This window comes from Tubulanus polymorphus, chromosome 11 (assembly GCF_964204645.1).
Source record: "Tubulanus polymorphus chromosome 11, tnTubPoly1.2, whole genome shotgun sequence".
Lineage (NCBI taxonomy): Eukaryota > Metazoa > Nemertea > Palaeonemertea > Tubulaniformes > Tubulanidae > Tubulanus > Tubulanus polymorphus.
In genome coordinates, this window is record NC_134035.1 from 5,635,014 (window position 1) to 5,864,663 (window position 229,650).

The window sequence follows — 229,650 nt, forward strand, 5'->3', positions numbered from 1 at the left end:
ATGAAGCGGAGCCTGGTTAAACTTCCTGAGCAAAATAACCGATTTTCCAAACAAATAATCGCATACGTCAAAAAAGTATGAAATTGAGTCGAAAATTACAAAGCGAATCAGAACACTGCTGATGAAACTGTTGCACTGAATCCAGTTCCAGTGAAAAGCTAGAGTTAAATAAGTTTATTTTCGGTGAGTTTACTTCAAAGATCAAATTACATTCAGAATTGTGAGCCGAGTCCTGAACTGTGGAGCTGAGTCCTGAACTGTGGAACTGGATTCTGAACTGTGGAACTGGATTCTGAACTGTGGAACTGGGTCCTGAACTGTGGAGCCGAGTCCTGAACTGTGGAATTGGGTTCTGAACTGTGGAACTGGGCTCTGAACTGTGGAACTGGATTCTGAACTGTGGAACTGGATTCTGAACTGTGGAACTGGGTCCTGAACTGTAGTGCTGGCTCCTGAACTGGGGAGCTGAGTCTTGTACTGTGGAACTGGGTCCTGAACTGTAGAACTGAGTATACTGAACCGTTGTGGAGCTGGGTCCTGAACTGTTGCGGAGCTCGATGTATCTGTTATCAATCCATTTACACCGCAAAAAAGTGTTTATTTTTTCGAAAGAATAACAAACATCGTCGTAACAAGTCAAATAACAGCGCGAATAGGTATGAAGCCATTTAACGCGTTATGTATAACTCCGTTTGATTGTTATTTTCATATTCCCAGGCGAAAGTTCGGTGTAAGAGAGCTTTCACCGTCCTAATCGCGGGATCAACGCCATGAGCAATGCCCGAGAGGGCTTCGCGCAAAAATACGACTGCTAATTTTCATCACGTCACCAAAGGTAACCATAGAAACACGAAGCGCTTCTCAGACCGACGTACTGTCTCCTCGGGAGTGATTCCTGTATTCTGAGATCCGAAATAAAGGAAATTAGAATGAAATAATGAGCACACTATACCGTTTAAGAAGTCACGACATTGTTTGCCTCTAGACCAGTTAGTAGGATAGTCGAATTCACCATTTTGTCGTCGCGTTACTGAAGTCGCAATTTATGTATTACAGATTAAATTTACTTAAGCGTCAGTCGTCATTAGGATACGTCGTCATTTAACTCTGGACTCAGTTCCACATGTGCCACAACTCAGAGTCTAATCTTAACTTGGAACTGTGGAACTGGATCCTGAGGTAGCAATTTATGTATTTCCAATTCAATTCACTAAGCGCAAGTCGTCTAGGATATGTCGTCATCATTAGTGAAGTAGTCTGGATTCTGGATAACTTGGAACTGCTGAATCCTGAGTAGCAATTTATACATTTCCAATTCGATTTACTATACTGATACTGAAGTCGTCTGGACTCAGTGCCACAGTGCCACAACTCGGAGTCTAATCTCAACTCGGAACTGTAGAACTTGATCCTGAGTCCGGCTTTATGTATTTTCAATCTCCTAAGCGTCAGTCGTCATTGCATTAGAATAAGTCGTCATATATTACCGAAGTCGTTTCTCTATTTTTCATTTTTAGTCTCAATTTGCATTTCCAATCAGCTTTTCACTAGGTTTTCAAAGTCGTAGAAAATCATCCCAGTCCCAAAAAACACCCGACACGGTTTATTCTCATCTTTCATTTAGAAAGGTACACACACACACACACACACCCTAACACATCCATCAGATCCACCCACGCATAAGCTCTGACGTGTACACCACGTCTCGTCGCATCGGGCGAAAAAAAAGATCTGCTGTCGATCTCGCATTCGGCTGTTAGGATAATCGGCGCACGCATTTGTGATTGAATATTCGCGTCATGATGTAAAAAGAGCTTCGTCGCGGAAAAGAAGAGAAATCAACTGGTATTTATCAATGGAGACGATTACGGCTTGATGCGGTAGTCATCCCTAAAACCGCTATTGAAATAAGCTCGCTGGGGGGGGGGGCTCCGTGCTCTCTCTCTCTTCCGACGCCGCTTGGCATTTCTGCGCGCAATTCTTTTTTCCGCCCGACTGCGTTTGACAGCGTAGCCAATCAGTGTCTCGCGTTTCTACAAATTAGGCTATCAACCACAAGTCTCCACACGGCGAACATATACCATCCACGGATGGGTTTGATCATATTTCGGTATTATTAGCGCAAGCACAAACCACCTTCAGCGTATATCGCGTATTTATGTCTTTGACATATATCAGCTGAACCGGTCAAATCGAGTCTCGGGAGAATACGCTAAAGTGACGTAGGCATTTGAGAATGAATATATTCGAGCGACTTTCTAGGGACAAAAAATTCAACGATGCGCACCCAGCGGGTACCCAAAAAATGGCGCCTGAAAACTGTAAAAATGCTTATGGCTTCGCACCACCGAAATTGTTGAAAAGGTCTACACTAATGGAATCCTTTTTAGGCCAGATTTCGGTGAGATTTCGAAGAAATCATATTATCTTGATTATAGAATAAATGTTCAATCGACAATATCTCCCCCTTCGTTCGATTCCTGGACCCAGATCCACAGTTTTGAGTTAGGGTTAACTCTTAGTTCATTTTCAATTAGTTACCTCAGAGTTAAATCTTAACTCGGAACTGTGGAACTGGACCCAGGCCTATTAAAGGCCTACGGCCTTTTTGATAAGTCTATATATCGAAACTCTAAAATGTAGTAAGCAATAAAGGGTCAAATGCGCGGTTGTTTAAAAAGCGAACTGCCCACACGAATTAAAACTGATCCGTACTGTACAAATTTGTAATTTAGTATCAGTGTCAAAACATATTCTGAAAGTTCAACTTAAGAAAAGCGAAAAGCTTGGAAACCGAGTTAAGAGACAATAAGAGGATCCGTACGACATCTTACAGCATCTTATAACAACTTATATAGGTTTTTGTTATAAAAACAAAAACCCAAGTCCAATGCTCCAAAATATTTCCAATGAAAAGCATCCTCAATAGATCCAGAAAAGCGTTCTAAGAAAATGAACGTAGACACGACTGCAGCAGTCGCGGTACCAATAACTAGAATCGCATCCATCCGCGCTGCCAACGGTTTGAGTGACGTTTCGTCGTTACACGTCAGCGTCGCTATACCGAAAATCTCCGGCGCATCAGATCAGATATCCGTAAGGTCAAACGGTGACAAGTAGCGCGATGCAGGCTGAGACGCGAGCTTGATTAGAACGGCTTTAGTCGGCGTCCGGGGTTTACGCAAGACTGATGCCGTTCGCATCGATCGCGCTGCCGGCAGTTTGTGGCCTCCTGATTGACAGTCGCTGGCAACCCGGGGATGAGTTCATCACTCACTCAAACTTCAACATGCAAATATTTATGAATTCGAACACCGACCGAACAAAATTAACTGTCAGTGTATTATTATCGGTATACGCGGAAGAAATCGTCGGCAGTCAATTCAAACGATCAATATCCGTATATAACACACAGATTCATTCCTAAGTTATTTATATAACGCCACCGTCAGGAACGATACAAAAATATGGCGTTATAACGAATTTGGCAGTGTTATGGATAATGATAACTTTCATCGATTTTGGATTTAATTGAGCAAATTCATGAACTAAAAAAATGTCGGCGTTTAAGAGAGGGCAGTGCCGGAATTGATGAGGATGGCAGCATTTTAATGGACTTTGTATATCAAAATTTTTTTAATGATGTACTTAATATTCCAATATACATAAATTTGATATCTAAATTTAAGCACAATCGGTAAATTGCTCAAACCTTATAATCCAGTTTACTGGTTCTGGTTCCATAGCCGAAATGTAAGTCCAATAGTGAACTTAAGTCTTAGATTGGTTATAGAACAAAAATGGTGTTTGGCCGGTCTTAAGCCACGACTTAGCCGAAATGTAAGTCCAATAGTGAACTTAAGTCTTAGATTGGTTATTGAACAAAAATGGTGTTTGGCCGGTCTTAAGCCACGACTATACGGAACCGGCTCATAATAGTTTTTCATCAGTAGAGATTTGTTTTGAAGAGGGGTAAGCGCGTTATCGCGTAAACATTGCTAGTTCGCCATTATTCCTCGATTCCGCGATACCCAGTCACCAACCGATCAATCAAACGACAAAAATCGATAGTAAAAATGAAATCGGCAAAAAATTCGAGATTCCCAACGATGATAAACCGACGACGAGTTGAATGGATAAATATCGGGGAATTTCTAAATCATCTTAGCAGTCATAAAGCAGTGGTACGGATTTAAGAGATCACTGCGCGGTAACCCCACGTATAGGTTAATGACGCGCGCCTATGTAACCGGTTAATTCATAAAATGCTAAGTCGTTAAGTCTTTTATCTTTCCGAACGGTTGCCGACGTGACAAATGGCTACAGGGTGGAACCTGCCAAGGACATACGTATAATGACGAGCTAATACACAACTGAGTCAATCGATCAGACGGCAATCACGTTATAACGCGTGTTCACAATGTATACGCGTAGTTTTGATGCTGTAGATTTCAATTATCTGGCCTTCGAGCAGGAAACAACTGAAGTTGGTTTCGTGCTTGAAGTAAAATTGATGACAAGGCCGGAACAAGTTTAAAGTTAGAAGAAAATGCCATAATATAAAACAAAAGGTAAAAAGCGTATAAGTATAATGCGTATAAGCGTAATAAAGCAAGCGTAAAGCAAAACTATGAGAATAGTTTTTGACGTTAAGACTCAGTGTGGCCGGTTCAATGGTCATGGCTTAGACTTAAGACTAGTCTAAGACCATCTTAGTTATAATATAGCCAAACTAACAACATAAGACAAGTCTTAAGATTTAAGACCATTTTGCGACTTAAGTCTCGACTTCAATTCTCCATTTAAATGCTTCAATTTCTCCATTTAAATGCTTCAACTTCTCCAAAAATGCTTCAATTTCTCCATTTAAATGCTTCAACTTCTCCATTTAAATGCTTCAACTTCTCCATTTAAATGCTTCAACTTCACCTAAATGCTTCAACTTCTCCATCTAAATGCTTTAACTTCTCCATTTAAATGCTTCAACTTCTCCATCTAAATGCGTCAACTTCTCCATTTAAATGCTTCAACTTCTCCATTTAAATGCTTCAACTTCTCCATCTCAATGCTTCAACTTCTCCATCTAAATGCTTCAACTTCTCCATCTAAATGCTTTAACTTCTCCATTTAAATGCTTCAACTTCTCCATCTAAATGCTTTAACTTCTCCATTTAAATGCTTCAACTTCTCCATCTAAATGCTTTAACTTCTCCATCTAAATGCTTCAACTTCTCCATTTAAATGCTTCAACTTCTCCATCTAAATGCGTCAACTTCTCCATTTAAATGCTTCAACTTCTCCATTTGAATGCTTCAACTTCTCCATCTAAATGCTTCAACTTCTCCATCTAAATGCTTTAACTTCTCCATTTAAATGCTTCAACTTCTCCATCTAAATGCTTTAACTTCTCCATTTAAATGCTTCAACTTCTCCATCTAAATGCTTTAACTTCTCCATTTAAATGCTCCAACTTCTCCATTTAAATGCTTTAACTTCTCCATTTAAATGCTTCAACTTCTCCATTTAAATGCTTCAACTTCTCCATCTAAATGCTTTAACTTCTCCATCTAAATGCTTCAACTTCTCCATTTAAATGCTTCAACTTCTCCATCTAAATGCTTCAACTTCTCCATCTAAATGCTTTTACTTCTCCATTTAAATGCTTCAACTTCTCCATCTAAATGCTTTAACTTCTCCATCTAAATGCTTCAACTTCTCCATTTAAATGCTTCAACTTCTCCATCTAAATGCTTCAACTTCTCCATTTAAATGCTTTAACTTCTCCATTTAACTGCTTCAACTTCTCCATCTAAATGCTTTAACTTCTCCATTTTAATGCTTCAACTTCTCCATTTAAATGCTTCAACTTCTCCATCTAAATGCTTCAACTTCTCCATTTAAATGCTTCAACTTCTCCATCTAAATGCTTTAACTTCTCCATTTAAATGCTCCAACTTCTCCATTTAAATGCTTTAACTTCTCCATTTAAATGCTTCAACTTCTCCATTTAAATGCTTCAACTTCTCCATCTAAATGCTTTAACTTCTCCATTTAAATGCTTCAACTTCTCCAACTAAATGCTTCAACTTCGCCATTCAAATGCTTCAACTTCTCCATTTAAATGCTTCAACTTCTCCATTTAAATGCTTCAACTTCTCCATCTCAATGCTTCAACTTCTCCATCTAAATGCTTTAACTTCTCCATTTAAATGCTTCAACTTCTCCATCTAAATGCTTTAACTTCTCCATCTAAATGCTTCAACTTCTCCATTTAAATGCTTCAACTTCTCCATCTAAATGCTTTAACTTCTCCATCTAAATGCTTCAACTTCTCCATTTAAATGCTTCAACTTCTCCATCTAAATGCGTCAACTTCTCCATTTAAATGCTTCAACTTCTCCATCTAAATGCTTTAACTTCTCCATTTAAATGCTTCAACTTCTCCATCTAAATGCTTTAACTTCTCCATCTAAATGCTTCAACTTCTCCATTCAAATGCTTATACTTCTCCATCTAAATGCTTTAACTTCTCCATTTAAATGCTTCAACTTCTCCATCTAAATGCTTCAACTTCTCCATCTAAATGCTTTTACTTCTCCATTTAAATGCTTCAACTTCTCCATCTAAATGCTTTAACTTCTCCATCTAAATGCTTCAACTTCTCCATTCAAATGCTTATACTTCTCCATCTAAATGCTTTAACTTCTCCATTTAAATGCTTCAACTTCTCCATTTAAATGCTTCAACTTCTCCATCTAAATGCTTCAACTTCTCCATCTAAATGCTTTTACTTCTCCATTTAAATGCTTCAACTTCTCCATCTAAATGCTTTAACTTCTCCATCTAAATGCTTCAACTTCTCCATTTAAATGCTTCAACTTCTCCATCTAAATGCTTCAACTTCTCCATTTAAATGCTTTAACTTCTCCATTTAACTGCTTCAACTTCTCCATCTAAATGCTTTAACTTCTCCATTTAAATGCTTCAACTTCTCCATTTAAATGCTTCAACTTCTCCATCTAAATGCTTCAACTTCTCCATCTAAATGCTTTAACTTCTCCATTTAAATGCTTCAACTTCTCCATCTAAATGCGTCAACTTCTCCATTTGAATGCTTCAACTTCTCCATCTAAATGCGTCAACTTCTCCATCTAAATGCTTCAACTTCTCCATCTAAATGCTTTAACTTCTCCATTTAAATGCTTCAACTTCTCCATCTAAATGCGTCAACTTCTCCATTTAAATGCTTCAACTTCTCCATTTAACTGCTTCAACTTCTCCATCTAAATGCTTCAACTTCTCCATCTAAATGCTTTAACTTCTCCATTTAAATGCTTCAACTTCTCCATCTAAATGCTTTAACTTCTCCATTTAAATTCTTCAACTTCTCCATCTAAATGCTTTAACTTCTCCATCTAAATGCTTCAACTTCTCCATTTAAATGCTTCAACTTCTCCATCTAAATGCGTCAACTTCTCCATTTAAATGCTTCAACTTCTCCATTTAAATGCTTCAACTTCTCCATCTAAATGCTTCAACTTCTCCATCTAAATGCTTTAACTTCTCCATTTAAATGCTTCAACTTCTCCATCTAAATGCTTTAACTTCTCCATTTAAATGCTTCAACTTCTCCATCTAAATGCTTTAACTTCTCCATTTAAATGCTCCAACTTCTCCATTTAAATGCTTTAACTTCTCCATTTAAATGCTTCAACTTCTCCATTTAAATGCTTCAACTTCTCCATCTAAATGCTTTAACTTCTCCATTTAAATGCTTCAACTTCTCCAACTAAATGCTTCAACTTCGCCATTCAAATGCTTCAACTTCTCCATTTAAATGCTTCAACTTCTCCATTCAAATGCTTCAACTTCTCCATCTAAATGCTTAAACTTCTCTATTTAAATGCTTCAACTTCTCCATCTAAATGCTTTAACTTCTCCATTTAAATGCTTCAACTTCTCCATCTAAATGCTTAAACTTCTCTATTTAAATGCTTCAACTTCTCCATCTAAATGCTTTAACTTCTCCAATTAAATGCTTCAACTTCTCCATCTAAATGCTTTAACTTCTATATTTAAATGCTTCAACTTCTCCATCTAAATGCTTTAACTTCTCCATTTAAATGCTTTAACTTCTCCATCTAAATGCTTAAACTTCTCTATTTAAATGCTTCAACTTCTCCATCTAAATGCTTTAACTTCTCCATTTAAATGCTTCAACTTCTCCAACTAAATGCTTCAACTTCTCCATCTAAATGCTTCAACTTCTCCAATTAAATGCTTCAACTTCTCCATTCAAATGCTTCAATTTCTCCATCTAAATGCTTCAACTTCTCCAATTAAATGCTTCAACTTCTCCAATTAAATGCTTTAACTTCTCAAATTAAATGCTTCAATTTGTCCATTTAAATCCTTCAACTTCTCCATTTAAAATGCTTCCACTTATAACATTATAATGATCGGGTATTGTTCTATCCAAATCCACTACGATTTCTCTGGATTTTCAAGTTTCAATAAGTATAAAACCTTAAAGATCAGGTGTAGCCTATTCATAGAAATTCTTATCATGAAGATCTCGGTCGATAGATAACTAACTCACCCATATACCAGTAATAAATATTAATTATGACACGATACGTATAATACTGCCATTCTTCCCATGTTGTATCAAAATCCGTAAAAATATCAGTTAGAATCTATACACAACGCGTTCAATTACTAGCATTATATACCCGCGCTAAATCACTACCAACTCACAAAATTGGCAGAACTTTCAAATTGAATCAAACCTTCAATTAAACCTTCACATATGACTGTAATTATAACCGTTGCTCTGTCCATGGTTAAATAGACAAACTTTGAGAGGACGTTGAACAGTTATCAGGCCCGTGCCGAGCGGGGGTTCGTTGGTAGCGAACGAACCCCCTCAAAGCCAGTGTAAAAAGATTTGGGTAAAGATTTTGCGAAATTTGGATACATTTTTCTCGTTTTTTTTCTCCGAAAATGAAAAGTAATCCATTCTGAAATGATTTATTCAGGTCCCGGCCACTTCATATTTCAGATGTGTCATTTTTCAATAGGAAAGTGCCCCTTTTCGAAGTAATAAAGTGCCCCTTTTCCTGAAATAGAACTGCCCCTCAAAAAGCGCGGCACGGGCCTGGATATATTTGAACTTGAACTTGATGTCAGATATAAATATAAGCATTGTCCCTCATATTCGTTAGGATTTGATTCGGTTTCGTATCCCTTACAAACCTACCATACCTGCCGAGAACGAATCAGGGGGTTAGATTTTGAAGTCAGTATAAACAGTTGTGTGATCGGCGGTCGAATTTACAGAATTTCTCGTTCAAATCCAAAGAGTCAACGTCGTGTATAATCGGAAATTTCGGTTCGGATTCGTGTAAACAATCTTCCGTCGAGTCTGAACCTGCCAGCGACTGATTGCGGTTTATTTTTTCAATGTTCAGCGTATTGAAGGAAGTACGCAAACTGATATTGAGTTGCCCAATCGACATGGACTGTTTTGTCATGCAAAAACCGCCCGGAAATTAAACCTGCACTTGTCCGTATATCATCAACTGGGAATGAATGATATATTCCACCGGTCTGTTAATACACGGTGTATAGCATGGCGCGCTCACGGGGTCTTATAGAATATATACCCGGCGAGCGATAAAAACTACATCAGAAATGCAGTGGCGGTTCCAGGAGAGAGGGGGCGCGTGGCTCACTTTTTTCAGCCGAGTTACCTTGGAATTTGGGGAAATTTTGAGCACATTTCGCCCCTAATCATAACCATGAAAATGCTCAGAATGCACCTTGATGCCAGATTTTCTGGAGAGGAAACCCCCAAACCCTTTTGTGCTGATGTGCACCCCCTCTTCCCAAAAGCTAGATACACCCCTGAACGGTTGCCACAATCGAAGGAATCTGTAAATAGTCAAATCTATAAAATTCTCAATAAACGTGTGGAGCATCATTTCTATATCATTCAATTCAATTTAGGTTAATTTTCACCATATTTTTGAGCACAGATTATTGAATATACTTTAGTGAACATATATATTTTTGTACCAGGCGGCCGAAAAGAAGGAACCTGGGCCAAAGGGCTATGTTCATACATTCATATAAGAAATACGTTTGTAAAGGACGTTGACCGCATCATTATCGAATAGTAAACAGGGAATTAGTGAATGGAAAGCAGTTTGCTAGCTTCTTCTATATTGTCGTTACTTGTACGTATCCGTATTAAAAAGTGCGTATAGAATGAGTATGTACTTGGTCGCCTATAAATAAACCCTGATAAGTATTTGCGTCAAAAAGAAGCTGTATTCATTATAGACATTGATGATCACCCACCAGAGCGACCGATTTCCAATCTAGCATTGACTATAATTCCGTTCGGATTCTATATTCTATATTTTCAGTACTCTCTTTTCTGTTGTGGTTTCCATATTTCAATACATTTCGTTGGATGGAAATTTTAGCGCGGGACTTCTCCATTTTCACCCATCGATAACAGAGAATCCCACAATAACAGAAATGTGAAGTCTGGAAATGTTTCCTTGAGCGTTTCCTTCATTCAACGTTTCTACTATATCCTAGAAATAGTCATCGTCAGGAACACTTGGAATAAACTACTAGAGCTCGTGGAAACATTTTTCGTTACTATTGGGGATTCTCATCTTGATATTACTTTTTCATTTATCTACACTTGATACGGATGAGAGTCAGTTTTAATTCGACTAATCTATTCACGAAAATCTCGACTCCATATTCCGCGTCATATTCTGATGAGAACGGCGGGCATCAGCAGAGTCCCATCACAGTTATCTCTTCTATATTCTCTATATACAGTCTCGTAATTGCAGTTATGCATATACATACACTTCAAAGCTATCTCGGGTCGACGCCGGGTCGTTATAGAGTGAGTTTGTTAACACTTCTATCCGTCTCTGAGAGATAGAGTCCCTTTCATCAACCGAGTTTCAGTATACAGAACGCGCGCCGGGGTCCACACCGGAGGCGATGGAACGATGTTGATCGTGATGACACGAGTTCGGAAACGTCGTTAACTCATCGCCTGCCGATCTAAACGACATTCCATATATATCTATAATATGTCGACAAATTATCCTCCTCCCTACACGAGATCCGATTTACGAGCGCAACATATCATTACGGCATATATAGAAAAGCGCTTCGAGGAAAAAAAACGACGACAAGATCGAAGGTTCCGGACCGCTAAATAACCTTGGATATGTACGTGACTTCCCCTAGTAAAGAGGCGTTATACACCGGTGATTTAGAGGATGTTAGTCGTATAGAGAGTATGGCGGTATATCGGGGTTATTGATTCCCACTAGTTCCATGGCGGTTTAGGGGTAGGGTCTGAAACACGGCCCCGGCCACGGCCGCACACGTCTATAACACAGCCCCGGTCCTATTTACGATAATACAAAATGCTAGAATTGTAAATACTCATACTTTTGCGAGTAAATGTATCGGTTAGAATTCTATTTGAATTTACTTTGCACAGTTCGGTGAATCAACTTGCCGTCATTTTAACACTGAACACCGTACCGTGCTCCAGTGTTGTAATGTGACAACTCTCCAAGCAATGAACACGGAAAGAGTACAGCTAGGGATAAGTTGATTTTTGTATGTGTGAGAGAGTGCATGGAAGTGTGAATTAACCCTTTTCTTCTCTTCTTCTAATGTAACATTTCTTTTTTGGGAGGTAGATCCTACGAGCTATGCTTTTTTATATCTTCTCCTCTGATAAATCATGTAAGTTTATACGTAATTTGTGCAAAAAACATCATAATTTATAATAGATAGTATATTATTTGCTATAAATTGCTATGATTTTCAGAAAATGGACAAACAAACAATTATAGTGTTCATTTTATCTCACAATGATCAACTGTAGATACATGATATTCAACAACAAAAAAACAGGCAACAAAACATACTCTCACCCAAATTAGAATCACCAGTCGAAGGAGGTAAATAACTCACTTTCCACAAAGTAAATTATCCATACGAGCTTTTCGGGTATTGTGTGGGTGATACATTTAAGGGAGTGGTCTCGGGGCCCAGATTCCTGCCTTCCCACTGATATTATAGCCACTACATAAACAAACTCATACTGACTAAATGTATTATTTTATCAAAATTTAATAATAGCTCCTCGCAAAGCAAAAGGGTAGATAGATAGGCATCTGGTTTGGGCCAAAATGAGTCGATTTATGGCGGTATATCAGGGGTTGATTTCAACTAGTTCCATAACAAAATACAGATTTATAGTTTTCTGGTGTTATAGGCAGGGCTGGCGTTTTGTCAGTATCTGGTAGTATATCAGTATAGAGCGGTATATCAGCACAGGGCGTTCTATCATCAGAAGCGGATTTGAGGGCTGGTCTTGGGGTCCAGACATTGGGGTTGCCGTTTGCGCCAGTTCAAAGATCCTTAAACCTGCAAATATAATCATCCTTTCGGATATTGCACATTTTCAGATTTATTTCTTAAGGTATATTTACAACCAAAGTAGTAGCAAATGACATGGCTGCTCTATCTGAAAAAAATGCCTTTTCTTTTCCCTTAGACCCCTGCCTCCAATTTTTCCTGTATATCAGTACAGAGCGGTATATCAGTAAAGAGAGGTATATATCAGTATGTGGCGGTATATCCGAGGTTGACCGGGTGCACTCGTTCAAATTGAATTTACGTATCACGGTGTATTGAGAGCCTCATAGAAAACTTATCATGTCATTTCTCACTAGCCTCAATTAATGATCGGTAAACGTCAGATTTCCATTAAAGCAGGAATATTGTTTATGCGGCTAATTCCCATAAATCATTCACATTTCTTTGTGTATAATGATAAATCGAAGGACGTAAATTATTCTCAGCCGCTTGCCGACGACGGTTCGGGCTGGATGGAAGATTGTTCACCGCGAACCACGACCGAAATTTACAATCACGTTCTTCGATTTAAACAGAAAATTCTGTAAATTCGACCGCCGATCACGCAACTACATATCGGTACTTCGATTTCAGATTTCAAAATCTAACCTATTTCGTTTCCGACAAGACAGTGTGACTGGTGGATTTCTAAGGGGAACGAAATAAGGCAATTTTCTAATTTTGGAGTACGGATCCACCTCCCAGAATTCTGCAGAAATCATCAAATCAAAAAAAAATCACTTATCCTACGTGTTTTCATCACAATTTTTCAATAAAATAGATATTCTGTCCGTTTTCTTAAAGTTACGTTCGTCTTAATTTTCAATCCCACGATTTGCAAAAAGTGCACTTTTTCATTTCTCCCATCATTTGAACCAAATTCATCGCAATTTTCACTACTTTTTTTTTTAAATTGAAAATATTCAAATAAGAAAAAATCATTAAATCATAAAAAGAATTTTCTATCTTTGTTTTTTCCCTTCACCCTCGCACGTTTTTCTTGAAAACATCCGTACTCCAAGGAATTAAAAAACGCGCCAACTATGCGTCAAATCATGGACCTATAAAACGAAGCGTTTTGGAAAATAACGATAAAAACAATCAATCAAATAGGTAATAGGAAAATTCCCCGTTTCAAGATTCAAAACCGACAAAAACAAAAATGGCGGTTCCTTTCTGTTCGTGTACTCTATGCAGACTATTAGCATCTTTGCGTATATGGAGAATGTGATAACCGCGATGCTATACAGCGGCGGTAATACGACGGGTATACGGGCTGACCGGCACACGATTATCCCCGTATAAGAACATCCATTAAAGAAGATATCGACTGAGGACGCCGGCAATCGTGCATCACAAATCCTCGATTGCTTGCGTCAACCGAAAAGCGATTATACGCAGCTAAAATAGTCGATGTTTCCTTTCGTTTTCCGGGTTGATCCTTGATCAGACGCCGGCGCGCGTTTACTGTTACGTTTCTGTTTCTGCCATCATCGATAGCGATCGCAGTAGCATTGCCGGCTCTCGTCTCATATACAGTGCTTAGATAGATGTAATTTCTTGACACTTGACGACGGTCTCTAGAGAGAGTCCGAAATTTGGTTTTTCATTTTTTTCTTTCGAGCAAAAAGGAAATCACCAAACCGAGAGCTGCGTCAAAAGGAAAGATGCCTTATGATTAACAAATCTACAGCCCCGATATACCGCCCACATCGGTGACGGAACGTATTTTGGCGGTATAGAGAGTATGGCGGTTTATCGGGGGTGTTTAACTCTGTATTGAGAGGTACATTGAGCAAATCTGGCGGGGTTGGTAGTATAGGAGAGGGCGGTATATCGGAGGTTGGCTGTATACTTGTGATTAACAAATTTCGCTTTAAAACCTTAAAATTTTGTATATCTATCTCCACGTCTCCGAGGTTACGGTTCGACTACTGCATCTACGCCAACATTGTGTCTTGATCCGTGAAACCGTCTTTCAATAAACACCACAAGAAAACTAGCCAGAAAAAACACTGTTTCTGTTCGGGTCTTCTGTGCTCTAGGCTTTCACGGCGTATACTTACTTTACCCATTGTTTTCCATCAAGCGACGACGCGCTAACCTTCACCCGATCGACGTTCGCCGCGTGGAATTCAACTCTGTTCTTTTATACTTTTACATCCTGTTTTGCAGATGAAAGTCGACCGGAAAAACGGCGCCATGATTTAAAGGTACGTAAATGTTCGAGATACTTTGCTGATTGAAGCTTGTCGGGGAATATCATTTAAGTCTTGATAAAACCCAGATACGCATCGAGCTCGTATTCTTGGGGCACATTATCTTGACGGACGGATCCTTTTCGTCGGTACTGTTCCGCCATGGCAGGCTTTAAAATTGAACAAATCAATGACTTCCAAATATCGTTATAATCTTTTCGTGGTACAGTATAACTAAAATTGAGCGTGACTACAAAATCTTAGATGATCAACTCAGTAACGAAAACCATTACGAATTTCAGGCATCGTAGACCGAAAAACGTTATTGAAGACGGTATCCACAAGTCTTCGCACTCTATCGGAAACTCCGTTCCCAAGGTTTTAAGATGTAAGTACATGTTTAGACGAGAAGATACACAATATCCGTGTATGATGATGACGCCGAGAGAAATCCCACAATAACGAAGCCAAGATTGAAAAATTCTACATCGGAATGATTATATTTGAGGAGTGACGTTTCGGCTAACAACTGTTAGCCATCATCAGGCGTACTGAGAACAAAATCAAATAACAGGATATTTATACTTATTTTTTTGTATAAATATCCTGTTATTTGATTTGTTTAGCAACAGAAAAAAGCCAATTATGAGGATATCTAAAAGTAATCCCTACACCTTCCATTTTCACTAGATACACAGGTAGATGGCAGGTAGAGTGTCGAGTTGTCAATGATGTTATCATTATCATTATACTAAATTTGCGTAGCTCCTTATTCCAATAAGGCTCACAGGGGCAGACCTATATAGCCAAGGTTTCTGAGTGCTGCTAAACACTGTGGAAGGGCACATATTATATCATAGAAAATATTGGATCATTAGGGCTCTGAGAATCTGTCAATTTGGGGCATCAGATCCTGCTCTGCGTCCAGAAAATAGGAAATCTTAACCTGTTAAAGAAAAATCATTCATAAGAAAATAAGTTTACCAATTTTCGATTATTCAAATTGGCCACTTAAAATAACCTCCACCAGAACTTTCAAACTAGAAGGGCACTTCTACAAACGTAAGTACCGCTCCAGCGGTAGGCTGGATCCGCCCCTGGCCCGCTCTCAAGCGCTGAATATAGAACCAATTATACACGTTGAATAAAAACAACCACAGACACGCGGCAAATATAAACTAAACTGAAATGTTTTCTTTTAAATATAGAAATGGGTTTTTAAAGCGCACTCACAATCATTGACACTGCAGCAGGTCTAATGAAATAAAAACTGGAAACACACAAATTGTTCTAGATGAACCGTCATTAGCCTTCCCGTTGTTAATCACGTTCTCTCCGCGCGTCGGAGCAGCGTTTATCGCCTCCTCTCCCGATGTCGTCCTTGCATGATGATAATCATGTGACAATTGTTATAATAACTCATAAATATATATATCCACATATGTATCCGAGCACATAATCTTGCTCCACTGAGATGCTGGATTCTGTTGTACGCAGAGCCGTCTTTTAATCTCTATTTATTCAGCGCGTCCCTTTTTTAACACAGCATACTATGTCGGGAACGAAACGGGTGGGGCGCTTAGATCACAAATAGAAGTACAAAGACCAAATATATAGAAGAAGGTCGAATTTATTTACAGAATCTTAGGTTTTGAATCGGAGTACGTAATTGGAAAATTCGGTTCAGCTCAGGTAAATAATCGTTCATTCAGCGACTGTTGTTGGGTTTATTTATTTAAGTCGGTTGTCTTTGGGGCACGATTACGAATTTAAAGGATTTTTCAGAACGGCTTAGGCGAATTGTTACTGAGAAAACGCGGGGGACCGAAGAATCCCGTGCGTCTGTGGGTGCCTTAAAAATACTCTACTACGAAAAGATGACGTTTTTTTCTACCTCCTCAAAGCATGGAATAATTCAGTTAATGATTTGATGAATCGATTGTCAATGGTGTTTACTTCAGTTCGCTGAAATTGCTTCGTCAATACTGTCGCCGTAAAATAGACGATTCTTTTCATCGTTCAACCAGCTGAGCACCACTTCAGGCATTATAAGCAGCTTGGGGCGAAGGTTCTTACGCTTTATCAAAGGGAAAGGGCCCCGAAACCATCATTCTCGCTTGCCAGGGTCCGATTGCCACCCGCTACAAACCCTGGCCGCAAATTTGTTATTGGTCTATTACATTCGCCCAGGATTTCTTGGGTGGACGGGTTACCGCTCGGCGCCACCAGTCTATATATCTAGGTAATAAGATACGTGGTATTTAGAGAGCAAAAGTCGCGCTACGCAGTTAGACTGCTTGCCCGTCTCTACCAACTTCAGTTAGCTATTCTGACTCTGAATGCAAGTGGCGCAGAATTGGACAGGCGACCAGTCTAACATCGTGCCGGTATAAACGCCTATAATTGGCCATCTTCACCCTCAAGGGATTCGAACCCACTACGCTAAAGCTGTTCCCCGAACCCCTTGACCTCACGAGTCGTTGGAGTCGTTACTAGCCGACCAGAATCCGGTCGTACCAATCACAGCGCTTGTAACAAACCGTCAGTAGACTTCTGTTGGTTTTCCCGTTAAATTGACCAATCAGCGAACGTTTTACCGAACAAGGAAGTATTTCGCAAATCGATATATGATGTCACGCGCAACAGCGCCAGTAATGAAATCACGCTTCGTGAGGCCAGGGGGCTGGTGGAAGCGAATTCGGGAGTGATACCGGACCCCTGGCAAGCGAGGATGGGCTGGCGCCGAGCGGGAACCCGTCCGCCCAAGAAAAGTTGGACAAGGTAATAGGGTTTGCGACAGCTAGCCAGTACAATCAAACCCTGCTAAACGAGAATGCGAAATCATCAGCCAAGAAATGCACTCAGTCACCAGATGCAGGATTCGATCCCATGGACCGCGCCGACAATGACCGGTGGCCACTTACTGTACAACCCTCGTGGAGGCTGATGATAGTGACATATTATAGTGACATATATGAAATAGATATCATATTCCTTTTCATTGAACTGTCAATGATAGCTTGTCGTGAGGAGTGGTTCTTTTTTATGGTTATTTGTTATAATAAACCGACAGCATAAATGCGTTCGCGCACATTTTCCGATCTGGTTTGAGATCAATTTCGATATATAATGGTCATTACACGAATATAGCTGCGCGTTCAGCCGTGCACGCTGGTTTCATCTCATTCGTTCATACTAACACCAACACCCGGAGCCATCCATTTTACCTCCAACTAAATTATATTACCATTATGAATAATGAGTAATTAATCATTGATTATTGACAGAGGAAAACAACGCGTTTTCTTGGGACATAGTTCGCCCTCTATGAGCAGCAATCGGAAATGCTGAAACTGCCGTCTAAATATTTGTTATTTAAAAAATAAATAGTATGTTTACAAAACCCGTTGCCAGCATTTTGAACGGGGCGTCATTATATCACCGAAAAGCATGCTCCGCAGTAATGCGACGCCCAGTCTGGGGGCCTCCCCACAAAACTAATCTATAATACCATTCCCTAAGATGCATTCTCCGAGCAATCTGGTGAATATTTTCCTAACACTCGAACTTGGAGGTCACTGACATTCGTTACAACGTTTCAATTACTAGTATAGGCCTTTTTGAAATGTTACCAGAACATATGTCACAATTCAAATCAAAAAAAAAATAATTCCGAAAAAATTATGAAGGGCACTTTCTGAAACGGGGGGGGGGCGTGAACGGACGAACGCCCCCTGGCAACGGGCCTGGCTTATATATAAAGCATCATGTAAATTTGAATTTTGATGACGTATCAATAATGATTAAAAGCTTTTTTCTTCATTTTGCAGCTATGTTTTTACGATTGAAATCAGCAGTATTTCAGCAGTCAGATTGTCGTTGGAAGCTGATTATAATTCAGTCTGTATGATGGAAGATGAAGAAGTCGAATGGTGCGCCGTGCCACGTGGTTGAATTATCAGCTGGTGTCACTTCGGACGCGCAACGATCGTTCATTTCTACAGCTTGCTCTAAACTGTGGTACGTCTATATATATCTAGTCATTAGATTCATCTTCAGGGCCCAGTCATGGCTTAGACTCAAGACCAATTTAAGACCAATTTAAGACCGGATTTCCCCGTGCGTTAGAAATAAAAGAAAACAATGCCAATAAAGGTCACACCATGCTTTCACTATCGAACCAGCGAGAACACTGTTGATCGTAAGCATTAATGTAATAGGCCCCATCAGATTTGAACAGAGCGATAAACATCATTGCAGACAAAGGTCACTAGGGGGCAGCAATAGCTCCTCGGGAAGCTAAATCAGAAAATTCTTTAAACAGAAAATGCCCTTTAGAACTCAAAGTAGGGACAAGGATATCCATATCCTTCGAGATCAACGATAAGATATTTACATATTCTAGGCTATAACGATTATCAAAAGTTAGAATGAATTTATAAGAATGGTGACCATTATCGTCTGCTAAATCTATTACCCTTCTACTTCAAATCAACTAAATATCGTCTGCTAAATCTATAACCCTTCTACTTCAAATCAACTAAATATCGTCTGCTAAATCTATAACCCTTCTACTTATCAAATGAATATTCTTAAAGTGTACGTTTTCCCTCCGAATTTTGCAGGTATTGTTGCAGCCACTGCAATGTGGAACGCTGGGTGCTGAACCCGTACAGTAACCTATACTATTACTGGCTAGCTTTCGTATCGTTCGCCTGCGTCTACAACATCCTGATGATAATCGTCAGAGCCGTGTTCATCGATCTGCAGGTTCAGTACCACGGTCTCTGGTACAGCATGGATTTCCTGTGCGATGCCGTCTACCTTTTTGATATGATCGTTCGCTTTAGGACAGGTAGGTGGAACGAGCGGCGCCGAACGATATCATCAAAGGACAGAGGGAAACGTGTGAAATTGAGATGATGAGATGAAATGGCGCGATGCCTTAAGCCGAAAAGCATGCTCCGCAGTAATGCGACGCCCAGTCTGGGGGCCTCCCCACAAAACTAATCTATAATACCATTCCCTAAGATGCATTCTCCGAGCAATCTGGTGAATATTTTCCTAACACTCGAACTTGGAGGTCACTGACATTCGTTACAACGTTTCAATTACTAGTATAGGCCTTTTTGAAATGTTACCAGAACATATGTCACAATTCAAATCAAAAAAAAAATAATTCCGAAAAAATTATGAAGGGCACTTTCTGAAACGGGGGGGGGGCGTGAACGGACGAACGCCCCCTGGCAACGGGCCTGGCTTATATATAAAGCATCATGTAAATTTGAATTTTGATGACGTATCAATAATGATTAAAAGCTTTTTTCTTCATTTTGCAGCTATGTTTTTACGATTGAAATCAGCAGTATTTCAGCAGTCAGATTGTCGTTGGAAGCTGATTATAATTCAGTCTGTATGATGGAAGATGAAGAAGTCGAATGGTGCGCCGTGCCACGTGGTTGAATTATCAGCTGGTGTCACTTCGGACGCGCAACGATCGTTCATTTCTACAGCTTGCTCTAAACTGTGGTACGTCTATATATATCTAGTCATTAGATTCATCTTCAGGGCCCAGTCATGGCTTAGACTCAAGACCAATTTAAGACCAATTTAAGACCGGATTTCCCCGTGCGTTAGAAATAAAAGAAAACAATGCCAATAAAGGTCACACCATGCTTTCACTATCGAACCAGCGAGAACACTGTTGATCGTAAGCATTAATGTAATAGGCCCCATCAGATTTGAACAGAGCGATAAACATCATTGCAGACAAAGGTCACTAGGGGGCAGCAATAGCTCCTCGGGAAGCTAAATCAGAAAATTCTTTAAACAGAAAATGCCCTTTAGAACTCAAAGTAGGGACAAGGATATCCATATCCTTCGAGATCAACGATAAGATATTTACATATTCTAGGCTATAACGATTATCAAAAGTTAGAATGAATTTATAAGAATGGTGACCATTATCGTCTGCTAAATCTATTACCCTTCTACTTCAAATCAACTAAATATCGTCTGCTAAATCTATAACCCTTCTACTTCAAATCAACTAAATATCGTCTGCTAAATCTATAACCCTTCTACTTATCAAATGAATATTCTTAAAGTGTACGTTTTCCCTCCGAATTTTGCAGGTATTGTTGCAGCCACTGCAATGTGGAACGCTGGGTGCTGAACCCGTACAGTAACCTATACTATTACTGGCTAGCTTTCGTATCGTTCGCCTGCGTCTACAACATCCTGATGATAATCGTCAGAGCCGTGTTCATCGATCTGCAGGTTCAGTACCACGGTCTCTGGTACAGCATGGATTTCCTGTGCGATGCCGTCTACCTTTTTGATATGATCGTTCGCTTTAGGACAGGTAGGTGGAACGAGCGGCGCCGAACGATATCATCAAAGGACAGAGGGAAACGTGTGAAATTGAGATGATGAGATGAAATGGCGCGATGCCTTAAGCCGGTCGACCTTGCGACGACGCGATTTTCTGCGCTATTGCAAGCGATGATTTCATCGTAAACACCCGTCGACTAATAACACACCCTTGCGACACATACCTGTGACTCTAGTTGCAACCTGACGCACATTTTCGTCGTTAAATTAGACGTTCCAACTAGCAATCCGTCAAAGAAATTTTTGCTTAACGATCTTAAGAATAGAATGGAAATGTGGCTAAATTCGATGCAGATTTAGAAAAACATTCAAATTGATTTTACTTCGAACAGCATAACCCATAATCAAAATCCCATCCTCCCCGCAAGTCCGGTAGGAATTCGAACCTGATGGCATCGAGAAACTCGCCACAGAATGAAACCTAGTTTGGGAATGCGAGGCTGCGTAGCTTATAGATGATGGCAACACTAGCCACATTAGAAACCCGTTCTATTTTAGCCCGGGTTTTCCCATTTATAATCCGTGAAATGTGCCTCAGCGATTATACGACTAGCAATCCGATTGGTGCGGCAAGTTTTCTTGCGGCAAACCTGCGCACCCGTTCTTCGTGCGGCAGCGATCCGTGGCGTGGCTGAGCGAAGCGACGCCATCAGGTTCGAATCCCTGCCGGCGGAGGATGTTGTCAAAATCCGCGAGATAATTTACGTTGTTTACATAATTTTAATTTATTTCACAAATTACCGGTTTCTACTTTTGATAAACGTGTTTATTTTACAGGTTTCTTGGAGCAGGGCCAACTGGTTCGCGATACGGTGAAATTAAAACGCAATTACGCAAAACTGAAAAATCCGATCTTCATATTGGACGTACTGAGCATGATACCCGTCGACATATTCCTGCTCGTCATCGACAAATACTCGCCGGCGACGCGCATGAACCGACTCCTCAAATTCCCGCGCGTTCGCGAATTCTGCGACCGCACGGAAACGCGCACCAGCTTCCCGAACGCCTTCAGGATTACCAATCTCGTTTTCTACATATTTGTGATAATACACTGGAACGCTTGTATATATTTTCAAATTAGCAAATTCATCGGTCTCGGCTCGGATAAATGGGTCTTCCCGAACATATCGCAACCGCGTTTTTCGGCCGTCGGCACGCAATACGTTTACTGCTTATACTGGTCGACCGTCACGCTGACGTGCATCGGCGAACAGGCCCAACCGGAGAAAGACGGCGAATGCCTGTTCGTCATATTGGACTACCTGGCCGGGGTTTTGATATTCGCTACTATCGTCGGCAGCGTGGGGAACATGATCGGCAACCTGAACGTTTCCCGGTCTCAGTTTCAACAGCGAATCGACGCCGTCAAACGATACATGGAGTTCAGAAAGGTCGGCAAACACTTGGAGAAACGCGTGCTCAAATGGTTCGACTATTTGTGGCACAATCGACAAGCGATGGACGAAGAGCTGACTCTGTCGCTGTTACCCGAAAAACTGAAAGCCGAAATATTGATGAACGTGCACCTGGACACGCTGCGACGCGTGCGCATCCTGCGCGGCTGCGAGCCCGGACTGCTACAAGAGCTGGTACTCAAACTGCGACTGCAGGTGTTCAGTCCGGCCGACTACGTTTGCCGCAAAGGTGACGTAGGCCGCGAAATGTACATCGTCAAACGCGGAAAGCTAAGCGTCATCAGCGACGACGAACAGACTATTTATGCAAATTTAACCGAAGGTTCGGTTTTCGGCGAAATTAGTATACTGGACATACCGGGCAACAAAACCGGCAATCGCCGAACGGCTAACGTTCGCAGCGAGGGCTACTCGGACCTGTTTTGCCTATCGAAAGAGGACCTGTGGAAAACGCTGTCCGACTATCCGGACGCGAAAGAGAAGCTGATACAACGCGGTCGTCAGCTGCTCATCGATCAGAAACTGTTGGACGAACGCGAAGAGGACGAACGCCTGATGCGAGAAGAGAAGGCGGCTAAGGCGAGAGAAGCGTCGGCGGCGAAGGCCGCGAAACTGGAGGAAGAACTGAAATTCAACCCCGACGACATTCCCGGCGAAGTACGGAAACTAATGATGGAACTCGACGGATTGTATTCGCACGTCACTAAAGTGGTACAGGAGCTTAGATCATCAGGACATCTGAATGAGGAGATATCGGGAGAGACAGTACAGCAGCAGCAGCAACAGCAGCAGCAACCACAACAACAACAACAACAACAGCCGCCGTCATTACGGGAATTAGGTCGCTGTCACAGTCAGGAAAATGGCGTCGCGTCGACGTCGTCGTGTACCATTAAAAAGCGTACAGTGCGACAAACACAGACTTTATAACCAGTTTAAAGCCAGTCGCTGACCTTTCCGATTCATGGCTTTCATTCGGCGAAAAGTAATGACGCCAAGTAGCCCCGCAGTGCTTGCTATTCAGTCACGTAATCTCATAATGATGCCGTTTTGGCGAGTAAAAACGGAACGCTTTAAAACCAAAAATACATATTAGAAACTCAGATCGCGCCTTTGATCAAGCGTTTGAATAAAAATGATAGGAAATCTCAAACGATGGTCTCTCGGATATGAAAACTATATGGTCAAAATCCAAGTATGGTAAAATCCAATACGTACAACATAGTGTCGCGCTCAGCTGTCAAAAACGATTCGTCTTTTGGAACTAAGGATTCAAAAAAGGTTTCAAAGGTATATATAACTTTCTCCTCTGGGGCCAGTTGCACAGTCGTTACTTAAGTCCAAAAGTGGTCTTAAATCTTAAGACTGGTCTTAAGTTGTTAGATTAGCTATAGAACTAAGTTGGTCTTAGACTGGTCTTAAGTCTAAGCCACGACTATACAACTGGCCCCTGAAGTAGACTAAAGACGTCTGGCCTAAAAGAACGCAACACAGAACTATCTTCCTCTCTCTCTTCTTCCCTCTGTTGAGAGCTGCGGAAACGATCGCAAATTCCACATTTCACCATAACATCGATAAACCGGGAATAATCGGAGAGGTTTGCGGCGGGCTATGTAGATAGAGGCGCGCGTCGACTACACCGTTTTATACCGTATTATTCCACAAATTTCACATTTTTACGGTCATTCATGTTACCGCATGGTTGTCAACACAGGATCTGCCTCACAGTCGTCATACACGCGTGTATATATGGTTTTTAATTTTTAGATTGATCTTGCGGAAGATATCATTGTAAATAATGTATTGTATATATATAAACGAAAAGATACGTGGCTACACGATTAAAAGTTGTTTGATAGACAAATAAAATGTGATACCTTCAATGAAATGCTGATTTATGGAACATGTTTAAACTGCGTTGTTGATTTCTGTTAGTAACAGTTGTTTATACCCGTATCTTTGTTCTCAATTCATATTTCTTAAGAAAATGCGATTGAAGACGATAATCATTTAAGTATATATGACTAGATAAACTCGAGAAATGTTGGATATTACAAAAAATATAGGAATGAAAAAAACTGGATAAATCGTGGCCTAGCTCTTTGCCAAAGAAAGAATGTTTAACCATTTGTGTCGTTAGTTTTGATGATTATCAAATACTTGATACAGTGGAACCTTGTTATAAAGACCTCACAGATTCAGATTTATCATTTATTGAAAAACCTAAAATTTCGTCTCAAAAACAAAAATTTTCATATAATATTAATGGATGTACAAAACAAATTTTTGGTCCTCTGAAGTTTGTTGTAACGAGGTTTCGTCGTATCAGTTATAACGAACAGATTTTCTGGTCCTGTGAAGTTCGTTGTAACGAGGTTCCACTGTATGTCGTATGGTATCTATCGAACTCCAAACTACATGCATTTTTTCAATTTTCGATATATCTGTTTCAACACATGCACTGTTGGTTCTGGTTTTACCTGATCTTCGACTATCGGTGCCGGGCTTTAATTCTCTGCAGATTGACCGAAGCCAAAATCTTGTCAACTGAATTGTAAAACGTATAAACAATAAAAATGATTTTATTTAGAATTTTCTCATTCGTGTTTTCGACAACAAGTTTTTTTCTTAGCGATCGGAGGAAGCGGTCGAACGGCCTAAAAACTCCCGAAATACGAAATTAATTCCGCAGAAAGAGAGCACATAATCGTTTCCACCGGTTTCATGAGCAAAGATTATCCGTCAGTTTTCCATTGCCATGTAATTGTGTGATAAAACTGAAGACCTGAAACTGAAAAAGTATGTTCAGAATTTGAAGCGGGGAATAGTCGTTTCCATGCAGTGCACCGAATACTTTCTCGCTTGCCGCTCTCGATCTTTTTAAATTGATTCTTGTGAAAAATATTTAAGTACAACATAGTAACTTAATTTCTATAGCGCCCTTTTCGCTGTGATACAATGTTCAACGGCGCTTTCCATTAAATCGTTATTATTACCCCGAAGTGGGGGCCAAGGTTGTCGCGAGCTGACGATATCCGAGCCATGTCACGCCGCATATTGGGTTCAGTAGTGGCATCAAATGCGCTGTCGCTGGCAAATAGGAGTTCGGACAGTCTCGTTTGACTCTTGTGACTGAGTCTACGCAAGTTTTACAGCCCTCCATAAGTTCTGTAAAGTTGACCTGGGTACCCCGGAGAGGGCCTTGAAATGCATCATGGATCATTGCGGAGAACACTCGGGTGCTACAGTAATGAGCGCTTTCTACTGTAGCAGCAATTCGTTCTACAGAATCACATTGACAAAGCTCCGTTCAAACAATAAATTGATATAAAGTCGATTTTCGGGGTTATCTTTGATCAGAGGTTGGCCCACAAATACAATTGACAGCTCCCCCCCAAACACCCCCAGCTGTGGTGACAATTTTTTGTCATCTTTTTGTCACTTAGCACAGGATCTCAAACCGTACATTCCAGCTGTTTGTTGACAATTATTGACACTTAAAACAGGATCTCAAACCATACACTTCCAGCTGTTTTATAGGTGACAATTTATTGTCAATTGTAACAGGACCTCAAACTATAGATCAGAGTACATGTAGGGACACTGCCAACTTCATCGAATTCTAAATAAGGACAATAAAATCCATCAATAAACGACTGAACTACGATTCGAATGTGGGTTTGAACTGCTGAGTGAATACATATCCTTTTGTAATATTTGTTTAACAAAAAATAAAAACATTCTCCCATCGCACGTTTTAGGTATTTTAGGAATCGTTCATAAATACCTTTGATTCCGAATCTTCTCAGTATTCTTGTACACGACACTATAAGTTTTTTCCAGGGGTAATCATTGGGATTTTTTGTGGGTAAAATCAACTTGTCGTCAACATTTGTACAATCTGTAAAATAAAATAAGATGTGAAATTAATCACAAAAAACTGACAAGCGGAATATTGGCATTGATCGAAAGTTCATCACACAGTATGAATTTATGGAGAAATTTACCATTAGACTGGACCGTTTAATTGCAGGCATTCACCTCGCAGCTGAACCGGGTCTTTAAAAAAGTGTTCCAAATGAGAGGGTGCTAAATAGATCCATGAAAAGTATACAACATTCTGAGATACATTATTCTGTCAGGAAAGTCAATTCAACACGTAAATTGTTTTAATCATTTATCTACGTAGGGAAACCACGAACTTTTGAATTGTATCTGGCCACTTTTCAGAAACATCATTCATTACAAAATTTTGTCTTGCTACATCGAACCATTTTTCTGCCCGATAAAAATTTGAAATTGCCTCTTAAAGCATATATAGCTCTTTGATAGTTTAATTGGCATTTCTTTGGTCTACAGGTCAATCATCTATCAGTTACCGGTACGTGCGGTGGGTTTGTATCGGACACACCAAATAGTATCACAGAAATAAAGCCGGGAAAAGTCCCTTAAAGAGTATTCCACAGAAGCCTAAAAACTAGATTACCATATTTTGTTTACTTGAGGAAAATAACCAGTAGAATTTCAGTCCCGTTGATACAATATTCTTTTCTTCCTATTCCACGGACTGGAACAATAGAAAAATAGATGTATGTTTTGTAGGGCCTACTCAACTTTTTCTGTAAACCGAGACCATTGGGCATTGCCGGTCAAAGCGTCTCCCAGTCTCTCTTTGTCTTTAGTACTCTTATCTGCTTGCAAAAATTGTACAATCTTCTTCCTGCTCGACCTCATCACTAGTGAAAATCAATATTCAATGTGCTGATGATTTATGATACTCTAGTTTACAACGTTGTAAGATACATGTCGTGCCTAGTGAATTGAATAAAATGGTTTCAGTGATGAATCCGGAAACAACAACCTGGTGAGCACTAGTTCGATGTGGAATGGTAATGAAGTCAGTTCTCAACAATAGACATTGACTGGTCTTACATAAATTATCTCGTCAGGAAGACTAGATGGGCGGGGAAGTAAAGTTTGAGGTCCTGTTCAGGGGCAGATCCAGGGACCACTGTCGAGGGTAGCACAACGACTGGTATTCAGACTACTGTTTATATATAGGCCTCTAGCTAGGCCCCAAGTGACCTGCTGGATCTGGGATTATATTAGTTAGTTACCTAATCATTGGTGGTAAGCTGTTATAATCGGATGGGCTTATACCAAATATGGTTTGTGAAAAAATTCGATCGTGAAACTAAATCACAGACAGGTTACTGACTTAATAACGGATTATTCATTAGCCAAATCATTTGGCAAGAGAATGTACTGTGACAACCACTAAGCAAAGCGCAAAGTGTCGCAGTGAGGGGTCGTGGGGCTTCCCCCGATACTGAGCCTGCTGGGTCGTCGAAGACACCGCAAGAGCTGAGTCAGGCTGCGACTTTTTATGCGAAATAGGGACTTTTTAATTTCAAGACCTATGTGACACATTAGATTAATTATGTGATTGTGCCAGCTGTGGAAACAACTTCCAGGACTGGGGAACATCCCTGCGTGAGTGAACCGGCCCGGACAAATTTGATCGACCTGCCACGCTTACATCGTAAAATACCGTCACCTTAAGAACAACACTGGGCTACTTTGTTTGGCTTTTATAGAGCTAACTAAAAGGTACACCACGCGGTTTGAGATGGCCGCCATATTATTCGATTAGACTGGTTGCCGGTCGTGTTTTTTACATTTTAGAAATAAATTCTCGATTTTAAATTCTTTCAATTGTACATAGTGGGTTTTTTTATCCTATTATCCATTCACCACGTTTGAGTGTGGTTATCGTACTATTGGTTGTCGGTCTATTGCCAATAGATGGCGCATCACTCGTCAATAAATGATTTGAATTTGTATTGAAATTGGCGGTCTGGTTTCTTCGTAAAATCGCGAACAAATTATTACTATTTGCAAAACACTGCTCACTCTCAGTGACCGCACCGGCTGGAAGTATCCTGTAAGCCTAATTTGTGTATTGTAGTTGGGCTTATTATTATATAGGCCTACGCAGAAAGTTGTTGATGATAGTAACTGCAGAATTTAAAAAAACATTCTGTCACTCAATCTCGTCTCTACTCGACTGCTGCTGAGCAGTCAGGAACACTTTCCAAAAACGGCTTATTCTGCCAATTTCGGCGTTTTCCGCCAATAACGGCAGAATCAGCCATTTATGGATTACTCAGTTTTAAACTGCTTCTGCCAATTTAGCCGAAATCGGCGTTTTCTGCCATTTTTGGCTTGTTCTTAAAAAACGCCATTTCCGCCGTTTTCAGCTGTTACAGTTTTTAAAACTACATCGCCAGAAACGGCGTTTTTAGCTTAGATAGTTTTACAGGTGCTATTTATAATGCTTAGTTCGATGGGAGTCCCTATTATGACATCATCGCTTTTCTGCTGGCATACATTTGTATATTTGCGCCGAAAAATTAATCTCATTGATCCATTCCAGGCTTCAAGAAAGAATCAAATATAAATGTACGGGTTTCCGATGGCAAATGTATTTGAATTCTGTTCTTTCTGTATACCTGTATTCTATGTAATAAATATATACATACATGTATCCCAAATTGTTTCGAAAATGTCTGTTTTATTTTGAAATGAATCTAGATACAGCTGTATTGATTTTGAGTGTTGTAACGTCATCGGCCACCAATTCATTCAATCACTACCCATCACAAGTCCAATTAGCTGGGAGGCATCGAAGATGTTAATTACCTTCAATTAACCAACATCATATGCAGTCCAATATATCCCTCAACCATTCTATGCTTTATTAGGCAAGATAAGACCATGGGCAAAACTTAAAACTAGATTTTTGATACACTAGTTTATACATGATCCATGATTGATTTGTCTTATGAGAATGATAATTATAATAATTATTTTATCTTTATTATATAATATTTACACATCCGTTCACCTCAGCAAATTAATTATTTTATTCCGAAAAAAAGTACCGTGTAGACACTAGGGAAAACGTCTAAGCGGGTGGGGGAATCCTCTTATATAACAAGTGGACTGCCAATAATGGCTTAATAGTTTATGATTATAAAACTAGCTACGCCAAAAACGGCGGAATACGCCAGAAATGGCGAATGTTTTTATGTGTACCCATGGCAACGTTTAATTGAAAACTTTATAATAGTTTTTAAAACTAGTTCCCAAATTTATTTTTAACAAAAATCATGATTAATAAACTTGTTTCATGCTGTAGTAGTTTTGAGAGTTTTCCCGGAGTTTTTGGGCTGCATATGACGTAGTCATTTAGAAAAACGTGAATTTGACCACTTTACCTAGCTCAAAAATTTCCATCCTAGCGTCATATGAAAGCTTATCGTCTGCTCGAGATTATGACGTAATCGGCAACATGCGCTAATTTGACCGGAAGTGCGCAAAAAACTTTAAAGCAAAACTCGAAACTTAGTGAGCTGAAACTGGCTGATTAAGCCATAAACGACTGTAAAAGTTTCAAAACTGAGTGATCCATAAACGGCTGATTCTGCCGTTATTGGCGGAAAACGCCGAAATTGGCAGAATAAGCCGTTTTTGGAAAGTGTTCCTGACTGCTGAGTGACGTCGGCCACCACCACCGTCCAGCCACACTCACCTGCTCACAGCCACACAGGCAGTCACTATCCTCTCCTCAGTACACTTCTAGTAAAAATATAGAATTCTTAGAATTGATTGAAATAATTATTGATAAAACTATTGCCCCATATGAAATGGCCTTGGGCATCATGAACGCAGAAAACTATAGTCTTTGAGTTAAGCACTGTTGTATGCTGTTGATGATTTGGCCTGAATGAATATTTCTCTAAAATTCCAGTCGATGAACAATGTATTCGCGTAATCGAAACGGCAAGAAAAGCTACGGTCGAAAAACCATTCTTCAACTCGGTGGTGAATCTTCGAAAAAACATCAACAGTCGACTGGTAAGTTCAACTGTTTATTCCGTTGTTATATTCGTCCCCAGCCGCGCAGATCGATGCAAAAATATGTGAAAATTAGATGTCTGCTTGGAAAATTGTCCGAAAATATAAAGAAATCTGTGAATAATTCAATACTTCGATCCCTCATCACACGGAGCTCGGAATTTATGTACTTAGCTTTTCTAAAAGTTAAAGAAATCCCATTATAATCCATCCAGATTGTGATCGGTAACTGCTAGGCCTGTGTGTTGACTTACATGACGGAAAAATGTGGACAAATTATGTGAACAAATCTAGAAAAATCCTTTTGTCTTTTAAAGTTCAAAACCCACTATACAGAATTTAAGATTCTCTAGACAGAGAGGGCCTAAAACGTGTCTTTTGATTTTAATTTTTGATAAATGAAATTTGTTTTTAATCTTTTAAATTTTTTATATAGGCCTACTAGGTTTTAAACTTATCATCTGTTCTCCACATCACATAATGGCTATTCTACTATCCTTTTCTTTTCTTCTGAAAAAGCAAATTTTAAGGATATGAAAAATGTGGAAATTCCAGAGATTTGTAAAAATTGACAAATTTTGTAGGTAATCAGAACGCGCTTGGTTTGATCGGGGCTTATGATGATGATGACACAGAGGACAGTCCTCCGCCGAAACAACAGCCTAATCGTAAGTGTCAAACAACAAGAACTTACACCGTGAAAAATGGCGTAGATATTGACCGGTAGACCGATATTAATCTCAGTATTTCAGATATATAATGACTGGGTCCCTATGACTCCCTTGACTCCTTCTAAATGTAAAATACTTTTCACGGTGCTTGAATCGCTCCCTTAATTTACCTTAGTTTATAGAAATTAGGATAAATAATGATGCAGGCGTTTCCTCGAAATGTGAAATTTTCTCCTTTAAAAACTCCTTAATCTTATATCCAGGAATATATGATTAGTAGGGTAGCCTGAGTGAGCAAAATCCACATTTAGTTTATTCTGTTAGTTTCAAAGTTTTGACTAAACTTATTCATCAGAGAAATGAAAATAAATGTCGTATCTGTATCTTAGCGATTGTCTCATAGTTACTTATCCTTTCCTAGTAATGTCCATATTTTTACATTACTGTTTATTATTATTACTGGTAGGTCATTTTCGTTTTTTCTGATCATGAAGTTTAGTCAAAACTTTGAAACTTAGAATATACTGTTATATTATCAACTGCAGGTTTTGCTCATTAACGTACCCGGTAGATATTGCTTTATGTTGTCGACTATGAATAACTTTTAAACGTAAATTAATGTCCGTGCATGCTTTAGGCAACTACAATTTTAAGAAATATTTGCAATATTTTTTTCAGCTACAAATGGAGTGAAGAAAAAGGAAGGCGATAAAATTGATACAGAACTGGCCAATTTTTTAGCAGTAGGTTGATTTGATGTGATCGGTTATTAATGCGCTAGAATTGCTTATTGTTTTTGACATATACATAACATTGATATTTCAGGAAATAGATGCCATCGATGAACCACCCTCGAGTAGCAGTCAGGATCCTGAGACAACAACAACTGAATCAGTTATACCAGTCAGTAAGTAATTTGTCTTTATTTGTTACAGTATTAAAGAGATGGAGTTTAGTTCAAGGGTCGAATTTTGACCCACATCCATGGGACTGGATCCAAAGATTAGAAGGCACGCTTAACCCTCCGGACCCAGTCCCGCAGTTGTGAGTTAGAGTTAACTCTTAGGTTAGATGTTAACTCACAACTGTGGAACTGGACCCCGATTAACTAAATCCGGCTAAGCTTAATCCAGATAATATTATTGACAGTCAAAACATAGTTTATACAATCATGAATAGAAAATACAATATTTTCTATTCAGTGGGCCCCAAAAGATCCGAATTAAGCTGGGTCTTATTGCCTTATTGAGGTTCTGACTGCTGGGTTGCATAAAAACGAGCCAGTTCTACAGTTGTGAGTGACTCTTACTCACAACTGCGGAACTGGGTCCTGGTGATTTGTAACCCATTTGTTCTTTCTATTTTCTATCAGTGCCTACAACGGACTGGCAACAGTGTTTAGACGAGGGTACCGAGTGTTACTATTTTTGGAACGTTGCCACGAATGAAGTGACGTGGGAAATACCCGAGGACTACTCGCATTATTTACTGAAATATAAAGAATATGAAGAGAAAATGTTCGCCGCGCAAAAGAATCCCGAAGAATCGACTTCAGCTGAAGGGTAAGCACAACGAAAAAGCCTTTCAAAACATATATTGGGGTTGGCTTCTCTGTAATAAGGTGACTTAGAATATAGTCAAAACATTGGATAAACTCTACTAGCTCAAGGGAAGATTTTCTGATCTAATATCATTTTTCATCATCATCGTGGAATTTTCTACATATTTTGCATACATTCTAAGATTCGAAGGGCTTTCCGGGAAGTAATTCATGACTCGATCTATTCTCTGGTTTAAAAGGACGGTCGACCCGAGCAATGCATCGATGCCAGAACAGACGACGCAACCTGTGGATAATCCTGCAGAAGAAACTGACGTCTATTCCGATTACGGACCTGCGACGCCGGCATCGTCTCATCCCGAGTCTCGCGGCGAGACCGTTCAACAAACCGGGGAACAAACCGACAGTCGCGTTAAGTCGGCGTGGCAACCAGAGACGTACAACCCCGTGCCGTACAAAGATCCGATATCGTTGGACCACAATCGGTGGAGGTTAGGATTCGGAAGCGTCGACGGATCGACGCGTTTCGTCGAAGCGGAACCGGAACCAGACCCCGGCGAAACGACGGCAGGCATCGGCGAGAGCGAGTTCTTGTGGTTCCATCGCGATCAGCACGCTTCGAAAATTAAAAAACGCGACGAGCCGACGACGCAGCATCGCAAACCGTCGTCGTCGTATAATTTGAAATTCGTAAAAGGCGCTTCGTTGGACGAAGAGAAAGCACGATTCAGTCAGAACGTCGATGAAACGGCGATCGCTCAGCAGCAGCAGATCGACCGCGACGAATTACTGCGGCGAATCCGCAGCGGGACGGCTATAAACAGCAGCAAAGATTTCGCGCGGATGGCGACGAAGAAAGATAAACCGTTCGTCGGTCCGGCGTTACCTTTCGGTCCGGCGTTACCGGAACGGCGCGCGGATGAGGCGGTCGCGCCGGTCATCGGTCCCGCGGTGAACCCGATCGGTCCGGCGTTACCTCACCAGCCGGAGGTAGAACCGGTTAGTAACGACGACAAACAGCCGCTAGTCGATCCGCCGCATCAGCCGCGAATATCTTTAGTGTCGTATATGGATGAAAGTAAAGAGGATGAAGACGAAGATGAAGGCGGCGATGATAAGAATGATGATAATGATGGTGATGATGATGATAAGGGTCAGCAGCAGCAGCAATATCCGGATGATGGCGGTTCGAAGGTAAATTGTGGAAATGTTGCGTGGCTAATTGAAGTGTAATAAGGATATTGTATCCGACATTTTTGATTGAAAATGATTTACTAACACCAGCCATTTTATCATGAAGTGATTGTTGAGTCTTTGCACTAAGATGGTGAATCTCTGAAGAAGGGTAGTTTTCAAAAAGCCGCAGATAAATCATATATCGATTCATGTTGTAGGAAACGATGGATGCTACGAATAATGATGACATGTGCAAGAAATCAAAACGAGGTTTGTCGGATGACGCAGATCAAACTGAAGAGATCGAATCAAAGAAAATAAAAACAGGTAATAGATAATCAGGGTGGTCACTTACATAAATGGAAAAGCCCAGGGAATTTTCTTTTCTTTAAAAAAGTCGGGGAATAGTCTGGAAAATTCATTTGAAAAAAAAAGAGTTATAAGACATGGAAATTTGTTGAGATTTCTATATCGCATATAAAATCAAACAATTTCCTTCTATGTATTTGATTGTGTTAATTGATTGGATTCTTAGCAGATCAGAGTCAGGGAAATTAATATCAGAGAGTAGTCAGGGAAAAAGCCAAATATAAGTCAAATATAAGTGGCCACCCTGATAATTCCTGGATCTTACTTAGCCTGAAAGTTCTAAAAATGTTTGCAACACTTCAGAGCAAAATATATCAATGAATATTACCTCATTCTGTTGTAGAAAACGCTGAAGAAACGACTGAGGAATGCGTTTCTACTTCGGACGTGAAAGACGAATCCGAAGAAGTCAATGATGAAGAAGTCAAACAAATAATTCAAGACTTGTCGAGCGTTATTACTAGTAAACTGGAATTTTTGGATATTTCGCGGAAAAACATGTCGAAATTACAAATACTCTTCATCGAGTTGCAGGTATGTTTGCGATAGAAATTATGAGATTTTATATTTCGGTGGCTAAAAAGTAATACGGCCGCGCATAGTGTAATGCAGCGGGCTCTTAAATGTTTGTAAAGTCGCCTTATCGAAATACAGTGCCTCCTATTGGAACACCAGTAGCTACTACTCTACCACTAGCTCTTATCCAGTGTTGTTCTCCATATACTAGAATTTTTAAGGGGTGCATTCATTGTTAGGTGTATGAAATCCTGGCCGCTGAAGTAGCAAGGCTTTCGATCTCCGAAAAAATAAAGCTAAATTTTGGTGTTATCGTCTATTTGTCACATTAACTCGACATATTTCAAAACCATTATCACAATTGATAGAATATTGACATCCACTCTGGAAGGGGCAAGATATATTTTATAAGGGGTGGCTAATTTTCAGAGGAGTGGAAGTAAAAATGAAAGGGTTGGGTCGCCCTTCTAAAACCAGTAGTGGAGAACACTGCTCATCTGCTAGGCCTATAAGGTAATAATATTAATCTCAGGATCACGATGGCCGACCATTGTTTGTAAGTGTCATTTGTTTCTAGTAATTTGTCATCTGCAGCACAAATTGATTTCTGTGTAATACTCACAGATTTCATTCGGAGATGTGAAAATTCTTCCGTTAGTTTTTCCGATTGTGCTACTATCTAAAGCTGTGTTTTGTGATTCAACAGTTCCTCATTTGACACTGGAACTAGAATTCTATTAGGCATTTGAATCCGGGTAGTATTCTGAATGTCAGCATCTTTGTACAAACCTTGTTTGAAAGTGGAAGTACGAATTACGATGGTAAATGCTTAAATAGGTTCATAGGATTATGAAATCAAACTGTAAATTAGAAATTTCGAAAAATGAATTTCCCAGTAACCGTAGAAAAATGCATGTTTTCAGACACGTATGAGCGACTGGATGGACGGCGGACTTTCGATGAGTCACCTGTTGAAAAAACTCCACGACGCCGACACGCAGATCAAACTCTACGAAGACGGCGCCGCTCCGTCCGGGTGGACGTGTCACTGGGACAGGTATGCCGATTTCATCCTTGTCAAAACTGTCGACGTCATAAACGCACGGGAACGACGCGAATATTTTTTGCAGGCGCGATTTGTCGATAGCGATAGGTTTCTGCCGGTAATAATAATATTATTATTATTATTATTATTACTGATGACTTGTTGCCCGGTTTTTGCCGGCTTCGGGCGACAAAGAGACGTCGTCGTCTTTTTTTCTTACTCTTCGGCGGCAGGGGTCTTAATTCACGCCTCCCGCGCGCCGGGTCTCAGTCGGACGATACGTGGATTTAGAGGCAATGAACAAAAACCAACAGTCGATGATTCGACGATTTAATTTCTGACGGTTTTCATGGTTTTGACCAAGTTTCATCAGAGAAACGAATTGTTCATTAATTCATGAAATACTGAGGTCGATATCGGTCTACCGGTCATGATTTGGAGGCAGTCGTTTTAGGCCGATATTCGGTTTTCAATTCGATCGATGTTTAGACGAGGATTTCACGACCGCGTGAAGTTTTTGATTGTCGCGACGGGGTCTTCTCTCTCTCTCTCTGGCGGGCGGTCGTCGTAGAAAAACAGCGGTTAAAACGAAATCGCGTAATCCTTCCCTCTTGTCGTGGTTCGTCCTACGATTTTTACGACGCGGGGGGAACGAATTCATCCAAAAAAAAAAGTGTTTTGTTTGTTGAAATAAATGATATGCAGGTGTTGAAAAAAGTTGGAGCAACGTAACCCGGATGCCTTTTGACGGTGAGTGCTTGTAGCCAAGGTGGTAAGTAAATACATCTCTTTAAAATCGAAATCTGAAAGTCGTAACTTGGTATTTTACCGGTCCACTGACCAAGTTAGGTCTTTCACGACTGGGTATAAATAAGCTTTGAAGATAAATAAGAATTTGAAAAATTGTAAATCATTAAGATAGATGCACGTATATTTTTCTGAGGAAAATAACGAAACATTTGGCCAATTTCCAGATTGACATGATATGTTTGCATCTATTTTCTATCTAAAACAGATAAAAGTGTTTTCAACGTGTCCGGAATTCTTGAATTGTAAAATCTGAATTCGATGATTTTGAACTTAAATATTGATTAGTTATACGTCCGGAATACGTAGAAGTTTGTCTCGAAATTACCACGATTCGACCGAAATTCATCCTTGCCTTAAAATTCTATTGTTCTTTCTTTCATAAAATACCCAGCCCAGGATTATCAGTATCTATGCCGTAATGCCAATTTCAGTTGAACAAACCTTGAATTCCGGACATTAAGTGGACCACCAGTCTCCCGTTCGGTCGCTTAAGCGTAATTTTGGCCGAGGATAAAAATAATAATAATTCCATTCAGCGAAACGTGTACGCGATGTCGGGAGACTGAATTTTTTTATGTGTATTTCAGGTAAGATCCGGATCTTCTGTTCTGATTTCACTTCGGAGTTATCAACATTCGAACAAAACTATGTCTGAATCCTATTCGTAACTCGAAAAATGAAATTATAGCAAAAGATTATTTCACTTTTCAATGATGTCGGCGAGAGGGCAACAATATTTGGCTTTGGTACGAACGAATACTTCAAAAATCTAAAAGAATCTGTTATAACGCTGCCAGCGCTTGCTCGATGATAAAGATGATACTGATTTATTGCTTTACATTAAATCAAAGCTCTCGACATATTTATCAAAAAGTGACCATCATCATAAAACTCTTCGAATTAAGATATCTTTGGAGCACTTTTTTTATTGACGGCCGGATAAACGCCAACATCTTCGCCTAGTTCGATGAAAGTATACTGGTTTTATGTTTTGAGGGTCTCCGGGGTGGCGTTATTATAACGATTCTCTGTATTTCGAACGAATCAATTTTGCACCGTTTCGCGGCGCATCATGCCGAAAAGTTGTCTGCTCGCCGCGTGTCAATCGACGATCGATATAGTTCGGTTTTCCGCCGATTTTTGTCCGGTTTCTAAAACGAAGCGTTTTCTCTTTTCTTTTCTGTGACTTTCGCGTTTCGGTTTCGTCGTCATCGCGCGTCACGTTTTCAGAGATTATAAACGTTATTTCTACATGAACGAAACGACCGGCGAATCTCAGTGGGAATACCCGATAACGGCCGACCACCAGCAGCAGCAGCAGCACACCGATGGAAATGTTATACAAGACGGCGCCGAAACCTCGACTACGAATACGACGATGAATAACGAAGAGAATCGAGTCGACTCGTCGCTAATGGAAACTGGAGTAAGTTATTTTTCATCCCTCGACTGAGATCTACTCGGTAAATATTAACAGATTTGATGTTCCTGACCCCCACGACCCGCTGAGCTAACCCTAGCAGATTCCCCTCGACCCACTGAGCTAACCCTAGCAGATTCCCCTAGACCCGCTGAGCTAACCCTAGCAGATTCCTCTCAACCCGCTGAGCTAACCCTAGCAGATTCCTCCCAACCCGCTGATTATATAACTTCTTCAATTATTTGCCATTGCAGATTCTGATGAATATTTTTCGTATTTGAATTTCGCGTTTTTATTTTCTAATAGATCGATTCAACTGTGATGACTGCGGTAGAACAGCCACCTCTCCCTGACGAAACAGTCGTCAGTTCATCATCACCACCGCCTCCTCCGGACGACTACCCGTGTCCACCACCGGAGCCACCCTTGCCGGAGCCATCCCCGAACGCTCCTCAGCCGCCTCTACCGACTAGCGAGGTCGAACCGCCGCCTCCGTTACCGTATACACCACCTCCTCCGCCTCCTGAGCCGCAGTCGTTCATGCAGCAATCGTATTCTTCTACGCCGTATTCAGCTGCGTCTACGCCGTACTCGGCTGCGTCTACGATGTCCGAGATGATGGCCATGATGCCTCTACCGCCGGTACCGCCAATACCTCCGATGCCTGTTCCGCCGTCTTTACCACCGCTTCCGATGTTCATGTCGAGTCAACCGCAGTTCATGCCGCCGCCGCCGCCCCCTGCCAGCAACGATCCGCCGCCCCCGGGCACCGAGGATTACTCAACGATCGTTCCCGACATGTCGACGGATATGGACATCGATTCGGATAACGAGGTCGATTCGACGGTGCCCGATTCGACTCATATCGGTCATATCAGCTACGGTCATAATTACAACATGGCTTACGACGCGTCGATGATGTATACCGATCATCAGCAGGTTTATCATCAGACTCATTCGTCGGTTTACTGCGCGCCGTCTTCCTCGTCGAAATCGGCGCATCTCAGCGCCGCGCCAGTGATCTTTAAACAGGCGCAAAACGTTATAACTCAGCTGCAGCAGCAGCAGCAGCAGCAGCAACAACAGGTGCAGTCACGAGAATCGACGCCGGATATAATAACTACGGAAACGACATCTGAACAGACGGATATAGCGACGACTAAACCGACCGCACCAGATTCAACAGCTGCGGTGGCTACGACTTCAACAGTAGCAGCAGCTGCGGCGGCGGTACCGACATCGACAAAAAAGAAGAAAAAAGACAAGGTAGAGTTAAAAGTTGCCTTCAAACCCAATTCCTTAACCAGAATGTACATAGACTGTGCCATGCTAGTAGTGTTGGGGCTGAATTGAAGATCAGGGAAAAAGAAAATTTTCTAGATGCAGTTCAATAAAATTCAATGATTTGACAATTTACCAAATAAAGTAATGGGAGCCACCTCATCATTCTTCTTATTAAATTTTTCGATAATAAAAGCTTCACCTGTATTCAGAATCTCACCTCAGATATACGTAATCGATAATGAACTAAGAAATACCCACCGAAAATGCCGGGTATCGGACATTTTTCATCAGCACACTTCAAATGATAATTTCTCATTATTTTCAGTCTAAAATTAAAACCGCGGGTGGATTGTCGATGAAAAAGAAGAACGTGACGAGTTTAGTGATGAAATGGCAACAAGCTCAGCAACAAGTCGAAAAGGAAATATCGAAACGAACTCAACATCTGGAAAATAGAGACAAAACTTGATGCGATTCATGGATATTAACGGTTGGAATTTGTTGCGGCTGGCCTGAATTTATTGTTTGTAATATATTCAGGGTGCTTACGGATCAGGGAATACAAGATTCCCCGATATTTTCCCTGGCATTTCACCTAATATTCTCTGTTTAAATTATAAGATATCCGTACTGAAAAAGAATTGGAATTCCCTGATTTTCCCTGCATGGTTGAATAAATCCAGAATTCCCTGATTTTTCAAAGAACCCTGTTTATCGTACGGTATGAATCATTGCCGTAAAGCAGATCGTCTGCTATCCAACTGATCAAACTTTGTACCATTTAGGCAGCAGTGTCCTCTACTCCTAGAGAAATTCCGAAAATACATTGCGAGCTTTGATAGGGATAGCTTAAAGATGATCTGCTAGTGAATATCGTGTATGATTACATTGTATATTACAGTGTACTTAAAAACTCAGATGAACGCTTGCGATGAATTGAAGTCATCGAATAGAATCTTTATTCGATCATGACATAACTGATCGTGATAGTTGTGTAATTGTAACGATGCCTAATTGGGTTTTTGTCTCGAATTGCATCGATAGTTGGAATTCGATTTAATATTACATTCATGAAGTCTAGTCATCCGTGTACTGCATGAAATTGTAGCCAGCAATTTTAAGAATGAGTGTTGAAATGATTAAAAGTTTTCATTCATGGGATGATCTTTGTAGTAGATGCTCTTTTAGTGGACCTCGCTTGGATCATTTTCGGACCAATAAAATCGAACTGGGCCCGGTTCCACAGTCGTGAGTTAAGATTTGATGCGAGTTAAGAACTAACTTTAACTCAGAGTTAAATCTAACTCACAACTGTGGAACTGGATCCTGGTTTATTAGAAATCCGGACTAAACATTATATTTTTCAAATATTTTTTTTGTATAGATGGACTGTAAATATATTCCGAATTAGAGCGAAAAATCGTAAAATCACACTTTTGGGGCTGGTTGCTCGAAAGTTAAAGTTAACCGGTGGAGTGACTATTGAAATTGCATGTAACAATGGTGTTTGTCAACTAGTTAACTGTAGTTATCTCTTGAGCAACTAGCCCCAAATTTGATCAAAACACTTATCCAGATTAAGCGAGGTCATTTAGCTGCTGGTAGTTCTAGATCCCTTATGAACTTATTATACGGGGCGTATTTCAAAAGCATTTGTACATCGGTGCAAGGTAACGATATCATTGTAAATTTAAGATATTGTAAATATATTGATATTTTATGTATATATTCCAGTGCTGTTCTAGTTTCTAGTATTGCGGCAACTTAGGGAATTAAATTACCATCACCGGCTCTAGTGTGAAGGTAGTGAACTAGCGCTCGAAAATACCCGGAGAAGCTAAGCTTCCTGATCCTGTTTGCGTATGCAGTAGACTCTGCTTCCTTCTGGATCCTTGGGGCCAAACTCTATGCACTGGTAAATTCATCGAAAATGTAACGATTTATTATCTTACGACAATAATTCAACATCTACAATGTTATCATTGCGCTTGAAACAAGATTTAAAACAAGTGATGTTCTGACCAAAATGTTTGTCTTGAGGTAAGCTGTTCTGCTTGAAAGTATTAAGTATTCTGGTTGAGGAATATCCCTGATGACAACACTGCTTCTATCAGGTTTACAGATTACCGGGTATGCTATTCTGGAATAGATAGAGCATTCTGGTCGAAACCCGCGCGCCAGAAGAGAATTCCCATTCTAGTTTAATCGAAACCTGCCTAATGTAAGCGAAGTCTACCTTATATTTTGTTAAATCGAAAATGCCAAGAACAAACTATCAGGGACTGCAACTCCAAAAATATCCACAGATCCCGCAAAAAAAAAAAATGAAAGCAAATGCAAATGTTTTTCTTTGAAAATGAATATTCTTGTTGTAAAAAACATTTAAAAATGGCTGGCATTAATGCATTGATTTATTATGGACGGGAGCAACGAGATCTAAGAAGAGTGAAATGATCCCATGGGTCACTTTTACAAGTTGTACTTGAATCTGATGTGTACATCTTTTTTCTCATCAATTGAATCGACCACCTAGAAATAAAAACACCATAATTAATGAGAGTTATCTAAGTTATCTACATACGGCAGTCAAACCCACTTAATTCACATGTGAAAAAAAAGTATTTTATCATCCACCTAATCTTGCATAGAAAATTGAAAGCTCAATTTTTCTACCGTTTCCAAACGGCCATCGTCAGGTAGAATGATAAAGATGCAGGCCTGTAGTCAGGGGGGGAGGGTTGATCTATTTGCTACTCTGCACCCGAGATGTATGCAACTGCAAGGTGTCTTATTGAAAAATAATAATACGTCATTTTATATTCAGTGTTTCGATGTTTTCTGATCAGAGTACCAAATGAGAGCTGATCTCGCATCAACACTTAAAGCCTTCGCCCCTTGGCTTTACTGACGTTGTTTAGGTCCACTTGTAGTTTATATCGCACCCCCTTGGAGGGCCCTGGCTACAGGCCCCAGATTGCTAGGATGTTATAGGGTTGAAATCTTTGAACCTTCAGTCCACAATTGTGGGAATTCTCTAATAATCTCGATTTGTCACGGATTAGTTTGTCTTTAATAATTCGCTGTATAAGAAACACCGTACGTACCTTGCAACCAGCGTTTGCTGCCATCGCGCGCACTTTCTTCACGAACTCGATCGACTGTTCCTCTTTCAACTCGAGCATGTACTTGGCGGTTTCCAGAATAAGGACGGCTTTGTCAGAAAAAATCGACTTCATCTCGGGAGTCAATAGATGCACCATGCTAAAATAGGAACCGAAATCAAAACTCATTGCATAATTCATAGGCCGATAAAGAGATTTTCGTCGAATCAGAAGGCTTACCTATTCGACAGATATACAACGTCGAATAACTGTCTGAATTTGTTTTTCTTGTGAAGTTCAGTGCCGGATGATAGAGGCATGAAGTGGATCTTCACATTCGGTAACTGTATCGATGCTGAAGGGGAAAAAAAACGAGATAATCCTAAGACTAAACAGATGACGAAAAAAGCCGGAGACCAATGGGTTGACTCGGTAAAAATGAACTTAGTAAACCCCGTTTCTGAAGTCAGATGTTTTAGGGAAGTCTACTGTACTTACTATTTTCTGATGATATTTTCGTTCCTTTATCTTCAGTAATTACTACTTCATCCTCTTCGGTTATTTCTGCAAATTGTAAGAAAGAAAATGATAGATTTTCTATTTTTACCTGTTGCGCATCATCTAGCTTTCTCTAGTTCAGGTGAATGGCAGTTGTCTCTAGTTAAAGACTAACCTTCTAGTGTAGCTGTTTGGCAGCCATCCTCTGTCGATGGTAATACATATTTGTCTTCGTTCAGTAGTTCATAAATCAATGATGTCACATTGTATTCGGCTACGTTACCAGCAGTCTGAAAAATAAATCAACCGTTTATCTGTAGAAATGCTCGAGAACTTCGTAGAAATGCTTAAAAAACCGGTACAGTTGGTATCGTACTCACTTTAGTATATAGCTGGTTCGACTTTTTGAAGAAACTCTTCTCTTCGGATTCAATTCCCCAAGCGATAAACGGACTGACTAGTATATCGCCCCAGTAACCGCGTCTGGCTACACGTCCATCATTCTGAATAAACATCATTCAAAACGCAATATAAAATTCAACAACCCAGTCGACTGTTTAATCAGGATTTCTCCAATATGCGAGGTATACTGTGCATTTACTGCAAAGATGAATGTTTTTGGAGTTGTGGGTCATAGACTAACCGTTTTGAAGAGTACGCCGCTCGCCAGGGTTCGATTCGGCACGTTATAAGAACCATCTCTTATCTCGTAAGCTACTCCTGTTTGTCTCCATTGTTTGTATTCACTAGTGTGAATTATGTCGGCCTGCAAGAAATATTGAACGTATGAAACCCTGACTTGAATAGATACCAGGTTCAAATAACCATCAAGAGAGGATTCAATGGCCGTTAGACAGACATTTATCAGATTTCTCGCAAAACATCAGAACAATAAGCTTTTGGTTGAACTATAAGAATTGCATGTGCGTACATCTTTGTGGTGGAGTTTCATGCTTAGATCCCAGTCAAATACATTAGGTATAGCGTCATATCGAACGCCCAGGTGCTGTCTTAATCTCAGATCCCTGAAATACATTAACATTTTGATATCTCGGTGAAGTGTCTGTGAGGGTTAAATCATACAGTAAAAACTGTATATCAAGCAGTAGGCCTACAGCTAGAAAATATGCTCAATATATTTACCAATATTTGTCGATTTCAAATTCTCTGTTTTCTCTGTTTCGCCAAAACTTGAAAATAGCTTCAAGCGCATCGACTTCTTTATACTAGAATAAGATGAAAATGACAAATTCATAATAAACCGTAGATTACAACGTGAATACGTTATATGCTATTAACAAAACATTTAATTTAGGATAAATTACTGATGTTCAAGCTTCGTTTTATTTACCTTTAGTTGAGACAGATCGATGCAGGGAAGTTTCTGCGCGAGTAAATCGAAATCGTTCACCCACCTACAATCATTAACATAATGAAACAACAATTATCAGAGGTATGGGCAAGTGGTTAGTGCATTGAACTCCGGACGCCAGAATTTCTGATTCGATGCCGTAAAGATCTCTAAATTTTATGCCAAAAATTCTTCAAAATCTACAAAGCAGGTTTGATTGAACGCTTGCCAAAACGTTACCAAATAGAACCAGATAGAATCATTATTATTACTATATCTATTACTATTATCTGTATATATCTATTTGCGCGCACCCATACACTTTTGTTTCATCGACCAGTAATTCGTCTCCTTAAAAGAGAATGAAAATCATGACGATTCTTCTCGACGTACTTAATGAACTCGGTAGACATTTTCTGCACATAGTCACACGATTGTTGTCGGACCATACTGTTGCCGTAGAGTTCCAGGAATAGTTCCGTCTTTTCTGAATGATAGAATCAGATACATAGTTTCCATAATCGACGGTCGTGACACAAAAATCGAGTCCACCCGGAGCCAACCACTAAGATTTGATTATTCTTATAGCAACCCCTATTATCAGATATAAGCATGAAACATGAAATATTTAGCATTCTCATTATTTTACAACAATCTGACCGTGATACTGTAACTTTATTACACAACTATTTGTAATTTTCTAACCTTGTAAACCCAGGTTTTCAGGAGACTCCAATATAATCGACAGAAACAACATCGCTCTAGCATACAACTCCAGGTTGTTCTCTATAATGTATATCTACGAAAAAAAAACCCAGAAGTCCTGTGACATTTCACCGATTCTTGACCAAATATTGCCTGGATTAGATTTTAAGTCGTAAGATATCCTCAGTGAAGGCTGTTTCTTCTCAAGAGGTTCTTAGTGCCACTTGTCACCAGCAAGAACAACTAGGGGTCCAGGGACACCATGCCCACTTGGGAAGTTGTTTCAAATGCTCAACAATCTAACAATTTCAATATTCAACGCCCCCTGGTGACCATATACAAAAACCAATAACCTTGAAACTCACCACAATCATAAAACATGTCAGCAGCTACGATTGTGTAATTGATTGTGATAACAAAATATGCCTAGTTACCTATTTAATATGGAAATATTAAGTTATTCTACTATTCAACGCCCCCTGGTGACCATATTCAAAACCCAATATCCTTGAATCTCACCACAATCATTGAACATGCCATGAGCTACAAGGCCAGTTTTTGGGCTGAAGATGTGTCTAGAGTACAGGGTTCCCACGGGTTGGCCAATATCATTTTCCATACCTCTTACTCCATACTTTTTCCATACCCAGATTATAAATTTTCCATACCACTAAGTTATACATCGCCAACCTAGGGGATTTTTACTGGGGGAATATTTACCTGTTACCCCGAGAAACATGCAACGTAGGTCTCATCAAGGAGAAAGCAAATGAAAGCATGCGTCTAATTCTAAGTGGAATCAGAAGATTTGGCTTCTAAAATTGATTCGACTTGCTATAAACATAAGTGCTATAAACGAAGTGCTATAAACATAATCTTATAATTCATTTTTCTTTTAATTTAAAGATATTCATAACTTCCAAAAAAAAAACAGTTCCAATCTCGGCTCAGCCCGTAAACTCTAGCTGAGCCATAACCCTAAGCCTAGTTTGGATTTTGACCCATGCCCTTCGCCTACCAGCCGGGTGTGGTAACCACTATACCACAGAGCTCTAGTTTGTCTGGTAAGGTGTGGTGATTGGTCATCTTGCGACATTTTTAAATGAATCAAACTGCAAATTGATGGTTATTTGTAGTAGTATGAATTTCTACGGCAGAATTTCATACAGAAATATTCACGAATTTCTCGTCCCAGCAAAAGATATATGTAGAAATTTACCACATAGTTACACATTTGAAACGGTGCAAACATGTCGTATAGAGCATTTTTTACTTCTTCAGAAATTGGTAAAAATACGGTTATAGTGGATGGAAGTGTGAATATCGCAAATGCGAGCGAAACTGTTACGAGCGTTATCGTCGTACGTTTTGATTTCGTAGTTCTCTGATCGGAAGAAACCATTTTTGAACCTCTAAATAACTGAGTTATTATGACAGAATTTGATATTAAAATCAAAGATAAAGGCAGCACATAAACGTGGATGACAGATAACATGAAAAATGTTATTTGGTCCAGTAATTCATAGTAACATCCAAAAAACTGGTCGGAAAAATGTATCGGCCAAACAAGTGTGAGATATATAAACAGTACATTCACTGCAATGATTATCAATATAATGAATCTAGCGAATTTAGGTGTACATATCAAACGAGATGTGAACGGGAAGAGAACAACTGCCGCGCGTTCTAGAGATACTGCTACTATCAACCACGAACTGCTAGAATTGGCAACTGCCATCAACATTTCATAGATTTTACAACTGATCACTGAATTTATGATGAACATAGGACCATATTTAATGTGGCAGAGAACAAATTGTAAAACAGGCATCAGCGTATGATTGATGCAGAACATGGAATCATAGAGAGACAAAACGATGAGATAGTTAGCGTAAGCTAAACCGCGGAATCTGCGACTTATCATAATAAGGAAAGTAGCGGAATTTCCAAACGTTCCGAACAAGAACAAGATTGGTAGGATAATCAGTAACGCAGTGCGGTAGATTCCAGATCTGTTCACAACAGACATGAGAACGATGTAACTGTTATAAGTTCGGCCGATCAGTGTCCGAGTAGAATTCATGATTCATGAGGATCAAATGAGAGTGTACTGACTGTCTGAGCGTGTACTGACTGTCTGAGCGTGTACCGCCTGTCTGAGCGTGTACCGCCAGTCTGAGAATGCACTGACTGTCTGAGAGTGTACTGGAATTGACCGTGTCTTCTTGGCTTTTGGAAAACTTTGATAGTATTTTATAGCTACCATCTATTTGTAAGATTTATTGTTAACAGCCAATAGAAAAAAAAAACAAGACTAGCAGTACTCTATAGGTTACCTATTCATTTGACGCACAAGCTTTTGCTACTAATGAATAGTAGCTTCATCAGGCGAATGAGTCAAAAAATCTAGCCAATAGAAAATAAATTCTGAGAAATCTAACACAATTTACTCAGATTTAATGAAAGTTCATTATTGTGTAAAATATGAATGTGCCGGCAACTAAATTAAATATCAATATTCTTTGTACAAGAATTCATTGTGAGTGGTGAAATGAATATCTGAAAACGTACAAACTGTTTATGTCGAGACAAGAGACTTTTCGTTATAGAATCATTACTATTTGTAGGATGCATGCGTACCACAATCTATTGTAAATATCATATCGTGTATCATATTGTGTGTTGCGTACCCTCAACTGCCAGGCTGTTTCTTGTCCACCATCTCTTGAAAAAGTATCTGAGTTTGTACATCGAGATTTTCATGTTTTCTAGTGAGATTTAATTGTATCTATAGAGAATTTACACATGACATTTAGTCCGTAACTGAACTGAACTGAAGCCAGACTTAACATTACACAAAGTACTGGTTGGGCTGCATCAGATACTTACATGGATCCGACTACGACTGCAAGTTTTAGTTGTCTTTTTCCTCCATTGATGAGCGATCGTTTTTAATACATGTCGCAAATCACCAGCACCAATCACTAATAAATTGATCACATCTAAAAGGGAAACAATAGAGACCTAGCTACGGACACCTTAAACTGCAGTTGCTTCTGGCTTATCTTTGACAGCTCCGAGAAGGGGGTACCCGTTCGTAAGTACGCATCGTGCAAGATACAATCTTTAAAGTTTGTTGACTCACTTTTTATCAGTTGGTGGAGTTGGAAGTGCAGCAGTGAAGGCGTGCCCGTGGCAATAATTTACTAGAGATGTTTTTTCTTTCTATGAATATGGTACCATGTTTAAGACAGAATTGAAATAAATTCGCTGCGGCAACATATAACAACGTGACAAAAATCTGCATTTTTGTACTTCCTCCTCTTCCACAAGTCACAACGGCGAACGCTGATCGTCGTACCTCTGCATCATCGACTTTACAGCAAACGCCAATAGGATTTGGTCTAACTGCAGTTTGGGTCACCTATCCACTGGGTGGCGCTAATGTCTATTTATTAATGGATGAGACCTGTTTTTCTGGGATATTTTGCTTACTTTTTGGGATACATACCTCATTTATGTCTTAACAGAATGCCAAAAATCGCGGACAACAACTGAATATCCGATATATTTCCAGTTCTGTACCAATTAGATGGATTGGCAAAAAGACTCCTTAAGTCCAGTTGAATGAGAGAGAAAATCTTCCATTTTGTGAAATTTCTTGAATTTTTACATTGTCACCATGCCTACAAAATGAAGTTATTTTTCTTGTGGGGTCTCAACAACTAAATCAGGGTGGCGTAGGCATGGTAACAATGTTCAAATCCAAGAAATTTCACAAAATGGAGGATTTTCTCTCTCATTCAACTGGACTTAAGGAGTCTTTTTGCCAATCCATCTAATCGGTACAGAACTGGAATAATATCGGATATTCAGTTGTTGTCCGCGATTTTTAGCATTCTGTTAAGACATAAATGAGGTATGTACCCCAAAAAGTAAGCAAAATATCCCAGAAAAACAGGTCTCATCCAAAATAGACATTATTAGTATTATTAAAGAATAGTGTTATGGTAAGGTTAGGTACATAACCATTAGGGACACCTAAACTGCAGTCATACCTAGGATTTTTTTCTTCTTAAACATACCTTTATCTTGTTGAATATTTTCTAAAAGGTCTAAAGCTGGACTGAAACCCCACCAAGTAATCGAACCAAACGCATCGGTCGCCGCCATATCTCCGCAGAGGAATTTAACAAAACTGTTGACAACTAGCTGTAACAAATATCGCCGAACGAGTAAAAACGTTGCGCTATCGCTGTAACAGTTCTGTCAAATTGAGTCATTGCTAGGTTACAGCGATAAACAACAAAATGGCGGACGAAATCGTAGAAACTACTCCCGTCGGCATTCCCGGAGGAGAGGAACAAGAAGATGGCCAGAAAGACACGAAATCCGACGCGGAAGCGATTATCTACGACGTGCAGATGAGAATTACCGACGCTTTCAATATATTCGACCACGAATCCAACAAAACTGTCGACGTACGCGAAGTCGGGACGATCATCCGTTCGTTGGGATGCTGCCCGAGCGAGGCCGAGCTACACGACATGCTCTGCGAAATCGAAGAGGAAGAACCGACCGGGTACATTCGTTTCGAAAAATTCCTGCCGATGATGACGCACGTATTGATGGAACGGCGATACAAGGCCGCGTTGGAAGATCAACTGTTGAAAGCGTTCCAAGTTTTGGACGCCGAATCGAAGGGACATATCACGCAAGAGGACCTGACTAAATACATGACCGAAGAGGGTGAACCGTTTACACAAGAAGAAATGGAAGAGATGCTATCGGCGGCCGTCGATCCGGATCAAGGAATCGTTCTATATAAAGACTTTGTATCAGAAATGGTCGTAGAAGAGACCTAGGATATTTGTACCATATCTTAGACGATAGATTGAAGAAATTTGTGAACTTGAAGTCATCGGAAATGTGATGGAATATGTTTAAGTAACTCCATTGTAAAATGATGCACACTCTGAATTCTTATTGTTACATGCAACAACCAGACAGGCTGCTACATATTTTTGACAATCTCTTACACAATTCACATCAAAATCATCTGCCAATCATTGCTTTCTCTTGGCACCGTATATATTGGATAATGATGAAACTTGTATTGTGGAAAGATAATAGGCCTACAGCCTGATTTTTTACTTTTAAGCACTCACTGTGTTTGTATGCCTTGGTCTTTGTAGACTTCAGCTTAAATAGGGGGATGTCTATTGTTTTTTGTAGGCTGTTTGACTAAGTTAGATAGTCACGGGGTACTGTCTGTTTGGCTAGAATCCCAGAGTATGGTGATTAAAAATACCTGTGTGTAGTGTATATATCGTTATGATTTAATAATTTTTTGATAACTAATAAAAAGCGGTCATCGCGAATTTTCAAATACTTTTTATCGTCAATCCCTGAAATCTAGGCCTTATTAGTGGTGTGTTAAAATATCGATCCATATCTTGTTCCATTGACGTTTTGAAATGATGCCATTTATTGAAGAAAAACCGTTCGTTTTAGATCAAGATTTATATTTATTTGTGCAATCAGCATCGAATAAAAAGAGAGCGTGCTGGACGGAGCTATTCAAATCTAACAGATGACTCGGAGGCTAATCTGGTGCGTGACTTCTTTCTATTTCTGCCTACTAATAATCAGCCGAGCTGTATTTACGACGAATAACCGAACGACAGACGGACACTAGCGAACTATTGTTTTACGAACCAGCGTTTCACGATGAAATCCTTGCCTGGTATTTCAACATTCTACCATATATTCTACAGTTCGTTCTAGATCAAGATTTATATTTATTTGTACAATCAGCATCGAAATATAAAACGAGCGTGCTGGACAGCTAGTCAATTCTAACAGATGACTCGGGGGGGGGGGGGGGGGCTAATCTGGTGCGTGACTTCTTTCTGTTTCTACCCACTAATAACCAGCTGCGCTGTATTTACGACGAATACCCGAATGACAGACGGACACTAGCGAACTATTGTTTTACGAACCAGCGTTTCACGATGAAATCCTTGCCTGGTATTTCAACATTCTACAATACATTATGACATAAGCGGTTGATTATTTTATCAAAACGAAGACTGAAACAGGACACAATCATGAAACGGGTATACACCACTAGCAGTGGACAAACAGTAACCTGTCTTGGGTTTAGTTTCACGATCGGATATTTTCACAAACCACATATGGTAAAAAAGCCCATCCGATTACCAAAGCTTACCACCAACGATTAGGTAACTAACTAGCAGTGGAACAGCATACAGAATAGCAAAACATACGTGAAAACTTTCAATTCATTGTCCGCGAATTAAGTTTGAGCATTTTAGCATATGTGTGGAGATACGAAATCGATTGCATAGAACTCCACTTCATAACATGTATGGCATATGTTTAGTACGACTACTCACCCACATCATCATGTCCCCGTCCATCGCCCGAGTTTCAAAATGATGAAATGCTTTATCACTAACAGGTTGCATTTCAGTTCGCAGTGTACCTTCAGGTTCCCAAACGGGAGTTCCCTGAAATAAACGGATACGAATTTTAGATCGGGCGAGGCCGCGTGTATCGCAGTAACAACTTCATTCATCACAGTATAACAACTAATGGCGACTAAAAATGTTGATGGAGATTAAATGTTGATCTGGTTTTGAACAAACCTTGAATTTTCGCCCATCTGGACTTTCGAAAGTGTACTCTTCACCGACGTTGAAACTGAATTTCAAATTTTTCTTCACCGGTAAATGCAATTCGATGTCGAAATGGTCGCCGTTCTGCTCGATTTTCTGCGTGGGTTTATTCCCCTTCGCTATTTCCATTCCCATTTTCTGCAGAAGACCGGCATCTACAAAACAATTCAACCCGATATCATATACGGGGCATCCTGACCTTTATTGGTACAGCCTTTCGGCTAAGGGATCTAATTAGCTACGTAATCGTTGGCGGTAAGCTTTATTATTGGATGGGCTTATTGTGAAAATATTCGATCGCTTAAACCATGGACGTATAAACTAGATTAGACGTCCATGCTTAAACCAAACCATAGACAGGTTACCGACTGAAATTAGCAAATAAATAATTCTTCGATCTATTAACAATTATAACTTTTTTAAAGACACAGTTTACAGTGAAAAGCCCAATGCATTTACCGCAAAGAAAGGATTGAACAATCTTCAAAAAAATCGCATAGATTGAGTGTCGTATTATTTTCTTTTGCCCCCGAATCGCAGCCACCATAGAAAGCTGAGTCATATTTATTGAACTGATATTCAATGGATTTTCGGTCTTACATAGATAATTGCGGTATGATTCCGTCGTGTAATAAGATCTTCCCCGGAGGCATAAAACGCGTGAATATATAATACATATATTATTACTACTATTTCTTAGTTGTTTTTTTTAGATAAGGGAATAATGTAAGATATGGACTGTATTTTCTTGTTATGTTTTCCCAAATCAAGTGAATCAATGAAAGGTCTAAACACCTTTCTTTATTCAATGCTTCCAAAGCTACATCGCGTAAAGTGTGCAATTAACGGGTCAAAAACAGTACTGTGCCATTTAGGATATAGAAACCCGATTTAAAATTTATGTTAGATTATTTAATGTTATTGAAAGTGAAAATTGACGATTAAGACTTAGTTAGAAATATTACGTAATTATATAGAATAATACAAGCCCAACGCACACACGGCAAAACATTTGTTTCATCAAACAAAAAACCACGATTTTCATAAAACGTTTTGAGTAAAAGTTTTACCTGCAAACGATAAAACGTTCAACGCACATGGCATAACAAAAACACATCGAAAACGCGGAAAAATGTTTCTTCCTTGCCGCATGTCCGTTGGGCATAGATACAGGGTTGAGTCTAGTTCCATAGTTCTCGGATAACATTTTATCTGCTACGACGAAATCATCAGAAATGCTCAGTCAAACTCTAAACCGAGATCTGTGGATCTGGGTCCTGGGAAACTGTTTTAGACTTAGGCTATATATCGCTACTGAGTTTAAAATGAACACGAACCCAACCGGAGCCGCGTATGACATTATTATTTACACTATACCTTCTTTGAGAAACGCAAAAAATTTGTCGAGATTTTCGCTCTTTTCCAGTTTCCATGTACCAGTGAAATTAACGCTCTGAGCCATGTTTACGGTGTGTTCGGGTGTATAGGCTGGGATGTGTTCCGAGTGGAGTGACTGCGGTAATAGATTTTCCTGTAACGATGGAGATTGCACACACAATTCAGGAGAGATCGATGTTTCGTGGCATTTTGTATAATTGTGATTCAAAGCAGCCATAATTCATTACTAAATCATCATCGTCATTTATACAGCTATGCGAATATGTATTGAATGAATAAGCAACATTAATATCTTAAATATTCTTTATTTAGGCCTGCATTGAAACTGTCATGACCTCAGACATAAGAACCATCTTTAAAACCTTTCACTTCCTTCGAAAAAAATTAGAAAAAAAATCCATTTACGAAACTCATCTCATCTTCGGCGTGTACCCCAGTGTTGTGTGCAATGGTTATAAAGATGTGCAAAGTATGAGAAATTATTTAAGTCACACATTGAACTTACCAGATCTAGAATCACCGGCACGAATGAGTAAATGCGGCCTCGTCTGATTACCTTAGTCTCTGTCATCGCGCAGTCCCTGGCTGTGCGTCACAAAAAAACATGCCGTGATTGGTGCAGGTTTTTCAGACGGTAAAAGCAGGAAAATTTCTTTTGGTACATTATGAATGAAAGACCCTGAAAGGATCTACGCTGGGGCGGTTTTAATTAGATAGTAAGAAGAAAGTTCAAATTCTAGGCCGCTTTTTAATAAACTGCCTGGAAACCTCCGGCGCAACTGAGCACGGAATGACTGAGGCCCATCTCACTAAAACAAATTTGCTTTACCGTCGTGTACTAAAATGACCATATCGGAAACTGCAATGCAAAATTACCGATAACAGATTACTCATTTAGGCGTACCGTGGTAGGTCTTTGAATCAACAAACTGCGTGGCCGTAGGACAGAAAACCATTGATCCCGCCGCCCCGGCGTAGGGGCGGTACTATACTTCTACTTCGACCAATTTATGGCCACCATCAACCAGTTGATGATTTTGCCATCGAGAGGTGCATGAAAAAATTATTTTATTTTTTTGGGTGTTTATTATGGTTTTATTCAAAAAATTGCCCCAATGGCGTTAGGCAGTTAGGAGAGACTTGAAGGCTTCAAAGCTCTCGGTGGTCACCGTTGTGGCGGGTAAGGCATTCCAATCAGCGATGGTCCTTGGGAAAAATGACCACTTGCGTGCTTCGGATGAACACGTTGGCCGCTGGAATGCATGCTGGCTCAGGCCTCTGGAGTAGCGTATTGGCTTGACGAGACGAGTAGTGGTGTCTAGGTTGGCCATGCTTGTACATCATGGCTAGTCTGCATCATTCCTGCGCCTATTCTCCAGTGTCGGCCAATTCAGCTTCACCAACATTGCTGTGACGCTTGAGCGGTTGTGTTGACTATTGGTGACGAACCGTGCTGCTCGACGTTGGACCATCTCTAGTTTTCGGATATCTGAGGACTGGTGAGGATCCCAATACAACGCTGGCATATTCATTGGTACGGAAGAATTGCCAAAATTGTCTTAATCAAGTTGAATAGAGAAAATATAGACATTTTGAAATGAGTAAATGCTAAGCAGCATTATCCAAACATCTTATGTTCTTTGTAAAATTTGTTTTGCCTTTTTTGTAAACCCAATGAGAATATCATAGCACAATAAAGCAAATTTGAATTTGTTATCTAACAAATTGATTGATTGTATTGAATTCATACGTCGAGTAACATGGTACATTTTCTTTGTGAATTTTGAACAATTCTTTTTAAAGATTGTTTATTCGGCTATTGCTTTTTGTCAAGAAAGTATTTGATCATTCGTCAATTGTAAGTTGCTTCTAATGACTGAGAGCACGTCTAGTGCGCATTTACCGATCAATTATCGCCCGTAGTTCTGTGAAAATCAGGCAAAACTGATTCAATTCAATTCAACAATTTATTGAAACGAGTGAGTAATGCTACAAGAAGGAGTACATTGTCATTAAGCCATATTCTTATTAGGCGGAATACCGGTATTCTTGCTTTATTTTTTCACAGATGAGTGTGTTGATATGAATTAAAGTAAATTACAAGCTTCAACATGTTGTTCCTTGGTAGGTAAATCGCTGACATTCTCTTATGCACAGAAGTGGTTTGTAATAGGTAGTGCGTGGTGCACCGGTCCTCCTCATTACCAAGATGAAGTAATTTACCGAGATCAACTGAGATGACATGAAGTATAACATAAATATTTATTCCTTATCGATTTTAACACTTGAAATCATATTATATCAGTAATAAATGCCTGCTGGAGGAGTCATATTTCACATATTTTGTCGGATATTTTGTAGAAAAATAACTTTTGACTTTACCGAGATGAGATCAAGGATCGATCATATTCAAATTTTATAATCAATATCCTAGCATGTCGAACGTAAATGATAAAGTCAAATTTGTAACTATAATGTCCTCTATAGAAATGGCCAAATATTTAGGGAAATACATCGAGAAAGGGTCTAACTCATGAAAAAAAAACAATCTGAAATCTGAGTGTTACGTCGCAGTATCCATTAATTAAACTATCACTGATTCACTTACTGAAAACCTGTCTACATCGTGTATATATGTATATTAAACTGTTATATGTATTCCATGTAATTTTATTGCTAACCGAGATGACGTATTTGAAGTCAAAATTTTTTTAACCAAATATCTGGAAAAATATGTGAAATATGACTCTGGAAGGTATTTATTACTGATATAACATGATTTCAAGTGTTAAAATCGATAAGGAACAAATGAATATGTTATATTTCATGTCATCTCGGTTCATCTCGGTAAATAATGTCATCTCGGTAATAAGAAGGACCCATGGTGCACTACTGAATACCAAAGTAAACCTTTTCAATGGCAATGCTTTAACCCTTTTGACAATACAACTAGCCTGAGTTGAACAAGCAAAAGTATTTATAGGATTGAAAGTTGTTGTGTCTCAAATAAGGTGTTGATAGATAGTAATTAGGGCCTACGCTTATTTGATTAAGATAGAGACATCAGACAGATCTGCAGCCTAAAAATTGGCTTTTCAGCATCCCTGGACCCATATAGCGGTAGCTATTGACTATATTTTTGACTATACTGTTTCAGAAGTACCCGAGGACGTCGTACGGAAATGTTTAATCAACCATTTAGAACTATTCGACGATATAATCATCAGTGCAGACGAACCAACTTGGTCGCGATGGGATCGAAAACGCAAAAACACGCTCCATTTTCATCGTAATACGACAACGACGTCCTGTTGTAAGTATTTCTATTCAAAATCTATAAATCGCATCGCGCGAGTAGTCTACACGGATGTGCTGATTTCGCAGCTATGGTGGAACGAAGTTTTCAAAGTCACTGCGATGGGTTATAACAAATCTGAGTACCGAACATTTTTATATCAATCAATCTATCGATTTTATAAAAAAATTTTATTGTTATTTATATTCTGTGTTTATTTTGATTGATCGTGATAGCGCTTCAGAGTAATTTTGTGATTAAAGCGCTCTTTTATTTTGTACGACATAATAAATGAGGATCAATCGGGATAACAAGTACTGCGATAGCATAATGTAACGAGCATCCCACTGAAAAGACGAGAAAATAAGTTTAAAACAGGCGCGCTGGAAGCAATTTTTGATTGCTGCGGCCAAATACCGATTCTGGACAGGTTCTAAATATTGCCGCAGTGAATTTACTTAATTTCTTCAAAAACGTGGTATAGAAAGAAAATACGTCATTCAGTAAATTATTGCCGCGGCTTTCGCAGCTGCAGTCGCTGCACTTCCAACGCCTCTGTGAAAATGTTTCTTTGAGCTGCTGGTAGTTTATTCAACGTTTCGACTATAAACTTCAGGAATACAGGAAACATTTTCGGACTTAATCATTGCGGGATTCTAGTTGTATTATCGTCTCAACGCGGATATAGCGTTTTATCAACGGTGGATTGCGATAACACGTCTAGCGTTTGAATTATCAACTCCTGGGGGTCGGTCTCGTAGACCGAGTATCTAAGTTATCGCGAGGGCTAAATCCTAAATCTGGTTGACAACCACCATAGTAACAATGAAAAACCATTGTTATAACTAACAAATTTCAAAATGTTCCCGGGGACTATTTTTCTTCCACATCTATGAAACCTGGTTATTCGCCACTCGTGGTTATTTCTTTTCTAGTGAGTCAACAACAACCTGTTTCAGAAGGCAACAATGATTCGTTTGATAACGATGCGAAATCGAGATCGGATGAAAATGCGCCTCGGCGTTCGTCGAATTGCGATTTACGAATCCCGAGCACGGTCACCGAGCACGAATCGCAGACGGCGTCGACGATACTACCGGTTGAATCGTTACCGGTGTCGATCGCTATGGAAACGGACTTCGTAACCACCGCTCCGGACGTCGAGCGAACGGAAATCTACGGCGATCAAGCGATTAAAGCTTGCGACGACGATGAAAATGAAGATGACGTATTAAACGATGAGGAGGATTATAGCGGCGCGTACTCGTCGTCGGAGCGGATTGCCGACGAGTTCTTGCAGCAAAACGGCGGTGATTCGTGGACGAATCGGGGAGATTCGCATGACGTACATTCGTCGCTAGTTCACGCAGAATATTTACACAATACGGAGTCTCACAATCACATTACACAATCTGCAGGTAAAATATGACAACATTCAATGCTTATAGATTTTGTAAGCATTGATGTAACACTCTGAGAATATATGAGGGAAAGATAGAATCCCTGAGTTAATGATATAATTTTGACGTTTCAACTTAACGCTGATAATAGTCATCTTCGGGAATACATATGAGATCCAACAAATTGGTTAGACTCTAGGTACCGGTCCCAACTTTGTAAAAAAGTTGATCAAAGTTGATCGGTTTTATCGGGGAATATCTGCTGTCTCTAGGGGCTGGCTTTATAGACTGGTATCGACTTTAACCCGAGGGTTAACTTAATTTAAAATGAATTGAGTTAGCCCCCGGGTTAAAGTTAATACCGGTCTATAAAACCAGGCCCAGGGTTCTACAACCTATAAACCCTGGATCGATGAGAATAGGGACCGATGGCTAAAACCGCTGAAGCGTCGCCGCTAGTTTTTATTATCTCTCATTTTTAAACAGGTATCGATATGAACGAAGGCTTAGAGAACGATGAACAGGAGGGGATTACAATAAAAGAAGAGCCGCCCGACGAAATAGAAGAGATCGTATCAGAAGATGTGCTCACTGCTCATCTACCTGTTCCGCAGTCATTCGCAGAAGGTGAGTTCTATATATTTCATAATATCTTCTTATTAAAATCAAACGGGTCTTTTATGACTGTAGAACGAATGTAGCGAGACAGACTGATCTACAACAGAGGTCGTTAATGCCTGTAAAAAGTTGAAATTGTACTCGGATTTGTTTGTTTGACTTGGAATCTCGGAGAATTCTTCATAAGAAAACAAGAAAACAACGTGATAACGGCTTGCATCGTTGTTTACACGGAACTCTGGTTTTGCGAGCTCGGATAAAATTCGGTCCGTCCATGAAACGGAAGAACAAAGTTAAACTAGTGTATAGTATGTACGTGTAGCGTGATAGATGATTGAAGACTGGATGTACGTAGCAGTTTGAGAATGATCAGTTTCGACGCCTGCTTGTACGGTGCAGTGATGGTCGCGGGATATGGTTTTGTTTTTCCGGTTTCTGTGACAATTGATAACCTTTAAAATGTCGCTGCAAGAAATGATCGACGTTGGATTTCACGATTTCTTACAAGAGTGTAATGTTGGATTTTAAGGAATCGACATCCGGTATACATTTCGTATAGAGTTTGCTCATGACATCGTTCATTGCATTCACCGCATGAGGAATTGTTCCATTCAATTAGTATTGAATGGTGTCGTTTATGGAGGTTTTGCAGCCTCGTGCTTTTTCCGCTTTTCCAAGATCCTTATGGTTGTAAATCCTCTGATTATTTTGTCTGACTTAATGACAAGTACGCAGCAAGTCTCTATACATATTGGGCAGGGATTTACACAGCAAAACGAAAGCCACTTTAAACATTGAAAATAAAACTCAACACTATTACTTACTCTCTAACACCGATATAGTATTTGCACATGGACGGCTTGTGAAAAGTAGCAGCTTGGTACAAGGGGATTACTGGTTGAATGGTCCCTTATAGGTATAATGCTGAACTGTACGTTTTCCTCCCTGTTTTATGATTACCCCCGGTACCCATTTTGAAGACAAATATCGATAAGAACGCGATAAAAAAAATCAATTTGCGAATTGAATTGATCGACGACAATTTGCTGTTTTCAGATGCCTGGATTTCTCCACAGCAATGGAATAGTAATTTGGTTCCACCGACAGTTTTCCCGCCGGTCGCTTACGACGACGGCTTGCCGATGACGGTGCGAAAATTACGCGTATCGAATCCGGTTCTAGCGGCAAGTCGAAGACGTTCGGCGCAAACGGTTAGCGGTGTTAGAAAATCACGTTCTCGCACGGGTCTTACCGCGGCGACCGCGCGTAATATCGACGATAACGAACGAACCGAGAACCGACGACCGACCGATAATAATCGTCACGCGGATTACGTCTTCAAGTGTCGCGATTGTCCGAAGATATTTCGCCTGCTGAACAGTTTGAAAGCGCACGTCAGAGTTAAACACTCGGGTATCGTGTTCGTCTGCGAGGTTTGCGGCCGGAGTTTCGATCGTAAATATTCGTTGCAGATTCACCTGGCTGTTCACACCGGCGAACGAAGACACGTGTGTCCCGTGTGCGATCGTCGGTTCACTCAACGCGCGTCGTTATTCACTCATATTAAAACGTTTCATGAATGAAACGTAGCTTTACGGGTGAATCCACCTCTGTCTCCTCTCGCAGTTCCGCGCAAAAAAAACACACGTCTCAGTCGCTTTAGAAGCTTAGATGACGAGGGCGACGCCTAGTGTCAACTTTCGAGCCTCGATGAACACTGCTGATATGTTAGTGCGCAATACCCGACGACGGTCCCTTTTGAGAGACCGAAAGATATTTTGAATTGTTAGATGGTTATCTTCAATAGATTCAAATGTTATACACAGTCCAATAGATTTCAGTGTTATGCGGTCGAACCTTTTCCCATAAAATGGGTTCCTCTTATCCGAAATTAAGCAGATTCTACTGTAGTTGGGTTTTTAGCCCACTTGGGACTTTAGTCCCAGCGGGCTATTGCGTTCACTTTTCGTCCATCGTCTGTCCGTTCGTCCATCCGTCCGTCCGTAGACGGAATCCAGTTATTTTGGGAAGTTTTGAAGACGCTTCAAGGTAATGTCTTGATATTTGGGTTACACATGTATCTACCCTAGACACATCTTCAGCCCAAAAACTGGCCCTATCAGAATCAAGATGGCCGACTGGCAGCCATTGTTGTTCGTCAAAATCAGCACTTTTTACACATTTTTGAACTTTTTGAGGGAAATTTTGAAGACGCTTTGATCAATTACCTGAATCTTTCGGATATATGTGAATCCCCCCAGGGCCCATCAACATAACAAAAATTGGGTCGGTCGGACTAAAGATGGCCGTCCTATGACCTTTTTAGTGCCCAAGAATGTTAATTTTGGCCCAAATTCTGAGTCCTGTAGCTTCCTACTGGTTTGCCATTTCTCATTACAATTTGTGATGGGTATTCTTTGGAAAGGGATGTTTTATACCTGAGACAGGTATTTTTCATCAGCCAATTATGACGCAATTGGCGGCCATCTTGGTGTCACCAGTACTCATTCGTAAGTGGGAAAAAGTTTTTCCACATTATATTGATACCTAAGCATATTTTGCTACCACCATCAATTAGAAAGTTGTAGCTCATAACATGTTCTATGATTGTGGTGAGTTTCAAGGTAATTGGATTTCGTATATGGCCACCAGGGGGCGTTGAATAATACAATATCTTAGCATTTCTTTATTATATTCGTACCTATGCATATTTTGTAACCACAATCAATTGGAAAGTTGTAGCTCATGACATCATCTATGATTGTTGCGAGTTTTCTATATGGTCACCAGGGGGCGTCGAATAGTAGAATAACTTAGTATTTCCTTATTATATTGGTACCTAGGCATGAGGAGAGAATCCCACAATGATAATAAAAAGTCCGAAAATGAAACTTCGAGATAGTAGTTTATTTCAACGTTTCGACTATATCCTAATAGTCATCTTCAGGAATAATGATGAAGATGACTATTAGGATATAGTCGAAACGTTGAAATAAACTACTATCTTGGAGTTTCATTTTCGGACTTTTTATTATCATTGTGGGATTCTCTCCTCATCGCGTCAACACGGATATAGTGTTCTACCAATCGTGGTACCTAGGCATATTTTGTTACCATGATCAATTGCAAAGTTGTAGTTCATGACATGTTCTATGACTGTGGTGAGTTTCGAGGTCATTGGGTTTTGCCAAAAACTGGCCTTGTAGCTCATGGCATGTTCAATGATTGTGGTGAGATTCAAGGATATTGGGTTTTGAATATGGTCACCAGGGGGCGTTGAATAGTAGAATGAATGACTTAGTATTTCCATATTAAATTGGTAACGAGGCATATTTTGTTATCACAATCAATTACAAAATCGTAGCTGTTGACATGTTCTATGATTGTGGTGAGTTTCAAGGTCATTGGTTTTTGTAAATGGTCACCAGGGGGCATTGAATGTTGAAATTGTTAGATTGTTTAGCATTTTAAACCACTTCCCAAGTGGGCATGGTGTCCCTGGACCCCTAGTTGTTTTTATTAAGTATAGCAAAGTTTAGTTAGTTTTATAGATGAATACAGTGAACTACAGCACCATAACCTATATTGTATAGTCCAGTGTTGATGTACACCGATTCAACTGACCTTGATTATTGAATATTAATGTGGACACTCCGTTATAAGTTGTGAAATCCAACATTCATTTCATTTTATATAGCATTTAATTTGTTTGACGTTTTATATTTTTAGTTTGTGAAATACTTTGAAAAATATCAATAAAAGTACGGTACATTTTTGTGTTGTATTCTATTCTTTGTTTTTCGTCTAATTTGTAATTCTTAAAAATCTTTCCAAGCTTATCTCAGCGGTTTACAGAATCAGCTCGCATCATGGAGACTTGATAATACTCGACTAGTGCATTGTACTTCTCAATCGTTAAAATGTACCCAATGCAGAGCGGCCAATTGTTCCTGATTTTCAGTATTACTATTTTATGCTGATTTGATTTGTTTGATGATGCATACCGTAATATGAAAGATGTTACTGAAGCTCTTACCTTTGATTGCTGATTGATTTGAATACTTTCTTTCATACTTCGATGAAATGTTATTGAAAAAAATGCAATTTGTAACCGATAGCACTTTTCAGAGGTTGGCAGCCCTGCCGACAGTTTGACAGACTGCCCACTGACATTCACCTGACTATTTTACAATATTTTTATTCAATTTGACCTCAGTCACTTCTTGAAACAGATATTTTTGGCAAAATTCCTTTGTGAACTAATTTACTACTCTTTTAACTGATACCGTAAAACAAACCGTGATGACTTTTAACTGATACCGCGCGCTAAACATCTTTTGTATTGAACAACGTTTTAAGGAATAAACTATCAATGATAAAATTGATCGATGACGATATTTTTCGTTTATTACGTTGTTGTGTTTTTTTTCCCGTTCTGATCTGATCGTTGCTTTTGCTGCTCTTTCAGATGTGAACTGGATCAGCAGTCTGCAGACGTGGTGTAAGTCTCGACAGCGTCCGTGGAACGCGACTAGCGGCACCGATCCGTCGGTCAGATCGACATCGGTTCACAACAGCGTGCGTCGCGCGAACTCTGAAATGAGAGGAGCGGTCACGTCTCCGGGCTGGCAGCGCAACGGAGAAAACAACGGAAGCGCCGTCTCTGCGAAACGCGCGGTGTCGAGAAATGCGGCGAGTCGGATACCGCGGAGGTTTCTTGCGAGCGATAATAACAGACGAAATCATCGTCCGTCTGCTGAGAACGAGGCGACGGTGACGACGCCACGGCGATTTCAACAATATCATCAACGAACGAATAAGAACGATTCGTCGTCGTCGTCGAGTTCGTACGTGCCGATCGTCATGTATCAGTGTAAACAGTGTCCGAAAACGTTCACGATCCTGAACAGCCTGAAGGCGCACGTCAGTCGTAAACACTCGGGGAGGTGTTTCCCGTGCGACATCTGCGACCGCAAGTTCGATCGACGGTTCCTGCTGAAGGAACACCTGCGCACGCACACTCGCGTGAAGTCGCACGAGTGTCGCGTGTGTCGGAAGAGCTACACGCGCGCCGTGTATCTGAAAACGCACATGAAAGACGCGCACGGCATCGACTTCTGAGATGCGGTGTCGTCGCAGCAACAGGGAATGATAAAAACATTCTCTTCCTATTAGTTTTATCACGTGTCGTTAAACCCACAGACTCCTCATAGACTTCAGGACTCAATTCCGCAGTGGATGGTTGAATATAACTCTAGTCTATCCGTCTGTTAAAAATCTAACTGTTTTTTGGTCAAATTTGAGTGTCAGTTTATGTTTAACTGAGAACTATGGAACAGGTATGACTCTGGACTCAGTTCCACAGTTGTGAATTAAGATTTAACTCAAGAGTTAACTCATTGAAAATTAACTAATTCTAACTCGGAGTTTACTCTAACAACTGTGGAACCGGATCCAGGGTATGAAGGGTAGTAAGACTCCCGGTTAGCTTCTAACTGGAAACTGTGGAGCCGGATCCTGGCGTTCGAGTATCCGGCAAGCCTCTTAGGTTTTGTGACAACCACCGCATGACTTAAAACCTTCTTGAATTTTGTTAAAGGGGTTATTTCAGTTTAGTGACACCTAGAACACGCTTCTAAAACCAAATACCCCATCAACCCCTAAACACAGATTCAATGACTTTCTCCACTTAGATGAGTTCGACTATGAAAATCTATATTTCGGTATATGCAATAAACCGTTACCCAGACATGGCCAACTCGGACAAAAGCAAATCATTTTTCTGACTTCTTAACGTAATTTCCTATCGTTGACCAGGACTGGGACTTCGTTAACCTCGGACTGATTTTGATCGGTCCCAGTTTGTCAGAGTCAGGTGAGGTTTACTGTACAGGGAACTCGGGAACTCTTATAGATAGAAATTTTGTATTTGAAATCAAATAAACTATATTTATACATCATTGTGTATTTTCAGGCGCGACCGTGCTACCGAGTTTCATCGAAGCGTTATCAGCGCGAAGATTACCGATACCGTCTCTGGTCAGCCATCATCATCACCAACCACCACTAGGCGGCGGCACCGACGAACACCGACAACTGCGGTACGAGTCGTCTCAGTTGATGGCAGGCGCGATACGCCGCGCGAGTTTACGAGATTCGCCCGGTCTACACAGTCCGAACGAGATGTTCGAATGCCTCGCATGCGGCGAACGGTTTGCGGACGAGGAATCGTACCGCGTACACGGCCGGTTGCACCAACGCAGCGCGGCGAACAGCGGCAGCAGCAGTCCGGCGTTATCGCTCGAACGGCTGATCACTCGATTCGAATGTCGAATTTGCGAGCGCGTCTTTACGCAAGAGACGCACCTCGCGGCGCACGTTCTGACGCACGGCGATAACGACGCGTCGCCGTGGCACGCCGAGAATTCCCCGCTCGCCGGAACTCATCAAAAACTAACGGAACTTCTCACGACGCCATCTCGAACGGACGGTGAGGCCCCTCGCGGAAACAAGCGCTGTAAAATCGACGCGAAAACGACCGACCCGGAACGACACGCGTCGACGAGTCCAGCGTCGTCGCGGGTGAAACGTTGTCAACTGTGCGATAAAGTTTTCTATCGTCAATACAGTCTCGATCGACACGTCAAAGATGAACACTCCCACGACTCATCCGGATTGTACGATTGTCGTTTGTGCGGTCATAAGTTCGCGCGCGATTACCTACGCGTTCACATGCGTATACACACCGGCGAAAAGCCGCACGAATGCGCGATATGTAAACGTCGTTTCACGCAGCGTTCGACGATGACGCGACACGTTAAACTAGTCCATCCACAGTCTATCTCTCAATTGTAATGATACGACGAGATAGTTCCTCTCCGAACACCAGTTACTATTCCTGTCAGACAGGGCTGCCAACTAGCTGTTCCCGATTTTCATTATTTCGCTACTATTTCGACCCAAGAGAAATACTGGTTTGATTTGTTTGATGCATACAGAAATATGAAAGGTGTTACTGAGGGTCTTACTGTTGATAACCGATTGATTTGAACAGAAATATGAAAGGTGTTACTGAGGGTCTTACTGTTGATAACCGATTGATTTGAACAGAAATATGAAAGGTGTTACTGAGGTTCTTACTGTTGATTACCGATTGATTTGAACAGAAATATGAAAGGTGTTACTGAGGTTCTTACTGTTGATTACTGATTAATTTGAGTATTTTCTTTCATATTTTAATGAAATGTTCTTGTTAAAAATTCAACTGGTTACTAATAGCACTTTACAGAGGTTGGCAGCCCTAATGCAGATCCTACACTTGTTTTACTGTATTTATCCATTTAGATTTGTAACTTACGTACCAATGATTGAAACAACTAGCTGTGAGTCAGGCCACTGTGGGTTAGAAAGGCTATGATATTCCTGTTGCTGGACTAAATAGCTAAGATAGGTTCAGATATGTGTAGGCCTCACTGAAATAGGAATGGTTGAGATAGGTGTTGGCCATACTAGAATAGGTTCAGATATGTGTAGGCCTCACTGAAATAGGTTGAGATAGGTGTTGGCCACACTAGAATAGGTTCAGATATGTGTTGGCCGCACTAGAATAGGTTCAGATATGTGTAGGCCTCACTGAAATAGGTTGAGATAGGCCTCGTTAGATTAGGTTGAGATACGTGATTTTTATTATGAGTTGGAAAATCTTACTTCCTCAAAGTCATGGAAAATGTTCCAAGTTGAAACACTGTATACCAGTATAACGAAATTGGGTGATTTTATCGAATGAATTTTACATTTATTTTTATGTAATAACGATAATCTTATCATAGAAATATTGATAATTCTTTTAGATATCAAATTAATGTAGATTGATATCGTGTCGAATTGTGTTCACGAAGTTTGTTTTTAAATTTCTCTAGAACTGGATGATAATAAATATGTTTTTAATGAAACCAAGAAAAGTTCTCTTTTCAGCTTACTTGGGATGCAGCCCCATTCATCCATCCACCTGTCCTTAGATGAAATTTAGTTTTTTTGGAATTTTTTGACATAGATTGCCTGTTTTTGTTGAAGGAAATCAGCAGTTTTGCATGATTTTGTCTGTTGCACTAGAGTCGCTAAACTCACGGAATTGTCGCCAGTAAAAATGATTCCTGATATATTTAATTTTCAACAGTGTTTCTCATTTTGAAGGTTACTGTATTTTGTGTATAAGTATAAGTTTTGCCACAGAAATCTAAAATGAATTCTAGATGTTATACATGTGTATGAAAGTATTCATATTATATTTCAGTTGAGTCATTTTCTCAATTTGTACTAGAAATTTGTTTACTTGGTTATTACAATGGTCCAATATTTATCCTAGAAATTTAATATCTTTTTGATATTTCTTCTAGTTGATGTTCATCGACAGTCGGGTGTATCATGTTGTTTTTAGGTCTGTCGATATCACTGATAGTTTGAGGCATCGGTGCACCTCTAGTTTCCGGTAAGGGTAACATCAGTAAAGCAGTTACCAGTCCAATACACCCGAGAATCACGCCTGGCAACCAAGATATAAATTGAGCCTGAAACAATTCAATCGAAATTTTGAAATGTTTAACAAGTTACAGGATTGAAAATGTACGAGATAAAATCCTACCAAATAAGCGGCGAATGGTGCTGTCATCGACCCTACTCGGGCAAACGCTGAAGCAATACCTATAGCACGGTTTCTATAAAATAGATAATACAGTGATTAATTAAGGGAAAACGATTTCTTTTTAAGTTACTTTAATGAGTAGAATTTCACCTGAAGTTAGTCGGGTAAAGTTCACTGGTATGGATGTAAACGATACCAAATGCTGCGGCGCAGCAGAATTTCCCTGCGGTATTAAACGTCATAATTAACGGAACCAAATTCGTCCCTCCTGGAAATATACATTTTGAATCTGTAGTTCATGCTTGAACATTATACGGTAGACTTCAATCAAGCTGGATCTTTGGGACCGTAAAGATGTGTCCGCCGGGTTGGGTGTTATGTATTTCATATATAGGCCTACTTGAACTAGTGTCGTAAAAATATTTCAAAAAACATCCGAGTTGAACCCGGTTATCCGCAGCCGAGTCGATCGGATCCGACTTCGACGGAGTCTACTGTATTTTCATAGACAGTATACTAACAATTCAACCTAGTATTAAGTGACGCTTTGATATGTGTACAGTTCATCTTTAACAACCAAAGTGCTTATGCACGGTGAGTATCAGTTGAATTATTAATTCCTATCGAAGTGGTTTTTAGCTGGCTCTGGGCTGTCTTATACGTTCAGATAAGCTTAAAATACGTACCGACACTTTTAGGACAGAACGTCACAGCTATTAGAACTATACCGGTTATAGCATAGAGCAACATCAACGATACTCGTCTTCCAATACTGAAAGATTTTTAACATTTATACATCTTACTCTACTACTGGAGGGTGGGCGGGAAGACTGAGAATATAGATATTTCTACCCCATAAACAATGAATTTGGCCTTAGCTGTCCATCTGCATTTTTGCACTGAAGGCAAGCAAATTTTTGCTTAGAAATCGACCTTATGTCGTTGTAAATAAATTTTTCATGGAGTGGAGATATTGCGGTAAGGAATATATGTCGATTGCTTTTTCAGACGCGAAAAAAGGATTTGCGACGTGGAACTATCGACGGCTGTCGTCGAACGTACCATAGCAGTAGCAGGTGCATCGCTAGGTAACTCGGTAACTCAATTGCAGTGCTCAGAAAATAATTAGCAAATCGACCTCCGGCCATTACTGTCGTACTCAGTGTCAACCCGTAATAGGTAAGACTCGTAAAAGACCTGCAAAAAGAGAAAAAAAAAACAGATTCGCTGTAGTAGAGAAAACGAAACCCGTGCGTCACCCACTTGGCCTGAATATTCAGAACACGAGATACGCAAGTTTACACAATGTAAAAGTTTTTGCATAAAAGGTATGTCTACGTTTGTATCTTGAATGTACTTTGAACCGATACCGATACTTACCAGATAATAGCTTCTAGCATCGTGTATAGACGCAGTTTTGGATGTTTGAGAATCTGTAAAATTCCAATCGTTTCATTATTCGAGTCTACGCTACCCTTAGAACAGCCGACCATATCGCTGAAAACCAATTTTACCCTGTGCATCCCAGGGCTCTCATCTGACCAAAAATAGACAATGTTCCTAATTATTCGGGAACAACGAATTAAGAGGAAGGGAACTTATACGATAGTCCACCTTGTTTTTTGGTGTCTTCAATCATTGAAATGACGGCTGGTGAAAGCGAACGTTTGTTGAATTTCGCTGCTTTTCGCAAAATTCTGATCGCTTCATCGGGTCTGGAATTAGCGACGAGCCACGCTACAGATTCATCGTAAAGCCTAGATCACAACGAATAGATTTTATTAGGATTTAGTATTTACAAAAATACATAAAAATACACTATGTATTTTTGGTGTATTTTTGGTATTTACCATATTCCTACGATCGGGATACAGAAGGTTAATCCTCCAATGATTTGCATATATTTCCAGTGATCGAAGAAGTAACCGCAAACCCCCGTGACGAGCATTCCTACTGACCAGCTGACCATGTGAAACGCGTTGGGGAATGAACGCTGATCGGTCGGGTACCATTCACATGCCAAAACATAACCGCATAAAGAGGTACCCTGAGTTGAAAACGAAAGAGGGAAATATACAGCAAAAAACGAGAATTAATTATGAATTGATTAGAATAAGTAATTTGATACCACGGAGAAAGATAAGAATATTTTTAAAGTACTGGGTCTATGATGATGTATAAATATAAAGGATTCCTGCTTATGAATTTTACATAGTAGGTTTCATTCATATAATCTTTCTCCACTTCTGAGTGGATACGGCCTGTTATTCCGCTACTGTTCTAATTTGTCAATAGATTATGGAAAGCGTTGTTCAAAGAAGTCCTTCAAAATCTTCATGGGCTGTTTTCGAGTTATAGGTGCTATAGGGGGTAGTATATCAAATGCAAATGGTTGTCGACTTGGTAAATACGTATTACGCTTATTCCAAGGAATGTCAATATGCAAGTCAAATAATAACGCCCGCGTAGTTTAATTTATCTTACTTGTAAATATGTATGCATACCATGTTAAATATTCCGCAGAAAAACCTCATTACAGCGAAAAATATCGGATCTACAAATATAGCGGATAGGAACATCGTGACAGCGGCCAATACCGAACAGACTATAAGCGGCCTTTTCCTTCCGAAATAATCCGACCACGGGGGCACCAATAGACTGCCGGTCATAATACCGCCGAAGAATATCGAAAAAATCAAGGCGTTCATGTGACTGGATTCGCAAACCCACGAAAACTGAAAAATAGATGAGATGATTTTACGATTTCTCTGGTGATTGGATCATAGAGATTTCTGCTGAGTGACTGACTGACCTGTTCGGTAAGAGTGTAATAACCGTGTGACTGGTAAGAGTAACCGTTTTGACAGACGACTGTGGTATTATCTGTAATTGACTTGAATTGTCGACACTGATCGAGTTTAATTTCTCCATCCTCACTAGTTGTATATGGTATCGACTGGTTCACTGTTTGATTCACCGTAGACAGTTTACAACGATGTTCCGGAATCCATCCTACCATATATGAAACATTCTTTGGATGGTATCAGAATTTTTGGCAAAGCAATCGGTTCCCTAGACGCGGATCTTACGGAATTCCGTAAAATTTTTAAACTGCCAATGCAACCGGTTTCCCAGTTTTTATTTGCCCTTGGAAAATCTTGACTATTGGCATGCTAATAAAAACCTCAAAATTGCCAGGAGGCGGAATAGAAAAACCTCAAAATTTGGGGCTGATTATAACTTCCGTAAGTTCGTCATGTATAGTAATGCTCCGTTAGGAATTGAATTGAAATTCTGAATGAGAAATTTGATAGAAATTCGATGAGTGAAGTCTCTTTAAACAGCATAAAAATGAATATTCCGGTTTAGTCAGCTGCTATGTTACTCGGTGCAAGCTGTTTCCTTGTAAAAAGTAACTAAAACATTCTTTTTTCAAAACATTTTTCTTTCCACCATTATCTAGCTTATCAATATATGATTCGTAATCTGTATATCGAACGTAATCACGATGGTTATCGTGTACGCCGCAATGAACAGACTCTGCGAAGGATGAATTATTGTATAGATTTATGATATAAATATAGCCCAGCTATGATAAAAAAAATTCATGAATTTTTGCTTCGCGGATGTACCTTGAAACATCAAACCGACTGAACTGAAAGCCGATGCGAAACTGACGATTTCGATGAGAAATATCTGTAGAAACTGATATCTTCCGTAACGTCCTAACTCCTTCAAGGCGTCTTCGACTTCCATCGTGTGTTGCTTGTTCTCTAGTCGCGGGTTCCTCTCCGGAGTCTATAGCCGACTGAGACTAGAGCGAAGGAATATCCGGGTCATGTTGACACTAGCAATGTGTACGCAGCCCTAATCGGCGGCTTCTGTATGTAATACTATATCGAGCCTTCGACGTAACAGATTATAGCTGAAACGTTTCTTTTCAATTGAATTAAAGTGATATATAAGAATTGTGGCACAGGTCGTTTTTGGCCATGTGTAATATGTATTGTAGGACAGAATTATCTGTGATCAAATTCTTGGTGACATGGTGCTAACCACGACGCATTCAATTTTCGCCTGCCTTTCGTCGACAGCAAGAGGCCGGTGAGGAGGTCCAATCCGGACCACTCCTTGATGTCACCATTAATCGCTGAAAATTAGCTCTCATAATGCAAGAACGGCGATGCGCGTTCCTCGAACCTAGTTCCACAGTTGTGAGTTAGAGTTAACTCTGAGTTAAAATTAGTTCATTTTCAATGAGTTAACTAAGGGTCAAATCTTAACTCCGAACTGTGGAACTGGATCCTGAAGTATATATTGAAGTGAAAATATATATACGACGAAGGCACTCAAAAAAATTAGGATACGACCGATTTATCAGTCTATAACTGTGATAACGCGTGATATATTCACTCATAAAATACATTTAATAGCACGCATAGGAGGGCAACAAATAGATGACAACGTGGATAGAGTGAATCTTATCCATCGATTAAAGAATTCCACCCGTTACCACCGCACTGACTCGGTGTTCTATCGCAACTGCATATCTTCATATGATATATCATCAACTCTATTAACTATCCCCAGTTCGTCACAACTCAGTGCTGTCGAACCGGATCCACGTCGGACTGGGACGAATTGAAAGGAATCTAATCCAAGTTTTCCAGGCTGTGGCCGATTTTCCGTTAATTCTTCGATAACTCAGTCATCTCGAGAATCTGTTCTCAAAATGTCGGGCGGTAACGAAGCGATATTCAAATGTCTCGGTTTCCCAGGCTTTCCCTCTATATCCTATTGTTCTATCGATAACTTTGGCATCTTGCTCTGGTCTAACAGTGTCGGTCGGTGACTGCCCCGGCCAAGCGATATTCAAGCGTCACAGCGCGTCATTCTAAGATTTTAGCGGCTTATAGAAGCAGAAGAAAAGTCACGGCTGGCGGCCATTTCAAAAACGCGTATGTGGAGGTCTACATCTTGATCCGCTGATCTTTTGAATGAATTGAATGCTTTTTATTTTCAAATATAACTTACAGCATAGTGTACATAGATAGAAATTACAGTACATCAGATTTGGAGGGGCATGTAGAAACGGAGAAATAGTTTATATAAAGTAGTCCCGCAAAAATAAAAAGTGAAAAACAGAAAAGAGAAATGTAAAAGTTCAATCACGCTCTAAATCAACACACAACATGCACACTTTTAAATTGTCATTATCGTTTAAAAGTAATCATTCGATAAGCAAGGGTTGTTTTTTTTAAATAATTTCTCAAAAATGATTTTGAATTGTCCGGATTCTTTTGTAGATTATTGTCACTGATGTTATCCCCAAGCTAAGGGCCTTTGATACGAGAAATTGTACACAGCGTCACCGATATTAACAGACTGGTCGTGTTGGTATATGGAAGCAAAAAGCTGTTCTGATGTACGAGTGTTCTGAAACTGCCGGTTCTGTCGATACGCCGAACAGTAAGTATCCGCGTGGTCAGTAAAGCAGTAATCCGACAGTCGTTCTCTACGACTAAAACGAACAGTTTCCTTCCCGTAAACCACTGCGTAATGTCGATATTAATTATAAGTCACATTTAGACCACTGGCTCTCGTTGATAACCGCACATTAAACAACGGCCGAGGGAATAATGGAGCTGCCGCGCGGATTCTCGCGGTATATCGGTGAACGTTACGCGATGACCGTCTGCCTGTAGGGAGTGGGGGTTCGGGTGATTTATCAAGGCAGTTGTCAATAACTTGTTCTCCTCGCGCTTCGACGCAACATCTCCTCTGACACGTTCTCCGTGTGATGTATTAATTCGTTTGCTTGTTCAGTGCCGGCAGGACCGCCGCGCGGAAACAGTTGGACCGCTCGAAAAATATCATATTCAACCAAACAACGATAATACGTCGTACAACGTTCAGATATTATATAGACGTATGAATAACGTGTTTGTATTTATTCGTTGCTTTCTCCGCCGTCTCCAGTCAATTTCAGCGGTATATTATTTGTAACGTCGCTGCGTATATAATACTCGCCGGGTTGCAGCTCGCTCGCGCGCTTTCGCTATCGCTCTCGCTCTCTCAACAAATCGAACTGCCTTGAAACATTTCAGAATGTGCTACCCGAGAATACACGGCCCGTTTACGCAGAAGTAATGCCGTAACTGTTTATCCGCGATGTGTGGATTTTTACTGAATTCGACTATCTTACTTTTGCTTCTTTGGTGGCGCGGTAAGTAATACATTTATTTATCTATCTTGTAAATTCTATCAGATGAGATTCCCGATAACATAACCACGTATCATTAATACAATAACCAGAAACAATTCAATTACATGGGAACTATTGGTGAAATAGTTCAACTTAGTTTATTTGACAGATTCGAGGTTTTGCACTTCGAAGAGTTTAGGAACATAATGACGAAACATATTCAGGAAATTCTCGAAAATGACTTCATAATTCTATTTTTTTAATTACGCAAAATGTAATGGCGTTTACTGTTGGTACTAAACATCGAAACATGTATGGGTTCCTGTGAAAACAATGATAGTAATTTATTCGCTTATATTGCGCAGAACTGTGTTTATAAAAAAATCAATGGATACCACGTAGAAAAGTCATTCCTAAATACGAATTAAAAATATACACGTCTTAAAGAATATAGCACTAATTATCAATGATTTTCCGTCTAATTTTTGTCAAATGCTGCCGGATACTAGAAATATTGTACTGTCATAGTTGAAACCATGCAGTAGCCTCTTTAGTAAGCAAGCAGCAGCAGCAGCAGCAGCAGCAGCAGCAGCAGCAGCAGCAGCAGCAGCAGCAGCAGCAGCAGCAGCAGCAGCAGCAGCAGCAGCAGCAGCAGCAGCAGCAGCAGCAGCAGCAGCAGCAGCAGCAGCAGCAGCAGCAGCAGCAGCAGCAGCAGCAGCAGCAGCAGCAGCAGCAGCAGCAGCAGCAGCAGCAGGGATATATATTGGAAAACTGTCTTCCGGTTGTCATAATGTCGGAGTGGATGAGATTAGACTCCATAAAACGTTTTAGACTGCATAAAACGTTTTTAGAGTCTCTTCGTCGTAGAGTCCCATTGACTTATAAACGTTGATTACATTGGACTATGATTTTTCCACGTAGTTAGCGGGCAGCATTCCGGTTTCACCAGTTCGTTCAACTGTTCCAGTCATCCAGCCATCATCAATGATTTCGGCATTGATGATGAAATCCCCTTCGTCGAAAGACACTTCGTCGTCATCAGCTGCTGCGTAATCGTAAAGAGCTACGTATCGCTACAAGAAATATATATAGAAACGGGGGAAGCATTTTATTATAAGTGTTTTGATTAAACTTTTCTAAGAATATCATCAAAGACCCTTTCCCTTTTATTACAACACGGATATCATCACGGACCTTTAAATTAGAGTTTAACCCTAGATTGTCTATAATGTTCATGATCATACTTATTTTTATGATAGTATCCTTGTATTTTTATGAAAAAGTGTCGTAATTCGAGTTAATATTAGGTCCGTGTCTCATAGGTCACACATATATCCTAGTCGAATATCCGTGGAGAAGAATAATAGATGGCAGAAATAAAAAATCCACTTTATACAAAACGAACTTATGATGAAAAATGAAAGGACTCCATCGTTCAGTCGATCGTCTCTCGCTATATAGTATCCGATATTGTCTGACATTTCAAGGGTCTGGGCTGCGATTTCCACGAGAATAATGATAGCACACATCGCTGACGGATTCTGCTGACGGAGTTTTTAACAAGGTTTCGAAAATCGAAAGCACTTACCGCTTGTCCATCCGCTGCAGACACCTGCGGAGAAGGCGTAGGACCTGGTTGAGGAGGTGGCATCGCTGCTGGCGGCGGTGCGTTATCCTAAACATAAATACAACACTAGTTTCTTAATGGGCATTTAATTTTCGAAGAACAGTTTAACTGGATTTTATAACTTCGACTGGAAGGTCTAAGGGGCCAACAGGTTTTTGTTAGGAAATAATCTAGACTTCCACTTGTTTTACGTTTGAATGCCGATACGGCTATGTCGCTAAAGCTCGAAGTGAATTCATGATTATTACTTGTCTTTGACTTGGAGTCTGTGTTTTCGTCTTGTATGCCAGCTCGCTAGCTTGGGCTTGGGACTTTTTAATTCTTAAGGTTTCTGGATCATCTGAAACAGCTGTATATTTCCCTTTTTCTTTTTCAAACTGAAAATATATGAGTTAAATCTCAGCAAACCTCCAAGGGCGGCAATCAAAACCCTCGCAAGCGAGGAGGTGCAGCATAAGGAAATAGAGGCATTCAGTGTCTTTCTGAATTCAAGCAAAAACCCAAGTAATTAATTGCACCCCCCGTTTTTAATCGTAATTTATCAATCAAAAAAAAATTCTTCCGCCAACTAGAGAAAAAAGGAGTTGTCTTTTTGCTTACGTCTACATGGTATTGGATACTTGATTGATCTTTTGTGTTCTTGGCGAGCCGGCGATTTTCCGGGGTATCAGCAACGGCCGTGAAATGAGTGGTCGGGTAGTGCCTGTAATAGAAAATACATTGTCTAGCTTAAACAGCCCGGCAACTACTCCACGTAGAAAATACTCAGCAGTAGTAATCGCAAAAAGATCTTTTTAATCCGAAAAGTTTTCCATATTACTTACGTATTACAATACGGCAGTTTTTTGTATCCTTTGTAAGTCTTCATCGTGAGTGTCATGTTGCAAACTTCGCATTTGAAACAAGCTTTGTGCCAATTCTGTCCAAAAATATAGCACGTGAAATGTGTATTTCATATATAAATGGAAATTATATACGGATTATCGTCGCGTAAAACAACGAGATACACGTATAGCGGGCTAATATTGAGAATCATCATACCTTATCCAGACACATTAGTTTTTCCACCGGGTAAACGGTTTTCTCGCATCTATGGCAGGAGGGATTCATGGCTATAACTCTTTCTTTACGATTTTCTGATTCACCTTTAAACCGCCAACTAAATAACTGCTAGAATATTATATACGATTATACTACTTGTTGTTGTCGCCGCTGTCCTCTGTTTAGATGCGACCTATAATGTAGAACCCGGTAATAACGCGCGCTTCAAGGCTGTATCTATTGTTTTAATGACCCGGGTCGTAACGAATCGCGCTAGATTGCGTTTAGTATATAAACGTTTGACGTGTATAATCGGGACCCGGTTCGTCAGTATTGGTATAGGATTTGACTTGCATTGACAGAAAATAAACACGCAGGTTCATATACGTACGCATTACGTAACCGTTAGAAATATTAGAAACTCTGAATGAATTATATTCTTTTTTATGAATAAATTTCTTAGTCAATTTTATCAAAAACTATATTATCTAGCGCGCGAGTGCATTCATTACAGTCATAGGGCTGTCCTGTCTTCTTTTTATCTTGAAATAGGTATTGACCCTCTTCTATTTATTTGATTGGTAGATTTGATTTGAATTGTTTTGATTTGATGATGTCCCTTGGTCAAATTTGGCCCGAGCCAAATTCTTGCTCGGGACACGTGATTGCGCTTGGATTGCAACTGGTACTGGAAATGACATTGTTTGAGTGTTTAGTAACGAGTGAGTGGTTCACGTGTCAGCGCACTCTCCAATTTGGCGCGGGCCAAATTTGACTCTGGCTTGATCCGCGCCAATTTGGTTCGGGCAAAATCGCCTCCACGCACGGTGATCACGGCTTTATGATACCGGGTCCGGGTCGCACTTGCACGGATTACTGCTAACAACGTTTGACATTCGATGTTCCCCGGTCAGAGATCTCTATCAACGCGACGCTTAACTATAAATCTCTATATAGAATTCACACATACTCCTCCCGCTCCTCAACTGCAGCGGGATCAGAGGCAAAAATCAATCTCTCGCTTGCCGTAAATTAGAAACTCGACACGGTAGAGAACAGCAAGCAGAGCAGTCTCCCCTCTCCCTCTCTCCCTCTCTCCCTCTCCCTCTCTCCCTCTCTCCCTATCTCCCTCTCTCCTTATCTCCCCCTCCTTCTTTATCTATATCTCTATCTGAAGGAGATTTAACTCCCCGTGTCTTCCGCAAGTTATACACATTTATCATACGGATGTCGTCTGGAGTAGAGTTACTTAGTAAAATCTATCATATATGGATGACGACGTCTTTGCAAGAATTCATTCTTCTCCTCTCATAATCATGAAATATACATACGCAAAGTCATCATATCGTTTTAAATTTTTGCCAGTAAGATTCGAATGCAAGTTGTGCAAATATGGGTTTTCGTATAAGATATTCAAGTCAAGCAGAATACGCTAACGCGGTTTTCAATACAGTTTTCCAAGAACGGTTGGTATAGTCTCTTCTGGCTTGTTTCGTTACGTAAAACCGAAACAATAAACACCGTTTCGGAAAACAAGAAACATAAAATATTTCGTAGAATTTCTAATGCTGTTTGTTTGTGCTGCATTTTATGGGGATTTTACTGTGGAATGGTGTATTTTGTTGATAATTCACCCTGTATTTCCTGTGTTTTACGGGGATTTTACTGTTCATGCTGTAATTCTGCATTTTGTAGAGATTTTATCCTGTATTTCCTGAAGGTCGTTAGCTCGTATTCTAGTATAGTACTGGGCTTTACTTATTTCTTTCTTGTCCAACATATTTTTCTTTTTGACACTTAATTCTTGGTTTTTCCCTCCTCTTTATCGTAAACACCAATAATGCTATCATCTATATATTACGGCGCAATAAAGATTGAACAAAATTGAATTGCATCGTAGCATCGGGATTTTACTGAGAAAACACACCGTATTTCCAGCAGAAGGGCGTTAGCTCGTCTGCCCGTATACAGCGGATACTAATTACCTATACTAGGCCGCGATATGAATGCAGATTTCACTTCTTCGCAGCTGTTCAATTTCATTGCAAACCGATGCGCGAACGATCTCAACACCGATCGACGGCCTTTCAATTATCACTATACCGAATTCCAATCGAATCAGAAATATCAATTATTATACGTATATATAGGCAATAATCGATCGACGATCAGATCGTCTGCGAGAGGCCCGATACAAACCCGATCGTGTGTGGCGAGCTTGAGAATTAATTATAGCATCATTTACTGCGCAGTACTATATCTCATCTACCGTAGTTCATCAACCGTATTTCTCGCGTTTCTCTATAATCAGAAACACATCTCTATCTGTTGTTGCTTTTAGTTCCTTGTTTCCTCAGCCTGTGACAGATTTGCCCCGCTTCATTGGATACGCGCGATACGGAAATTAGTTTGAGAAAGAAGAGCTTTGCTTTGTTGTTGTTCCTGGTGCGGTTTATCACCTGATACGTGTATAGGATCATTCGGTTCGTTTTCTGGATAATCATTATTAAGTGTATAAAAAACAAAAACACAGGAGAATAGCGAGATCGCATCTCTCGTGAACGTCGCGAAAAGCTGTTCTCGAAAAGTGGCTTGTGGAAACTCCTTTCACCAAACGCTTCGCCCGATCAAAGCCACCCATCATTTTCATAAATATTGATTGAGTGATAATTCGTTACAACAAACAAGACCAGAAAATCTGTTTTCTATAACCGATACAATGGAACCTCGTTACAACGAACTTCAGGAGACCAGAAAATCTGTTCGTTATAACCGATAGTTCTGAATTTCCAATATGAAACATCCGATTTGCGAAAAAATTCTAGCTTTGACGTTATTGGTATAGCTCGGAAAAAATTATGCATTTTTTGGAGCGATAAACTAAACTGGATACTTGAAAATCATGCATTATCAGTGGCTGTCGAAGCACCACAGCGGGTATGAAATTCCTGAACGAAGTTCGATGCCCGACAACAAGCGCAATCTCTTAATTAATTGAAGCCATGTGAGTGAATGATTATCGAAATTAATTGAATTTCGTCGCTTAATGGATAGTGACGTTAATAACTTTAACAATCCGACGGCTCAATTTGTGATGATTTGTCACGAAGTGTCCCATTTCATATAGAGTAAAACGTTCTGCGACGCGTGGGGCGGCTAATTCTAATTTCCCGTAGGTTTTCAACCTCTCGACGCTAATACTCTCTATTCATTCTGTATAAACGGAATAAATCCCTCACGTTTGGTCGACGCAAAGTTCAGACCATTATTGCTATATCTTGTATCGCACAGTATACTTTGAATGAGATGTTCGAATAAACCTATTCCTAAAATACACTTTTTTCATATCTATGCATCCATCCATTATCGAGGACACTTATATGTTGCATTCTAGTTGTGATTGACTAATGTAGTGGTTTGTTAGAAAGCAGAGAGCTATGTTTGCTATTAGTATACGAATAGCTATGTTCCAGTATATTAAAATGACGCATCCCCAGTTGAAGTAACGGTCAACGTGATATTTTCTGATATTCTGATATACTGTGCCAAAGCCTCTATTGTGTTATCTACTATGCCTAGTTTCCGGTGTGGCATATCTTGGTCGAAACAGTTTAGTCCACTCTATTTTAATTGGTCAGATTAGTTCGTTAATCGCCATTTTCCTAAATTGCTACTTGACAGTGATTTTGTTGTTTGGCCCCTGATTCCGAATAGACATGAGTTCACTTATTTTATCGTAGTCTATATGGTTTATGAATATAAGACAATAATCATCTTCTCTTCTCGTTGGCAATTTGGTGAATCAAATGATAATATTAATATAGTTTGTTGACAGTATTTCTTCATTTACGATATGCTCTTTGGCTTACAAAACAAAATGCGTCAATCAAAAAAAAAATGGTAAGAAAAAACAGTTAGACATGAAATAGTACTTGAGAATAAGCTATGGTAAAACCGAAACGAAACGAAAAACCTGAAACAACGAAATTCAGTCTCTCAAAAAATACTTCTTTTTTCTCTTTATGACCATAGAAAAACTAATAGTCTTTATCGAATTTACTTTCAGAACTTTCGACAATTCTTTTCCATTCTTTTTCTATTTTATTATCTTCTATCCTATCTGTTCTAGAATATCGATTTCAAAAGTATCTCGATTTTATACGGCGTAGAAGATGATACGGAGTCCGCAACCACTTAAAACTTTAGATCGCGGCGTGATACGAAACTGATTCGAATCTTTATTTTCTCTACGGGGGTGATCGATACCTTTCGGAAATAAAATAGCCGCGAGAAAGCCGCGCGATCGCTTTTTTTCAAGATCCGCGCGGTAGAATTCGTGGGGCGACGTTAATTCTGTGCAGCGAATTTCGTTTATATCCCTTGTAGTGACAAGTCGTCGCCGTCGTCGTATCTGGCGAGATCTCTGTAGATCCTCGCAGCGATTTGGCGTCGACTTTAATTTGATCGCTTGATCTTTATGCGCGACGGCGAAAATCGTCGGCGGTCGCGCGCTCTTACAGTCTATATCGGAATGTAAATTATTTGATCGGTTTTCGTTTTTAAACGATTCGGCTGTTTGAAACGAATTGACGCTATAAAACAGCGCGATTCGCCCGAATAGCGTTCTGATGAAAATTGCTCGAAAAGGAATCCGATTCGATAAAATGATTTACAGAACCGCAATAAAATGGCAACGCTTTAAAAACGTCCATTTTGATTAATAACGAATATCTCCAATAATTTCTAACAAGTACAACTCTCACCTGAGCTGAGGAGGCTGAACTGAATTCAGCGAAATTGGAACCTATTGGAAAAATATATCGTTTCCATAACATTTCAGTAACGAGTGAGTGATTTACGTGTAATCTATAATTAAAGATGGGCTACATTTTGACTCGGGCTCTGATCTGGGCATCCAGGGTTTGATCACATCCCGCTGAGGCTCACGCCAATGAAGGGTGTGCAGCCAGGGTTTATGTTGGCGTTAGCTTCAGCGGTCAGTAATCAACCCCTGGCATGCGAGGATGATCCGGGACCCCGGGCTGGGAGGATGATCAGTTTTACCCTGGTTATCGTGGCTATCGTGGTTTTTTCCTTGGTTTTCAGTCTTCCCCTGAAGAGTCATCACTCCGTATTTAGAATACTTTTTCTCTTCAATGCACGTTCGGTAAACGTAAAAAGCGATATCCGAATAGCGTTGTAAGATTTCTTTCAATGAAACATAAAGGTCAATTTTTTCTCCATCGCAATTAAACGCTATCTTGAATTACCGCAAAAATGACAGCTATGAACAAACAAATCCTCTACATAATCTTGCTCAGCTCATAAGAAGTTGCCGCACTCAAAAACAGGTGAGGTGCAGTTATATTCACCTCGTGATTGCGCCGTCAATTATTCATAACAGAGTGTGAGGTATTTCACAGTGTTAATGAGGTATTTACCGAAAATCTGCTCCTAACAGCAGCCCGAGCAGCAGCGGCAGCGGCCGACAGTAACGGATGATTTGGCAGAAAATAACGGATGATTTGAAAATGTCATCTTAGAATAGATTGCTGTCTCATGGTGGAGACTGTAGCCTAAGTATATGCTCTACGAGTCGAATCTGAAATAATTAACTATAACCAACAGTCTTACCGTTTGTTCTGAGACTAAGATAGATTTGATTCCTGTGAGCTTAATGGGCGATAAGACATAAGAAGTCCAATTGTCTAACGAAAACCTGAAACTAAAAAGGGAACAGAACAGCCATCCTGTAACGTGCCTTTCCTGGTGACCTGGCGCAACTATTTTGACAACTCTCCGAATAAGCATCCTATATGCTGAGCATTCCGAGGTTCTGGGTTCTGCTGATGGAAGCGGCCAAGGGGCAAAAAAGCGTTTTTTTGTGACAGGATGTTATAAGCACTGTGGTAGACTGCTTGCGAGCCGGATGGTCGACTCCCATGGTTTTTTTTTTATACGTCGACTGACAATAAACAAGTGCTCGCGAAATCTTTGAAGAAGCAAACCCAACTTTCCGATGAATGACAAACACATGAGAGTTTGGGAAATATCAAAAGGAATCATTCTAGTCTTGTTTTGATTTGATCGGTTTGATGTGTTCACTTATTCGCCCGGTTGAGGGCAGCTTTAGACATCTCGAATGCTGCCATTTCCTTTTTCTTCGTCTATATTGAAATCACGATGTTCCCGAGATGCTGCTATACCTTCCAAGTCAACGTCTTCGTGTTGTATCCGTATCTCGATAAAACACTACATATTGCCGTATATAAAAAAACACACGTACACTCAGAAATATCACACGTAAACGAAAATAGCAAAATCTCATCATCAAAAGCCTCGCATCGTCTCGGATATATCGAATCAATGATATACGCAGCATTCGGCAACGGCCATTAGCAAAGACTTTGGATTAGATGAGAAATGAGATGATATCATGTTTCACCTGATACATCGCTCTCTGTCGCCAATAACCATCACTGCCCGTGTTGTGACGACGCTAATGAAAAAACATACACAGACAACATTATAGAAAAACGTCCTGATTCCTCTAGATGACTATATATACGCCTAGACGGAACGTCGAATAGATTGTTAGCTCACGAAAATCTGTCGGCGGTATTATTGTAATTTATTTGCAATCTCGTGAAAATATAATGAACAATACAATGTAACGAGAATAAGAATGAAAATGCCAGGGACCAGAAGAATCCAGACATTATCGAGTCGGGTCCCTGTCATCTGTCAATTGAGGAAAACTTTATTAGTATTCCTGATGATGACTATAAGGATATAGTCGAAATGTCTAATGAACAACCATAAACGAAACATTTCAGACTTTATTTTTCATTCTATGTTTGGTATTTTCTATATGATACACTTTACGCCGTTATATTAGTGAACTATTATAAGTCAGTATCGGCGCATGTGTACGGTCGATTTATTTGAATGTCGAATTAAATGGGATTTTCTTGTCGTACAAGATTCTGCAGCCTATGAAACCTGAAATCGACCGGCACGTCGGCAATATCTGACTGTAATCTTGTTACAGATGTCGTACTTCTAATGAGGTCTATGATAGTTCAGATGTTTGTTGGGAAATTAAGAAATTAACCATTTTCATTTGACAAACCTTGCTGCGATTTTTCGTTCACATCTATATTTGAATGTATTGCAAAAAACCTTGTCTAACTCGGTCAGAAAATTGATCCGAGGCAAGCGAAGTTCGTGTAAATGGGTTTTCCATGTATCTAGGGATGAAAGTATATCACCAACCGCGTTAAGGATAAGAAAGTATAAACAAGGACGTCGCAAACATGATTCCGGTTTGCCATATCCAAGTTAGGGGAGGCTTGCTCTATATTGCAGCATATTTCAAATTCACGTATGCTGATGTTTATCAGACGCCCCTCCTCTCGTAGACTGTATATCCCATATACCCTGTGCGGCCATATACAGATTTAGATATAATAGTTCACGACACTTTGTCGTCGTTTGATCCGCATCCGTGTTACAGGTGAAGTGACTTCCTTTTCGCTACTGCTGTCGCACTCCTGGGATGATATAAAGAGTGCTTGATTTAATTTCATGGTCGTCACTTTACATCTATAGCCCAGCGATAATGTTCGATTAACCGTAACGTTTCCAATAATTACACTCTGTATATGGTGTGTTTATATATAGAGAGAGCTCAACGGATCTGATATATCCGAAGAGAACAGATGGAGGTAACGATACTGTTTCCACGTATTATATAATGGGTTCATCGAATGGTTAATAATTACTACGGAAGTTTCCCTATGGTTTCCTAGAACACTGGGTGTACCCGCAGTGCTATTGTGGCAATCGAGGATTCCACTTATGGCAGGCGAGGATCCGCCAGGTTTACTAGTAGACTGGTCGCCCGCGTTCGATTACTTCTACATTTCAATTAAATCTGAATGAACTTTTCTCTTAAATAAATGAATTATTTGTGAAAACTATACCGATTTATTTTGACAATGGACGACAAACTGCTCGTCACGCCATCTGCTGGGATAGCTGGTTTTGCGGGTACCCCATTATACTGAAGCCAATCCCTGATTCGTCCATATGATGTATAATATGACAGCAAGTGGGAGGATAGGCTCGTCACGAATTAAAGGCCAGATCCACGTATGGGGCAAACAATGGAACAGTAAAAAGCCTCCGTTTATTATTCACGGATGATTTGGTTCGAGAGTGAAAAATGAACTTTTTCTTTTCGAAGTAATTGCTAGAAATCATTGATTATCCCCGGGCCAGAAATTTGTCATCGATGTGAGGACAAGTTCCATATTTCCATCTGTGGAATACTTTCGTTTCTATGTGGGTGTGATGAAATCATTTAAATCGAAAGAAACAATCTTATGAAAGTCATCGCCGATCTGATTGATTTATTTCAGAATCGTGTGTTGAAAAAACCTGAAATGAAATCTCGCAGTTGCAGTGAGAAGATTTAATTTGTCGCGGTTGCGAGCAATCAGTCTCGATTCGAGACTAGCGCATGTATGGTGTTGACAAATCTGATTAACGACGTTCATAACAAAAAAATATCGTGATAAAGATACATATGAAGTCTTGTCTCAGAAAAAGTCTCATCCTTGATTCGATTATATGTAAACGTGACGTGCCTTATATTGCCGAATTCGGTTTGACGCCTGGCGCGTGCACCACAGCGAGAAAAACAAACTCCGAACAGACTTTGCGTTTATCTGCGTTTCGAAGTTTAGTTGTCCCGCTTATGGAATACAGCGAAACATGAAACATACCGACACACCAAATATCAGTTAGTCGGGACTATAGTGCAGAATTGCAACTACATGTATAGTGCATTCGGTTATCAATAGTGTCGACGGCTAGCAGACTAGCTACGAAAACCGAAGTTCACCCTAGCTTTCAACAAGAAAACCGACTTTAATTGACGCCTTGAAAAACCACGCACATTTTGCTTAATACTGTCGACAATAATAAAGATGATATTGCTTTTTAAGATTTGAATATATCAATAATTGAATTGAATTGACCGGCAACCAGTCTAACCCCGACAAATTGATGACGTAGCACACATCTTTTCAAAAATGATAATCAAAATTTATCAAAAATGAGATAAGAGATAAGATGAAAAGTAAATTTAGTTACAAAATAAATGGCAAAATCCACAATTGTAATTTTTTTGTTTGAAACGCCAATATTGATGACGTAGTGTACATCGACTCACACAGAACCCCAGCGCATACTAGGTGTCAATGTATATAAACATTATTGTTACGGTTTTTTAAGTCGAAAAACTTCCGCTCTACCCGTGCCTTGTATTCATCTTCTACTGCAGATGATTGTATAAACCAGATCCATTACTTCATTTGACGTTATTTACGTTATTGCCGTTTAAATAACCCGATCGTGTCGTGTATGTGTACCCTCTCGGCCGCGATGAAATATTTATAAAAGCAAAATGCCGGAAAGATAAGAATTTAATTTCCTTCGGGATATCGCTTGTTTTATTGGAGAAAGAGAAACTAACGATACAAAATCGAATTCTCACTGCAAACACAAATTACCCGGAAAATGGCTGGTCTTTCTTGTGGCTCGATTCCGATACAAGCGACGGAAGAATTTCCACGAATTTCTCTTTTTTCCGGCTTACAGTACGACGCGACGCGCAAGAACGTCTTTCAAAACCTGTCCACAAGAAGTGGATACAACGAACGTAAGCTCATTACGAAACTCATTATAAAGAAAATAAATCCTTTATCTCCTTATAATGACTTCAAAACAGAACAAGATTTCATCCGTAATGAGCTTCCGTACAAACGGATGCTTTCGCATTGGTTTTTTTCTTCTTGTTTTCTAATATTCTAGATCGCTCTCGTACGGATGTCAGCCGCGACTTTGTAAATGAAAGACACCGCGAAAAGAAAGCTTTAAACCTCTTTCGTTTATATCTCGTGTATGTATCGGCTGGATTTTCTTCTAACATCTCAGATTTCGTAGGAAATCATCATGCTTCTCTGCATATATATTTTTGACTTCTAATTTCTGGCAGCTCGTTTCGTGATGGAGAGAAGGCACTTATGTCTACTATTATAGTTTGAACGGACATCATAACTCAGTCAGTTTTGGTAGTTCGCACCTGGTATATAGGTGTTTAAATTCTTAGTAGATTTATGTAAATTTCGTGTATTAGTATAATCGTGTTAAGATTACCAGCTCAGATGGGCAGCTGAACTAAAACATCGATTCTTAATCGTTTTTATGCTGTATCGCTAAAAACTCTTTTTTACTGAAGTCAAATCATAAGTGTATAAGACCTACTATGTATACAGTATTCAAAAGATTAAAATCGAATTGAGTTTTTCATGAATTAAAATCAAAATACAAGACGTTACGCGCACTCACTATAGAGATCATCGTCGGGTGTATTTCGATTTTGATTCTTGATAAAAGATTTATTTCTTGATAAATAAATCGTTTTTAATATTTCGAATTCTGTATGGTGGGTTTTTAAACTGATTATCTGTTGTCCACGTCAGGGTGTACGGGGGCGATTCTACCATAAGTCTAATCGGTGATAAGAAATAGAGAAAAAACACTTCGTTATTGTATTTTGTAAACGTCTAAAGGACCGGCGCGTTATTCACGTCAGGTTCTATATGCTCCTCGGGGATTTCTCGAAAGCCGTTCTTCCGTCGAATCGAAGCGATGAACAGCCCACTCGAGCTGTATACATCGAATATTCGTATCTCTCATATATAAAGCTTATAATTAATCTGTTGACGATTCGACTGGCGTCATCCGTACAAAACTATTTGCTGAAGTATGATCATAACGCGGTCGATTAAGCCGCCGCGTGAGCCTCCGCTAAAGACGTCATTTGTAAGACCGGCGGCAGTATGAATATATAATCGGTGTTGAGGATGTATTCCACTCCTCGTGGTCTGATCGGTGACATATACGCGTTATGTTATCATGTATATATAAACGTCGCGTTACGCAATCGATCTACGCGCGTGTGAATTGAGTGGAACATTTTCAAAATGGATTCCCGATGACTCACCGAGGTGATATTTCAGATCTGACTTTTGAAATCAGTGGTTGAATGCAGTGTAGTAACGAGGTATAAATGGACAAAAATGTAATCAAAGTTTCTGTGATTTCCCCATCTTGTGTTTCCAATTTTTAACGCGGATTATACCCTGAGCCGACGTTGCCAGTCCAAGTTTGTCCGGGTTAAGCCGGGCGCACACCTTTGCGATCATCGTGTCGTCGTATCATCGCATTCGATGAAGCGATCATACGATCAACCGCGAAGGTGTGCGCCGGACTTAAGGCGAGTTTTACTGTATATACAGACTTGACTACAGTTGCTACCATTGAGAGTAGTTTCTACTCAGATCATCGACTCACGAAAATATCGAAATATAGTAAACCCCCGATATACCGCCCACAGTGGTGCAGAACGATTTTAGCGATATAGAGAGTATGTCGGTATATCGCGGGTGTTTTGCTTTTTTGTATTGCGGGGGTGGCGGTATGTGGGAGAGCGGTACATCGGGGGTTGACCGGGGGTACTCTTTAGATAAGAATAAATTTAAGTTCATTTTCAATCAAATTACTTTTTTTCAATGTCAAGTTACTACACTTTTTGGTGAATATTAGAAATATCAGGCAGTCTGGTCTGTTATAGTCATTAGCAGATTTTCTTCTATATTCCCATAAGGAAAATATGTGTAGGCTAAGATTAGCTGCTCTAGTGACAGGTGCGATGAGTTAGCGGTACTGGTAAACTCCAGTTCGCCCGACGATCATCAACAATACCGACTTCAGCTGCGAAATGCAAAACAAACGTTCGAAATGTGGTTTTGTTTCGGTTTCGGCAGGAATGAAATTCGAGATAATGTGAAATTGATTGTTTGCGATGTGAGTGATAAGATAAGTGGTGCGGTTTGACTTCGCTTTCAAGAAATTTAAATCTAATTTTCCTGTTCGACTTGAACACGTATAGGATGGGAGATTTTTCGTATTAAGATTATTTCATTATCGTTATGAGCGTATAGAAATCTATGAGCTAGAGTTTTATTTGAAATTGATACAGCAAATTGTGACCGCTGAAATGTATGGTTGTTAAACGTATATCGTTTTAGGCGTACTGTGTTCGGCTTGTCCGGCGGACTTCGGGGAAGAATTCGACCGTTGTCTGACAAAGATTCCGCAACGACACGGCATCGAACATTTCGTCGAGAAAATTCTCACCACGACCAGGTTGAATCAGTTTGACGAACTATGCGGGTAGGTTTTACAGTTTAGGACGAATGTACGTATACGACTTATCTGTTAGATGGGGTCCATGATGTTTGACCATCCTATGCAGCCTTAGAGGCTCTGTTCAGGATCCAGTCATCTCTATTCTATAAGTACATACCACATTTTGTAACAATCAACTCGTTGTGTTATTGGTGTATGAAAAGAATATTGAACATTTTTATGGCGACGAATAGATAGCTTACATAAGCCCTATATACAGGCGCCTACCATGTAACTAAAGTTCAGATTCTATTTGAGGTATCCTATTATCGATTTTAGAAATTACACCCAGTTCAAAGTTTGTGCAAACAAATTGTTGAGCCAATGTCCGGAGCAGCGCCACCTATATCGTGTGCATTACGGGACGGCTGAGGAGATAGTATCACTTATCTGTGATTTAAAAAAAGGTAAGTATAGACGCGTGACGTTTAATTTTTCTGTCATTCCAGCGCCTGAATTTAGGGGATAGTTTCAGGGTTGCGGAGCCCGGCCTCTCATCGAGGTCAAGGATCGCAACTTTGAACTTTGACACTCATCCTCTCGGAAATCGCGTCTTTTCGAAGGATTTCATCAAAAATATTTGACTCCACTTTTGGCCTTCGGAGCTTGTTCTGTCATTGGAACTCCACCTCCCGATTTCCCTAGGACCGTCATGGGCGGATCCAGTTCTGGCATAAGGAACGCGTGCTCCCGTCGCAATTTTCCCGTGCCTTTTGCGAATACAATGGCAATATTTTTCAGTGCGCTTTTTCCAACCGCAACTAATAAGATTTAGCTTATCCAGATAAAGAGCAATTTAAGAGAGGTGCATTAAGTACATTCTTCACAAAGGACATTGAACCAAAGCTAAGAGAGGCTGTCTGTATATAGGCCTATGGCTTTCCTTGATGGTAGATATTGATATGATGTATGATATGATTCTCTCAAATGTCTAGATCCGTTTGACTGCGCGAATATTTGATTTGCCCCTTTCAGTATATGTGCCCTTTTTTTCATTTCTTAGTGCTCCTGTCAAAGTCTACCCTGGATCCGCCCCTGTCCGCCCCTGCATTCGTCGTCAGAATATGGAATACATGCAATTTTAATTCATGCATTATTAATTTACGCATCTTCGTTAGCAAAAACACCACGTACGCGGATTTCCCCTAATATGCTGTCTTAACTGTACCTGTAACGAAAGATGAAACCGCGCAACGAGATAGAGTTGATGTTTCCGTCAATCCTTAATCCGTTACTCAACGGCTGCTGAATAGGACGAAAGACCGTAGGCGACTTTCAGCGCGCAAAAAATTCGAATGGATATAATTCGGCAAGGTTTCATCTTTCCAGTGATGGTTCCCCTAACGACAAAATGCTTTTTGCTAGAATCAGTAAACATAGACGGGGAAGCTTTGATACCGGCGCTGTGTCTGAAAACGCATTGTCGAAGATTAACGTATATTGATGCCCCGTATTCGAAGAGAGGGATTAATACCCGAAACACATGAAAGAAACTTTCAGTAATTCGACGCAACTTATCCGAATGATGGCACTCCTCGACCGACCGATCTCGACTGCTGTATATTTTATGTTTTTGTTTTTCAGGATACAGATCTCATTCCATACTGTGTATAGTCAGTCAAAGATACGGTCTATTGAGCAGACGATGCGATGTCGTCTACAACGTACGTGTCCTTTCACAGTCTGCAGAACCATGTAGGTAAGTATCCCCTTTGCTGCCATTACCCGAAAAAATGACGACAGTCAATCAGCGCTATAACACCTCCGTTTCGCGCTCGGTTTATCGCCGAGTTATCGTTCTTCGATGTCGGAACTGATGGCATGTCGTTTCTTAAACTGTCGTCGACGGCGTCAAAAGCCGAATAAAAGAAGTTGATCGCGTCGCTGTTTTATTTACAGTTTACTGTCGGAGATGTTATCGTGTAAAGATGCGTTGGTGCGGTCGGCGTGCGGGGGGACAGCGGCCGATACGGTATTCCGTTTACATCAAATATTATATAGGAATGCCGTGAAAGACCAATGCAAACCCGCACTTAACGAGTTCCGCAGTAAGTATACCAGTCGGATTTCCTGCATTAAAAGCATTCATACGCGTCATACCATTCAAAGTCCGTTATAACGCCGTGGTCCTTTGATGGCGTTGCTTTGACTGCGGGTTTAATGGAGAAAAAAGCCTTCCAGTGTCACCAGTATTTTTGAATATAAAATCTTTATATATGGGCCCTACTTGCACTAACACCATCTTAGCCGTTCATGGGCTGGTTGCACAGTCGTGACTTAAGTCCAAATGTTGTCTTAATCTTAAGAAACTTGTTAGATTGGCTAAAGAACTACGTAAGTTGGTCTGAGACTAATTCTAAGTCTATGCTGTGACTATGCAACTGACCCCAGGGCTTTCCAGCGGGTTTGAAATGATTTTTCATTATCTCTGACCCCCAAACAGGTCCGGCGGAGTTCATCTATGACAACAGATGCACATACAGCTTCCCGAATCGGCTCGACTTCTGTTACAATAAGTTCCGTGAAAGCATTCCACGTGTCTACAAGGCTTTTCCGGTCGTCATACAGGGCACGTACATCGACGTCGCTAAACCGTGCCGGTAGGTTTAACGATTGATGGAGATAATCGAAATGAAATTCTGTTTGAAAATAAAAACTATCTTTATGTAAGAATAGATATTCTATGCAGATACTGTTGGCCAAGAAATCACGAAAAGTGGTTCTAATTTGCCTTATTAGAATTTATAACGGAACCTCGTTATAACGAACTCAGAAATGACGAATAATTATTGTCGGTTAACCTATGAATTTCGTCACAAATAGGATGATTTCAATGATTTTGATATTACGAATTATCGGTTAGACGAATAGATTTAGGGCCAATGCTGAGGGGGTGGGGTTCGGGGGTAGCGAACGAACACCCTAAAATTTTCTCTGTGCCCTTCAAGAGGTCAGTGTAAAACAATTTCGGTCAAGACTTATTCGAAATTTGGTACAATTTTCATGTTTTCTTTTGGAAATTGAAAAGTATCCATTCTCAAATGCATTATTCAGGTTCCCGGGCGCTTCGTATTGAAGATAGCTGCCCCTTTTCTTAAAATAGAACTGCCCCTAAAAAACACTCGGTGCGGGCATGAGATTTCCTGGTTTTCTGGAATTCGTCGTGACGAGATTCCGCTGTATTGACAATATTGCACGGGGACGTGCGCGTACATGAAGTTGACGCAGACGCGATGTGAAAGCTCGTTCGTTTTCCTGATGAGTTTCAGATTAAACCTGTCATTTCTTTTCTGTCGTCTATTGTAGAGCTTTGAGTGATTACAACAAATGCATTGATCCAGTGACGTCAATGTGTTCAAGTGGTATCCGTTATATCGATGACGCGTTTCATTGGCACACAAAAACCGACATGGCGCGAGTCATGTGCAAAATATCTTCAGGTATTACGAACAGGATATCCGTTTCGCAGGGCCCGATCCAGAGGGGCTGCGGGGATGTGCACTTCTCCTGAAATTTTCCGATTTCCCTTTTTCTGGCCCCAATTTTTAGATGCGTTTTTATAAATATTCATAGTTTCACAGTTGCCACAACGTGGAAAGAAGTCAAACCTTTCCCAGACCCAACCCCCGTAGGGGCTTCGCACCTTCGGGGCTCGCACAGTGTCGGTTATGAAATATAGTTGCCCTTTCCGCAACAAGTCTCAATTGATATCGATAAGAGATAGTGTTAGATTATGGACATGAACATAAAAGGGTTTCATGTGACATTATATTTTTCTAAAGAATTTTCTACATTGCTTAAATTTGCATTCAGTGACAGAATCCTTTCACACAGAGATACTTAAACAGATCATTATCATAGCATAGGTGGACATCTTTATAAAATACATATTTTTCGTGAATTTAACCAAGATTTTTCACTCGGCAACAATCGGATTGAGATCTGGGTTTCGCTCACCTAAGATAGATGAATGAAAATCTTTGCCCGCAAACTTCTTCGCCTCTTAAAGTCTACGTCATGGTTGATTCTGTACATTCTGTTTACTGTTGTAGACTACATTCGCCATATGGTTTGCTACAAAGACGTCGTCATGAAAAGAGACACGAAACAATGTCAAACATCAAAAAACATTACTGATAAAATGCTCACCGACTATTACATGTATAAATGCAAAACGAAAAGTCGGGAAAAGTTGGAATTGATAGATAAGTGAGTATTATGTAGGCCTACGTAATTGACCACAAACGATCATTCCCTCTGTTCGCCCTTTGTTCTGCCCAGTTGCCTTAAGAAAAACGGCATCAAACACGACTAATTTACATCGCTAAAATGTCGTAGTAACGTCTAAGTATCATGTCACAAGCCGCGATCACACGAAGACGATTTGGTCAGCGACAAATTGGCACGGATCATGCCCGAACTAAATTTAGCCCGTGCCTAATTAGAGAGTACGCTCACATGCAAACTACTCAACATCCTCCCCGGCAGGGATTCGAACCTGATGGCATCGAGATTGCCACGGTACTTTCGTGCCGTGGCTAAGAGTATAGCGATGCCATCAGGTTCTAAGTAAGTCATTTCCGAAACAAGTTGCAATTCAAATGCAATCATTTGTCTCGTGCTAAAATTTGGCTCGGGCCTGGTCCGACGTTTTTGGTCGGGCCAAACAGGCACGGTCCCATTTGGCACCCACGTAAACTGTTATTCCGTGCCAAATATGGCACGGGCCAAAACCGCTCGCACAGTTTGACGTTTTGGCGTAACATTCAGACATTTCGAATTTTTGACGTGGGGAAAAAATCAAGCCTCAATATATCGTGTATAGAAAATAAGGCTCTCATCTTCATTTTATCAATCGCGACGTGTTTTGCAATTCTTTTTCTAGGAACATCAAAGATTTGATATCGTGTTACGAGCGTATCGTGAAAGCTCGTTGCGGCGCAGACGCGGCTCGAACGATTCTGCCTTTACTACGCGTTAAATACCAAACGAAACAATTCCGGATGGATTGTACCGGAAAACGTGTTCCGTTAGTGACTGGAAATAATTACTTCATCGATCATACGTCAGGGAACGACCGCCATTTCAAGATTACTCATTATTTAAGCGTTTTATTCCAATTCTTAATCGTTCGTTTATTATCGAAAATTAATTGTCGTTGATTTTGTCGTTGTTATCATGGATTGTGTCAATAAAGATTTTGTAAAAATTTTTTAATCAAAATTGTGTTTGAACGCTTGCGGGTTAACTCAAACCAACTTTCGACAGCAGCTGACCCCAAACATTTTATTTTTACAGTATATCTATATATATATATATATATATATATATATATATATATATATATATATATATATATACATGTATATATTTTTATATACCGGTATCTAATGATTCAATGTGATATGGCGATACATTTCTAATTGATCTATATGGTTACAAGTTACACTGAAGCGACAGGGATTTTAAATGAAAATGTTATGTGCTAAAGTTAGTTCTCTTCAACCAATCCACAGTAAGTATGAATTTACGCGAGGAAATCAGACTTGAAATCAATGGTTATTTTTGACTTTTGAATTTCTACAGCGGATTTTCGTACAAAAATATTCGCGAATATCTCGTCCCAGTAAAAGATATATGTAGAAATTTACTACAAAGTTACAAACTTGTAATGGAATACCGATATCGAATACGTAATCGCGCTGTTCCGTAAGAGATTGGCAGGTATCACAGGAATAGTGGTTGGAAGTGTGCAAAATGCGAGTGAAACTGTTACAAGCATTATATTGTAGTACGTTTTGATTTTGTAGTTTTCTGAACGGACGGAACCATTTTTGAACATCCGAATAACTGAATTATCATAACAGAATTTGACGCAATAATCATAGTCAAAGGTAGAATATTAGCGTAGATGACGATGATGGTGAAAAACATTATTTGGTCAAATAATTCATGGTAAAATTAAGAAAAAAACTAATTGGATAAATGTATGAATAAAGTTGGTATAAGATACAGAACCAGTATATTCACTGCAGTAATTATCAGTGTAGCAAATCTGGCGAATTTTGGTGTACATATCAAACGAGATGTGGTGAACGGGAAGAGCACAACTGCCGCACGTTCGAGAGTTTTCGCTACTATTAACCACGAACTATTGCAGTATGCAAAGGCAAATTCATAGATTTTACAACTGATCAGCGAATTCATCATAAATATAGGACCATATCAAGCGTGCATGAGAGCAAACTGTAAAATTGGTGGGTTTTTGCGAGATCTAGGCCGCCGTCGACTGTCAGACATTCACCGCCAAGTGCTGCCTCTATGTACAACGTTAGCGGTGAATATGTGAACTAACTCGATCACTCATTATTCCAGCTGTTGCACGCGAGTTTCCTTTATAGATCAAGGTGTATACGCCATAAATCAATGCTCCGCGACGTTCCTGTGGGGTGGAGCAACCAGGAAGCGAAAATGGCACTTGTCTCATTTTTTTCGTCAAAAACCTCCCGTTTTCTGCCTAATTTCTGGTCAACTCGTAGATTAGCGAGTAAGACAGGATGTCAGATCGGGTCGTCTCGCTGTTTGAGCGTAGGAACTGTTCGGTCAGCTCCAGACCGCGCTCAGAAACCCGTCAACTACGAGAAAACATTCGCCGACTCTCTGCACAATCGGGATGAGATCTGGGGCAAAGCGTCTGATGATATTGTCTGGACGAAAAAATGGGACAAAGTACTTGATGAGACTGATCCGATTTTTCCGCAATGGTACCTTTTATTAGATTTTTCCCCATTGTTTTGCCATTTAGTTAACTATTTTCAGGCGCAGATCCAGAGGGGGGTTTCAGGGGTCATGACCCTCTAGTCAGTACCATGAGTGGCTTAGAATTGGACCACAAAATGCTTAGCTTTTAGTTGCGTTACATGTAACTTGTAACATGATAGGCCTATAAGATGGGCTAACAGCCAGTGTTGCTCCTGTAATAAAATGTAACCTAGTCTGTGTGTGAGACTGAGAGGAACGCCAGTCTAACTCAAAAGTGAAATATATGAAACCTGTGAGAGTAAATTTCCGTCGATTCAACGGTGGCCATTTTGAAAACTTGTGGAGGGGGCTGGCACCTGTGAACTGAGGCCAGGACAACAACACAAACAAAGAAACAACACGACGAAATTGAAAAAAATTAAGAAATCAAAACCAATTCACATTTTTCATCTACCAGAATTTATTATTTCATTATTCATTATGGAAAACACAAAGAACCCCTGAACTTAAATCTCTGATAGGCGGCCTTTGCAGCATATTGTTTGGCCAAACATAAGATGATATGGTACCGATTATGTAGTTCTGTTCGCCCGCTTTGTCTTGCGTACATTCCTTCAAGAAAACAATTAAAATTCATTCAGGGGTTTAACATTTTCATTCTTTATGAACCCCCTCCTGGAAAAAATCCTGGATCCACGCCTGATTTTTAATTACACTTAATGAAGGCATTAGGCCTATGTCAATCTCACTCGATTCAAGCACTGTCACTGATGGATGTGCCAAGAAAACAGCTAAGCTGCAAACAAGTTTATGTCATGAAAAATAATTGTTTAGGCCTATTTCTGAATACAAAAGTCTTAATAAAGGAAAATCAACTGATTAATTATAAATTGAGAGGAAATTGAGGAATGAGTTTTTTTCGTCGGAAAGCACTGGGGCTTTGCATAGACTTCACGGCTAAGAAAACTTAGTGAATTTAATATCACGACGGACACAGCATTATTCTAATAAAAGCTGTTTTACCAATCCACTTTAATTCTATCTAATCTATTTACCCCTCTTGTTTGGGGTAAAGAAGCCAAAAAGATCATCTTTCGTCTAAATTTTGGCTTCATGGTTTGCAGTGTTTTATCAAAATTTGCAAAGCCTTTGTTCCTATCACTTATGTTGTGCAAAAATTACGTAGGCCTAAATGAAGTGCTTGGTCGGGGCTATTAGCAGGGTTTTTTGACAATTTGAAATAGGCTTAGTGCATTTACGGTAAGAGAAAAAGTATTTGATAGCTGAACTATATTTTCTTCTTGATTAAAAGGTTTCCTGGTGGAGAACTGAGTTTCTGTTATAACGGTATTGATCGTCACGTTGATGAAGGAAGAGGCGATCAAGTCGCTATCGTCTTCGATAGCCCCGTTACTGATACCATCGAAAGGATTACTTACAGGGAACTACAAGAACAGGTAAAGATGCTCTATGATTCATATAGAAAACCAGGCGTACCCGTCAGATCGGTGTAAGGAGAATGTCGGGTTTGGTTTGTTCTTATTTTCGAATATATTTCTGTCTCGAATTCCGATTTTCAAGGTCAGAAATTCACTTATCATCGTAGTATTTTATGGTCTGAATGATCTGAAATGCTAGCTCGATATTCCAGTCATTGGTACATAACACAACTCTATGTTTCTGACTTCTAGGGCCCTACAGTTAGAGCATATTATTAAGGGTTCATCCCTTACTAGAATAAAGGAATGATTATGTCTCATAAAATACAGGATTCGTATTTTTGTAGGTTGCTAAGTTCGCTTCAGTTCTGGTGGAACAAGGCGTCAAACGAGGGGATCGAGTGCTCATCTACATGCCTATGATTCCTCAAGCGATGGTAGCGATGTGGGCCGCGAATAGAATCGGTGCCGTGCATTCCCTCGTTTTCGGAGGTTTCGCCGCTAAAGAACTGTCTACTCGTATCGCTCACGCTGAGGTGAGTCTCCTATTTTGATAATGTAGCCTACGTATGCAAAATAGAAAAATCCTGCAGTTTTAATGAATTACTAATAGAGTAATAACGTTTCCTATCGAATGCAATGAGCCTTTGCTAAAACAGATCTGTTTACAAATGTGTTTTGAAAATGGCGTTATGGTAATGAAATTTATCTGTTTTGATAATTGATTCAGCCCATTCATTGGTCTACACTGCAGTACAATGTATCAGTGATGGACTTTGCTACTATTACACCGCATTGCAGTGTATTTAATGTAATAAGTTTTTAGCCCACTTTTTAGTCCAAGCAGGCTATTGCATACACTTTTCGTTCGTCTGTCCATCCGTAGATGGAATCCAGTTATTTCGGAATATTTTGAAGACGTTTCAAATGAAGACATCCTGATCTTTGATTAATACATGTATCTAACCTGATAAATGTTATCACTGTCAGGATTCATCTCCTCACATGGGTTTTCCGAAGTTTTTGGTTAACCTTTGTTAGCAATTATAGACTGAGCATATAAACCAATGTAGAATTGCATTTTCTGCCGAATTACATGCTAAGATGTTTTACTATAATATATTTCACCATTTATAATGAATTATTGCACAACATATATTTGCATTTAATTCAGTTACATTTATATTTACACAATAATAAACTTTCACGAAATCTGAGTAGGCTAAATTGTGTTAGATTTCTGAGAATTGATTTTCTATTCGCTGTTTACTTTGAATCTTGCATTGTAGTGAATGTCTTTATATCAAAGAAAAATGAATTTTCCAATATGCAAAAAACCAGTTAGTTCCAGAACATTCACAGTCAGTTAGTCAGTCAGTCAGAACACTCTCACACAGTCAGTACACTCACATAGTCTGTACACTCTCACTCAGTCAGTACACTCAGTCAGTACACTTTTCAACAGTCCGTGCACTTTCAGACAGTCGGTACACTCTTAGACAGTCAGTGCACTCTCACAGTCACTACACTCTTATAATCTTCATGAATCATGAATTCTACTCAGATACTCATTGGCAGATCTTATATGAGTTACATCGTTCTCATGTCTGTTGTGAACAGATCTGGAATCTACCGCACCGTGTCACTGATCTTTCTGCCTATCGTATTCCTGTTTGGGACATTTGGAAATTCTGCTACTTTTCTGATAATGACAAGTCACCGATTCCGCGGTTTATCCTATGCTAACTATCTTATCGTTTTGACAGTCTGTGATTCTATGTGCTGCATCAATTTTACACTGATGCCTGTTTTACAGTTTGTTCTCTTCCACATTAAAGATGGTCCTATATTCATCATGAATTCAGTGATCAGTTGTCAAATCTATGAATTGATAATGAACCTTGTAGCCTGCAATAGTGCGTGGTTGATAGTAGCAATATCTCTAGAACGCGCGGCAGTTGTGCTCTTTCCGTTCACATCTCGTTTGATATGTCCCCTAAATTTGCTAGTTTTTCTGCATTGATGATAACCGCAGTGAATGCACTGGTTCTATACCTTCTACCAACTTTGTTGTTGCATTTCTCCAGCCAGTTTTTAGGATGTTATCATGAATTATTTGATCAAATAATGTTTTTCACCATCATTGCCATCTACGCGAATATTTTACCGTTGCTGATGGCTATAACCTCAAATTCTGTTATAATAATTCAGTTATTCAGAGGTTCAAAAATGGTTTCGTCTGATCGGAAAACTACAAAATCGAAATGTGCAACAATAATGCTCGTAACGGTTTCACTCGCATTTGCAATATTCACACTTCCAACAACTATTACTACATATTTACCAATCCCCCCGGAACAGAGAGTATTTTTATTGGACATTTTCACCCAGTTTCAAATGTGTAACTATGTGGTAAATTTCTACATATATCTTTTACTGGGACGAGAAATTCGTGAATTTTTCTGTAAAAAAATCAACATCTGTACGAAGATCCAACAAACGAGTCTTGGCTGAATAGGTTATTCGATGTCGCGATGTGACACGAGCGCTCTTCAGACCAAAATCGCAGATGATCAGATCAATTAGGCATTAGTGTGATCATCTTTTGTAGATGGAAAAAGGTTTTTTGAGGAAAATACCAAAAACCGCGGTTTAAACTGGAATAGTGTTGATGTTTGACTATCATTAGCACTGTCATAGGATACATCATTGAATTGGGATCACCCAATTTTTGTTCATGACACCAGGGGGAGCAGTTAAATATTGAATCACGGATTACCTCCAAATTTATGGTAGCTCCACTGTGTGATAAGATTTTAACTTCATATACAATTCGTCTATTTATATCTATGCATATTACCTATGCATATTTTGTAACCACAAAGTTGTAGCTCATGACATGGTCTATAATTTTGGTAAGTTTCAAGGTCATTATTGTTTGTATATGGTCACCAGGAAGCGTTGAATAGTAGAATATCGTAGTATCATATCATATTAGTACCTAAGCATATTTTGTTACCACAATCAGTTGCAAAATTGTAGCTCTTGACATGTTCGATAATTGTGGTGAGTTTCAAGGTCATTGTTTTTTTAGTTTAAGTTCACCAGGGGCATTGAATATTGAAATTTTCTGTTTGTTGAGCATTCAACCCACTTTCAACCCACCGAGTTATCTATTGAAAGTTGGCAGCACCTGTCACATGGTTCCCACAGAACAGGGAAATTGGGAAAAACTTGGAAATTTTGAAATGATAATTCCCAGTTTGGAAATATTTGGGAATTTGAGAAATTTTCCTCAAATCAGGGAAATAATTGGGAAATTCAACATATTTCATGTATTGTATTTGCCAAGGGGAACTTTCTTCAGCAATTTCCCTTGAAAATCACCTTTATCAACCAGTCACTAAAATGTTGACTGTAGTATGATGATACCTGTTCATTCCCATTTTGGGAAATTGAAAAATCACCCATGAAATACTTGGGGAAAACCTGGCAATTTCTAATCCATGTAATTGTGGGGGAACCATGCTGTCAAACATGCTGTAAAATATCAGTAACTAATGATACACCGCACTGCGGTGTAGATGCACTAAAGGAGTGTGCCCATTACACAATGCACTGGGGTGAAATTTTTCATATTACCTCCCGCATTTTTGGGTATTAATTAGTCAGCATTGAAAGGGTTAAGTTGATAAGATTAAATCTATTTTCATGGTTTTGGTTTTGCAGCCGAAGGTTATTGTCAGCGCGAATGTCGGCATCGAACCAAATCGAGTTATTGACTATAAATCATTGTTGGACGAAGCGATCAGATTATCTGGATTTCAGCCAAACGTGTCCATCATTTATCAAAGAGAAGGGGTAGGTTTACTATACATGCAGTTTATTTATTGCTTTGCAAGATTGCAGGCTATTACGTCATACGATAGGGTCTTCACCATAAACGGAGCGTATATGCAATAATTCTGTACGTTTCTGAACGCAGTGGCAATGTATAAGGTAGGGATCTGTCAGCAGTTAAAGGTTTAATGCAAGGCCGCATGAATGTTTTAAGTTTTCCAAGTACTCTAATTCACGTGATGAAGACCCATCGTCGTTTACCAGAAGCCTCAGAATTTGCTACAACTTTCCGGTGTATTGTAAATATTAATCAAAAGTTGAATTTTTGTTGTAATCTACAGTACGAACCGGCTGAACTAAACCGAGGAAGGGATATTTCGTTCGACGAGGCGATGGACTACGCCGGGCGTCACGACTGCGTTTCGATCGGGGCGATGGATCCGTTGTATTTGCTGTATACGTCGGGAACGACTGGTCTGCCGAAAGCGGTCGTGCGTCCGGCCGGCGGGTACGCGGTCGTGTTAAAGTGGTCGATGTGGAATATATACGGAATGAATCCGGGCGACACCTGGTGGGCCGCGTCCGACCTCGGTTGGGTCGTCGGTCACTCGTACATCAACTATGCCCCGCTGCTCAATGCGAATCCTACAGTATTATTTGAGGTTAGTTTATTGCTTTATTTGAATCGTATTTGTACGTTTAGATATGGTTGCGATACGCCTACCCTCCAAATTTCTACATAATCTGTACTGTCTATCCTACGATAACAGGTCCCCAAACTGTGGCATGGTCTGCCACATATTCAAAACAAACCTTTCAAAACGAAGTGCCTCCACAGGGACTCGTATCAGAGTTGTAGGTACTGTACAAACAATAATCTGATAATCCAGAGTCTATATAGACAATGTATTAACAGATACCGGGTATTTGTTTTTGCAGTTATGATATAGACAATGGATTAAGGGATTATCATTTTTTGATATACCTACAACTCTGATACAAGCCCCAGTGAGTGCCAATACACACGATACATCCTTTAGATTCTAATAACTGAACATTATATTATTCCACTTACAAAATTGTGATTAGTTTCTCAAAAAAGTTTGACTCGTATATCAATATGATTTCTTCATTGATTCGGTTTATCTTCAGTTTATCGATTTAGACGTAAATTTTTTTTGTTAGATTTACCCTGATCGTGAAACTAAACCACTAATAAACCGGTTACTGATTCATCGAATGAATATTCCGAATCTTTATCCAGGGTAAGCCAGTCGGGACCCCCGATGCCAGTACATACTTCCGCGTAATCAGTCAACACAACGTCGCGGCCATGTTTCTCGCGCCTACAGCGCTACGAGCTATCCGAAAAGAGGTACGTTATACTCGTCGCATACGTTACGTACGTTTATACGTAATTAGTTTATCGTTAGTTGTTAGCGACGACGGTATCGTTTTGCATTTCGTATTCGTTCTTCATTCCATCTTCAGGACCCCGAAGCAAAACTCGGTAAAGAATGGCCTCTGAATCAGTACGTACAAATCGACTATAGCCCGGTCTATCCACGGGCGGTGCTGGATTTATTCACTGTCAGCTATTACCAATACGCTTTATCACTATATAATCCGCACTCGGGCAAATCAAGGAGGGGCTCGGTACCGTGGCAGAGTCTAGCAGAGTCTAGCGATTCCATCTGATCTACTATAATCATAGAATGATAAAAGGAAAAGACCTGGGTTCAGTTTTATAGAACAGTGCTGGTATTAACTTTAACTAGGGCATTATTTAATACTGGACTGGGTCGTGTAGAATGTGGTCCTATAGTTCACTAACCCATCCCCTGGTTAAAGGTATTAGAGGTTTACAGATTTCAAAATCAAGAAAATGCTCAGCACGTGCAAACCCCCTAACCCTCTACCCAAAAAATATATGATGAATGCTGCATGTAAAATGTGCATTGAAGACCCGAAGGGCTGCAGCTGTGATTCTCTCATGATTAACGCTTTCTTTAGTTGTAGCTTATTTTGCTCTTTACATTCTGTTATGTTCGTTAAATCGTCATTTACATTCATCACGTCAATCACACACGTTGTATTTGTAGGTTCAAATATGTGTTTGTGGCCGGTGAACATTGCGATCACGACACTATGGAATGGACTAAATCGATTTTTAAAACTCCAGTACTCGACAATTGGTGGCAAACAGGTAAGTGATGTTCTGCATCCATTACCACACGTTCTCAGTTCCGATTTCGCTCTAATGAAAATATTTCAAATCAACTGCTGTAGTACTGTGGGTCCTGTGTCTGTTCGGTCTTACACGACATGTTAGGTCTTTCTGCCTTTTGTAAACATTTAGATGTAGCCTGGCTTCGCTGGGAATGAACACTTTGGGTTTTCTCTCCTTGCCGATGCTAGACTGTTACTTTATACTAAAGATTCTTTTTGAAAAATCTAGTGTGCCAAACTTGAGGAATTAACTTTGACAGAAATACTTATCCTAACAAAAAAAGTACAGTACAGTTCACTGGCGGTGAATGTGTTTTGATTCAATAGCTTATCTATGACTGGTTCAGATTTATAGAAGGATATCGATTGGATGTATTTTATTCTTTCCTATAGAAACTGGCTGGCCGATGACGAGTACTTGCGTCGGTCTCGGCAACAATCTTCATCCAGTAGCCGGCGTTTCTGGTAGACCGGTGCCGGGATGGGACGGTATGTACAATCCGGTCTGTCGAACCTCGTAATTAGATCTCATTCTTCGGTTTCATAAAATCGTTCGCTTCGCTTCGTATTTTCAGTGAAAGTTCTCAAAAAAGACATGACCGAATGCGACAAGTCGGAACTCGGAAATATCGTCGTCAAGTAAGCCTTTTGCAGGAAAATTGTTCAATTTTTCCATGATTCTGGATTCCGCAATCTAACTAAACGTTGATTGTTATACTCTAGGTTGCCATTGCCTCCGGGCTCATTTTCAACTATTTACAAGAACGACGAGAGATTCAAACATCTTTACTTCGAAAATTTTCCCGTGAGTACACGTGACCTCGGAATTTTCTAAAAGCTTATGAATCGATCGCAAGCGGATTTTCAGTATGGAAAAACTTTTCCCGATGTCGTCGCATTTTACATCAAAAATCGTCGTCAAATAATAAACTTGGCGCCCATTTTACCCCTGGAGGAGTGTTATTTTATGAGCAAAAAAGCCACAGTTGGTGATTTAAGAATTTGTTTTCTGATAGTCTCTAAGTTTTAACTAAACTTCGAAACTATCAGAATATACTTTTATATCATCAATTGTGGGTTTTGCTCATTAACTAAGATTGATATCAGTCAGTGTTATTTCATCTCGATTTTCCGTATTGATGTTTCAATTTATTTATAATTATTTCTAATATTTTATTCATATCTATAACTAGAGTACATTGTATGTTGTATATGATTGTATATAGGGTTATTACGACACGATGGATGCCGGAATGTGCGATTCTGAAGGTTATATTTCGGTCATGTCTCGCGTTGATGACGTCATCAATGTCGCCGGTCATCGACTATCCACAGGCGGACTAGAGGAGGTAATGTATGAGGCAATGTTAACCCATTGACTACTGATGGTTTTAAGGACAGATTCAAAGATGACGACTTAAATTTCAAAAAGAATGACTTAGCACTCCGCTGGATTTAGTGGTGCATCTGACCAATTCAGTTATTTCTGACACAATATTTGAATCTGACTTAAATCAGAATCTACTGTATTGCTGGGTAAATTTTGCTGAGCAATTTTCAATAAGATTATTGCCTATTTTGTGAATGAATTAATTCATTTTTCAACGTTATTTGTAGGCGATATTGAACCACAGGTCGATAGCTGATGCAGCGGTTATTGGATTACCAGACAAACTAAAAGGCTCCGTACCACTGGGTTTGTGCGTCCTTCAACATAGTGAGTAGTTTTGATGTTCAAATCCCGGTGTCGACAGAGCAGCCAACTGTTAATACTGATATTCAGTAATTTGTTACTATTTTTCAATGAGAAATACTGATGTGATTTGTTTACGCATACAGAAATATGACAGATATCTATCTTACCATTGATTACTGATTGATTTGAACATTTTCTTTCATCTTTTGATGAAATGTTACTGAAAAAAATTAACTTGTTACTGATAACACCTTATTGAGGTTGGCAGCCCGAGTCAGTTGGTCGAAGGTTCTTTCTTCTCTGGTCTCTCTCCCATTGATTGGGAAAAAAGAAACACCAGACTTACTAAAAGTCTAATACTGCCCTGAGTGGGTCAAGGGGAAAAGTAGTTTTAATCATATTCTTCCAGCTTACTTCACCGTTATAAGATAATGTAAGCTTTCACACTAATTGTCTGTAAACCTCCGACGCGACATACTGCAGCTTGAGGTTGCAATTGATACGAAAGACCATTGATACGAAAGACCACTTAGATGAAAATTTGTTGGATTTTCCATTTCAGGCGAGGATAAAACGGAGCAGCAGATTAGAGAAGAGATTATTCAACACATACGAGATGTAATCGGACCCGTCGCTAGTTTCAAACTCATTATCTTCGTAGATCGACTGCCGAAAACACGATCTGGTAAAATAGCCCGTAGCACGATCTCGGCAATGGCTGCCGGGAAACCGTATAAGGTATTGTTACTTCTGATCAATTGTAGCGTATTGTTTATTCATTGCGGAGTGTATCTTTAAAGATGAAATTACAGTAGGACGCGTTTAATTTGGATTTTCACTTAATGCGGATGAAATATTTGCTCCATTTAACCCGGAACTGCGTAAACTATTATTTCATAATTCGGATTTTACTTAAAGGGGAACTGTAGTGAAAAATTTTTTGTATCTACATGTGTTAGAAACCTATATAAATACATTTTCAAAACAGCAGAAAAACATTTCATCTAATACTTTATCCAAAAAAGAGGGTTTTGTAAAGTGACTGGCCGCCGCCATTTTCTCCACGTAGCAGACACTTTTCTCTCGGCTGTGACGTAGTTGCGGCCCACTTCGATACGTGTTACTGCTGCTATTCATAGTGTTTTCATCACAGTCCAATAACAGTTCTAAACTGCAGCATAATGCCACATCAGCAATTAGTCCCCACTGGCAGCCCAGCAGGAGTATTTTAATCGCAATTTTCAACTGAGATCTTCAATGAGTGTATCTATTTGTGTACACACTGGAGTGTGTGATGCGTCATCAATGTTTACATGCCTCGCTTTGGAATTTAAATATGGCGGCTCTCATCCGCCGTAAATTCTGCTGATAACAGTATCAAAATCGTTGTATACAAGTTAATTAGGAAGAATTGGAAATTTCAACTAGCATAATGCTAAACAACAACACGAGTAGAAATGAATGGCCAATAAAAATGTTTTGACTGCAGTTCCCCTTTAATTCGAAAAAACCCGGGCAGTTCCTAGTCATCCGGATTAAGTGAATTCTATTGTATATACCATAGGCCTACAGCGTAACAGAGTGAATTTACAGATTTCCAATAATAGATGTACTACTATTAGTACTGCACACAGTGATTGATAAACATACCGGTACCTATGCCTAAAACATAAATCGTATCTTTGCTTTATGCTTAACATTTCTAATTTTCTTCGGTCTATGAATGCTTCTGTCACTTCGACTGGATGTCTCTTAATCGACTCGAAATTTTGAGTTCCCAGTTTGACCCAAAGTACAAGTCAGACAAGTGCCCACTGCGCTGTAATGATGGCTTTCGTTTAGGCTCCGTTCATGAGTATGTGCTCATGTACCAGGTAGTTAAGCCTGAACTAATTGACTCCAGCTGCGGAACCGGATCAAGAGTCTACTCGTTCGTGTAAGACATTGTTGTGACGTATTTACAGATACCAGTGACAATAGAAGATCCATCAGTTTATGATGAACTGATACTGAAACTACGAGAGGCTGGACTTGCGCCCAGTTCACCAGAACTTCAATAGTTCGATAACCAATTCATGGTAGATGATCAAAGCTTCATACTATAGCTTATAGCTTGATAACCAATTGCTTTGAAATAGCCAGCAATTTGAAAAGTGTTTCTTGCGTTCTATTTTCATCTGTTCATCTTTGTTTTGGATGTCTGCGCTAAGTTTTTATTGCTTTGTATTTACAATGTTCCCCAGTAATTCAGTTCTCAATCTGCTGCCTGGAACCAAATTTCAATACTTTATTCTACTAATTTTTGATCGTCAAAACCATTCCTGTGCTCAGAACCTTGCCAGACATTTGGATTGAAAATGAACCAACCACCATACATAAGGCATTTTATAATCACAAGTTCAAAAACCTATCGTTCAGACTTCACAATGAAATGATGAATTTCTGAATTGAGGTAGTAGCTTCTAAGCTGTAGATCAATAATTTTCTATACATACATGTAGTAAACCTGATGAATAGAATAGAAAATATTTACATCAAAGCCCACACTTGGAGCCAGTTGCTCAAAAGATGGTTAGAGTTAACTGGTGGACAAATATTGTGGTAACGATGCAAACTCAATTGTCACGATGGCATTTATCTATTTATCTAACTGTAACGCACTTTAGAGCAACTGACCCCTGCCTGGTGTATGTTTCAGTAAGACTACGCTTGCCTTCGATTATGCGTGCATGCTCCGGACTAATTGTCTTAGGTTTTCTTACTCACTTCTTGTTCGTGTGATAATGACCCATCCCCGCGCCGACTACCCCTGAATTCACAATTCAACAGTGTTTTATAAAAGTCATGTTTACGTTTTCGTTCATTCGTTCCATTTCACTATCGATATTCATTAGGGATCATTCATTTCTTACGTAAGCTTACGCATTAGGGGAGGGGGAGGGGTAAGTGCAATTGCATACTGTAATGCTTAATGTATATGAAAAAGAAAAAGTCAAATTTTACGCGTACGTATTAAATGATTGATCCCTAATGGTAACTGGATTTTCTAGTTAGTCTTATAATATTTACCAGTAGGAAAAATCTGTTTAGAGCTAGATTTATAGGAATATTTGTTGAATTACAGTACCCAGTTGCAAAGTTGTGAGTTAAGATTTGACTCAAGAGTTAAGTCATTGAAATGAAGTAATTTTAGCTTTAGAGTTAACTCGTGACTGTAGAACTGGATCCAGTAGAATCTGCTTCATTCGACGCATTTGAGACTGATAAAAATTCATCCCTTTGCATACATTATGTATAGATGAACCATAAATATGATGAAGGATAAAATGAAAATGCGGTCTCTGAATTAAGTGGCTTTGACTGTAATTCAAATTCATTTCTAGATGAATGAATTAATTTTCTTACGTAATGCTTATTGTTTAGTACATTTTAGCGTTTGTATTTTTCAGATACCCATTACGATTGAAGACGCGAGTGTTTACCCTCATATTATCTCAGCGATGCGTCAGGCTGGCTTCGATGCAACGGAACCTGATCCGTAAAATCACTGTCGGTTGCCTCCGCTCTGATCTTGATTTCAATCCAATCGGGACCCGGTGCCATTCTGAGTTGAATTTGACGTTTCGGGGATCTGATTAACTCAGAGATAACTCTTTTAACTCAGAGATAACTGTTTAACTCAGAGATAAATGTTTAACTCAGAGATAACCGTTTTACTCAGAGATAACTGTTTAACTCGGAGACATAACTTTTTGATTTGGATGTTTTTAACAATGATTTATGAACTATATAACATCCGACTTGGATGATGTCGATTAAGACTTTTTCGATAAAAAGAAAACATACTATAGCTAATTCCATGAAACAAGACATTCTTGAAATGAATTTGATTTAGGATCCAGTTCCACAGTTGTTAGGAGTTAACTCTAAACTTGGGATCCTGTTCCACAGTTATGAGTTAACTCTTGAGTTAAAATTAGTTCATTTTCAATGAGTTAACTCTGAGTCAAATCATAATTCACAACCATGGAACTGGTTCCGCAGTTGTTAGAGTTAACTCCGAACTCAGGATCCAGTTCGACAGTTGGAACTGAATCCTAGGAGTGTTTAGTTCTTAAAATGCTTACTACATCGTAGTCATACGTCGGACTCATATGTCACCTAGTTTCAAAGTAGTTTATAATTTTATTGCGATATTGTCAGTAATTTCTCCATTTTACATAAATATCGCGTTGATAAGTTCTTTACATTACACTCATACATCTATTGATTTGTTGAAGAGATAATTTGCTCATATATTATTTGTTGATGGAAAGAAATTGAAGTTGAACCGTTACACAATTGTTCTATCGGTTTTCCAGTTCAAATGTCCACTTTTTAAAGTTTAATCTAATTTTATCATAGTTACTTCAAATGTCCGAGGCTGTTGTGAGAAATGCATTTGGTGTAGCATATTTTACAATAGCAGCAGATCCAGGGGCAGACTTTGGCAGGAGCACAAAGAAATGGAAAGGGTATATCCTTCTGAAAAAGGACAAGTGAAGAATACATTTCAGGTACAAGGTTTCTAGGTACTTCAGTCACATTTAAGAGAATACAGTGTATATAAGCTGAATCTTGCGCGCGGACTGCTAGTCTCAGTTTCGGGTGCAAAGATTTCCCTGAACACAATTACCGTTGTATTTTCAAGAGGGCACAGGAGAATTAGCACAGAACCACAACCTCCTTGTGCTCCCGTCTGGATGCTGCAGCGCCACTGGATCATTCAAATACATGTAATAAGACTAGAGCCAATTTCCGTTGATAAAATGAAGAATAGTGATTTCAAGTGTCATTCTGCATTTAGAATAAACATTGGGATAAAATTTGAATTTTCCAACCCCCCTCCCCCTGTACGCAGAATCGGCCAATTTTTCATATACATTTAGCATTACAGTACGCAATTGCACTGACCCCTCCCCCTCCCCTAATGCGTACGTAATTAAATGAATGATCCCATTGCCTAATTTGGCATTTGATGTTAAGAAATGTTGACATTTGAACCGGAAAGTGTATGATATCAGATATAGGAATTGAAACATAGTTTGTAGGCCTGTGTGCTAATGCAGTATTGTACAGGGTCCGATCTAAGGAATGAAAGCCACTTGCCCGAGGGGCAAGCATATCTGAAATTTCGCTTGCCCCCTCCAAAAGCTACTTGAAATTTCGCTTGCCCCCTCCAAAAGCTACTTGCCCACACAGGCAGTCCGATTGGTGGCACTATCGATCCGTTATATCGAGTGGGGAAAAAGCTTTGTGACATAAAATTGCACTAGCCCGGGGGACAAGTAATAATGATAACCTACTTGCACTTATGGGAATATACTTGTCCCGGGCAATTGGACAAGTACTTAGATCGGACCCTGATTGTATGTGCTAACTTTGCTTTTATTCCATGAAACCCGTTATTTTTTTTTGTGAACATTGATTTAGAATCAAGTGATGGTGAGGAAGGGCGTGTTCTCGCACCAGTGAAAAGGAAAGCTCTAATGCACAACAGAAAGTCATTTTGCATATTTCTGCAGTGCGGGGCATTAGATAACACAAAATATTGACGAACAGGAAAATCTATTCTAGGCTATGGATATTTCTTTTTATTCAATTATGCGCTAAGAAGTTTTTTTGAAATGGTGCATGACATTTTTAGTTGAAAGGTCAAAATCGTCCCAGTACAGCTTTTCTTTCTGTATTGTGAGGTTTATTTTTCAATTGAATTGTGACTAACTATTCTTCTACACTGTTTTTCTTGTTTTGAGTTAACAACGAAAAAAAATGCAGTGAAAAACTGGCTTCACTGTTTTCGAGGCCATATTAATAATCACTATTGGTGCTTTCGATGTATTACTGGACTTATGAAGTCATCCGTCAATAAATACGTATTTTCAAACATTTTCCAAATCTTTCTCTTTTCTGAATTGGGAAACTAGTATTTGAATCGATTTCGCGGTATCAGCGGCCAGCAAACAACGGAACCAAGATAATTTATATTTGCCCAAACCAGCACTTCCCCTCTATCGATGGTGTCCACGTCACGCCTGAATGAACATGAAACTGCCAGCATCTCCCCTCTATTGACGTCTCTCCTATCGATAGCGCCTGTACGTGTCAACGTGCTGGGCGGGTAATTGAGTTCAGGTCCTGATTGCGAGCTGCGAATATGAAAAACACCATGTCGCGATGGGATATCATTTTTACAAATAACCAACGCTTGGAAACGTCAGATAAGTATATAATGAAGAAATGGAAAATGTCCAAGCTTCCAATGCCGTAATAATCGAACATTGTTGATTAACGGACGACGTGTGTAAATTTAATCAAATCAAATTTGCTAAATAGTGCCATCAATGATGACAATTAACAAATAAAAAAATCTAATTTCATATTTCTAAATATGCATGAAACTTAATAGATTTGAGGCCACCAATCAAACATACAGAGTTAGAGTTAAGTCTAGTTACCGGTGTATCAGAGAAATGGCAATCTAAGGTAGGCTACTCCCCAAAATGAGTGTCCGGGGTCAAATAGTTTTTGTCTCCGACTTTGATGAAGTTCCGGTTAGACATGTATTCTGGGGTGCTGATCACAAATTTGAACGAATTTTTCGGATCCGAGGCCCAGAAAATGAGAAATTCGAATTTTTTGGGGACCCCCTAAATTTTCAAAAGGCCTTGGATACCAGAGTTTTTGAGATATTCAAAATCTGATTGCAGATTTGGAATCGGCACCCCTGAAAATATAATGGACAAAAATTTCAAGCAAATCGAAGAGATTCGATTTTTTGACCAAAAATGGCAAAAATCTAAGGTGTAAGTCCAGGAGTTTTTTTTCGGCGAAAAGTTTTTTTTCTCCGATTCCTTCGAAATTTGGTAGGAATATGTATTCTGAGGTGTAGATTCCGGATCCGCAATCAGATTTTGAATCGGATTTCATCTTCATGGACAAATAAGGGTTTGATTGCCCAAAATATGCACCCCCAAAAATGGGGTACAAAGTCGAAATTTTTTTTTGGCCCAAATTTAATGAAACTTAGTGCAGAGATGTTTTTGGGGTGCTGATTACGAATATGAGGTTAGATTTTGGATCCGAGGCACCTAAAATTAGTTATTCAGAATTTCGTGTTTTGACCCCCTTAATTTCGTCAAATTTTGATGAAATTTGCCTTGGAAATTCGGCCCAAAAACGAATCTTATTCAATGATGTCAAATATTCAATTAATTTTCAAGGTAGAAATTGATGCTCTTACTAAAACTCTGAACTATAATTGCTGCAACACAATTATATAGGCTGCTACAAATAAAAAACGCCCGACAATTGGATCACGACAGGGCCGTCGGAACAGGGGCGGGCGCCCCACTTTTTTGCTTAACAAATTTTTTTTTTCAAAATCATGCTTTACCGCGCAGCAGCTCGTCGTTCTCTGTACTAGGTGGTTGGCTCACGACTTCTCATGCTTCTGTGAATGAGACCGTGAAATGGCCCCAAAACGCATCTCCGGCGATTGAATTTTCAAAATTTTTCATCGGAAATGAACGAACTAAAAATATAATAAGATTTTAGTATAAATCCCGTTATTTCAAGATATATCGTGTTCCATATCCGCCAATGAGTTTACTTTTGATTTTATCTCTCTATAGCACCCCCGGCCCCGCGGATCAGGGGTAAGCAACGGAGGCGGCAATCAAACCCCGGCAAGCGAGGATAGACTGGTACCGGTACCATGCAGAGGGCGCCATGTGACGGTATCACGCCGCTATGAATTGAATTGATATGAATAAATTTCTATTTCGTTTTTGTCAGCGATCGTGTTGGATTTTGACCACTGTTACAGCCCGTCCAGTGCTGTGTCAACACTCATCGCTTTATTCTATACACACGTTTACTCGTCAATATTCAAAGATGGACAGTGAAATTGAAGCTGGCAAAAAGGCAGCCGCGTGTGCTGCAGTTGATGATTATGTTCAGGTTAGCAGTCAGGAACACTTTCCAAAAACGGCTTATTCTGCCAATTTCGGCGTTTTCCGCCAATAACGGCGGAATCAGCCATTTATGGATTACTCAATTTTAAACTGATTCTGCCAATTTAGCCGAAATCGGCGTTTTCTGCCATTTTTGGCTTGTTCTTAAAAAACGCCATTTCCACCGTTTTCAGCTGTTACAGTTTTTAAAACTACATCGCCAGAAACGGCGTTTTAGCTTAGATAGTTTTACAGGTGCTATTTATAGTGCTTAGTTCGATGGGAGTCCCTATTATGACATCATCGCTTTTCTGCTGGCATACATTTGTATATTTGCGCCGAAAAATTAATCTCATTGATCCGTTCCAGGCTTCAAGAAAGAATTAAATATAAATGTACGGGTTTCCGATGGCAAATGTATTTGAATTCTGTTCTTTCTTTATACCTGTATTCTATGTAATAAATATATACATACATTTATCCCAAATTGTTTCGAAAATGTTTGTTGTATTTTGAAATGAATCTAGATACAGCTGTATTGATTTTGAGTGTTGTAACGTCATCGGCCACCAATTCATTCAATCACTACCCATCACAAGTCCAATTAGCTGGGAGGCATCGAAGATGTTAATTACCTTCAATTAACCAACATATGCAGTCCAATATATCCCTCAACCATTCTATGCTTTATTAGGCAAGATAAGACCATGGGCAAAACTTAAAACTAGATTTTTGATACACTAGTTTATACATCCATGATTGATTTGTCTTATGAGAATGATAATTATAATAATAATTTTATTTTTATTTTTAACATATAATATTTACACATCCGTGCACCTCAGCAAATTAATTATTTTATTCCGAAAAAAGTACCCTGTAGACACTAGGGAAAACGTCTAAGCGGGTGGGGGAATCCTCATATGGCTTAATAGTTTATGATTATAAAACTAGCTACGCCAAAAACGGCGGAATACGCCAGAAATGGCGAATGTTTTTATGTGTACCCATGGCAACATTTAATTGAAAACTTTATAATAGTTTTTAAAACTAGTTCCCAAATTTATTTTTAACAAAAATCATGATTAATAAACTTGTTTCATGCTGTAGTAGTTTTCCCGGAGTTTTTGGGCTGCATATGACGTAATCATTTAGAAAAACGTGAATTTGACCACTTTACCTAGCTCAAAAATTTCCATCCTAGCGTCATATGAAAGCTTATCGTCTGCTCGAGATTATGACGTAATCGGCAACATGCGCTAATTTGACCGGAAGTGCGCAAAAAACTTTAAAGCAAAACTCGAAACTTAGTGAGCTGAAACTGGCTGATTAAGCCATAAACGACTGTAAAAGTTTCAAAACTGAGTGATCCATAAACGGCTGATTCTGCCGTTATTGGCGGAAAACGCCGAAATTGGCAGAATAAGCCGTTTTTGGAAAGTGTTCCTGACTGGTTAGCATGATTGAATGTTCACTTTTTTGAGAACAAGCAGGGTCCTGTCAAATCGAATCCAGATCCAGCATCTCATGGCAAAACAGTACAAAAATGGCACCAACTTAGAAAGAGAACCGGCCAAATTAGGTTATTTTTTTGTTCAGGTTTAATAATTTTATTCGACTTTTCGACCCCCCACATTGGCCACACTGCAGGCTGTGCACTGCTAGTCTAGTACCTAGCCGTTGTTCCTGAACGTTGAACCGTAACAATGACTGGTATTCAGACTAGTGCACTGCCACTCTGGTTTATTGAATTCAAACACTGTCTGGTAACTGACTATAATAAACCACAGTCCAGCTACTGGGGTGACATAAATGTTACTGGCTGGGCCTGATGATCAAAAAGATCCACTATAACTGTTTAGTTGGCTCTTGAACTTACTAAGTCTAGTACCTAGCGATCGTTCCACAAGCAACATAGGGACCCGTAACAACAACTGGTATTCAGACTAGAACTTACTGACCTACTTTATATTTGCAGGATGGTCAAATCATTGGAATTGGAAGTGGATCAACAATAGTTTACGCTGTAGAAAGACTAGGTAACACTACCGTCAGCAAATGGATTAGCTAAATCACAGAAAATTCAATTTCAATGTGTTTTTGATATGTTTCTCTTATTTTTTATTTGCAGCCGCTCGAGTTGAAAATGAGAATCTGAAAGTCACATGCATTCCAACTTCATTCCAGGTCAGTTTAAAATGATAACAATGAGCCAGGTCATTGAGACTAGTCGATGAGCCAGGTCAATGAGACTGGTCGATGAGCCAGGTCAATGAGACTGGTTGATGAGCCAGTTCAATCAGACTGGTGAATGAGAATGGTCTATGAGCCAGGTAGATGAAACTGGTCTTTGAGCCGGATGGTCAAATCATTAACTCTTTATTTCGTTATTACAATTATAGGCTCGACAGTTGATAGTAAACGCAAATTTAACACTAGGAGATTTAGAACAATATCCTGAGGTAAATTCTGTTAATAGAACCAACTTAAAGACTTATTATACATTATATGTGTATTTTTACGGCTAAAATATATGTATATATTTACAGCTCGATGTAGCAATAGATGGCGCTGATGAAGTCGACGAAGGTTTAACATTGATAAAAGGTGGCGGTGCGTGTCACACATTCGAGAAGATCGTCGCATCTTGCGCCAATAAGTTTGTAGTGATAGCTGATTACAGGTAAATGGGAACTTGACGATTGCACACGTGGTCTTATCATTTGGGCATACTCCTTAAATACAACTTCTATGAAATTGTGAATTCGAAATTATTATGGTTGAGCCAATTTTAAGTCGGATCTAACGGGTGACAAAATCTGACTAAATCACTAATTGCTGCTACCGGTTTAATCATTGTCAGTGGGTTATTCAGGGTCCCTAAGATTCTTTGAAACTCCTTCTCGACAGAAAATGTTTTTCAAGGACTTTGAGCAAAATGCCCATAAGTCCTTGAAAACTCCTTGAATTTTGAGAAATTGACAATTTGAAACTTATTAGGTTTTGGGCCTAGTTAGTAATCTCATTGCTTACATACAGATTCCATTGAATTAGATAGTTTACCGAGATGAGCGGTACCGATTTGAAGGTGGAGTCTATTGTAATAGGGATATGATAGTGATGCAGACACTCCTCGAAATTTGAAATTTTCTCCTTTACAAGTCCTTGAATTCTGGAATGACCGATCTGTAGGGACCCTGATATTGTTATTGACATGAATGTGCGTGACCCTGTTCGCTGCGTCGGTGACAGTAAGAAAGTCTGATCTGTAGCACTCGAAACAAATCAAACCATCAGACTTGATCGATAATCTAAAGATTATCTAATGCGACATAATTCAAATGAATGGATACCGTACGTTTTGCCCATGAACCTAAAGGACTTATCCAAAAACCTAACTTATTTGTACGACTTCGCGACTATGTATCGTTGAATTACGAGACCCGAGAATCCAACGTATGCGACTTACTACAACAACCAATTCCTAAATTCGGCGTTTTCATTTCATCTCTTCTTTGTTTCCAGAAAAGACTCGAAAGATTTGGGCGATAACTGGAAAAAGGGCGTCCCGATTGCCGTTATAACTAACGCGTACGTTCCGGTAAAACGGAAGATCGCAAAGAAATACGGCGGCTCGGTAACGTTACGTATGGCTAAAGGAAAAGCTGTAAGTGGATCATCGTTTAAGTTAGACAAATGTTTTTCAGAAATTTGACTCTTCAACTTTACCTAACTAATCAACAATCGTTATTTCCAGGGCCCGGTTGTAACTGACTGCGGTAATTTCGTGCTCGATTGGATTTTCGAGAAGAATTTCGATTGGACGAAAATTCACTCCGAACTGAAGATGATTCCAGGTACCGTACAATATATAGGTTACAGTTACACGTGACATGCGCATGTAACCTATATTGTATACAAGTACATTCATTGTTTCGGTTTTTAGGAGTTGTCTTTAGTCTATATACAGGTCACCGTTACGTGGGCCATCAGCGTTCTCCATATCACGGCTGCTGAAGCAGCAAGTTTTTCGCTCCCCCCCCCCCAAAAAAAAAAATAAAATATAAACTTAGCTTAATTTTGGTGTAATCTTCTATATTTCACAGTAGCTCAATATATTTCAAAGCAATTATCAGCATTGATAGAATATTAACATCTGTTCTGATAGGGACAGCAGATATTATGTAAGGGGTGGCTGATTTTCAGAGGGGGATACATGTAAAAATGTAAGGTTTGTCCCCTCCCCTCTGAAACCTTTCATGGAGAACACTAGGACATGCGCTGGCAACCTATACTATCTATGAGTACATGAAGAGTTTTTATTTCGGTTTCTAGGAGTTGTTGAAACTGGTTTGTTCGTGAATATGGCTGAGAAGGCATATTTCGGTATGAAAGACGGATCAGTGAAAACGCGCACGACAACAACGCACGCAATGAACGGAGTTAATGGTGAAAAATAATCCAGTTTTCCCGCAGTCTGTCAGTTCTAGTATTACGTAGACTATTTTTTTCAGGGATTTATTTCACTCCGATTTTCTGTTTATGAACATCATTTGATATTCGTACAGTAGACCTCGCTGTTTTTGTCGATATAGAGGCGTTGCATGCGACGTGGTAGTTTGTAAGCCAACTAACGATTGAAGATATGCCACTGTATGTACAATAAAAAGAATAATCAGGGATTTTTGAATTTTCAGCATCTGTCGCATTATTGTGTTTGCCAACCAATATACATGGCATAGTTACTTGGAAAAAGCATATCACTACAAGACCGACCTCTATACATGTACATACGAATGTCTGTAAAATGCAACGTTTAATCATGGACTTCGACCATTTCGAGTCCATGCTTTAATCAATGGTCCCAGATGATCCCCACATGAAGCAGAGTCTACTGTATCTAATAGTTTTGGCAGTAATCCATATCAAAATATCATCTAGTAATCGATATTTATATATTCGCTAAAGCGAATTAAATGTATTTCTCTCTTAAGATTTGTGCAATTTAAACATTCCACAGATGAGTGTTTTACCTGAGCAGAATCGGTACCAGTATAGAATGAAGTTTGCAATTTGACGAACATTTTTTAACACTGATTGTGTTCATGAACGACAGTAAATCTCTCCACAAACTGGCACCAACAAAAATGGCTCGAAATAAGGAATGGAAGGGTATGCTAGGAAGTCGGAAAGTAATTTAGTTTTGTTCCCAGAAAGTCTAGAATTCCGAGTTGTTGGCCGTGTTTGGATAGGGGTTATTCATTTATTACGTACGCATTAGGGGAGGGGGAGGGTCAGTGCAATTGCGTACTGTAATGCTTGATTTATATGAAAAAATGGCCGATTTTGTGTACAGAGGGGGAGGGGGGTTGAAAAATTCAAATTTTATGCATACGTAATAAATGAATGATCCAATAAGTTGAGGTTTACGGAACCAGTAGTTTTGTGGTTGGATTATGAAAACGTTTTTTATGAAAATAGATATGAAAGAGATGATTATTTTTGAATGAGTAATAAATTGTTGATAATTCGGTGTGAATTCAATGAGGTAAAACTTCTGTTTAAAAGATTCAATGCATTTACTACTACTGTGGTTATTGTGTAAATAAAATGATTTCATATCGCAGTGCCAAATTTAGTCTGTTTCGTACTTATAGTTATAGTCGTAGAGATATGAGGATGTCTGAACCAGTACAGAGCTATTTCATATAGATACATGTATGAGTATTTCTGACCAAGGACAATTTCATGAGGATGTCTGATTGAACCAGGATGACGGCTATTTCATATAGATTGATATCTAGGATGTCTGACCCAAGACAGAGCTATTTCATATAGACAAGAGGATGTCTGAACCAGGAGAGAGCTATATAGAGGGGTCTGAGGACATTTGACCCATCGTGCTATTTCTCTGGCCTATGGATACAGAGGTTTGTGATCGCATATCAGGCCAGGGCAGACCTGGCCCCAGTTGCTCAAAAGTTGGTTAGAGTTAACCAGTGGATAGTTGACATAGTGATAATTGAAATTGCATTGTTACTATGGTATCTATCCGCCGGTTTTCTTTAACCAACTTTTGAGCAACTGGCCCCTGGACCATAGATAAGGGGTTGCCAAGTAAATTAAAATGAAAATTGGAAACGATCCAATGTTTGAACGTGGGAGGGAACTGGAAGTTCGCAAATCGATAAACTGAACGTAAACAAGATGACAAGCGCATTTTAACCGATACGAAATTCAATTTTATCTCAACCAATGCAATTATTTGATAAGTAAACCATTACGCGGACTGTATATAAAGAAACTGTTTTGATTCCCAGTTATTCATTGCAAAAACAAAGACAGAACTATCATCAAAATGAACAAAACAATTATATGTGTGTGTATTTTCTTTGCGGTAAGTCGAAATTTACTTTTTTGAGAGTTTTAAATTCTAAATTTCTATATCAACCTTGATGATGATTAGGTTTTCGTGAATATGCACGTTTCTTTTTCCACGAGCTATATCGAAACTCTGTGGTTGTTTTTGTTAGTCATTATTATTTCGGAAAGTCGACTCTCGTTTCAGATTGTGGCTGCTATCGACGCTGCCAGACTTACAACCAATCCGTGCAAGGTACGCTTTCGAAACGAAAAAATCTGGCCGAATTTTGATTCGTTGGAAATGCCACCTTTGACCCGAGGAAGAGAACTGATCCACGTACAAGACCCTCAGTCATGTCGCGCACAATTACGACCGAAATATTAATTGATAACGTTGATCTTGTGATGGATTTAACAAGAACCATGATTTTCTAAGACTCCCTGGTTTTCATTTTCTAAAGATAGATGAACCGGGAATGATATTTCATGTTGTAAGGATAGATGGTTTCTTTCTGTTTCAGAATGTGAAGTGCCCAGGAAGACAACAATGCGTGTGGCATCGGACAAGTGGCGGAATGCTCACAAAATGTGTGAAAAGTAAGTTCATGAAGGCGATTCTCTCGCACGAGCTTGATTCCCAGTGATTTTGAGATTCGACTGCATCGATATGAACTTCATGCTTCTAGCCTCAAGTTAACCGCTGGGTTGATTCACATTTTCACAAGATGATGAACTCCTAAATCCATAAACGAGTAACCTCTCGAAATTAGGCATGACTGAGTAGTTTATAATGATGCTTCATCTGTCTGTAGTGCCAAAGGCTGGTTTTTGCGATGCCAGTGAAGTTGTCAGCCCAGATATACAGCTGGATAGGCGAGCGACGGTCGGTTGCAGAGACGACGATGACTGCAGTGGCGCTACAATGAAATGTTGCCCGAATGGACGCGGTGGATTCAGTTGTAAGCCGGCCATCTTCGATTAGTTTGAATAATAAATTTACCCACAATCTTGTGTTCTATATTTTTTCATTGCGTACGGTCTCTAATAAAATGAAAATGTATATCTGAAATTGTTGTCACGGATATTTCAATAGCATTGATCTCCACCAAAGTGGACCACTTTCGAGATAGGCCCTCTCGTGTGATCTCGGGGTTCCCTCAACGCCCAGCCCAGATTCGAACCAGACCGTTGGTCGAGAACTTTAAATTCGGATGCAGAGCTTGTGAAAATATCCGATATCCGAGGCAGTTCCCAAACCCCAACGGATTTCCTTCGGTGTAAATCCGGCCGTCCTTATTTTACTCACGTGTATCCGACCTACGGCCTGTCTTCCCAGAAATATATTTGGCTATACGTATTCAAAATGACCATACTTGAGTTAGTCTCTGAATACCAGTCGTTGTTACGGGTTGTTCGAGGAGCAACGGCTAGAGTTACTGGCTAGAGTTACTGGACTATAATTGAGTGAACGAATCTGGTGACCGGAATTTCATCACCGGCAGGGAGGACACTGTTCAGACCAGGATTGCCCACGAGACGGTCAGAACAGTTCGCTTCTTGTAGGCCTACCGGTAGCATTTTTGCAGTTTCTTTACGTTGCAGCAGCCAACACGCGGACGGAAGGAATCATCTTACCTATTTTGAATTTACCGCGCACGAGCTGTTGTAGCGGAAATTCATTTGATGATGTCATAGGCGCCAAATTTAAATCACCTTCCTGCTCTTTGATAGCAGTTCGGGCCCGTGTGCACCGGGCTTTGGGGCCGGATTTGAATCTCCTATTATCGCGCCATAGATAGCGTCTAATGTTTTATCGCCATAGCTTCTAAAGTTTTATCGCCATAGATAGCATCAATAATTCAATTTCCTTATCCTTTATTCCCATTTTATAACCTGCTAATAAGACCTAAATGAGGTATGTACTACAAATATTTAGCAACATCGCGAAAAAACAGGTCTCATACATTAATAAATCATAGACATTTCCTGCGTTGCGGTACCAACCGCTCGCGTCCGGTCGAGTTGTGTTCGTTGGGGGACTATGTTAAACTATTCCGCGGAACCAGGCCAGTACTGAGCGGCAGTATATTGTCTGGCGCAGCCGTTGTGTTGAAAATCTGGCCCGGAGAGCCAGTCGGTTACTTAGTCAGTAACCTGACTGTGGTTTAGTTTCACGATCGGATATTTTCACAAACCATGTATAAGTTCATCCGATTATAAAAAGCTTTCTACCAACGATTAGGTAACTAGGTCTTGATTGACTTTTGTCGATATGACAATGGCAATGTCATTGAATTTATAGGCCTATTAAATTGTCTGAAACGACAGTCATTGACAGTTTGTATTGATTTGCATCTATGATTTACACTAATTCAACCGTGTTTCGGTTCTTGTCATCCCTAACGTTGGTATAAGCCCATCCGATTATAAAAAGCTTACCACCAACGATTAGGTAACTAACTATCGGTTACTGTGCCCGGCCTATTCGGTTACACTGTTCGGCTCAATGAGTAAAATTAGGGGTTCGACTACATGCACATAAATGCTAACTGCGGTAAGTGAATATAAATGCGTTGATATTCGGAAATTCAAGGTCGTCGAGCGTTGTTGCGCAATTACATTACATTTTTGACATTTCATTTCGGAAGGGGTAATAATCAACATCAAAGCAGTAAGTGATGAAGGGATTAGTTGATTTAATTATGTTTCTTCATTGATAGAAGCTATGATGATCTCATATAAAAAGTTGACGATCTTATCTTAACCCAGTTCAATCGCTGTTTTGGTGTACGGTAAAATAGCGGAAATAAATAAATATACTCTCTGCCGTATACGGTAAAATATCCACTGCCTAGTTTATTAGTACAACCTAGTCGGTTGTTCCCCAAAACAAATAGGGTTGTAATTGTAGGGGAGCCCGTAATAACGACTAGGATGATCCAGATGCAAGATAACAAAGATCTTGAAGTTGTACTTTAGGATCTTGCCAAGTAAAGGCACTTGCCACTTACAAGTATATGATAGAAAATCATTAGATTGTGTACATAAAAATGCTTTCAAGTAATATATAAGGGGCTTTCAAATTTTTTAGGCCTTAACAGATGTCTCATAAAACCTGTGGTAATTTGCTCCTGATGACAATGTTTTTTCATTTTAGAACGATGCCCAGGTCAAAGACCGTGCAATGTCTGTCAGAAATCTGTATCAGCAACATCGCCGCCAATATGGATAGTTATTGGTGTAAAGATTATGCTGCACATATCCAACGAGATCAACTGAAATATCGCTATATAATTGGACCGTTTGAACACATATGTAATATTTGTAAGCATTATCATCACAGTTATCACTTGTCCATCAACCAGGATAAGACCATCCATCCCACAGGGTATTGCGGTCCTTGAAGGTCCTCAAAAGTTTTGAAATGGGAATGGGTTAATTCAAGGCCTTGAGTATCATGGAATGGGCTCTGAAATCATTAAATCATTGTCATAGGTCCTTTAATTTCATCAATCATTAGTTATCATTGGTAGATCCAAGATAGGCTACAAGTTCAATGTTAGATTAAAAACTAGAAAATGTAGATTTCAAGATTCCTGGCTAAAACATGATGATTATATTTAAGTCCTTGCATGTCAAGTTAAAAAACTCTTTGAAAGTCATTGAATGAGATTGGTCATAGACATTATGAACCCTGCATCTCACAACTGGAAATTACTCACAAGGTGGCCAAAATTACCCCTCCAATAAATGGCAAAATTTGCCAGTCGTGACTTAAGTCCAAAAGTGGTATTAAATCTTAAGACTGGTCTTAAGTTGTTAGATTTGCAATAGAACTTAATTGATCTTAGACTAGCCTTAAGTCTAAGCCATGACTATGCAACTGGCCCCAGGTGATTTGACTAACCCTGTAATTGGTTTTTTGTGAAATATTTGTTTTTAACTGTTTTCTTTGTTATTATTCAATTTCAGCTGGGAAATATTTACAACGGATACTTTACAAACTCATTGAGAAAAAACAGCTTAGAACGTATCACGTAGATTTATTGATTTGTTCTGGTTTGAATGAACTTGAATTTGAATTCGGGAGACGGTGTCCTAATCAGGAATATATTGTGAATCGCATTGCCTACCAATGCCACGTAAGTAACACGCAACTCACGGCACCCTCTTGGCAAGCGCTTTTACCCTAATTTCACAAGAACACTCTTGACGACAAAGTGCAACAACTTTTCATCATTCTTTAAAAAAGACCAATTGTAGACCAATTTATAACCAATCAAAAAAAATTTTCAGTAAAAGTGTCAGCGCCTTTTACTCGCAATAACTTGCCTCACTCACTGCTGGTCATTGGATCGGTATCCCCTTGAATTTTGTATTTGTACAGTAGAACTCGTTTAATTCGGATGACTAGGTACTGCCCCGATTTCTTCGAATTAGATAAACATCTGAATGATGAATAACTCAGTGTAAACGGTTCCAGGTTAAATGGACCAAATATTTCATCTGAATTAAGTGAAATCCAGAATGAAAAATCTGATTTCTAGCAAGTTCTATTATTGTATTACTATTGTACAACTACCATAATTGAAAATGATAAATTTATGCATCATTATTATTATTATTATTATTATTATTATTATTATTATTATTATTATTTAAGAGACATAATCTTTTTCAGTTTATGAATCGACTGAAATTGCATGCTTTCGACCAAGTGAAATTGAAAACGTTGGTTTATTTGGTGTCTTCGCTCAATCGACTCACTCATCTGGACCTCAGTTTCACGAAAGCTTCCGACACGGTCGTTGAAGCGATCGGTCGCAACTGTCGGAGTATCCGCGTTTTAAAACTCCACTCCTGCCCCGTTACGGACATAGGATTACGCAGTTTGTACTCGACGTCGGACGGACAGCCGAACGAAACGTGCGCGAACCTAGAAGTGTTAGACGTACGTGAAACGCGAACGCACGCGGAAACCGTGGCTGCCTTGTTGCAGTCTTTAAACAACATGCAGTATTTATACCACGACGAGTTAAGCGAAGCGATATGGATTAGTTTAACCGGCGCGTCTCCGGCCGGCTTAAACAAATTACGATTTTTTAACATGCGCGTCAAATTCGCGGAAGACGTTCCGTCGTTGTTATTGGATCGTATACGAACTTCGTGTTCGAATCTTTGCGAGTATCAACAAATCGGGAAATTAGAAAACGGTAATCTAGAATTTCTGAACGGACTGCCGATTCGAGCTTTGAATATGATCTCCGGCACGAACTTCAACGGCGAGCCGATGATTGACTTCGCGCACGATATTTCGACATTTTTAACGCGGCCGAACGCGATACGCGTTCTCGAATTTTTGGACGTCGTCGGCGTCGACGTCGGTTTACTGGCGAAATTCTGCCCGTGCCTCGAGCAGCTGCATCTGGAATACATTTATCACCTCGAAGAATGCGAGATCGGCGACGCGAATGGATTACTGAACGAACATTCGTTCGATAAATTGAAAGAACTGTCGTTGCGTTTCTATTCGGGTCGAGTCGTCATGAGCGACGACACGCTCGGTCGTCTGTTCGTCGCTTCTCGTAATCTGACTAGTTTAAATCTCGAAGAAGTCGACGCTTTCAACGACGACGTCATGAAAACCGTTCGGGAAACGAATTCGTTGAAACGCGTCGAGAATTTGATTCTGATTCACTGTAACGTGGTATCGGGCGGCGCGTTATTGCCTCTCGTTCACGGCGATAACGAGTTACGTCATCTGGACTTGATGGATTGCTGGAACGTGACGAAAGCCGATTCCATCGCGATGAACGAGTTTATAGAAAGTAAGAATTTCGACCTTGAAGTCGAATGGAGTTAGCGACGTTTATGAAATATTAACGTTAACACGTTAGCTGCCTCTCTGTGATAATACGGTGCTACCCCCAGTTACTATTAGTAATCTCTTATCTTGTATTAGAGCTATTACGAAGTCACCCTTTCATCAAAATGAGACTGAAGCACCCCCGCCTACCGCCAGGTTTTCTCAATATACATCTCTATACAAATGCATAGTTAAACACCCGCGATATACCGCCATGCTCTCTATACCGCCAAAATCGTTCTGCACTGATGTGGGCGGTATGTCGGGGTTGACTGTAATGTTCATGGTGCTGGTGTTAGATACCTATACATGCATTGTTCCTTATAACAGTACACAATTACTTATATCATTCGAAGAAGCTGATTGAAAGTGGCAAACCTTGATAAATATCGCAAAATTTGTAACTACAAATGTGTATGTCTTTGTTTTAGCTCTGCTTTGTTAACAGTATAATGTGATTGTATTTTAACATTTAAAATATATATGTTGTGTAAGCTCAATCAATATCTTCTGTATCGTGGACACAGGCCAGTGAAATAACAATTCATCGATGGTGTCGACATATTCTCATTCACTAGGGGTACAAAAATTTCTGGACCCTAACCTCTACTTTTAGCCCACCTGGGATGTAACTGGGTACCTTGCTCTTCCAGGGGCGGATTTAGGGGGTGGTCTCATCCTTTCGGAAATAACATTTTTAAATGTATTTCTTCAAAACTATCTTATACTGTGGAGGGACCTTGGTGGCCTATGATATAACTGCTTTTATCTGAAAAAAGCCTCTTCTCCTGGACCCCTGCCTTCCAAATTTCCTAGATCCGCCCCCGTCTCCATCAGTTTATTTGTCAGCCGAGACAAAATCAAGTTATTTTGGTGTATATTATAAATTGACAATTGTGAGTTTCTAGCCCATGACATTCAGAACGCGTTAACTATAAAATATCAGATTAATATGTAAGCCTCCTGAATCCATAGTTGAAAAATTCATGCAGAAAAAACCCTCTCATTTAAGGAATAAACATAAGGATAACTTAGCTGAACTCATGACCTACCGCAATGATAATTCCATCAAATAACGAAAATCTTATAAAGACAAAAATTATGTTCAGAATATAATTTATTGGTCTACAATAATTTACAGACTATTTTCGAACTCGTTCCTGGGGAGGAAACAATCATATCAATTATTATTCTTTTCTTTCGTAATAAAATCGCATAAAATTAATTTTGACACGTATAAAAATAGGGTCAAAGTTTACAAACATTCCAGCTTCGAATGAACAAAAAATTAGAACCGAGACGTGACTATTTCTACAAGTTTGTTCGAGAAGACATCAGGTCCCATAACTCAAGTCAGTTTTAGTGGTATATATACAGTATAACTCGCTTAATTCCGATCGGTTTTATTCGGATTTTCGGACTAACATTCAAGTCCACTCTAGGTTAATTCTATTCAAATGAGAGCGCATTATTTGGATTTCGTTTAATTCGGACAAAATTTCCCAGTGTGATCCAAATTAAGCGAGTTCTACTGTATAATATACCAAGTACATTGTCCGTTGAAACATGCATATCAGGCATGTACTACCAAAATTGACTGGTTGTGCCACCTGAAATCCGCTCAAAACAAAAAGAAATCGAAACAGACATTATTAGCAGAACATCTCTAGACCTATAGTTATTTCATTCATGGAAAGAAAACACCGGAAAAATAACACATGTAACACTAGAATTAAATAGCGTACTGCTGCTGCGTGGAGAGGGGTGAACTAAAAATAATTTCTCCAATATACAATATATATATATATATATATATTTATAGGCTATTGTCTGATATTTTCAAAAAATATACGGGTCAAATTCAGACCCAGAGTGGAAAATACCTTCTCTCTATTAGGCCTAGTAGTTTTAGTAACCAGACAATGTTAATTGTACCGCTACAATGGCAAAAACATACACGCGCTACATTATTTTCCACGGGTAATCTCAGTCGGGCAGTTCAAATCAGGGCGATGCACATTTTTAGGCCTATACTACGCGCAGTAGTTTTCACGTAATATCTCTACGGACATGTCCTTCTTCATTTATTCAGTAAACATTTCGAGATTTTTTGGTGAAATTAGACCCAGGTTCATCAATTTGGGAACAGCAATAGAAGATAAACCTTATCGGGTCGTAGTTCTCTTATTCCCTGTTCCTAATTCAACTGTCGAGAGTTTCATTTGATACCGAGTTAAGATTTGGTCGCTTCGAATGTTTTTTTAAGGTCATCAATCAAAAATTAACGTATCATTATCAATTGATCTGCGCCAAGTCAATATTGATAAAATCGAGGATAGTCGTGGAGGAACCGAGTAAACCTGGTGTCAGATCGTAAAATGAATAGTTCAGTGTAGGATTTTATTCAAAAAGATACAACCTTTCTACTAGTGAATAGTGTAGAAGCTTCATCAGGTAAATGAGTGATTCACGCGATGAAGTTACCGCACGCTACTGTGGAACCTCGTTACAGCGAACTTCACCGGACTAGAAAATCAAGTTCGTTAAAACCGATAGTTCGTTATTTCCAGTATGAAATTAATCGAATCCAGTCTTACTCGGGACAAAATTCTATATTTGTCGTATCTGATGAATTGTTGTAACAAGGTTCCGCTGCAGTCAGTAGAGAAACCTCGTACCTTTAGTAAAATCTAGTTAACCTACAAAGTTATACTTGTTTCTACGTTTACCGAATTGGCAAGATTGCGCATTTTTCCTGGTGGACCACCTACCCTACCTACACGTCATGGGTAATTTCATTGGTAAACTGGAAGAATGATTATGAAGTATCCGATGTCTGAGGGGGGATGTGAGATTCTTATCGATGCTATACATCGTACATGGTTCCCACAGTTCCAAAAATTCCCAGGTTTTCCCCAAGTATTTCATGGGTGATTTTTCAATTTTCCCAAATGGATATGCGAATAGACCATCATAATAGTCAACATTTTAGTGGTAACTGGTTGATAACTGGTGATTCTCAAGGGGAATTGCTGAAGAAAGTCACCCTTGGCAATGCACAATACATGAAATGTAAATGAATTTCCAAAATATTTTCCTAATTTGAGGAAAATTTCTAAAATTCCCAAATATTTCCAAACTAAGTTTTCCCAATTTCCCTGTTCTGTGGGAACCATGATTGTAATCTCTAAATATAAACACAAATTTACAGTTGACGCCTCAACAGTTAATGATAATTCAAGGAAGGTACTCGTTACTTGTACTGTATCTAAACATCATGATCTTAAAACTCATGAATGAATTTCCTACCCAACACCAAATGAACATCTATACAATAATTCATTCACAACAATTATCTAATCTCTCGCGCTACATCGAATCCTAGATGGCGCCAGGTTGTTCGAACGCACAATTCAAAGTTTCATTTTCACTGAGTTGAAAGTAACAAACCCTGCTGATGATATTGAAATTGATGAAATGATAAAAGCGTTTGAATCGTTAATTCAAAAATCATTCAGAGACATTTTGGTTTCCATAGACAAGTGGCTGTCCAATATCAATTCGTCGTTTTATTTTTATTTTAATTAGATTTTTTTGTCGACTAATTCAGAGACATCTTCTCGTCTTTTACATATAACTCTACCTCTCTCTGCTCTCTCTCTCTCTCTAGTCTGGTCTGGTCAGTTGCCGTGGCCCAGTGTGTTCTCCATATAATAACGAATTTAGAGGGGCTGCGTTTATATAGCCGCGTCCTAGCAATAAATACTGAAAACTGAAAAGTAGCTAAATTTTGCAGCAATTATAGCTTTTTGCCGATATAAACTCATCGTAAGCGATGATAGAGTATTGAGCATCGACTAGACTTTCTTACTGCTGTATAAAGGATCACTATAGGAACGATAGGGCACGTTGCCATTTAAAAATTAGTCAACACAGTGGAGAACACCGGGGCCATAGCTCGCGACCTGGTTAGGGATGGGGATGCGAGTCTGTATTCAGAGCAGGTCGAAAGTGTTTATTTGAGACATTCATATAACAGCAAACATACGTAACATCAAAAATTCATGTATCTACCTAAAACGTATCAATGTAAAACCATTGATACTGCCTGCGTGAGTATCGATACCGTGTATCTTATATTAGTATTGACACCGACCATCTCATTTTGTTGACATGTACATAGTAGTCATTGTATTGTATTTACGACAGAGTTGACAAACGAACGTAAAAAAATCACGTTAAATTCAGGCAAATTCAAAAGTCTAAACATTTTGTCGTTAAAAGCTGCTATTTTTGGCACTGTAAGCACAGGAGGATATGTTAAAACATAATTAGTTTTCGAATTGAATTTCAAAGCGCGTATTCAACAAAAAGTTTTAGGACCATTTTTCTTGGACTTGAGTCATAATTTAGTTTCGCGAAACTCATTCCGAGGATCCAGTTCTACAGTTGGCTCACGTATTACCTAATTGACAATGATCTTATTCTAACTTGGTCTCAGCGTTAATGCAGCTATCAACCTGCTGTCCGTACACACCCCTTTAGACATCTGACAGACATTCACCATTTCAATAAGACATGTTTCGCCATCCCCTGTGGTAGTACCCAGGACATCATTGAAATGAATGAGAGTGACAATGTCTGAACCATCAGTTTTAGACAGAAATTCACCATTTGTGAAAAATGTGTTCATCCAGACTTCGCCATTCAAATGGTCTGAGGGGGTGTGTATAGACAGCAGATTGACAGCCGCATAAATCCAACTGTGGAACTGGATCCAGATAGCTTCCATTATAAAAATAACACCCAGGTTTTGTCTCTACAGAACAATATTCCCTTTTTTTATCCAGCTCAAAATGTGTTATACACGAATAACTATCAATGGTTACACGATGCGTGGACACCATTTCCGCAGTTGTGACGTCAAATTTGACTTTATAAGAGTTAAAACATTGAAAACAAACTGATTCGACATCTTAAGAGTCAACTTTAACCGTCAATTGTAGAATTGGGCCCAGAAGCACGTATAAATAATCATTACCATAATATAAATACCAGATCGAAACTTCGCATTTCCATTTTAAACATTTCGAATTTATCGAATTCACAATATTCGCAATCCTACTCGCTACGGCAGAATATTTGAAATTTTTGAATTTTGAAAGTGGCTGTTAGTTAGAGTGCGTTCCGATAAGATCCTCTGCTGTATGCGGCCTACAAATAAATTATTAAACAGCGTATGTAATAGATTTTACACAACTCTCTCAATTCCAATTGCTGCTGCTACTAGGGGGAGGGGAGAGGGAGGAGGGTGTAACCATTTCGACCAGATGTGAGAACTACACTAGAGTAATTTCAAGACAGGTAAATGAAATATCAGAATTCTTCATCATTTCTAATATCAAATAGTCTTAAATAAAAGATCAATTCTTAATACCAATTACATGCTTGGTCAACATTATAGGACTTCGTTTATGAAAATTTGTGAACTGAAAATCATAGTCAAGTTATTGACTACCAGTAGATTTTAAATAAAGAGACCGGTGACCGGTTTTACGGACTGGTATTACCTTAAACCCGCTGGCCAACTCAATTGAAAATGAATTAAGTTAGCCCACAGGTTAAAGGTAATATCAGTCTAAAAAACTGGGCCCAGGATATTTAGACTCCATTCCTGCCACGGAGCCGATTTACTATCACAGAATATCACGCCCCCCTACCCGCCAGCTGAAATACTAAAAATCTCCCTTCTACAATTCATGGTGACCCATCGCGCGGCTAACACGGTACCGGAATTTGACTGACTCGGAGCAAGGCAATGAGAGTCTACTGTATCAATCCGTATCAATTCATAAATCTAGAAACCAGAAAGTGCCTTATATTGAGAGATCTATATGATACAAGCCGAAAATAGGAAAACTTGCTAAATCTAAAATATCTGATGTTGTTATCATCAATCATCAGATTTCAGCGAGAAGCTGTAGTTCGACTGTATTGGCAGTCGGCGTACTCATATACGGTCAAAACGAAACGCTCGAAAAGAATATCCTGATAACCCGTTTTAATTAAGGAGCGATAAATATAAATTACTACGATTCGTTAACGTATAAATCAAATCTCTAACAACGTAAAGTAGTAGAACAACGGCAGTCGCACCGCCCGCCGGTCGGAGAACCCGTCTCGACGCGAGGCCGGTGACTATATCAACCTGAATATGTATAGCCGGGAAAACAAAATAACAAGCGATGATGGTGATGAAACTTAGTTATACTTCGAAGATGAGGAAGCGGCTTTCGACGCGGCCCGCGTCATCATTCGCGATTCTTTATCAGCACCGTTCGAGCCGGTAATCGGCGTTATCTTGAAGCAGTAGATGTCTAGGTAATCACATATCTGCATACACACGATCGACGAGTATCTTATTAGATCGATCGTGCAGTAAACCTACAACGACAAATAGTACGTACAGTTTTAATTAAACATAATGATTCGCAAAATACTATAACTATTTCCACTTGACCTCAGAGGTGCGCATCGCATGCGCTAGCTCAGTTAGTTTTGCTAGTACATACATGATATAAAGGTTCGTAAGGTAGCCGCATTAACCGGGTTTAGAATAAATAACCAGACGAGTAGTACTATATAGGTTATTTATTTATTCAGCTTTCGCTACTAACCTATAGAAGCTTCGATTCACCCGATGAAGATTCTATACATTAGTAGCGAAAGCTCGTGCATCAAATAAAATAGTTAACAGTACTACTTGTCTCGTTAAGGTCATGATAGAAAAGAGACACCATTTTCTTGAATAAATTAAGTTTAACAACATGCCTACTAACTGAAGTTTTTTCATATCATCAAAAATTATGGTATGTAGGCATGGAAACACATTGTTAAACATTCATATTCTGGATTCACTTTTCTTTATTCAATCCCTTTCAATGAAGACTTTTTTGCAATCCTTCAATACAGGGTTTTAGTTCAACTGCCGGTCCATTCCGGTCCTATAAAGACTTTTACCAGGTACGGTATGTACAAACAAAACTGACTGAGCTAGGCCACCTGCTGTCCAATCAAGCCAAATGAAATAGACCTCTGAGAACTGAGGTGTACTGTTCGACTAAAATAACCCTAGTTGAAATTTGAAAAGAATGGACATCAAAAATCTAATAAAGAGTTTCTGAACTGACGGAATATAGGGGTAGGAGGCTTGTACATAATTCTTATAATCGACATTTAGGCCTACACAAGAATCGTTTACGATACAGTTCGAATGTACTCATTTTTGTACGGTTTTATAAAATATAGCCTATAGATAAAGAGCACTATAACTGTGATTCAGTCTGGGGAGACGACACATACTAAGTGCTCAGGAATTGATGAGATCAATTACCCATTTACTTGTGGGTTTGAGTGAGGCAATGAGAATACCAGGGTCTTGCCCAGGGAGCCTACAGTAATGTACAGGGTTTGACCTGGTTTCCCCAAGTCAAACGCTCTAATCGGTCAACCCCACAGCTGCTGACAGGACATGCCTTACTGAACTAATACAAACTATCGAAACGGTTTATTCACAGATTTGGTTGATTTATGGTTCATAGGCGCGACTTTTCACCAGATGGTGTTTTTATAAGAACAATAATCAGCGCAGGCAATGTTTCACTCTAAATAAATACCCGGTACACATCTGTCACAAACGACGGCTCTATACTTACACAGCACAACCATAATACAACGTATTCCGAAACTAGCGTGTTAAAATACTGGTTGAAAAATAACATTCCAGGTCCGACGAACACCGAGTCGAGGAAGCTCATTTCACTTTTAGTCATGTGTGCTACCTAAAAAAAAGAAATAAAAGATCAATATCAATTAGTTCAGCATTGTACGGGACAAAAATTGCTAAAATTATTTCTATTATTAACGGCTGTCAAGCTTTCAATTGAATTGAGTTGTTGTACTTATATTGAAAATTTTTCTCAACAATAGTAACAGAGTGAAAGCATAAAACCGGCGTGTAGGTTGACAGGTGCTCGCGACGATGGCAGTCGCAGAGAAGAAGCATTTCTATCTATAGAGAATCCAACACTAATATAATGAGAAAGATGAAGGTCAAAAAGTTTCCTTCAAGCTAATAATTTATTGTTTCAACATATCGACTATAACCTAATAGTCATCTTCAGGTACACTGAGCAGTATTCTCGAAGATGACTATTAGGATATAGTCGAAACGTTGAATCGATGAATTATTAGCTTTAAGGAAACTTTTCGGACTTCATATTTCTCGTTTAATTAGCGTGGGATTTTCTATATATCGTCACAACACGGACTTAGTGTAATCTGAAACGACTTACAAGCATTCAATCGAAAATTTTGAAGTAGGAAAAATATTTACCACTAATTTATTAGTAATTTTTGCGGCTACGATTCCGAAGCTCACCGCGTACAAACACGGATGATTTACAAATATGTCCGACGTTGATTTAATAGCGATCATCGTCGATAAGATTATCACTGACGCAATCGGGAATAACGGAAACACGACGCTGGTGTCCTGAAATTACAATATACAATATGTCTACTTAAACGCGCCGTTGGTTTTTTAATAATTCGACCAATGAAACTGAGAATCGGTCTTCTGTTCGATTTCTTCTGCATTTCAATTAAAATTGAATGAACTTTTCTCAATTGAATGAACTTTTCTCCTAAATGAATCAAGTATCAATATAGCAGCGGCAAAGCAGCAATAACGGGTTTTATGCCTACCAGCATTTTTTAGTATGCAAACCTTTGGAAATTAGATAGGTTTTAGAAATTGAGAAGAGTACAATATCTAAATTGGGATGGGTATATTTCGTGACAAGCGTGCACAACTTTGAACTGAATTTCTAAGCTCCTGGATCCATTCATTAGGCCTATCACACGGCCCACTAAATCTGTGTTAGATGAATTTTTCTACTCTGTGGTAGTTGGTATTGGCTTCATTGATAATTGCAAGGGAAAATCGTCTGGCTTTTTATAACAGTTCATTGCTTATCCATTATTATAGCTTGGATTGCGCTGGAATTAATAAGTTAATGTCGTAAGCTTTCGATACATGGAGAAGTGCATTGGCCGCTGTATCTAAAGTTTATTTGAAAAATAGGACTAAAATTGAATCCCAAGGCCAAATTTGGCTCGGGTTAGGTCCTGGCCAGCTTTACCCAGGCCAAATTGTGTCTGAATACGACAGTGGCTAAGTTGATATAGTAACTTGGACATTCATAAAGCAACATTAATGAAATCTTGTACATACATTAATAAATAAATATATCATATAATTAATCCTAATCCTAATCCTTGAGCGTTGAGAAAACTGAAATACTCACAGCGACTGTGGCGCCATTTTTACCGACACCTCCTTTCATTAACGTGCCCAAGTGACCGTAAAGTATGAAAGCTGATAACGGAACACCGATGAATGCCATACACGCGTTTACATCTAGATTTATGACCGGTATCTGAAACAGGAATCGTAACATTTCATCACAAGCTGTGGCAACTTTAAGTGGAACCCGCTTAATTCGGATCATTTGAGACCGATGAAATTCATCCGGTTTATGAAATATCAAGATTAAGGCCATACGAAAATGATACCTCGTTTCTCCGCTCAGCGGCCGGGTCATTTTTGTAAAATACTTTAAAATTTGTAATCAGTTCATTTCCACAGCTGCCGGGCCGGGTCTGTTATGGTAAAATCGATCACGGTTTAAAAGAAAGTTATGTACAGGGTAGATAGGCAGCCGGCCGGGTCAAGTTTTAAGCTCGCTCAGCAAACGGAGAAACAAGGTATCAATTTTGTTTAGCCTAACGTCATATTTTCTACATGTATACACATGGACTACGGATACATTCTTCCGAATAAGATGTAAAATAAGGATTCAACTGATCTGAATGATTAAAGCAGGTTTGACTGTAATTCCGATTCTCCTGTAGTACCGTACCGTATATTGCCATATTTGATTTCCAAATATCGCCGATATTAAGTACATCAAAACTATTCCACATTGTAATTCTGTGACATCAATTCTGTAAGATAACAACAACGCACATCGGTAATACACTGTACAATGTACAGCAATATATCAATCTGGCGTATTTCCCAGAACAAGCTTTTAGAACAAGGCGTTAGACCCGGGAGAGAGGTTTTCAATATGTGTATACCCTGAGGTGTATACCCTGAGACAGGGCTATGTCATTAGAAAAATGCGGTTGCCTGACCTAAACGGAGTTATTTCACATATAGACACGCGGGTCTGTGACCTAGGATAGATAGAGCTATTTCATATATTGTAGGCCTAGACATCAAGAAGACAGCGACTAGTTCATAAAGGCCCTACTGTAGACCTAGGTATGAGGGTATCTGACCCAATAAAAAGCTTTTTCATAAAACGTAGATAGAATTTTCATTTACTTAAAATCACGAAACTTTTATAAAAAAAAAAAGGCCACAACTTTCACACGTTTTAATCGATATCGGTAGAAAAGCGTTTTATAGTCTGACGAGATATCGAGAACTTACAATCCGAATTTTAACGTTCCAGACAGATAGGTTTGCCAGTGAGCTGTGTAGTACAGTAAACTCGAGACGATGCATTGATAGAATAGTAGAATAGGGTGAGTTCCGAGTCCTATACAAGCGCACCCCGAGACTGTGACAAACACTAGAAAATAAATAAAAAATACGACAATCACATAGAAGAAAAATATATTCCATCGTCTTCAAGGGAATGGCGCGAACGCAAGCTATATAGCTACAAACAAAAATGTCAAAAGCGTATTAAATAATCTGCGTACTATAGGCCTAAGCTAGATAGAATAGATAAAGAAGTCATGTTATGCGATAAAATAACCGCGATTTAAATCATTACATAAAGGACCATGGGTCCAGTAGGATCCACTGAGTACATTTTTAGTTTTGAGCACAAAAACAGATTTGTTCTTGGATTTGCAATAGGCCTAACAGCTGATAAAGATGAAATCATGTTGCACTTTGCAGCAAACATGTTCAACATCGACAATATACAAGGTAATAGGTTTCCCTATGAGTCACAATTACATGGTAGAAAACAGTTCTTGGTAATGTCACTGGGAAAGCCCTGCTAGAGGGATTTCCAAGTGATGCCCTTGTGAAGGCTCTGTGATATCGTGAAACAAGGTCAAGCATCGATTAGTAGAATGGGGGGAAAATTCATTGAATTTTTGTACATTTTCTCCCAGCACATCCAAATGGCTGATGGACGAAACTTGCCATATTCAATTCCACCACCTATTTCCCTCCTTATGACAAAATATCAGCTGTGTATATTCAGTGGTTAGAATTTGTGCCACCAAGAGCTAACAGAAAGTAACTCTTAGAACCATACTTTATAAGGATCAACACAGTTGATCCTAACAATGAAACGTTCTTGACAGCTTCAGATATTGCACCACCTAACGATGACTATTGCATAAAATTGTGGAAGTTTTTCTACACTTGACACAGATTATAAAGAGTATTTTACGCAACTAATAGTTTTAGATACGTTAGCCATCAAGTACCAGTAATTGCCTACTTTATGATTGAGTGATTGATTGAGAGTAAAGCGAAACCTCGTTATAACGACCTCGGATATTAACGATTTATCGGTTATTACGAACCTAAAATGTCGTTCCCAAATTAGGACGATTCTTATGATTTCATACTGGATAAAACGAACTATCCGTTATAACGAACATGTTTTCAGCTAGCCTAGTCCTCTGGGGCCAGTTTCACGAAAAAGTTAAACTCAAATTTTTTTATTAATTGCCATTGGTTACTTCATGTTTTCAATGAGGACAACAATTCAAACTTAACTGTTTTAAGCTTACACTTTTTCGTGAAACTGGGCCCAGGGCTCAGTTTCACAAAAAAGTTAAACTCAAACTTTTGGTGTAATTACCATTGGTTACTTCATGTTTTCAATGAGGACAAAACAATTCAAACTTAACCGTTTTAGGCTTAAACTTTTTCGTCAAACTGGGACCTGAAGTTGTAATGAAGTTCCGCAATAAATTGTTAAAGTGTTTATTTCATAATGTTTTGCTGTGTAATAATTGAGTAAAATGAAAGGCTTGTTGTTCGTATGCGTGCGATACTTGTACCCAATATTACAAATAATGATATTTGCATAGATAATCATCTGAAAAGCATGTTAAACGCGTGTTAAACTAGAACCATCTAATTTTGCTATCTATTTTTTTTTTGCGTACCTACGTACGTACTTACCCTGATGGGGCCTATGTCATCCATTCAATTACCGTACAATATAATTTAGCTTCTGTTCTCAAGCAGAATTATTGAAAAACTATCACGTCGATAAATTAGAGATTGATGACAACATTAAACGTTTCACGCGACTACAATAACGCATCAAAGCAATAAATCGTTTTTCAAGACAAAACCCGCTGTATACGGGTTAAAAGTATTGAAATCGAGAACGTATTCAATCAGAATTAACCTGTTCTCGCCTGTACATATATCCTTGGTTTAAAGTTATTCCCTCACGCCTGACGATGATCTCTAGGTTGACGACATCGAAACGTCGTATATTTTCATTTAATTTTTGATCGAACGAATTCTCGATTTCAAAACTTTAATCTAGAGCGGGCTTTTAGCTTTTTTCTGTTCTCCACGTTTGAGTGTGGTTATTCTATTACTCGATTTTCATTTCCATTTTACAAATTTTGCTGCCAGTCGCTTAAAAGTTGGTTCAAGTTATAGTTTCGATTGCATTACAAATTGAAGATCAAAATCGCATTTTTCCCACAGTAATTATCCGATAGTAAGAGATTTTACCAACTGTCTAGCGATTAGCCTCTGTCTGTTGTACGGTAGAAGCCAGTTTTATAGAGACTGCTATCAACTTTAACCAGGGGTCAACTCAATTCACACCCCCCTGCGTTAAAAGGTAGGCATAATATCAGTCCGTTATCTGGCCCTGGTAATCATATGTGGCCTGGATCTACCTCCTCGATAAATTCACCTTAATTTCAAGCATGTGGGCAGGTCCAGGTCGTATAATCGATACCTTACGCTTAAAACGAGGCACGAATTTGTTAATCGATCTAAACGTAATTTTTACCTGTTGATATCGAGTCACAGCCGTGATCGAACAGTTCACCTAACGGGGAACTGCTGCCCGTTCTGCGAGCCTGTTTACCGTCTATAGCGTCCAACGACTGATACGCTATCAATCCAAAACCAGTAATCAGATAAACCCACGCAGGAGCCTGTAGAATAACAAATAAACCACAAGTGTTTTTATCTCACAAACAATTACCTATCCGAACTTTATAAAGCGGATAATTAAATATGACAACTTTTTATATCTGTGATATTTTGAATAGTTTTACCGCCGTTCAGGTCACGTCTGCTATATGTGGCATAAGTGTCATTAAGCAAGGATTAGGGTTTTGGCTACTGTCTGTCACACCTGCTCTTCGTGCGATGTTTTGATCCGTAATTACATTAATAAACTGTTGATCTACCTTTATTCAAATCAATTTGTTCAGTAAGGAATTTGCATTCAGAATTAAACAACGATTTTCCCTAAAGTTGTTTTTGTTTTCATTTATCAGCGATAGTTTACTCAGCATACGCTCGCGTAATGCTGAAAAAACTGACCCGCAGACGCTCGGAAACGTTACAGTGACGTCATCACCTGCTCATTAGCATATCAAAATACAGTAGGTGGCGCCACGTGATGGGCCATAAAAGCCGTTTTTCAGCATCACGCGAGTGTATGCTACGTAAACAATCGATGATAAATGAAGACACAAACAAATTTATGCCAATTCATAATTCATTTCTGAATGCAAAATCCTTACTGAACAAATTGATGCATAATATTCGCAGATCAACTGATTATTCACGAAATTACGGATCAAAACGTCGCACAGAGAGCATGTGTGCCCGACAGTAGGTACATAGGCCTAACCATTTACGGACACTTTCAAAACGACATTTGCTCCTAAGTATTTAAAGCATAGCGACCAAATTCGAATATTAATTTCAGAATTTAGAGGTGACAGCAGACATAGTGTGCACTAATTATTGTCTATTAGCCTATTTTGATGTGGCCCAGATTGCATGATTTATGAAAGTGCTCGCATTATTTAGTTAAAGGCAAATGTATTGATTAAAATCAGAAACTTACTGGTTGAATCGCATCCGGACTATAATAAAACACTAACAACGACGTCGCTACGTTAATAAATAAACCGACAGATGTGAGAGCGTTCGGTGCCCAGTGCAGCGGTATCTGTTCGACCAACCATCTCCAAAACACTTGTAAATACGGCTCTATAATCGACACTCCTTCCGAGCTGTACTTGTGATCGGCGAGTCTCTTTAATTGAGCTGCAGATAGAATATCCGCCATCCTGAAAACGCCGCCGAAATAACTCTTGAATTTAGACGTTTCTTTCTTCGACGACATTATAAACAGAAGTAAATTTTACTTCCGGGTTGTACAGCTCGGTCTCGTGACGATCTCGACCGTTGAGTGCTGCCCCTATACAAAACGATAGCGGCGAAAACAGGAACTAATAATACACTCGCCTGCCAGACACTTTTTATAGGCACAAAGGACGAACTATTTACCGATTTGCGGGCCGGACATAGAACAATATTCTGAAATTCTTGAATCAACACTAGAAGTTTGCAACTGGCAATTCTTTACGTTGCCGATCATTATCATTAAAGAATTTGATAATGCTTCAGACCCGTGTCTTAAGCAATATCAAATTCTTTAATAATCATGTGATGTTTCACAGCGTCTAACTTCGTTTTTTGTCAAAAACTTGTACAACTGAAAAGAAAAATAATATTTCGCATTTTCTAGTTGGTTTTTGAACCGGTTGAATTGCCAGTGTAAAGCTGTTGCGCTGTTTTTGAAAATTTCAGAATATTTTCTGAGTCCGGCCCGCTTATCGGTCCTGAACTCAGGTAAAAGTGTCTGGCAGGCGAGTAAAAATTTAGTTCCCGTTTTTTCCGCTATCGTTTTACATAGGGGCAGCCCTTGACGGTCAAAACCTGACACTATGATGTTGGCCTGGTCCCATTCACTAGCATTTAAAACGTTCTTGTTGTATTTTCTGCTGGTTGAAATAAATTACTTTTACTGTCATTGCAAAAAAAATATTTGTAGATAACTGATAAAATGAATCAATAATTATACTCAACGATGATTCTCAATAATTCTGCAAATTTAGACACAATATTGAATCTACAAAAACTCAATTTGTTTAACTATCAATTTTGATTGATAGATGAATTCATGGCAGTTCAATTGGAGAACAATTGTTTTTGATAAATACAGGCCAAGGGCAGATTTCATGAAGATGGTTTTGTCTTTTGTTGTAGAACTTTTTTCAACGAATATTTTACTTTTTATGAATTGCAAAATGAAACTCACATTGGCCTTTCAGTATTTACAAGAAATTAAATAACGCAAGCAAACTGACAACATCAAAAATCAGTCAAACTAATTCTTTTATTTTCAAATTAAATATTTTACAATTTATCATTCATTCTCATATATAACATCTCCGCATCAAATACATCAAAATGCTAAAATTAGATTTGTATGTCTCTTTTATCCAGAAACAACTCCCGATGAAATTAATAATATATTAATCGATTCTTAAAATATTATAATTACTTAAGATAGAATCCAATAGAAAACAATTGCATTACAATGCTAACATATAATATCATTACGTATAAAATATCTCTGCGAAGCCATGCACCTGAAAAACTTACATTTCACAACAAAATCAAGTTACAAATTAAACTTTCGAATATTTCAATTACCAATTTAAATAACAATATTAGCGCCAGTGCAGTAGTAGACCACCCTCAAGTCAGATGTGTTTAACTCATGGGTCCACCTCCATAGTCCAAAAGTGGTCTCAAACCTAAGTAAGACTAATCTTAAGTTGCTTGCTAATATGGTCTAAAGTCAAAGCAGTGACTATGGAACTGGACCAAAGAGATACTGTAGTTAGTTACCTAATCGTTGGTGGTAAGCTTTTTATAATCGGATGGGTGGTTCGTGAAAATATCGTATCGTGAAATTAAACCACAGACAGGTTACTGGAGATACTGTAACTATTCAATCGACACACTTTTTGGAATATTCTATGGTTAAAAACATCCGATATGAGTGTAGTCTACTCACTGTGTAAAGCTCCCGGTGGATCAGAGTTACCATAGCTTCGATTTCTGTACATATTCTGCGAAGAGATATTCTTATATTTCCAATAAATATAAATAAGACGCAAATTATCTTACAGTTTAAATTACCATAGATTTCACAAGACACACTGAATAAAATTTGAGAATTTCATCTTATTTACAAGATATACATTTCATTACTCCTAGTATAATTAGCAGAATTATTTTATGCACTAAATAAGCTCTGGATATGCAAAGTTCACAAGCATCGTGTATTGAACATCATCTATTGTATCTCATAGTACAATCAACATGCATTGAACAGAATTTACTGTAATTGACCATACAGTCAACAAGCATTGAAAGCCAATTACTGTAACTGATGGTAAATAAGCATGCATATAAGATGGAATTTACCATAACTTACATTGAATGGAAATTTTACTGTCACAGTAGTTATACCATCCTAGGTCAACACTAAATACTCAATCATTACGACTATAGCACATTGAAATAATCTATATCTGAATTTTAAAACAAATCAATAAATAATTGAATAACTATCTGTTTCACACGCCGTGCATCATGCAGTAAACATCAATCTGATCACGATCGTGCCACGCCGTCCAATCGTCGTTACAGTTTTAACGACCTCGGTTTAATACAGTTCACCCACTGTCTCGCTATTTCAGTCATTTCGAGCTGGTCGGGCGTTTTTCCACAAGCGACGCGCTCGAAGCCAGATTTCCACTGTAAATAAACCATGATATTTTACTAGAAAGAGCGACCAGACGACTCTTACAGGGTGATCTAACGATTAACAATACTTACAGCATACATAGGGTTCTTAATCGGAGTCTCTTCAAATCGGATTTGTCTTTGCGTTTTCCTCTGCAAAATGAAATTCGAAAATAATGCGTTAAATGACTGAAAAAAAATGCAACAAGTTTCAGAAGCTGGTGAACAAACAACGGTAGACTTCGCCCAAGTTGGACTTTTTGGGACCGTAAAAATGTATCTGACTTTAGTGATATTCTGTGTTGGATGCTATTTACATCTCAAGTAGTGTCACAAAAAAGAATATTCAATCGAACATTAGGATCCAGTACCAAAGTTGTGAGCTCAGAACTCAAAACTCAGAACTGTGGAACCGAGTCCCGAGTTGAACAGTTTGAACTTGAGCGCGGTCTACTGTATCAACTTGTGTACACGACAAGTCGTAAGGGATCAATCATTTATTACGTACGCATGAAATTTGACTTTCTTTCTTAACCCCCCCTGTACACAAAATCAGCCATCTGTTCATGTAAATTAAGCATTACAGTACGCAATTGCACTTACCCCTCCCACCTCCCCTAATGCGTACGTAATAAGTGAATGATCCCTAAATGCGATCATCGTCTTAGCTATGACAAATTCAAAGCGTTCTACTGTAGCTGTAGAGTCAAACCATCGATATACCGCTCACATCGGTGCAGAACAATTTTGGGGGTATAGAGAGTATGGCGGTATATTGGGGGAGTTTTACTATGTGTTTGTTTAGAGATGTACATTGAGAAAGCCTGGCAGTAGGCGGGGGTGGCGGTATATGCAGGGCTGCCAACCTCTGAAAAGTGGAAAATCAGTAACAAATTGAATTATTCTCAGTAACATTTCATTGAAATATGAATGTTCAAATTAATCAGTAATCAACAGTCAGACCCTCAGTAACATCTTTCATATATCTGTACGAATCAAATAAATCAGTATTTCTAATTATAAAATATTAACAAATACTGAAAATCAGGAACAGTTGGCAGCTCTGTATATGGCAGGGCGGTATATTGGGGGTTGACTGTATTTCACAGATGAGACAGTGTGAGACTTAACTTCTGGTCTACTTAACAATTTAACATCGCAACATTTTTTAATTGAAGAACTCACCGATGATTTGCGTACGGATTTCGGCGTTTCGACCGAGAAAGCGTTGTTCAACGATAAATCTCGTTCGTTCAGATGTTTTATAATCGACGGAGGTGAGAATATAATACTCTCATCACCGATTAACGATTTACTCTGAAAATAACAATTCATAAACCGTTAATTAATGAAGTCATTTCAGACACCTTGATTCAGCTCTGAGTTTAACTCCATAGAGTTATAACATTGAAAATGTACCGATTTTAACTCAGAGTTAACTCAAACTCACAACTATGGAACAGGGCCCTTATCTACTAAATACCAGTCTGGACCCAGTTCCACAGTCATAGTCGAATAACCACACTCAAACGCGGAGAACAGATATAAGACCAAAACCCACCATATGCAGATTGAAAGTTTTAAAATCGAGAATTCATTCAATCAAAAATTGATCAAAAAGACACGACTAGAGATCTCTGGTGCGAGATCGAAACATTGTGCTTTTTAATAGACTTTTGATCGAATGAATTCTCGATTTCGAAACTTGTAATCTGTATATAGTGGGCTTTTCCCAGTTATGAGTTGAGATTTGACGTGAAACACATTGAAAATGAACTAATCTCAATCTCACTCTAACTGTGTAAATGGATGCTGGTTTTGTTTCTATTTACCGGTGTTTCTGGTAGCAACATCGGATTTCCGTTGAAAATGTCCATTTGACCGGGAGTCGACCATTTGTGTTCGAGAGATTTTCGCACTTTCTTCGCGGGCGAAACATTCTGAAATCAAGCGAAGTTACAGGATTACGACGCGATAGAAACATTCTCAATTTCCCAACGACGACTGTGCAGGGCTGTCAACTTCTTACAAGTGCTATCAGTAACAAATTGAATTTTTTACAGTATTATTACATTGAAATATGAAAGAAAATGTTCGAATCAATCAGTAATCAACAGTAAGACCTTCAGTAACATCTTTCATATTTCTGTTCAAATCAATCAGTAATCAACAGTAAGACCCTCAGAAACATCTTTCATATTTCTGTTCAAATCAATCAGTTATCAACAGTAAGACCCTCAGTAACACCTTTCATATTTCTGTTCAAATCAATCAGTAATCAACAGTAAGACCCTCAGTAACACCTTTCATATTTCTGTTCAAATCAATCACTAATCAACAGTAAGACCCTCAGTAACACCTTTCATATTTCTGTTCAAATCAATCAGTAATCAACAGTAAGACCCTCAGTAAAACCTTTCATATTTCTGTTCATATCAATCAGTAATCAACAGTAAGACCCTCAGTAACATCTTTCATATTTCTGTTCAAATCAATCATTAATCAACAGTGAGACCCTCAGTAACATCTTTCATATTTCTGTACGCATCAAACAAATCAAATCAGTATTTCTTGTTGTAAAATAGTAACAAATACTGAAAATCAGGAACAGTTGGCAGCTCTGACTGTGGACTTTATAGATGAAACACTGGTAAAATCCATCAAATTCTTACCTCCTTGTCGACTTTCCTCTTCACGGGATGAGTTTGTTCTTGTTTAATGACTTCGTTCAGATCAGCCACGTACTGAGAACGACTATCGGCCTAAAATTGAAACAATCGTCATCTTATTTTCCGTAAAAACTGATGAAACATTCATCGACGAAGACCCAAACCACTACCTAAGTACCATTATGCACATCCTCGCTTGGTAGGGGTCCGGTATCGCTCCCCGACTCGCTTCCACCAGCCCCCTGGCCTCACAAAGCGTGATTTCATTACAGGCGCTGTTGCGCATGTCGTGTATCGATTTGCGAAATACTTCCTTCTTCGTTCAGTGATTGGTCCATTCAAGGAGAATTCCAACAGAAGCCTCGTCGTTTGTAACAAACGCTGTTAGGTACCACCGTATTCTGTTCGGCCGGTAACGACTCGCGCGGTTAAGGGTATCGGGGAATGACTTAAACTTAGTGAGTTCGAATCCCTTGATGGGTGAAGATGTGTGATGCTCATACATTAGCGCCTTATAACATCACGGAATAAAGATTGTCCGTATTAGCCCCCCCCCCCCCCCGAAATCAAGGAGAAACGTACCGTCTTTATCATCGATCCACTTTTCTTCTCAACTTCAGCCAGCGCGTTTTTAAATGGGGTCGGAGTTCGCGGCGTCACTTCAAGAATTTCTTCTTTAGATTTCGGCGTCCTTTAAATACATAAAACGCGTTAAGTAATGTCGAGATCAGATAAAAATGTCTTTACGAGAAAAGGCGCTTCGACAATTCGACAAGAAAGATCCCGGCATTTTTATACAGGAAAAGATCCTTCGCTTCTATAGAAAAAGATCTCCGCACCTCTATATAAGGAAAGATCCCAGTACATCTATACTAAATTCTGACTGCCTTTCAGAACGTATTCGTTACAATAGATCTGTGCATGGTTCCCACAGTTGCACGAATTAAAAATTCGCAGATTCTTCCCAAGTATTTCAAGGGTGATTTTTAAATACAGTCAACATTTTAATGGCAACTGGTTGATAAAGATGATTCTTGAAGGAAATTGCTGAAGAAAGTTGCACTTGGCAAATACAATACGTGAAATGTAAAGGAATTTCCCAAATATTTCCCTGATTCGAGGAACATTTTTCAAATTCTGTCTATGTATTTCATGCTGACCTGTTTTGTAATTTAGGAGTATTGATCGTATTGGATTTGTTATCAGCGTGACACGTGTTGATCGGGGTCGCGCTGAGGACGTCTCGACAGATCGGCGTCGACGTCAACTGTCCGTTTCCAAATGGTACGTCGGGACTATTCAGAAACTGAAATACAAAACAACAAACAATTACCGGTCAATTCAACTACCGTAATCAGTTTATAGGAACTAGTGATCTGTCTAGAACTCTCTTGGTTCAACAGTGTCAAACTTCTATTAACCACATTTCTCAGTTTTATGCTTAATCTCGAATTTCAAATTTCAACGATTCATATGTCAAACAGTGTGGCCACTTTTATTTGACTCGCTTTTCCACCCCGACCATTCCCCGACATGTGCTTCGTTTTCTCTGAATCGAACCGCTAAAGTTACAATCAATGAACGCAGTCAAATACATAAGACATAGACGGAAGCTGTTTAATTTTTTATACACAATATAGGCCTAGCTGTCTCAACAAATTTCCCTGATTTTCAGCTATTTTTACTAAAGTCCCTGACATTTTTTAAAGAATAGTAAATTTCCTGACTTTTCCCTGATTTCCAGGTAAGCGGCCTCTCCGTCTAATGAGTTGTCAGTATAAACTAGTGATAAGTTGCAGCTGTGACCGATACTCAGCGGTTAACGTAACTAGAATTGTTCAGTTGCACCCACCTGTGACGGAGAGAACGGCAGATTTTTAATCGGCGTTTTGTTCGGTGTTTTAGGTTCCTCTTTCAGCAGTTCGATGGTAATGCTGTCCGGTAAGAGCGGTTCACAGCTCTGATCTATCGAACCGCTTGTTAAGGTCTGTTTATAATCATCCGCGTACAATATCTGTTCCGTATGTAATCGACGTACGGCCATCGCATCTTTCTGTTTGTGAAATAGACGAAAACATAATTTTGAGTGCGATATGTTTTATATTACGATGTTGTACAATCAAATTGTACACATTTGCTACCAGCTAAGAGGTTCCGCCATCATCGCCACTACGAGTTATTTCATAGTTTCCAGTTCTGCCATCATTGCCCCTACAAGTTATCTGATAGTTCCAGTTGTACCATCATTGCCACTATGAGTTATCTGATAGTTCCAGTTCTGCCATCATTGCCACTATTAGTTATCTCATAGCTGATCCTTCTTAATTTCTGTTAGATATTTGCACTCTGGCGCACGGGAATGACACAGTTCCTTCATTGGATGGCAATGTGAACAAACACTGCTTCATTCTCAATTTTGAATTTTGAACGAAGGCCACCTTTGTAATAGCTCTATTCATTGTCAGTAATGAGATAATGTGCAGCACTGTATAACCATGATGGTAGCAAATGTGTTTTAAAACCCCTTGGACTGAGAGAACACTGACTTTAATTGAACAATGGCTGAATTGAATGAACAATCGAATGACGCATCATTTTACCTGAGTTTCTTTCTCTTTCTTGTGTTCGCGACTCTTACGCAGTATTGTAGGCGGGGTTCGCGGCGGCTGATCTCGACTCTTCGACTCGGGAGTCTCAGCGGGAATCGTAGTCTCGGCAGCAGTCGTCACAGTTGTATTCAATGATTTCGGTTTTAATGCACCGATTCCATTGCCATTCAACGTATAACCTGTAATAGAGAGATTAATTACTGTATAATGAGTTAGGTCAGGGAAAGTAGTCACGGGTGGTGTCCCAAGCCCCGCGAACTCAGTATGGCGATTGAGTTAGGTCAATGAAAGAAGTCAAGTGCAGTGCACCAAGCCCTGCGAACTCAGTATGGCAATTGAGTTAGGTCAGGGAAAGTCGTCAAGGGTGGTAGGGGTGGATCCAAGCCATGTATGGAAGGGTAGCACCTGATGAAAAGGGCAATAATTATCGCAAAGAGACACTATCCACCAGTTCCTTCCCAGGTAAATTTCTAAAATAAGCCTTTGCAGTGATGCAGTTTCCAAGCATTTGAACTAAGACTAAGACTAAGACTAACATATTGAATGTTGAATGTCCTCAGATGATTTTAGAGGGTAGCACGTGCCCCAGGTGCAACCCCCTGGATCCGCGCCTGGGTGGTGCACACAGTTCATTACAGCATTATTGCTGATCCAAATGCGATGATGTATTCAATGCCGCTTTGAATCCATTTTCAAGGCTATTTTTATTGCCAATATACTAATTTTCAGATGGAATCAGAGTCAATTCAAATAGCAGTGTTTTCAATAAGAGCCAGGTCCCAGACCCGTCTGTCGTTTGTAAAGGACCCGCCTGTTTTTTCAAACCAGCTTTCGTTTCAGGTACTGTGACATATTATGGGACCATCCTGTTTTTCAAAGGGACCTGGCTTGTTAATTTCTTATTGAAAACACTGAATAGACACGAAAACACTGGTAGAAATCATAATCTGGAAGGTCAATGGGAGTTGGTTATATTATAAGTGACATACCGGTGCTTTTAATCTGTTTTTGTTTCGAGGTATCGTCTTCACCCATCAATATATCGTACGTCGTCATATCTGTATTACCGATCATCTCTTCGAATCCATCTCCGACGCCCCTGTTTAATAATACAGTACATAACTGACATATACGCAAGGCTACTGCAGTGGACATACACCTAGATTCAAAGCCTTTAAGTTTTTACAGGACAGCCTAGATTCTAAGTCTTTACGTCTTTATAGGACCACTTAGATTCTAAGTCTTTAATTCTTTACAGGACCACCTAAATTCTAAGTTTTTCCGCAGATCACTGACTACTTCAATGTAGTGGTGATCACCGTGAAGTCCTGTTGAATAAACAGTAACCCCTGTAATCGAAACAAACTGCACTTACTTCAGCGGCGATAGAATACTGTTGACAGTCGGTAGATGTACCCGATTTTCTAGTTTGATGTAATTAGATTGCGTAGTTTGTCGAGTCGAGGAGAGCGGTTGAGACGACGGCTGTTGAACGATTTGCCAAGTTTGCGGAGTCGTATACATTCCTGTCGATGGGTTGTACGTACAATTACCGGGTACGATGATCGTGTTCGGAGGGGCAGTCTGAAATGAGCGACATTAATGTAAATTTCAATAGTAATAAACTACCAAAATCGACTATATGACGGTATATCAATCTGAAGCCCCGATTGACCCTGTACTCTAATACCGTCATCTGGGCTTTACCACGTTCAGTGCCTCACCCTAGATAGCTTTATCGATGAAGTAACAAGTGAAGTAAGAATGAAGTAACGAGTGAATTACGAACACCAGGGGCTAGTTGCTTAACTCAATAGTTGGTTCAATATAACTGTCAAATACTGCAGTGTCAACCCCAAATTTTGAGAAACTGACCCCAGACATTTGAAAGTGATCATCTCGATTTCCCTTTGCACTAATGGAAGTCTGAAAGGGGGTTGAGGGGCAAATCCGGGGTATGATTCAGGGAGGTGTGCACCCTCAAAAATGACTTTTCTTAGAAGGTGCAAATCCTAGGGATGCTTTCAAATTCACCAAGAACCTTAGTGTCTGATGTACCACAGTGGGTGTACACGTAGGGCAACTTTGATCACTGCGTGGAGACAGCTACACTGCCAGGACTTGGTGAAGTTTCAGGCTGCCGATCGCAAACATCGAATAAACGATATAATAAGAAAGATACTAACTGCGAACGCTTGATTAGGGAATAATTGCGGAGCGCGTTGTAACGCGTTATTATCAGCGGTCTGATACATGTTGCCCGTCGTCGCCGCGTAAACTCTCTGCCTTTCGTATTCCTCCTCGTTCTCGAATTTACGTCTCATCGTCGAATTCCAGTGATTCTTAATCGCGTTATCCGTTCTGAATAAAAACACAGCGAACATCAAACATTTCAAGTCGTCAGCAGTCGTTGTCATCCAAATAGGACACATTGGTGACCCGATTAGTTTTCTTAATAGTTGTTTCGATGATGAATCAACTTTGATAATTTACCTTCCCGGAAGATATTTCGCGATCTCTGCCCAGCGATTACCGAGTTTTTTGTGTAGATTATAAATCAACCGGTCTTCACCTTCCGTCCACGCGCATTTCTTTATATCGGGGTTTAGATGATTGTGCCACCTAAAAAATTCATCAAATTTCAAACATATTTTATGATTCAATCATATGTTGTTCTGAAGGGTTCTTACGCAGATCATGGAATCCAAGTCCAAAATTCTCCTACATATATTTCCCCAATTCCCTGATTAAATCAAAACGATATCCTCAGTCGGGGGGGGGGGGGGCTGTTTCTTATCGAGAGGTTACGTATGCCACTCGAGCAAGATCAAGAAGATGCCAAACATTCAACATTTCAAATTCCCGGATTTTCTCTTGATCGGTCAGAGAACCTGGATTCTGGATCGTTGGTCAGAGAAATTTTTTTGCAACTACTATCCATAAGTCTGAAACTGGTGTCTAAATTCATTTTGAAAGCCATGCTGATCTTTGGGAGAACCCGGTTTTTCAGAAAGCCCAGCTGATCTGTGGGGGTACCCAGTTACTCTCAGCAGTAAAATGCATTATACTGACCGTTCTCGACATTGTTTTCCGGTTCGACCCTTCAGATGTTTAGATATGAGGGTCCATCTTTTCGGTCCGTATTGATGAACTAACTGCATCACTTTCTCATCTTCCTGGAAAGTAATAATAAAATAATATACATCGATATCAATCATTTGCAAACTTTGAGAGATGATGACTGATACACTACGCTACATCGAAATATTAGGTATGTTTCTCTGATGACGAGATTAAGATTCATCTCAAAATTAATTAAGACTTATAAATCAAATAAAAGATAAAATTAAATGTAGATAAATATCATCAATGTAAATTGTTTATCGACTTAGAGAACTGACTCGGGTGGTGACTGACTACAAGAATTTTTCTTCTATAAAGGTTGAATTTTTGTAATTATTTCGACAACTTGAATTGTTTGTCCTACCTCTTTGGTCCACGGTCCTTTAATCAGATCAGGATTCAATACTTTGTACCATCTATGTTGACATTGACCCTCGGTTCGATCGGGGAAATAATTACAAACATTTTTCCATTCGAGGCCGTAGTTCTCGACTACTTTACGTAACCTGTCGTCCTACAAATCAAAACACGAGTTCAAATACATAGAATAACTCTTATGTAGACAGGGGAATTTTGTTGCTTCAAAAGCTTGTAATACCCTCATTAAGCCTATACATCCTAAGGCATGACATTTCGAACATAGGTTCGATGGATCATAAATTTCAATGAAAGCAAGGAGCTACCATAATACCAGGACGTAATTGAGGGGGCCATGGGTAAAAGAAACCATAAAAAGTTTCGCAGATCACAAGGATCCCAATAACCAGGTGCTGGGTACTATCTAAATAACTAATAATCATGTTACTCTTCTGAAAGTCAATGTTGGTGAACATTCTAGTTTTGCGTCACTTCTGGCGTTAATGTTGTCGTTCATTTCTAGAACTAAGATCTGAGCGCACGTTTGCGATTACTAGTTCAACAAGATTACAACCATAAAACACAAACTCTCACCTCTTCTTTCGTCCATCGTCCTTTGTTGAGGTTTTTCTTGCGTAATATCTGCGATTGATAATCGTGGTCGGGATGTTCGGAGTCGGCATCGTCGGTATCGCTGTCGCAACTACCGTGTCGGACGCTCCTGTATAGAATAATAAACAACACTCGAAATATCGTGAACGTAGAAGTTTTCAACTCCGTCCTAATTAATCGGAGAACTTCTCTTACCGTAGAATACTGTACAAAACTGCGTTAGACATTAAACAAATCTTTTCCTAAATTCTCGATATATAAAATCCTAAATATATCAAAATTGCATGCACGCTTCGGACTATGCTCAAATGATGTTGACTGCTCGAATTCTCATAACGTAATAAAATTCACCGTCAAATATTTCTATAAATAACGCGCGGGGGCATTTTACCGCAGATGACAGATGCACAATGCTTTCTAGGCTAAAATCCCATTCTAAAATTTCGAGTCTAAAATGATCTAACTCTAAAGAGCCGGCGTACACAATAGACGGATATCAATGATTTCAGTTTATTCTATTAACAACTTGTCATTGTGCTCCGACATTCCTTTGTAAACATACAGTTTACGAGAGCAGAGAGCAGGAGCCCGTTTCGTATTTCCTTGGAAACAACAACCTGTTTGAGAGCGACGTGTCCAGGCCCGTGATGCGTAAGTAGCGATGAGGGCAGCTTCCAGGCTGCCGAGAAGAATACGATCAGATCCTCTTATTCAGGGCGGAAGTATTTAAACAGTTCAGAAAAACTGCGCAAATACAATTAAGCAAGCGTCGAATAACACTATTTTCAGCTCCTTGATTTTTCGCGCATGATTCTATTGCGTAAAAGCAGCGAAATCCGAGCTTGGTTAAATACAGTGGAGGATTATTAACGTTTAAACCGATGTCATGTACTAGAAGAGACAGGATTTGCATTCATGATCTAAGGCACAGTGTTGTCAAAGTCCAGCCTTAATCATTTTCTCTCCATAACAGAAGTGAACAAACAAATCGTTGTTTGTTATAGTAATTGAATGTTTACATCATGAAACCGATTATTAATTCATCAATTACATTATTCATCCTTTTATTCACCACAAAAACTTAGATAAATAACTACAATTAACAACACTACAATTAGCAATAATTAATTAGTTGCATGGTAGTGACAGGTGTGATGGCTTGAGGTAGACAAAGTTTTTGTCTGGAGGCACCCCTGCCTTGGGTACCTGCCATAAATCACGACCAATTAAAAGTCCAATCTACTGTCTGATGATGTAAGTTGTAATTATCTCCAAGGGTGTGTGAAAAGCATGTCTCTTGATTGTGGACAAACAAATATAAAAGCAAATTCTGGAATACATATTCTCTTTGTATTAAACCAGCAGGCGCTGAAGTCACATGTGTGCTTAACATGTCCACACTCATAAATACTACATATACAAAACACACTTCGATGAAAAAGAGAAAACTACAGAATAAATCACATTTCCATCCAAGAAGATTAGTATAGGAATGTCTGAGAATAATTGAAAATAAACGAGATAATATTCATGGTAGAATAGCCCAATCATTACGTATAATTCTCATTTGACAACTGGTTAGTCTCTCTAGTGAGAGAAATTAACGTCCCTCAAATGTCTAAAAACAAAATTTTCAAGCCTGGGGTGTTTGTTTTAAACTAGACCTGCACATAGGCCTAGACCGATGTATCCTATCTAGGCTAAAGCCCGGTGACACTTCCTCATAGGACTGACTGATCACCGACTCTTTTTTTAGTCGATCTATCTGTTTTCACGACAGATGAAAACTGCTTTGTAAATTAAGGCGCGTTAGGTGCAATTCTTGCTGCACCAATTGCCGATTTTTGAATTTACCTCAATATTGTCAAAAACATAGTACCGGTAGGCCAGTAGAAAAAAAAACGTATTTTGCCGATGCAGTTGCTACAGTTCCAACGCCGCTGAGATTTGTTTGACGGTAAAAGTTTTTAAACTACCGACAGATCGATGCATCTTGGCCTAAATCTGGAAGCTATGATAATTCATCCTCAAACATAATAATAGAGTAAAACATATTAACAGGAAGGTAGAAATAACCATCACTCATAAAACTGTGAATAGAGTTGACTGCATGTTAATCACCTGTGGTAAAAGGAAAGAATGTGACCTTCCATTGTTAGCGTTCAACAATAGAGCTCTACACCTGTCACTAAGGCAGCAGGATATATGGGACATCCTATCTCATCTATCTGACCTAGCCGTCCTTGCCCACTATCTCTTGTCCAGTAGGCCTATAAGCAACTTGAAATACTTTTCGGAATTTGTGAAGCGAACATTTTTACAACTAAGAAACACAACAACCCAAAAGTTCGGAAATCCACTAAACAAATGCGATGAAAATACAAGCCTAATACTCTGCGCCCTGACGACCACTGGCACTATGCTCACGCGAGCGAACTCCGACCTAACTTATAAAAACTTTTCTACTTTTTTCCTGCTTGCTTACACACTGTCTGCCTGAGAATTTAGTTCAATCCTAAAATCTTAATTCTTGAATAATACTACGCCTACGTCTACGAGGTAGACTGCACAGTCAAAAAAGTACCCATATGGCCATGGCATGTCTGACACATTAATAAATAAGGCCACAAAAATACCTTACAAAAAACTTTTGTTGAATACAATACCAAAATACAAACAATTATAAACTGTTCAAAGAACGTAAAGATCAACAGAAATACTTCAATCAATATGTAGTAAGTAAACAATAAGAACATTCATTTCAAGAGTTAGTCGAACAGACTAAACGACCCTGACGAGTAAACTTAAATTTTCTCAGCAGTTTATAGTTTTGAAGGCACAAACTTACCCGATAAGCGGCGCATTTGACGAATAAACGACGAAGTTCTCCATAATTGGTGCGCAACAATGAATCAGTGCCGAATTTCTCGGTGATTTAATTAGTTAGATGTAATTAGTGCGCGACGGATGAGAATGAAAGGATCCACTCTCTGAAGTGTGTGTAGTAAAATCCGAGTCGCCATTCTTTGTTGTATCTGGCGCCTGATAATACAACGAGATCGCTGATTGGACGAATAGATTAATACAAGACGAACGCCGATTGGATGACCTACATAGTCGACTGTGGCAATAGAGGTTTCTGACCCCGACCGGCTGGTATCGCCATCTAGCATCATTTCGTGGAAGCTATTATTAGTCAATGGGTGTAAACTATTATTGACGTTTGAAAGATGTATTTACAACTGATCGGTGCCGTGTTTTGTGTTTTATTCGTAGCCAGAAGTAAGTTTTCATAACTAGCAATTATTAGAATCGTAATTCATTCGTATTTGATCGCTTTATTAAACCGAAAATCACTCGCGAAATGGTATTTTCGGTTGTTTTTCTCAGTGCTGCCACCTACTAAAAAAGCCTACTACTAATTGCACTATAGGCGTTTTTACGAGCATACGATTTGATTGAAGAAATCGATGGTTTGGTTAATCATGGTGACATAAACATGGCGACGTTGTCATTGAGAAAGCTTTTATCTTTATCTCAACTAGCTCACAGGGGCTCGTTACGATAGCTGGGGGTCAAAATCAAAGATTTGACCCAGTATCCTAGGTACCACCTATAAAAAAAGAAAAGGGAGCTAACATTTTGACATACTAGAATTGACCTTCTCATTTCAATCGCTCATAACTTCGTAACCCATCGACCGATTCGCTCGAAATTGGTTTCGTTTCATTCCTAAGAGGTTACTTTTTCGTTTGAGACCTTCCGCGACAAAATCGGATAAGAGACACCCGAGAAATCACGACTCTTACCGAAAAAACGAGTCAAAATAGCCAAAGCCGGAATTACTAGGACGTCTCGGAGTAGTCGATTCCCGACGAAAAACGATGAGTTGACGCGGTTCCCGGACGTTAATCTTCACATATCATACATCGCTGGAAAGCTTATGAACTGACCTTATTGAAAAATGCGTTTATTTGATAATCTGTTCCGAAACCGGCGACAAGCGAGGTGATAATACGCACCGAACCGATAAATACGCACTTTAAGCGTCACTGAACCGCCATTGAGGGTGTGACGTCACGGGCTCTGAGGACTGATAAATTCGCGATACGTGATTGGTCGACTGAATATGTCAATTATCTAGCGTTGCATGCTGGGATTTCTCATGACGTCACGCAGTTAATGGCGGCCGGAATACACTTGGAAATCGTATTTATCGCATCAATCTGGATTATCAGCTCGCCAGTCGCGGGTATCGGAACGGATTATCAAATAAACCCGTCTTTCAATAAGGTCAGTTCATAAGCTTTCCAGCGATGTATGATATGTGAAGATTAACGTCCGGGAACCGCGTCAAATCATCGTTTTTCGTCGGAAATTGAGCACTTCAAGCCGTCCTAGTAATTCCGGCTTTGGATATTTTGACCCGTTTTTTCGGATTTGAGTCGTGATTTCTCGGGCGTCTCCGGTCCGATTTCATCGGGGAAGGTCTCAAACGAAAAAGTCACCTCTTAGGAATGAAACGAATCTAATTTCGTGTAAATCGGTCGATCGGTTACGAAGTTATGAGGGGTTGAAATGAGAAGGTCAATTCTTGTATGTCAAAATGTTAGCTCCCTTTTCTTTTTTTATTGGTGGTACCTAGGATACTGTGTCAAATCTTTGATTTTGGACCCCCAGCTATCGTAACGAGCCCCTGTGAACTAGCTGGACGGTAGTCAGTAACCTGTCTGTGTGGTTTAGTTTTACGATCGGATATATTCACAAACCACAGTCAGGGCCACCTTCGGTTATCTGAGTTATCTGACTATAGTCGAACTAAACGAAACCGAATGTCCGTTAGTCCGAACTATATTCCGGAAATAGTTCGAAAATCAAGCGCATTCGGTTATTAGTTCCGACCACCAGTCAACTAGATACGAAAACCGAATTTGGCCCAGGAATGGGATGGTCATTTTTGCATGCAATCTTTGTGAGTCAATTTGACTCACGAGTAATTTGCCTGGCATTTCATTGACATTGTCTCTTAAGATATCCGTCTAATTTTTGTTGTAATCAACGCACAACAGATTCGTAGTTTGTTTGATTGATACCTATAACACCTCACCTGACGATCTTAATCCATGTGCAAATCAGCCATAAAGTGAGAGTAAATTTCCGTCAATTCAACGGCGGCCATTTTGAAAAGTTGATGAGGGTGCTGGCATGTGTGGACTGAGGCCAGGACAACAACACAAACTAACGAAACGAAACGACGAAATTGAAAAAAATTGCGGAATCAACACTAATTCATATTTTCCTTCAACCAGAATTTATTAGTTTATTATTTATTATGGAAAACACGAAGATTTGAAATATAAGTTGGAAAACTATTAAAAATAAAAATTGTCTTTTCGTTTTGGAAGTTTTATATAAATCCTTATAGGTCACCTTGTCTATCATGCCACATGTATGCAATACAGAGAAATGGCAGAAATTGTAGAGAAATTGATTAATTTCTCAAAATAATGTTGATTAATCGCTCGAAACATACATAAAATTGGATTATTTCGAAAGGTACCCATGTTAGTTTGTGAATTAAGCCATTAATTGTGGACTGAAGTGAATAGAAGGTATATGTTTGAAGTGTTACTTCTTTCAACCGTGTTTTGGCCCTTGTCATCCCTAACGTTGGTGCAAGCCCATCCGATTATAAAAAGCTTACCACCAACGATTAGGTAACAAACTACCGGGACGGGTGCCACCCTTCTTGAAAATCAAATTGTTCGCGGTCGAGTTGGTCGACTATTGAGAAATCCTACCACCAGAGGACAGGGTGACAATCAGAATCACTTGCAGAGCGAATTGGATGATATGAAAAATCGGTCGGAAAACCTCGTTCATAAAAACACCGATTTCGAAATCGGTGTTCGTATAAACGCCAATTTAATTATTTTTATGTTCTTCTATCATTAAAGGTGATGCTTTTTGGTGTTTTGAATGCGACAGTTCTGATCCAGGATGCGGTCAAGAGATTGATATCATGTTAGAGAGATGGAAATTGTGTGCGGGGCCGCCGTATTACTGTATGAAAGTTATTGAAAGAATTGGCAGTAAGTATCATCCGTGAAGGCCAGAGTGTGGTTACTAACTTGAGTCCAAAAGTCGTCTTAAATCCTAAGACCAGTCTTAAGTTGTTAGACGGACTGAGCTTGAACTGGTCTTGTTAGATCGGTTATAGAACCAAAGTGAGCTTAGACTGGTCTTGAGCTGTTGGATAGGCTACGGAACCAAAATGATCTATGACTGGTCTTAAGTTGTTAGATTGGCTATGGAACCAAAATGATCTAAGACTGGTCTTAGGTTGTTAGATTGGTTATCAAACCAAAATGAGCTTATACTGGTCTTGATTTGTTATCGAACCAAAATGAGCTAAGACTGGTCTTAAGTTGTTAGGTCAGTTATTGAACCAAAACGAGCTTAGACTGGTCTAAAGTTGTTAGACGGTTTAAATTATAGAACCAAAATGATCTAAGACTGGTCTTAAGATGTTTGATTGGTTATAGAACCAAGGCGATCATCTTAGACTGGTTAACTTCAACTAACTTCCGAGCGACTGACTCCTTCTGTCTGTCAGCTCAACTAGTTCATAACTGGTAAAAATTGCGCCCTCTATTTTCAGGTAACGTACACATCACTCGTGGTTGTATGGAGATCTTCATGCGTAACACCGATTACCGTTTGGACATGCCGACAATCCGTCGCCATAACTACTGTTTACCTGGTCGTAACGTCGACGTAGAACATGGGGCTAAGCCGAACCCTTACGTCGATCGGCAGTACTGTTTCTGCAACGATTACAACGGTTGTAATCCGGCGAATACCGTCCGTTCCAATCTGATTCCGATCTTCGTTCTGACGATTCTTACGTCGATTCTGCTACGATTTAGATAAAGTACAGTTTTACGTTCGAACGCCGTCCACAGCAGAATTCTAAACTTGTTTGTATTTCGTGGGTTTAGCTTCCTTCGAAGACGGGGATTTATACCTGATTGGCATTGTGAGGTCATGGCTGCCTGTCGGAAATCATGATCTATTTATATTTAAGCTGTGAATTTGCCTCATTGATTATACATCAGGGCCCGGTTCCGCAGTTGTGAGTTAGAGTTAACTCTGAGTTAAAGTTAGTTAATTTTCGATGTTTTAAAAATCAAATTTAACTCAGGGCCGTGGAACCGGATCCTGGCAATCTGATTGGAACCACACGTTTTTGTGTGGCTAATCAGGAAGGGGTTTATGACTTGGCCGTATTGGATGCCATCAGGTTTGAATTGACTTTGCCGAGGGAGGAGGGGATGTGTCAAGGTTAGGACTAATAAACTTTTATGTTTACCCTAAAACTGACCTAAAGGAGATATTATATATAAGGCACAACTAAACATGCATATCATAAGTATCGCTTTATAATTATTTATTTTATCTGTATTTATGTCTTAGGGTAGCGCCGGGCCATTAAGGGATGTCACATATCAGTTAACATGTAAATAAGGGGGAGGCACTTAATTGATTATCATCCATCAATCAATAAATAATGTAGATATAATGATGATTTTATAAGATATGTAAATTATTTTTTACAAATCAGAATTTTTTTATCAAATTAAACTGTATGTGATACAAATGTATAAGGATTAGGTTTTAGCATACAGTTACTGTATGTTAGTCGACTATAAATCATGGGCAAACATTCCATTTTATACACGTATTGTCATCGATGATGTTTTTATGCTTATGAATATTTCTATCAAATAAATGTATCTTCTGTATTTAACACCTATTAACTGGATTTTGTTCATTTTATTACAATTGAACTGATTTCTGTTTACGGTTTTCAAGTATGACATTGTTGAGGAAATACCGGTACTAGTCTTATTCCCCTCGTGTACCACAGTACATGCAAGTGTTCCAGACTATGAGAAATCCTACAAACCAGAGGACAGTGTGACAATCGGACGTTTGAAAATCCTACAATAGGACTAGGTGTTCATCAAACTGTATTGAGAAATCTACCAGCAGAGGACAGGGTGACAAACAGGCATCCTACCAGAGGACAAGGTCTCCACCAGACTATATATATCGAAATATCCTACCAGCCAAGGACAGTGTGACAATCGGGTATTTGAAAAATTCTACCACCAGGGCCCAGTTTCACGAAAAAGTTTAAGGGGGTCATTCATTTATTACGTACGTATTAAAGGAGGGGGGAGGGGTCAGTGCAATTGCGTACTGTAATGCTTAATGTATACGAAAAAACGGCCGATTTTGCGTACAGGGGAGGGGGGTTGAAAAATTCAAATTTTATGCATACGTAATAAATGAATGATCCCTAGCCCAAAATGGTTAAATTTGAATTGTTGTCCTCATTGAAGATATGAAATAACCAATAGCAATTACACCAAAAATTTGACCTTTTTGTGAAACTGGACCCAGAGGACAGTGACAATCTAGACCATTGACAAATCCTACAAGAGGACAAGGTGTCCATCAGACTATTGAGAACACCAGAGGACAGGCTGACAATCAGACTGAGAAATCCTACTACCGGTACTAGAGGACAGTGACCATCAGGCTACAAGTATAACCTAACACAGGGGCACTATCAGACTACAATCCTACTCACTAGGAGAACCCTGCAATTGAAAATAATGAAACAGTTTTTAATAGAACAGCACACATTTATTTCTATCTACCATTTAGAACATTATATTCATAATTTCATGGAATCCAATTAAGAAAATTGAGATCAAAATGAAGATTTATTATTTTCAAACCTGGAAATAACTCAATTTATCTACGAGTACAATACATCATTAACATGATTATATATACGATGAGTCTGCTATGATACAGTTTAATCAGCTGATTTCGATGCCTAATAAGAAACTGACAGTAACGAAGGGTCTCATTTGAAAACAACTGCGCACAAAAAATTGCCATTTCTGATCTCCATTCGTGCGTACATCGTAAACGATCCCGAAGTTCGGACACCTCCCCTACTCGTCAATCTCTTCAAGTTATCTACAAACTCTAAAGCTGTGTCTTTACCAGAGTAGCGTTTCCAACTCACTGCCCCGACTGACCGTGAATACTAGACATGGGTTTAACGGGATGATAATCTAATATATGGAGCCATTTACTCGTAACAGGGTTTCCAGTGGTAAGACCAGGACAAAAAGAAGTATAAGTAGGACTTCTTCGGTAAAATGACGTCCCATAAGGAAGCATCTTCGCAATGCCTTCAGCAACGAAACTTAGTTAGTGGATACTTATGTAGACCAGTCTTATATTCCAGGGTAATTCCATAACACTTTCCTGTATATTCAACCTTACTGACTATTGAATTACCAGGCATAGGTAACAAAAAACTTCGGTCGAATTCGCGACCAAACTGCGTGCAATAAATACATAAACTCTTAATCTGGAAGGACTTTTTAATCAAAAAGAAGGACAAAGATGATGTTTGTCAAATTTTTTCCCCAAAGAAGGACCGCTGGAAACCCTGTGTAGAATAGACAACAAAACGTATGTAGACAAGTCAGCAAGTTGCTGATAGATGACTGGAAACCTATTATGCATCTCCATACCCAATAAAAGAGTAAAGCGCATCCACTACACAGCCGGGATACGGGTAGACCTCAGAGTAATCAATCCAACTACTCAAACAATAGACACAGCTTCAGATATACGCCTGTATATATATATATATATATATATATATATATATATATATAAAATTTTCTATACACAATTACCTTTGTTCCTTTATACTCCCGGTAATAACAATCGAATGTTTTGTGCAAATAACCTATATGTATTAATCGTTTAAAATAAAGCCACTAATAAAAATGTTAGACTAGTTTAGCTTATTCAATACTTAATGTTCCACACAATTGTTAAAATCAGATCGGTTGTTTAAAATGAATATAAAAACAAAAACAAGTTTGAACATACCCGGTTCGCTACAGTACAAAAAAATTGCGTTGTTCGTTAAGGTCACAAAAATACTGACGACTTGCTTTAGAGCGAATGTAAATGGTACATGTCATTGTAAATTCTCAAGGTCTCGCGATTAAAAAATGAGGCTCGTTCTAAAATTAAATTCGCCGTAAAATGGACTACCTGGAATTCAGTTTGAACACCTGGGAAAGTCTTTTTCACGCGAGTATCGGCGAATTTTAGAAATTTACTTATCTAACGTATGGTATTCAACAACGTGCATTTTGATTAATTTAAAACGAGGTATTCAATACTTTCCCGGAAATGTTTACATCGAAATAATATCTATCTGCTACATAGAGGCTTGATATAGATTTCTACAAATTGACCCTTTCACGGCTTGTAGCCTTACATGCAGTGTATAGCTGTATTATGCAAAATTGCATCATTGCAAAATATTAGCACAGTAGACTTCACTCAAGTCGATCCGGATCAACTCACGAGATAACTGTTTATCTCAGAGATAACCATTCAACTCAAGAGATAACCAACTCAAGAGATAACTGTTTAACTTACGAGATAATCATTTAGCTCTTTGAGACTATTTACTATATCTGACTCTAGTCCGACAAATTTGTAGTCTGAAAAAGCTTCAACACGAGTGCAGTCTACTCTTGGCGGAATTGATATAATACCGCAAATAATATCGGGGTGGGAAACCGTCAGCAGTGAAAGGGTTAATGCAAAAATATCACAACAAACTAGTAGAAGACCTATAAACAACCACCAGACATGCTGTAGTCAGTCAGAACTCAACTCACAACAGCAGAGGACCGGGCGGATCCAGTCCGCTGTATTATGACAAACATTATCAATAGTAAAATGATTACCAAACACGGTGATAACACGGATTCTAATGTAAATTCATCGAATAAAATGAGAATGTTTTTTTTTTCAACCGGCAAAAATGCCACAAGTTTGAGATTCCTAAATGTAATATGCTATGTTGATTGATTTAGGTCCATTAGTAATCGGTAAATGTTTAAAACTTTCAAACTGTCCTGGAGATTAATTGGTACGACGCGGTCGGAGACGAGTCAGAGTCTACTGGTTTTGATATAAGTCTAGCGTACGTTCTTACAGTTTTTCTCGGATCACACGTATATCGTTCGTATATTAGTGAACTAGAGATCGATTAAATCTATACGATGCATAAGCATCATGCAGATAGTAGTCGGAGATACGGAGAGAGAGACAGATTCGATCAATCAATGATATTGATTTATCGATCGAGGCACAACAGACACCGCTGCAACTTTCTACACAATGGTATAGATTAATCCACCCTCGAAACACAATAACTACTACAGAATCCAGGCTACAAAACCGGCATCTCTAAATCTTCTCTCACGTTACACGCAGATATCATACGTTTGGTTAACCCGCATTCTCGGATTCTAATTCATTACCATTGTTCTCCAAGTGCTGGGATTTAAGAAGGGCCGCTTGGCTTCTTTTTTAGTGTAACATTACGGATGTCAAATGCAAAGCATTAGAAACTGTAACAATTATATAAGCTTCAATTCTGGCGTAATCTTTCATATTAACTCGCTTTGGTATAAAGCAATTGTCGTTGTAAGCCATGATTGGAAATAATTGTGACATATTTAACTCATGTTTCAGAGGTTGCGGATTTTCGAACATGAGTGGCTGATTTTCAGAGGGGTCGATGGAAAATTGACAGGGCGACCGCAACACCTGTAAAACCTCTAGCGGAGAACATTAAACCGACATTCTTTCCCCCCCATTATCTTCGCAAATCTGTCATGGTAATTTATACGACGATCGAGTAGCGAAATAAGCCTAAATTGCGAAAAACGTTAATTTTTACCCTGAATCTAAACAACGATACCCGACGATCAAAACCTGTTCGCTAACATTCATGATTAATTCATAAAAACTACAGTACAAGAAATAGTTCCCATAATAAATGCGAAACGTACATATAAAATCAATAACTCGAGAGAGAGCACGAAATTTACGCTTAAATTGGTCCGAAATCACCAAGCTTTCTCTTTTCCCGGCGGGTGTCTGCATAGATGAGGTATATCGAAAGGTCTGCAGTTAATCTTCAATTGTCCGACGCTTCGTTCGATTCTTTCTTTAATTATGGGATCTGTTTTTTGTCATTGCGTTTCTTCGACAAACTCTAAGAACGCCATGCTGCGAAAACGGACGTCAAAATCACGAAAAGCAAACCGAACGAAACGGCCGCCGCCGACGCGCCGTTACAATGGTTTCCGCGGCAATAACAAACAACGCTCGTACCGCCGGCTCCTTGCTGTTTGGTACAACCGTCGCGTTTATCGACCAGCTGGGCGCAGAATCGGGAAACCTTTTTGCCAGCTGAAAGACAAGAATTGCGAGTACGGTCATCGTTTGATATGAAAATAAGAGAAAATCGGTAGGAACTTCATTTTTCTCTTTGAAATTATGAAACAGAATTTTACCGACAAAAGAATACACTAGGACTCGATTCCGTTAGTCGTGGGTTAAGATTCGATTTCAGAGTTAACTCATTGAAAATGAACTGATTTTAACTCAATCTCAGAGCTGTGGAACTGGATCATGGTCCGTAGCATTGAGGTTTAAGCATTTAAGTTAGGCCCAACATTTTCAGCATTTTTTTTCTACATTTTTGTGAAAAGTAAACACAAGTCAGGACCGACAATAATATTTTTTCGTGCAAGAAGCTGAACTTTTAAGCAGACTCGCTATACAGCGCATGATGAATGTTCAATCATAAGTATGAAATTCATGTTGTAACACGAGGAAAAGGTCTCGAAGTAAAGGAATGCTTAAATATTATTCAAGAAAGCCCTTTTATTCATATACAGACTAATTACTCCAAGCACATACACTACTGACACACAGGCACATATGTCTAGACACGTTCACGCAAATTTGCAATTCGAGAAAATCTTAGAGTACCCTGACGATGATCTCTAGGGTGAGAATGAAACGTCGTGTCTTTCATATATTTTAGATTTAATAAATAAATTCTGGTTTTTAAATTCTTTTAATCTGTAAATAGTGGGATTTTATCTTATCTTCTTAGAATACCCATTTATATTTTTCATTAACTCGTAAACGTTAAACGTACCAATCTTGATGTCGCCCCCCTTGTCGATGGTATAAATTTCGGTGATGATCTTCATACAAGAATCGTCCTGTTTGCCGCAGTCTTCGGATCTATTCAAAGAAGCCGAACGACTCGGCATCGTCTCCGTACAGCCTTTATCACTGGGAGTCTCACACGCTACGCACTGTAATGCTTCACCTAGAAACAAAAAAAAAAAGAAGTTTCATAGCAAACTATTCAACAACCTATCGAAATTACCGCCTAAAAAAATCATGATCCGATGTTTTGAAAATACAGTAGAATCGGCTTAATTCGGATCATTTGGGACCAACAAAATCAATCCAGTTTTAATACGGAAAATCGAGATCACCCCGATTAGAAGTCATTTTCTTTATCTTATGAACCGATGATTGCAAATATTCTCCGTATCTGACAAAAATTGGGATTAAGCGGGTTATTCAGTTTGTAGTCATAGAAACCTAATGTCAAACTTGTCAAAATCTCTCCACGTAAAAGAAGACTTTTTTCGGCAATTCTTCAAATACAGTGTTGAATATAGACTTTATTCCTTAATTCAGTTCGGAGGTATATTTCTTCTTCCCTGATCAGTTTAAATAATAAAAGAATAGTTAAAAGATAATAAGGTTAAAAATTTTCATGCTTCCTAGTAATGCCTCTTTAATTCTTAGAATGTCATTACCTTTTTTTTTGTTTTATGTTAAGTACAACGTGTACGCAATACGTCTTTTTAGAAAATAGCGCTGCATGAAAGCATATATTATCATATTATTACTTATTTCAGGTAGGGCCACTGGGTAACATTTCAGAGTTATTGTACATACCCATGTGCAATAACCTTACATTTACTTCTATGCAAACGTATGTAAATGTACTCGTCTGTACTTTTATTCATTTATTCTCAAGCGTTTTCAATGTAACATTTCAGAGTAAATAAAGTTTCATAATGTACGCAACATCTGTGCAATGAAATCACACCGCAGGTAGATATTAGGCCTACTGTATCAGTCTGAAGCTTGATGTTAAAGAAGCCATCATACAGTCAGTGTAATTGGAAGCATTAAAATTAGGCAAAAGCGCAGGTTCTTCCCAACTCATATGAATATGACACATTCTGTTTAACCGAAAACCATGATCTATGACTCGGAATGCCCCTAGGGATTTGATGCAGTGGTTCTTTCCACATAGGCTTGTAAACTGGCTTGGATTTTTTTCCGGGTTGTTCATAATCTCGCGAGAATGGTGCTAAATTTGAACTGCAAATAAATTCAAAATATCACGGAAATACTTTGTATTTTGATATTGTTTATTAATTTATCCGCTATAATGTTCCGATAAACAATTGGTTGTTAAGGATCATTAGGCCTATCAGGCGGTCGCGACGCCTTACTATATGAAAATAACAAGGGATGAAACGGCTTTGCTTTTGCGGCCATTATTCGTGCGTTAGACGCTTTCGATCTTACAGACTATTTGGCAAATAACTAAAAGTAAATGCAGACTCATTTCGAATTATAAAATAGACTTTGAGCACAGGTACCTCAGTCATGACATGGGCCTTATTTCAAAGCAGTCCGACTGAAAGGTTTAATATAAGCCCTAAATCTAAACCCCTAGCCTAGGACTAACTAACCATTTAATCTGACACTCCTCTGGTAATCATACCCTAATTGCATAAATCATCAACTTTTTATATCAAATGAAGAAACAGCATCTACCAGGATAAATACTGTAATAACGTGTTGATTGATTATTTATTGTGCGAAATAATTCCCAAATTCTATTCCATTTCCATAAATTTGTTAGGCCTATATCATTCTATCAGTAAGAAAGCAGTTAGACACACTTTTAACCTATTATGCTTTAAAACTTACCAGCTGGATATTCATTTCCACTACTTAAACCTAATTACACACAACAGAACGAGCAGATAATTTATCAACGAAATTTGCACAGACTAATTAGTGCATTTGAGGCCTTAAAATTATCAGGCCTTAAATCTGTCGAATGCATCGAACAATCAGAGAAAGCTAAAATCACATTGAATAAACAAACATATATAAACTTACCACTGGTTAAACAAGCTGCGAATATAACGCCGAAAAGGTATAGATTCATCATTTTTCCGATAGCTGCACACCCTAACCACACTAACTCAAAATGAACTGGGGTCGAGAGGATGGTGGCGGTCTCTGGTGGTGCTGGCGATAATTATTACAAACTTTTGCAACATATTTCATTACAGTTTTTCTACATTATAGCCTACATGAGGTGAAACAGAGAATATTCAAAGGATTGAGATATTGACAACATTAAGACAATCTTACGGTTAGAAAATATTTTTGGATAATACATAGGATTCGAACTTGCTTACAGAAAATAAGGGGCTAGCTGCAAGTCAGTTCGGCGCGAAATACGAACGAACGCATAAAAATCAAGTTCGAGTCCTACATTTTCCCATTAATTTAAAACTTTTATTTTCAATTTCGTAATGTTCGAATTTACAGTTTGGTAATACAAATCTATACAAATCAGATAGATGGATATGAAAAAAACTAACAATGAAAATCTTAAATGAATTTACGATTCTATCTACTTTCCTGCGGGAATCTAATGCAGAGAAACCAATTTTTCAGATTGTCTCTCATCATTTTTTGATCGTTCATTATTAAAAAAAGATTAGTAATGTACACCTTTTTTCACTTCCAATACAAAGTACATCGCTCGAGCATATACATTGAACCCCATGGCATTTATAAATGGAGGCTTTATACAAAGTGGTTTTGATTTTCAAACATGTCTTGATCTCCAACTGCCAGAAGGCGATTATCCAAAGATGGTCACACATAATTCCAAAACGCGGATCCTGGGACGAATTGAAAAGGCTGGAGCCAAGAAGGCGGTATGTATTTCTTAAATCAGGAACTTTTTCATTTGAATTGTGATTTCGACTTCCCAGGATCCGCTTCACGCTATAAATTCACATTCAAACGTTCGACATTTTTATGCTGCTCAACGAAATTATCAAAAGTTTATCGTAAACGAGCAAAAACTAAACCGATCGCGGTGATTACTATAGCGGCAACGAATTGGTTTCGACTATTGAATAAAGAAGGCGCCGCATTACATAGTTCAGTTGAACAGTAACATTTTCTCGAGTATCCAGCACTTCCGTACGTGAAGTAACAACCGTCGTCCTGTTTCTCAGTTGCACGTCCGCAAAGTCTCGATGTGATGTTCTGACCTGAAAATCGGACAGGAGAATGTCAAATGATTCCGATCGTGCTAGCCTTTTACTCCCTCGTCTAGAGATTCGATTGGCTTCCAAATTATATTTGTTGTACTTGAACGAACGGGGCTCGATTTATTGACTATAGAATCAACTTCAACCCGGGGGTATAAGATTGAATTGAAAAGTGAATCTAGTTAGCCCTCCCGTTCCACCGGGACCAGTTTTACAAATCTGATTTAGGTTTTGACTCGGACTCTTTGAAAACTAACTGATTTTAACTCCAAGTTATACTCTAATTCACCTGTGGAACTTGGCCCTGGTTTAGATTTAGAAAGTCGATATCAAGTCTATAAGACTATGGGCCCAGGAGGTCTGTAAGAATTTACGGGCTCATGAAAGTCTATGAGACTATTGGTCCAGAAGGTCTATTGCCGCCGACATTTCATAAATTTCTCGTGGAATGTTATAAACTTTCTATCCACAATACTTTATACGATATGTGATTGCAGTAACGTCTTCATATATTAGAAAATAGCGCTGTGTGAAAATGGTATTCACTAATCGTTCGTTATCATTACCTGTTATGGAATGGATTCCGCCGTATTTCGGTTTTCGGAAGTTGTAATACATCATAGTTTCGACTTTGATACAAACGCTGCATCGTTCCTCGACCTGAGGTTCATCGCATTTCGATCGAATCGTCGACCCCCGAAAAACGTTACACTCGAAGCAACGCAGTGAGTCTTTCTGAGTTAGCACGACCGGTCCATCGGCAGCCGTTTGTGCAGACCCTAAAATGCATGAAAAGAGAACGAGAGAATCTCGATTAAACGATTCAAAGATATAAATAGACATTTTGTTGGATGCCATTGGACACTGGAATCTCGAACAACCAACAATTTTACTAATGAATTTCAACATTGGTGTCAACCACACAATATAAGATAGAACGAATATTTCAACTCGTCTTTCTATCAGCCTTATGATTATTACTGTTTTAGATATGTAAACGAATTTCAAATGCCCTTAAATCGAAAGGATTTTGAACGAAACATACGCATATATATCTGAGTAAAAGAAGATTGACTTGGTGTTATACAGTATGTACGTCATGGTCTATGTGTTAATATAACACGATATTTTTTGCCAGTTAAGAGATAGGATTTTTCTTTTTCGAAAACTGTCGATATCTACGTGATATAGGGGGCGGAAACTCGTACTGATTGTATAGACTGTTCTCGGGTAAACACATGGTATAGGCCTTCTGCGACGATAGAAATGCCGGACGAAATTAAGCACCAGAACAGCGCAATCGATCATCGACTTACCCAGCATAAAAGTGGTGGCAAAAACCACTAAAAATCCTATAAATTCCTGTCTATCCATGCTGCGTCCGGGGTGGTAATTCAATATGGCGTCACGATATGAGCGATAAGGTAGTTTCTGTGGACTTTGAGCATTTTATCTTTCGTTGAAATCAGGTGAATCGACCTATATTCAGAATTAGATAACGATTTTAGGCAAATATTGTACAGAACACCTTCGATATCTGAGAATCATAAGCGTACTTTTAGAGTATCTTTATAAACGCTTGGCACTTGAAATAAGGGCTCGTGGACAATTGCAGGAATTTTATCTGCAAATCTCTATGGTGAAATAGGATAACACGAACGCCGTGTGAGGGCCGTAGTCAGATGGGGCAATTGCCCTTTTACTGGTTACTCAGCCCCTTCAAATCCAAATGCTATCTTCTACGGCCCTGTTGGGCACCAGGACGGCCACGTCCTGTTTCCACGTCCTGTCAGATTGGACCTCACTGAAAATTTCACTTCGACAGACCAGGACTAGAGGAATTCATAATCCAATGATATATTCAAATGCGCAACGATTTAAACCACTCAAATCCATGATATCATCGGTTTAGAATTTTTATTTCATTGTAATAATAAACACATATTTCATCATTAACTAAGGAGAAAGCACCTGCTAGCACCAGCTGGCGCACTTGTTACCGTATAACAATTCACATGATCAAACTCATTTGAGAATTGGGAGACAAAATACACAAAAAAGGTAAAACATTTTCTAACACTTCTACATAATTTAGCCCGGGGAAATTTTTAACTAAGAGTCAACTACTTTATATCATTTCAGTAAAAATAAATTAACTCAGTCAAAGGGATCTGGTCAAAGATAACGTTACATTATGATATACCGGTGTATGTGACAGTTGACTTGGATAGTTATAAAAAAGTTTCAAAACTAAAAGAAGTATAAATCATATTATATGGTGTATTCATGTCGCTTTGCACCAACCCGGGCTCCAAACACCGTCGAAACGTCTCGGATCACAATTCGGATCTTCCGGCGGAAATATAGCTGGTCTAAGCGTTTCTAGATAATCTAAGAATTCTAATTTCATCTCTGTAACGACTCCAGGAAGCGCTTCTACAAGGTTATTCCTCTCAACGGGGTCCGCTATCAGATCGTATAACTGGACCCGATCGAACGGCCAGCCCCTATCAGGCGATCGACGTTGGCGCCGAATACGATTTTCTGTTCGATAGTTATACGATTTCCCGTCAGATGGCGGAGGATACCACCCGCTGTACGGCCCCGGGTCCCCGACGATAAGTTTAAAGCCATCTTTACGAATCGCGGCGCCTTTCGACAGCTCGTCGATATTATACACGATTCTATTTCTGGGATGCCGTCGATGGCGATTTTTTATCGCGTCCCACTGATCTATCCCATCGATGTTCGAACCTTTTATGGCATCACTGTCACCTCCTGCCAGAGCTAGAATAGTAGGCAGCCAATCGACGGCATGGAAAAGTCCGTTATAGACGAATGGAGCGCTAGGTATCAGTGAACTGTGTATAAATGCTACAGATCTCGTGCCGCCTTCCCATAGAGTATGCTTAGCACCCCGTAACGGCCAATCGTTCCCGCCGAAAGACGGGGTTCCACCGTTATCGGTCGTAAATATCAAAACCGTGTTTTCCCATAAACCGGCTTCACGCAGCGCCCTGGTCACATTACCAACACCTTCGTCCAACGCCGAAACCATGCCCAAAAACTTGCGGCGATCCGCGTTCTTAACGTGGTTGTACATGTCGGTGAAACGTTTCGGTACTTGTAGCGGAGCATGGACATTCTGATAGGCCAAATACAAAAACATCGGCAGTTTGGTGGTACCGTGTTCGGCGATAATCTCCTCCGCTCGTTTTGTGAAAGCGAACGTCGAATACGTGCCGTTCTGGTCGCGCACGATATCGAATTTATCCCTGAAATCCAACCCGGTGAATCCACTTTCGTTTAGTACGTGCGTGTAATGGTCAGCTCGTCCGGCGTAAAATCCGTAGAAGCTGGAGAAACCACGTCGTGTCGGGGTGTAATCCCAGTCGCAGAATCCTAAATGCCATTTCCCCACCGCGTGTGTTTCGTAATTGAGTTCCCGCGCGGAGAGGAGCGTCGGTAGAGTTGTAAACCGAGTGGGTAACCCGTACGGTCTTGCCGCCGGTACGTAGCTATGCTGTAAGCCAGTGTGGTACGGATAGAGACCGGTCAATATGGCCGCTCGCGACGGAGAACACACAGGTTGCACGTACGAATTGTTCAGTATGACACCGCCTTTGGCGAGCGAGTCGAGGTTCGGCGTACGAACGTCAGCGTTGTGCCATCCGACATCGTTCCAACCGAGATCATCGGCTACGATGAGTACAATATTCGGCCTTCGTCCATTCTGAGAATCGCTCGTCGCCCAACCGCAGAATAAAATCTGTAGGTATACGGTTATGACTTTCCCGGTGATAGCCATGGCTGTTCTGGTAAACGGGATATAAACACGCGAGCTATCAAACATACATTTTGGGTCATTTTCATCATGTGAATGAAATCAAATCATTATCCAGGAGAATAGAAGAGACATGAGTAATGGGTCCAAAGGTAACATTTTACCATCAACTTAATTAACTAATCTAAAACCGTATACAGCCTTTCACAGCCATATAGAGGTCTTGCTCGTGAGTTCATAGCTCATTTTGACCGACATACATAACAACAAAAGATATTCTGGGGATTTACAAACTACGAAGGACCGTCGCATAAATCACTTAAGTTTTTGTGTTTGAACTTGAAGTAATGAGACTGATTCGATTAGTCAGATTACTCCAAGATCATGTGGTCTAAAACGATGTCGCCCATGAGTCCATGATTTTGACCACCAACATGGAGCGTATAGTCAAGTCGAAAAACCACATTGTCTGCAAGATCTTTTGGCTTTCGGACTCAGGCTTCTCGATGTCGAAAAAGCCGAAAAATACAGGCTCCCATCACTCTCATCCCGGAACTTTATATTCGAAAGAAAAGTGACAGAATGTCCCGCTTAACCAACGCATAACGAGTATCCGAAACATCGTTGAAAACAATTCTACAGAACTTTAATAATAAATGCACAATATCGTAATTGACTTGACGGATGGGCAAACATAGGCGCGAACAGAGTGGGCGAGGGATTTTTAATCTGTTAAAACGCTGTGGAATGTTACATAGTTAAAACCGATATCAAAACATTGTCAGAGACCATAATGACGCTGTGTTCACATGATCGTAATTATCTAAATGGTAATTTTATGTTTATCCGATATTGACGATCAGTCATCAAGTCACATTATTAATATCAATCATTGCTGTTGTAATGTCATTCGAAGCGTTTGATTTATTATGCATTTTACGTTTTGCCGATTAATCGAAGTTAGTAGTTAACATCATAATATTCTATACAGCTAAGTGGGGTCCATTATGTTATTACTACCTGAGCGAGGTGGAACTGCGCTCCTCTTATCTCCAACTGCGATTCCAACTCACTACTACCCAAAGTGACGGACAAGGTGGAAGACTCTCGGAGGCAATCGGCTGACTGACTCGAGGCAGTGGCTTCGTCAGGGCAGGAAATTCAACTGCATTTTAACGCGAAGAAAAAGAACGCACCAAACGGAATGAAGGTTGAGTCCCTCGAGTTGGTAGAGGAGATTACCCTCGACGGTAAAGATCGGGCTGACGATAAATCAGCTTTCTACGACGCTATCACGCGAGACGACGACAAAACTGTTCGAAACATTTTACTACAACAGGGGAATTCTATCGACAGGTCGAAATTATTAAATTACGATTTCGGTTTCAAGGTCGATTTTAGAATTTGCGACGATGTCCCAGTATTGGCCGGGTCGCCGTTAACGTTAGCCTGCGTGTTCAACGCCAGGAGAACGCTCGAATTGTTTTTGGACGAAGGCGTGGACTTATTCGACGTGGATATCCGCGGTAATAACGTGGTTCATACGTTGATATCGGCGGCAAAATCGAGTCAAAAACTAGAGCGCGAAATGATCGACGTGTTCGACTTGATAATGAAACGTTTACAGTCGAATACGCAGAAAGAAATGATTCTACGGACGGTTAACAGCGATGGATACTATCCGTTAGACTGGGCCATGAAAAATAAAACATTTCGATTCTACGCCCGGATTATGGATACTGATGGAGTGTACAGACACCTCGTGACGAGATACGGACTGTACTCCAGGTACGAGTACAATCTCGGCGAGTATGACTACGACGGTTCGCGGATGTTTGTCAGTCCGTTTTTCGGTATGTCTAGTATTTACGCGACCGATGAATTGAGACGGCTACACGAAAGTCGATTACTGATTCATCCTGTTATGCGAGCTCTCAGTTCGCTGGTAAAACGGAAAAATCGACCTTTATTCGTAGCTATGTGCCTGACGAGGTTGCTGATTATGCTAATTTTTACGGCCTTGCCGTTTTGTCGATTCGTCGATTTTCGTGAATTCCGTTCGCTAAGTCACTCGAACTGTTCTGTAGATATATCAGGACTTTATTCTAAACGCGGCCGTCAGACTATTCGACTAGCTACGTATATATTTTGCGCGGTGATCTGGTTCAGTCTAGCGACCAGACTCATATCGTCGATTGCTTGTAATGTGAGTTACTTCTCACGATCCAGTCATCGTCGGAAAGAGCGTATACATTTCTTTCAAACGTCACTTCACGCGTTCCTGTATTATACTTCCGACTTTCCCCATCACATCTTGATGACCACATTGATGATAGCGAACACGATATACACGCGTCAACAGTTTCCACCATATCTCAACTACGTCTACCTCTTGTTCTTACCGATTCAAATCATCGATATTTGCGATTTGTTCCAATGCGTCCCGCACATCGGATTCTTTTTCATCAGTTTTCGTAACATGATTCGAGCTATGACCAGATTCATCGTTATATTCATAGTAGTTTATATGGTGTTTACCGTAGCATATTCGACGCTTTATCTATCGATAGATATTTGCGAATATGGTTCGTTTATCCATGTCCTATCGGTTGTATTTCTTACCATGTTAAACACTGTAGATTTTACCGGTCATCCTAACTCACAATTATTCGTCATTTATCAAATGTTGTTGGTAGTAGTTGTTGCTATTACGCTGTTGAATTTTCTGATCGCGGTAATGACGGAAGCCCACGCCACGGACTTGGAGCTAAAAAGTACGCTATTGGCGGTAACCAGCATTCGCATCCACAATGACGGTGTTTGTTGGTTGAAATATTCCCGCGTGGCGCTGAGACTCGCGCCGACCAGTCTAGGTATGAAAAACCTTACGGTTTTCGTCAGAAATGACTGCCAAATAAACAGAAATCATTTCTAGTTCGTGTCTTCTTATACGTGTTGTGAATTGTTACAAGTTAGGTGTAGTGTCCAAAATGGTAACAATAACTTCTAAAATTTTGTGTTAAATTGGTAAAACAATAAAAAAAAGATTTCAGATTTTGTTACATATGCACGGTGCTTCGAAGTGTTTTAGATAATCATCATTTTTAGTGGAGAATTCTTTTTCTTACATTTGGAGACATTTCATACGACGTTATCTGAAATAAATCCTGAGCTTGTAATCTGTTTAACCGACTTCAAATCCGTTTTCATGATAGTATTTACCTGATTTTAGAAAGTTTGACAAAATGTCTCATTTATGTCAGAATTGCGGAAAAGAACTCACCCATTGGTTATATTCTAATCGTTTTATGAGGTTGTACGATATTCTTGTTTCCTCCGTGTTTGTTTCCCTTTCGATGGGTCCCAACTCATCAGTCTCTGTTAAAAAACAACCTATTTTCGCGTGAATGCTACGGCATTTTGTAGCCAGATATTTCAAAAGGCAGTTCCTGATTGCAAAATTAGAAACTTCTTCATCGAAAAGGCACATCCACAAAGAAGATTCTAACCACGGCACCACCCTAGCACTAACTTGGCTCCAACTCTAAGAACTCTACTTCAAGCTTGGCCTTAGTTCTACATCAAGTTAGGCCTTCCTTTTCAAGAGGGGGCTTACTAGTTCACACATGGCCCTAACCTCCTGGATTCAACCAATATAATATTATAACTACCATTACAACTGTGTTAACAATAACAACGAGGGGTTTTGCAACGTCATTTATGAAACCTGGCTCTAGAACTGGGTTCAGGTTGTTGACTGATTTAGTCACTATACAGTAACTAAATCTCCGATCAGTCATTTTCCCGTCATTATCTCACAACTGCTCATCTTGGTGATAAATAATTGGTATGTTCTGTACTTTAGCGGTTAACATACTTAATTTCCTGATTATAATGATTGAATTGTAAATGATTATTATCGATTTTGTCGATTTTCACAATAAACTCAACTCGTAGGTTACGTTCGTTTACAACATTTTACAACAACGACTATACATTGATCTATTCACCAATTATGTACGGAGAAACATGTCAATTTTACGAATAAACAATAATATTGTAAGCGAACTCATTGCTGGAAAGTTGTCTGTTATAATCTAGTCGTATCGTTATAGAACAGATTCTTCCGTTCCCAGACTCGCTAGAGATGTCTCGATTCAGCTGATAAGATTATATTCAAATTATCCCTCGCTCATCTATAATTATAGTTAACAGCGACCAGACAGGACGACACAGGGCACGATCAACTCAATGTTTATCATGTTACCTGTTTTACTTCTGTTCGCCTCGGCGATTGTGGTCGATTCAACTGGTAAGTCAAACTTATATAACTATTACCAAAGAACCCATAGATTAAGTCCCACAGTTCTCAGAGTTAAAACTCGTTTATTCGATCTTGTGCCTCTTATTTATTTATTTCTTTGATTGATTAATTGATTGATTTGAGTTGTGCCCCTTACAAATCCACCAGTAACACACACACACACACACACACTGGAACACACAATGCTATGGGTTACCAGGTATTGTCAATCTTATTCTTGCCCAAACTTAACCATAAATGAAATCCTACGTAGGCCTATAACAAATAGTTTTGAAATTATCGATTAAGATTTAACCATTTAAACCCTAAGTTCATTCTCAATGTAATTTGATCATGCCACAAAAATTTGTCGATTGGCCTACACTTTTTTCGTGAAACCTACGGGATTTTTTTTCATTATTACGGAAAATCTCCTGAATATCTTCTTTTCGTTTTTTATTTATGTTACAGATTACAAGATGGTATGTTACCACACTAACTGGTCACAGTACCGACCCGGTGAGGGGAAGTTCATGCCCGAGAATATAGACCCTCATCTGTGCACGCATATCATATATTCGTTCGGTAAAGTTGTCGGTAACGATATCGTACCGTACGAATGGAACGATGACGATACCGATTGGTCGAAGGGCTTGTAAGTGTTTGATTTAGATTTTGAAAGTTCTGCATGGTCAAAATCCAATTATTCAAATATTGAATCGCGGCACACTTAACACAAACACTCACCATCGTCCGAGGTTACATTCAGTTGTAAAATTCTCTACCAAGGTTTTCAGTTTCTTAATCAAAATTGAATGAACTATAATTGTGAAGGTACACAAGATTCAACGAATTGAAAAATCAGAATCCTAGTTTGAAAACGCTGATCGCGATTGGAGGTTGGAACCACGCTAGTGCTGGGTTTACTGAAATGGTCGCAACTAAAACCAATCGTGCTCAATTCGTGAAGAACGCGATCGCTTTTCTGGAGAAACGAGGTTTCGACGGGCTAGATTTAGACTGGGAATACCCCGCTAATCGTGGAAGTCCTCCCGAAGATAAACAGAACTTTGCTCTTCTTTGCAAGGTAAATACTCTAGATTCTGTTACACCCGATAATGGTCTTTCAAAGAAACTAACCTGAAATACCCAGTTTCAACTGTCATTGTTTATGATAAATCTTTCTTCTCTTCCGCAAAAGGAACTGCGAGAGGCTTTTGATCGGCATTCTAACCGGTTTTTGCTGACAGCTGCTGTGGCCGCGGGTAAAGCAACCATCGAAACTGCATACGATATACCAACTATATCCAAGTACGTATAGATAAATTCTATAAATAATGAAGAATAAAGTCCGAAATCATGTTTCCTTAATTCGACATTTTGACTTATATCTTATATAATCATTATCAGGAATGCTGCCAGCGTATCTGTCAGGGCTGGTTAAAACAAATCCATATCCTTTGAATAAAATGTCTAAACCAAATTTTCCTTAGATTTTTTTCTTATTAAGATATTTGGATTTCATCAATTTAATGGCTTACGATCTTCACGGCGCCTGGGAAAAAAAGACAGGCCACCATACTGCGCTGTATCCGCGGAAGGATGAAACTGGTGATGACCGGATTCTGAACGTCGTAAGTTGCTGTTTTTCTTAGCAATTTATTCGGTACCAAAGCTGTTGGAAATTCAAAATTTTGATTTCATTCTCTATGGTCGTTTTGAAAAGAAAATGCATAGTTGAAACTCGGAAAATACGTTTTGCTGTTAAATTCTCTCTCCAGGATACAGCAGTTAATCTGTGGTTAGCAGGTATCTCAGCTGGCGGACAACCTTCAACTAAACTAGTCCTCGGTATGGGTACATATGGACGTGGTTTTACACTTTCAACGTCCGATAAAGGAATGGGTGCACCAGCTTCCGGTCCATGTTCAGCTGGCCCATATACCAGAGAAAACGGATTCTTATCCTACTACGAGGTACAGTCCATTTCTTTCACTCTTGTAACTATCGCCTTTTCACGTTAACTTCAGCAAATGTCAGTGATCGGAATCGGTTGATAAAATTTCCCGAGAAATATGAAATTTCAAATGACCGGCAGTTCAGCTCTAGAATGAATTAAGTATAAACTAAACTTACTTTGCATTAACGTACATTACTGATAAAATAGCGAACAATCTAGAGATAATTGTTTATTAATGGTTTTCATAAGTTTATCAAAAGCGTTTGACACAATTTATCACTAACTCTGCAAGTCAAAATTAGAACATTATGGTTTAAGTGGCATACCTTATTTTGGTCCCAAAATTATCCTATCGAATAGGAAACAAGTAGTAACGTTCAGTAATTGCTTATCCTCAGTTCTCAATATTACTTCTGATGTCCCTCAAGGCACTATTCTAGGGCCGCTAATTTTTTTTATTTACATGATACATGTCATGTTATATCATATCATATCATACCTGAAGTAATCTCAAAAGTATAAAAATGTAGGGTTGTTGATTTGACTCGTATTAGTCAGTGATTGTTCCGCCTTTTGGGTCGTTGATTTGTCTATGTAATGCCTTTAGATCTGTAACCTTTTTAAAAATGGTGCAAAACGATTTTTCGACGAGGAAAGTAAGGTACCATATGCTGTTGTCGGAAACGTTTGGATCGGGTATGATGACAAAGAAAGTTTACTAATCAAGGTAAGAAATTGTTTAAGTTGAGTCATGGATAGGAGTAAAAATTCTTTGAATTTTGTAACTTCTGCTGTATTTTCTTCTATAGGTTAATTATCTAAAATCGAAAGGGCTCGGCGGTGGTATGATCTGGGCGTTGCCTTTAGATGATTTTACCGGAACACATTGCGGACAAGGGAAATACCCTCTGTTGAAGACGATTTCGCAATCTCTTCGTGGAGAGGTTGTCACCGTGTAAGAACATTTAGTTATACGTTCGAGCTATGGATAGAATTCAGGTTCAATATATTATATATTATGATTTCGCATGAGAAATGATTCAAACAACCTATTAGATTCACCTTCCTTATCTATCATAATATGTTAACGAGTCAATTACTTTATCTACAAACAGTTCAATAATATCAATTTGAATCAATTTTCAGTGACCCCAACATTGAGACAACGTAAGTGAATTTTTTTGAACACATCTTCCCTATGGACAGGCGATTAGAGGTCTTATGCCAATCAGTCCTCTGACTGTCGTACATCGACATAATGATCACAAACGAGAGTCTTTTCATCATTTTTCTCAAATTGTTTATTTTGGACGAAGTAGCAATTAATCGTTTATGCAATGTATCATGAAAATCATCATATAATGAAAATCAATTATTGTGTTTGATAACCGATTTGGCGTTAGTCACATCGAAAAGGCGCCAGATTCCCGGTTAGTACATATATTTTGCAACTTGTTCTCGTTTAAGCAGCACGACTGTAGCAGAAACTACGACCACCGAGCAGTAAGTAGACAATCAGCCGATAGGATGGCAAAAATAATTTACGATCACTCCTGAGGCTTAGAGGCCACTCTCCCAGTCAGGACGGTGTTTCTCCAATGCGTAGGAGACCAGTCTACTATGCTCGCAGTCTGAACGGTGTCTCTTGATGCGTAGGAGACCACTCTCCCCTGTCTGGACGGTATCTTCGCATAAGAGACCCCTCCATCACTCTGGACGATGTCTCCTGAATCGCAGGAGACCATTCATCCTGTTTAGTGGACTGTGCCCTATGGACTTATTGTGTTTGACCACCAATTTGGCGTTAGTCATATCGAAAGAGCGTTGTGGTTGTAGTTAGCACATATATTTTGCAACTTTTTCTCATTTCAGCACCACGACTGTAGCAGAAACAACGACTACTGAACAGTAAGTAGACAATCAGCCGATAGCATAGCAAAAACGATCACTCCTAGAGCGTAGCCAATCTCCCTATCTGGACGGTGTCTCCTAATGCGTAGGTGACCACTCTCCCACTCTCCCCTGTCTAGAGACGATGTCTCCTGATGAGTTAGAATCAACTTCTCCTTGACGTGCAATAATCGTCCCATCACGACCATGCCAAGCAGCTGACCTTAACTTTTAGGGACGGGATAATTTCCCGGAATGTCTCAATGATACTCGCTAAGACAATAAATTCATTGCGAGTTGCTGGTCGTGAAATTACCGAAAATCTATCATGCATTTCAGGCCGACGACAACAGTAGGTCATTCAGGAGGTAAGTTTCGACAAAAATAATGAAGTTGATGACTGCAGGCCAGGTTGACTTGTATTGGATCTCTCGCATTCTTATCACTGATAAAATTGTTTCAATAACTTATAGTTATTGTATGTTTACATGAATTACCTAAGATGAATTGTTATTAACTACGATTCGTATGTTTATCGTGTAAAATGTTTTATCTGATCCAGGAAATGGCGGTGGAAGTTCCTTTGTAGGATGCAGCAGTCAGGCCGATGGATTCTACAGGGACCCGGATGATTGTGCTAAATATTACCGATGTGTCGGTGGTATACAATACGACTTCAAATGCCCTCATGGCCTCTTTTTTGATTTACAAAGTAATGCTTGTAATTGGCCTGATGCAGTTCAGTGTTGAATAAAGTAATCATAGGACATGATATCAACGGAGAGACTTGTGTTATTTCATATCGTGATATACTTTTGATAAGCATTTCTGCTAATTTTTATTCAATCATTAATTCTAGTACATAGTAGGATAATCAACATTTTTGTTTCTCGGGCTACTCGTACCGTCTGGTCTGCCTGTGAGTCTCGGTGCGTGTGTGTGCGCTTGACAGCTACTGGATTCGTTAATAGGTGGTTGATCCAAATGAAACCTGGGTACAATGTTAGTTTACAGGGGTCTAGTTGTGCAAGAATGGACCCGCTGCATCACCTAGCGGAAGAACTAGTGTCACTAAAAACTCTGACGTCATAACTGAGGAATGGGGTGAAATTCAGATGTAGCTATTGGCATTGGGTACAACATATACAAAATGCAACATGGAAACTAACGCATGGTAATTTCGGGGTTCGAGTCAGAGCCCGATTACCGTTGTCGCCGATAGATGGCTTGTTATCAATATTAATTATGCAACAATTATGCAAACCTTCGGCGAAGATTTTAACGCACCTCTCAGAGGGAGGGGATAGTCGCCTCTCGGGGGCTGGTTTTATAGACTGGTGTATCTTTACTGTCGTTGTCTTGCCTTAAGCCCAACGCACACGGCAAAACATTTGTTTCGCCGAAACCGATAACACGATTTTCAGAAATCGTTTTTTGCTCGTGAAAAACTTTTTTCAGTTCGGCTTTTTTTCTTTTGCCTACCCCGCAAACGGCATAACAAAAAACATCGAAAACGTTTTTTCGGTGCCGTGTGCGTTGGGCTTTATTCGTCATCAGATTTGTTGACAAGTTGCTGCCAATGGTGACCACCTGATCTTCTCTTTCTGTTGGTTTAAGGCATCGTGCCATCCTCTGTAGGCCTATTAGGTGCGAAAGTTCTTCGGTGCATACAGTGTTAGGGGGGGGGGGGGGTATCTGCTGACGTAATTACAAATGCTACGAGTAACGACCTACTTATTTGATGTTATCTCAAATAAATCATGCGCTGGTAATCTATCTTTCCGACATCATTTAAATCGTTTTTACGTTTTCTAGTATTTACACATGTCAGAATATTTAAAAAAGATGCATCACGTATATTGCGTAAAAATTTCACCTTTTATCTAAATTCTAATCGTTTACAAGGATATTTCAGTTGTTCGATATTCTTGTTACCTCCACGTTTGTTTTCCTTCCGTGGGATTCATCTCATCAGTCGCTGTTCATATGTGTTGAAAAAACAACCTATCTTTGCGTGAATACGTATGGCTTGCGGGGACCACACGTTCTTAAAAGTTCTTTATTCTTTTTCCATCGGAAAGGCACATTCAAGTTAGTTAAAGGAATGACCCTAGCTACAATAGCTCCCCGGCATAGTACCACCATCATTTCATCACTGGTCATTTTGATGATAAACTGTGAACATGGACTATACTTTAGTTTGCACTCTTCATTTCATTTCTCGATTGAAATGATTGAATTTCGAATAATATTCATCGATTTTGTCGATTTTTACAATAAGCAACACGAAATTTACGCACGTTTACAACATGTGACAACAACTACACTATACTTGTCTATTATGATTTTCTATTGAGAAACATGTCAATTTTAACGAATAAACAATATTATTCTAAGTGAGCTCATTTAGAGACAATGATTTGTGCCATCTATGTTAATTACAAATATACCTGACGTTATACAACGTCGGAATTTTATTTCATTTTGAAAATTCAATTCAATACGAAATAACCGTTGTAATTAGTCCTATTATTTTCGAACAGATTCTACCGTTCCCAGACTTGTTCGACATTTCAAATGTCTCGATTCAGCTGATAAGATTATATATTCAAAACATCTATTCTCTATAAATACTGTCTACAGGGAACCAGGGATCCGAAGCTGGACACGATCAGCTAACTTCATGATGTTACCTGTTTTACTTCTGTTCGCTTCGGCGCTTTTGATTTCTGCAACTGGTAAGTTACATTGTTATCAAAAGCCAAGACCAAGTTCCCGAGTTCTTGAACTCAACAGTTAAAATTAGTTCATTTTCAATGTCAAAATCTGAACTCACAACTGTGTGTCAGTCTTGCAAAAAGTTAAAACTCAAATTTCTATCTTACGTAGTCGCTATCTGTTATTTCAGGTTTCCAGTGAGTTGGCTTTTTCCATGAAACTGCTTCCAGAACCAAATTTTTATTTTCATTTGTTAAAACTGACCCTTGGGCTTTTTATCCCTTCGGCTTTGTATAATTATGGACATCTCTTAAATTTCATCTTTTCGTGTTTTATTTATGTTACAGATTACAAGATGGTATGTTACCACACTAACTGGTCACAGTACCGACCCGATGATGGGAAGTTCATGCCCGAGAATATAGACCCTCATCTGTGCACGCATATCATATATTCGTTCGGTAAAGTTGTCGGTAACGATATCGTACCGTACGAATGGAACGATGACGATACCGATTGGTCGAAGGGCTTGTAAGTATTTGATTGTGAAACCCTTAAAATGATTGTTTGGTCTATGATTTTTTATGTAATTCGAATACATCTTGCCTTCTTTGCCTCACAGGCCGAACTCCGATGTGCTATTGCGATTGAGCGATATAAAAATCCCTACAACTAACAAAAATATTAAAATATAATTGTAAAGGTACACGCAATTCAACGAATTGAAAAATCAGAATCCAAGTTTGAAAACTCTGATCGCGATTGGAGGTTGGACCCACGGTAGTACTGGGTTTACTGAAATGGTCGCAACTAAAACGAATCGTGCTCAATTCGTCAAGAACGCGATCGCTTTCCTGGAGAAACGAGGTTTCGACGGGTTAGATTTAGACTGGGAATACCCTGCTAATCGTGGAAGCCCTCCCCAAGATAAACAGAACTTTGCTCTTCTTTGTCAGGTGAATTATCTATTCCGAAACAACTATTGATGAAATACTATGTCCGTATCGTGACGATGTATAGTGGCTCCCACACTAATAAGACGAGAAAGATGAAGTCCGAAGTTTCCTAAACGTTATTAATTCATTGATTCGACGTTTCGACGATAACCTTATAGTCATCTCCAGGAATACTGAGTTAACAAAAATATGAGATATTAATGATTTATCTCCTAATTTTGTTAACTCAGTATTCTTGGAGATCATAGTCGATATGTCGAATCAATAAATCATCAGCTTTACGGAAACTTCGGACTTCATCTTTCTCGTCTCATTAGTGTACGATTCCTTATACTATTATGTAACACCTGACGATGGTTTCTATAATAGAGACATATTAGTCAGAAATACTCACTTTCATCTGCCTTTCTCTATGATCAATGTTTTTCTCTTCCAAAAAGGAATTGCGAGAGGCCTTTGATAAGCGTTCTAACCAGTTACTTCTGACAGCTGCTGTGGCCGCGGGTAAGGCTACCATTGAAACTGCATACGATATACCAACTATATCCAAGTACGTATAACTCGCTAAATAAATATCCTCTCCACACTAGTAATGAAGAATAGGAGTCCGAAATATTTCCTGGATATAAATCCGCATACTTTTAAATCTTTTCTAGGCCAAATTTATGAATGATGAAATCTTCTGCTGTTTTTAATTCTAATTCAGATATTTGGATTTTATCAATTAAATGGCTTACGATCTTCACGGCGGCTGGGAGAAAAAGACAGCCCACCAGACTGCGCTGTATCCGAGGAAGGATGAAACTGGTGATGACAGAAATTTGAACGTGGTAAGTGATACTTCTTTCATTTATTATCGGTTCCAAAAACCTTATTCAAGAGTTAGATTCAAGGCTCTAGGGTTAATGCCACCACGTTCGAATCCCTGTGTGAGGAGGATTGGTTGTAAGAAGAACTACTATTTGAAATGTAACTTCTATCAGCTACCATTAGTCGAAGGGATGTAACTATCCGAATTCAATCTCAATTTGGAAAATTTTGCTGTTTATTCTCTCTAGGATACAGCAGTTAATCTGTGGTTAGCAGGTATCTCAGCTGGCGGACAACCTTCAACTAAACTAGTCCTGGGTTTGGCTACGTATGGACGTGGTTTTACACTTACCAGTACCGTTAAAGGAATGGGTGCTCCAGCGTCCGGTCCATGTCCAGCCGGCAAATATACAAGAGAAAACGGATTCTTATCCTACTACGAGGTACAATTTGTTTCCTTCTCTCTTTAAGTAACTGTCGCCTATTTCAGGTCTACCTTCAATTTTCATTTATGGTGTTGGAAAAACGTTGTTGTTTACAGTGGGTTGATCTTATCGAGGAATGTAACGTTCAAATGACCGGCAGATAATTTGTTTTTAGATATAAGTACTACGTAGAATAATAACATTATGATTTACGTAGCATACCTTATCTAACTAATAGAAAACAAGCCGTTAAGTCCAATAAGTGTTTATCCTCACTCTCGATATTACTTCTGGTGTCCCCCAAGGATCTATTCTACGACCTCCTATTTTTATTTTTCATGGTACTTATCATACCGATATCATAAACGAAGTAATTTCAAAGGTATCATAATTTATATTTGTTTATTTGTCCACGTTTTACCTCTGTAGATCTGTGACCTTTTTAAAAGTGGCGCACAACGATTTTTCGACGAGGAGAATAAGGTACCATATGCCGTTGCGGGAAGCACTTGGATCGGTTACGATGATAAAGAAAGTTTACTTATCAAGGTAAGGAATTGTTTAAGCGCATGAACGAGAGTAGAAATTTCGATTGAATTTGGGAACTTGTGTTGTATTAGGTGAACTATTTGAAATCGAAAGGGCTCGGCGGTGGTATGATCTGGACATTGGCTTTAGACGATTTTACCGGAACACATTGCGGACAAGGGAAATATCCTCTATTAAAGACGATTTCGCAATCTCTCCGTGGAGACGTTGTCACCGTGTAAGTACATTTTCATTAGAGCTGTGCTGATATGTAGATTAAGTATATTTTTCTAATTAGAAATTATTCTACCAGGGCTTCGTATTAGAGTGTTCATGGATCGTACTAATATCTAAATTTTTTCATTTTATTGGGGTTCGAACTTACCGGTACTATGGGTCACGAGTTTGGTTACGAAGTTTAAATGTTATCTCATGGTCGTTCAGATAAATTCGTTGGGCAAATACATTTAATATGGTGTTATTGTGTGTGGAATTGGACACAGGCACCCAAGACCTGTCTGCCCCGGTCCTTCGTGTTAATCAATTCAAGGCGTGCTGAAGACTGTAAAAGACATTTGTGACGATGTTTTCATTCACTGGAAACATATGTAGTGATTTCTCGGTTATAGTGTGAGTGAATGCCCGCAAACTCATTTATGACACATTTTACTTGTAAAAGCTAGGTATTTTAGCTTTAGAAAAACAAAGAAAGGTTGATTCCAAATATTTCTATTAAGAATAGAAATGCTGCCTGTCTGATCATTTTCAGGGATTTTGAATACGAGAAAATAGGTATCATCATTTTTGCCTTTGTGTAACATGTGCGCTGTGCAATTGTATTTATTGTTGAGAAAATAAACTAAACTGAAACTCAAATCTTAAACTAAAAATACCGTTCGGTGATACATATCATTCTGGATAATTTTTCAGTGACCCCAGTATCAAGACAACGTAAGTAAAATCTTTGAATATATCAATCCGTGGCTATGTTTGTTGCGTAAAGGTTTCGATGTCATTGTTCGATCACCAATAACTTGAAACTGATGCATATAGATCGTGATCGGGGGATTTACAATATAATTCGAGCCTGTACACTGTTTTGCTTAAATTGCACATTTAGATATTAACTTTGAAGTAATTCTTTATGTACATTAAATAAAATCATGTAAAGCACTTATTGCATTTTCCAAACAATATGACGTAGTCACGTCAAAAAAGTACGTGGTTACGGTCAGTACATTTGCAACATCAAAATTTGTAAATTTAAGTTTACGACCAGTCGACAGGATATCGCAAAAATAAGTGCTTCTACATCAAATATGTATGATACAATACCACATAGGCCTGGAGCCAGTTCGACTGTTTGAGTTACTCTGAGATTCCAGGCTTCCTTAACATTGGCCATGAACTGAACCACTTTATTTTTCTCTGGACTGTGTTTCCTAATGCGTACCACTCTCCCAGTCTGGACGCGGTGTCTCCTACTGCGTAAGAGGCCACTCTCCCATCCTGGATGGTGTCTAAATTACGAGTAAAAGAACACTTTTTCATGTTGGCAATTATGTAATATTTTCAGGCCGACGACAACAACAGTAGGGAATCCAGGAGGTACGTTTACTGTTTATTGACAGAAATAATGAAGATGATGAACTACAGGCCTGCTGACTTGTACTGGCTATCCCTCCTAATATTATCACTGATCAATAATGTATCAATAACTAAATTATATTGTATGTTTATATGAATTACGTTAGATGAATTAGTATCAACTATAATTTGTATATCGTGTAAAATGTCAGATGAATTGTTATCAACTATGATTCGTATTTTTATCGTGTTAAATGTTTTATCTTATTCAGGAAATGGCGGTGGAGGTTCGTTCGTAGGATGCAGTGGTCAGGCCGATGGTTTCTACAGAGACCCGGATGATTGCGCAAAATATTACCGGTGCGTCGGTGGTGTACAACATGACTTCAAATGTGAGAATGGTCTCGTTTTTGATTTACAAAGTAATGCTTGTAATTGGCCTGATGCAGTTCAGTGTTGAATAAAGTGATTCTACCACTTAACATCAACGGAGAAACTTGAGTTATTTCATATCGTGATGTACTTTTGATGAGCATTTCTGCTAATGTTATTTTTTATAATCAGAAGGAGGTGATAGTATCCTAATTGCTCAGGGCTTTATAGACCGTTATTACATGCATCTTTTGTGTCGTTGTCTTCCCTATTTACGAATTCGTCATCAGTCTGAATTGGGTTGGCTGAAAGATTGCTGATCGACAATGCGTGACCACCCGATCTTCTCTCTCTGCTGGTATAAGGCATCGTGCATCCTCTGCAAAAATTCTTCGCTCACTTTCGATCGTTAAGATTTCTTTACACTGAACACTGGGTCTGCTGACGAAACTACCAACCGATGCGTCGCAGGAAAGCACCCGTTTTATATCAATTATATCAAAAGTTCATAAAGATGTTTTTATGAATTTTTGGATATAATGCGTACCGTGCTGGTTCGAAAGAGTCGATGTACACCTGTTTTTCCGCGTGCGTTATAGAGATACTAATATTTTCCTTCTAGTCTTTTTAGTAAAAAAAAACTGAAAAACGTTGTCATTGAAATTAACAACCGTACGTAATAACTTGCCTGAACTGGAAACTTCGATTTTGGTTCATGCGGTCCATTTCCTTAGAATGAACGATCTATTCCCGGAAGAAGAGTTCGTTAGGTATCTCGTTTGAATAAACGTTTATTTCCTCATCGAAGAATTCAACAGCGCAGTTAATTATTGATAAAATTGTGTTGTCGCGCGCACGCACCGGGATTCCGAATATATGATTCATTTTGATTGAATGAAAATACTCACGATAACTAATTAAATGTGCCACCTCCAGATTCTAACATAACGTATCGAAATAATGGTATCGCAATAAACAGTGAAAATGATTAAGGCTCTCGAACTACGTGATGTTTCAATTTGTCATCGCGTTCTCAACATGAAGTCCGTGGTTTTTTTGAAGTGTTATGAAAATGTACCGGCGAGATTGATATTGCTTATTAGATTTATAAAACGTATATAAATACATCATTTTCCGTTCTAACTACAAATTTGTATCCCGATTCACAAGTGTACGGTGCACGTACGAGGCTGCTACAGCAGGAATACGAGGTGAGGGCATTTCTTCGGTTTTCTGACATATTTTCTCGCTTCCATCGAGATCAGACAATAGTGTATTTTATGGAAAACCTCTTTCTTCTATCAGCCTGGATCCGCCCATGCAAGCTTGGCCCTAACTCTAATCCATTTTCATTTGATTTGATCAAAGTTCACTATATACACATCGGGATTTGAAACGTCATTTACGTATAAAATTTGGGTCCAGAACTGTGTTTAGGTTGTCGACTGATTGATGCAGTAATTATTTAATCCGCTGCTAATAGCTATATCGTGCCATCATTTTATCTGTAGTAAGTTCAATAAGAAACAGTTAATATGTCTGCGGCGGATATAGGGGAACTTGTGTTTAGACTTGAACGATCAAATTATTTTACAGCCCCCGTTCATTTAGTCAAGAAAATCGGTGTACTCCAGTCCGAGAGTACATCTAATATTGCCTTTATGAACATCGAAGTGTCATTTTTGGATGTGACAAGTCTCTCAAAATTGACCCCCGAATATGCTCTGTACTTTAGTTAGCGCTATTCATTTCAATTCCTTTCTCCTGATTAAAATGATTGAATTGTGAAATAATTATTCATCGATTTTGTCGATTTTTACAATAAACACGACACAAAAGTTAAGTACGTTTACACATGTTACAACAGCTTCTATAAAATTGATCTATTCACTAATTTTGTACGGAGAAACATGTCACTTAAACGAATAAACTAAAACATTGTAAGTGAACTGATTTCGAGACAATTAATCAACAAATTGATTAACAAATAATTCGAGCTATTTGTGTTGCAAATGTAGTGACGTTGCTGGTGCGTTTTCAAAACGTCTAAAATTAATTGCCATTTGAAAATTCAATTCAATACGAAACTGAATGAATCGTCATAATTAGAGAACATATTCTATACCGTTCAAAATATTTGCAATTTCTCGATTCAACCGATGAGATTACATTCGAAACATCTCAAATTCCTCTATATATATATACTGTCTACAGGAAACGGCGACACAAGAAGACACGATCAACTAACATCATGATGTTACCTGTTTTACTTCTGTTCGCTTCGGCGCTCGTGATTTCTGCAACTGGTAAGTTACATTGTTATCAAAAATCAAGATCAAGTTCCACAGTTCTTGAACTCAAGAGTTAAAACGGGTTCATTTCCAAAGTTTTGATCCGAGAGTCAAAACTCAGATTACTGTGGAACTGGATCATACTTACCAGTTATAACGTAGTTATCTTATGTAGATGTCTATCCTTACCCAAACATAGATGGAATCGTTACAATTAATTTCGAGATAATTGATTAAGATTTTTTTATGTTTCAAACCTCAAGCTCGTTTTCAATATTATTTTACCACAGGGTCCAGTTTTACGAAAAAGTAAAAAGCCAAATTTCTAGTTTAGTTGCTATTTGCGACTTTATGTTTTCGATGAGGACAACACGCTTCATGCTTTTTCATGAAACCACTGCACCCAGAAGCGAAATTTCGTCTTTTTTGTGAAACCTGGCCCTGGGCATTGTATACTTTCGGTTTTCTATCATTATGGACACTCTCTTGAATTATTGAATTACTATGGACAATCTCTTGAATTTCATCTTTTCGTTTTTCTGTTTATTCTACAGAATACAAAATAGTGTGTTACCACACCAACTGGTCACAGCACCGACCCGATGATGGGATGTTCATGCCCGAGAATATAGACCCTCATCTGTGCACGCATATCATATATTCATTCGGTAAAGTTGTTGGTAACGATATCGCACCGTACGAATCGAACGATGAAGATAGCGGTTCTTCGAAGGGCTTGTAAGTGTTTGACCGTTGATATTTTGAAGGTTTTGAAATTGTTCTGTGTGGAAATGAACAAAATGAAATTATTTAAATATTGAGTGAAGTATTACCGTTAGACCATTAGATTTTCTTGTTAATTGTGGGTTTTTATTCAATTGAATCAAGTGACAGTCACTTGTCTATAGAAACAAAACTATGTTTTTAAGCCTAGATTCTTAAAGGCCGAATTAATAAGCTAATTATAGCTAATCAAGGCCGTGCATTTGCCATTGCGATAATAAGCAACATGAAAATCCCTACAACTAACAAAAATATGATTGTAAAGGTACACGCAATTCAACGAATTGAAAAATCAGAATCCAAATTTGAAAACGTTGATAGCGATTGGAGGTTGGACCCACGGTAGTGCTGGGTTTACTGAAATGGTAGCAAAGAAAAAGAATCGTGACCAATTTATTAGGAACGCGATCGCCTTCCTGGAGGATCGAGGTTTCGACGGGTTAGATTTGGACTGGGAATACCCCGCTAATCGTGGAAGTCCTCCCCAAGATAAACAGAACTTTGCTCTTCTTTGTCAGGTAAATATGAGCTATTCTGTAACACCCGGTGATGCTGATCTCTAATAGAGACAGCCGGGCATACTCAGTTTCGTCTGCCTTTCTCTATGGAAAAAAAATGATTTTCTCTTTCTAAAGGAATTGCGAGATGCTTTTGATCGACATTCTAACCGGTTTTTGCTGACAGCTGCTGTGGCCGCGGGTAAGGCTACCATTGAAACTGCATACGATATACCAACTATATCCAAGTACGTATAACTTCCAAAGTGAACTCCACACATTAATAATGAAGAATTAGAGTCCGCAATGTTTCCTGGTTATACATCCGTATTCTTTTAATCTTTTCCTAATCTGATTTATAAACTGTTGTTTTTCTAATTCAGATATTTGGATTTCATCAATCTAATGGCTTACGATATTCACGGCGGCTGGGAACAAAAGACAGGCCACCAAACTGCGCTGTTTCCGAGGAATGATGAAAGTGGTGCTGACAGAAATGCGAATGTTGTAAGTCACATTTGTTCGTATATAAATGTCACCAGTTCCAAAGTCGTTGGGAATAGGTAGAATTCAAGTCTCTCGAGGGTTATAAGAAGAACTACTATTTGAAATGTAACTTCTATCAGCCAACATCACAGTCGAAGGGATGTACCTATCAAAATTCAATTTCAATTTTGAAATTTACTTTGCTGTTAATTCTCTCTAGGATGCAGCAGTTAATATGTGGTTAGCAGGTATCTCAGCTGGCGGACAACCTTCAACTAAACTAGTCCTGGGTTTGGCTACCTATGGGCGTGGTTATACACTTTCTACTTCCGATGAAGGAATGGGTGCTCCAGCTTCCGGTCCATGCCCAGCTGGAAAATATACAGGGGAAGATGGATTCTTATCCTACTATGAGGTACAATTTATTTCTTCCCATCCTTAGTAACTATCACCCTTTTTTCGTTCGACCTTCAATTTCAAATATGTTCGAAAAACTCGATGTTTACAATCCGATTTGCGTGGAATACCTCATTTGGTACCAAATCTATCAAACTTACAGAAGCCAGGCCGTTAAGACTAATAAGTGTTTATCTCACTCTCGATATCAATTCTAGTGTCCCCCAAGGCTCTATTCTAGAGCCTACTATTTTCATTATCATGATACTTAGCCTATCATAATATATCATAAAATATCTGAAGTAATTCCAAAAGTATCAGAATTTAGAGTTGTTGATTTGTCCACGTTATACACGTATTATCTCTGTAGATCTGTGACCTTTTTAAAAATGGCGCACACCGATTTTTCGACGAGGAAAGTAAGGTACCATATGCTGTTGTCGGAAGCACTTGGGTCGGTTATGATGATGAAGAAAGTTTACTGATCAAGGTCAGGAATTGTTTAAACGCATGAACGAGAGTAGGAATTTTGAGTGAATTTCGGAACTTGAGTTGTATTTCATTCTTAAGGTTAACTATTTGAAATCGAAAGGGCTCGGCGGTGGTATGGTCTGGACGTTGCCTTTAGATGATTTTACCGGAACCCATTGCGGACAAGGGAAAAACCCTCTGTTAAACACGATTTCGCAGTCTCTACGTGGAGAGGTTGTCGTCGTGTAAGTACATTTACATAAGAGTTTGGTGATGATATTTTTATGAAGATAAAGTATGTTTTCCAATAAGAAATTATTCAAACGGGACCTAAGTATTAAAGTACTAATTTCTAAAAAGACTATTCAATGATGTCAGCTTGAATTATTTTTCAGTGACCCTATTATTGAGACAACGTAAGTACAATCTTTTATCATGATTTACAAACTAATTAGAATCTGTTCTGCTTAGGTTGCGTATTTCATATGTTAACTTTGAAGTTATCCTTTATGTACATCAATCACACCATGTCGGCTGAATTAATAAATTATTGTGTTTGACAACCGGTGGTCACATCGAAAAAGCGCTATGGTCGCAGTCACTACATGTGCAACTTGTTCTCGTTTCAGCACCACGACCGTAGCAGAAACAACGACTACCGAGCAGTAAGTAGACAATCAGCCGATGGGATAGCAAAAATTTACGATCACTCCTGGAGCGTAGAGGCCACTCTCCCAGTCTGATGGTGTCTCTCTAATGCGTATGAACCCCTCTACCCGCAGTCTGAATGGTGTCTCCTGACGCGTAGGAGGCCGCTCTCAGAGTCTGGACTGTATCTCCTAATGTGTAGGAGACCCCTCTAGGTATCTTCGCGAAGGAGACCCATCCATCAGTCTGGACGATGTCTCCTGTACACATATTTTGCAACTTGTTCTCGTTTCAGCACCACGACTGTAGCAGAAACAACGACTACTGAACAGTAAGTATACATTCACCCGATAGGATGACAAACAAATATAGGCTGGAGACAGTTCGACACTACTACAGTTTGAGTTATAGATTCCAGGCTCTCCAAACATTCAGGACGGTGTCTCCTAATGTTTAGGAGATCAGTCTTCTATCACCACTATCCTTGTCCGGTGACTCAAAATGCGTAGGAGACCTCTCTCAGTCTGAGCGGCGCCTCCTGATGCACAGGAGACCACACACTGCCAGCCTCGGCAGTGTCTCCCAATGCGTAGGAAACCACTCTGGTGTCTCATTATTGGTAAAAAAGCACTTGCTCACTTCCTCATGGCTATTAGAATACATGTATTTTCAGACCGACGACAACAACAGAGAGCAATTCAGAAGGTAAGTTTACTTTTATAAACAAAAATAATAGAGATGATGAACTGCTGGCCTAATGACTTGTACTGGTTCCCTCGGTAATCTTTATCACTGATCAAATATGTACCAATAATTTATACATGTAATTAGTGTTCATATAAATTGGGTTAGATTAATCATTAACTATAATTCATATGTTTATCGTGTAAATTTTTTTTAATCTTCTTCAGGAAATGGTGGTGGAAGTTCGTTCGTAGGGTGCAGTGGCCAGGCTGATGGTTATTACAGGGACCCGGTTGATTGCGGTAAATATTACCAATGCGTCTTTGGTGAACAATTCGACTTCCATTGTGGGATTGGTCTTGCTTTTGATTTACTAACTCATATTTGTAATTGGCCTGCTGCAGTTCAGTGTTGAATAAAGCGATTGTACACTGCACCATATGATTAAAAGAAGAGTTGTTTCATTATTTTGATGGGTATTTCTGCTAATGTTTTATCCAATTATCGATTCTTGTGCGAAAACTGCTCAGAGACATTGGAGCAATAGAATGATCATTTTCATCATTATCAATCGGGCAAACCTATGGCGAAGATTAAAACGCACCTCTCAGAGGAAGGTATATATCGCTTGGAATTATATCCTTATTATTGCATATGCAATAGACTATTGCATTATACGATTTAAGGTAAGGGTTAGGTTGGATTAAGGTCAGGCATAGGTTTTTAAAGTCAGGATTTAGTTCTAGTTTTTAGTGCGAGTTAACTCTGAGTTAAAGGTAGGTCATTTTCAGTGGGTTAGCTCCGAATCGAATCTTCACTCTGAACTATGGAACTTGTTCCAGAGTGTTACTATAGGTTGAAACTAATACGCCATACCTTTCACAAGGAGTAATGATGTGCATGACCGAAACTGTGTGTGCGTAGTAACTTTGGAGCTTTTCAATGAATCTCATTTATTTATTAGAAATTAAAGATATATTTCTAAACAATTAATAAATCAGATAAAGTTTCTATCGATTCAAACGGTTCCATTTAGTAAAGATTCATCGACAGTCGGGTGTTTTGTCGATTTGTTTTTAGGACGGTCGATATCACTGATAGTTTGAGGCATCGGTACACCTCTAGTTTCCGGTAACGGTAACAACAGTAAAGCGGTAACCAGTCCAATACATCCGAGAATCACGCCCGGTAACCAAGATATAAATTGAGCCTGAAACAATTCAATATTGTAATGTTGAAATGTTTAACAAGTGGCAGGATTGAAAATGTACCGAGATAAAAACCTACCAAATAAGCGGCGAATGGTGCTGTCATCGAACCTACTCGGGAAAACGCCGATGTGATTCCGATCGCACGATTTCTGTAAAAGAAAAAGACAAGAAGATTGCGAAATACTGAACTCTATCTAAATCCATATGTACAACCACACTTGTATACCTGAAGTTAGTCGGGTAAAGTTCGCTGGTATGGATGTACGTTACAGCGAACGCTACGGCACAGCAGCACCGGCCCAACGCATTCAACGTGACGATCAAAGGAACGAGGTTCGTCTCTCCTACAAAAAGAAATATCACGAAATAGATAGAGGCTGCATAGAATTGATACCCGACTCCTCATTTCGGCTGAGTCTAAAAGTTGACCCACTTATCTACTCTGTACATCACTTAAAAACATGATCAAGCTAGCAGACAGCTATAGAAATGAACCGATTACAACATTTTCAACGCGGTTTACAAATTGATCCGGTCGATTATGAGAAACAACGTATCACTTAACTTTAGCCGTTTAGGTACTCATCATGTACTTCAGGGGCCGGTTCCTCAGTTGAGACTTAAGTCGAAAAATGGTCTTAGATTTAAAGACTGGTCTTAAGTTGTTAGATCGTTTGTAGAATTAAGATGGTCTTAAATTGGTCTTAAGTCTAACCCATGACTATGGAACTGGGCCCAGGGGCCGGTTGCATAGTCGGCTTACTTAAGACCAGTCTAAGACCAACTTAGTTCTATTGCCAATCTAACAACTTACGACCAGTCTTAAGATTTAAGACCACTTTTGGACTTAGGTCACGTCTGTGCAACTGGCCCCAGAAGTTAAGAAGTATATGTGTATATGAGCTTACCGACACTGTTTGGACAGAACGTAACGACCATCAACGCAAGCCCGTTTAAAGTGTAAAGTGATATAAGAAAAACCCGTCTTCCAACACTGAAATACGTATAGTCACCACATAAATGATTTGACGAACATTTTATACCGACTTATTCTCGGTGACTTAAACTTACTACTGTAGCACGAAGTGCATCACAATATAACTCGGTAATTCAATAGCTGTGCCTAGGAAATAATTAGCAAATCGACCTCCTGCCATAACCGTCGTGCTCATTGTTAACCCGTAATACGATAAACTCGTAAAAGACCTAGAAAAAAAAACAGAGAACGATCTTTAAAAACAAACCACGGTCACCCATTGAGGCCGAAGTGGGCTAAATTCAATGCGTAGGCTTACCATATGATAGATTCTAGTATCGTGTATAGACGCAGTTTTGGATGTTTGAGAATCTTGAGAATTCCAATCGTTTCATTATTGAAATCTTCATTACCCTTAGAACAGCCAACCATATTTCTAAACGCCAATCTGATCTTGTCCCTAGCCGAATAGACGCCTGAAAATAACGATAGGACGTGAGAGTGCTAATATGAATTTTTTGTCGAACGATATGATGTGTGAGCAAACTTGAGATTTATCTATTTATTTTAGATATTCCATTTATGAATAAAAAAGCCTTATTTCTCACCTTGTTTAGTGGATTCTGTGGTTTTTCTTATGGCAGAAATGACGGCTGGTGAAAGCGAACGTTGGTTAAATTTCGCGGCCTTTCTCAAAATTCTGATCGCCTCTTCTGATCTAGAATTAGCGACGAGCCACGCCACAGATTCATCGTAAAACCTACCGATAAACACGTAATATCAAAGAAGCAGGGACTATTTTTCTGGCAATACGTTTCATTAGCATACCAGATTCCTATAATCGGGACGGAATAGACGATTCCGGTTATGATTTGCATGTATCTCCAGTCGGTGAAGAAGTATCCGCAAACTCCGGTTAAGATCAGTCCGACTGTCCAACTGATCATGTGAAATGCGTTGGCAAACGAACGCTGATCAGTCGGAAACCATTCACACGCCAAAACAAAACCGCATAGAAATGCACCCTGTGAATAATGATAATAATAATAATTTAATTGATAACAGTAATATTTCATCAACGATTGTAAACGCAGGACCCGGCCCGTAGGCAGGATTTAGAGAGCGGGGGTTATTTGATATAAAAGGGCGCTTTCTGGTACCGTCTTATGCATGAAAACTGCCCTTTTGCGTCAATGAAGGTTCCCTTTTTGTGGAAAGGGTGCCCTCTAATATGCCCTTTTTGTGAACGAGGTGCCCTGTGTCTATGTGAAAGTGCCATTTCGTGGAAAGTGTGCCCAAGGTAAAGAAGTAAAGAGGTTTGAATCAAATAAGTACATCTCAGAAAACTGGCACTATCAGCCAAATCAAATGGGGAGTTACCAGTAACCCCCTCTCAATACGGGCCTGAGGACGACTTGAATAGTTAAAAGAAACGACCTTTAATGTCCAGTCGCCCAATAGAATTAAGAAAACTAACAGAAGGTTAGCGGTACACACACTTTCTATACCATTTTGAATTTCTATACCAGCTTTGAGAAGGATTAGAACGGTGCACGAATTTCTTCAGAATTTACTCAATGTTTATAATCGAGTTGTATAGTTACCAGGTTAAACATCCCGCTAAAAAATCTCATGATCGCGAAGAATGTTTGATTGATGAAAATAGCCGGTAGGAACATCGTCACGGCGCATAATAACGAACAGACTATAAGCGGCTTCTTCCTTCCAAAATAATCCGACCAAGGGGGCACCACTATACTTCCGGCCATAAAGCCCCCGAAATGTACCGCTATCATCAGAGCATTCATGTGACTGGATTCGCAAACCCACGAAAACTGAAAAAGTTCTAAAAAGCGTTAAGGATAATTATGATTATATAATTTCGAATTCACAAACACAAAAACTAAGCGTTTGCAATATTGTATTAAATTCATATATCAGCGTATCTTTTTTACACCTAAATACGATAAGACTATAAAATCATTTATCATTTCTATATAGCTGCTTACCGTTTACAGTTCTAACTCATTTGTTCCAAGCATGAAAAGTGATTTCGAGCCCAGATACTATGAGAAATATATGAGCCACCTATGTATACAATAACTATACATAATAGAAAAAAATCCAATGTAAATATGACTTCTGTTATGGTTATGGTTATTTTCATTAATTCGAATGGTTATTTTCGGTTGTGTCATGCCGAAATTCTGTAGCAATTGAAAATTGCCCGAAAAAATTCGTTTATACTACGAAAAACGAAGAAAATTCTCCAAAAAAGTCACTTCTCAAAGAGAACATAGATTCGCAGAAACAGCTCGCACAAAAAGATGATTTACATCCAAAAACGCTCAGAAATTTCTGGTATCTTCAAGAACTGACCTGTTGTGTAAGAGTATAGTAACCCTGTGACTGATAAGAGTAACCGTTTTGACAGACGACTGTGGTATTATCTATAATTGACTTGAATTGTCGACACTGATCGAGTTTAATTTCTCCATCCTCACTAGTTGTATACGGTATCGACTGGTTCACTGTTTGATTCACCGTAGACAGTTTGCAATGATGTTCCGGAATCCAACCTGAATGATTCATACAAAATGTTATCGTTCACTCAATTAGATTCATCTAATTAGATTCCTATTAGGGGTATTTTCTATGGTGGTTGATTCGATAAAAAAAAGTTCAATGCTCAATCCTAACTATTTTTTTCTAGACGAGAACACCAGATCCCGGTTTTATAGACTGGTACTATCTTTTACCCGGGGGCTAATTCAATTCATTATCGATTGAGTTAGCCTTGGGTTAAATAGAGGGTACCAGTCTATAAAACTGACCCGAGATTTAAACCGATTTTCCGTTTTAATGCCGCTTAAATTACCAATCTTTTATTTCATCGCGTAAAATCCTCTTTTTAACGCCGTCTTTGCCGTTACACGTTAAAACATGTTCAGATGGAAGCTTGTTTTTCAACAAAGCGTTATCTAAAATACATCAGTAACAACAAATATTCTGTTTATAAGATAATGTATGATATTCTTTTATCTTCAACGACCCGAGTTCTGACCACTAGATAAAAGTCATTCCAAATGATTTATCATCGATCTCGAACTTCAGCCTTCTGATCTGCGGTGGAAAGTGCCTAGACGTTGTTATTGTTATAATGTGCGTTATAAGATAGTCTTGTGCATCGCGTCCTTGAAAGGTGAGCCTCATGGCTCTTACTACGAACTCGGCGCGCTATTTTTACGCCGATTTCCTCAAATAATACTAACTGCAAGTTTAACGATCTTACTGACCTTCACCCAAAGAAATTCGGAGTATTTTCCCCATCGGCACTTTATGAGCACAAAAAAAATTTCAAACTCGCAAAACAACTCGCTTCTCCTATATAAGATATAGGCTTGTATATTGTTTAGTCGACGTCGTTCGCATAGACACAGACTCGTAAAATATATGCAATGAAATGATTTGCTGATCATCCATCAACTTTACTCTTATCTAAATATGCTACCGGTGTCTGAATAAACGACGACCTAGAAATTTATTGCATGATGTTCTATATACCAACACACGCAGGCCCTAGATGTAGAATCTAAGAAAAAATGCCTGAGATACCTCAGCGGGTAGTGCGCTACGGTATACTCTAATACCGCGATGCATGTATCATGTTACGGGTGTAATAAAAAAGGAAACAGCAGAACAAAATGAACGGGAGAAAAGTTAATGATTTGTGAAATATCAATCGATAGAAATAATGTATCAATCTCACTCTGATGATGGAAGCACTAGAACCACAGTGTTCAATGACTATAGCGTTATTTCACTTATAGTTGAATTATCTAAAAGAATGAAATTGTGAATCTAAAATTTCGATGATGAAAATTACCTTGAAATACTAGACCGACCAAACCGAACGCCGACGCTAAAGAGACGATTTCGATCAGAAACAATTGGTAAATCTGATATCTGCCGTATCGTCCCAGCTCCTTCAGAGCGGCCTCCACCTCCATCGTGCTTCGCAGTATAACTAACAACTGGTGACCTCTCGCCGACTCGTCTAATGCGTCTATCGGAACAACGCATTTAGGCTAAGTACACCGCAAACCAAGCATTATCATTAATTAGTTTCTTTCTAAACATCCAGCTGTTGTTATCAAAGATGAGGATTAATGTATAGTTATGATATTTCTTCTTACTAGATTTTCCTGCAAATTGTAATCTCAGTGTCGACTTGACACGTTACTCTTTGAAAAACGAATGAGTTGATAAGATAATTAATCTATAATAATTCGGTTGGCGAATGAGTGTATTCGGATTTAGAATTTACGGATGGCTAAGATAAGTTGCAGTTATAAATTTTTCTAAAGAAAAGCGCGATTTCAGATCTTTCATAAAACATCCAACTGGTCAGGACTAGTAGTTGTCAAAAGAACTTAAAAAATAAAAACCCATAAACTTGCTGGGCGTGTTTGAAAATAGATTGGGGATCTGGCGTCTGCTGAAATTACTGTAAGTGGTGCACACATTTCCATGAATGCGGCATTTTTTATTGAAATATAGAAAAAATTATCAATCAGGGAAAACACTGCGCTTGTTTCTCCTCTCATCAACTCTTGTTATTTTCATTACGCGATGCATGATGTATATAGCGAGTGACGTACTTGTAAGGCTTTGTGGCATAAGATGATCAATAGTGGTGTTACGGGCAAAGTTCTAAATGTAATATATAGCATGTACCAGGGCATCAAGTCATGTGTATTTTCTAATGATAGTAAAACAGATGCCTTTGAAAGTTTTATGGGTGTCAGACAGGGAGAAAATGTGTCCCCCGTGCTCTTTTCAATATTTTTAAATGATCTGGCTATTAAGATGCTCAAAATTTCCCTCCATAAATCTGCGCATGCGTAATGATGCATGGGTCAAATTGATGATCCTTATGTACGCAGACGATACAGTACTTATGAGCGAGAGTCCACAGGGTCTTCAGAAATTGATTGACAACTTGCATGTTTATTGTAAAGATTGGAAGTTACAAATAAATTGCGAAAAAACAAAAGTAATGATATTCTCGAAACGAAGACTCCGAAACCCTCCGGAGTTTAATATAAACGGTCGAGTGTTGGAGTTAGTATATAACTATAAGTATTTGGGTATACTATTCTCCCATACCGGGTCTTTTGCTCAGTGCCGAAAAGCGTTAGCAAACCAAGCGCAGCGGGCTATGTTCTCTGTTTTAAAAAAGGTTAGCGAATATTCACTCGACGTTGATGTTAGCTTAAAGTTATATGATAGCATGGTATTACCAATTCTATTATTTGGATGTGAAATTTGGGGTTACGAAAATCTCCGAGTTCTTGAGTGCGTGTAGCTTAAATTTTTTAAATATTTACTCAAGTTAAAGAAATCTACTAATAGCTCATTTGTCTATGGAGAACTTGGTCGTTTTCCTCTCGAAGTTTACGTGCAGCTTAGAATCGTAAATTTTTGGGCAAAATTAATAACTGATGATAAATTATCGTCGAAGGTTTACAGTTGTGTTTATAATAGCTATATTGATGGTCAAGCTTACTCTTGGATGGATTCTGTGAAGAACATTTTGCTCCGAAATGGGCTCGGATATATTTGGGAAAATCAAAATATTCCAAACGTGAATTACTTGAGTCTGATTCTTAAACAGAGATTGCAGGATCAGTTTATGCAAGTCTGGCATGCAAAACTTACTGATTCCACTATGGCTATTACGTATTTAACAATCAAATGCCGTTTCGAAATGGAAAAGTATCTAGCTCAATTATCTCCTAGGGACCGGTTAACTTTATGTAGATTTAGATGCTCAGCTCACAGGCTACCGGTGGAAGTTGGGCGGTGGCGTGGAATTGCCCGTGCCAATAGGCTGTGCCAAAAGTGTGATTTAGTGGCGGTGGGGATGAATATCACTTTTTACTCGTCTGCCCGTACTTCCAGGAATCTAAAGCTAGATACATCCCGGAGCGTTATTGGAGATTCCCCAATAACGTAAAGTTGTATGATTTTTTCAACTCAAATTGCCAAACCCTTAAAAAACTGGCGTTGTATATACGCAAATGTTTAATACATTTCTAATGTTAAATGTTGCAATGTCTATTGTAAATTAATTTTGTGCTCTGTGCAATTGTATAATTGTGGAGTAAATAAACTAAATTGTAATTGTAAATTGTAATTGTAATGTATTGTGGTGGCTGATAGGGCCACATGCAACACGTTTTACATGACTTTATAGCGCAAAAACGAACTTTTCGTTTTTGGGCCCTAGCAAAAACGAATTCTACCGCGCAAAAACGAAATATTATGATATAGCAAAAACAAAATTGCTCCATGATTTTTCGTTATTGCTAGGGCGCAGAAACGAAAAATCATGGATCAATTATAAAGCAAAAACGAAAGTTCGTTTTTGCTCTATAATTTTCTGTTTACGTATTTCTATAATCGAGGTCGTGTCTACGCTTGTGCATAGTGAATTGACGAGTAATTATATACAAGTTCAGTCCAGTCAATGATTTACTGGACTAGACTTGTACGTATATAATTACTTGTGTTGATTTTCCCGATAGGAGGTGTGTATGCATTACAATCCACTTTCATTTCTCCGATGATGTGTCAAAACTTCGAAACTGTCAGAATAGATTGTTAAATCACTGTGGGTTTTGCTCATTAACTCTCGAATGCTGAGATCAACAGTTCGCCAGTTACTACAACCGTATAATTGGCGTTTGGCGTTACAATCAAGCTTTTAGGTACATGCATTAGCCGTCAGTCGAATGCCTTATGTACGATTTTATCTCAGATATGAATATAAAACCTGTGGTCGACTGGAATGAACTCATTGAATGAACCTATACCTGTGTTTGTTTGCGAAAATTTTGAAATTCTAAGATAATTTCATGGCATTTAGAGGCTTTTTGAGATTAGTAGGTGGTGAAAAGTATCGTCGGCAAATATGGTCGGCAAAATTTCGAAGGCCACTCGAAATTTATTCCGCAGTATGGGCTATGTGCCCTGAATCCGCCCTGTTGGACTTAAAAATGAAAACACGTAGCCGATGTATATAAGGTTTCAAGGCCGCATGACCTTTCTTATCGTCGAGATGCGGCATTTTAGATCATAACACATTTTCCATCATAGTATCACCTTGCAGCTACTTCCCAATATCATCATTAATATCAACGACGGCTGGAGGAGCCCCGTAGTAAATGTAGGCATTTTGGTGTAAATCCATTATTTTGTTCAAATATATTTTGTTGCCATGACATGGTCTGCGGGTATATACAGGGAGTTACAACGTTTCACGTGTTACCATTTTATAGTGGAATAACGCACACATGTGCCATTTACAATAAAGACATTGAAATACATGTACGTATACTGCTGAATGAAAGAAGCGTGAAAATGTCCTCTTGGTTTTAACGGATTCGTACACGTTTCACGTCACTCGGAAACTCGACTAAACGCGTGCAGTGTCCCTTTTTAGTACATACATGTTCAATTCAAGTCTCAACGAAGTTAGGTAAGTGAACTTTTGACAGTTCACCGAGAAAAACTCGTTTTTTCTTTGTTTGAACCAATTTCTCGGTCATATATCATAAGTATTGTCGTATTATTTGCATTGTGGGGAAAACTTTCATTTCGTCAACATCAACAACTGTAGTGAACCTATTTCCTTGACATCTCACTGCCGGCCTAATACCAAAACCCTACGCTGCGTAAGTTTTAATAGTGAGCTCAAACATTGTGATTATACATCGAGATTTAAGAATTTCGTTTGTTTCCGCAGGTACGAGTGTACCCTACGATTCAATAGCGGTTTTATCTACCGATCGGAACGTGTTAAGCTTTACCAGAAAAATAGCGGTTCGCGCCAGTACAGTTTGTTTGCAGCACGATGGAAGTTGAAACCGCTTTGACGGATTTAGGGAGATACGGAAGATATCAGATATTTCAGTTGTTTATGGTTGAAATAGTGACTTTGGCGTCAGCACTTCCCACGCTCGGTCCTATATTTCAAGGTAATGCTATTTCTTCATCATTTCAATAGATATTCGTTTCTTCTTAATTTCAAGTTTTTCATAACTCGACCCCCATAGCACAATACAGTGCATTTACACCTGACGATGATCTCTACGGTGAGCTCGGAACTTCGTGCTTTCTGATATATTTTTTGATTCAATGAATTATTGATTTTTAACATTTTTAATCCGTAAATAATGAGTTTTTTTAAACCCATCACTAATTTATCATTTGAATATATGATGTAAAAACAATGGCAGACAAATCAAGATAAATAATGATAGCATGATAGAAAAATACGTAATGGATGCCATATTTTCAAATTCAGCATGGATTCCGGAACATCATTGTAAACTGTCTACGGTGAATCAAACAGTGAACCAGTCGATACCGTATACAACTAGTGAGGATGGAGAAATTAAACTCGATCAGTGTCGACAATTCAAGTCAATTACAGATAATACCACAGTCGTCTGTCAAAACGGTTACTATTACCGGTCACATGGTTATTACACTCTTACCGAACAGGTCAGTCAGTCAGTCTGCAGAAATCCCTATGATCTAATAAAATCACCAGAAAAATTGATGATTTTATGATTTTATCTATTTTCAGTTTTCGTGGGTTTGTGAATCAAGTCACATGAACGCTTTGATGATGACGATATTTTTTGGCGGGTTTATGACCGGGAGCATAGTGGTGCCGCCTTGGTCAGATTATTTCGGGCGGAAGAAGCCGCTTATAGTCTGTTCGGTATTGTGCGCTGTATCGCTGATTTTGCCCGTTATTTTCGTCGATCAAACATTCTTTGCGATCATGAGGTTTTTTGCTGGTCTTTTCTCTCTGGTAATTTATTGGTGGAATGAATGAATTTATTTATGCCGAATCTAGAAATGGCAACAGCTTTCAAGTTATTCTCGTAAATCTCTTGTAGAGTGCTTCACTGTGTAGCTATTGTTTGGTTTGTGAGTGGTTCCCAACCGACCAGCGTTCGTTCGCTAACGCATTTCACATGCTCGCCTGGTCGACAGGAATGGTTGTTACTGGAATTTGCGGCTACTTTTTCACTCAATGGAAATATATGCTCATTTTCAGTGGTTTGCTCTATTGCGTCCCGATTATAGGAATCTGGTAATTAGATAGAAAATGAGTTGTAATGGATTTATAAAAAAGACCCTAAAGACGTTTCTAAAATATGAGTGTGTTTTTTGTAATTAGGTTTTACGATGAATCTGTAGCGTGGCTCGTCGCTAATTCCAGAACCGAAGAAGCGATCAGAATTTTGAGAAAGGCAGCGAAATTTAACAAACGCTCGCTTTCACCAGCCACCATTTCTGCCATTAGAAAAACCACAGAATCCACTAAACCAGGTGAGCTATGAACTCTCAAGATTTCATTAAGTAAAATGTAAAATCATTCATAATTCTATCGGTAATTATTTATATATCAAATTCAGATAAAAGCTCGGTTGTGGATAGAGTCAAGCTAGTGTTTGAAAATATGGTCGGCTGTTCTAAGGGAAGTGAAGATTCGGATAACGAAACGATTGGAATTTTACAGATTCTCAAACATCCAAAACTGCGTCTATACACGATACTTGAAGCTATTATCTGGTACGTATTATACCTGTATATAATATTAAGTGTGGGCAAATGTTTTGATTTTGAAATCTTAAACCTTTTCCCGTTTTCTAGGTGTTTTACAAGTCTCACTTATTACGGGTTGACACTCAGTACGACAGTAATGGCTGGAGGTCGATTTGCTAATTATTTTCTGAGCGCTGCTATTGAGTTACCGAGTTACCTTGCGATGCATTTACTACTCTTATAGTGAGTTTTATTCAAAAGCCAAAATTGAAAAAGTCCTTTTCGCAACATATCAAAATAAATCAGATGAAATATGAACGATATTTTTCAGTATTGGAAGACGAGTATCGTTGATGTTGCTTTATGCTTTGACCGGTCTAGTTTTGATAGCTGTGACGTTCTGTCCTATGAATGCCGGTTTGTATTTACATGTATATCTGTATGTTTCCCGAGAATATCTCATCATAAAACGTCTCTGAATCTTGAGTTATTTATATCTATCTCTAGGAGGGACGAATTTGGTTCCGTTAATTATGACGTTTAATACTTTTGGAAAATTCTGCTGCGCCGCGGCTTTTGGTATCATTTACATCCATACCAGTGAACTTTACCCGACTAACTTCAGGTACTAGTGTCAGCAAATTGTATATGTTTTTTAGTTTTTTGTTCATAAAAGTTGGGAATAAATTAGCGATATTTTTCTAATATTTAATAGAAACCGTGCGGTAGGTATAGCATCGGCGTTTTCCCGAGTAGGTTCGATGACAGCACCATTCGCCGCTTATTTGGTAGGTTTTTATTTCGTGCATTTTCAATCCTGCCACTTGTTTGACATTAACATTACGATCGAATTGTTTCAGGCTCAATTTATATCTTGGTTACCGGGCGTGATTTTCGGGTGTATTGGACTGGTTACCGCTTTACTGATGTTACCCTTACCGGAAACTAGAGGTGTGCCGATGCCTCAAACTATCAGCGATATCGACCACAACAACTTGATAAAACCGACTTTCGATGAAGAGCAACTTAAACCAATCGTTGATCAAATTAAATCGGAAGTTACCCTATGAATTGCATGCTCTTAGTTCATATTTCTATGCTCAGATAAGATAATAAATTATACATTTATACACATATATCGTTTTACTTTTTCATTGCAACGTCTTAATGTAGCATGGGTTTTGAAGACTAATCCGATCTGTTGGCCATTGTGGAACATAGATTTTAATTGAATATTTGTTGTTGTGTAAAAAGTATATTTTGAATTTTTTTTACGCAAACTATCTGAGATTCTTTCTTTCTAGAAGTTTTTTTCGGATTCAGTGATTTAGTGTCTTCAAATAGTTGTGAAAAACCGAGTTCCTTGCTTTGTAGTGATTTTTGCGAGTGATACAAAAAGTGTAATAAGTCGAAATTATCATTTCATAAAAATTTCCATCGCGATTTGGTCATTTCCAACAAAAAAAAAAACAATACTTATTTTCTCCCATTTCTAACGCACGTTTCTAGTTGTGTTCAGTTTTCAGACATAGAATTCGTCGACGGTATAAACGATACACTTTCGGCCGCAAGACGAAACAGAAAAATATGAGCGAACCCTGCGAACCGTTGACGACAGTGTAAATAATCTTCAGCGCGTAAATTGAGCCGTAGCTCGCGAGGAAACCAAGATACCAACTGAGGCCCATAATCAAGGAAAGTTTAGCCACTAATAAGTAACTTTTGTCAGCCCGTACAGGTGTCGCCACTATAACCGTGCTTGTTTTCGTCTTTCGTATGGCATTGAGCGTGATCGCAAAGAATATCAGGTTCACGAAACAAATCGTGGCGATCGGGACCAGGTACGTGGCGATCAGCTGCGTTACGTCGGAGATCCAACACGTGTGTATATCGAAATATTTGAAACCCGATTCCGGGAACCAGACGGAGACGGCACCGCAAGGCCCTACGATCAGTAACGGAAGACACCAGGCGTAGACGCAATAGCGACGATAGCTGACCAGTCGCGCGGAATTAGGAATGATCGTCGAGCTGGTGAACGTGAGAAAACTATCGTAACTGATGACATTCGTCCACAGAAATACGACGACCCATAAATAGTGAGCGAACATGCCGACGACTGTGCAGAGATACGGGTCAGCTAGAATAACCGGGTGAAAAACTGCCGTGTTGAAAATCAGAATAGCCAGAAACATCGAACCTGCTAAATGCATCAGCGTAAGTCCGGGCACCGTCCGTAGAGACTGAAATAGGGAAAACGTTATCAGAAGCGCTAAAAGGCCTAGCATCGAAAAAGAACTGGTGATTACGGTAACAATCTCCTCGACGTCTGTTTTTATAACGTCGGTGAAAAAATCGTCGAAACAAACGACTACCCAATTACCGTTGATTCGAAACTGACTTTTCGTCAGCACGAGGTCGATGCCCGACTCCGTATTGAGAGAAAATGACGACCGATTCGAATCGATGTCGAGTTGTTCAACGCCGAATACTTTCTCGTCGCGGCATTTCGACCGTTCGTCGCAAATAACGATATCGTTTTTCGACAGATTTCTGTCGATGACGTAGTTAACATACACCCCGGCGGATGCTCGAATCGGTGTCCACACTCGCGTCGACGCCTCGTTATTACCGCCGAGTGCCTTCACGTATTCTACCCCCTGTTGATTTACCAACTCGTAAACAGTCGTCCGTTTCGGGCAATTATTCGGAGGAAAATCCGGAGCGTTCCTCACCTGTAATCTCAACGACGAATCGACCAGTTGGCAATTATCGTCGGATGCGTTGAAAAGATCGACGATTTTACGGACGACTTCTCGTTCGGTTAAATGCGACGTAGTATTCATTCTCGAAGTCGAAAGCGAATACACAGATCCCTGTTTAACGGTGAGGGTAAATCTAGCAGCTGCCGGTAAGGTAATGATACTCGCTAATAGAACTAACGGAGACCGAAATACTTTACATCTAAAAGAGACGTTTAACTTTATGAAAAGAGGTCGATGAACTTCTGCTTCGGGGAACTCGGCCGCGTATTTCGATAGGTTCATACATCGTCCGGTTACCGCGTTGTAAACTTCTCCTTCGATTTGGCATTTAGGAAACTTGTTTATGGTCTCCGACGTTTTCGAGTCGACTAAGCGCGCTTCTGTAATGATCGATCTAGACAGGTCGAACATCACCGATAAAACCGGTCGCCTGTAATTGTTCGACGCCGAATAAAAACTGCATTTTACGTCGCTTACGTTGAAGCCGTTACACAAAGCGCAATGGACATTCCGGAACAAAATCGACTTATTATTGATGAGATTCACGGGTTCGGTGTAGGTGTAGCACAGTTCGTCGTGCAAAGCGTCGTTCTTGCAGCCGAGATTCCACTTTTGGAATTTCGTTCGATAGCAGCGATTGATGTATAACTTACGTAGATCGAACTGAATTTCGAAATGTTCTTTGTATAACTTGTCGAGCAACTCTTCGTCGAGTCTGTTGACGGGAATTCCGATAGACGATCTGGGCGGTGCCGTGAAATCCAATTTTACGACTGTTATTGATTCGTAGCTGACGTTCAAGTGACAGCGTAGACAATAGTAGTTTCGAAAGATGATCCCTTTGTACGTGACTGGCGCGAAACCCGTGAGATCCGATAAGGTCGAATTGCCGTTTATTTGTACGGTATCTTCACATTTTCGCTTAAGAATTCTCGAATCGTAGTCGGACGTAGCAAACGACGACGGGCATTTTGAAACGGAGAAGAAATTTAGCTGCGATGAACCGTTATTGAAATACGGTACCGTAAAATCTATACATTCGGTAAAATTGACCAACTGCGCCGGTATATCGGTTATGTTTATATTTTCGCGGGCGTTTTGATTATCAACCCAACAAATATTATAATAGTCCGCACAACATGTACCCATAGCAATACACGAGTGATGGCAAGAACAGACTGCATTTGACCGTCCGCAATAAGACGCCCGCAAACATTTTTCACGGCATTTCATATTTTCGTTGAGTATCTTCGCGGATATTTCGCGCACGTTCAAATCAAATACTCCCGCATCTGAAGAAGAAAAAAACGAGTGCAGAGAAGACGTGCCTCTAGTCCGCGAAGAACGACGACGACGACAATGATGAATTTTAGCGTAAGAAATTGAAAGTGACCTCGCGGAAAGACTTACCTTTCTCCAGCGTCTGGTTCGCGTGAATAAAAAATGAAAAACAGATCACTAACCCGACGACGACAGACGTTGGGCGATGATATCTGCTCATATTTGGAAGATCTCCGACGAAAGACAACTCGGTTTTTGTAAAACGCTGACTCAAACGAATACGGAACGATGTGATACTTACTCCGTAGCGCTATATGCCGGTAAAACTTCTGTCTATTCATCTGATTTACTGTCATTTTATCCATTAAAAACGAAACCGCAGAATCGAATTTCTGAAGTTGAGACAGAAGATAAATGAACTATGATATCTTCCCTGGAAGCATCGCAGATTCGGATTACCGTGACTCATCGCAGTTGTGATAATAATGTTGATGAATATTTCGTTTCTTTAGTTTAGTTTATTTCACATTCTTGAATTTAGTTTTTGAGAAAATGATAATTCAGCCAGTCACCAAAACCGAAGAGAAATTTCAGCTTTCTTCTTCGTTCTCTGGCGGCCCAGCGCATATCAGGATTGTCGCAAATCTCAATGTTCAGTGAAATTACGATTACGATTACGATTACGATTACGATTTTATTTACACTCCAACCATTTCCATGGTATATGGAGGAAAACTATTATACGTATATCCAAATATTTACAAAACAACACTTGAAGTGATTAGAATTTAGAGAATGGCGGTGCGCAGTGGAGACCCCTTTGGCGCGTAATCTCAAACTCAAATTAAAGAATTCCAACGCAGGCCCAAATTGCAAATAACCATCTTTGATCTCTGTAAAAATTGGAAATAAAGCTTTTAGAGATACTTAGATATTTCAAAATTAATAAATATCGCGATTTCTTTAACACGCGGTTAAGATATGCGGTCCTTTGTTTCACATTGTCACTGTTCTTAACTGTTGCGTTAAAAAAATCCAAGAATCACCAGCAAGTATCTGCATTTCATTTCCTTTAAAAAGTGGTGTAAAAATAATAAGTTCATCGAGCAAGGGACTGCAGAGCTATATGACATTCAATCTAAACTTATGTTTTAAAAATGAGCGCAAATTATCGCAACAATGGGGACCTCGAGGGACCGCCAAAAAATGGCGCCTAGAAACTGGAAACTTCTTTATTCAAATGGCATTAGTCATTAGACGTCATAATCGACTTGATTTGGCATTATCAACTTGAGTTGGCATTATCGACTTCATTTAGCATTATCAACGGCATTTGGCATATTCTACGTCAATATCTAGTGTATGCAACTGATGATTTATTGGTGCTAGGATAAAATGAATTAAATGCATATAACCTGCGTCGTTCCACGAAACTTACAATGATAATGCCATCTATTCAGCCATCCACCTATCTTAGTTATGACAAACACACGCATCCGACTTTTCGTTTAATTGTGATAGTTTATTAGGTATATTCTATACATGGTCGACAAAGCAGTACTATACAAACATCTATTCGATTTGTTAAAATTTGATTAACGATATTCAGCAATTCACATGTGGTGATAATCGATCCATTTCTAGACAAAGGTTGAATCTAAGTAATTTGTTCGAGTTGATTTTCATCGACAGTCGGGTTTATCGTGCTGTTTTTAGGTCTGTCGATATCGCTGATAGTTTGAGGCATCGGTACACCTCTAGTTTCCGGTAAGGGGGACACTACTAAAGTGGTAACCAGTCCAATACACCCGAGAATCACGCCCGGCAACCAAGATATAAATTGAGCCTGAAACAATTCAATCGAAATATTGAAATGTTAAACAGGTGACAGGATTGAAAATTTACCGGCTAAAAACCTACCAAATAAGCGGCGAATGGTGCTGTCATCGAACCTACTCGGGCAAACGCGGATGCAATACCCAAAGCGCGGTTTCTGTAAAATAGATAATACAGTGATTAAAGGGAAAATAATTCTGTCTTCAAGTTGCTTAAAGGAAATAATCTCACCTGAAATTAGTCGGGTAAAGTTCACTGGTATAGATGTAAATAATACCAAATGCAGCGGCGCAGCAAAATTTCCCAACAGTATTAAACGTCATAATTAACGGAACCAAATTCGTTTCTCCTTGAAATGAAAGATAATATATGAATGATATGGAGTTTTCTGGTGAAAGATTTAGTTACCTGTTTCGACATAGGATGAATCCCAGACAGATATTTTACACGTACCGACACGTTCAGGACAGAACGTCACAGCTATTAAAACTAGACCGGTTATAGCATAAAACAGCATCAACGATACTCGTCTTCCAATACTGAAAAATAGTTCATAGTTCATCTGATTTATTCTGATACGTTATGTAAAGGCCTTTTTCAATAAATGATGGCTTTTAAATGAAACTCACTATAAGAGTAGTAGATGCATCGCTAGGTAACTTGGTAGTTCAATAGCAGTGCTCAGAAAAAAATTAGCAAATCGATCCCCGGCCATTACTGTCGTACTGAGTGTCAACCCGTAATAAGTGAGACTTGTAAAAGACCTGCAAAAAGAAAGAATATTTTTAGTAGAGAAAAACCAAACCCATACGTCATCCATTTAGCCTGAACTATTCAGAAAATGAATCGTGTAATCGGCCGGAAGGTCAGTACACGTGAAATATATGTCTACGTATATTCGTATCTTGAACGAATGTGCATTGAACCGATACCGATACTTACCAGATAATAGCTGATAGTATCGTGTTAAGACGCAGTTTTGGATGTTTGAGAATCTGTGAAATTCCAATCGTTTCATTATCCGAGTTTTCACTTCCCTTAGAACAGCCGACCATATTTCTAAACACTAGTTTAACTCTGTCTGTAACTGAGCTTTTATCTAAATGAAACATTATGTTGGCCTATAAAAGATCCGTTTTCACGAATGAATTGAGTTGAAATATCGGGTATTTTTGTCGATTTACTTTGTTTATCTGTGGTTTTTCTAATGGCAGAAATGGTAGCTGGTGAAAGCGAGCGTTTGTTAAATTGCGCTGCTTTTCTCAAAATTCTAATCGCTTCTTCGGTTCTGGAATTAGCGACGAGCCACGCTACAGATTCATCGTAAAACCTTATCGAAAAACACACAAATACATCAGAACTAAAAACATGTATGCATTATGGGTACTTACACCAAAAAGTCTTCATTTACCAGATTCCTATAATTGGTAAACTGTACAATATACCCCCAATGATTTGCAGGTATTTCCAGTGAGTGAATAAGTACCCGCAGACTCCAGTAACAACCCCTCCTACTGTCCAGGCGAGCATGTGAAATGTGTTGGCGAACGAACGCTGATCGGTAGGAAACCATTCACAAACCAAAATATAACCAACTAAGCTTGCGCCCTAAAATGATATATAGAAGACAATCGTAGAAAAACTTTTCGTACGATAGAATGGGGAAAATATATTCCATTATACTGTTGTTCATCAATAAAATGATCTTACCACTCTAAACATCCCGTTAAAAAATCTAATGATAGCGAAAAATGTTGGATCTACGAATATGGCCGGTAGAAACATCGTCACGGCGCATAATACCGAACAGACTATAAGCGGAATTTTCCTTCCGAAATAATCCGACCATGGTGGCACCACTATACTTCCGGTCAAAACGCCCCCGAAATATATTGATATCATTAAAGGATTCATGTGACTGGATTCACAAACCCACGAAAACTGAAAATAAAGAAAATCATGATATTTCTCTGGTGATTGGATCATAGCGATTTCCGCAGAGTGACCTGACTGACCTGTTCGGTAAGAGTGTAATAACCGTGTGACTGGTAATAGTAACCGTTTTGACAGACGACTGTGGTATTATCTGTAATTGACTTGAATTGTCGACACTGATCGAGTTTAATTTCTCCATCCTCACTACTTGTATACGGTATCGACTGGTTCACTGTTAGATTCACCGTAGACAGTTTGCAATGATGTTCCGGAATCCAACCTGAATGATTCATACAAAATGTAATCGTTTACTCAATCAGATTCATTTGATTAGATTCCTATTAGGGGTTCCTATTTTCCATGGTGGTTGGTTCGATAGAAAAATACAAGACTCAATCCTCACCATTTTTTTTTATTCTACACGAAAACACCAGATTAAAACCTATTTTCCGTTTTAATGCCTCCAGAAAACCAATTCTTTATTTCAGCGCGTAAAATCTTCCTTTTGATGTGGTCCTAGCGGTAGATTTATTATGATTCTAGATAATACTTGTGCACTGGATACTAAAACTCTACGTCCCTTGTTTGTTTTTTAATGTTGTGTACAAGCTGGGCCCACGGCAGCTGCTGCACCATTTTACTATGGCTGTCGCACGTGTATTTTTCTATTTTGTACCGACTCTATTTATAGAAACAACAGTCATTCTTTGACTCTGCCGATTCAAATATACATTCGACCACATAATATTGAACATCTTCTTTGTATATTGATATGCAATTTGCAACGCATAAAACTGGACAAGGTTACAGCGCTTACTGTAACTCTTGCTTTGAACTATTCATGGGCTTATAACGGCTACCTCCCTCTGTGTGCACTAGTTTTTGGCGTCCTGATTATGTCCCATAACATGGATTAATGGAAATCTCGTAAATGAGAGTACGATAAGATTTCGGGCTGGGCGGGAATCTACGGTGGAGGAGACATTTTCCGAATTGAAAACATACTCGGTGATGCAGAGTAGTACATGTAATTGTTACCTTGGAATAGCAAACCAAACGAAGGAAAAGGTGAAGCTAAGCTCACTACTTCGATGATGAAAAGTTGAAATATTTGATATTTGCCGTATCGTCCTAAATCCTTTAAAACAGTCTCTACTTCCATCGCTAGTAGTAATCCCACTCAGCTATATGTCTGCACTTGAGCACTGCAGGCTTCACGATAAATCTAACTGCGAATGGGAAAATGAAATGGTATAGAGATATTTTGTTTTAACGCGGAGGATTTTGTCACATGGTATTTGTGGTAATACAATGTAAAATATGTGAATAAATGTATCAGGTGCTAGATCACCTACATGACCCAGTTCCATAATTCTCAATTATCAAGTAACTTTTTAATTCAGATTGGATAATTGTATGATAATGTTCGGTTTGTTTTCATTATGTTTGGGTTCGCTGTGTGTCGGTGCATTTCTAATTCGAAATACGTTAATTTTTCTTTGCATCTTCTTGTATATAGCATTTCACGGAGTTTTATTTCTATCAGATAATCCCAATTGATCTCACATTTGCTGATATTTCAAAAGGGATCTATCTAAAAACGCTATTTATCGGATGCAATTTTTTCAGTTTTTCAAAACATGTATAAAATTTATCTAAATGTATTTCATATTAACACTTTGTAATACTCTTTGATTATCATCAGTTGGTGAGATAGATCAGCTACACTGACAATGCATCAGATTATCCCTATAACGTTTTCAGGAACACATTTGTGTATTTACCCCAATTTTTCACGTAAACCTAACCATTCACAAATTAAGTAAATCATTTAATTCAAACGATAGAAATATGCATAAAAAAACGTGCAGTTTATGTTAACATATTGTGCAGGACTATGTATCCTGTATATTTCCATGGATTTAGTTCTGTTCTGGAGCTCGAAAAATTATGTATAATTTGGAGCAAGGGAATGATCTAATGTTTCCCCGTGGCGCGTGACGTTTCAAACCCATAATGCTGGGTACGATGCCCTCGTCCGTGTACTGAAGAAAAGTAAAATTACGTCTATATCTGCACGCACGAAGTCATCCGAATATATACGATAAAAGAGTTCAGGCTGGGCGGGAATCTACGGTGTAGGAGACATTTTCCGAATTGAAAACATACTCAGTGATGAATAGTAGTACATGTAATTGTTACCTTGGAATAGCAAACCAAACGAAGGAAAAGGTGAAGCAAAGCTCACTACTTCGATGATGAAAAAAAAAACGTGCAGTTTATGTTAACATACTGTGCAGCACTACGTTATGATCTACGTTATGATCTCGACCTTAACATGATTGTTCTGAACCTAGTAAATTCACATTAGAAATTCCTATTCATCAGAATTCAGTGTCGTGGCCTCATCTAAAGAGTGATGACCTTATTCCAATAGTGGAAATTAACCATTCGCCAGTTAGAGGTTGTTCGCGGGAACGATGGAAGTGGAAGCCGCGTTGAAAGAGTTAGGGGGATATGGCAGATATCAGATATTACAGTTAGTTCTTATTGAAATAGCCGTTTTTGGATCAGCTATATGTTCATTGGGTCCCATATTTCAAGGTAAAATTTCTTCCACGTAACATTTCAGCGATTATCGCACCATTTATGATTTTTCGATGTCACTTATCACGATATGACAGCAGAGTTCGAGGATGCATCGGTTGGTGATCTAATCTTTTTTCTAGATTGACTGGAAATTTAGCTGTGGGTGTGGCTGTATGATGAATCTATTTGTCAGTGTTAGCTCAGCGCACCGTCATAGTTATACATTACTTTTTGCACGCGCTACAGATGACTGCATTACAAAATGATATTTATGAAGACGGGTTATTCATGCACATAAAAGAGAAAAATATTAATTATATAAACGAAGGCCTAAATGAATACCTAGATTGGCCAATTATGAATTTACATGAAAAAAGACTCATACATATCACACATGTACTTTATTGGGTGACATATGTTAATGCGTGTTTCTGTAAGGCCTGTATACGATATCATCATAGTTTTTTATGTGTTCAATTTAGTCAAAGTAGAGTTAAAGTCCCATTCAAGAAGATCAGCTGTATTGAAGACTGTTCACACATTGATTTCATTCTAAACTTCTCGGCGTCTGACTTTTTTTGGTTAACATATTTATTCCATTAAACATTACCTTCAACAGTAGTACCTAAATGCAAAGGGTTAAACTCATGGCGTAATTTATGGTCATGCGTATATATGTCTACGTAACCGATATCATTGTCCATTCTGCTCATTGACATGTATATGTACACTACATAATTGTAATTTTTTCCGTGCTAATTGAAAATTTGGAATATTCAGGATGGATTCCGGAACACCATTGTAAACTGTCTACGGTGAATCAAACAGTGAACCAGTCGATACCGTATACAACTAGTGAGGATGGAGAAATTAAACTCGATCAGTGTCGACAATTCAAGTCAATTACAGATAATACCACAGTCGCCTGTCAAAATGGTTACTATTACCGGTCACATGGTTATTACACTCTTACCGAACAGGTCAGTCAGTCACTCTGCAGAAATCGCTATTACAATCACCAGAAAAATGGTAAAATGTTATCTATTTTCTTTCAGTTTTCGTGGGTTTGTGAATTCAGTCACATGAATGCTCTAATGATGACGATATTTTTCGGGGGCTTTATGGCCGGTAGTATATTGTTGCCACCTTGGTCTGATTATTTCGGAAGGAAGATATCGTTTATAGTCTGTTCAGTATTATGTGGAATGTCTATGATTCTACCGGCTATTTTTATCAATCAAACATTTTTTACAATCATGAGATTCTTCAGCGGGATGTTTAATCTGGTAAACTGCTACAATATCAATCATGCTAATAATAGAATCTAGAATAATAGGATCCCACAAATGTATGGAGTAACTTTCGCAACTCCTATCTGCATTTTAGGGAGCTATACTCATTTGTTATTGTCTAATATGTGAATGGTTCCCGACCAAGCATCGTTCATTCGCTAACGCGTTCCATATGGTCATCTGGTCCGTGGCGATGATTCTTATTGGAGTTTGTGGCTACTATTTCACTCACTGGAAATACCTGCAAATCGTTGGGGGTGTCTTTCCCTGTTTCGCAATTTTAGGAATCTGGTAAATAAAGCTATATATCGCAGACTATTCGTAGCATGTACTGATTATATAAACACGTGCATACTCTAATTTGTGTATGTTTTTTTTTGTAATTAGGTTTTACGATGAATCTGTAGCGTGGCTCGTCGCTAATTCCAGACCCGAAGATGCGATCAAAATTTTGAGAAAAGCAGCGAAATTTAACAAACGTTCGCTTTCACCAGCCGTCATTTCTGCCATAAGAAAAACCACAGAATCCACTAAACCAGGTGGACAATAGGGTTTTCAATAAACGGAATATCTAACAAAAATGGATAAATCTTAAGTTTTTACTTATGCATCCTATCATTATTTTCAGGTGTCTTTTCGGCGAAGGACAAGATCAAATTGGTGTTTAGAAATATGGTCGGCTGTTCTAAGGGTAGTGAAGACCCGGATAATGAAACGATTGGAATTTTACAGATTCTCAAACATCCAAAACTGCGTCTATACACGATACTAGAAGCTATTATCTGGTATGCATTATAGTGTATATAATATTAAGTGTGGGGGACACTTCCAATTTTGTAATTTCTTTTCACGAAGCTCTTTTTTTCTAGGTGTTTTACAAGTCTCACTTATTACGGGTTGACGCTCAGTACGACAGTAATGGCTGGAGGTCGATTTGCTAATTATTTTCTGAGCGCTGCTATTGAATTACCGAGTTACCTTGCGATGCATCTACTACTCTTATAGTGAGTTTCATCTAAAACCATTTATTGAAAGAGGCCTTTACATGTTATAAGTGATGGAATATGAACGATATTTTTCAGTATTGGAAGACGAGTATCGTTGATGTTACTCTATGCTATAACCGGTCTAGTTTTAATAGCTGTGACGTTCTGTCCTGAACGGGTCGGTACGTAAAAAATATTCTGGACTCGGTATATGTAAAAACAGATCTTTCACCAGAAAACGGTTATATATTCTTCATTTCAAGGAGAAACGAATTTGGTTCCGTTAATTATGACGTTTAATACTGTTGGAAAATTCTGCTGCACAGCAGCCTATGGCATCATTTACATCCATACCAGTGAACTTTACCCGACTAACTTCAGGTGAGACTCTTCCCTTTAAACAACTTAATGAGAGAATCGTTTTTCCCCTGATCACTGTATTATCTATTTTACAGAAACCGCGCCGTGGGTATTGCTTCAGCGTTTGCCCGGATAGGTTCGATGACAGCACCATTCGCCGCTTATTTGGTAGGTTTTTATCTCGTGCACTTTCAATCCTGTCACTTGTTTAACATTTCAACATTACGATCGAATCATTTCAGGCTCAATTTATATCTTGGTTGCCGGGCGTGATTCTCGGGTGTATTGGACTGGTTACCGCTTTGATAGTGTTCCCTTTACCGGAAACTAGAGGTGTGCCGATGCCTCAAACTATCAGTGATATCGATCGACCAAAAAACAGCGCGATAAACCCGACTGTCGATGAAAATCAACTCGAACCAATCACCTGATTTCTACTTCGTCTAGAATTAAATTCATCATAACCACAAGTGAACGGTTGAGAATGGCGTAAATCAAATTTGATGAAAATATTAGATATTGATATGAATGAGTTTTTCTTGATTGAGTTCGGAGTTTTCTTTTTCTAATCAGATCTTCCCCCACGTATAGAACGTGCATAATATACAGTATAGCCTACTGGTGGGCATCGATGACCGCCACTGGTGAATTCAGAATTCGAGTGGAACTGTCCTCGTGTGCAACGATCAGCATGACTTTTTTTTTGTAAAAACTAACAGCTTTACGGGAGATAAAGTGCTAGGGTTTTCGATCCAGAGGCGGTTTTGGAGCGCGTCCAGAATGGACTGACAGAGCTCCAAGATGTGGAAGGTTTTTGTATTGTATCGCATTTCCCGAACGTTGACCACGAGTTGGTACATCGATGTCGTGTCCACGGTTTGTGGAACCCTAACAGTGGACGCAAGTATCGTATTCTAGCGATGAGAATGAGACCCAGCAATGAAATGGCCAATTCGTTCCGGCAACATGTCGCCTTTATCGTTACCCTTCATTGTGGGAACATATTGCATGGGACAAAACGGACCACGAAAGCGACTTCATCAAACAGGCCCGCAAGAAAAGCCAAAAATACCCCCACTTAAACACTCGAATACCCAAACTAAAAGATGTAAGTTAAACTGTTATGAAAACAGCAAGTTAAGATAGAATTTTACATTTCGACATAACGACTGAATTATTGTTTCAGGCCGTCGATATTGACTGTAGACGAAAATGAACTGCAACAACCTCAGATTAACGACAATAAATTCATAATTAAGATAATCAAATTATTACGGTGCATGTGCATTTGACCGAATTTAGCATTTCTATATATTCATATGATAATTTCAGTATTCTGATTTCAAACATTTTGTAATCATCCGCGTTAAAATGTTGCATCAAATCGTGGACGAAATTTTTTAGTTTTTCATTTAATTGATGGATTATAGACACCGCAGTAGCGTAGTTTTCAGATCATCGAAATATTCAAATTTTATCATCTAGTTTTTATAACACGAATTTGTAGTTGAACGAATGAAGCATGTTTTATCTTTGATCTGAGATACGAAACTACACGCATTTCATTTGGGCAAGCGCAGCGCCACCAGACGTCTTTTTTCGACAACTTTCAGACACCATAAGACACCTGGAATAAAAAAAGATTGAGATGTAGAATTCGATGGGTCCTCCGCTCGAATACAGCCTCCTTCGTCCTATCCCCCTTTATACACTCAATCTATTTTGCGTATCTATAAAAATGTTGCTGTCAAAAAAAAGATGAATAAAGATATCGTTATCAAAGGTTCTACGGGCCGCCTCATGAACTTCTTTTGGGAAAATATGATTATTTTGAATAGGAAGAGACAATCTTATAGGTTCTAATTTCGTTAGTTGGAAATCAGCATTTTAGAATGAATCTTATAAGTGAATTTTTTAGAGCTTATATTGGGTCGAAGAAAAATTGATTAAAAGGAAGTCTTTTCTGTAAGAAGTATATATGGACCATACGAAGAAAAAAAACAATTAAGTAAAATATGTTTTTGATCCGCTGATTCGAAGGGTAAGGTACTTGATCCTGTTTCTAAGAGAACTAAGAAAAATTCATTCCCGCCATAATTTGAATATTAGAAAATAACCGCTTACTGATTGTCGAATGGTTTGCTCTTTCCTCCATCTTTAGCCGAGCAATTACCGATTTTCTGACTGGAGCACGGGTAGATGATACAAGAGCATGTCGGCGTACCGTTAGCGGCAAGCGTGCATTCGCTAAACATCGGGCATTTATGGAAGTTGCACTTGCCTGAAATTCAATCATCAAATGTTGATTATGGTTGCACTACGTCCAAGGCTACGGTCACACAACAGCTTCTGCAGCTCGAGCTACGGTCGTTCTGCAGTTCATGCTACGGTGGTTCTACTAGAGCTCAGGCTACAGTCGTTCTACGGCTCAAGCTACAGTCGTTCAACAGCTCGGGATACGGTCGTTCTACAGCTCGGCATACGGTCGTTCTATAGCTTAAGCTACGGTCATTCTACAGCTCAGGATACGGTCGTTCTACAGCTCAAGTTAGGTCGTTCTACAGCTCAGGCTACGGTCGTTTTACAGCTCAAGCTAGGTCAGTCTAAAGCTTAAGCTACGGTCATTCTACAGCTCAGGATACGGTTGTTCTACGGCTTAAGCTACGGTCGTTCTAGGGCACAGGCTACGGTCGTTCTACAGCTCAAGCTACGGTCGTTCTACAGCTCAAGTTACAGTCGTTCTACAGCTCAGGTTACGGTCGTTCTACGGCTTAGGCTACGGTCGTTCTACGGCTCAGGATACGGTCGTTCTACAGCTCAGGATACGGTCGTTCTACGGCTCAAGCTACGGTCGTTCTACAGCTCAGGTTACGGTCGTTCTACGGCACAGGTTACAGTCGTTCTACGGCTCAGGCTACGGTCGTTCTACGGCTCAGGCTACGGTCGTTCTACGGCACAGGCTACGGTCATTCTACAGCTCAGGATACGGTCGTTCTACAGCTCAAGTTACAGTCGTTCTACAGCTCAGGTTACGGTCGTTCTACGGCTTAGGCTACGGTCGTTCTACGGCTCAGGATACGGTCGTTCTACAGCTCAGGCTACGGTCGTTCTACGGCTCAAGCTACGATCGTTCTACAGCTCAGGTTACGGTCGTTCTACGGCACAGGTTACAGTCGTTCTACGGCTCAGGCTACGGTCGTTCTACGGCTCAGGCTACGGTCGTTCTACAGCTCAGGATACGGTCGTTCTACAGCTCAGGTTACGGTCGTTCTACAGCTCAGGTTACGGTCGTTCTACGGCTCAAGTTACAGTCGTTCTACAGGTCAGGTTACGGTCGTTCTACGGCACAGGCTACAGTCGTTCTACGGCTCAGGCTACGGTCGTTCTACAGCTCAAGTTACAGTCGTTCTACAGCTCAGGTTACGGTCGTTCTACGGCACAGGCTACAGTCGTTCTACGGCTCAGGCTACGGTCGTTCTACAGCTCGGGCTACGGTCGTTCTACGGCTCAGGTTACGGTCGATCTACAGCTCGGGCTACAGTCGTTCTACGGCACAGGCTACGGTCGTTCTGCAGCTCAGGTTACGGTCGATCTACAGCTCAGGTTACGGTCGTTCTCCGGCTGAGGCTACAGTCACAATGAGGCTTAGATTGCTTACTTACCGGTTCAGACAGGTTGTTAGATTATCTGAATGAACCGGTGCCGTAATTTCCAATTATGTATACTTCGATTTAAAGGTAAAATTGAATTCGTCGCCGAGCATGCAACTATATCTGTACTTCGATTTCCGATTTTAAAATCTAACCCCTAGTGTTTCGGTCAAGGCAGGTGCGATGGGTTCGTTAAAGGCCACCGAATCAGAACGAACCAGACCAAATCTACCAATCAATAACAGGGCCAATTCCTAGTTTTTAGATCAGAATAGATTGCTTACTTTTACAGACGCCATGTCTTCCATACGCGGCATCGCCCCGACATACATATCCAACTATACAGGCCCCATCCGACGAACAAGAATCATCTTCAGCCTAAATTAGAATTTGATCTAAATTTCTTTCAATCAAAATAATGATGCTGCTTGGAAATGAAATGAAAAAAGACTTAATGAAGCTATTATGATCGGAATCTTAGAATCGACAAAGCTCTGGGCGCGGATTTTGCTTACCTTGCCGCAGTTACAGAAACACTGACTGCCATCAGGCTGATTGTATCCGATCATGTCCCCGAGACCCGACACTGACGACGGCTCACAAGCGCAATTCTTACACACAATAAAACTCGGCGAAACAGCTGAGGAACCGCCCAACCAGGAAACCAAGCCCACCATCGTCAACGATAGCGATAAACTGTACATCTTGAGCGCTTAGACAGTTCGGTCGAAATTACAATTTTGATCTGAAACGGAATATCTTACTTTCTTAGACAATTGAAGTGTCCAGTACCAGCACGGGACTTAGTGCCTTAATGTTTTAGATACAGCTCGCTCTACTCTAATATAATATAATAATAATCTATTTTCTTATATAGGGCCGTACTAATGGAATTTAATTACGGCGCTTTACTAACCATAAAAAAATAAGAACCATTAAGATTCAGTACGCCTGATGATTGCTAATAGTGTTTAGCCGAAACTTTGCTCTTAATAAATTCTCTTCTATTCAAGTATTTCTAATCTCGGACTGAATCATTGTGGGATTTCTCTCATCATTAAGATACAATAAAACATCAAGAAATTAGTTATCGTGTCAAATCAAAATTGTAATGTTGAAAACAAAATGTTGCTCTACTTGCACTGGGTCCCTCGTTATCGTATCACTACCGCAATCAAAATTGCAATGTGAAAAACAAAAGAATCAACTACTTGCGATTGAATTTTAGGAATCGAGTTAATGAAAATGATTATGTGATCAAAATTATAATGTGGAAAACAACAAGAAAAATCAACTGGAAAATAAACTCAACAAATTCTGATTAGATATTAGGAAAAAATCGAGTTAATGAAAATGATTATGTAATCAAAATTATAATGTGGAAAACAACAAAAATCGTCTGATTGAATGTTAGGAAAAAATTGAGTTAAATGAAAATGATGATATGTAATTAGCTTTATTCTATATATTACAAGATACGGTTTAGAAGGATCCAGTGCTATAGCCCTAACAGGCTGCATTTACAAATAAGACACTGAACCCCTAAATGACTTCACAATCCATCATAAACAATAAGATATTTTCGCTAAATTCTAAAATATGGTAAAAAGCGTAGTAATCTTTTTTTGATAATGAGTATTAAATCTTACCTGCGCAGTATATCCTTACAGACAGATACAAATATTCACAATAGACAGATGGTTTCTAGATGCGCTAGGCTTGCCAGATGATGGGGACAGTAATATGATACCCATTACAATATTCGAGGACTAAAATGGGCTATAAGTGTGATAATGTAAATTCATTGAATTGATTAAACCCGGACTGGGCAATGAGTACTGATTTGAAATATCGAACATCAACTTTTATTTAGTTAAATCATAAAGACCTCGTTTAAGAGTCCATGGATAAGCTGGAGTCATCTATAGCCGAAGACCCTTCTCTGGAGCCGGTTTTACCTAAATCGAAAACTCTTAAAATCAATTTACTTCACAAAGTACTTCAACCTTTTTTGAGAATGTTCTCTCACAATGGGGTAAAGTAACCCGCTAATATGGCATTCTTTACTTTCAGCAACGTATGTTTGATACTCCCATTGTTGATGCCGTAGGGGCTCAGTGCCTTGTGGAGTGGGAAAACTATAACAGATCAGTGCACGACACGATCTGTATATCCCATCTGGAGCCTAATCAGTATGACAATGTCAGATGCAAAGGTTTTTGTTTGTTTTTAAATACACATGAATCGATTCGGCGGAATATAGCTGATCCGTTCGACGTGGTTGATAATTTCCAGCTCAAGAATTTCATATTTGACTGGACGCTGGCTTGTGATTCGTCACATGAAAAGGGTGAGGTTTTTGGTGGACTTAAACATAAGGCCCAGTTTAGAGACTGAAATAATCCCTGTAAATTTTGTAACACGACTGGTTTTAAGGGTTTAGATTGGCCCCAGTTTCAGTTCAAATCTGGGGTGTTTCATATGGTGAATACATTTTGAGAAAATCTTCGCCTCGGAAAATCTCAATTCTAACGCAACGAAGCGAATAGAATTTAATCTATTTCTTTTAATTTCGAAATAAGCTTTAAACCTTTAATACGAATTGATTTCTTATTGATTTGAGTAGAACAATTCCTGAAGATGACTATGAGAATATATTTGAAACGTCGAAAATGTGACATTAACCAAAAGAACCTTTTCGAACTCGTTCTTCTTTTCTAAATGCGGGATTCAACTCCATCAATTGATTTCATATTTCAACGCTATGATTTTATACTATAGGTATAAAATGCGTGCCATTGACTTTATACGTATTCAAAACGTACCCCATCTGGAACCGAATCTCATGAAATTGAGACGCTTGAATTTTGTTTTAATACTTGATATCAAACAAACTGGCGTTGAGCGGTCGCTCGTCGATATTCCGGCATATGTCGAGCCGATCTGGTTACATCGTTAATAAAGCCAAATATCGAACGATGTTAAATAATAATTCGTCGGCTATACGAATATTCAATATTAATATATTCATGATATGTACCGCGGGCCGGGATAAATAGTTGTGAATATCAGTATTCTCGCTTCTGAATAAAGGGAAGAACTGAGTATATAATATCATATAAATCATCATCATCTTTATTTTCATTTTTAATTTCAGTTACATATGGATTATGAAAAATCATTATCAGTGCACTGGTATACATGAATGTACATGTATAACGTATATAGATATAAGTGAATAAATGAATATCAATAAATCATAACATAAGAGTTAATATATTTCACGTTATATATAACTGGAATAGGAGAGGGGGGGAACAGTATAAAAGCCGAGGTTGTAAGTGACTGGCCCCTTAACCCTTCCCTAAACCAAGTTTTCACAGCCACGCAACAACCACGCAACACAGTCACACAACAGTTATGAGTTCAAATTTGATTAACTGAAAAATGATAAAATCAGTTAAAAGAATCACAATATCCGCGATGCAGTAATAAGACGTTATCAATGAAATGATTTTAGACTGAAAGGTGGCAGTAATCACCCGCAATATTTCTATTCAGATAAACCTTCGTCAACTTGAAAATGTGGGATTTGAAATGAACTGATTCCAAACTCTCAACTGTGGAATCGAATCCTGCAAGTTCACCCAAATTCTACAATGTCGACGTCTTGTTCTTCTCACGAACCGGGTGGACTGGCGTCCTATACAGCGATGAAATAACAAAGAGTTCTAATAGTTCTTTATTTATTGATTTGATTAATGAAATGGATAGATTTTGATAATCATAAAACATGAAGCACTAGTATTTCATTCATTATATCTCCCCGCAACATTTCAAAGCCGTCTTTCTAAGCTAAAGCACAGTCCATGAAGCCGAGATTGTTAACGGTTTTCCGTGGAACAGAAGTGATCTTATCTTTCGTCGCACTACAGAAAATAGACATATATAGGCAAATAATTCACATCGCTCTCTATAACAGGGTTTAGAAAAAGAGTTAGAACTAACAGACAGCTGACTGCGATCGAGTTACGCTAGAGATCATGCAATGAAATTGAGTCTGCGACACCGAATCCAGTCTGGTTGAGGTAAAGTATCAGAGATTTGTGGGCCGATCATTGAGTGACTTATCAAATAGACTATACAACAAGGGACACTCCACCGGTGCACACGGCTAAAACTTAAATCTGGTGTGATTAAAGGTTAGTCAGTGAACATACTGTAACCTGTTGTAGTCAATATTGAACTGGCATTTGATGCATCTATGGGTATGTTATCTATTATCAATGTTTTGGTAAATGATAACCAAGATCAATTATCATCAGAAGTTCAGATTTGAGACAAATTCGAAACTGCTCCTTATGGTTGTTTGGAAGTGTGTCTGATAATAATGATAATTCATTTGCGTATAAATCTCAACTGTATCAAAACAGAATCATTGCACTTTGTATATATTATACTAAACATCTAAATATTATAGCATATTAAAACAATTTGTCTAGAACAGTGTTGAGGCTGCAGTCATTTGGCTTGAATCAATCGAACAGAAACAACACTTACTTTTCGGTAAGCCAGGAAACTGCCTGCGCTTGAGTTATCGGACCCAACTGTTGACCCAAATGTTTCGCCAATATTCCAGCCTGTAATTCAAAAATTGGAAATAGTGTTGTGTATTCGGAAATATAGTACGGTCTCTCAATGTCCGAGTGTGCACTTGTTGTAAGAGCTATGGCACCAATAATACGGAAAACGGACAGAAATAGCAAAATCTAGAAAAGAAATCTGAAACGAATAGATATACTTACAATATGAGGCGCTGACATCGATGTACCTAGAAATAAAGCAACCGAATATACATTGGATTTTCAGTTGAATTCAAATTTTCCAAGGCGGCCTATAGGACCCTATTGGCTGGAGGGCCAATCAAACTGTAGATAATGAATTCAAACCTAATATGTTTTGAATATTATGGAACTTCCATTTACAAACAATCAACCATGCGGCCAAAGACAAATTTCCAATTCGATTGTTTTATGTTCCATTCACAATTCACGTACATCGATTATTTAGTTAAGATGCTTACCCGAAAAGATCTCGGTTGCTTGATCTCCCTGGTTCGAAGCGGATATTATGTTCATGCCCGGCGCTAGTATCTCGACGCATCTTCCATAATTCGAGAAATAACAGAATTTGTCGTCTCGATCCGTGCAACCGGCAGATATCCTGAAAGTTTGAAACTTTCAATTGTCGATGATTGATGATAGATCGTGAATTTTCATGATATTCATTTCCTATTTTTTACGTACGATTGTTTGGCACTGGCAGGCGAGGTCTGGCAACTGTCCATTCCCTCATTTCCGGCGGCTACGATAAACAGAACTCCTGCATTTACGGCCTCATCAACGGCATCGTTCAGCGCTTTACTTTTACTGCCCCCTAGCGACATACTAAAAATTAAAAAGTGACAAAAATTCCAATTCATACTGTGGAAGACTGGATACATAAATCTATTCGCCAGAGGCGGCAGTTGCTCAATGTTGGTCAGAGTTAACTAGGGAATAGTTGACATAGTGACTTCTTCAATTCTTACTATGATGTTCATCGAATAGTTATCTTTAACCAACCCTTTGAGCAACCGACCCCAAGGTGTAAGAAATCATTCTACATATTCTTGGATAAGGAAGATGAAAAAATGTAGTTAATAATCAGCATCAGCAAAGCTTACTTACTTTGCAAGAGATTTTTTGTTGGTTTTTGACGTGTGGTCATTGACTAGCCATTGTATACCTCCCAGTATTGTCCCGACTGTACCCGAACCAGTACGGTCTAATACTCTTACTGCTATACCCGTCGCGTGCTTGGCTAAACCATACGTCTTTCCCAAAATGGTGCCTGTTCGAATTGATATCGAATTTATATCGAAGATTTACTGAGCTTTATGGCCATTCGATGAATTATGCCGTCAAGTACTCCGACGCTTATTCACCAGAGGTGTCTTGATAAGAAGCACTAGGACCTTAAGGGTTTGGGTTTCATTTAATGGTTCGAGTGGGACCCAGTCTTTCTGAAAACTCACCGGTGACATGAGTTCCGTGGCCGGCCGGGTCATCTTGTGGTGATGGATCATCAATTGTATCGGTTCCCTGGAAAAACCGTTAATCTTACCATACGCGATAATCGGATTTTTTGGTACTTAAACGTACTTTCAAATTTGTCTAAAATTATGTGAGATCGAATATGATTTTTAAATCTAGCCCTTACCCAGGTGACTCTACCTTCAAACTCGTCGTGAGTCAGTCGTACACCGCTATAGAAAACAATTAAAATAGAAAACAATGAAATAGTCGAATGAAGTTTGGAATACAGAATTTAACGGGAAAATTACGATGGAAATCAAACTTCATCAACAACAACTTACGTATCTACGACATAAACTGACACACCTTCTCCAGCTCCATCTACAAGTCAAAACCTACTTGTGAATTTCTAGTTCGAAGTTTTCGGTGGTAAATAATAAGAGAAAACAAAATAAACTTACTATTGTAATCGTACAGTCCAAGATAATTTGGTTCACGTTCCGTAGTTCTTTCTAGGCCCTGGAAAAAATGCTGCAAATTATTGTACTTACGGACTGCAAATAATGTCCGGATTAGACCAAAATCCGGATTAAGCCGATCCGGATTAGGCGGCTTTGACTTAAGTTTGCTTATATAAATTCATCTATACCCAGGGTGCGTAAGATTGTTCGTGACACAAAGCTTCTCCGACACGTACTCCTTGACTAGGTTGTTTAATTAACATCATCGGTTCACTGACGGCTCTGTTGGCTTTGAAAATCCTATTGGATTCCACGTAATCTACCACTACTGATGATTCTATCATACCCACCAATCTATAAGGAATTATGATCAAAGATATTTCAACTATGGCAGCCGAAAGGGCAAGTGACAACGATAGATAAGAAATGAGAAAATCCAACTCCTTCATAACTCGATACGCCTTAAAAGAAACTCTTGAAATGAAACTCTTGAAACGACGCGTCTGGGGCCGGTTCCAAACTCAAAGCTTAGATGTGTTCTCTAGCCAGTTTTCGCAGGTATTTCTGTTTTCTCTTTTACAAGCCGCGTTAAGTGTTGCAAAATTTCTTTAAGAGATGATCGAAGTTCAATTTATTCCACTTACTGTTTGGGCATTCGGACGTGGTGAAGTTGTAGACGCCCGATCCTGAATCGCCCTAGAGTAGCGCAGTGGTGACAGCCCAAACTCTTCAACAGTTCTTCCGTGGCCGCAACGTGTTTATCAACTTTTCAATAGAATAAATCTGTTTTAAGATCTCAGGAAGGAGTTCAGAGATATTCAAAAATCATTAGAAGCAGAAACAGTTAAGATCTAAATGAATTTAGCCTGAAAAATTGATACCTTGTTTTCTTATTTCTGCTGAGCTTAAAACCCAGCCGGCCACATACATAATCTACCTTTAACATTACTTTTTTTCAAAATGGTGACTAAGCTAACCAGTACTGGTAACAAAATTTATTGCAGTTTACGAAATGGCTCGGCCGATTAGAAGAAACTGTGTATCATTTTTTTAGCCTCATAAATTCATTTTTACGTCAATATCAAAACGCTGATGGTCCTACAGTCGTTTCGTTTCAGGGATTTAGGATATTTATGTATAGAATCTAGTTCGTTATGCTTACCATCTGTGTGGGAGACATTTCGTTTGAAAGCAATTATGAATTCATTCGGTATCACATCGTGATGGCTGCTGCTGTTCGTGGCTCCAAAAACCGAGTCTCGATAAAATCAACAAAAACACATAATAAACACCGCCCTACCGGTTTAATGTTAGGACGAGAAAGGTTAAAAGTTTTGGTTGGAATTTGACTAAAATTAGTTTCCTATTAAATTCAAGTATAGATTTAGAATCTTAACCAAGAAACTGACTTAAGATTTTCCTCAGAATAATAGATTTATTTGTTACGGAAATCTCCAAACCGACTTACCAAAATTACAAAGAATTACAATTATTAAAAGGACGTATCCTTGCACGATATGCATCTTGTAAAACTGGTCAGGAGTGTTTTTAAGATTCCGCATTCGTTTATAAAATGCTAGCTCACTGTTAAAACCCCCGTGACAATCGATCAGTCTTGTGATTATATTTTTGTTCTAGATCCTTTTAATCTTATAATATTTGAAATGTCAGATTAATCATCACCAACAAAATTCGGGATATCGATCTATTCTAACTGCGCTGTGATAAGGGGTAGAAATTGCCCCCGTTTTCTTGACCACTAGACCTTTGAAACGATGCACTTCAACTATCTTTTTGGGCCGTACACAATAGCTTTAGAATGTGTTAGGGATTTTGTACTTCTGGAACCGAGCCTTAACTCGCTTCGTGTTACGCGGAAAAAAAGATTGAGTGAGAGCAATTCATTAATAAATTAAAGCAAATCATTTATTTTTCTGTAATTGTTTTT

The 229,650-nt window shown here is 39.2% G+C and overlaps 26 protein-coding genes and 2 long non-coding RNA genes across 35 annotated transcripts; 15 read left to right on the forward strand and 13 right to left on the reverse strand.

Moving 5' to 3' along the window:
* Positions 1-18,585: 18,585 nt before the first annotated feature.
* LOC141912946 (cyclic nucleotide-gated channel alpha-3-like) lies at positions 18,586-24,626 on the forward strand. The gene is made up of 6 exons (XM_074804381.1): positions 18,586-18,689; positions 19,295-19,459; positions 20,009-20,110; positions 20,804-21,033; positions 21,840-23,191; positions 24,621-24,626. The coding sequence occupies exons 1-6, from the start codon at positions 18,586-18,588 to the stop codon at positions 24,624-24,626; spliced, it is 1,959 nt and encodes a 652-aa protein (XP_074660482.1).
* Positions 24,627-25,145: 519 nt separating this feature from the next.
* On the reverse strand, positions 25,146-28,118 carry LOC141913237 (uncharacterized). Its single transcript, XR_012620254.1, has 5 exons — positions 28,020-28,118; positions 26,967-27,047; positions 26,488-26,569; positions 26,268-26,381; positions 25,146-25,271 (listed from the first exon to the last, which is right to left on the reverse strand). It is a non-coding gene; the product is annotated as an uncharacterized LOC141913237 (long non-coding RNA).
* A 206-nt stretch (positions 28,119-28,324) lies between these two features.
* Positions 28,325-40,999, forward strand: LOC141912557 (uncharacterized). Its single transcript, XM_074803832.1, has 13 exons — positions 28,325-28,424; positions 30,294-30,400; positions 30,985-31,068; positions 31,750-31,814; positions 31,897-31,978; positions 32,444-32,633; positions 32,872-33,826; positions 34,027-34,135; positions 34,521-34,711; positions 35,617-35,750; positions 37,779-37,974; positions 38,275-39,234; positions 39,578-40,999. Exons 2-13 carry the CDS (start codon positions 30,304-30,306, stop codon positions 39,719-39,721), a joined length of 3,207 nt encoding a protein of 1,068 aa, XP_074659933.1. The 5' UTR covers positions 28,325-28,424; positions 30,294-30,303; the 3' UTR covers positions 39,722-40,999.
* Positions 41,000-41,622: 623 nt separating this feature from the next.
* LOC141912763 (dynein axonemal assembly factor 3-like) lies at positions 41,623-49,083 on the reverse strand. The gene is made up of 14 exons (XM_074804150.1): positions 48,993-49,083; positions 47,797-47,909; positions 44,908-45,001; positions 44,596-44,689; positions 44,203-44,266; positions 43,995-44,077; positions 43,783-43,876; positions 43,495-43,617; positions 43,232-43,354; positions 43,027-43,141; positions 42,852-42,917; positions 42,594-42,708; positions 42,357-42,513; positions 41,623-41,781 (listed from the first exon to the last, which is right to left on the reverse strand). Exons 1-14 carry the CDS (start codon positions 49,078-49,080, stop codon positions 41,722-41,724), a joined length of 1,389 nt encoding a protein of 462 aa, XP_074660251.1. The 5' UTR covers positions 49,081-49,083; the 3' UTR covers positions 41,623-41,721.
* A 115-nt stretch (positions 49,084-49,198) lies between these two features.
* Positions 49,199-50,272, forward strand: LOC141912894 (dynein regulatory complex protein 8-like). Its single transcript, XM_074804317.1, has one exon. It carries the CDS (start codon positions 49,218-49,220, stop codon positions 49,770-49,772), a length of 555 nt encoding a protein of 184 aa, XP_074660418.1. The 5' UTR covers positions 49,199-49,217; the 3' UTR covers positions 49,773-50,272.
* A 621-nt stretch (positions 50,273-50,893) lies between these two features.
* On the reverse strand, positions 50,894-53,592 carry LOC141912947 (cellular retinoic acid-binding protein 1-like). Its single transcript, XM_074804382.1, has 5 exons — positions 53,512-53,592; positions 52,986-53,139; positions 51,579-51,763; positions 51,327-51,440; positions 50,894-50,950 (listed from the first exon to the last, which is right to left on the reverse strand). The coding sequence occupies exons 1-5, from the start codon at positions 53,575-53,577 to the stop codon at positions 50,894-50,896; spliced, it is 576 nt and encodes a 191-aa protein (XP_074660483.1). The 5' UTR covers positions 53,578-53,592.
* Positions 53,593-54,748: 1,156 nt separating this feature from the next.
* LOC141912993 (uncharacterized) lies at positions 54,749-66,554 on the forward strand. Of its 3 annotated transcripts, XR_012620209.1 has the most exons (7): positions 54,749-54,864; positions 55,075-55,130; positions 56,164-56,319; positions 57,237-57,719; positions 58,188-58,328; positions 62,788-63,658; positions 64,294-64,413. XR_012620209.1 is itself a non-coding variant. In XM_074804431.1 (6 exons), exons 2-6 carry the CDS (start codon positions 55,118-55,120, stop codon positions 65,172-65,174), a joined length of 1,674 nt encoding a protein of 557 aa, XP_074660532.1. In that variant the 5' UTR covers positions 54,749-54,864; positions 55,075-55,117; the 3' UTR covers positions 65,175-66,554. The 3 variants fall into 3 exon arrangements, 2 of the variants coding, with proteins under 2 accessions (XP_074660532.1, XP_074660533.1); XM_074804431.1 differs by lacking the exon at positions 62,788-63,658 and having other exon boundaries at positions 64,294-66,554; XM_074804432.1 differs by lacking the exons at positions 54,749-54,864; positions 62,788-63,658 and adding an exon at positions 54,891-54,985 and having other exon boundaries at positions 64,294-66,554.
* Positions 66,536-70,790, reverse strand: LOC141912994 (organic cation transporter-like protein). The gene is made up of 11 exons (XM_074804433.1): positions 70,593-70,790; positions 69,773-69,972; positions 69,465-69,695; positions 68,811-69,007; positions 68,575-68,717; positions 68,341-68,497; positions 68,023-68,157; positions 67,647-67,732; positions 67,111-67,228; positions 66,961-67,033; positions 66,536-66,886 (listed from the first exon to the last, which is right to left on the reverse strand). Exons 1-11 carry the CDS (start codon positions 70,714-70,716, stop codon positions 66,689-66,691), a joined length of 1,662 nt encoding a protein of 553 aa, XP_074660534.1. The 5' UTR covers positions 70,717-70,790; the 3' UTR covers positions 66,536-66,688.
* A 3,133-nt stretch (positions 70,791-73,923) lies between these two features.
* Positions 73,924-78,069, reverse strand: LOC141913062 (LIM zinc-binding domain-containing Nebulette-like). Its single transcript, XM_074804504.1, has 7 exons — positions 78,033-78,069; positions 75,834-75,951; positions 75,617-75,711; positions 75,393-75,495; positions 75,041-75,169; positions 74,754-74,840; positions 73,924-74,238 (listed from the first exon to the last, which is right to left on the reverse strand). Exons 2-7 carry the CDS (start codon positions 75,900-75,902, stop codon positions 74,068-74,070), a joined length of 654 nt encoding a protein of 217 aa, XP_074660605.1. The 5' UTR covers positions 75,903-75,951; positions 78,033-78,069; the 3' UTR covers positions 73,924-74,067.
* A 9,669-nt stretch (positions 78,070-87,738) lies between these two features.
* On the forward strand, positions 87,739-93,337 carry LOC141913223 (uncharacterized). Its single transcript, XM_074804697.1, has 9 exons — positions 87,739-87,770; positions 87,995-88,139; positions 88,434-88,561; positions 89,739-89,853; positions 90,054-90,202; positions 90,598-90,754; positions 91,461-91,594; positions 92,207-92,363; positions 93,040-93,337. Exons 5-9 carry the CDS (start codon positions 90,067-90,069, stop codon positions 93,314-93,316), a joined length of 861 nt encoding a protein of 286 aa, XP_074660798.1. The 5' UTR covers positions 87,739-87,770; positions 87,995-88,139; positions 88,434-88,561; positions 89,739-89,853; positions 90,054-90,066; the 3' UTR covers positions 93,317-93,337.
* A 1,267-nt stretch (positions 93,338-94,604) lies between these two features.
* Positions 94,605-110,048, forward strand: LOC141913172 (acyl-CoA synthetase short-chain family member 3, mitochondrial-like). Of its 2 annotated transcripts, XM_074804637.1 has the most exons (16): positions 94,605-94,918; positions 96,229-96,373; positions 96,703-96,891; positions 100,085-100,216; positions 100,537-100,857; positions 101,460-101,570; positions 101,687-101,727; positions 102,298-102,401; positions 102,818-102,913; positions 103,000-103,063; positions 103,148-103,229; positions 103,651-103,773; positions 104,042-104,141; positions 104,683-104,858; positions 106,085-106,198; positions 107,570-107,638. In XM_074804637.1, the coding sequence occupies exons 1-15, from the start codon at positions 94,626-94,628 to the stop codon at positions 106,178-106,180; spliced, it is 2,073 nt and encodes a 690-aa protein (XP_074660738.1). In that variant the 5' UTR covers positions 94,605-94,625; the 3' UTR covers positions 106,181-106,198; positions 107,570-107,638. The 2 variants fall into 2 exon arrangements, with proteins under 2 accessions (XP_074660738.1, XP_074660739.1); XM_074804638.1 differs by lacking the exon at positions 106,085-106,198 and having other exon boundaries at positions 107,570-110,048.
* LOC141913173 (cholinephosphotransferase 1-like) lies at positions 110,041-138,835 on the reverse strand. Of its 3 annotated transcripts, XR_012620231.1 has the most exons (10): positions 138,560-138,835; positions 137,486-137,633; positions 134,905-135,046; positions 134,327-134,411; positions 133,712-133,843; positions 132,739-132,897; positions 132,059-132,184; positions 130,615-130,787; positions 111,556-111,693; positions 110,041-110,308 (listed from the first exon to the last, which is right to left on the reverse strand). XR_012620231.1 is itself a non-coding variant. In XM_074804640.1 (9 exons), exons 1-9 carry the CDS (start codon positions 138,782-138,784, stop codon positions 111,666-111,668), a joined length of 1,218 nt encoding a protein of 405 aa, XP_074660741.1. In that variant the 5' UTR covers positions 138,785-138,835; the 3' UTR covers positions 111,491-111,665. The 3 variants fall into 3 exon arrangements, 2 of the variants coding, with proteins under 2 accessions (XP_074660741.1, XP_074660740.1); XM_074804640.1 differs by lacking the exon at positions 110,041-110,308 and having other exon boundaries at positions 111,491-111,693; XM_074804639.1 differs by lacking the exons at positions 110,041-110,308; positions 111,556-111,693 and adding an exon at positions 125,455-129,557.
* Positions 111,934-117,741, forward strand: LOC141912497 (ribose-5-phosphate isomerase-like). The gene is made up of 8 exons (XM_074803732.1): positions 111,934-112,121; positions 114,093-114,153; positions 114,246-114,301; positions 114,517-114,576; positions 114,664-114,797; positions 115,640-115,781; positions 115,872-115,971; positions 116,450-117,741. Exons 1-8 carry the CDS (start codon positions 112,056-112,058, stop codon positions 116,572-116,574), a joined length of 744 nt encoding a protein of 247 aa, XP_074659833.1. The 5' UTR covers positions 111,934-112,055; the 3' UTR covers positions 116,575-117,741.
* On the forward strand, positions 118,395-119,546 carry LOC141913119 (uncharacterized). The gene is made up of 4 exons (XM_074804575.1): positions 118,395-118,511; positions 118,683-118,730; positions 118,999-119,074; positions 119,290-119,546. The coding sequence occupies exons 1-4, from the start codon at positions 118,473-118,475 to the stop codon at positions 119,457-119,459; spliced, it is 333 nt and encodes a 110-aa protein (XP_074660676.1). The 5' UTR covers positions 118,395-118,472; the 3' UTR covers positions 119,460-119,546.
* Positions 121,092-122,564, forward strand: LOC141913103 (uncharacterized). The gene is made up of 3 exons (XR_012620224.1): positions 121,092-121,148; positions 121,635-121,801; positions 122,450-122,564. It is a non-coding gene; the product is annotated as an uncharacterized LOC141913103 (long non-coding RNA).
* LOC141913104 (uncharacterized) lies at positions 122,576-124,773 on the forward strand. The gene is made up of 2 exons (XM_074804554.1): positions 122,576-122,619; positions 123,159-124,773. Exon 2 carries the CDS (start codon positions 123,162-123,164, stop codon positions 124,338-124,340), a length of 1,179 nt encoding a protein of 392 aa, XP_074660655.1. The 5' UTR covers positions 122,576-122,619; positions 123,159-123,161; the 3' UTR covers positions 124,341-124,773.
* A 1,172-nt stretch (positions 138,836-140,007) lies between the features above and the next one.
* Positions 140,008-153,580, reverse strand: LOC141912948 (transcriptional activator Myb-like). Its single transcript, XM_074804384.1, has 17 exons — positions 153,537-153,580; positions 150,671-150,797; positions 150,084-150,233; positions 149,669-149,772; positions 149,090-149,218; positions 148,783-148,957; positions 147,972-148,180; positions 147,586-147,695; positions 146,588-146,775; positions 145,840-146,040; positions 145,148-145,293; positions 144,570-144,678; positions 143,991-144,080; positions 143,151-143,258; positions 142,504-142,635; positions 141,412-141,471; positions 140,008-141,330 (listed from the first exon to the last, which is right to left on the reverse strand). The coding sequence occupies exons 1-17, from the start codon at positions 153,578-153,580 to the stop codon at positions 141,217-141,219; spliced, it is 2,196 nt and encodes a 731-aa protein (XP_074660485.1). The 3' UTR covers positions 140,008-141,216.
* A 283-nt stretch (positions 153,581-153,863) lies between these two features.
* On the forward strand, positions 153,864-158,495 carry LOC141912734 (UPAR/Ly6 domain-containing protein crim-like). The gene is made up of 3 exons (XM_074804098.1): positions 153,864-153,970; positions 156,646-156,780; positions 157,350-158,495. The coding sequence occupies exons 1-3, from the start codon at positions 153,919-153,921 to the stop codon at positions 157,619-157,621; spliced, it is 459 nt and encodes a 152-aa protein (XP_074660199.1). The 5' UTR covers positions 153,864-153,918; the 3' UTR covers positions 157,622-158,495.
* Positions 158,496-160,488: 1,993 nt separating this feature from the next.
* LOC141912619 (uncharacterized) lies at positions 160,489-165,986 on the reverse strand. 2 transcript variants are annotated; one of them, XM_074803921.1, is made up of 4 exons: positions 165,893-165,984; positions 165,698-165,727; positions 163,827-164,003; positions 160,489-163,069 (listed from the first exon to the last, which is right to left on the reverse strand). In XM_074803921.1, the coding sequence occupies exons 1-4, from the start codon at positions 165,942-165,944 to the stop codon at positions 162,873-162,875; spliced, it is 456 nt and encodes a 151-aa protein (XP_074660022.1). In that variant the 5' UTR covers positions 165,945-165,984; the 3' UTR covers positions 160,489-162,872. The 2 variants fall into 2 exon arrangements, with proteins under 2 accessions (XP_074660022.1, XP_074660024.1); XM_074803923.1 differs by lacking the exon at positions 165,698-165,727 and having other exon boundaries at positions 165,893-165,986.
* A 176-nt stretch (positions 165,987-166,162) lies between these two features.
* Positions 166,163-168,531, reverse strand: LOC141912678 (uncharacterized). The gene is made up of 3 exons (XM_074804007.1): positions 168,384-168,531; positions 167,634-167,846; positions 166,163-167,067 (listed from the first exon to the last, which is right to left on the reverse strand). Exons 1-3 carry the CDS (start codon positions 168,439-168,441, stop codon positions 166,856-166,858), a joined length of 483 nt encoding a protein of 160 aa, XP_074660108.1. The 5' UTR covers positions 168,442-168,531; the 3' UTR covers positions 166,163-166,855.
* A 587-nt stretch (positions 168,532-169,118) lies between these two features.
* On the forward strand, positions 169,119-193,071 carry LOC141912949 (putative chitinase 10). The gene is given in 38 exon segments (XM_074804385.1): positions 169,119-169,128; positions 175,067-175,163; positions 175,626-175,809; positions 175,989-176,241; positions 176,356-176,465; positions 176,665-176,788; positions 176,936-177,130; positions 177,722-177,841; positions 177,924-178,069; positions 178,261-178,281; positions 178,582-178,617; positions 178,987-179,022; positions 179,344-179,372; positions 179,567-179,747; positions 181,648-181,742; positions 182,070-182,253; positions 182,426-182,678; positions 183,119-183,228; positions 183,385-183,508; positions 183,737-183,931; positions 184,343-184,462; positions 184,534-184,679; positions 185,372-185,392; positions 186,018-186,049; positions 186,301-186,388; positions 188,615-188,706; positions 189,246-189,429; positions 189,740-189,992; positions 190,110-190,219; positions 190,355-190,478; positions 190,678-190,872; positions 191,224-191,343; positions 191,424-191,569; positions 191,720-191,740; positions 191,954-191,989; positions 192,268-192,303; positions 192,646-192,677; positions 192,884-193,071. Coding segments are annotated over 37 exon segments (4,401 nt in total). The 5' UTR covers positions 169,119-169,128; positions 175,067-175,102.
* Positions 193,072-193,590: 519 nt separating this feature from the next.
* Positions 193,591-198,890, reverse strand: LOC141912677 (organic cation/carnitine transporter 2-like). The gene is made up of 11 exons (XM_074804006.1): positions 198,730-198,890; positions 197,223-197,422; positions 196,448-196,678; positions 195,672-195,868; positions 195,452-195,603; positions 195,163-195,319; positions 194,939-195,073; positions 194,776-194,861; positions 194,094-194,211; positions 193,944-194,016; positions 193,591-193,866 (listed from the first exon to the last, which is right to left on the reverse strand). The coding sequence occupies exons 1-11, from the start codon at positions 198,851-198,853 to the stop codon at positions 193,675-193,677; spliced, it is 1,665 nt and encodes a 554-aa protein (XP_074660107.1). The 5' UTR covers positions 198,854-198,890; the 3' UTR covers positions 193,591-193,674.
* Positions 198,891-202,761: 3,871 nt separating this feature from the next.
* On the forward strand, positions 202,762-204,265 carry LOC141912950 (solute carrier family 22 member 7-like). The gene is made up of 5 exons (XM_074804386.1): positions 202,762-202,885; positions 203,215-203,414; positions 203,500-203,637; positions 203,819-204,015; positions 204,103-204,265. Exons 1-5 carry the CDS (start codon positions 202,762-202,764, stop codon positions 204,263-204,265), a joined length of 822 nt encoding a protein of 273 aa, XP_074660487.1.
* A 751-nt stretch (positions 204,266-205,016) lies between these two features.
* Positions 205,017-205,541, forward strand: LOC141912672 (solute carrier family 22 member 12-like). The gene is made up of 3 exons (XM_074804001.1): positions 205,017-205,095; positions 205,186-205,258; positions 205,331-205,541. The coding sequence occupies exons 2-3, from the start codon at positions 205,232-205,234 to the stop codon at positions 205,538-205,540; spliced, it is 237 nt and encodes a 78-aa protein (XP_074660102.1). The 5' UTR covers positions 205,017-205,095; positions 205,186-205,231; the 3' UTR covers position 205,541.
* A 4,500-nt stretch (positions 205,542-210,041) lies between these two features.
* Positions 210,042-213,517, reverse strand: LOC141912671 (solute carrier family 22 member 21-like). Its single transcript, XM_074804000.1, has 11 exons — positions 213,326-213,517; positions 212,368-212,567; positions 212,063-212,293; positions 211,764-211,960; positions 211,537-211,682; positions 211,295-211,451; positions 210,982-211,116; positions 210,806-210,891; positions 210,584-210,701; positions 210,437-210,509; positions 210,042-210,362 (listed from the first exon to the last, which is right to left on the reverse strand). Exons 1-11 carry the CDS (start codon positions 213,447-213,449, stop codon positions 210,174-210,176), a joined length of 1,656 nt encoding a protein of 551 aa, XP_074660101.1. The 5' UTR covers positions 213,450-213,517; the 3' UTR covers positions 210,042-210,173.
* A 1,236-nt stretch (positions 213,518-214,753) lies between these two features.
* Positions 214,754-218,037, forward strand: LOC141912670 (solute carrier family 22 member 6-B-like). 2 transcript variants are annotated; one of them, XM_074803998.1, is made up of 11 exons: positions 214,754-214,891; positions 215,657-215,856; positions 215,932-216,162; positions 216,263-216,459; positions 216,556-216,707; positions 216,797-216,953; positions 217,038-217,172; positions 217,251-217,336; positions 217,418-217,535; positions 217,610-217,682; positions 217,757-218,037. In XM_074803998.1, exons 1-11 carry the CDS (start codon positions 214,768-214,770, stop codon positions 217,943-217,945), a joined length of 1,662 nt encoding a protein of 553 aa, XP_074660099.1. In that variant the 5' UTR covers positions 214,754-214,767; the 3' UTR covers positions 217,946-218,037. The 2 variants fall into 2 exon arrangements, with proteins under 2 accessions (XP_074660099.1, XP_074660100.1); XM_074803999.1 differs by lacking the exon at positions 215,932-216,162.
* Positions 218,038-221,425: 3,388 nt separating this feature from the next.
* On the reverse strand, positions 221,426-222,847 carry LOC141912952 (uncharacterized). Its single transcript, XM_074804388.1, has 3 exons — positions 222,814-222,847; positions 221,680-221,909; positions 221,426-221,542 (listed from the first exon to the last, which is right to left on the reverse strand). The coding sequence occupies exons 2-3, from the start codon at positions 221,866-221,868 to the stop codon at positions 221,426-221,428; spliced, it is 306 nt and encodes a 101-aa protein (XP_074660489.1). The 5' UTR covers positions 221,869-221,909; positions 222,814-222,847.
* Positions 222,848-225,014: 2,167 nt separating this feature from the next.
* LOC141912953 (uncharacterized) lies at positions 225,015-227,622 on the reverse strand. The gene is made up of 8 exons (XM_074804389.1): positions 227,608-227,622; positions 227,241-227,307; positions 226,894-227,056; positions 226,471-226,611; positions 226,248-226,387; positions 225,970-225,995; positions 225,725-225,804; positions 225,015-225,093 (listed from the first exon to the last, which is right to left on the reverse strand). Exons 1-8 carry the CDS (start codon positions 227,620-227,622, stop codon positions 225,015-225,017), a joined length of 711 nt encoding a protein of 236 aa, XP_074660490.1.
* Positions 227,623-229,650: the final 2,028 nt, after the last annotated feature.

What these genes read in the sequence shown, in the direction of transcription:
- LOC141912946 (XM_074804381.1), top strand. Translation starts at nt 18,586, where the DNA reads ATGAAGAAGTCGAATGGTGCGCCGTGCCACGTGGTTGAATTATCAGCT. An exon ending in GTTCAGTACCACGGTCTCTG is followed by an intron (nt 19,460 to 20,008) that starts GTACAGCATGGA and finishes TTCATTTTGCAG; the next exon opens with CTATGTTTTTACGATTGAAA. An exon ending in GAAGATGAAGAAGTCGAATG is followed by an intron (nt 20,111 to 20,803) that starts GTGCGCCGTGCC and finishes CGAATTTTGCAG; the next exon opens with GTATTGTTGCAGCCACTGCA.
- LOC141912557 (XM_074803832.1), top strand. Translation starts at nt 30,304, where the DNA reads ATGTATTCGCGTAATCGAAACGGCAAGAAAAGCTACGGTCGAAAAACC. An exon ending in AAAACATCAACAGTCGACTG is followed by an intron (nt 30,401 to 30,984) that starts GTAAGTTCAACT and finishes CAAATTTTGTAG; the next exon opens with GTAATCAGAACGCGCTTGGT. An exon ending in AACTGGCCAATTTTTTAGCA is followed by an intron (nt 31,815 to 31,896) that starts GTAGGTTGATTT and finishes TTGATATTTCAG; the next exon opens with GAAATAGATGCCATCGATGA.
- LOC141912763 (XM_074804150.1), bottom strand. Translation starts at nt 49,080, where the DNA reads ATGGCGGCGACCGATGCGTTTGGTTCGATTACTTGGTGGGGTTTCAGT. An exon ending in TCGATCTGTCTCAACTAAAG is followed by an intron (nt 44,078 to 44,202) that starts GTAAATAAAACG and finishes ATCTTATTCTAG; the next exon opens with TATAAAGAAGTCGATGCGCT. An exon ending in GTTGTATATCTGTCGAATAG is followed by an intron (nt 42,514 to 42,593) that starts GTAAGCCTTCTG and finishes TTCCTATTTTAG; the next exon opens with CATGGTGCATCTATTGACTC.
- LOC141912894 (XM_074804317.1), top strand. Translation starts at nt 49,218, where the DNA reads ATGGCGGACGAAATCGTAGAAACTACTCCCGTCGGCATTCCCGGAGGA.
- LOC141912947 (XM_074804382.1), bottom strand. Translation starts at nt 53,577, where the DNA reads ATGACAGAGACTAAGGTAATCAGACGAGGCCGCATTTACTCATTCGTG. An exon ending in TGCCGGTGATTCTAGATCTG is followed by an intron (nt 53,140 to 53,511) that starts GTAAGTTCAATG and finishes CCATCGTTACAG; the next exon opens with GAAAATCTATTACCGCAGTC. An exon ending in TTTTGCGTTTCTCAAAGAAG is followed by an intron (nt 51,764 to 52,985) that starts GTATAGTGTAAA and finishes ATTGTTTTGTAG; the next exon opens with ATGCCGGTCTTCTGCAGAAA.
- LOC141912993 (XM_074804431.1), top strand. An exon ending in TACGACAACGACGTCCTGTT is followed by an intron (nt 56,320 to 57,236) that starts GTAAGTATTTCT and finishes TTTCTTTTCTAG; the next exon opens with TGAGTCAACAACAACCTGTT. An exon ending in TCACATTACACAATCTGCAG is followed by an intron (nt 57,720 to 58,187) that starts GTAAAATATGAC and finishes ATTTTTAAACAG; the next exon opens with GTATCGATATGAACGAAGGC.
- LOC141912994 (XM_074804433.1), bottom strand. Translation starts at nt 70,716, where the DNA reads ATGGAAGTCGAAGACGCCTTGAAGGAGTTAGGACGTTACGGAAGATAT. An exon ending in AGTCGGTTTGATGTTTCAAG is followed by an intron (nt 69,973 to 70,592) that starts GTACATCCGCGA and finishes CATATATGGTAG; the next exon opens with GATGGATTCCGGAACATCGT. An exon ending in GTTCTGTCCTAAAAGTGTCG is followed by an intron (nt 67,229 to 67,646) that starts GTACGTATTTTA and finishes GTATATTTCCAG; the next exon opens with GAGGGACGAATTTGGTTCCG.
- LOC141913062 (XM_074804504.1), bottom strand. Translation starts at nt 75,902, where the DNA reads ATGAATCCCTCCTGCCATAGATGCGAGAAAACCGTTTACCCGGTGGAA. An exon ending in AACTAATGTGTCTGGATAAG is followed by an intron (nt 75,712 to 75,833) that starts GTATGATGATTC and finishes ATTTTTGGACAG; the next exon opens with AATTGGCACAAAGCTTGTTT. An exon ending in GTATCCAATACCATGTAGAC is followed by an intron (nt 75,170 to 75,392) that starts GTAAGCAAAAAG and finishes ATATATTTTCAG; the next exon opens with TTTGAAAAAGAAAAAGGGAA.
- LOC141913223 (XM_074804697.1), top strand. Translation starts at nt 90,067, where the DNA reads ATGTTATCGTGTAAAGATGCGTTGGTGCGGTCGGCGTGCGGGGGGACA. An exon ending in CATGTGCAAAATATCTTCAG is followed by an intron (nt 91,595 to 92,206) that starts GTATTACGAACA and finishes TTACTGTTGTAG; the next exon opens with ACTACATTCGCCATATGGTT. An exon ending in AAGTTGGAATTGATAGATAA is followed by an intron (nt 92,364 to 93,039) that starts GTGAGTATTATG and finishes TTCTTTTTCTAG; the next exon opens with GAACATCAAAGATTTGATAT.
- LOC141913172 (XM_074804637.1), top strand. Translation starts at nt 94,626, where the DNA reads ATGGCACTTGTCTCATTTTTTTCGTCAAAAACCTCCCGTTTTCTGCCT. An exon ending in GATCCGATTTTTCCGCAATG is followed by an intron (nt 94,919 to 96,228) that starts GTACCTTTTATT and finishes CTTGATTAAAAG; the next exon opens with GTTTCCTGGTGGAGAACTGA. An exon ending in CGACAATTGGTGGCAAACAG is followed by an intron (nt 102,402 to 102,817) that starts GTAAGTGATGTT and finishes TCTTTCCTATAG; the next exon opens with AAACTGGCTGGCCGATGACG.
- LOC141912497 (XM_074803732.1), top strand. Translation starts at nt 112,056, where the DNA reads ATGGACAGTGAAATTGAAGCTGGCAAAAAGGCAGCCGCGTGTGCTGCA. An exon ending in TTACGCTGTAGAAAGACTAG is followed by an intron (nt 114,154 to 114,245) that starts GTAACACTACCG and finishes TTTTATTTGCAG; the next exon opens with CCGCTCGAGTTGAAAATGAG. An exon ending in GTAGTGATAGCTGATTACAG is followed by an intron (nt 114,798 to 115,639) that starts GTAAATGGGAAC and finishes CTTTGTTTCCAG; the next exon opens with AAAAGACTCGAAAGATTTGG.
- LOC141913119 (XM_074804575.1), top strand. Translation starts at nt 118,473, where the DNA reads ATGAACAAAACAATTATATGTGTGTGTATTTTCTTTGCG. An exon ending in GTGTGTGTATTTTCTTTGCG is followed by an intron (nt 118,512 to 118,682) that starts GTAAGTCGAAAT and finishes CTCTCGTTTCAG; the next exon opens with ATTGTGGCTGCTATCGACGC. An exon ending in TTACAACCAATCCGTGCAAG is followed by an intron (nt 118,731 to 118,998) that starts GTACGCTTTCGA and finishes TTTCTGTTTCAG; the next exon opens with AATGTGAAGTGCCCAGGAAG.
- LOC141913104 (XM_074804554.1), top strand. Translation starts at nt 123,162, where the DNA reads ATGAATCGACTGAAATTGCATGCTTTCGACCAAGTGAAATTGAAAACG.
- LOC141913173 (XM_074804639.1), bottom strand. Translation starts at nt 138,784, where the DNA reads ATGGCGGATATTCTATCTGCAGCTCAATTAAAGAGACTCGCCGATCAC. An exon ending in GGAACGTTAAAATTCGGATT is followed by an intron (nt 134,412 to 134,904) that starts GTAAGTTCTCGA and finishes GTTATCTTACAG; the next exon opens with AATTGATGTCACAGAATTAC. An exon ending in AAAATGGCGCCACAGTCGCT is followed by an intron (nt 132,898 to 133,711) that starts GTGAGTATTTCA and finishes TTGTAATTTCAG; the next exon opens with GACACCAGCGTCGTGTTTCC.
- LOC141912948 (XM_074804384.1), bottom strand. Translation starts at nt 153,580, where the DNA reads ATGGAGAACTTCGTCGTTTATTCGTCAAATGCGCCGCTTATCGG. An exon ending in GGAAAACAATGTCGAGAACG is followed by an intron (nt 149,219 to 149,668) that starts GTCAGTATAATG and finishes TGAATTTTTTAG; the next exon opens with GTGGCACAATCATCTAAACC. An exon ending in TGTTGCTACCAGAAACACCG is followed by an intron (nt 142,636 to 143,150) that starts GTAAATAGAAAC and finishes TGTTATTTTCAG; the next exon opens with AGTAAATCGTTAATCGGTGA.
- LOC141912734 (XM_074804098.1), top strand. Translation starts at nt 153,919, where the DNA reads ATGTATTTACAACTGATCGGTGCCGTGTTTTGTGTTTTATTCGTAGCC. An exon ending in TGTTTTATTCGTAGCCAGAA is followed by an intron (nt 153,971 to 156,645) that starts GTAAGTTTTCAT and finishes CTATCATTAAAG; the next exon opens with GTGATGCTTTTTGGTGTTTT. An exon ending in AGTTATTGAAAGAATTGGCA is followed by an intron (nt 156,781 to 157,349) that starts GTAAGTATCATC and finishes CTCTATTTTCAG; the next exon opens with GTAACGTACACATCACTCGT.
- LOC141912619 (XM_074803921.1), bottom strand. Translation starts at nt 165,944, where the DNA reads ATGATGAATCTATACCTTTTCGGCGTTATATTCGCAGCTTGTTTAACC. An exon ending in CGCAGCTTGTTTAACCAGTG is followed by an intron (nt 165,728 to 165,892) that starts GTAAGTTTATAT and finishes GTGTGTAATTAG; the next exon opens with GTTTAAGTAGTGGAAATGAA. An exon ending in TGGAAATGAATATCCAGCTG is followed by an intron (nt 164,004 to 165,697) that starts GTAAGTTTTAAA and finishes TTTTGTTTCTAG; the next exon opens with GTGAAGCATTACAGTGCGTA.
- LOC141912678 (XM_074804007.1), bottom strand. Translation starts at nt 168,441, where the DNA reads ATGGATAGACAGGAATTTATAGGATTTTTAGTGGTTTTTGCCACCACT. An exon ending in TGCCACCACTTTTATGCTGG is followed by an intron (nt 167,847 to 168,383) that starts GTAAGTCGATGA and finishes CATGCATTTTAG; the next exon opens with GGTCTGCACAAACGGCTGCC. An exon ending in CGGAATCCATTCCATAACAG is followed by an intron (nt 167,068 to 167,633) that starts GTAATGATAACG and finishes TCCGATTTTCAG; the next exon opens with GTCAGAACATCACATCGAGA.
- LOC141912677 (XM_074804006.1), bottom strand. Translation starts at nt 198,853, where the DNA reads ATGGAGGTGGAGGCCGCTCTGAAGGAGCTGGGACGATACGGCAGATAT. An exon ending in ACTATACTCTTACACAACAG is followed by an intron (nt 196,679 to 197,222) that starts GTCAGTTCTTGA and finishes GAACTTTTTCAG; the next exon opens with TTTTCGTGGGTTTGCGAATC. An exon ending in CTTTACCCGACTAACTTCAG is followed by an intron (nt 194,017 to 194,093) that starts GTATACAAGTGT and finishes TTTCTTTTACAG; the next exon opens with AAATCGTGCGATCGGAATCA.
- LOC141912950 (XM_074804386.1), top strand. Translation starts at nt 202,762, where the DNA reads ATGGAAGTTGAAACCGCTTTGACGGATTTAGGGAGATACGGAAGATAT. An exon ending in GCTCGGTCCTATATTTCAAG is followed by an intron (nt 202,886 to 203,214) that starts GTAATGCTATTT and finishes TTTCAAATTCAG; the next exon opens with CATGGATTCCGGAACATCAT. An exon ending in AGCCGCTTATAGTCTGTTCG is followed by an intron (nt 203,638 to 203,818) that starts GTATTGTGCGCT and finishes AATCTCTTGTAG; the next exon opens with AGTGCTTCACTGTGTAGCTA.
- LOC141912672 (XM_074804001.1), top strand. Translation starts at nt 205,232, where the DNA reads ATGACAGCACCATTCGCCGCTTATTTG. An exon ending in CACCATTCGCCGCTTATTTG is followed by an intron (nt 205,259 to 205,330) that starts GTAGGTTTTTAT and finishes GAATTGTTTCAG; the next exon opens with GCTCAATTTATATCTTGGTT.
- LOC141912671 (XM_074804000.1), bottom strand. Translation starts at nt 213,449, where the DNA reads ATGGAAGTAGAGACTGTTTTAAAGGATTTAGGACGATACGGCAAATAT. An exon ending in ATGCATCTACTACTCTTATA is followed by an intron (nt 210,892 to 210,981) that starts GTGAGTTTCATT and finishes ACTATTTTTCAG; the next exon opens with TATTGGAAGACGAGTATCGT. An exon ending in CACCATTCGCCGCTTATTTG is followed by an intron (nt 210,363 to 210,436) that starts GTAGGTTTTTAG and finishes GAATTGTTTCAG; the next exon opens with GCTCAATTTATATCTTGGTT.
- LOC141912670 (XM_074803998.1), top strand. Translation starts at nt 214,768, where the DNA reads ATGGAAGTGGAAGCCGCGTTGAAAGAGTTAGGGGGATATGGCAGATAT. An exon ending in TTCGCAATTTTAGGAATCTG is followed by an intron (nt 216,460 to 216,555) that starts GTAAATAAAGCT and finishes TTTTGTAATTAG; the next exon opens with GTTTTACGATGAATCTGTAG. An exon ending in CTTTACCCGACTAACTTCAG is followed by an intron (nt 217,536 to 217,609) that starts GTGAGACTCTTC and finishes TCTATTTTACAG; the next exon opens with AAACCGCGCCGTGGGTATTG.
- LOC141912952 (XM_074804388.1), bottom strand. Translation starts at nt 221,868, where the DNA reads ATGTACAGTTTATCGCTATCGTTGACGATGGTGGGCTTGGTTTCCTGG. An exon ending in GTTTCTGTAACTGCGGCAAG is followed by an intron (nt 221,543 to 221,679) that starts GTAAGCAAAATC and finishes ATTCTAATTTAG; the next exon opens with GCTGAAGATGATTCTTGTTC.
- LOC141912953 (XM_074804389.1), bottom strand. An exon ending in CCTGCCAGTGCCAAACAATC is followed by an intron (nt 226,388 to 226,470) that starts GTACGTAAAAAA and finishes TCAAACTTTCAG; the next exon opens with GATATCTGCCGGTTGCACGG. An exon ending in CGATGTCAGCGCCTCATATT is followed by an intron (nt 225,805 to 225,969) that starts GTAAGTATATCT and finishes TTTGAATTACAG; the next exon opens with GCTGGAATATTGGCGAAACA.